The 261760-nt window shown below is 54.8% G+C and overlaps 37 protein-coding genes across 65 annotated transcripts; 15 read left to right on the forward strand and 22 right to left on the reverse strand.

The window, feature by feature from the left end:
- Positions 1-5119: 5119 nt before the first annotated feature.
- On the reverse strand, positions 5120-41792 carry LOC117648435. Its single transcript, XM_034390939.1, has 3 exons — positions 41648-41792; positions 8477-8552; positions 5120-6323 (listed from the first exon to the last, which is right to left on the reverse strand). The coding sequence occupies exons 1-3, from the start codon at positions 41790-41792 to the stop codon at positions 6188-6190; spliced, it is 357 nt and encodes a 118-aa protein (XP_034246830.1). The 3' UTR covers positions 5120-6187.
- A 5234-nt stretch (positions 41793-47026) lies between these two features.
- LOC117647944 lies at positions 47027-48076 on the reverse strand. The gene is made up of 4 exons (XM_034389946.1): positions 47887-48076; positions 47616-47795; positions 47346-47510; positions 47027-47274 (listed from the first exon to the last, which is right to left on the reverse strand). Exons 1-4 carry the CDS (start codon positions 47902-47904, stop codon positions 47110-47112), a joined length of 528 nt encoding a protein of 175 aa, XP_034245837.1. The 5' UTR covers positions 47905-48076; the 3' UTR covers positions 47027-47109.
- A 753-nt stretch (positions 48077-48829) lies between these two features.
- On the reverse strand, positions 48830-51478 carry LOC117647942. The gene is made up of 5 exons (XM_034389944.1): positions 51193-51478; positions 50746-51015; positions 50507-50652; positions 50223-50418; positions 48830-50141 (listed from the first exon to the last, which is right to left on the reverse strand). Exons 1-5 carry the CDS (start codon positions 51371-51373, stop codon positions 48904-48906), a joined length of 2031 nt encoding a protein of 676 aa, XP_034245835.1. The 5' UTR covers positions 51374-51478; the 3' UTR covers positions 48830-48903.
- A 1189-nt stretch (positions 51479-52667) lies between these two features.
- Positions 52668-59958, forward strand: LOC117647943. Its single transcript, XM_034389945.1, has 10 exons — positions 52668-52957; positions 56573-56681; positions 56759-56885; positions 56957-57100; positions 57169-57423; positions 57630-57878; positions 57984-58152; positions 58230-58621; positions 58702-58893; positions 59154-59958. The coding sequence occupies exons 2-10, from the start codon at positions 56592-56594 to the stop codon at positions 59324-59326; spliced, it is 1791 nt and encodes a 596-aa protein (XP_034245836.1). The 5' UTR covers positions 52668-52957; positions 56573-56591; the 3' UTR covers positions 59327-59958.
- Positions 59873-64279, reverse strand: LOC117648436 (potassium channel subfamily K member 15-like). Its single transcript, XM_034390940.1, has 5 exons — positions 64175-64279; positions 61809-62284; positions 61530-61738; positions 61225-61461; positions 59873-60452 (listed from the first exon to the last, which is right to left on the reverse strand). Exons 1-5 carry the CDS (start codon positions 64277-64279, stop codon positions 60211-60213), a joined length of 1269 nt encoding a protein of 422 aa, XP_034246831.1. The 3' UTR covers positions 59873-60210.
- Positions 64280-64681: 402 nt separating this feature from the next.
- Positions 64682-70629, reverse strand: LOC117647798 (lysosomal acid glucosylceramidase-like). Of its 2 annotated transcripts, XM_034389715.1 has the most exons (10): positions 70504-70629; positions 69473-69607; positions 69054-69149; positions 67530-67724; positions 66862-67145; positions 66396-66565; positions 65929-66166; positions 65713-65857; positions 65552-65631; positions 64682-65237 (listed from the first exon to the last, which is right to left on the reverse strand). In XM_034389715.1, exons 2-10 carry the CDS (start codon positions 69543-69545, stop codon positions 64845-64847), a joined length of 1674 nt encoding a protein of 557 aa, XP_034245606.1. In that variant the 5' UTR covers positions 69546-69607; positions 70504-70629; the 3' UTR covers positions 64682-64844. The 2 variants fall into 2 exon arrangements, with proteins under 2 accessions (XP_034245606.1, XP_034245607.1); XM_034389716.1 differs by lacking the exon at positions 69054-69149 and having other exon boundaries at positions 64845-65237; positions 70504-70627.
- Positions 70525-72002, forward strand: LOC117647799 (DNA replication complex GINS protein PSF3). Of its 2 annotated transcripts, none has more exons than XM_034389717.1 (5): positions 70525-70802; positions 70968-71116; positions 71204-71348; positions 71429-71558; positions 71650-72002. In XM_034389717.1, exons 1-5 carry the CDS (start codon positions 70780-70782, stop codon positions 71878-71880), a joined length of 678 nt encoding a protein of 225 aa, XP_034245608.1. In that variant the 5' UTR covers positions 70525-70779; the 3' UTR covers positions 71881-72002. The 2 variants fall into 2 exon arrangements, with proteins under 2 accessions (XP_034245608.1, XP_034245609.1); XM_034389718.1 differs by having other exon boundaries at positions 70559-70802; positions 71028-71116.
- On the reverse strand, positions 71925-77769 carry LOC117647797 (muskelin). Its single transcript, XM_034389714.1, has 15 exons — positions 77581-77769; positions 77238-77307; positions 77009-77151; positions 76725-76923; positions 76448-76640; positions 76093-76370; positions 75905-76018; positions 75660-75826; positions 75390-75561; positions 75112-75309; positions 74951-75030; positions 74766-74865; positions 74549-74688; positions 74366-74468; positions 71925-74289 (listed from the first exon to the last, which is right to left on the reverse strand). The coding sequence occupies exons 1-15, from the start codon at positions 77664-77666 to the stop codon at positions 74107-74109; spliced, it is 2226 nt and encodes a 741-aa protein (XP_034245605.1). The 5' UTR covers positions 77667-77769; the 3' UTR covers positions 71925-74106.
- A 219-nt stretch (positions 77770-77988) lies between these two features.
- Positions 77989-79153, forward strand: LOC117647800. Its single transcript, XM_034389719.1, has 4 exons — positions 77989-78432; positions 78524-78602; positions 78683-78842; positions 78930-79153. Exons 1-4 carry the CDS (start codon positions 78349-78351, stop codon positions 79126-79128), a joined length of 522 nt encoding a protein of 173 aa, XP_034245610.1. The 5' UTR covers positions 77989-78348; the 3' UTR covers positions 79129-79153.
- Positions 79154-80236: 1083 nt separating this feature from the next.
- LOC117647801 (elongation of very long chain fatty acids protein AAEL008004-like) lies at positions 80237-88777 on the reverse strand. Of its 5 annotated transcripts, none has more exons than XM_034389723.1 (8): positions 88700-88777; positions 84500-84577; positions 84164-84354; positions 83363-83443; positions 83192-83248; positions 82711-82816; positions 81957-82099; positions 80237-81752 (listed from the first exon to the last, which is right to left on the reverse strand). In XM_034389723.1, the coding sequence occupies exons 2-8, from the start codon at positions 84567-84569 to the stop codon at positions 81522-81524; spliced, it is 879 nt and encodes a 292-aa protein (XP_034245614.1). In that variant the 5' UTR covers positions 84570-84577; positions 88700-88777; the 3' UTR covers positions 80237-81521. The 5 variants fall into 5 exon arrangements, with proteins under 5 accessions (XP_034245614.1, XP_034245612.1, XP_034245615.1 ...); XM_034389721.1 differs by lacking the exon at positions 88700-88777 and adding an exon at positions 88196-88325; XM_034389724.1 differs by lacking the exon at positions 88700-88777 and adding an exon at positions 88237-88290.
- A 361-nt stretch (positions 88778-89138) lies between these two features.
- LOC117648625 (U2 snRNP-associated SURP motif-containing protein) lies at positions 89139-94853 on the reverse strand. Its single transcript, XM_034391241.1, has 13 exons — positions 94574-94853; positions 94016-94132; positions 93825-93924; positions 93542-93734; positions 93350-93444; positions 93205-93269; positions 92938-93103; positions 91472-92854; positions 91313-91388; positions 91065-91218; positions 90843-90976; positions 90686-90760; positions 89139-90587 (listed from the first exon to the last, which is right to left on the reverse strand). The coding sequence occupies exons 1-13, from the start codon at positions 94580-94582 to the stop codon at positions 90293-90295; spliced, it is 2862 nt and encodes a 953-aa protein (XP_034247132.1). The 5' UTR covers positions 94583-94853; the 3' UTR covers positions 89139-90292.
- A 123-nt stretch (positions 94854-94976) lies between these two features.
- On the reverse strand, positions 94977-97364 carry LOC117648628. 3 transcript variants are annotated; one of them, XR_004587916.1, is made up of 4 exons: positions 97152-97362; positions 96900-96988; positions 95260-96783; positions 94977-95211 (listed from the first exon to the last, which is right to left on the reverse strand). XR_004587916.1 is itself a non-coding variant. In XM_034391249.1 (3 exons), exons 2-3 carry the CDS (start codon positions 96962-96964, stop codon positions 95328-95330), a joined length of 1521 nt encoding a protein of 506 aa, XP_034247140.1. In that variant the 5' UTR covers positions 96965-96985; positions 97152-97364; the 3' UTR covers positions 94977-95327. The 3 variants fall into 3 exon arrangements, 2 of the variants coding, with proteins under 2 accessions (XP_034247140.1, XP_034247138.1); XM_034391249.1 differs by having other exon boundaries at positions 94977-96783; positions 96900-96985; positions 97152-97364; XM_034391247.1 differs by having other exon boundaries at positions 94977-96783.
- Positions 97365-97491: 127 nt separating this feature from the next.
- On the forward strand, positions 97492-122285 carry LOC117648626 (protein kinase C and casein kinase substrate in neurons protein 1). 5 transcript variants are annotated; one of them, XM_034391245.1, is made up of 11 exons: positions 97492-97740; positions 113986-114230; positions 114312-114460; positions 114546-114734; positions 115095-115106; positions 115271-115497; positions 115570-115690; positions 116199-116306; positions 117153-117346; positions 118170-118327; positions 118427-122285. In XM_034391245.1, exons 2-11 carry the CDS (start codon positions 114017-114019, stop codon positions 118537-118539), a joined length of 1485 nt encoding a protein of 494 aa, XP_034247136.1. In that variant the 5' UTR covers positions 97492-97740; positions 113986-114016; the 3' UTR covers positions 118540-122285. The 5 variants fall into 5 exon arrangements, with proteins under 5 accessions (XP_034247136.1, XP_034247137.1, XP_034247134.1 ...); XM_034391246.1 differs by lacking the exon at positions 97492-97740 and adding an exon at positions 97797-97929; XM_034391243.1 differs by lacking the exon at positions 97492-97740 and adding an exon at positions 106214-106403.
- Positions 122286-122634: 349 nt separating this feature from the next.
- Positions 122635-130660, forward strand: LOC117647966. Its single transcript, XM_034389984.1, has 16 exons — positions 122635-123131; positions 123301-124088; positions 124179-124397; positions 124475-124606; positions 124710-124829; positions 124913-125227; positions 125297-125625; positions 125706-125913; positions 126004-126227; positions 126322-127839; positions 127913-128107; positions 128189-128679; positions 128943-129811; positions 129893-129932; positions 130022-130142; positions 130213-130660. The coding sequence occupies exons 1-16, from the start codon at positions 122959-122961 to the stop codon at positions 130258-130260; spliced, it is 5790 nt and encodes a 1929-aa protein (XP_034245875.1). The 5' UTR covers positions 122635-122958; the 3' UTR covers positions 130261-130660.
- Positions 130661-131894: 1234 nt separating this feature from the next.
- On the reverse strand, positions 131895-135309 carry LOC117648437 (major facilitator superfamily domain-containing protein 12-like). Its single transcript, XM_034390941.1, has 8 exons — positions 135117-135309; positions 134673-134756; positions 134039-134565; positions 133588-133773; positions 133238-133346; positions 132978-133128; positions 132148-132284; positions 131895-132063 (listed from the first exon to the last, which is right to left on the reverse strand). The coding sequence occupies exons 1-8, from the start codon at positions 135307-135309 to the stop codon at positions 132035-132037; spliced, it is 1416 nt and encodes a 471-aa protein (XP_034246832.1). The 3' UTR covers positions 131895-132034.
- Positions 135310-136347: 1038 nt separating this feature from the next.
- Positions 136348-140090, reverse strand: LOC117648038 (putative transporter svop-1). Its single transcript, XM_034390186.1, has 12 exons — positions 139965-140090; positions 139707-139766; positions 139417-139587; positions 139025-139187; positions 138518-138715; positions 138293-138446; positions 137933-138099; positions 137691-137847; positions 137238-137376; positions 136999-137158; positions 136633-136760; positions 136348-136479 (listed from the first exon to the last, which is right to left on the reverse strand). Exons 1-12 carry the CDS (start codon positions 139990-139992, stop codon positions 136427-136429), a joined length of 1578 nt encoding a protein of 525 aa, XP_034246077.1. The 5' UTR covers positions 139993-140090; the 3' UTR covers positions 136348-136426.
- A 259-nt stretch (positions 140091-140349) lies between these two features.
- On the reverse strand, positions 140350-148832 carry LOC117648039. 6 transcript variants are annotated; one of them, XM_034390188.1, is made up of 3 exons: positions 148638-148832; positions 141170-146240; positions 140350-140887 (listed from the first exon to the last, which is right to left on the reverse strand). In XM_034390188.1, the coding sequence occupies exon 2, from the start codon at positions 144081-144083 to the stop codon at positions 143109-143111; it is 975 nt and encodes a 324-aa protein (XP_034246079.1). In that variant the 5' UTR covers positions 144084-146240; positions 148638-148832; the 3' UTR covers positions 140350-140887; positions 141170-143108. The 6 variants fall into 6 exon arrangements, with proteins under 6 accessions (XP_034246079.1, XP_034246084.1, XP_034246080.1 ...); XM_034390193.1 differs by lacking the exon at positions 148638-148832 and adding an exon at positions 147551-147586; XM_034390189.1 differs by lacking the exon at positions 148638-148832 and adding an exon at positions 146784-146846.
- On the reverse strand, positions 144294-146921 carry LOC117648438 (zinc finger protein 672-like). Its single transcript, XM_034390943.1, has 7 exons — positions 146891-146921; positions 146035-146240; positions 145690-145705; positions 145019-145157; positions 144767-144865; positions 144642-144694; positions 144294-144586 (listed from the first exon to the last, which is right to left on the reverse strand). Exons 1-7 carry the CDS (start codon positions 146919-146921, stop codon positions 144294-144296), a joined length of 837 nt encoding a protein of 278 aa, XP_034246834.1.
- A 2907-nt stretch (positions 148833-151739) lies between the features above and the next one.
- Positions 151740-153251, forward strand: LOC117648061 (putative protein TPRXL). Its single transcript, XM_034390227.1, has 3 exons — positions 151740-152026; positions 152131-152269; positions 152358-153251. The coding sequence occupies exons 2-3, from the start codon at positions 152131-152133 to the stop codon at positions 152780-152782; spliced, it is 564 nt and encodes a 187-aa protein (XP_034246118.1). The 5' UTR covers positions 151740-152026; the 3' UTR covers positions 152783-153251.
- A 1065-nt stretch (positions 153252-154316) lies between these two features.
- Positions 154317-155438, reverse strand: LOC117648062. Its single transcript, XM_034390228.1, has 2 exons — positions 155068-155438; positions 154317-154981 (listed from the first exon to the last, which is right to left on the reverse strand). Exons 1-2 carry the CDS (start codon positions 155366-155368, stop codon positions 154659-154661), a joined length of 624 nt encoding a protein of 207 aa, XP_034246119.1. The 5' UTR covers positions 155369-155438; the 3' UTR covers positions 154317-154658.
- Positions 155439-156426: 988 nt separating this feature from the next.
- On the forward strand, positions 156427-158797 carry LOC117648209 (regucalcin-like). Of its 2 annotated transcripts, XM_034390583.1 has the most exons (5): positions 156427-156471; positions 157332-157521; positions 157602-157814; positions 157916-158119; positions 158341-158797. In XM_034390583.1, the coding sequence occupies exons 2-5, from the start codon at positions 157356-157358 to the stop codon at positions 158727-158729; spliced, it is 972 nt and encodes a 323-aa protein (XP_034246474.1). In that variant the 5' UTR covers positions 156427-156471; positions 157332-157355; the 3' UTR covers positions 158730-158797. The 2 variants fall into 2 exon arrangements, with proteins under 2 accessions (XP_034246474.1, XP_034246475.1); XM_034390584.1 differs by lacking the exon at positions 156427-156471 and having other exon boundaries at positions 156950-157521.
- A 305-nt stretch (positions 158798-159102) lies between these two features.
- On the reverse strand, positions 159103-161207 carry LOC117648210 (brachyurin-like). The gene is made up of 7 exons (XM_034390585.1): positions 161001-161207; positions 160852-160915; positions 160413-160566; positions 160120-160292; positions 159791-159886; positions 159539-159681; positions 159103-159324 (listed from the first exon to the last, which is right to left on the reverse strand). Exons 1-7 carry the CDS (start codon positions 161043-161045, stop codon positions 159148-159150), a joined length of 852 nt encoding a protein of 283 aa, XP_034246476.1. The 5' UTR covers positions 161046-161207; the 3' UTR covers positions 159103-159147.
- A 143-nt stretch (positions 161208-161350) lies between these two features.
- LOC117648208 (carboxypeptidase B-like) lies at positions 161351-163163 on the reverse strand. Its single transcript, XM_034390582.1, has 7 exons — positions 162997-163163; positions 162586-162885; positions 162421-162511; positions 162183-162349; positions 162044-162106; positions 161843-161924; positions 161351-161597 (listed from the first exon to the last, which is right to left on the reverse strand). The coding sequence occupies exons 1-7, from the start codon at positions 163114-163116 to the stop codon at positions 161401-161403; spliced, it is 1020 nt and encodes a 339-aa protein (XP_034246473.1). The 5' UTR covers positions 163117-163163; the 3' UTR covers positions 161351-161400.
- A 15-nt stretch (positions 163164-163178) lies between these two features.
- On the forward strand, positions 163179-165627 carry LOC117648212. Of its 2 annotated transcripts, none has more exons than XM_034390586.1 (5): positions 163179-163727; positions 163927-163985; positions 164437-164613; positions 164955-165122; positions 165406-165627. In XM_034390586.1, exons 1-5 carry the CDS (start codon positions 163676-163678, stop codon positions 165586-165588), a joined length of 639 nt encoding a protein of 212 aa, XP_034246477.1. In that variant the 5' UTR covers positions 163179-163675; the 3' UTR covers positions 165589-165627. The 2 variants fall into 2 exon arrangements, with proteins under 2 accessions (XP_034246477.1, XP_034246478.1); XM_034390587.1 differs by having other exon boundaries at positions 163661-163727; positions 164069-164613.
- Positions 165628-170895: 5268 nt separating this feature from the next.
- On the reverse strand, positions 170896-174183 carry LOC117648529 (cactin). The gene is made up of 9 exons (XM_034391041.1): positions 174026-174183; positions 173471-173845; positions 172560-173389; positions 172311-172487; positions 172017-172227; positions 171733-171922; positions 171503-171657; positions 171269-171413; positions 170896-171175 (listed from the first exon to the last, which is right to left on the reverse strand). Exons 2-9 carry the CDS (start codon positions 173842-173844, stop codon positions 170987-170989), a joined length of 2271 nt encoding a protein of 756 aa, XP_034246932.1. The 5' UTR covers position 173845; positions 174026-174183; the 3' UTR covers positions 170896-170986.
- Positions 174184-174204: 21 nt separating this feature from the next.
- LOC117648530 (general transcription factor IIH subunit 1) lies at positions 174205-177303 on the forward strand. Its single transcript, XM_034391042.1, has 11 exons — positions 174205-174404; positions 174689-174881; positions 174958-175168; positions 175252-175408; positions 175482-175725; positions 175815-175965; positions 176054-176195; positions 176277-176366; positions 176443-176668; positions 176779-176954; positions 177042-177303. Exons 2-11 carry the CDS (start codon positions 174731-174733, stop codon positions 177162-177164), a joined length of 1671 nt encoding a protein of 556 aa, XP_034246933.1. The 5' UTR covers positions 174205-174404; positions 174689-174730; the 3' UTR covers positions 177165-177303.
- Positions 177304-177417: 114 nt separating this feature from the next.
- LOC117648531 (transmembrane protein adipocyte-associated 1 homolog) lies at positions 177418-182281 on the reverse strand. 2 transcript variants are annotated; one of them, XM_034391043.1, is made up of 9 exons: positions 182094-182281; positions 181653-181767; positions 181440-181572; positions 181190-181352; positions 180906-181102; positions 180763-180823; positions 180493-180676; positions 180284-180413; positions 177418-180180 (listed from the first exon to the last, which is right to left on the reverse strand). In XM_034391043.1, exons 2-9 carry the CDS (start codon positions 181748-181750, stop codon positions 180013-180015), a joined length of 1134 nt encoding a protein of 377 aa, XP_034246934.1. In that variant the 5' UTR covers positions 181751-181767; positions 182094-182281; the 3' UTR covers positions 177418-180012. The 2 variants fall into 2 exon arrangements, with proteins under 2 accessions (XP_034246934.1, XP_034246936.1); XM_034391045.1 differs by lacking the exon at positions 182094-182281 and adding an exon at positions 181849-182000.
- A 171-nt stretch (positions 182282-182452) lies between these two features.
- On the forward strand, positions 182453-193103 carry LOC117648533 (basigin). Its single transcript, XM_034391048.1, has 8 exons — positions 182453-182607; positions 182687-182891; positions 188666-188786; positions 188880-189055; positions 189136-189246; positions 189324-189509; positions 189600-189735; positions 190294-193103. Exons 2-8 carry the CDS (start codon positions 182804-182806, stop codon positions 190337-190339), a joined length of 864 nt encoding a protein of 287 aa, XP_034246939.1. The 5' UTR covers positions 182453-182607; positions 182687-182803; the 3' UTR covers positions 190340-193103.
- Positions 193101-194375, reverse strand: LOC117648534. Its single transcript, XM_034391049.1, has 4 exons — positions 194182-194375; positions 193927-194103; positions 193685-193840; positions 193101-193492 (listed from the first exon to the last, which is right to left on the reverse strand). Exons 1-4 carry the CDS (start codon positions 194268-194270, stop codon positions 193246-193248), a joined length of 669 nt encoding a protein of 222 aa, XP_034246940.1. The 5' UTR covers positions 194271-194375; the 3' UTR covers positions 193101-193245.
- A 28-nt stretch (positions 194376-194403) lies between these two features.
- On the forward strand, positions 194404-197500 carry LOC117648532. 2 transcript variants are annotated; one of them, XM_034391047.1, is made up of 9 exons: positions 194404-194560; positions 194913-195123; positions 195201-195356; positions 195452-195625; positions 195712-195883; positions 195974-196069; positions 196151-196212; positions 196319-196492; positions 196699-197500. In XM_034391047.1, exons 1-8 carry the CDS (start codon positions 194535-194537, stop codon positions 196484-196486), a joined length of 1065 nt encoding a protein of 354 aa, XP_034246938.1. In that variant the 5' UTR covers positions 194404-194534; the 3' UTR covers positions 196487-196492; positions 196699-197500. The 2 variants fall into 2 exon arrangements, with proteins under 2 accessions (XP_034246938.1, XP_034246937.1); XM_034391046.1 differs by having other exon boundaries at positions 196319-197500.
- Positions 197501-197621: 121 nt separating this feature from the next.
- Positions 197622-205784, reverse strand: LOC117648349 (tetraspanin-18). Of its 3 annotated transcripts, none has more exons than XM_034390842.1 (7): positions 205606-205784; positions 200683-200764; positions 200183-200374; positions 199921-200091; positions 199719-199802; positions 198726-198842; positions 197622-198531 (listed from the first exon to the last, which is right to left on the reverse strand). In XM_034390842.1, the coding sequence occupies exons 2-7, from the start codon at positions 200758-200760 to the stop codon at positions 198487-198489; spliced, it is 687 nt and encodes a 228-aa protein (XP_034246733.1). In that variant the 5' UTR covers positions 200761-200764; positions 205606-205784; the 3' UTR covers positions 197622-198486. The 3 variants fall into 3 exon arrangements, with proteins under 3 accessions (XP_034246733.1, XP_034246734.1, XP_034246736.1); XM_034390843.1 differs by lacking the exon at positions 205606-205784 and adding an exon at positions 200849-201095; XM_034390845.1 differs by lacking the exon at positions 205606-205784 and adding an exon at positions 200957-201084.
- Positions 205785-206765: 981 nt separating this feature from the next.
- LOC117648376 lies at positions 206766-208086 on the forward strand. Its single transcript, XM_034390887.1, has 5 exons — positions 206766-206995; positions 207072-207155; positions 207240-207516; positions 207703-207785; positions 207894-208086. The coding sequence occupies exons 1-5, from the start codon at positions 206904-206906 to the stop codon at positions 208084-208086; spliced, it is 729 nt and encodes a 242-aa protein (XP_034246778.1). The 5' UTR covers positions 206766-206903.
- Positions 208087-212905: 4819 nt separating this feature from the next.
- Positions 212906-214552, forward strand: LOC117648319 (non-structural maintenance of chromosomes element 3 homolog). 6 transcript variants are annotated; one of them, XM_034390780.1, is made up of 6 exons: positions 212906-213064; positions 213267-213600; positions 213673-213862; positions 213946-214025; positions 214104-214235; positions 214317-214552. In XM_034390780.1, the coding sequence occupies exons 2-6, from the start codon at positions 213283-213285 to the stop codon at positions 214395-214397; spliced, it is 801 nt and encodes a 266-aa protein (XP_034246671.1). In that variant the 5' UTR covers positions 212906-213064; positions 213267-213282; the 3' UTR covers positions 214398-214552. The 6 variants fall into 6 exon arrangements, with proteins under 6 accessions (XP_034246671.1, XP_034246669.1, XP_034246673.1 ...); XM_034390778.1 differs by having other exon boundaries at positions 212914-213064; positions 213272-213600; XM_034390782.1 differs by having other exon boundaries at positions 212938-213068; positions 213272-213600.
- On the reverse strand, positions 214549-216860 carry LOC117648318 (general transcription factor IIH subunit 4). The gene is made up of 9 exons (XM_034390777.1): positions 216676-216860; positions 216358-216462; positions 216149-216280; positions 215891-216076; positions 215623-215803; positions 215447-215530; positions 215172-215356; positions 214839-215088; positions 214549-214755 (listed from the first exon to the last, which is right to left on the reverse strand). The coding sequence occupies exons 1-9, from the start codon at positions 216816-216818 to the stop codon at positions 214621-214623; spliced, it is 1401 nt and encodes a 466-aa protein (XP_034246668.1). The 5' UTR covers positions 216819-216860; the 3' UTR covers positions 214549-214620.
- Positions 216861-219694: 2834 nt separating this feature from the next.
- On the forward strand, positions 219695-222760 carry LOC117648312 (carboxypeptidase B-like). Its single transcript, XM_034390771.1, has 9 exons — positions 219695-219822; positions 220376-220588; positions 220832-220928; positions 221120-221428; positions 221728-221818; positions 221906-222057; positions 222238-222300; positions 222385-222466; positions 222549-222760. The coding sequence occupies exons 1-9, from the start codon at positions 219737-219739 to the stop codon at positions 222731-222733; spliced, it is 1278 nt and encodes a 425-aa protein (XP_034246662.1). The 5' UTR covers positions 219695-219736; the 3' UTR covers positions 222734-222760.
- Positions 222761-251642: 28882 nt separating this feature from the next.
- On the forward strand, positions 251643-256556 carry LOC117648399. Its single transcript, XM_034390906.1, has 9 exons — positions 251643-251850; positions 252348-252446; positions 252528-252757; positions 252885-253199; positions 253277-253423; positions 253513-253626; positions 253713-253823; positions 253901-253948; positions 254026-256556. The coding sequence occupies exons 2-9, from the start codon at positions 252356-252358 to the stop codon at positions 256546-256548; spliced, it is 3579 nt and encodes a 1192-aa protein (XP_034246797.1). The 5' UTR covers positions 251643-251850; positions 252348-252355; the 3' UTR covers positions 256549-256556.
- An 802-nt stretch (positions 256557-257358) lies between these two features.
- LOC117648400 lies at positions 257359-259134 on the reverse strand. The gene is made up of 2 exons (XM_034390907.1): positions 258468-259134; positions 257359-258387 (listed from the first exon to the last, which is right to left on the reverse strand). The coding sequence occupies exons 1-2, from the start codon at positions 258757-258759 to the stop codon at positions 257414-257416; spliced, it is 1266 nt and encodes a 421-aa protein (XP_034246798.1). The 5' UTR covers positions 258760-259134; the 3' UTR covers positions 257359-257413.
- Between the last annotated feature and the right edge of the window lie 2626 nt (positions 259135-261760).

The following is a 261760-nucleotide window of genomic DNA, read 5'->3' on the forward strand; positions in this document are numbered from 1 at the left end:
GTCACGGTCGTGACGAGCCTTCCAGTCCAGTCCCAGCCTCCCTACGGTGCTCGTCGTGCGCTGTTACCGCCGGCCGGACTGTAGCGCGCGTGTGCGGTTTCTCGGCGTTAATGCAGGGCACTGTTCCGGTAGTGTATCGTGCGCGAATCCCTGTTGTCCTGGCGCCGCGGCCATGGATGTTCGCGAAGCGGATGTGGACCTGGACGCCTTGCGGCCGCTTATTCCCCCACCTCCCTTGTTCGGCGTGGACAATGGAGTCTCCGAGGAAGTGCTCCACCTCATTCCCCCTCCCCCGCCGCATCTGCTGGACGACCCCGTCGACGTCACCCCGGACGGCGGGGCACAGCGGCCAGCCACCGTCCCGCGCCGCTCTCTTCGCGCTCACCGGGGGAAGGAACTTTGCATTGCCTCCTGGAATGTGCTCTCTTTGGTTAGACCGGCCTCAGCGCTCCAGGTGGCCAGGCAACTTGATGAACACGGGGTCCACATCGCTGCCTTGCAGGAAGTGAAGCGGCCGGGCCGCGACACGTGTGAGGTGCCGTCGCCTAAGTACACGCTGTACTTTCGGGGCCACGACACTCAGTACTCCATGGGTACTGGTTTCATGGTGCGCACCGAGCTCTGTTCGGCGGTCTACGGATGGGAGGCCCCTTCTGCGAGGGTGTCCCGCCTGGATCTCGCTGGGAGGCCAAAGAACATCTCCATCATCAATGCTTACGCCCCCACGGAGGACAGCGAGGACGGTGCCAAGGAAGCCTTCTACGCGGACCTGGAGGCCCTGCTGCTCTCTGTCCCTGCGGGCGCCACCGTCATCGTCCTAGGGGACTTCAATGCGAAGGTGGGCCGTGGTGCTGCGGCAGGCCATGTGGCAGGGGTTCACAGCCTGCACGCGGTCTGCAACAACAATGGTAGTCGACTTGTGGACTTCGCTGTGGCTCATGGTCTCGTCGTCAAGTCCACGATGGAGTCCCGGCGCCCAGTGGAGAAGATTACCTGGTTTTCTAATGACGGCGTCACTCGGAACCAGATCGACCATGTTCTGGTCAGGAGTCGCAACAAGGAGGACGTGCGCTGCGTGAAGTCTATCCCCAGGGCGGCGTACCACTCCGACCACGCCATGCTTTCGATGCTGGTATCCTGCCGGCCGCGCCGTCGTCGAGCCCAGCCTGCCGTCCCGCAGGAGCGGCCTTTCCAAACCTGCCGGCTGTCCGACCCCGAGAAGGCCGCGGAATACAGCGCCAAGGTGGAGGAACTTCTCGGCCGCGACCCTCCGCCCCCAGACAGCAGTCCGGACGTGTTGTGGGCGCACATCAAGTCCGCCATCCAGGGGGCTGCGGAGGAGTGCCTCGGTCGGTCTAGGGGCTCTTTCACTTACTTGTCTTGGTTTGGTAATGACTGTGAAGAGGCCTTGCTGAAGCGCCAGGCCGCCCACGAGGTGTTCATGGACGCGCTGGATATGGGTGCACCTGAGGACGTCATCCAGGACCTCTTCCAGGACCTTCTCGGCATGCGGCGGGAATGCTGCAGGATCGTTCGTCGGGCGAAACGACAGTGGACTCACGACATCGTCGACAACATCGAACGGAGCTATGAGGCCAAGGACTCTCGTGCGTACTACAAGGACGTCAATTTGCTGCGTCGCAGAGGTGCTGGCGGTGGCGGTGCCCGGTCCTTGCTCCGCGCCGCCAACGGGTCCCTCCTCACGGACGCTGCTGCTGTGCTTGCCAGATGGAAGGAGTACTTCAGCGAACTCCTGAACGCTCCTGGGCCTGACGGCCTCGTGCCGCTGCAAGAGGAGATGAACGGTGACCCTCTGACCCCACCCACCCTGGAGGAGGTGCAGCAGGTCATTGACTGCATGAAAAAGCGATCTGCGCCGGGGGTGGACGCTCTTAGTGCACCGCTGTTTCACGCCGGAGGGGAGTGCGTCGCCGAGGCGATGCAGCGCCTCATCGTGCGCATCGTGGAGTCCGGGTCCATGCCTGCCGAGTGGCGGCAGTCTGTCATCATACCGTTGCCCAAAAAGGGTGACCTCTCACTTTGCACTAACTACCGTGGCATCGCCCTCCAGTGTGTCGCCTACAAGATCTTCGCCACGTGGCTGCTGCGGTGCCTCGCGCCGCATGCCATGCGCATCGTGGGCCAATACCAATGCGGCTTCATGCCGGGTCGCTCGACCATCGACCAGGTAGTCGCCCTGCGCTGTATTCTGCAGCATCGGATGGAGGCGCGACAGGACACCTATCTGCTCTTCGTGGACTTCCAAAAGGCCTATGACTGCGTGCACCGCCCCGCCCTCTACGCCGCGATGCGGGCCCAGGGTGTCCCGGAGAAGCTCATCGACTTAGTAAAGCTCACTCAGGATGGGTCCACTTGCGCGGTGCGGGTCCGTGGCATCCTGTCGGCGTTCTTCGAGGTGGTGACTGGGGTCAAGCAGGGCGACCCCTTGTCGCCCCTCCTCTTCAACCTGGCTCTGGAGGCGGCCATTGGGGAACTGGCACGCCGTCTGTCTGCGGACCCTACTGACCTGCAGGAGCCGCTTCTTTTGGCGTTCGCGGACGATTTGGTGCTGCTCGCGGACTCCAAGGAGGCCCTCGCCGACCTGGCGGTTCGGGTACGGGATCGGTCGGCGCGCTATGGCCTGCGTCTCTCCCCGAAGACGGAGTACATGGTGGTGTCTGCAGCCCCCGACCGCCCCGAGCACGGCAACTCCATCCGCGTCGGGGACCTCTCCTTCCGCCGCGTCGCCTCTTTCAAGTACCTTGGATGCGTGGTGACGCAGAGTAACGACCTGGACGCTGAGATTCGAGCCAGAGTGACTGCTGGCATGCGCTCCAAGTTTTCCCTGCTGCCGCTTCTCAAGAGTCGTCGCCTCTCCATGCACAGCAAAAATCGCCTCTACACGTCCATCATCAGGCCCTCCATCCTCTACGGCTGCGAAGCCTGGACGATGAAGGCCGACCGTGAGCGCTGCATCGCCGTGGCCGAAAACGGCGTCCTGCGTCGGAACGCGGGGGCCGTCCAGCATCCTACTCTTGGCCGTCCGGTGTGGAGGAGCAACAGGGAGGTGCGGGAACTCACCGGCGTGCCTCCGATTCTCAACGTGGCCCGCCGCACCCGCCTCCAGTACGCCAGCCACGCCGCGCGAGGATCCGCCCCTGCCATAACGCGCGCCGCCCTCGACAAGCCGCCCCCTGCGAAGCTTCCCCGCGGTCGCCCACCCTTCCGCCTGCAGGAGCAAATTCAACGCGACGCGGAGTCACTCGGAGCTGCTGACTGGAGGGAAGCCGCCCGCGACAGGTCCGAGTGGGCCCGGCGCACGCTTCAATTGCTTCACCAACCCGACCCATATGAAGAACGCCGCGCCGCTGCGCAGGCGAGGCGGGCGGAACGGCTGCGACAACAGGAGGAGCACGACGACGCCTAGTTGGTGAGCCACACTACCCTGCTGCTCCAGCTGCCTTCCCACTTTCCAAGGGTCAAAGGGCAACGAACCTCACTTTCATCAATTTGGGATGAGTCCTGCCTCCACGGTCTGTGGAGGTTGTCCTCATACCCCCCAAGTAGAGGGTGGTTGCTGCGGGCGGGACTCTGCCTGCATTTTTGAGGTTTGCAGTCTGAGTCCTTCGCTTCCAGTAGCTGCTTACTCGAACGCTAGAGGTCTGCTGAGGCCTAACAGCGCCGATGACGATGATGATGACCGGTCTTCTGGCCCACTGTGCGCCGCCCCTCTCTCCCCCGGGCCTCCTTGACGTCAAACGGCACCGAACCGAAGCGGAGCCATGGCAAAGCCGACTCGACTCGGCGAGGATTGCAGGACTGATCAGCCTTTAAGGGCCAAAAGCCTCGAGGAAAGGAAAGGAATAGGACTGCGCGGGCGAGGCAGGGCGAGGCAGGGCGAGGCAGGGCGAGGCAGGGCGAGGCCCGCGGAGTCGAAATTCGGTGGCGGCAACGACAATCGGCCTGCCTTTGTCCGCGGGCCGCCCCGCCCCGCCCCGCCCCGCCCCGCCCCGCCCCGCCACGCTGTGGCTTAGGCCTTTTATCACGGGCCGTTCTTTAGTGCGGCGAAACGTGGAACAGTCATACAGTGGCGCCAGCGTGACGGCTGGAGTACAATGATCCGCCCACACAAAAAAGAGAAAGAAAACAGAGAGAAGGAGGAAGAGAAGTCCTGGTTCACCGCGCGTTAACACGCGCTGCATGGCCCGCGAGAGCCTGCAGGCTGAGGGCTGCTGAGGGACGGCGTCGCTCTGTCTCTCTCGCGGGGTGTCTGGAACGGGTGCGAGAGAGACAGGGCGAGGAAAGCAGTGTGGCGCCGCGTCTGATTGACACTCTAGGTGCAGTGGGGCGGAACGCGTGCGGTGCTCGCACCGTCTGGCACCGCCTGGCAGGGGCCGCGCAGGGAGGAGGACTTGGCGCGCAAGTTTGGCGGCGCCGCGAGGAGAGCGGGGAGGCGCAAAAGGGAAAAAAGGAGCCGCCAAATATTAAGTAAAATGGAAAGAGGTCGCGGACGGCGGTCTGAATGAAAGCGCTGGTAAGGCAAGGCGCACAGTGGGCCAGAAGACCGGTGGAGGCGGCCGAAACTCTAGACGAGTTTCGAGCTCCAGAGTCGCTAAACAGGACTCGAACAGAGCGTGTGACCCCACCAATGGATTCCTCGTTCGGAGAGCAATCCATTGGTGGGGTCACACGTTCGGTTCGAGCCCCATTTAGCGACTCTGGAGCTCAAAACGCGTCCGGGATTTTGACCGCCTGCGCCGGTCTTCTGGCCCACTGTGAGGCGCCAAGGCAAGGCGCCGCACCCCTTTGACTTTCAAGCGGCCCACTGGTTCCGGCCGCCGCGCCCGTTCGTTCCGCCCCCAGGCCTCGTTTGTTCTTTGCTCTTTCTGTCTCTCTGGTTTGGAAATCCGAGTGGCGTGTTCGCGGTCCGCGGCTCATCGGGAGTGCTCTCGTCGCTCTGTCTCTCTCGCTCCCCCACGGGACGCCCCACGGGTGCGAGAGAGACAGAGCGACGAAAGCGCAGCCGAGCCTCCTGGCTGAACTGGCTGTCTGCTGGCCCGACTTCCGAAATGTCTGGCGGTGGGGTGGTGGGGGAAGGGAGTTAGAGAATGAAACGCACTTCAGGCCCACCACTCGCTTTTGTATTGTTTTCCATAAAGTATCCCAGTACAGGGCAGGAACAATGTTCCATCCACATCAATTTATAAACAACACCATGTGTGTTTTTCATCCTTAGATACTTAAAAAGAAAGAGAAAACGAAAAACAAATACATTTGACATCATCAAAATATCTTTATTATTATTATATGCACAGCTACAGATACACATATAGGTTAAAATATACGTATAATATAGTAAGTAATTAGTATAGTAGGGATTTTGCGCTGGCTGGCTAGGCCGGTCCGCATACGCGCGACCTTGATAGGGATGTGGCTGGATGGAATCCCTAGGAAGGTCGTGGTCGCGGCCGGAGGCGTGGTAAGCGTGTCAAGCCATCGAAGCAAGAGAGAAAACACTAGATCGCCCTAAGCAGCGCCCCGCGATACAGAAAAAACGAAAAGAAAAAAACTCCTCCATCCGTGGAACCCAGACGAACACCATATCTGTTTGACAAGAACCAGTTTGAAATTTTTTTTTTCCGTGCCGCGTGCAAGCGGCTTTTTTTTTTGTTTCCGAGAAGTCGCGCAAAAATGGTTTGGTTTCGGTTTCTTTCCCTTGTGACGGTATGGTCTCAGTGCACTACTCTGTGTATGGCGGGGGCCGGGCCGGGCCGCAGCGAACTCATCCAAAATCGAGAGAAGAGTCGTGCTATTTCAAAAGAAAGTGAATGGAAATGAACCCGGTATCGTCCTTATACTCTTGACGCGCTGGTGAATGGAAATTAACGTGGAAAATCAGGAAAAGGCTGCTTCGTTTGCGTCATTTCGTTAAAAATTTGAACCGAACGAGTGAAATTTACTGAACGGCGGCGCTGCCCGGCCCCCGTCGCACAGGTACCTGCAGTCACACCCCCCTCGCGTCTCCGCGTCGTCCGCTATGCCTTCCAAGATGCCGTGGTACCGTTTGCCTGCCCGGTCACGTCAGCGCCTTCGTGTCGACCGCCGTGCCGACCGGCGTGCCGACCGCGCCGGGCTGTAGTCGAAGCCGAGGAGTCCGTCGTCGTGGTGGTGGCGGGGCCCCGCCGGTCTATCCCCACTTCTGGAAGAGCCCCATGCGCTGGCAGCGGCAGTTGGCGCCCCACAGGTTGCAGCGGCAGCTCGAGTTGTAGCAGCAGTCGTTGGGCCGGTGGTCGCAGTTGCCGCCGCGCCGCACGCACGCGCGCCTGAAGATATAGATCAAAGAAGACCGTCTGCTGACAGTTATACTGCTGTAGCGATTTCATTCCAAAAGCCGCAGGCTAGCTGAATCAAAAAAACAAAAGTATGAAATCAAAGTGTATGCGAATCGCACGGCATCTCTGTCGGGTACGTTTTCTGTCATCGTCGTCGTGAGCTGGCGGTCGGGGCCGCGTCGGAAATTTGACTGCGAACAACCCGTCAAAATAGTGGGGACTTCATTTTCCGGTCCAAGGTCCAAGGTCCGGGGTCCAAGGTCCAAGGTCAGGGCGTCGGGAAGCCTGAAAGGAGTTGTTACTCGCAGCCTTCGCGTCTTAGCCAGGAATAATGGGCGGCAAAAATTGACAAGGCTACTCTGTATTCCAGGCACGCCTGGGCACGCCCCGCCCCGCCCCGCCCCGCCCCGCCCCGCCCACGCGCTCCGTGTGGCTAAGCCGCCTAACCTCGCTCGAGGTGGAGCATGTTGTGTATAGTTGGCTTTACTCATGCCGGCTAAGACGGATAGACTGCGGGGATGAAGTGGAGGGGGGGGGGCGCTCCAGGTGTTGCCGGGGTGGAGGGCGTGCATGTCGCGCATGTTGGGCCTGGGTGCGAGAGAGAGAGAGAGAGAGAGAGAGAGAGAGAGAGAGAGAGAGAGAGAGAGAGAGAGAGAGAGAGAGAGAGAGAGAGAGAGAGAGAGAGAGGATGCAATAACGCGAGCCGCAGGGCACCAGCTCCCTGCTGGCGTCGACACCGCGTCGAGGACTGTGTTGCCCACTAGGCAAACATTCCCTCGATATACGCCCGCGTGGCGAGGCTTCGCCGACTACCACCCGGCAATGCCACTGGGCCTTGCTGTCGAGAGGTTGCTTCTGCAGTCACAGGTTGGCAATACCCTTTCGACACGGGCGCATCCTTTTGCCCTGTGATGTGACAATCGTGTCGGAGGCCGTGGAGCGCCCTCGTGGGGCTCGAGGCGCCACACGCCGCCGGATTCCGACTTCCCAGAAAACTCGTAACGACCTAATTTAATGCGAAAAGGGAGCGGGACTATACACTTTTAGAAAGCAAACGAAGGATGGTCGTATTTTTTTTTGTTTCGTGATGGCGTAACGGAGGGGCGTGGGCACGAGAGCGGCACGGCTCTGCACTCTTGGAGGAGCCGGGCGGGGGGGGGGGGGGGGGGGCGGCCGTCTGATGGAGTTGTGTTTGACTTGGATTGCGGGGCGCGCGTCCCCCTGCGTGGAGTGGCCCGCTGTCCGGAGGGTCCTGTAGCCTGACTCCGAGAGTCGTTTTCGTCGCTCTGTCCCTCTCGCACTCATGGACGGCCCCACACAGGTGCGAGAGAGACAGAGACAGTGTGCTGGGCCAGGCGGGCCAGGCGGGCGAGGCCCTCGACCTTGTTGCACCTGTATCCATGGCAACGGACCGGAGGCCGCGCGGAGAACGGCAGGGATTCGAACCGAAAGACCGGGAGACGATCACTGCGGGTTGCGCCTCAAAGAGTTGCATTAGTTGATTGGCGGAGGAGGGGGGGGGGTCGAAATGGAATTGAAACCAATGACCAGCTCGGCGCTTGCTGCAATGCCGCCACAAGCGGGAAAAAATTATTCGCACAATGTGCCAGTAAAAGGGTTGCCAACTTCACCCTTGGCAATAATCTTTTTACCCTGGTAGGTGGGCTGAGATGGGCTTTCTTAGAGTAATGTCGGTGAAGTGGGCCACCGGTAGGATGCTGACTTGGTTGACCGCTGGAGGAGGGGCCGTGGTGCAGTCAAGCCAAGTCAAACAGACGGGTGTCTCGTGCAAGGTAGACGTCTCTGTCTCACAGTGTCCTCGTCACGTGCCGCGATGCTCGTAGCTGCATGCCAACCGATACGCATGCTCTGAGCGCTCTGAGATCAGGCCGTCAAGACTTTCGCGTAACCAATACACATTAACCAAATTAACCACATTTCTCTCCTTCAACTCATTGATGGATTTGTTTTCTCGTGGCGTTAGTTTCAACCCTTGCTCGGGGAAGGCTAACCACACTGAAATATTTACGGTTAATTAAAGTTAATATCATGAGTTACGTTGCCGCTTGACGCCCCGCCTGAGACAGCCATGCGCGCTGCGTGAAAAAAGTGGCCGGAAAAGGCGGACCGCCAGAGTGACTCACTTCACGGGGTTCACGTAGCGCGCCAGCTCGTTGTCAGTGTACTCGTCCAGCGCGGCCGAGACCGACCCGGGCTCGTCTGCAACAAAACGTAAACAAACAACAACATCAGCAAGGAAAACAAAAACAAACTGGGCGCGTGTGATCCGGCACACCCTAATCCGGCCCGGGACTGATTTGCTTAACGGAATGTCATGTCACCGCGAGTGCGTGTGTGTATGTGTGTGTGAGCGGGTGAGTTGGTGCGTGTATGCGTGTGTGCGGCGGAGAGGCACCTCACCAGTCAAAGGTAAATCGCTCGAGACAAGACTTGCCAACACAACCCGCTCACGTGTGCAAGGTTGGGCGGAGGGCGCGCCCCCTTCTGGCCCCTCAGCGCGCCGCTCTCGAGACGAGGCGAGGGCGAGGCGAGAGCGAGAGACCACTCGAAGCGTAATTGGCGGCGCGGGGATGATGCCCCTCAAATCAACTCGAGGAACCTCGGTGAATAACACAGTGGATTTGCCAGAGGACCGGTGGAGGCGGCCAAAACTCTAGACGCGTTTTGAGCTCCAGAGTCGCTAAATGGGACTCGAACCGAACGTGTGACCCCACCAATGGATTCCTCGTTCGGAGAGCAGTCCATTGGTGGGGTCACACGTTCGGTTCGAGTCCCATTTAACGACTCTGAAGCTCAAAACGCGTCCGGGATTTTGACTGCCCCCCCCCTCTGAACCGGCCCCCTTCCAAAAACAAAGAATGATTGCGCCCCATTTCTTTTTTTTCAACTGAAGACCGTTTTTTCCCGCCCGACAAACAACATTCATGTAAATGGCGCAAAAAGACGGGGCAAAAGGCGAGCCCCCGTTTGGTGCACCGCGCGAGGTGGTCGGAGGCGGTGCCCCACTGGCCTGGGGCCGCCCGGGGCACTCCGGGCAGCGCGCACAAGCGGAGGGGAGGGGGAGGGGGTGCCGCGCCGTGCCGGGGAACGGATTAATTTGCCGTTTGCTTTATCCGTCGCAGACAAAAGAAAATACAAACCTCTTTTTTTTTTTCAGGCTGTCCTCCGTTTGATAATGTTCAGCGAATAGGTGCGCCGTCGCGTGGCTGCCGCGCTGCCGAGCCTCGAAGCCGAACGAGCCGGCCGAGGCCCGCGCCCTGCCCAGCCCCACCCCGCCCGCCGCACCTCGACCACCTCGACGTCAAACAACGCCGGCCATTTCGGTGAGTTCCTCTCAAATTTACTCTGGATTCCGATGAGTTTACCTCGCCAGCGCCGCGGGCGGATTCACGGACGGACAGACAGACAGACAGACACGCCCGAGGGGTCCAAGGCTGGTCCCACGTGGTGCCACGCCACCGTCGCGCATTTCAAACGCCATTTCAAACATGCCGCTCGAATCCCCCTCCCTGCCCACGGTGAAAAGTCAAAACGGCCTGCGTGACTGTTTTTAATGAGCCGCTCGCCCCCGCATTGTGCCCGCAGTTTAAAGGAAGGACGAAACGACACGGCCACGCCGATGAGAAGAGGACGGCGGCGGTGGGGGTTGAACCCGGGATTTGGACTCCCGGATCGGGCACGCTGACCGCGCGGCCACGGGGACGGCACGTCCGGCGGCCGCAAGGGAGCGCGCCCGCCGGGCCGAAGCCAGGCGGCCAACGGTGAGACGTGACCGAAAGATAAACGAAAGCAAATCCAGGCAGGAGCCGGCCGTCATGCGACCCGCAATCCGGAATCCCGGCGTCCCGAAACACAGAGACAGGGAGAGAGAGGGGGGTGACGCAAGACGAAGTGACGCAAGGAGCGACGCCGGCGGCGCGCTGCCCGCGGGCTCGGGGCTCGGCTCGGCGGGGAGGGGAGGGGAATGGGCCGGGGGGGGGGGGGACATATTCCCCACCGCCTTTTCGGCAGCCAAGGCGGCCAGGCATCCCAGGTGCCGCACCGCCGGGGGCACCGGGCCGGGGGCGAGTCGCGCTCGGGATCGCACCATCCAGCACCATCCAGCACCATCCACCACCATCACACCGTCGGCGTCAACACGGCAGCACGGCGGGGCCGGAGCCGGGCGGAACGGAACCAACGGCACAGCGCCGCGGTCGGTTTTACAACCGGAAATTTGGCATTCCGCTGGTGTCCCTGTGTGTGAGTGTGTGTGTGTCTGCGTGCGTGCGCGTGTGTGCGCCAGCGAGGCCTGAATCTGTTTATGGTTTTGGAGAAATAGGTCCCTTACAGGGCCGAGGCAGTGCGACCTTCCCGCCCCGCCCCGCCCCGCCCCGGGGACGCCACCGCCCATTCCAAAACAAAGGCCAGACGACTATCTGCCGTTTCCGGGCGACTAGCGCGGCTGCCCGCTGTCCCTGCCCTTGGCTCGCGGTTAGTTTTCGCTCCGTCTCTCTCGCACCTACACGGGACGGCCCCGGAGTGCGAGAGAGAAGCGACTCTGGGAATGACGGCGAATAAGAAAACGAAACTCGCGTTTGTACTTTGTGGTCGAACAAAAGACGAGGCAAACTCGGCGGAACAGTGATCCGAGTCGCCGGGACGGACGCCGCGCACCTGGGCTGCCTGCCTGCCTGCCTCGGCTGCTTGGTATGCATGGGTCGGCGCGACAAGACTCCAAGACGCCGCCACGCCAGCCAGGGGCGGCAGCGGGCAAGGGCGAGCGGAGCAAGGGTGAGCGTGGGAAGGGTGGGCGTGGGAAGAGTGAGCGTGGGAAGAGTGAGCGTGGGAAGGGTGAGCGTGGGAAGAGTGAGCGTGGGAAGGGTGAGCGTGGGAAGGGTGAGCGTGGGAAGAGTGAGCGTGGGAAGAGTGAGCGTGGGAAGAGTGAGCGTGGGAAGAGTGAGCGTGGGAAGAGTGAGCGTGGGAAGAGTGAGCGTGGGAGCAGTGAGCGTGGGAAGGGTGAGCGTGGGAGCAGTGAGCGTGGGAAGGGTGAGCGTGGGAGCAGTGAGCGTGGGAAGAGTGAGCGTGGGAGCAGTGAGCGTGGGAAGGGTGAGCGTGGCGGGATTGAGCGAAAAAGACACCGGCGGGCGCGTCTCGTGGAACGAGAGATTGATGTAATGCCTGCAAGGGCTTTTGCGCGTCCGCCCTGAAAGACTGCGCTGAGCCAGCCCAGCCCAGGCAGCCCGGGCCCCACCTGGAGAGCACAAATATGGTTTGAGAGGTGACAGGTGGTGGGCGGGCCGAGGGCGGGCCGAGGGCGGGCTGGCGTTGGCGTAGGGCGGGAGCGCGGAGGGGTGGCACGGAGACACCGGCTCAGGCGCAGTCAGCCACGCAGCCCACCGCAATGTACGCCTTCCTCACGCCTCCCCGAACTCCTGGAGCTGAAGCCTGGGAGCGATTCAGAGGAGTGGCCTGTCTCTCTCGCACCCCTCCGAAGAGAGCCTCCAGCGCGACAGAGACAGAACGACTCTCCGAGTCGCCCGGCCGGAGCCCCCAGGGCCTTGGTGCCGCTCGGCGAGCACTCAAAGGCTTCCAAAGGTTTTAAGCCCTTTAATTTCATTTTTTCTTCTGAAATTATATTCTTTGGAAGAGGAACAGGGTACGCTTTTAGGGCGCGTTACAAGGCGAACGCCTCTGCAAGGAGTGTGAGCCCACATCGTCGCTGCATCGCCCGCCCGTCCTACTTCCACCCCTTGAAAGGCCTCCACCGGTTTGTCAACAAGTCTTTCATGCCACGGGATATTCCACTCACACACACACGCGCGCGCACAAACACACTTTTACACACACAATGCACGGACAGAGGCTCACACACACACAACAGACCGACAAACACACATACACACACCCTCGGCCTTTCGGAGTGCTTCTTCTAAAAGGAGTCCACATACGAAGGAAAAAGTGACCCACGAGAAAGTCTTAGGTAAAGCTTATTATTTTTAATAAAGCATGACCCCTATTAGCCCCGCGGGCATTTCCCGAGAGCACACATGTCCCCTCACGATTTTCCGCCATTTTGGTCGAGAGGACTGGGAAGGGGCTCGTCTGTCTGGCAGTGTGCAGCGCGATTCGCCGACCACATTGCCGATCGAGCCACAGCGGAAACGGGAAGCAGACAGACAGGCCGACCGTACAGACAGACAGACAGACACGCAGACTGTGTGTTCCTGCAAGTGTTATGAACAAATCGGATTAAAGAAAGAGGGAGGGAGGCAGGTTGCAGTGGGCTGAAAGAGACAGGATGGAGTGTGGTGGTGGCAGAGAGGGAAAAGTTCAGAGGGAAAGAAGGGGGGGGGGCTAACGTAATGTGTGTCACCACAAACACAGATTTATGTGCGTGTCTGTGAGAGTGAGAGTGCGCGTGAGTTTGTGTGTGTGTGTGTGTGTGTGTGTGTGTGAACGCGGATGCAGTATGGTGCGAGAAGACAGCCTCTAGTGCGTTCGGTGACGCAGAAGGAAGCCAAATTAGTGTGAGTTGCCCGAAGCGGACGTGTGGACCAAGAAGAGTGACAGACAGACAGACAGACAGACGCGCAACACGTAAGCAAATGGGGGAGGTGAGTGACGAAGACGGATGACTCTTTTAATTGCACTCCACAAGTGTCCAACTGTTGACGCTGGCGGCCCGCTCTGGCCCGCTGGCCCACTGGAAGGGTGGCCGTTCATTTCCAAACCATGTTTACTCTCGCGCGCGAATGGCAAATAGATATTTCGGCGGCGTCCCATTTGACTTGGAGATGAAGTGCGTGTATTCGGAGTGCTGCGCGGGAAATGGCTTTGTGCGGCTAAGCGAGCGATACCACACTGGGAGGAGGCCATTCATCCAAACAAAAAAATAAAATAAATAAAAACAATAAAAAAAACACTGCTATGACCGTGTTTTAGTTCTCAACCCGCGCTAAGCAGTGCAGGCGACGTGTCCCTGCCGGCGGCCGAGCTGGCAGCACTGGCAGTGCGCGTGAGCGGTCCCGATTAGTTTGGAGTGTGATTGATATCGGGATTGGAGCGGTCGTCCCCGTTCGGGTCGCGTTCGGGTGGCGTTCGGGTCGCGTTCGGGTCGCGTTGGCGGTGCTGTTCGGTTCGGCGCTCCGTTCGGCTCCGGACACGCTGCCGCCGGATATGGAACGAGCCAAAGTTTTTCCTCGCTGAACTTGAGCTCGGCTGGCAAGCAGTTTAGGGAAGGCGCGGGGCGTGGCGTGGCGGGGCTTCGAGGGAATAGGCGCCCCGCCACGCCCCGCCACGCCCCGCCGTGGTCCGCGGGGGTTGGGGGATTTGCCAGACGGGCCGGACAGTTAATTAATTATTCGAGAGCGGCAGACTGATTCGGGAGGTGCCGTCGCCTTGTCTCCCTCGCACCCCTTCGGAGAGAGAGAGAGAGAGAGAGAGAGAGAGAGAGAGAGAGAGAGAGAGAGAGAGAGAGAGAGAGAGAGAGAGAGAGAGAGAGAGAGAGACGCTCCCCTCTGCGGGCGGCGCCATTAGCGAAGCAATGCCGATGGCGCTGCGTGGCGCTGCGCGATGATTGGTGCTGCCGAACCGGATCCGGTTTCACAGTGCCCCGCCGCCTTTCGGGTGAAGGACCGCGCTGGAGCGGCCGGCGCGGCCTCCGTCGAGTACCCATTCGCGGGGCCGCCACCCAGATGGGGCCCGGGACTGATTCCGAGAGTCGTCCTCGTCGCGCTGTCTCTCTCGCGCCCACTCGGGGGTGTGAGAGAGACGCCGCGACGAAAACGACTCTCGGAGTCCGTCTTCGGGGCCCAGGGCCAGGCGCCCCGAGTCCTCAGACCCACGCACCAATCTCGGATTTCGGGGTTCCGCCTCCGAGTATCACCGAGTATCAGCTTCGCCATGGCTTCGCGCTCCGCCCCGCCGACCGGGCCAGAAAAGTACCTTTTTTATGAGCATATGGAAAGGTTGGCAGACGTCCGGGCTGTCTCCGTCAGATTGGTTGCCTTGCCCGGCTGGGGCAGAGCCGACGGCGTCTGCCATTCTAATTTCTGAATTGATTCCTTACATTTTCTCGTGAGAATTTGGATTGCCAGGACGATTACCAAAACCCGTCCAAAACTGGTATTGTGCACCGCAGACGACACTGTGACTTGGCGCGTCCCGCGTCCTCAGGGAGTTGACGACCCCTCGGCGGCCAAAGGGCGCGGGGCGCGGGGCCCAGGGCGCCGCACCGCCACTATAGGGCCGGGCCGCTGGCACCGCGGGGGTGCGCGCTTGCGCGGGCACGGCACGGCCAGGCACGCCGGGCACCGCCCTCTGTTTCCACAGAAAACAGCCAGACGGACGTAACTTGATCCCCCTGAAGGTCCTGGCGGTCCTGGCGGTGGACCCGCAGCAGACGAGACCTGACGGCGTGGAGCCTCGGCCGATTGGGGGCGCGAAAAGAAGCGAAAAAAGGCGGGAAATTCTAATCCAAAGCCAACGGCGCGGTACTTAGCGCCCAGAATTGTCTCAGGCAGCGCTTTTCCGCCAGACCACTTGGGCCGGGCCGCGAGATACAAATTACCCCGCATTTAGGGCGCGGCTCGGAGCTCTGCCTCGGCCCTGCCTCGGCTCTGCCTCCCCGGCAATCTTGCTCGCTCGTTAACTCGATATAATCCTCGGTGCCGGCAAACGGACTCCGCGGAAACGACTGCAGTGCAGCCACTACCCCGCGCGGTTTGAGCCGCCCTCGGACGCGGAGTAGCGACGCGTCACGGAGTCAGCCAGGGTTGCCACACGCGCGGGAAAGAAATACTGTCGGTGGGGCACAACCTCTCTAAAGCCAAGGTAGTGCCTGAAAGGCAGGCTGAGGTTGGCAGCCCTTTCGTCCGTGGTGCGCCGAGGCAACTCTCGGCGCATCAATGGCAGCAGCCGACAGCGGAGCGATTTTTCCCCGAAACTCCCTCTTCCCGTCAAGTTCCCTTCGATAAAAATAAATAATTAAATTTTGGGCTGTGCCGGGCTGTGCCGGGCTGTGCCCTCCGTCGGGGCTGCGGCCCACGATTACCGCCGGAGTTTAATTTTCTTGGCGGCGAAGTTTGAGCAGCGCGGACAGGGCAGACAGGGGCTCATGCCGATAGGGCGGGCAGGCCGCACGCGCCGCTCCAGCCATGGCACAGTGGGCCAGAAGGCCGGTGGGGGCGGACAAAATCCCGGACGCGCTTTGAGCTCCAGAGTCGCTAAACAGGACTCGAACCGAACGTGCGACCCCGCCAATGGATTCCTCGTTCGGAGAGCAATCCATTGGTGGGGTCACACGTTCGGTGCGAGTCCTGTTTAGCGACTCTGGAGCTCAAAACGCGTCTAGAGTTTTGACCGCCTCCACCGGCCTTCTGGCCCACTGTGCGGCGCACAGCGCGGCCCGACAACACCGAGCCGGGGCAGCGAAGCGGCGAGGCGGCGCACCAGCGAAGCAGCCGCTCAACTCCCAGCACGGCGCGGCACGGCGCGGCACGTCTCGCAGGGCTACGGTAGCTCGGCCTGATCCCCGCTGGGCGGCCGGGAGCGCGTAACAGGTGCGGCTTGACTCACACACTGCAAAAAAAAAAAACTTCTAAAAAAAATCTCCCCGAAAAAAAGAAAAGAGTTGAAAACAAAATATGTAAGAGAAGAAGGCAAGTTGAGAGAAAAAAAGGATTGCTATGCCAACAAGTCGCGCAATTTTGGCGTATGCCGCCACTTGAGGCCGTGACGCCCGAGTTTAATGGGGTTCGGTGTGATGGACCGGCGTGCCAACTTCCCCATGGGAACACCCATATCGAATTCACGTGGAATCGATGTGGAGGAACGACGTGGATGTTACGTGGATGATCGAGTCGATCATCCACGGGATAGCGGTACTCGAGTATAGGTGGATTCCACGTGGATCCAGACATATCGAAATGTAATTTCCACGTGGATAAGAGATAGATATGTCGATTTGATAGGAACTCTTAAACCTGCTATCCACATAGAATCCATATCAGAAAATTCGCGATCCCCATCACATCGATGTTGATTCTTCAGCGGCCATCTGCTGCCCATGGGGACATCCCTTACCCTAACTCGCCTTATCCACCCACCATCGATGTTACATCGAGGCGCATATCGGTCATTCCTAACACTTTTGTTAGGAAGCCCTCAAGGTTAACTCCCTTGAGGATGTCTAAAAATGAAATGACCGAGACATTTCGTCCAAAGACTGCGAAGTCCTCTGGAGCTGCCCGATGTGCTTTGTTATTTAGCTCTGGGATATGGTGAATTGGCATCCTACTAGCAGGCCGAGAGGGTAAGGAATGACAAGAATATCAGCAGGCCCTCTGTCGGCAGCTTTTAAAACTAATCGAGTTCCAAGGTCCTCACTCATCTTCATTCAATCCACGTGGAAGCGTCCGAATCTACTCAGATGAATCCGGCATAAAGAGACGACTTTGTTTCAATGAATTTGGATACATATGATCGACATCGAGATCGTGTAGAATAGGGCCCAGATGGCCCACATGCGGCCCAGCACCATCTAACCATATTGAAACTTCATGTTCCTAAACACGTCTCTCAACCACCTAAAACGCCCGGTGGATCTAACGCGGTGTGATCTACATTTCAAGACATACTGAGAGTCGACGTGGATGCGTAGTGTGGTGTTCCACATCTCCGAATGCCTGTGAATTACCTCATGGATAGAGAATGTTTTTATCCACGTCGATCGTGCACCCATCAAAACACATCGAATAGAAGGCCTCCAATCCACATAGAATTGCACATCAGTAATCAACGTTGAAACCAGGGGTCAGAGTCCACATTGATTGTTCGCTTTGAATTCAACGTCGATGACATATTAATAACAGGTGGATAAATCCACGTGGTCGTATCCACCTTGTCCACAGAGATTCTACGTGGATGGAATATGGGTGTTCCCATGGGGTTTGTGCGCCACTTAAGCTCCGACCGCGAGGATAGATCACGCGCGGCGCGTTGGCGGTGCTCGTGTGTGTGTGTGTGTGTGTGTGTGTGTGTGTAGGTGTGTGTGTGTAGGTGTGTGTGTGTGTGTGTGTGTGTGTGTGTGTGTGTGTGTGTGTGTGTGTGTGTGTGTGTTTGCGATCTCCTCCGGGAGGTCAGTGGGCCTTGTTTCGACGATGAGGGATTCCGTTCCCGGGTTCCCGGTTCCACGCAGAGTGGCCGGGCCGGGGCGGGGTCGCGCCTGACGGACTCCATGGAGTCCGTGGTGCACCACGCCAGGCCAGGCCAAGCAGGCCGCGCGGCGCACAGCGCTGGTGTAGCGATGGCGTGGCCATGGCGTAGCCCGGCCGTGGCGGAGCCCTCGTGACATAGCGCGCCATAACTCTAGGTATTATCACGCCGAGTGGAGGGCGGGTGGGGGTGGGGAGACAGTTCATCCCTCTTCTGTCACCTCTATGAAGCCGAACACAGATAAGCAGCATATCAGCTTTGTGAAAGCCGCAGCGGGCCGCCAGTTTACATAGGACACGCTGAAGCAGTCCGGTGGAGGCGGCCAAAATTCTGGCCGCGTTTTGAACTCCAGAGTCGCTAAAGGCGTCCGGGATTTTGACCGCCTCCACCGGTCTTCTGGCCCAGGGCGCTCTGCTAACCTACCAATAATGTGATTGCGCCCACTGAAGCGGACATTTTTTCGTATCGAGGAAACATTCAATTTGGCCGCACCGCCGGACGAGAGACGAGCAATTTGTAACGCCGAATGGGGAGCGGGGACTCATCGTCCAATCAAGGCACGCTTTGCGACGCTTGCGCGACTGTTAGCAGTAGATTGCGTTGGCCAAATTGAATCTGCGGTCCGGGACGACCGTGCCCGACTGTCCCTTCAGTGCGTCTGGTAAGAACTTCATAGTGGTGCCCCCTTCCCCCGAGCCCGGGTCCCCTGGCCGGGGCCCGGCCGGGTCCGCTGCCTCTCAAGCAGCCCCGCCGGGGGGAAACCCTAGCCTAATTTGCATGCAGCTTGTCTTATAATGAATGTGAAACAGGATTCGTTTTGTGCAATTAGCATTCGCCAGGCGGCGCAGCGCGCCCCGCTCGTCTGCCAGTGTCTGTCCAATCAGGTGCGAGCTTCCTCCACTGCAAGCTCCACACAAAGCAACAGGAAAAAGAGAGTCCAGTTTATTGCCTCGTCGGAAAATACAATGCGCCATATCAGTCTTTGTGTTTTTTCGCGGACACGTGATTTTCCGGCACGTTTTTTTTTTTTCGCGGTGGTTGGTAGCATTGTTCGACGAGGCCCGACTGAGCCGGTGTTGGCAGTGCCGTGCCGCGGCTGCGAGAACTTGCCCGGAAATGGATTCCCAATGGCGGGCTGATTGCGCGAGGTTCCGCGCGGAAATCTAAAAGTCGGACCTCTCCTAGAGCAAAACGCCGAGCAAAAGGGAAGAGGAGAATGGGGGAGATGGCGCCGCGTGTCACGCTGAGGGGGCCAGGTAATCTCGGGACGTGCAAAAAGCACAGTGGGTCGGAAGACCGCTGGAGGCGGTCGAAACCCCGGACGCGTTTTGAGCTCTAGAGTCGCTGAATGAGACTCGAACCGAACGCGTGACCACATCAATGGATTGCTCTCCGCACGAGGAATCCATTGGTGGGGTCACACGTTCGGTTCGAGTCCTGCTTAGCGACCCAGGAGCTCAAATCGCGTCCTGAGTTTTTTGGCCGCCTGCGCCGGTCTTCTGGCCCACTGTGGTGCGGGTCACATGATCGCAGGGGATCCGCAGAACAAGATTGGAACTTGAAAAGGCGCATTCAAGAGGAGCCTTGGGCGTATCTTTTCCCACCCAAGTGTTTCCCTGCCGTCCCTCCGCACGTGGTTGCTGGCACACTGCAAGCGGCACCAGCGAAGCAGCGACCCATTCAAGGCGGTTCTCCCTTTTTCGCGCCGCCGCCTGCTCGCTGCGGCGTGGCAGAGCCTGGCAGAGCCCCTTTTAGAAGCATGTCATCGTCTCCGAGTGTAAAAAAATAACACCGGGGAGGCAGGGAGGCGGAGGCCGCACGCTTAAAACCCTACAAAGAGCGTTCTCTGCAGGCATCCATCTGTGTGGACTGGCAAGCCGCTGGAAAGCAGTGGCCGTCGAGGCGGAAGGGGAGGGAGGGAGGGAGGAGGCAGGAGGCGCGACATCCTCGCGACATCGTCTCCGCCACTTGTCCGCCTGCTTGCTTCTTGCGTGCGCACTGGACCGCGTGCAGCTCAGAGCGCGCAGAGCGCCCGCGCAACACGCCGTAGGCAACGCGCGGGCCGCCGTGGCGCGCGGGCTGCCTACCCTCGAGTCCGCGGGCGCTACCGCTGGAGGCGGCCAATATCCCAGACGCGTTTGGAGCTCCAGAGTCGCTAAGCGGGACTCGAACCGAACGTGTGACCCCACCAATGGATTGCTCTGCGAACGAGGAGTCCATTGGTGGGGTCACACGTTCGGTTCGAGTCCAGTTCAGCGACTCTGGAGCTCAAAACGCGTCTGGAGTTCTGGCCGTCTCGGTCTTCTGGCAAATCCACTACGCGGCGAGCTCGGCCACTTTGGCGCGCTTTTCCACCACGGCCCCAATTGCATTCCCGAATTTCCATACGCGGCACGACTCCGAGAAGTACTTCCTCGCCGAGGGCGGGCGTCCTTCTGGTCCTTCTCGACCACGCCGAGGCCGGCCAAGGCCGTGCCGCCGCCGACGACGACGAGGACCGTCCCCGGAACGCTTGACGCTTGACCTCTTGGTTGCTTGGGCCTCGCGGCGAGCGGCGAGGCGAGGCGAGGCAGCGCGTCGTCTTCGAAAATGAATTTGCATGGCGTCCCCGCGCGTCCCCGCCGGGCCTGCATATTCAGCGAGCTATTCCGGACCAACTTGCGGCCCGTCAGCAACGTCCTCGCCGTGTCGAGCCCGCCGTCCTCGCCGTCCTCGGCGTGCCGAGCCAACAAACGCGTCCTCGTCAACCGCAGGCCGCGCCTTCCACCGCCTTCCCAGAGGCTGGCTGAAAGGATCTGCGCGCCACAAAGGCGGTGGCTGCGCGGCGGCCGCGACACTGGTGGGCACACTGCAATGCCACGCCGCCCGGGGGCGCTCCCCCTGCCTTCCCGCCTTGAGCCCGTTCGAGCTTTCCGGCTAATTACTGCAGTGCAGGGGCACAGCGCGAAGCGGGCGGAGCAGGGCGACGGGCCAAAGTAGCTTACTGTCTGTCTGGAGGGGCGGGACGAGGGGACGCCCAGAGAGACTGCGTTGGTTGGACAACAGGAGTTGCTGCTCGGACTCACAGGACCCGACTGGAAGCAGGTACACTGGCCATAACTCTAGACGCGTTTTGAGCTCCAGAGTCGCTAAACAGGACTCGAACCGAACGTGTGACCCCACCAATGGATTGCTCGTTCGGAAAGCAATCCATTGGTGAGGTCACACGTTCGGTTCGAGTCCTGTTTAGTGCGTCGAAATGGGCCCGATGACGTACGTAATTTGCGCGCGGTCCCCAGGAAGCCGAACAAGGGTATCATCACCTGCCAAGCCCCAGCCGGGCGTCGGCGACGTCGCTCCCACACCGCAAGCCACTATTCTCATGGCGGTGCTGCGGTGTGCTGCGGTGTGCGGTCCCGGCCGTCATCACGCAAGGGTCGAATCCCGGCCGCATTCATGATCCCCGTGCCCGAGGCTCGCCGAGGGCTTGCCCTGGGCTTGGCGGGGCCTCGAGCCCCGGGTGGGGCGGCCGGGGATTCCAGTGGCGTGCCCGAGGGCCGCCGCGGTCCGCCGGGGTCCGCCGGGGTCCCCAGCCACAACGGCCGGTTGTCGGCCCCGCCCGCATCGCCATGGCACCGCCCTGGCATCGCCCACGCATCCCAGCAGGGAGGCTTGGCCGGCCCAGGCCACCCCACCGTGGGCCCGTACCTGTTCCCCCCCCCTCTCTCTCTCACCAGCCGTCGGCCAACGAGCAGACATCCCCCGAATCCCTGGCTTCCGACTCCGAGTCGAGGTTCGACCACCATTTTCGAACCCGTGGCGCCACTGTCGTCGACAGCCCACCGGGGTTCCGAAATGGAAGCGAGAAACCGGAAATCCGAGCGGGTTTTCCGGGCGACCAGCAAAGCCAGCGAAGCCGGGCCCCGATTTTGGGCGTGCCTCGTTGGCGCTATCTTGGATGACGAGGGTTTGAGCGGCCGGGATGGACTATGACCCATCGTGGGTAGGTCATTCCAGGGCCGGAGGGAGAGAGGGAGGGAGAGAGGGAGGGAGAGAGGGAGGGGACGGAGGGGAGGGAGGGTGCGGGCGTGACTCTCATTCCAAGTCGTTTGTCCAGGCGATGGGCCGCAATCCCGCCCAGGCCCGCCAGGCCCGCCAGGCCCCGGCCGAGCCTGCGCAGCCGGAGAATTGAATCTTCCGTGCTGGAAGGCTGTGAGGCTGTGAGGAGCGAGGGATTGCCGACGTCTCTGTCCAGGATGACGCCGTGGAGGACGAGCCGGCCGGTGGATTAGCACGCCAATTCGCAGCCGGCCAGCTCATTCCGGTGGAGGCGGCCAAAATTCTAGACGCGTTTTGAGCTCCAGAGTCGCTAAATGGGACTTGAACCAAGCGTAAGACCCCACCAATGGATTCCTCGTTCGGAGAGCAATCCATCGGTGGGGTCACACGTTCGATTCGAGTCCCAATTAGCGACTCTGGAGCTGCGTCCGGCGCTTTGACCGCCCCCACCGGTCTTCTGGCCCACTGTGCAGCCTTACTTCCGGTTGCCGCTCGTCCACTTCCGGTTTCCGGCCCGGAAGATAAAGCGGCGTGCCGACAGCAAAGTGCCTCATCGACACGGCTTCACGTAGTTTGCTCGCAAGTTGCGGGAAGTTCAACTTGGAACATCGGCGCGCGGGCTCCCCCCACGATGATTGCGGAACAGAACAGTGCCGCTGGACTGGCTCCCCCGGGGCGGCCGCAAAAATCATACGTCTTCCGGCCGAACCGCCCGGCCGCATCAGAAAAAGAGCTTTTTTTCTCTCTGGGGGAAAAAGGCTGGCTTGTTCTCGACGGAAGTGGGCTGGGGGTGGGAAAAATGGGACAAAAAGTGCCTCGCGCACGCAGCCCTCCCAGCCTGGGGCAGCCTCGGGCAGCCTTGGGGCAACCGCGCATTATCATAGAATACTTGAGATTCCGGAGTGGAGTAGGGAGGCAGGCAGGCAGGCAAGCCGCAGCACTGCGGCCCGATTTTCCGGAAACTCGTCAGTTTGTCTTTTGCGCTCGCCCAGTGCCGCCACGCACACACATACGACGCATCAGCATCGAAAGGATTGCCCGCCTCAGCCCGCGTCTCCCCTCCTCCTGACAGCCGCGACGCATCCAAAACTGGGTCTCTGGAATCTTGCGCCTGGATTCCTCCACTGTAAATCTGGCGCCGAATGCCTGTCCAAGTCGAACGCGGGTCGCGGAACACGTCACCCTCCTGGTGTCGTTTGTCACGCGGGCGGCGCGGGCGGCGCTATGAGAAATGTCTCGACGCGCGGCTGGCGTCTCTCGATAACGGCCGAGGCGGCACACTGACGGGGCTCGGCAACGGTCCGCCGCCCCCGTCAACGATGTTTCGTTCTTGCCGCTTTTCGCTTCTTCGTTTTTACGGATACAATCTTTTTTTTTTTGCGTTGATGTGTTTGGCTTGCCGGCGTTCCTGCACGAAGTAGCCGGCTGTGCGTGTGGTGGCACACTGTGCTGGGTGGTCAGGCCCAGGCCTCGTCCCAGGCCTCGGCCCAGGCAGGCAGTATGTTCCACGTCCCCAACATTGTCTCCAGGCTCTGCCAGGCTCGTCGGCGGCCATCTGGGTCAGGCGAGTCCATAAACCAGTCGGTGACCGCGCCGCACCTCGTCCACAAGCGCCCCGCCGCACAGTGGGCCAGAAGACCGGTGGGGGCGGACAAAACCCTAGACGCGTTTTGAGCTCCTGCGTCGCTAAATGGGACTCGAACCGAACGTGTGACCCCACCAATGGATTCCTCGTTCGGAGAGCAATCCATTGGTGGGGTCACACGTTCGGTTCGAGTCCTGTTTAGCGAGGACGCCGGCGACGTCAACGCCGACCTTCACGTCGCGCGTCCGCGTCCCCCTCAACGCCGTGCTCCCCGTGGGGCGGTGCGGTGCCGCAACGTGCCACGCGGGCTGGGGGCGGCCTGGGGAGCGGCCTTCTTTGCCACGCAGCCCGCGTCGTGGGGGATTAGCCCGCCGTGCTGGCCGGCGCCGTCAAGCACCGCCGAGCACCGCGACGCCCCCGGAGGGCCCGCGAGGGGCCCCGGATGGGAGGGGGAGGCTCATCCATCCAAAAGAACAATCAGCCTTGTCGAGCTGTCACGCGGGGCCCAGCGCACAGTGGGCCAGAAGACCGGTGGAGGCGGACAAAACCCTAGACGCGTTTTGAGCTCCAGAGTCTCTAGATGTGAGTAGAACCGAACATGTGACCCCACCAATGGATTGCTCTCCGAACGAGGAATCCATTGGTGGGGTCACACGTTAGGTTCCAGTCCTGCGTAGCGACTCTGGAGCTCAAAACGCGTCGACAGTTTTGGGCGCCTCCACCGGTCTTCTGGCCCACTGTGCGCCGCGCTGCGAGATGAAGTGGCCCCTGCCGGAGGGGCGGCGTCGTGTTCAGTGAGGCGAGGCATGGAGGGACTTCCGGCCGAACGAGTGGAGCGACGGAGATTAGCACATCGACACGCCCATTTCCCCGAGCCTCGTCGACTCGCATCGGAAAGCACTGAGCCCCACAGTGTAGCCGCATCGCCGCGCCCGAATGGCTTTCCCAACGACAAAAAAAGGTCGACACTCAACAGTATTAGAACCGTGGACCTCACCAAATTCCTGCTAATGGAGTTGGCTCCGTGCCGGGACCTTCCGTCCTTCCGATCTCCGCCCGTTCCCTTCCCTATTATTTCATTATCGGTGTATCTTTTTTCTCCCGGAAGCGGCCGTTCGGGGCGAGTCGACTTGCCCCGCCATGCTCCGGCCGGGACGCCGAGGCGAGGCGAGGCGGGGGCCAGAGCGGAGAGTAAACATGATTACTGGCGCTGCAGGGGCCGAAGCCAAAGGCCGAAGCCAAAGGCCAAAGGGCAGGGGGCGCCTGCCGAGTTTATTTATTGGCTGAGCGATTATCGCCAGGTGGGTCGGCAGTGGCGGCCAGCGGGCCAACACAGTGGGCCAGAAGACCGGTGGAGGCGGACGAAACTCCAGACGCGTTTTGAGCTCCAGAGTCGCTCGACGGGACTCGAACGTGACCCCTCCAGGGACAGTCTCGCTGTCTCCCGAAACTGTCCCCGATTTCTGACTCTGTCTGTTCGACTGCGCAGTACCGACGGCAACCGCACGCAACCGACAGTGCCCCTGCCAATGCCATGTTGGTGCAACGGTGACGGCCTGGCCGGGCCTGGCCTGGAGTTGCACCGCCGAGTCGGGTGTCGGGTCAGGCGCTCCCCAGGGGTGTCTGCGGTACCACCCCGTGTCTGTCTGTCTGTCTATCTGTCTGTCTGTCTGTCTGCCTGCCTGTCTGCCTGTCTGCCTGTCTGTCTGCCTGTCTGTCTGTCTGTCTGTCTGCCTGTCTGCCTGTCTGTCTGTCTGCCTGTCTGCCTGTCTGTCTGTCTGTCTGCCTGCCTGCCTGTCTCCCTGCCCACACGTGCGGCGTGGACGTCCCGGACGGCCTGCCCGTCAGCCCGACGGCAGCGGACGGCAGCCTCCCACTCACACTGAGAAATTGAAGCTAGCAGATCGTGCAGGTTCAGCCCGGACCCCGGCGTAAAACCCCGGTTTTACCGCGCGGTGCAGCTCCGAGCTGAACGGCGCTGCCTCGCAGGTTGACCTGCAGCGCGCGCAAACCGACTCACGGGCCCCTCGCACCGGTGGAGCTGCACCATGGATGTGAGCTGCACCCTGCACCGGTGCAGGTGGGACCGGGAGAGTGGTGGGGGAAACGCTCACCGTGACGCTCGACCAGTACGGGTGTGTGGCAGGAGATTGAGGATCGGTGAATTTTACCCGGAAACGCATAGAAAAATTAGCGAGATACTGAGACCTCTTAGGGAGGGAACCTGTATCTCGCAAAGACAGCGAGTCGAGCCCCCTTCCACAACTCCACGGGAGAAGTGGTCCGTGAAGTCGGGAAGGATCTTGCGTGCACCCAACCAAATGGCCGACCGCAGACGCCAGCGAGTGGCAACATGGAAATGCGTTTTTCTCGACTTCAGTGTGACATTTTGTTTAAAACTGGAAGCCAACGGCTAGAGCTGACACTTACTTGGGCAGCAGATGATATATTTGTCGAAAATTATTTACTTTAGTAACATAAATAGGAAATACTTGTTGGTGAACGCACACGGCGCTCCAAGCACCACCTAGCGGCAGGTCCGTGAAACCCGACGGCAGCCACGTTGGGTCACCGCGGTGCAGCTCGACCTGCGCCAGGCAATTTTCACCCAAACTGGCGCAGGTAGACCTGGACCGCCCGGCGCAGCTTCACCTGGGACAACCGGTGCAGCTTGACCTGCTCTATGGTGCAGGCGACCTGGCAGAATAATCCGTAAAGCCCTGGCGGGTTTGCGCGGGGACCCGTAAAACCTACAATTCTCAGTGCAGCGCCTTGGCAGTCCGGGCGAATTTCATGCCCGACCGCCGAGGCGTCCAAGGCACCTTTTTACGACTGCGAATAAGCGTGGCGGCCCGGCGGCCTGGCGCGGTGTGGATAGCGCCACTTGAGCGACATCAAGCTGCCGGGGAAACGGGCGAAAACGGGCCGCAGGAAGGAGAGGCAGCAAGGCGGGAAAACGGAAAGGACAGCGATCGATGTTCGAACAGCTTCCCTCCGAAAATTCGTCTCGACGATGACCCTCGGGCCGGACTTAGCATCGCGAGGAATGTTGGAGTATTGTTTCGAACAAGTCGACCCTCTTTTCTGTCTCCCGGGTCTGCGTCTCTCTGGCGCCACAACTGCTCTATCCCTGCCACTCTGGGTCCACGCCCCTGCCGCCCCCGCCGCCCCCGCCGCCCCCGCGACACTCGGGAAGGAAAGTTACTAATTTCATTGGCACCCTGTTTGTGGAACAGCGGGACCCCAGCCTGCTAAGAGAGAGAGTCGGCGTGAGGATGTCAGGGAGAGCGAGAGAGAGAGGGGGGGGAGGGGGTTTCGGGACGGCTGAAGGATGGCGGGAGAGAGAGACTAGGTGTACTGGACCAATTTGGTCTACATGTTCTTCCAGGCCGCCGCAATTAACACTGGCTGCCTCGCCCTCTGCTTGGAGTTCCTGCGGGACAATGCTCCTCAGTGTGCTGTGTGTGTGTCTGTCTGTGTGTGAGTGTGTGTGTGTTTGGGGAGGGGGAGGGCAAGAAAAAAGGACAGGTCAAACGAGACAGTGATTCTATCGCTGGAGTAAAAGCAAAAATAAAGGTTTGAAAAAAAAAACAGCGATTAAAAATCGAAAAAGAAATGGAGAAAGGTGTCGGGCCTGTCGTGTTTGAACCCGGGACCGGCCCTCGCCACGCCACGCGCGAAGGCGCCCTTTCTGCGCTGCGCCCCTCCTCGGCCCCGCCCTGCGTGTCAGCCGGCGGGTCGAAGTGTCTCTCAAGACAATCGGGCGACAGACACGCTCAGATACGGGGCCCTTGAAGTGTCCCAGGGGCGCACGGGCCGCCCGGGCCGCATGCAACTCGTGACCTGTCTCTCTGTCTCTGTCGCACTCGCGGGGCGTTCCGCAGGGGTGCGAGAGAGACAGGGCGGCGCGGGTAGGCAACCCCGCCGCGGCAGGGCTTCCCTCCACCGTGGTGTTTGCTTTGCCAGAAACAGAATACTGGAAGCCGTACACGGGGGCTCGCTGTTCCCTGGGAATACGCCCGGCGAATTCATACATTCACGAGCATTGTAGCTGCGAGGCTGTGAGGGGGAGGGGGTGGGGCGTGTTCCTGGGAATGCCTACATCAGAGAGGAAGCGTGCGGGGCATGCGACGGGGCGGCCCCCTCCCCCTCCCCCCTCTACACTCCCTGCCTGGAGCCTCCCGGCCCCCTCGCTGCACACGTCTGCGCGCGTGCGTCCACAATTTCTACACATTTGACGGCAGCGTTAACGCCCACACTGGAAATCCAGCAGCGCAGTTTTTCTGCGCGTTCGGGTCTGTGGTGACAAAATCCACTGAGTAGCGCCTCGCAGTCACTTCCCACACTGGCAGTTGAAAGGGCGAGGCTTTCTGGCGGTGTGATGCGCGTCAGAGTGACTGCCCCTTTTGACACCAGTGCGGTCTAATGGAGCCGTAATCGAGAAAACGACGCCCCGCTCACATCGCCGGCATCACCGCCATCAACAGCGTATCGCCTCAGACGCACTCAGGTCACACACACACACAACGCGAACGCATTCATTCAGATGCCATTAGGACGAGCCCTTCACAGTTCCTACACTGCAAACGACAGTGTAAATATGGAAATAAAATATAAAATAATTCGTAACAGTTTTGTTTTTATTGTGGGTTTTTTTCGTGTTTGTTTTTGTTTTTGCAAATTGCGACAGAGAAGAGTGAGGCAACAACAGGTCGTGCCACGCGCCGAGAAGGAGGACACGAATCGCAATCTGTTTCCAAATGAGTCGTTGCACAACGGGGAGAGTGGGGCTTCAGGCACATCAAGGGGAGGAGAGAGAGAGAGAGAGAAAGAGAGAGAGAGAGAGAGAGAGAGAGAGAGAGAGAGAGGAGAGAGAGAGCGAGAGAGAGAGAGAGGAGAGAGAGAGAGAGAGAGAAGGGGAGGGTGTGAACTCGGCGCGTCAACAGCAATATGCCACACGCGCGGTTGCGCCCCGATCCCCGCACCCGGCAACGACAGCAACAGGCTGACCGCCGAAATATGAATTTCCCCACCCGAGAGACAAAGACAGCGAATCTCGGAGTGGGGTGAGTTTCGAGTGTCAAACGGCCCAGATTTCCGCCTGGCAGCAGAACAAGGGCACCGGAAGGGGGAGGGGGTGGGGGAGAGGACTAACGGTGGTATAATAATGTGTTGATGGTGACATAAGATCCCCCCTGCTGCGGCGCCAGCCTGTCGCCTCCGAGCTGCCGGTGCCCCCCCCCCACCACCACCACCAGCACCGCCAGCGATGACGTTCTTTCCGACTGCGTCGTTTGTCCGACTCGTGGCGACTCGATGGGGCGACCACTGGGGCGGCGGGGGCGGCGGGGGCGGCACAGCCCTCGAGAAGGCCCCCAAGGCAGAACAAATTCATGGCCGCTGGGAGGGCGCAGGGCGCAGCAGCAGTGTCGCTCTGTCTCCCTCGCACTCATGGGACGCCCCGTAGGGGTGCAAAACGCGTCTCGAATTGGCCGCCGGTCTTCTGGCCCACCGTGCCCCGCCGTGACGCGGCATAGTCCGTCCGCGGCACGATAGCGGGCAATATGTGGCAGCCGCTATCGCCCAAAGATAGCGCCGTCGTATTAAGTGGGTTGTGTCAGAACCGCGACGAGTAACTCGCGTCTGCAACGCCCGCCCAGCCGGGTAGACTTCGCGGAAACTCCGCTTTATTTTTTCCGCATTCTTTCTTTACAAAAAGTGCATACCGCTGGCTTGCGCTGCGACGCACAACGCCTACCTCCCCCAGCGCAACTTGCTCCCCTATTTTGTCTCACGAGAGTGGCTCACTTTTTTCCTACTCGGAACATGGTGGGCGTCGGAGGACGTTGCCTCGAAGTTGCCCTCCCGCCGGGATCGTCACTCGCTCCCCCCCCTCTCTGCCTCGCCCTCCACGGGGCCCGAGGGTGCCCCACGTCCGGGGCGCTGCATTGCCTCTCGCCCTGCACCACGTCGCCGAACATGAAATACGTGTGGCGCCTCGGCGAGGCTGCGAGGGAGACTGCGAGACGCATGACTGGTGCATGACACGACCCACAGTGGAGCAGCCAGAAGACCGGTGGAGGCGGCCAAAACTCTAAACGCGTTTAGAGCTCCAGAGTCGCTAAACGGGACTCGAACCGAACGTGTGACCCCACCAATGGATTCCTCGTTCGGAGAGCAATCCATTGGTGGGGTCACACGTTCGGTTCGTGTCCTGGGCGTGACATTCACGCGACCAGTGTAGCAGGGGAGGGACGACTGGTGTGCGTTATGGCAACATGACAAGCAGACGACGCGACGGGAAACATCATTGCTGACATAATCGACCTCGTCGCCCTACGTCGCGGCAGGCCCGGCAGGCCTCGCGAAGGAACAGCGTGACATTAGCGGCACTCCTCGAAGCAGGCGGGGCAGGCGGGGCGACCTTCCATAGAGCGGCGATGAGCGGAACGGCAACGAAACACAATTAGGGCTCGACGAGAATATAAACGGTTTATTCTCAACGTGTTATCATCCCCCAGGGCTGTGTGTGTGAGAGTGAGTGAGTGAGAGCGCGCCCACGCGAAACCAAACACGCGCTCGTCCCGGGCCGACACCTTCCAACTGACGCACGCCCGTGCGCCCACATCGACCTCCTCTGCCTCTCTCGCACCCTGGCGGGCCCGTGCGGCACGCGCCGCGAGTGCGAGAGAGACAGAGACACAGCCGGCTGACGTCGGCGGCGCGATATTTACGGCCGAATAAGAGGCATTGACTGCCGGCAGTACTTAGCGCCAGTCTCTCTGTCTCTCTCGCACCCGTGCGGGCAGTGCGGGCCGCGCCGCGAGTGCGAGAGAGACGGACGGCCGGCGGCCATGACGACCCGACTGCTACTATGTCGTCGCGGCGCCCTGACGTCCCTCACGTCCCTGACGTCCATCCGCGGCGCCACCGAGGCCGTCAAGGCCGTCAAGCTGGTCGCGCTCCGGCCCGTCAAACAGTGGGCCAGAAGACCGGTGGAGGTGGTCAAAATCCCGGACGCGTTTTGAGCGCCAGAGTCGCTAAATGGGACTCGAACCGAACGTGTGACCCCACCAATGGATTCCTCGTTCGAAGAGCAACCCATCGGTGGGGTCACACGCTAGGTTCGAGTTCCACTTAGCGACTCTGGCGCCACCCGACCGCCGCCAAGGACCCCGTCGCCCCGGTGGGGGGCAATCTCATCAATCCGCCATTTGCATGGCGAGGCGAGTAGTGCCCCATGCATGGATTACAATAATAATCACTTTCGAATTTCGCTATTTAGGTTGGAGAAATTATGTCGATCGGATTTTTACTGCGCGATACCCAAGGGCCAAGACTGCGTGTGCGAAGGGAGAGAGAGAGAGTAATTGACACGTGAAGACGGATCCATTCGACGTCTATGGCGCCTGTAAGCTGACCGTGCTTATCCGGCGAGATCAATATGGTGTGTGTGTGTGTGTGTGTGTGTGTGCGTGTGTGTGTGTGTGAGAGAGAGAGAGCGCGAAAGAAGGCGTGTGTGTGTGTGTGAGGGCGTGGGCGTGCGCGCACGTCCGTGCGTATGAGAGAGAGCGAGTCACAGACGTCCTTTGACGTAAATGAAGACCGAGGCGGACGTATACATGAAGGAGGTCGAGAAGTGGGTGGGGATGAACTGGGGGCAGCGGGGAGGCGTGCCCTCGGCGTGTGTGTGTGCGTGTGTGTGTGCGTGCGTGTGTGTGTGTGTGTGTGTGTGTGTGTGTGTGTGTGTGTGTGTGCGCGCGCGTGCGCGAGAGAGAGAGGGGGAACGCCTCAGAGGTGGAGCGAAAGGGAGAGAGAGTGACCACGGCGAAAAGGCCCCAGGCACGAACAATAATGTCCCGTTTCTCTATGATAGTGACAAAGGACGGTGGTGTTGGGGATTCATCCCAGCCAGCCTGGGCAAGCTTGCGTAGCTTGCGTAGCTTGTGAAGCCCACGCCAGCGGGGATCTTGGAACGGCCGTCTTTGTCCTAAAGAGCGTGGGTCGCTAGCCGGCCAGCCGCAGCAGGCCAGCAAGCCAGCCGGCCGGCAAGCCAGGCACCTGCCCACAGTAACAGCGACCACAAACTCCCCCGGACAGCCCGGACAGCCCTGGCAGCCCTGGCACAGCGCGTGTGTCTCGTGTCTCCAGCGTGCCGGCCGGCCAGCCGAGCGCCGCTCAACTCGGAAAAGTTGGGCAGCCTCTGAAAAAGTCATGGCTAGACTTGCTTTTAAAACGGCGCAGTTTTTTTTTAAACTTTAAACTGGAAGAATAGTTGTGGAAAGGGGGAAAATCAACGAAAAAGACAGGGAATGGAGTAACACCGCAAAGCCAAAAGGTCGGCTAAAAACACGTAGGCTTGGCCTTGGCGCACGTTCGGAGAGAGAGAGAGAGAGAGAGAGAGAGAGAGAGAGAGAGAGAGAGAGAGAGAGAGAGAGAGAGAGAGAGAGAGAGAGAGAGAGAGAGAGAGAGCGGGTGTGAACGAGGAGAGACGCCCCGCCTCAACCAAATTCATCGCGCAGGGAAAACTTTCAGGAGAAGGCGCTGGCTCGCTCGGCTCGGCTCGGCAGTGTAGCGCGGACGGCGTCACGGCGAGGCGTCCACCAACTTAACTTGTTCCTGCCATGCCTGGCCATGCCGCCATCCTTTCCCGATAGTCCTCGAGCGAGGCGCGAGCGTGGGCCCGCTGGATAAACCAAGGATGAACGCAGGAAAACAGGTTTCGGTTACGTCCTCTTATTACATAGGTGCGGAGGTGGAGGGGACGGGGCTTAAAAAAATTAGCGCTTGCCGTAGCGTATTAACGACAAAATCAGGTTAGTAAAGCTGCGTTGGCTTAGCAATTTATTTTCTCCATCACAGAAATGGCGTAAATCCTTTGAACTTATTCATGTTTGGGGGCATAAAAGCGGTCCCGAAATATCCGCCCTCTGCTGGGTGACTCCGGAAGGTGGGCCTCGCGCTGCCCGTGGCGAGACGGCGTGCTCTGTCTCTCTCGCACTCGCGGGGTGCGCCGTGGCGGTGCGAGAGAGACAGAGCGAGGAGCGGCGCAATCGCTCGATTTGCGCGGCCGATCCGCTGAGAGGCACTTGTTGAGCGCCTTGGGCTTTGTTCCTGGCTTCGTGCTTTCCTGCCTTCGTGGCGCGGGGCGCGGCCGTACTGTCGATACAATGCAAAATCCTCTCGCCGCGGCATTGGCAACACAGTCGGAAAGGCGGAGAAAACGGCCAGCTTTCCACAGTGGCGGCAACGGCAGGCTGGTGGGACGGGAGCGCCCGCCAAGTCCGGGGTAGGCCACCCGCACGCTGCGCTGCGGAGCCCGTGGCCTACGCCCAGTCCGCAGGCGTCCGGGCGGAAGTCTCGACGCGTTTCGAGCTCCAGAGTCGCTAAATGGGACTCGAACCGAGCGTGTGACCCCACCAATGGATTGCTCTCCGAACGAGGAATCCATTGGTGGGGTCACACGTTCGTTTCGAGTCCTGTTTAGCGACTCTGGAGCTCGAAACGCGTCTCGAGTTTTGTCCGCCTCCACCGGTCTTCTGGCAAATCCACTGGGGAAGGAGGTGACACGCCACCACGCGGCGCGCGGCGCGCTGCGGCCGGCGAGGAGAGCCAGAAGAGTCTCCGTGGCTGAGCCGCCTGGGAGGGGATTTGCGACTTCGGCCCTCGGCCAGGCCCTCGGCCACCTCGTGCTCATCACACCGGCGGTGCCACGTCGGCCTCGCCTCACCGGGGATCACGGCGGATTGGTTTCATTGAATACGAGACCCGAAGGCAAACGAGCGCCGCCTCCACTGGAAGGAGGAAGGGACGCACTTTCCGCAGTGTGGCCAACCTCATTCCGATTGCAGATAAATTCGCGGCGCGGCGCAAACACCTGGAAATCGAATTCGCGCGCGTGGCAACGCGCAGCAGCGCTCCGCAGAGCAGCCGAGCTCGAAATTTGAAAGCGCAGCTTTTCGAACGGCGCAACTTTGTCCCGCTTTCCGAATTAGGCGAGGCGGGCTTCTTTTACGGCCGAAGTTGGTGCAGCGTGCGAGGCTAGCGGGAGCGTGGCGGGAACCTGCACTGCTAGCGAGTCACGCAGCACGCGGTCGCGCGGTCGCGGTGGCGAGGGCCGGGAGTTGAACCCGCGACTCGAGGTCAGGTCAACGCGACCTTCGCTCTTTCGGCGCCACCGCGCGTCTGATCCAGTGACTGCGGCGCTCCGAGCCTCCACGCGCGCAGAGTCCTGTCTGCCCGAACTTGGCGTGTTCTAGCTTCGCTTGCTCCCGCCCGTGCACGCGGAGGCGGAGGCGAACCCAAGTCGCTCTCGAGACGGGCCGAGTCTGCGGCGGAGTTGGAGTTTGACGGCGTGCGTCAAGCGGCGGCGGCACGGCGGCACCGCGGCATGCGCACGCACTGCTGGATCGGGGTGACGCGGTACGCCGTCGGCGCGCTGGAGGGGGTAGCACGGCGACGACGACTCCGGGATTCCCAAAGTTGAACGGCCTGCGGCCTGCCCGGCCTGCCCCCGCCGCCGTCGCGACAAAGCCAGAGGCCGGAGCACAGTGGGCCAGAAGACCGGTGGAGGCGGTCAAAACTCTAGACGCGTTTTGAGCTCCAGAGTCGCTAAACAGGACTCGAGCCGAACGTGTGACCCCACCAATGGACTCCTCGTTCGGAGAGCAATCCATTGGTGGGGTCACACGTTCGGTTCTAGTCCCATTCAGCGACTCTGGAGCTCAAAACGCGTCTAGAGTTACGGCCGCCTCCACCGGTCTTCTGGCCCACTGTGCGGAGGCCCCGTGCAGTTCACGCGCAATTTGGTGAGGGCGGCGAGCGCGTAAGTTTTCCAATTACTTTGGCGGGACTGCGCCGCCGGCGGGGCGACGACTACACTGCACCCACGCACCGCGGCGTTGTGTTTCCTCCACGGGATTTCTGGCTCGCGTGGTTCGCGTCGCCGCCGGCGCGCTGCTGTCACTCACACACTTGAAGCGGCGCCGACGACGACGGCGGCGTGAAATCTTGAGGCCACGCCTCGCTTCGCCTCGCTGCTCCACATATCGGCGGCCCCGCACGCTGGCGTGGAGGGAGGGGAGGGGGAGGGGGAGGGGGAGGGGAGGGGAGGGGAGGGGAGGGGGAGCGCAGACACTGAGGCCCCCGCCGTCACGCCTCGCGCCGGCTCAACACATGACACCACCATATTGTGTGTACATCCCTGACGCCTACCTGCGTGCGGTTAAAACCTCCCCCCCCTTTCCCCCACCCCCATTTTCCGCGAGCTCCACGCGCATGGGGGTAATTTAGCAGCTCTGAGTGCGGCTCGCGTGATGAAGCGCGCCGAAGCGAAAGGATGCCTAGCTGCGACACACACACACACACACACACATCCACCAACAGTTTCCACTGCATTACACCACACTCCTGGCTGTGGCAGTCCTCCGGTGGCTACCTGTTTGATTGCGTGCCAGGCGTGGCGGGGCGTGGCGGGGCGGGGCGGGGCGGGGCGTACACCGCAAGCCTGTTGAGCGGTGAGCCCCCTCTGACAAGCCTAGGCTTGTGCAGGCCGATGTTGAGCAAGGCCTGCCAGCCTGCCTCTCTCGCTTCCATAGCAGGTCGCACCGCAGAGAAGCACTCCCACGCGTGGCGCTTAATTGGAGAGTATGAAAAATGGCGCGGGACGTGTGCCGCGAACGCCGCGAACGCCGCCAACCGAGCGGTTATTAGTGACGGCAGAGAGGAAACGACGCAGTCACGGTGAAAAAGAAAAAAAGAAGCAAACTGTCGGTTCGCTAGCGCGGCTAGCGCGCTCCGGAGGCTGATGGACTTCTGTCTAAACAGTGCCGTGGCGTGGCCGTCGCTGGCTTGTCGGTTTTGGGGGTTTGGGGGAACGCGCGCGGGCCGCTGCCGGGGGGCTCATCCGAGCGTTGTTGTTGTTGTTTTGCTTGCTTTTTTAAGCCTCGTGTGTGAGTGAGAGAGCGGGCGGGCCGGGGCTGCGGGTGTTAACGTGCCAAAGTCATTATCGCCCGAAGCCATTCCCGTTTGGGGAGCTAAAAGGCCTAGACCCGGCATGCTGGCGCTGCTGCTTCTGGGGAAAGAGTGCTCGCCGCGGACCGCGCCGCGGCCCGCACACCGTAAATCCGGACCAGAGGGGGAAGCCGCGGCGCACAGTGGGCCAGAAGACCGGCAGAGACGGCCAAAATTCCAGACGCGTTTTGAGCTCCAGAGTCGCTAAATGGGGTTCGAACCGAACGTGTGACCCCATCAACCGATTCCTCGTTCGGAGGGCAATCCATTGGTGGGGTCACACGTTCGGTTCGAGTCCTGTTAAGCGACTCTGGAGCTCAAAATGCGTCTGGAATTTTGACTGCCTCCTCCGGTCTTCTGGCCCACTGTTCGGCGCTTGGGCGCTTGGGCACCTCGAGGCCCAATCATCCTAACAAAGCTAGACGGCGCCCCCCCCCCTCGGCGGCGGGCCCTTGGGATGACAGGGGAACTCTGCTACCCTCCCCTCCCAGGCGGCCCAGGCGGCCCGGCAAGCCGACTCCGAAGAGTGTCCTTGCCGCTCTGCCTCTGTCGCACCTCTCGGGACGTCCCGCAGGCGTGCGAGAGAGACAGCGTCGTTCGGAACCGCCCCACAGTCGCCTGTTGCTCTGTTGGAGTTTGTGGCCCACATTCACATCGCCCCGTTCCGTTCCTTCGCAGTCCTCGCCTCGGCCAGTTCCGAGCAAATATGTGGCGAACGGCGAACTGTCAGGACTGGTCGGACTGCCAACACACCGATAAATCCAACGGGCAAAGCGGCGAAGCGCTCCGGCCGAGCCACATTATTCCGCCCATTTTTGCCGCGCCGCACAGTGGGCCAGAAGACCGGTGGAGGCGGTCAAACTCCCGGACGCGTTTTGAGCGTCGCTGAATGGGACTCGAACCGAACGTGTGACCCCACCAATGGATTCCTCGTTCGGAGAGCAATCCATTGGTGGGGTCGCAAGCTCGGTTCGAGTCCCATTTAGCGACTCTGGAGCTCAAAACACGTCTAGAGTTTCGGCCACCGGGGCCGGTGCCATTGTGCGCCTTGTTCTCGACGCTAAACAGCCTCAATTCGACTCGCAAACAGCGACCTTCCAATTCCGTCTTGTGACAGTGTCGTGACGGCGTGGAGGTCGGGGGGGGGGGGGGGGGGGGGGCGCCCAGCCCGGCCACGCATAAGACGAGGAGGGGCGAACCGGGAAATTGGCCGATGGCTGTCTGGCCTCGTCTGGCCTCGTCTGGCCCTCCCCCTTGGAGTGGCCTCTCCTTCCGACGACACTGGACGCCGCCGGGGTGGCGGGGCGGGGCGGGGCGGGGCGGGGCGGGGCGGGCCGAGGTGTCGCCCAGACAAACACTCCACAGCGCCACCGCGCGTCCTCCAGGCACTCGGGAAAGAACTCACTCAAAACAACGCACGGAAAGCAATTTTTCCCCGACAATTAATTTGATGTTTTAAAAGTAGGTTATACGATCTGATGGGCAGTCAACAGAGCGGTATAAAATGTTGGACTGAAATTGGTCGAAACTAAACGACACGACGTGTCTGCGGTTTCGGGGCGTTCTGCCGCGTTCTGCCGCTGTTATGTGTGACATTACCATACATATGTCGGCTCTGCACCCTCTGCCTGTCCGTCTGTTTGCCGTCCGTCCGCCCGCGCCAATCTGTCCATCCATCTCCGGCGGTCGATGGCCGTTTGGCCCGTTTGGCCGGCGATGTCACCGTGTCGCCGCCGTGCTCGCCGCCGTGCTCGTCACGCGCGTGACGGCGGCCCCGCGGGCCTCGCCGCCCTGCAAACTCGACTAACTTTAGCCGGACGCTCTGACATTCTGACGCGGAGGCGGAGAGGGTCGCCGTGGATAACCCCGTCCGCGTCGGTGCAGTCACCTTCTCGATCGAAACGGCCGAGCCTTCCCAATCAATAATATAGTCGATGTCGGCCAGCCGCGGCCACCGCCGGCCAGTACGGACACCGAGCCCAGCTTAGCCCGCGCCGACTGTAAGACGAGCCGGGCTGAGCCCTCTGTCTCTCTCGCACTCACGGGGCGTCCCGCTGCTGGAGCGAGAGAGACAGAGAGGGAGCACTGTTTGGAATCAGGCGGCAGGGACAGCCCCACACAGCGCTCTCGTCTCTGTCGCACTCGTATGGGGGGAGGGGGGCGTGACCCACCTGCTCGCCGCCGTGCCGCCGTGCCGCCCGAGACCCCGAACAGCGTCTCGGACCAGTCTCGGAATCGTTTCACCGGGGTTTGATGCAGTTCAACTGGCGCCATATGGCCGGGCCACGCCCTATCCGAGGCCACCCAGAGCCCGACCGCCACCCGAGCCACCCACCGCGGCGCTACGCTAGGCGGCGCCAGCCCCGCGAGACGCGGCTCGCGTCTTAATTTCGCTCCGCCTGCACCAGCTAATTACAGACGAGGAAAGACTGAGACTAGCGACGCGAAAAAGCGACGCTGGTACTTGAACCCGGCGCCGCGGAAAGCGACCAAGAGAAAACTTTGCGCTCTCCAAGTTCGCTGGCTTGGGTGGAGATTGAGATGTTGCCTACGACGAGCCTATTTCTTTCGCTCGTTGCGATGTTGTGTTTTGGTTGGCAGCAGCTTTTTCGCCACCAGTGTGCTTCACACGGCCGGGCCGGCCGCCGACAGGTGCAAGGGAGTGCCTGCTGACGCGATGCTGACGTCATTCCACCGTGAGTGCGAGAGAGACAGACTGCCGATACAACCCCTTTATCTCTGCATAAAGCATCCGCCCCCGCATTTATCCGATGCCCGGGGCAGGCGGGGCGAGCAAGGCGCGCGTCCAAAGCGAGCCAAAGCGAGCCAAAGCGGGCATGTGAGGCAAAAACAACGCGCCTGGAGCCAGTGCGGGCTGGAGCCAGCGGCTGGAGCGGACTCCGTTTGGCAGCGAGCTGGATTATACTCCGCCGCCTGGCACGCCCATTAACTAACTGGCCACTCGTTTCGTCATCGCGCGGGGTGGGGTGAGTCTTAGCACCCTCGACACCCGGGGGGCCTGGGCCAGGCTGGACCAGCCAGCCTGTACTCGGGCTTACGGCGTGTCGACCGGACTTCGGCGGCTTTCCGAAGACTCGGCGTGGCTTTGGCGGCCTCCGGCCAGGCTCGGCCAGGCCAGGCCAGGCCGCCGCAGACCACACCGCCGCGGCCCACAGTGTGCACGCCACCGGAATGCCAAGTCCGCCCCCCGCCCCCAACCCACACAGACTCCGTGTCACACATTTCTCCGCGCCTTATTGCCACATTTTTCCGGTGACCTTTTTTTCCCTCGTGTTGTTGTCTCGGGCAGGAGATTCCCGAAATAGTTGCTCTGAGTCGAACAAACACTTGCAAAACATTTTAATCTTGTTTTTAGCAGATGATACCTTTACTAACTAGTTTAACGTACCTAGAACACTACAAGACACTTAAAGGTGTCAGCTAGCTTTTACTCGAGAGTCCAGAAACCAAGGCTGTATCCTAACAATAATAGGGGCTGGCTGGTGGGGCGGGCTGGTGAGTGAATGAGTGAGGCACAGCCTGCGCGACGCATCGACAACTCCTCCTCCGGGAGCGAGCTGGATTATACTCCGCCGCCTGGCACGGCCATTAACTAACTGGCCACTCGTTTCGTCATCGCCGGTGGGGTGACTTAGCACCCTCGACACCCGGGGCCTGGCCGCTGGACCCGCCAGCCTGTATCGGGCTTACGGCGTGTCGACCGGACTTCGGCGGCTTTCCGAAGACTCGGCGTGGCTTTGGCGGCCTCCGGCCAGGCTCGGCCAGGCCAGGCCGCCGCGCCCAGGGCCCCAGTGTGCACGCCACCGGAATGCCAAGTCCGCCCCGCCCCCACCCACACAGACTCCGTGTCACACATTTCTCCGCGCCTTATTGCCACATTTTTCCGGTGACCTTTTTTTCCCTCGTGTTGTTGTCTCGGCAGGAGATTCCCGAAATAGTTGCTCCGAGTCGAACAAACACTCGAAAACATTTAATCGTGTTTTGTTTTCTTAACGTTGTTGTGGTTTGTGTGTGTGTGTGTGTGTGTGTGTGTGTGTGTTTATCGCGGAATCGCCCGTTTGATGCTAATTTTCCCGGAACTCGATTCGGCACGCGGAGGCAAACGGTCGGGCTCCGCACGGCTCCGCACGGCTCCGCGAGTGTAGGCGCAGTGTAGTCAGTCGGAGCTACTCGGGCCGCAGAGGCGAACTCCTCCCTGCGGTTTCCCGGTTCGAGGTTTCACCGCCAACGCCGCAGCGCCCCGAGCCGTGCCCGAGTGCCGGTGGCATATCCAATCTAAAGGGAATCACACGTTGTGATTTACGTTAAACCTCCACCCCACTCTCCTTGGCCCCATCACATACACACACCGCAAACACACAAGCCACAAACGCACACTCCAAACCGCACGCGCGCACACACACACACACACGTCCACAAAGCCCCCCGTTCCAGCGCTGTTTTGTTAACGCGGTATTGCAAGATATTCATGGAATGGATGGCGAATATTCATGGAAATCATTATTTTGCTGCCACGACCGGGCCATGTAATAAACATACACTGCGAATTGCGCGCGAACCCACACTGCCGACAAAAGGGTCCGGATTCTTGATTCCAGAGAGCGAAATGATGACGCGAGCGGTTCCAGGAGGTCCCTTCAGCGAACTCCGAAATTGGAAAAGGTACGGATTCTTGCGTTGTTGGCGAAGAACGCGTACTGACCGGACATTCCCTTTGCTCTCTCTGTTCTTTCTTTTCCTAAAGTGTTGCCGAGATCAAGAGAATACCGTCGTCATGTTGAAAACGCGCCCGGTCCAAGGGCCATTGCCAAAGGTTACATCAAGGACAAGAATCCACACTTCTTCGCCGAGTGGGTGTGCAGTGTGCATCCGCGTGATGTGAGTACAGTCGCTTTCGATAGCGCCGCGAGATGGCGCGGTGCGCTGCGAATGTGCGGCTCGTATCGTGAAAGGGGTCTGGCTGCGTCCTCCGCGAACCCAAACGACTCCAGGGTTCCAGGGTTGCGGGGTTCCAGGGTTCCAGGGTTCCAGGGTTCCAGGGTTCCAGGGTTCCAGGGTTCCAGGGTTCCAGGGAGGAGGAAGCGCCGCGTCAAGGCCGAACTCTTTCTCGCCCGCTCCTTTCTCGCTTTCGTTTTCTTTCTTTTTTTTTTTTTTTTTTTGCTAATTCTGGTCGGAAGGAAAGTGCAAGGAGATGAGAGGAAATGAAAGTAAGGGGAGTGGAGGGGGCGGGACGAAGGAGGTCAAAAAGGAAAAAGGGTTTACGCTATTCAAATTTGGTGCCGCCCCGCGGTGAGGGAGCTAGCCACCTGTCGAGACTGGAGAGAGAGAAAGAGGGAGGGAGAGAGGGGGGGCCACTAGCAACAGGAGGTGCGAACCGCTTCAGATTCATGTGAAACACGCCTCGCAAATATTGCGACGCCGAGTGCGGATGACGCGAAAAAGGAAAGGAAGGGAAACGAGAGGAAAGGAAAGACAATAAAGACGCCTGGCTCATAGCGCCTGGCGGGTAGGCAGCGCGGAGACGTGGGCGCGTGCGGATGGCCTATCGCCTGCTCGTAAGGCGCTTTGCCGGGCCGCACAGTGGGCCGGTGGACCGGTGGAGGCGGACAAAACTCTGGACGCGTTTTGAGCTCCAGAGTCGCTATACGGGACTCGAACCGAGCGTGTGACCCCACCAATGGATTCCTCGTTCGGAGAGCAATCCATTGGTGGGGTCACACGTTCGATTCGGGTCCCATTTAGTGACTCTGAAGCTCAATACGCGTCTAGAATTTTTGCCGCCTCCACCGGTCTTCTGGCCCACTGTGCGGCGGGTCCGGAATTGCCCCGGCCAGCTCGAGACGCCCCCATAATCTTTGGGGCCTTCTTTTGCACCTCGCGGACCTCAAGGCAAACTCCTCAACTTTCCGCTTTCAACGACTCGCCCCGACCGGCGGAGAGATTGTTCGCCCGGGCGTCGCACAAAAGCCGGACGCTGGCACACTGCAAAGGGGCTGACGGGGCCGCCGGGGCGCGGGCAGTGCAATTCGTTGCGGTTTGCAGGGAAAGTTGGGGCGGACGGAAAAGAAGCGGCCCGTCTGGCTTTCGAACCCGGGACCCGAGCCGCGGCGCCGCGGCCGGGGCTTGCATTGAAAATAAGTTCCGCCGTAATTTCGCCGGCGTAGTAGCCCGCCGGGTCGTTCTTTATGTTTCTACGTGTACAGCACACTGTTCGCCCGACGTGGCAAGGACCATCGGAGATGGTGTCCAATATTCATCGAGAAGCGAGAGCACTGGCACTGCCACAAAAAAAGTGGAAGCATATGTGAGGTACAAAACTACGAAGAATCTGTTGGTGCACGCAAGGAAGTATTTTCTTTGTAAGCTGACGCGTCAGCTCGAAGTAGTTTGCGAAATCGGTCGGCCAGGCGCGACACAGTTTGCGTGTGGCCGCGGGACTCACCGGCATCCTCCATGTAGTTGGCGGGCGGTGCGGCGGCGGCGTGCACCGCCTGGCGCTCGCTGAGGCAGGCGAGGACGCCGAGGGCCAGCACCAGCCCCAGGGCCAGTGGGGCCACCCTTGGCGCCAGCGCTCCGTCCCCCGCCATGGCTCACACTGAGTCCGCCCGTGCGGCACCGCGGCACCGCTACCCAGCCCGGCCCACCCCGCCCAGCCCGCCCACGCGCCGCCCCACCGCGCCCCGCCCGCCCCGCCCCGCCCCGCCCCGCCCGCCCCGCCCCGCCCCGCCACGCCCCCACCACGCTATTGCACAACACGTCGAGCCGTGTGAGCTAATGGCGGCGAATCAGCAGATGCAACAACGGGGCGAAAAGGGCCGAGAGGAGGATTAGGGTCGGAGCCAATAGGGCCAGGGACTCGAGGGCCTCCAGGAGGGGCGGGGCGGACATCCGTGACCGGTGGTAAGCCCGAGTCGAGGAGCCACCGGCCCACTTTGAATCCGGCACCTTTGTCACCATTTCCAGACTTCCAGGCTCGCTTCCAGGTTCCAGATTGAATTGCAGGTCGTCCTTCAAGCCGCCGGGCCTCCGGGCCGCCGGGCTCGCCGCACGTGCCGAGGGCTGCCTACGCTGCCTACACTGGCCAGGACGCAAGGGCGCCGGGGCCGCACCGCGCCGTGGGGATCACCCCCAGTAGGGCCCCATGGACCGCCGTGGCCCGCCATGGCCACATCGGGTTCACGTTCACGTTCCGCGAGACCACCAGTACCCTCCCCCTCCACCGCGGGTGACCCCGCCCCGCCCCGCCTGGCTCGGCGTAGCACGCTGCGGCGGTTCACAGTGGGCCAGAAGACCGGCGGAGGCGGCCAAAACTCCAGACGCGTTTTGAGCTCCAGAGTCGCTTAATGGGACTCGAACCGAACGTGTGACCCCACCAATGGATTCCTCGTTCGGAGAGCAATCCATTGGTGGGGTCACACGTTCGGTTCGAGTCCTGTTGAGCGACTCTGGAGCTCAAAACGCGTCCGGCATTTTGGCCGCCTCGCCCACAGCGAGTCGGTGCATTTGAGTTGCAGATCCGGCCCCATCGGCCACGGCGGCAACGACGCCCGTTCACGGACACAAAGACGCAAACTCGCAGTTTGCGCTCCAAGTTGCCTTGATGGAATCATGATTCGAGAGCCAACTCGCTCCGACCGCGCGACCGCACTCCGCGGTCGGCAGCGAGCTTGCAGCGAGCCGAGCGACAAAAGGCCGGGCCATCTGGCGGGCCCGAGGGCGGGGCGGGGAAGCACCACTTCCCCACGCAGAAGTCTTCAACGCAGCCAGCGGCTCCACATGTGTAAAAAGTCAGAAACTTTAAAAAAACGAAAATGCAAGAAAAAATGAAACATAAAATTACGCGTACTTCCGTTGAACAAGCTGCGAGCGCTGCGAGTTTGCTCGAGTGCTGGTGTCCACGCTGTGCTGCCCAGGCTGGTGCGCGTATGTCTCATGGCCTCGGCTTTTTCTCCCCTTTGGCTCGCTCTTTGGCGTGCAATTTCCTCCCCGAGGAAGTGGCAACCCTACCCCGCCCCGCCCCGCCCCGCCACTGGGACGCTAATACCGCCTCCACGGCCTCCACGGCGTCCCCTTCCGCCGGCGTTTCCGGGGAAGGCCGCGCTGTAGTCGCCCGCAGTCCCACAGTGGGCCAGACGACCGGTGGAGGCGGTCAAAATCCCGGACGCGTTTTGAGCTCCAGAGTCGCTAAATGGGACTCGAACCGAACGTGTGGACCCCACCAACGGATTGCTCTCCGAACGAGCAATCCATTGGTGGGGTCACACGTTCGGTTCGAGTCCCACTTAGCGACTCTGCGGCTCTAAACGCGTCTAGTGTTTTGGCCGCCTCCGCCGGTCTTCTGGCCCACTGTGAGTCCCCGCGCTGCTGCAGGCTGATTCCGAACAGTCGTCCCGTCTCTCTCGCACTCCCTCGCGCCCCCGCGGGACGCCCGGGGAGAGCGAGAGAGACGGAGAGTCGGCCCTGGGGCTCGGCTGGAGTGTCGCGTCGTCGCGCCGTGGCCAGCGCGGTTTGTTTAGGACTCCAAGACGGGCGGCGCGAACACACTGTAGAGACAGTTTAGCCAACAGCGGCGGGCAGGGCTAAAAAAAACCCTCAACTGATTTACCGGCCGCAGCTTCCCTGGCGTCGGCGCCGTCGGCCTGTCGGACGCACTCGTTGGGGATAATTATATCGAGGCCGAAGGGTGGTCGCTCTGTCTCCGCCGCGGCCCGTGGGGGTGCACTGTAGGTGCGAGAGAGACGGGGCATCGCGCGGCAGCAGCGCGCGGCGCTCATTAAAGATGGGTGGGGATGGAGGCGAAGTCCGGGCCGTTTATGGAGGGGCTTGTTGCTCACGTCGCAGTGCAGGCCCGGGGGCAGTGCAGCGGACGCCCAGATAAGAGCAGCGGCCACCCCACAGTGGGCCAGAAGGCCGGTGGAGGCGGTCCAATTCCCGGACGCGTTTTGAGCTCCAGAGTCGCTAAATGGGACTCGAACCGTGCGTGTGACCCCACCAATGGATTCCTCACTCGGAGAGCAATCCATTGGTGTGGTCACACGTTCGGTCCGAATCCCATTCAGCGACTCTGGAGCTCAAAACGCGTGTAGAGTTTTGGCCGCCTCCACGGGTCTTCTGGCCCACTGCTCGACCGCACGCCTCGGACCTCAAACCTCGCGAACCTCGCGCGGTGCGACCGTCGGCACACTCGATGCGGCGCGCAGCGGGGTGGGGGAGGGTTCATTCTTCCACAATTTATGCACGCCACAATTGTGTGCAGCTGAAAGGGGCACTGGTAAAACGAATGAGGCTGGCCATCGCGCCGCCAGAGAGCGCCACCGCCGCCACCGCGCTGCGGGACAAGGTCGCGCAGTATGAGAAATAAAAGGGCAGGCCCGCATCAGCGTCGCCACGCCGCCACGCGAGTACCCGAACACCGGTTGGCCACCCTCTCGACACTGCAGCAGCGCACAGTGGGAAACTTTTTGGCTGGTTGTGTCGGCGACTCCAGCCAGCATTGGCATTCCCTGGCGGCGCTGTATTTTTCATACGTCCACTTTGGCGGTGCTGACGCGGCTGACGCGGCCGACGTGCGCGGCAACTGAACGGGCGGCGCTAATTCTTCACGGTGTGTCTTCCCTTTCCGCGCGGCGCCGCGGCGCATCTCAAAGATCCCAAACTGCGTGACAAGGAAGGGCCGCTGTTGGCTTAGGCCTGGCGGCGGTCGGTTCGCAGCGACGCAGTCCACTCCAAGTGGGTCCCCGGCGTCAACACCGCCGCCCTGCTCCTGGACGAGGCGCTGTAGTGCCGGCTTGTGAGCGACGGCGCGGCCCAGCCCGGCCCGGCCCGGGCCCATTAGCCCCGCCTCCATTTTTCACCGCGACGCCGTCCTCCCCGGAGCGGCCCGGAGCGGCCCGCCTCCGCGACTTGCTCCGGGGAGGCCTCCGGGAAGAGAGAACCAATTCCCAGGCGCTCCCGATGCGCAGCCAAATTAATGGCAGACTGGAGCAGTGTTGCCGCCGGTTGCCACACGATGCGCCGTTAGGGTTGCCAACCTCAGCCTGCTTCCCAGGCAATATCCTGGCTTTGCTCTCGAGAAGTTGCCCGGTAGGCAGACTGAGTTGGCAGCGCGTGGCAGCACTGCTGGGGATGTACACCGTGTGGGTGACGCTGTTCTGCTTGTCCTCCTCGTCGGCTTCCTCCGACCGCTCCGCGCGCCCCGCCGACCCCGCCGGCCCCGCCCACTCGGCCTGCAATGCTTGCAGCAATTGTCCCAAATTGGGTTTCTCGGCGCGCTCGGCGCTGTCCGAGGGCGCGTCGCGGGGTGCGGGCAGGGCGTGGGCCGTGGCGTGGGCTGCCGGCAGACGGGCACATGTACTCCGGCCACTCCGGCATGCAGTCGTTGACGGAAGGGTGCTGCCACGGCGCCACGGCCAGTCTTGCCCGGCTTGCCGGCCAACAGTGGGCCAGAAGACCGGCGCAGGCGGCCAAAACTCTAGACGCGTTTTCAGCTCCAGAGTCGCTAAGCAGGACTCGAACCGAACGTGTTACCCCACCAATGGACTCCTCGTTCGGAGAGCAATCCATTGGTGGGGCCACACGTTCGGCTCGAGTCCCATTTAGCGACCCTGGAGCTCAAAACGCGTCCGGGATTTTGACCGCCTGCGCCGGTCTTCTGGCCCACTGTGCGTCTCCGGGTCTCCGGGGACGGGAGCAGGGAGCGGCACAGCCTGCCACCCCCAATGCAGAGCACGACAAAAAATAGAATAGAAAAGGAGGAAAAAGTGCAGCCGAAAAGAAATATTGAATAAAGCGACGGCGGGGGCTGCCACGTTGTTGCCTCGTGCGCAGTTGCGTCACGGTTTCGCAGTGCAGCAAAGAAAATAAATTAACGGCGGGCGCTGCCTTTTGTTGCTCGTGTGCTATCGGACTTAGGATCGCTCGGAGAGAGGCGGGCGTTGTCAGAGGCAGGACTGACGACCCGGCCTTCTGGGCAACGACACTTCGTCAAGGATCTGCGCAGCGGGGCCAGTTTACAGCGCGGCTTTTCCCTCTGCCGACCGCCAGCCGATGCACAGGAAGCCGTCATGGAGGACGCCGTCGACGTCATCGAGGCCCTCGTCGTCGGGGACGTCACGAGCCGCTGACAGGCCGGCCAGCCCGGCCAGCCCTTGTCAAGCTAGCTCTCAAACTGATTAGCATTTCCAAATTACATCGTCGCAGGGAAAAAATTAGGCCGCCCGGGGACGCAGCCCTCGGCGCCGTGGCGCCCCGCCCCGCCCCGCCCGCCAACGCCCCGATTACATCGTCTCTAAAAGAAAACGCGTCGGCCCGACAAAAACGAAGTCCGACTTGGATGCAACTAAGTTGTACCAATGGATTGCTCTGCGAACGAGGAACCCATTGGCGGGGTCACACGTTCGGTTCGAGTCCTGTTCAGCGACTCTGGAGCTCAAAACGCGTCTAGAGTTTTGGCCGCCCCCGCCGGTCTTCTGGCCCACTGTGCGCCGCCCTCATCGTGTTAGTTTGTTTTGTTGCTCACGTAAATGCAAATGAGGGCGCTCTCCGGGAGCTTCCACTACGTCCCACTAGTCCGGTCCTCGGTGGCTTCGGGACGGGGCCGTGGGGGTGTCTCCGCAGCAAGGCGCAGCAAGGGGTATGCCCGCGGGTTGACCCCTAGTGTCGCCCCTGGCGTGGGGTGTGGCCACCCGGTGGGCACGAGGGGCGGTGCAGGGGGTATTCCCGAGCCAGCCGAGCCATTCAGAAGAGTCGGTTCGTCGCTCTGCCTCTGTCGCACCGATAAGGCTCTCCATAAAGGTGCGAGAGAGACAGAACGATACTGGAAAAGTTTATTTAAATTTAAACCGTGTTTTGCGAGGAGCAGACGCTTCCAGACACCCTCCTCCTTCCCCTGGCGCCCCTGGCGTTTCACGCTCGAACTTTGATGAAAGTCAGCTCGAAGTAGAAGCACGTGACCTTGGGAATTTTGTCCCCGTCCAGCATGATGCTCACTTTGAAGTAGCCCTTATCGGGGAACTGGATCATCTTCAGCCTGTCGATGTCCACCGTCACGTTCTCCATTTGGTACACTCCCTGGAAACAAACCAAGTCACAAAAAAAAAGAAATAAAATTGGCGGCAGCGGGAATCGAACCATGAACCCACCGGTTTTATCGGGCACGAGAGCGACGGGTGGAAGTCGAAGAGCGGGGTCCAGATGGCGTTCTTCATGAGCAGAAGGTTGCAGGTCTCCTCGCCGAAGCGCCAGTTTTGGAACAGCTCGCAGTTGGGGTCGTTCCTGTCGGTACACTTGTGGATCCGAGCCACCGTCTGAAACGAGGTCGGGGAGCAAGTGCGTCAAAAATGCTCGCCACATTTTTTCATATTTTTTTTAGATGAGGAACTGGATGTGGCGCGCTCGGCCTGGTGTCTTACCCTCGTTAACTTCTTGTACGTCTCCGTGATGATGAAGGTCCCTCTGCCCACCTGCGTCCTGCCGTACGGGACCACTTCCGAGAAGTTGAACTTGTTGAGGGGGTCCGGCAACTCCGGGCAGTTGCCGTACCGCTCCATGCGGATCATGGTCTTGTACTTGACCTGGGCCGCGTCACTTCGCTAAAACGGGGCCAAAGAAGGGGACACAAAATGAATGTTCCTGTGTCGTTTTCAGGGAGGTCTGTTACTGTTAGACGGTGCGAACGCTCACGTGATGCGCGAAGAACATAATCCCCAGAGAGCGAGGACGATGGCGGCGACGAGGCGCGGGGAAGGGGTGGGGTGCGGGGGGCGGAGGCGAAGAAGCCCTGCGGGGAGTCGAACCCGTGGAACCCCGGACGGCGGCATGGCCACCCTGGGCATGGCCGACGATGAGCAGAGGCAGACTGGGCCCAATCTCGCCACGCCAGGCCCCACGGCAGCAACGCCAGGCAACAACAGAAACGGCAACTTTTTGTTTCAATGTCCAATAACGAGAGAGAGTCGAAGGTCCCTCCGGTGTCGCGCCAGCGACTGGTTCTGTCTCTCTCGCACTCATAGGGCGACACATGAGGGTGCGAGAGAGACAGAGCGACGAAAACGACTCTCGGAATCAGTGTGCAGCCGGACAGCCGGATGGGCCGGGAGACAGCGGCGTGTCTTTCGGCCTTTCGGCCTGCAGGCTGCCTGTCTCTCTCGCACCCACACGGCGCGCCCCGTGAGAGCGAGGGGGACGGCGCGACGAAGGCAGTGTCCCGAACGAGAACGAGTCGGCAGGGATCGCGTCGCAGTGAGTGACGGCTTGTCACTGATTGGCTATCCCGGCGCCATCCGCGAGCACCGGCACACCGCGAGAGAGAGGGAGAGAGGTCGACTTCCTGCGATGCCAAGATCCAGCAGTGTGGCGTGTCGTCGTATGCAGTCTAGCCTGGTCCCGAACAGTCGTTTCTGCTCCGATATGCAAGCGAGGATGCCTCCCGGCCGCCTGAAAGGTAGGCAAAACGCCGCTCATGGGCACATCGCCCCTGAGGCCCCTAGGTGTGCTTCGCCTTGCTTCGCCACCACCCCTTCCTCTACCTCCCTCTGGCCAAAAGCCAGAAACCATTCTTACTTTCAACCAGTAGATCGATAAGGTAGCAGTAAAATTTAAAAAAAAAAATTAAATGAGACAATGCTGAAAGTACTTAAATATCACAATTTAATCACACTTGATTAAAATTACAAAAACAATTTTTAAAAAAAAGGTTATTTACAGTTCAAAATTTAAAGCACCCTCTATTTCAAAGCTTTCCTCCATTTTGACATTTTTAGGTGGAGGGAACACCTGGCCATCGTCATCCATAATTTCAATGATATCGGGAGAAGGTGCTTTTGAAGGCCTGGCCTGGGACTGAGGAGGTCCGCTCACTCGCACAGGCTGATTATGGGATCTGTTGACCAGTATAGAAGGTGTATGTCTAACTGAAGCAGCAGGCGACTCTTTGCCTTTGTTTGAGGGGGTGCTCAAAGGGGAATTACTTGTCGAGCTGGACCCAACTACAATCCGTGCAGGAGATGGACTAGACATTCGCGGAGTTGGTGTAAATGAAAGAACACCCTTGGGTGTGGAGATTTGCTGACTAGTCAACACACGGTTTGCTGCAGGACGTGGAGCCATGGTGAGTACTGAACGATTCATTGGGGCGTTTGCAGTGTTTACAGTGTTTAAGGTGTTTATGGTGTTAATAGTGTTTACAGGTCTTGGGGAATAAGAAGCAGCGGAATAAGTAGCTGCAGGATAAGCAGCTCCAGATTTTAGGGTTGTCATTGAATTTGTAAGCATGTTTGGTTTAGGTAGACTTTGGGCAGGAACTGATCTGACAGGACCGGCTGATAGAACTGAAGAGTTAACGGGAAGGGACATTGCACCAATAGGACGGTCAGAAGTGACAGCCACTAGATTACTTGAAAAGACAGAAGATTGATTCGAAGGGACAAGAATGGATCTACCAGCAGATTGATTGAGTGACCTATTGGCATAAGTGTTGATTGGAGTGCCAGATGTAAAACTTGACTGATAATTTGACGACACAACAACAGAGCCTTGTTGAATGTTTTCAAAGCTTGATAAAGTTGTAGCTGGTCTGCGCACCACTATGATTTTGTTTGCATTCACAGGCATGTCTTCAGAATTTTCCTTATGAAGAGGAAGCGTAAGTTGATTTGCACTGCCAAACAGGTTTGGATTGGCATCTGATGAAGACATTGCACTAACGCTGGGTCCACTTCTTCTTGCTCGTTTTGCTTCCATATCAGTGAGGAGTTTGGCTCTTTCTTCACGGGTGCCCTCAAATTTGCTAGGTCCATCAAAGTACTTGACGGTCAGATAAGAATCATCGAGGAGTCCCTCATTTCTCCTCTTTGTCATGTAAGCTCGATTAAGATTTATACATCTGTTGAAGCGGTCAAATGACTGAGTAGTCTCAGCATACCTCTCATTGACAAACTCTGAAATATAAACATTTGGAGAAAATAAAAGAGACAAGTAGCAAACAATGTCAATGTTTCACCTTGCAATTGAAAACATACCAATAACAGCTGACATTAGGCGACGATCCATTTTTTCAGCAGGGGTCTCTATGTATTTCTCAACCCCCAGGAGATGTGTTAATAAGTTCTTCACTAATGTTTGCTGAGGGGGCTTCTTAGAAGAATCTACTTGAAGCACAATCCTCTCAAAAACTTTAGTATTGATCCAGACACCAGAGCCCAGAATCACCTCCATCTGATAAATAAAATAAAAGGTTTAAACACACTTGTAAAACAGTCATTTTCAGCTATCAATCAAAATTAGATGAGAGCAGGATATGTACCTTTCCTTCACACTTCACCAGCCAAGGCTCAGGCTCTCCCTTATCAATGTTATGACCGGCAGCTATAATATTTGCAATGGTTGACCGATGGAACTGCTGGAAGTATTGAGCAAGTGACACAACAGTGCTTATAAATCCTTCCGGAACTGGAAGTAGATCAAAGAGAGAAATACAGTTGAATTACAGAGAACCACTTTAAGCAAACATTTCAATCAAGGCACTTTGTGGGATAATCTTACTTGTCGGGAAAGGAGGGAGAGTTCCACTACAACAACTCGGACAACCATGAGAGCATCCTGACGAAGGCTTCAGACTAATAGTGGGCTGTTGTTCTTCTGCGTTCAAGTAGCGGTTTCTGAAAACTTTGCGTTCTTTTTTCTGATCATCTGTCTCTTCATTAAATAGTTTACTTCTTTTCGCAAGAACGCTACAAGTTGAAGGCTTAGTGCCATGCATCAGTACTTCACCATCCTTAGTAACCAAAAGAGACTGTAGAAATTTCTTCGAAGCTGCAAAAAATAAACATAAATTGATACAAAAGCCTGGAATGGACAGGTTAGAAATAACAAGAACAGTCACATCGACGATAACAGAATGCAACTTGATAAAGCACGGTGAGTAAAAAAAGTACAAAACAAAGAGAAATGCGTGGTGCACAACGAAAAGCTGTGGTTAAGACAACTCACCAGATAGTCTTAAGATTTTCGCCTCGTAAGGCTTTTCCGCAATCAAAACAGTGCGGAGTGCGCCTTCGCACGGCGGTGTTTCTTTGCCATTTTCACCGAACGTTTTCACCAACGACTCCTCGGGAATGGTGTTCGTTTGCTTCGTCTTCGTCCATAGGACCAGGGCGTAGTTTCTGCTCATTTTCCAGCAATATTTTGCAGCAGTCGGCTAAAACATGAGGTCCACGATCAAATCTGCCAGGTTCAAATTTCGTCACGGGCGAGAAACAAAACAACAACAAAGCAGCGAGGCTAGCAACAGCCAGGATGAGAACGTCGACGGTCAGAAATAGGGTGGAGGGGGAATGACATCGTGAGGCGCGATTGCGGGGTAAGTTTGAAGCAATTATGAATACTTTTCGCGATGCAAAGGCCCCGGCCGAGGCGCGTGTCATTCTGCCTGACACTGTTTTTTTTTTTTTTTCGAAAACAACTTGGACTTTGCAGTTGGCCGCGCGCCTGGCGGGTAGGCCACCCAACTGACGCAACTCTCTTATTTTCTGTGTGTGATGTCAGGGTTTTTTTTTTTCAGGCTTGGTGACTTCCGAGGGCCGTAGTAAGCGCGGCCTTCGAGCGCTATCGCGACACGTTGTCCGAGTCCTATCACAATCGATCCCCTACGTGATAGCGCTCAGCTTCTTCATTCACAGTGCCTCATCCAACCTAAACTACGTTTTTCCCGACCCATCTTGGCTTACCCTAACCTAACCTTACCTAACCCCCGACTTTTGTTCATCGGGGCACTCCACTCCAGGCATTAGTCATGAGACAGGAAACGGCATGTCTGAAAGGGCAAGGCCGGCAAGGCTGCCTCCTCGATCAAGTGCATCGCAGTGGCGGGGCGATTAGATAAGGCGGGCCGGGTTCTAGCAGCGGGCCTGCTTCGCGAGGATGACGGCCAGCACGGCGTGCAACGGCCACTTTTCGACCGGCCTAGTACGCACATATCGAATTAAAACAGCGAACACCTTCAGAAATAGAAGATGGCTCTCTTCGTGGTCGAGTGGCTGGGAAAGTACAGCACCCGGCAGGCGCTCGGATCCAAGGGGATGCGATGAGGGCGTCGCACAGTGGGCCCCGGACGCGTTTAGAGCTCCAGAGTCGCCAAATGGGACTCGAACCGAACGTGTGACCCCACCAATGGATTGCTCTCCGAACGAGGAATCCATTGGTGGGGTCACACGGCCGGTTCGAGTCCCGTTTACTGACTCTGGAGCTCAAAACGCGTCTAGAGTTTTGGCCGCCTCCACCGGTCTTCTGGCCCACTGCGCGGCGTCCTCCAGTCTTCCAGCGCGTTGACGTTTCCCCGGGCGGGGCGTGGCAGTGGTGCCGGCCGCGCTTGGCTCGGGCCCCACTTGACGCTTCGCGCCATTGCTCCACGGCTCCGCACTCCGCGACTCCGCGGCAATGCTCCGCGCTCCGCGTGGTGGACCGGCCGGACAGTCCTCTGCCAGTCGCCGCCGGGCGCACACACTGTGCCACACAGTGTGCCACACACCACTCAGCCGCGAGCTTCCGCCACCAGCGGCTTTCCGCGCGGCGACTCGACTTTCCGCGCGGCGGCTTCCAGTGTACCGGCGGCTTGCGGTGCGCGGCCGACCGGCATGATCGCGTCGCCAGAGAACGCGGTGAACACCAAGACGGACTCCCGCCGGAGTGGCACCGGACTGACACCAGTGGCGGGCCCCTGTCCGCCCACAGCATAAATTCGGGAAAAGGACGCAAGGTACTTGATTTGGCAGTGCTGTGGTAGTGTGCGTGCGTGCGCGTGTTCGAGGGATGGAGCGAGGGGGTGGGGGACTTGCGTGCACACCCTCTGATTGATTGGTTGCACCACGGTTGCCCAACAAAGAAGTGCCTTCCTCGGAAAGACAGTCGAACGACAACAGTGTACGCGAAAGCGACGGCGCCGCGGTTCCCTGTACGTGCCGCGTGACGACCTGTCAGCAGCGGTTCAGTAGAATCGTGCGTCGCCCTGTCTCTCTCGCACGCCCACGGGTCCCAACGGGTCCCCGTGAGTGCGACAGAGACAGAGCGACGGAATGTGTCGTCGCGACTGGCGGCCCGCCGCCAAAGCCCTTCGGTTCAGGGGATTCACTTATCTGGCCGGCGGTTCGGGCGTTTCGCGTTCGCCGGTCGTCTATCTGCTCCAAAATGAACCTCGCGTCATCGGTAGGAGTGGCAATGGGGAAACAGCGGGAAAGGGCGAAACCGAGACTTAGAGAGATGGTGTGAGGATCGAGATGCCGCTACTTCTCGGAGCGGCTGGCCCGGACAGCGCGACGGCGTCGACGCCCAAACGTTTATGACCGCCGGGCAGAATTTTGTTTTATTTTTGGATTTTTGAGCGGGCCCCACCTTTGTCCACCTGACGAGTACAGTAGTCGTTTTCCCGCGGCGGCCTGCCGGCACGCCCGCCAGCTCTAAGTGCTGCCGGCGTCCTTGACCCCCCCCCCTTCCGCCTGGACCACGTCAGTGACTATCACTAACTACTTACTCTACTCACCAATCGGCATCGTCCCGCCAAAATGTTCCTTCCGCCGCCATGACACACTGTCAGCTGCTCGTCCGCTGCGCGCACGCGTTGTTGTGCAACACGCGGTTCTAGCCGCACAGTGGGCCAGAAGACCGGTCATCATCTAGAGTTTTTCTGACCGCCTCCGCCGGTCTTCTGGCCCACTGTGCCACCGCGTCACGGCGCGGTCACGGCGCGGTCACACGGGCGAGGGTGTTGTGTCTGTCGCAGACTGGTCGCAGAGGACCTGGGCGAGATTGATTCGATAAACCGGGTCATTGGACGTCCGCGATAGAGATGACGCATTGGAGCATCCGGAGCACTTTCTTGTCCCGAACGCCATACAAAGAAAAGTGATTTAAAATTAAGATTCTGTTTGTTTGCTTTGGAGAACTGCGGCCCGATCCTTTCCTCCCAGTGTGTGTGCCGTCATAGATATAATTTGCCGCTCTTCCCATAATGTGGTCGTTGTTCCTGCGTCGCTGGCCGTATCTTTTATCTTGGAACCACGCCGCCGAGGTGCGGACTGCGGACAGTGCGCCATGACTCTAGTGCGCCAGACGCGCTTCGGGGCGATTCAGGCATTCAGTGATTCAGGGGGAAGGGTCAGCGGCGTGCACGTGCGCGCACGTGTGTGCGGTGGAGCGAAGCAAGCGAAGACCGGTGGAGGCGGCCAAAATCCCGGACGCGTTTTGAGCTCCAGAGTCGCTAAATGGGACTCGAACCGAACGTGTGACCCCACCAATGGATTGCTCTCCGAACGAGGAATCCATTGGTGGGGTCACACGTTCGGTTCGAGTCCCATTTAGCGACTCTGGAGCTCAAAACGCGTCTAGAGTTTCGGCCGCCTGCACCGGTCTTCTGGCCCACTGCGCGAGTGCGAGAGAGACGGAGCGAGGAGTGACGCGGCGCCGCGACAAGCAGCCGATCCGCGTTCGGAGCTTTCCGCGGCACTGTACGCTTCGACGAGTGTGCGATCGTCAATTGGCCGAGTTGACGACGCGAGTTCGTGCTGCCGGCAGCATATGGCAGAGCAGGCTGTCTCTCTCGCACTCATGGCGCGTGCCGCAAGGGTGCGAGAGAGACGGCCTGTGGCGGATGGTCCGCGCGGCACGCAAGACCAAAGCACGCTGCGTACACTGCTAGGGGGCGTGGCCGCGGCGGAGGCAGCGCGACCGTGGCCTCGCACAATGACTCCACTCGCGAGCCTCAAAGTGAGGGGACTCAACCGAGGCGCAAAAATAAAAAGTTTCAAAGACATTGCGAAGAGAATGAAATTTATTTTTTTCGACCCAGCGTCCATTCTGCTTGGCTTCGCCGCACGGAGGCCTCCCCTTTCCACTGCCTCGGTCGTTGAGACGTTGCAGTGAAGTGCAGTCCGCGTCACGTAATATTATGCGCGGCGCACTCGGTCGGTGTGTCGTCTTGCTCCAGCCTGTTGCGCCAACGCCGGCCCCACCAATGGACTGCTGTCCGAACGAGGAATCCATTGGTGGGGTCACACGCTCGGTTCGAGTCCTGTTCAGCGACTCTGGAGCTCAAAACGCGTCTGGAGTTTCGGCCGCCTCCACCGGCCCGCTGTGATGCGCGAAAATTGGCGCGCGGTGCGTGGAGTGGATCACGAGTCCAAATCAAGGCGGCGTGCGATGGTTCGGATCAGCCGCGTAATCCCTGCAGATAGCCGGGCCGCCGGTGTGCCGGTGTCATACAGTGTCCCACGGCCACCGCGACACTGTAACGCGACGGACTCGTGCGGCTTGTGCGTGCCACGCGCCGCCTGCGGTACACGCGAGGTCGCGCACTTCACCGTCTCTGTCTCCCTCGCACTCTCGCGCGGTACCGCGGTACCGCGAGAGTGCGAGGGAGACAGAGCACTGTGAGCCGGATTCATGGCGCTCATCCGGTGAATGGTTATGGCCCGGCTCGGCCTGCAGAGTCGTTTTCGTCGCCCCGTCTCCCTCGCACCCACACGGGGCGCCCCACGAGTGCGAGAGAGACGGAGGCTTGGCTCCGAACTGGCTTGGGGCGTTACTGCAGGACCTGCAGCTTCCCACACACTGTCAGCGTCATCCTTATGAAGGGCCCCCTTATGGGAGGCGCTGGGATTTGAGTCGGCTCCGCTAAAAAAAAACAACTTTCGACCGCACTTTTGACAACGCTTCGACAGCGCTTCGAACCTCCCTCCAGCACCGTGGACTCGAGATTCAAGAATGCAAAATTGAATTCTTCTCCTCCCGTAATCGACTTTGCATCCTGTGCCATCTTGGCCGCTGGCACGGTCCGTGAATCTGAAACGAAACTGCGCGCCCATGCCAGCGTTGTCGCGCACAATGGCGGCACTGCTAAAACAGCTGGGATGAAAATGGCGTCATTCGGTGGATTCTAAAATTCCCCGGGGCTGCGGAGGGAGTGGCGCGGAAAGCGTGTCTCATCGCTGATTTACGGGGCGTCCTCTAGGAAGGGCTCAGTGGAGGCGGCTCAGGCTCACAGTGGGCCAGAAGACTGGTGGAGGCGGCCAAAACTCCGGACGCGTTTTGAGCTCCAGAGTCGCTCAATGGGACTCGAACCGAGCGTGTGACCCCACCAATGGATTCCTCGTTCGGAGAGCAATCCATTGGTGGGGTCACACGATCGGATTGAGTCCTGTTCAGCGACTCTGGAGCTCAAAACGCGTCTCGAGTTTTGTCCGCCTCCACCGGTCTTCTGGCCCACTGTGCGGCTGGGCGGCTGGGCTCCTGCACTGGGAGTGGCTGGGAGTGCCCGGAAGTGCCCCTGGACCAGCGCCAACGCAGCAACGCGGCCCCACACTGTTCTGCCCTGTTGCAGGCCTGCAGGCCCCTCCAAGATGCCCCCGCCGCCCGTGTTCCCGGAGGGCATGGGGCCCCCCGACGGCGGCTACGGCTGGGTCGTGGCGGCGGCGTACGCGCTCAACAACGTGAGCCCCCTGGATTCAATTGCCTTGCGAAGCCACCTGTTTTCTTTTCTCATCCATGTCTCCGGCTGCCCGTTCAGATCATCATCATACCGATTATACAAAACTTCGGACTCGTCTTCAGGGACCTGTTCTCGCAGCTGGACATCGGCGGGACGGACACCGCCATCATCATGAATCTAAACAACGCGTTCGGCTTGGCTCTGGGTGAGTGGCGGACCAATGAAAGCGCATCGGCTGGCCTAACCTCACCTAACCTCAGGCCGTCTTCCCGGCAGGCCTCTTTAATGGCCCCATCTTACGCAGGTTCAGCTACCGCAAGGTGGCCCTGTGCGGCTCCCTGCTCGTGTTCGTCGGCGTGGTGCTCACGTCCTTCGCGCGCTCCTTCGCCGAGTTCATCATCGCCTACGGCATCATCATGTGTGAGTGCCGCGCTGCCTACCTTACGGCGCACCCGTTTTTCGGCCAAAGCAGTGAATGAGTGTTACAGCCGCTGGATACAACCTGACCATGGCGTCGTTCGCGTACGCCATCAACATGTACTTCACGACGCGCCGCAGCATGGCCATGGGCTTCGCCATGACGGTGACGGGGCTGGGCCCCGTGTTCATGCCGCTACTCATCAGCCTCGCCATGAAGGAGTACGGCGCGCGCGCCACGGCGCTGCTGCTGGGCGCGCTGTCGCTGCACTCGGCCGTCGGCGCCCTGCTGCTGCACCCCGTGCGCTGGCACCTCGTCAAGACCGGTGAGCCTCGGCGTCGCACAGTGGGCTGGTTGAGGCGGCCTAAACTCTAGACGCGTTTTGAGCTCCAGCGTCGCTAAACGTGACTCAAACCGAACGTGTGACCCCACCAATGGATTCCTCGTTCGGAGAGTGAGTGGGGTCACACGTTCGATTCGAGTCCCACCAGCGTCCCGGGTAGCGCCACTGACTCACTGTTGGGTTTACAGCGGACAAGGACGACGAGAAGAAGACCAAGAGCCAGGAGCTGGTGGACATGGCGCCCACCGTGGCGCTCGAGCCGCTGGAGGAGAACTCGGAGGGCGAGGCGGCGGAGCAGAAGGGGATGAACGGGCAGGCCAACGCCGGCAAGGTCGCGCCCAAGGCCAAGCAGGAGGACGAGGACGGCGACGAGGACGCCGACACCAGGGCGCCCATGCTGGGGCACCGGCGGCACTCGGTCGCGAGCCACAGGTCAGGTGAGCGCCGTGGAGGTAGGCAGCCCACCGGGCGGCGGAGGCAGGGCGCGCGCGGCGCAAGCCAGTGACACCGTTGACACGCACGCGTCGGTCTTGTTGGCGCAGGGGTGGCGGTCCTGTCCCGCACCACCAGCACGGAGCCGGGCAACGGGCCCAACGGGCCGTCCCTCTGGGCGTCCATGGCTTCCATCCACAGCGACGCGCTCAGCGGCAGCGTCATGGCGCTCAACGTGGAGCCTCTGGAGGACCAGCGGGACCAGCACAAGCTCAACAAGTAAGCCACAGGCACAAAAAAAAAAAAGGTTTCTGCCGGTATTCGAACCCACGTCACACGGCAATCCTTATCTCCAGCGGCCACAAGGCGGAGGCGCGCAACGGCAGCACCAAGGCCGTGGACAAGGATGACGTCACCAAGGCCAAGGCCGCGGCGCCGGCGTGGCGGCGGTGGCTGCGGGCCGTGGCCGAGTTCTTCGACCTGGACCTGCTGCGCGACCCCGTGTACGTCAACATCATGCTGGGGCTGTCCTTCGCCGTGTTCGCCGAGATCAACTTCTCCCTGCTGACGCCCTTCATCCTGGGCGACCGCCACTTCGACACGCAGGAGATCGCCACCCTGGTGTCCATGATCGCCGTGGCCGACATCATCTTCCGCTTCCTGGCGCCCTTCATCAAGAAGCTGTTCAAGCAGCCCGTCAGGGTCATGTACATGATCGGGCTCTCGCTGCTCATCGCCACGAGGACGGGTGAGTGAGCAGCACCTTGGTATAACTTTCCCACACCGAGCGGGTCGCCGATATCCCCGGTTTGTCCGGCTTGTCCGCAGTGCTCATCTTCTGCTACTCGTACGAGTCGCTGATCGGCGTGATGGTGGCGCTAGGCGTGGCCAAGGGGCTGCGCACCGTGTACTGGGTGCTCGTCATCCCGGACTACGTGCCCATCGAGCGCCTGCCCTCCGCCAACGGGCTGCAGTCCGTCACCAACGGCCTCATCTTCATGGCCCTGGGGCCCTTCGTCGGTGAGCGCGGCGCCGGGCGCACAGTGGGCCAGAAGACCGGTGGAGGCGGCCAAAACTCTCGACGCGTTTTCAGCTCCAGAGTCGCTAAATGGGAGTCGAACCAAACGTGTGACCCCACCAATGGATTGCTCTCGTCTTGTTTAGCGACTCTGGAGCTCAAAACGCGTCGAGAGTTTTGGCCGCCTCCACCGGTCTTCTGGCTCACTGTGGAACGCCAACCCAGCCTGACCTACCCTAGGCTAACCTGCCCTCCTGCACAGGTGTGATCCGCGACAAGCTCGGCGACTACAACTACGTCATCATGGCCATCAACTCGCTGACGGCGCTCACCATCTGCATGTGGAGCACCGAGATCGGCGTGACGGCCATGCGGCGCCGGCGGCGCGCCCTGCAGGACGACGTGGACGTGGAGAAGAAGGCCGTCAAGTCGTAGCGCCCAGCACCTTCGCCCGATGAAGGGCAGTGTGCTGGACGCACGCGGAGAGAGGCGCCCCGGGCCGCGCCGCCACGCCGCCACGCCGGGCAAGGCTCTCTGTTTGAAAGCAGGACATGACGCACTTGGGAAGAGAATCAGTTTTCGGCCGGAGTTCAGAACGGATCCCCGAGAACCAAAAAATTAGTCACGTCAAGTAAATGACGTGAAAATGACACCCTTTCTGCTGAAATTTGTCATGTTCTTGGGGATGTGAAGTATTTCTTCGCTGTTGACGAGTTCGTTCCAAAAGGTGCTTATTTTTTATTCGCCAAAAGCCAGTAATGCGACTGTGATTACGCTGTGAGGGCTGGCAGTTCGCCAAATTTAGGTGACTTTCCTTGCCTTCATCCAGTGCTCAGTAACCAAAAAAGAGAAATTTACTACTTACTTTTAACTCAAAAACAACAGGTAAAGTCGACGGTTGCGCAGGGTTTCAATTATGCAATGTTGTTGTTGTTTTTTTTAAAGAGAGGTATGGTCAATATTTTTTTGGTCTACCCATCATCATGTGCCACATACTCATCTATTTTTTTGACATCGAAGATGTTTGTACATATGTAAAGTATTTAATAAACGGTCGAAAAAAAATAGTCTCGCAGGTTGGTTTAACTTTCCAAGGCACACACTGTTTTAGAAAAAATAGACTTTAAATAAAAATTTTCAGATTTTATGCGGTCCGACCCACCCTATTAAAGTGACTCAATTCACTCCTTTCGGGCGTTTTTGTGTTTGGAGAGATCAGCACTTTTGTCCGAAGTCGGTGTGTTTGGCTGAACTCTAATGAGTCGCCGCAGAGACGCTGCAGAGACAAGTCCTGGCTGGGCGGCCCGGGGCGGCCTAGCCTAGACGGTGGTCTCGTAGATGACGATCTCGATGAGGCGGGCCTCCCTCGGCGCCGAGGTCCGCGGCCTCCGCGTGCCCTTCTCCCTGCGCCGGTTCAGCAGCTCCAGCTCGGCCTCGCTCTCCTTGTCGGCCTCCTTCTTGGCCTTCTCCTCCATCTCGCGGAGCACGGCGGCCAGGGCGTGCTCCCAGTCCTGCGCGTCCACGCCCGTCGGCGCCATCGGCAGCTCGTCCCTGCCGCCGCCTGCGGGAGGAGAGGAGGTGCTCAGGTTAGGTCGGGTTACATCAGCGGTTCTCAACCTTTTTCGGCTTGCCTCCCCTTAGTTTGAAAAATCGTGTTTTGGGCCGACTTTAAGCAGCCACTGCGTCTGATCCGATGCGGTATTTCCTACTCCCTCAACGGGCAATTGGTCTTTGGACCTTCCTTAAGCATGCCTTTGTTACGGAGTGTGATTATCTGCCTTAGTTTGGGAGCAGTATTGCCGCAAAGTTGATCAAAACGGTCAAAAATGCCTTTGAAAAATCGTGCTTTGGGCTGACTTTAAGCAGCTACTGCGTCTGATCCGAGGCGGTATTTCGTCCTCCCTCAACGGGCAATTGGTCTTTGGACCTTCTTTAAGCATGCCTTTGTTACGGAGTGCGATTATCCGCCTTAGTTTGGGAGCAGTATTGTCTCAAAGTTGATCAAAACGGCCTTAAATACCTTTGAAAAATGCTTTTTGACCGTTTTGATCAACTTTGCGGCAATACTGCTCCCAAACTAAGTCGGATAATCGCACTCCGTAACAAAGGCATGCAAAAGGAAAGTCCAAAGACCAATTGCCCGTTGAGGGAGTAGGAAATACCGCCTCGGATCGGACGCAGTGTCTGCTTAAAGTCGGCCCAAAACACGATTTTGCAAAGGCATTTTTGACCGTTTTGATCAACTTTGCGGCAATACTGCTCCCAAACTAAGGCGGATAATCGCACTCCGTAACAAAGGCATGCAATGGCCCACTGCATGGCTGCATGCTTACCTTGCGGGACGAGGCGCGCCAGGCTGACGGCCGCCAGCAGGCCCTTGAGGTGCACGTCGGGCACGGTGCCGAGGCGGCGCAGCGCGTCGCCCAGGGCGGGCCCGGACTCGGACAGCGCCTCCTGCAGGCGCCGCCAGGACGTGGCGTACTGCCGCCGCACCAGCTCGATGATGGTGGACGTCAAGGCCAGCCCCACCAGGATGTAGAGCGTGCAGAGCAGCGTGTACGCCGGCTGGCCTGCAAGCAACGCATCTCGCCGTCAGACCCGCCAGCACCACCGCACACCACTCCAAGAGCATCCTCACGAGGCACGAGGTCGCCGAAGCCGATGGTGGTCATGGTGATGAAGCAGAAGTAGAAGCTCTCGAAGAAGTCCCAGCCCTCCTCCCACAGGGTGAACATGGCGGCGCCGGCGGCCAGGTACAGGAACAGCAGCAGCACCGCGGCCAGCGCCAGCAGCATGTTGCGGCACATGCCCGTGCCCGTGCCCCTGGAGGCGTCGTCCAGCGCCCACCTGCGCAGGACCAAGCGGTTAGCGGGGGCGGAGAGTCCGGCGGCTTTTACCAGCGCAGCGTGTGGCTCACCAAGACCGGCACGAGCCCCAGCAGGGCAGCGCGGACACCGCGGACGCCAGCAGCACGCCCATGTCGGCGATGACGCTCAGGGTGAGCGGGATGCCGATGAGCGCGAAGGAGAGGCAGAAGACGCGGCCCCACAGCGTCACCGGGGCGATGTTGCCGTAGCCGATGGTGGTGAGCACAGTGGCGGCGAAGAACATGCCCTGCAGCAGCGTCCAGCGCGGCGGCGTGGCGGCGCCCGGGGAGGCGGTGAGGGCGGGCACCTCGACGCCGCCCCTGGACGCGTTGTGCAGCACGGCCTCGTACTCCTGGAGGTGGCGGTGCAGCAGGTCGCGCAGCTCGGCCAGGCCGTGGGGCTCCACGCCGAGGCGCTGGCTCGCGTTGCCCACCGCGGCCACCAGCTCGCGCCGCCCCTCCAGCACCGCCACCTGCAGCGCGTGGAGGCGGCCGGCCTCCGCGGGGCCCTCCAGCGCCCGGAACACCTGCGGCAAGCCGGCCAAGCGCCAAGGGGCTCAACACCATCTTCCACGCCCCAGCCCTGTGACGTCACCACCTCGTTGGAGCCGCCGGCCAGGGTTTACATATCCAAAAAACGCACCTCCCCGTGACGCAGTGACGTCACAGCCCCGAGAATAGACGGCCGGCGTGTCGGCGTGTCGTCACGGCTCGGACGAGGGGCCGCAGCCCGCCGCCCGCCCGGCCATGCACTCCACCAGTCATAACACACAAGAGCATTGGGGCATTTGCAACGCATTTAGCGATTTAGAGCCCCGCCTTTGACCGGGAGCTCGTTAAAGCGTTAAAGCGTCGCGGACTGGCGGTGGGGGAGGGGGAGCGGTCAAGGGAAGTCCCAGCCCTCTCCTCCTGCCAGGCAGTCCCAATGTCCCGGGTCGGTCCCCGGGGTAAAAAAAAACATGACTCCACGTTGATGAGGGGTTGCCTTTGGTCCCCTACAAAGAATAGGGTCAACTCTCTGAGGGTCATTGACTAATGTCCTAGTCCCTATTCATATAGATTTTTTTTTTAAAGAAAAATTTCTAATTTTTTCCCTGTCTGACAATGAGAGATGAACGACCGACACGTTGTTGCTAGTTACTGCCTCGTAAATCCGTCCGCGGCTGCCCGCTTGGCTGCCCGCTTGGTTGCCAGCTCGGCCAGTGCGGCGGCTCCATCAAAGGGATGCAGCCAGCATCAATATGCCATAACCATAACAACGCGCCCATTCCGGCAACCCTTCCTATCGGGACGCTATTTCCGAGCAGGGTCGCTCTGCCTCTCTCGCACCCCAGCGGGACGCCGCGACGCCGCGAGGGTGCGAGAGAGAAAGACGCCCCGAGATAGCCGGCTCTCGCGTCCCGAGAGGTGCCTTCCGTTTGACCCCGTTGGCCCCGCCAGCCCCCACCGCCGACACCGCGTCCCAGTTCGAGCTCGTGATGAGCCCCTGCAAACACGGACCCTCGCGGAGCTCGATCGACACCTGCGGGGACACCCCGCGAGTGCGAGAGAGACAGAGCGACGCAGCCACTGGGCCTGCCGCTAGCGCCGGGGCGCCCTGTTTACGCGGGCTGTTGAATTATTTTAGCAAAACTAGCCTCGGCGCGTGGACGTCAAACAGTCCAACAGTCGGCAGTTTGCCCCCTGACTGACGGGCCGAGAGCCGACGCCGCTGACGGCGGCCTCCTCTCTGGTGTGCTCCACCGCCTCCGCGCCGCTCCCGCCGCCTCGCTCATCGCCCTGGCCGGCCGGGCGCGCCCCGCCGGGCCCCGCCCCCTGCTTTGACTGGCTTTGACCCCACACGTCGACCGTCCACTCGACAGGGCGATGCCGACGAGGCTGACGATGCCTTGTGTACTTTGGCCCGCCTCCCCGAACGCTGCCCAACGCGCCGCAGCTTTGCAATGCTTCGCGCTCCGCGCTTCGCACAGCGAGAGAACAGCCAAAAAGAATGTAAGCAGGTGTTGCGGCGGACCACGCGAGTACGCCCACTGCTCCGAAAACTCTTTGGAGGGACGGAAAGTATTCTGAATTCTGCCCGCCTTGCCCAAAGTTGGATCGGGACCGATAAAAATTGGAGGAAGGATCTTCTCTCGGCAGGCTCGCTATCACCACACGTAGATGGTGAGCTGAAAGGTTCCTTATGGCTTCAGTGTAGTCACGTAAGTTGGTGGAAAATCCCACGATGCTCCAGTGTCCAAAGGGTCGCCAAGCGAAGGCAAGCGGGTATTTGCCTGGGAAAGATGAGGTTGGCAACCCTTTCGGCACCGAACCATCGCCGGAAGTTGTCGCCTTCGCGAGGCAGCCCGTGCATTGACATTCTGAAGAGAAGCTTGGTTCTGCGCTCCGCTTCCAGTGAAGTGACTGGAGTGACTCACCAGGCCGCCGACTGCAGTGTACACCCCCAGGGCCACCAGCAGCCCCGCGTGGCTGAGAACGCCGCGGACGCGCGCCCACCGGCTCCGGGAAGGCGTGGCCGACATGGATCGTCCGTCCGGGCGGTGCGGGCGGTGCGGGCAGTCCGGGACGCGCACGTGCCCGTCAGGCCCGTCGGGCCCGTCATCTCGCCACCATGCCGGGGAGGGACTTGTAGTGCCGCGAGGGCGGCGCCAGCACTGGCGGCCAGCGCGGCCCGCGCGCCGCCGCGACCCGCCGCCACCGCGTCGGCACGCCGAGGGCACGCCGACGGCCGAGGCGCCGAGGCCGAAAACGAGCCGGCGCCGCCGACCCGGCCAGCCCCCGCGCCGCGCCCCGCCAGCGGCCTGGCCACCGAGGTGCACTTTTACCTCATGTCACCGTTAGGGTCAAACCGAGCGTGCCGCTCTATGCTCCCTCCGGATCCTATCCGGGCCTCACTGGGTCAGGGACGAGAAACGAATCGCTACTTTGGCTTTGGGAAAGTCTCTATATTTAAAGGCACAGCACATGATGGACTCGAGGAGCCGCTTGGCCGTGTTTGGACGGACTCTGGTTGGCGGCGCGGTCCAGGACGCCCAGGTCGCGGACGCGGGCACGCCGTCGTTGAGGGTGGTGAGGCCGGCGGCGCCGCTACCAGTAGATGACCGTGACGAAGGACCTGGCGGGGACGTGCACGTCGACCTGGCCGCGGTCGCCTTCCTGGATGCTGACGCTGTGCTCGCTGTTGTGCTTGTTGATGAGCACGACGACCAGCGCGCCGTCCGGCCGCTCGAAGGCGATGCTGTCCACCTTGGCCTCCAGCAGGCCGCCGCCGCTGTGGTGCAGCTCGACGCGCACCGAGTCCCTCCGCACGAACTTGGAGACGTGCGCCAGCGCGTAGAACGTCGGGTTGAGGTAGAACTCGCCCTTGCTGGCGTCCACGATGATCGGCGCGTCCACCCAGTTCTTGGCCCAGGTGGGGCCGCCCTGCAGGTTCAGCGCCAGGTTCCAGTCGATCCAGCCGGCCGTCCAGTGGTTCATCACCTGCGGCAGGGCGAGCGGGGTCAGGACGCACAGTGGAGCAGCCAGAAGACCGGTGGAGGCGGCCAAAACTCCGGACGCGTTTTGAGCTCCAGAGTCGCTAAATGGGACTCGAACCGAACGTGTGACCCCACCAATGGATAGCTCTCCGAACGAGGAATCCATTGGTGGGGTCACGCGCTCGGTTCGAGTCCTGTTCAGCGACTCTGGAGCTCTGCACGCGTCTAGAGTTTTGGCCGCCTCCACCGGTCTTCTGGCCCACTGGGACGGGGCTGCGGTCCGAGCGGTCCGAGGAAGCAGCAGCTCGTCGCACTCACGCCAACGATGTCTCCGAGGTAGTACTCGCCCCTGGTCCAGGACCCCAGCTGCACCCGGGTGAAGTCCCACGGCTTGTCTCCTGCGCACCCCAGTGAAAGCACAGTCGGTGAGCACTTCGGCCTGCATGAGGCACTCGCCTCCGAACCCCCACGGAACTCACCATTGCAGGCCTCGGTGTTGATGAGCGGCTTGTCGGGGTAGTCCTTGTGCACGGCGTCCAGGAGCGCCCCGGGCGTGATGAAGTTGAGGTACCAGTGGTAGGCGATGATGTCGATGTAGTCGGCAGTCTTGTTGTCGGCGAGCACCTGTTCCAAACCGTCACCGTCATCAGCACCATCGTCATCAGCGGCGTCTCCAAATCACGACGGGAACTCACCAGCTCCATCATCCAGGGCAGGAAGATCCTCTGGTCGTCGTGGGCCACGATCTTGACGTCCTTGAACTTGGAGCCCCGGATGGTGGGCCCGAAGTGGTCGCGGATCCACACGTGCATCGTCTCGGGCGTCCAGCCCAGCGAGTTGAAGTGCTTGAACGGGACGACGCCGTTGAGGGGCTCGTTGCCCGTGGACACCGCGTGGATGTCGACGCCCTCCGCGGCGTAGGCCTCCAGGAACCTGCCGCCCAGTCAACCAGTGTTACCACAAAAGGGCGAAAATTCAACTTCAAGGCGACATCTTGAGAGCAAAGGCCAGAGAATCGTTTCGCATTACGAACGAAATCCTTTGCCTTGGCGCTGGCAACACTGGCTCGATCGCAACCCTTCACGCGAATCAGGCAGTGTTGCCTGCAGATTAAGGGACAAGTTGTTTTTGCACTCCGCTTATCGCAGCACGCGGCACCTACTTGACGTAGTAGTCGGCGTACGTCTGGTAGTGCTCCTTCTTGAGGAAGCCGAAGCCGGAGAACTTGTTGCTGGTCTTCATCCAGACGGGCGGCGACCACACCGTGCTGTAGATGTGCAGGTCACCGGACGTCTCGGGCATCAGCTCCTTGGCCCTCTTCGCCATTGGGATCTGCAGCAAACGGCGACCATAAACGCACCGAACCACGGTGGGCCAGAAGACCGGTGGAGGCGGCCAAAATTCTAGACGCGTTTTGAGCTCCAGAGTCGCTGAATGGGACTAGAACCGGACGTGTGACCCCACCAATGGACTCCTCGTTCGGAGAGCAATCCATTGGTGGGGTCACACGTACGGTTCGAGTCCCATTTAGTGACTCTGGAGGTCAAAACGCGTTATGGCTCTGTCTCTCTCGCGCCCAAACGGTGCTCCCCACGGAGACGAAGGCTGATCCAGGTGGAGGGCCTCACCTTGTAGATGCGGTCCTCCTTCTGCAGGCTGAAGTGTTCGAGCGTGGTGTCCTCGCCGTTGTCGTCGTCGTAGGAGTACTGCCGGTTGGAGAAGTCGGAGCCGCCGATGGGCAACCTCCCCATGTTGTACTCCAGCCCGTCCGCGGAGAAGTACGACCTGAGGAGCAGGTCCTGCGCCGCCTCCGGCAACGACAGGATCATCTCGCCGGCGGCGTCGGTGAAGGCCCCGCCGAAGCCATGGATCTTCTGGAAGGTGGTCTTGCGGTCCACCGTCAAAATCTGGCCTGCAAAATCCACAATCACTTGGCGTTAGCGCCTGGGCGAGTGAGAGGCGTGAATAGTAGCAGTGACGTCGAACCGATATGCCACTCGTGCGGGCGAGTGGACGACCACTCCACTTTTAATTGAAAAAAGAATTTGGACTGATTGCAAATGAGATTGCGACAATGATGGGACACTGCCAGTGCAACGATAAGAAACGCCATTGCACAGTGGACTGGCCAGAAGGCCGGTGGAGGCGGCCAAAGGTCTAGACGCGTTTTGAGCTCCAGAGTCACTAAATGGGACTCGAACCGAGCGTGTGACCCCACCAATGGATTCCTCGTTCGGAGAGCAATCCATTGATGGGGTCACACGTGCGGTTCGTGCCTAATCCGCTGTGAGCTTACCGCCGCCGTTGCCGGCCTGCTTGAACTGCAGCTCCTGGCGTTGGAAGCGCAGCCCCGCCTTGCTGCTGGTGTACACGAGGGCGCTGCCGCTGGCCGCGGCCGTGACGGCGGGCAGCGCGTTGCAGAACGTCGAGTTGCACACGCACACGGTCGAGCCGAAGCCGAAGTCCCTGTGCCAGCACGACCCGTCTGCGTCTGTGGGGACAACGTCACAAACAGTCCAATTATTCAGCTGTCTGCGACGCGGGTCGGCGATGCCATGCAGTTTTAAAATTTCCCAAAGTCCGTGCGGCATGCGGCAAGCGTAACTGCTACGACACCTCTTTTTCGAGAGTCGAGCTCCGAGACTGCTATCCTCAGCGCGCAGAGTCCGGTCCACCTCGGCCAAGTTCCGCTCCAGAGCCCCTGCGGTGGACGGGGTAGGCCGACCCGCACCGCACGCCGTAGCAGCGCGCTGCCTGCGCGCCGGGCGCGCTCCGTCCCTCTATCTACCTATCTATCTCCCCGTCGCTCCCTCGCTCCGCTGTGTTGCCACACCGTTCCGCGGGACGCCCTGCCAGTGTGGGGACAGTTGCTAGCCTCGGCCTGCCGACCGGTCGGGGCTTGGGTCGAGAAGTTGCCTAGTAGGCAGGCTGAGGTCGGCAACGACACTGGGAATTTTGGCCTACTTATTGCCTACACTGCGGGGTTTGGAAGGTACTGTCGGTTCTGTACCTGGGTACTGTCCCGGGTAAAATTGAAAAGTTAGTACCTAGGTACTGTATTCGGTACTCGAGCAAGTCCGTACCTAGGTACTTTACCGGTACTCTCAAAAGTACCTAGGTACTTTTTAGGTTTTTTTTCAGTGCTTCAATACGTGGACTTATTCGGGCAAACACGTCAAAAATCAATCACACATCACGAATGGGACATAAATTGTTTTCGTTCCTTTTAACTTTCTTGCATCAATGACCCTATCATTTTTTTTTTTACAATCCCGCGTCAATTCGACACACCAAATTGTCCTGCCAGCAGGGACCATCCCTTCACCGACCTCCCGCAATTCTATTGGCTGCAGCCGAGGGTTCCCGGGTAGAACCAATTTAGGCACGAACCCTCAGCGCTCGGCTGGGATGGATCTTTTGTCTCATCTCAGAGTGCAGGTCTTTTGCCTTGACCTTGTGCAGAAACCAACCTGCCCTGTTTCTTCCCCGGAATATTTTTTTTGTCCAATTCTTTCCCCCCCTACGCAATTGTATTAGCGCATCTCATTAACCGTCCCCTCCGTCAACACTCCCGCGCGTACCGAAAAATACCGAAACATTTCGGTCCCGGGTATTTCCGAAACTGATACCTAGGTACGGTATTCGGTACAATTTTTTTCTTCAGTACCTAGGTACTGTAAGGTACTGAAAAAATTTACCTAGGTACAGTACCCAAACTTTTAAACCTGGGAAAATGCCCTCCCTGCTACACTGGCGAACAGTGAGACTCGTTGAACGTGAGGCACGACCCACGTCGGCCGTGCGCGCTACCGGGGCCTACCTGGGCCGGGCGGGCTCGGCGTCGGGGCCTTGGTGGACGCCCACTCGATGTCGGCCGGCTGGTCGTCCGCCCCGTACAACACCACCAGCAGGTAACCTAGGGGCGGCAGGGGGGCGCGCTGACGGAGGGCGTGGCTCGGTGCGGCTCGGCCTGGCTTGCCGCCGTCTCATGGTCACAGCGAAGCGGTTCGAGAGTCCGGAATTTAGATTCCAAGTGTCGCGCCGGACGCACGGCAGGAGAGGAAAAGGCCCTGGCTGCGACGCGAGGCTGTGACGCGGACGCGCGGAGCCACACCCTCCCGAGCGCACCCGAGGCGTGCAAGGGGCGACATGCGCGGAACAGGGAAGTAACAGTGCAGCATGCAGGCGTGCTTGTTGGAGAGGTGCGCGGCGTGCGCGGAAGTCCCGCCAAGTCCTCACCGATTCCTCCCGCCACCGCCAGGCCGATGACGAACGTGAGGAAGACGAGGGCGGTCTTGCCGAATCGCTGCATGGTGGCGGCCGGGTTGCTGGCTGGGACCTACACGAGTCTTGCGAGCACCGCACGCGACTGGCCTGAAAACATTCGGCAGGTTGGTTTGAAGGCAAGCGGTCTGGTCCGCTTGAGGGTGGCCGCGGCGACGGCCAATGACAGGCCAGCAACGGCGTTAATCAGCAGACACTCGAACGCGGAGCGCGGAGCGGGCGCCACCTGAAAGCACTCGAGGAATGGTGTAAGACCGGGCGTTGAGTGGACGCGGGCCGAGCTGCGCGCGACGCCCTGATAGGGAAGGCCCAGCGGCTACGATCGCCCGCAGGTGCAGCCCACAGGTGGCAGGCACTGTCCGGGGTGACGCGCCGTGATGCGGTGGTGCCCAGGTGGGCGGAAAACCGTGGCGGGCTTGCTTATCGGCCCGTTTGAAACGTAACACCACTCAATTAGAACTGCAGTGTTGAAAATAACTAATGTAGGCAGAGGGCAATCCCTTACTACCACCTCCCACCTAACCTAGCCTCCAGACCCAATCTAGCTTATCCCAACCTGCAGTCAAACCTCTCGAGTCGTGAACGCGCTCCCGGCACGTCGTTTAAACCAGTAGCGCCCACGCCACGTCTTATCTGCCTATTGTGCGACCAGCGGAGCAGCTGAGTCGAAGATGCCAGTCGCCGTGATAGCGGCTCGGCAGCGGCTGCGTCGCACAAGGGCTTCGCCTCGCTTCGCCTGGCAATGCCTGCCGCCCCCAGTCCGTTGCAGCGACGTGCAGGCCTCTGTTTTGGCGCCAAATTGGCAATTTCGATCTCTCGAAAAACACTGGCCGCACTGGCAGGGTGCACGCCCCGGCCCGAGATTCGCGACAAGTAGCAAGCCCCGCCACGTAGTGCACGCGGTGAGGCAGACGAGGCGACGTCGTTGTACACTGTACCCTCTCACTCCCTCCGCGTGGTTCGCGTCCTCTCTCTCTCTCTCTTACCAGACCGTCGAGGCTCGCGCGGCACCGCAAGTGCCAGTGACAGGAGACTCGCCGGACGGGACGGGACGAGTTAGTGGCGCGACCGTCTCCCCGCAACTGCCGGGCCGGACTGGACGCTAGAGACAAAAACAGAGACAAGGACAGAGATAGGAGAAAGAACTTGGGACCGGCCTGGCCATGGCCTGACTGGCCGGACGATTGGACAGCGTCGCGCCATCAGCCCGTGGGAAAAAAAAATCGGTTCAACTTTCCACTCTCAACTTTGTTTCCGCCGAAATGTTCTGCCACGGACTGATATCGTAAGTCCTGACAAAGTTTTTGTGAGAAGAGAGAGATCTGTTCTGGGTTTCGTGTACGTTGGGTTGCCTACCTAAAGCACTGCGCCGCCAGCCCGATTTCTCATACCGCAAAGCAACCCGTTTTCCCGCCTTCCGGGCTATCTTTGACCCTTTGTCGTCTGACAGTTTGGACGGAGGGTGTCAACAGCTGTGTCATCACCGGAAAATCATGTCTCTGTGTCACAGTTACGTCCCCAATTACTTTTCAATCCCAGACATCCTCGCTACTCAAGAGAAAGTGCCATGCACGTTCGAAGTGCAAGTCAAACATTTAGGTGAGGTTATACCTTTGTTTACTTCATTCTTTCAGAATATTGTGCCCTCTGTCAGTCTTGTTTTTTTGTTTTATTTTTGTCCTGTAGGATTTTTGGATCCTGGTTCTGACAAAAGAGACATCGAAGTTGGTACAAATATTGAATTGCCTTTTTGGATGGCAAGTGTCTTGAAGACCCAACGTCCTGCAATAGCTGACGTTGGTTTACCAAAAATATTTAAAGAATCGTATAGGTTTGTTATAAACCTCTGTCCATTGTTTTGTATGTTCTATGTTTTGATGATGTCATTCACATTTTGTTGTGAATTTTCAGAGATATCTTGAAAGCTGACCCAGTTGTAGTTGATTTACACAAACTGGCTCCATACTTCTATGAGTTTGGCATGAGTTTATGTATGTTAAACCACCGAGAGTCACCTGAAATTGTTAACGTTCTTGTAGAGGTAAGTCTGTTTAAAATTCATTCAATTTTATATTTTAAGTATAGACCTTATCTTGTGCTAATTTTGCTTTCACAAATTTCTTTTCATGTAGTCATTTAAGCAGAGATTTCGTAAAATATTAGACTGGGCACAACATTCAAATATTGAAGTTCCCGAATCAAAAAAACTAGATAATGCAGAAAAAATTATCTATCAAGCGGGGAGGGAAGTTGGTTCGAGTTTGCATTTGTGGCTGACCGAAGGCGGCTCCCTCATCATGGCAGCAGGTATGGTGATGCAACATAAAAAGATGAAGCTCACACAGAGAGACCTCCTTCAGTAAATCCTACATCATTCTGGATCAATTTGGGAAAAAAATTATCTTCATATTTTTAAAAAGTGTTTATTGAACAGTCATTGTCTCATACATTGTACACCTATAAGTAAAGGCATGCATAAGGATGACATGATTTTTTATTTAAAATCCACCTTCTCAACGTAATGACTGACAGTGGGCAGAAAGTCCCCAATAACAAAAACACTACAAATGAACATACAAAACAAATAACAATTAATGCCCCAGTACCACCCTGGTACCAATTACTGGTGTGAAACTAGTTTAATTCATAACTAGAACAATTGGTACATTTTGGAAGAGCTAGCATGCTTGCATTTTTTTCCCCTCAAAAGACATAACAGTTTAACATAACCAAATGAGTCTCTAAAATAGATAAGGAATACTGCATTTGTAATGAACTCACACTGCCCCGGTAATGTTGTCAGTGTGTCTGTAATTGTATCTCAGAAGCACATGATGTTTGTTCTTTCTAACTTCAAAGAGTTAGTAAGTAATTTGGTTTGATCACAAATTCTGTCACAGTAGTAAGTAAATACAGAAAGATACTTGATAAAAAAGCACATGTGACTAGTCATATACCTCAACAGTAATAAGTTGAAATAGAGAACAGAAGACAAAAATATACCAGGCATACCACAACTGTATCTTAACTCAATTTTAATTCTATTACATGAGAGGGAAAGAGATCACTTTTGTCATAAAGCCTTTGCATGTCCCAGAGAGGCAAATCTACTATAAAAGTCTACTTGAGTATCTACAAACATAAATACATCAAAACAAAACTGCATCCAACCAACGTTCATGACAGAAGACAAAAGCAAAAGTAAAAAATAATATGAAACTGATTTATCATTGATTCAAACATTTTGAGAATAAACAAATCAAAACATTAAGAAACAAGGTGAAGACAGTATACAGAAGACAGGTGGGCAAGATGATAAGGGCTGCTACCAATAGACCAGGATAAGGCCTGTCAGAGCTATGACAGCAATAGCAACCCATCAAAAGTACCAAACGAGTATATGTTAAGTGCCTAGTTTAAGTCCCTGATGGTTAAAATAACTAAAATAATCCAGTCAAAAATAAAACTTTACTTAATACAAAATAGGACAGGTCCCAATGAACTAATGCTGCCTGTTTTCTCATTATGCTTACATATACTATGTCTGAAACTAAAAATTAAAAACTCATCTCCTTAACCACCTAAAATACTTATGCTGAAAGGTCGGGACTACATGATGAATTTTGTTCAGATGTTTATTCAAGGTCAATAATACCAGATAAAAGAAAACCTGTCCAAAACCATTAGTATTTTGACCAAATTTCATAATAAAATTTACAAGTCTAAAAAGGTATTACCCAAGGTATCCTTAATAATTTTAAAATAATTTTCACTTTAATTTAATTATTGAACCCTAACGTATGAATGGTCTTGTGGTCAAACCAGCACAGAAAGTATTAATAATCAAAGCCAAGCACACACTCATGATAAATTCACCCAAAGGAAATAAGCTAGAGACTAAATCGATTTGCCAAAACTGTCCTGAGATTTATAATAACAGCAGTGGCACATTTTCTTTATTATGAAATACCTAATAGCTTGCAACAATATCTTTTTCACAGCCCTGAGAGATAGACTACAGGCCCACACCACTTCCTTATTTGTAAATACAGGCCAAGGCACCACTTTAGAGTCGGTAAACACAACCCCTGTAAAATAAATCACCAGACAACAAACGTTAAGAGTAAACCTATTACTTAATGTCTGCTTCTAACCTCACAGTCTTCATACGGTGCAGTCAGAGTCCTATCAAATAAACAAAGTCTACAGTCCACAGAAATTGCAGAAAACTCACATCAGTATATCACACTTTGCACTTCATGACACATCACAATTGAATACTCTATACAGGGTCAACACAATTACCTATATACACTCTGGAGAAGAAAAAAGATAAAGCAATTAGAAGCTGACAACATTTAAAAAATATACTCTGGATAAAATAAAGAATTTCATGAGAGTTACATAAAATGAGATTGGAACAAGTGAGTAAGAGCTTTCAACAATATTTTCATACCATTTAAATATATACTACACGATATACAAGTTTTGTGGACTTAAGTCTACCTAAAAAATATAGGTTTAATGACAAAATTAAATCCTGGCAAGTTGAAGGACACTATACTGGTATCCAAAGAGATACCATAGGTTCATAAGGGAATCAAGTCAATAAGACTACTTTGTGGCTGAGTCATGCCAGATGGAAAGAAGACACCTAATTTATGGAAGAGATGTGATCGTTGACGATACTGTTCGCAATCAGGTGTATCAGATGCATCAGATTCACCATTGCTATCAGAGCCTTGAAACAGAACAGCCGCCAGCTGCTGAAACTGGAACATAAAAAAGACGGTAAGTATGCTCGTTGTGTGTGAATTTCATGACCTGCAGTAAACGGAATGGACAAACCTCTTTTGTTTGATCTTTGTTTGAGTGATCTATTATGTCAGAAAGATCAGTCTGTAAATACTCCAGAGCAGCAAAACGATCCTTGGAAGCAAGTTCCACAAACCTGAGTACATTTGTTAAATCATTAATCAGACCCAAAAAAAAAAAAACAATCCTTCACAATAAAGCCACAAAACAACTTACTTGTGTTTACGAATCATTAATTTGATTGTGTGGTCAAGCTGCTGAGGGGTGGGATGGCAAAGTCGTAACCTCCAAAAATCATCTAATCGTAGTTTAGGCAAACCCGTTCGTCCAGGATTTCCCCCAAATAAGTAGTGAACCTTGAAATGAAATGTTGACTCGTGTTACATCCGCAGGTTTAGGCAGTGCTATGATAATTAGTGAGAATAGTACTTACCTTAGAGGCACGGTCATAAACAAGTTGGTGTGCAAACCTTGGACAAGGCTCAATGTGCCAATACTGTTCACCAGTATTTTCATTTCTATAGATACAGGACCTGAAATAAAAATAGGGTTAGCTTTCTCTTTTTAAATAGAGTACACAAGAAAGAAAAAAAAATCTGAGATCTCACTCATACATACCATTGATTTTTCTTAATATAGTAGACCCAAAAGGAATTCTGAACACTTTCTTCTCTTTTCTCCTTGTCTTTGCTCAATCCCTGCAGACAATTAATGATGTGCCAGATGAGGATAAACAGAACAAAAGAAGCGTAAAATTTAAAATAAAATAAGAAACTTACAGAGAGCACATAAATTTCATTTAGGTCAGGATCAATTGTTGCTCTTTGCGTGAAACCAGATGCAGGTCCATCGCCAGCTCCAGACACTCCCCAGTCACACACGGCTTGAACTATTTGGGTATCAACATCTAGTGTATAGAAATCATTAAGATATTCCTTACCCCGCTGACCAGCAAATATAAACAGCTTGCGGCACACCTTCAGTTCGGAAAGGAAAAAGTGAAGTTAGGTCAGCTATTGGTTTTACAGTTAACTTCAGAGCAATGTATGTAACTCACAGGATGGAAAAGCATGGAGTGTCCAACTCGTGATTTGATGCGAGGTCCCCCAGGAGCTGAATCATCCCATAGCATTTTCCAGGTGTTTGTTGGCACATGATAAGAATATAGTCCAGAGAAAACTGGATCTTGACTATTAATGACATTTGCAGGGTTTCGATCTTCTGACACTCTATACAAAGAAAAGAAGTGGTGTACAGTTACAAGTGTGTAGAAAATTGGATAAAAATTATGTTTGTGTGTAAATCAGACTGTGAGGAGATAATGTACCCAATAGTGGCAGTTAAAACACGTCCTCCAAATACATAAATGGTTCTTCTCTCTGAATCCATGCACATTTGATGATCATAAATTAGCTGAGGGCCTCCCATGGAACCTGTGTCATCTGTTATTAAAGTCCATGAGTTGCTTTCAATATCATACAGATAAAAATCACTCTGAAAACGGAGCAAAGGTTTGTTATTTAAAACAGCACAACAGTACAAAAAAATACCATGTAAAACAAAAACACTTACTTTGAGGTTGGGAGGAGATCGAAAATGAACATCAAGATATCGTCCCAGGGTAAATATCTGTCTTCTCTCAGGATCCAGACAAAACTTGTGACATGAACGAGCACTTGGTCCTCCCTAGCAACATGAGGCAAAAATTGAAGAAAGTTGAATTCTATTCTAAGAAAAGGTGCAGCTCAAAGGGGCCTTACCTCTACTGATGTGTTAGGGGAAACTAGTTTCCACTGTTGTGTCGGAATGTGGTATGCCCACATGTCACACAGATCTTGGTTTCCATCCCAACCTCCAAACAAGTATATGGTTTCACTGGTAGGATCGAGGCACATCTGATGACCCCCTCTCATCCCTGGCCGCAATTCTTTGGCTGGAGCATCGACACTGCTTAATGCATCGGGGTGTTGTGGTGCATGCATCAGGATCCACTCTGGAATATACTCCTGCTGCCCAATGTAGTTGTTGAACATTCCACCTGTTAGAAGATTAAAAACTGGTAGTTAGGAGGAAAAGTAAACAATGTTGTCAAGAATGTGAATGTGCAGCACTTACATGAGACTGCCTCAGACATAAAATCCTCTGTCCCCTGGAAATCCCCAAGCTCCACAAGTATTTCATGGAGCTTTGTCAGGTGTGGGTCTTCCAGTTGCACTTGAGTTTCCTTGGCAAGGGCTTCCAAAGCATTTGTATACCTCATCTGCCTAAAATGCTTCAAGCAGTGCCGTATAACCTCACGCTCACGGTACTATAAAAACATATCAATAAATATAAATAAGAGAGATACATACAAAAAAAATCTAATAGGCAACCAGGCAAATAGGCAACTTACCACATTGAACCAATCAATGCACGGCTTGACAAAATTCCAATCACTAATACCGTGGAGCTCTACGAACCAAATACTGAAGTTGAAACTGGGACCCCATGACTGAAGAGGCACGATTTTAATGTACCTGCATGGAAGGGGCTGACCACCGACTTCGTGCCTCAGCTCAAATGTTTCTGGCGTGCTGTTATTTTTCAAGCCACTGCACCAAGAAATGTATCAGGATTAACACTCATTGTACACATAGTAGTAAATTTGACACAATCATTAGATTTTTAAAAATTTACCTTTCTAATAGTTCTATCATGTTTTCATCATGGAGTCCTCCATACACTTTGAACTTCTTCAAATTGCAAACATGTGTTTTTTCATATTTCCCAAAAGTTATGTTTTTCACAATAGATACTTTTTGCAGTTTTAAAATCAAATACTGGAAGAAAAGATAACAGATTAAAACAGATACAAAATAGGAACTTAACGAATCTGCGAACATAAATAAAAGCAAAACTGAATCACCTGCATAGGATTATTTGAATTGGATGACCATCGTGATGACTGATCGTGGGATTTGTCTTCTTGGATGTTTCTGAAAAACAATAACAATAAAAGAACTTCAAAGTTAAGTGGGAATGCAGGAGGGATGTGCTCTTGACTGACATGTATCAAGGGTCTTTCTACGAAGCAAAAAATAATGGTAAAAGTGCTTTTGTTAAAATATTCAAGCTAGTCATGTAGATAACAGAATAGGTAGCCCAACGCAATATAATTTGAAAGCTTGTCACGATTGATACACAAATATTTAGGTTATGTGCGTTCAATGTCAGATCGCATTAAATTCTTCTCCGGTGAAGCAACTTACTCTGGGACATAAGTAGTAGAGTAACTGGAACACTTGTGAATGAAATATCCCAGCTTCTTCTGAGATAGATCTCTCAAAGACCCCATTTCAAGGGGAAAAGACGAGAGACGAGATGGATGTGTATGTATATTTTCCTCAAACACACCCCCTTCAGTGTATTTTCTGTACACACCCCCTATTTTCGAACTGCACCCATATGAAAAATTCACTACTCGAAAACGGAAGTGAGTCAAAATGAGAGGAGATGCAACCTTTCGAAACAGTATGAAAGATATATTATCGAACTCTTCGTAAGTTTCAATATCGTAAAAATCTTTCAGAGCCACTATTTATCAATTTTATTTGAAACTGAAACGATTCATTTAACGGTGCTAGAGCTTCACAGTAGCTAGCTTGAACTAAACAGACCTCGCACTTCCGGAGCAGAAGACAAGACGGACAGCAGACAGTGTAGTGCATAGCAGACGAAATGTCAGAGAAGCAAGGAGGAAAGAAACTCACATTACTCAAAAATCCTGAATAAGACCGGCATTCAAGCATCATGTAGAGCCCTAACCTTGACCGATTCATGGACAAATTGCTTGTTTCGGCCTCCTGGGTCAATCGAATTCTCTGCATTTGGCAAATGTAGCTGTTTGATAGGCGACAGCTGCTCCCCATGGGTGTAATCAAATTATGATTCCGAGATAAAGACAACAAGGAGCTCGTCCTTTCGTTCCTGGAGTTGTTTGATTTTCTGGACTCCGCCCATGTCGTCTACAGACCACTATGGAAGACAGTGGGATCGACAGCGATCCGAAACCGATTCAGGACGAGAGGTTAGGGTGTGGAGTTCCTAGTGCTTCCTTCCAGGTACCTGCTTTCAATGCTCCTCGCCTGACCACTTTATCCGCTTGTCAATGCATTACTGACTCTACTCATATCCTTTCCTTCTGTTTTATAGACAAGTGATAGTTCCTGCAGCAGCACATCAGTCCCCAGTCCGCAGAAAACAAATCTTAAGCAGCTTCATCGAAAATTGGGTGTGTGTCTCGCCGATAGATAGTGGAAGTTGGCTTTTTAAAAGAATGTTTGATAATAATCTTTTTAAAACAAACTTCAGAGCGCCGCATTGAGCAAGCAAAAAAAGTGCAGCGACTACAAGAGTACAAGAAGAGCTCTGGACTAATTCCAATCCAAAGATTACCTATTCCGAGCAAAACTCCTGCTGCAGCGACAAGTAAAGAACACCACCCTCTTGTTGACTGGGACTCAGAAGACAGGTTTGAAATTTTCTGTAACTTTACTTGTTGACAATACATGTAATGAGATAGGAAATTTATTTTGCTTCTGTTGCTTATTCATTGCAGTGAGGAAGATATTAATTTCTTCCCTGTGAAAATGCGAGATGGCCGCCAAGAATTGACTGATACATTCAGCATCGAAAATCTTCCGCTTTCGGGTGGGGAAGAGGACGAGGATGACCTTGATTTACTCCCACCTCAGAAGCCACATCGTAAGTGGGGTTGTTGTGGACTATCATTCAGCACGCGCTGTTCTATAATATGAACAGCATTTCCTTTACTATTGCAAGTGCTGCTTCACTGTGCTGCTTTGTTTCCCTCCCAGGGTTTAAGCTAACTTATTCAAGTTTGTTGCTTGAATTCAATGCTAATCATTCCTGAACTCTAGTCAAGCTTCATTCCATTTTTATAGCTTTATATTCCGTGTTGAAGTACGGGGGAAAGTCTTCTTTCCAGAATATCAGTATTTTGGTGTGTAAATAGCCAGTACTTATCTAAGTATCAAAATGGAAGAACATTTAAATCAAGTGGTTCCATCCACATCATGTGATTGGCTCGATCAAATTGACGATGAAAGCAGCAGCAACCAAGTGGTCCCTGCCACAATGCCTGTGGCCGTGCCTATGCCTGTGCCTATGCCTGTGCCCCCGCCCACCCCTTCACCGGGGCCGGGAGATGTTGGAGAAGGTGACTTAGAGCCTCTGGCACTGCCAGCACTGCCAGCACTAGATGCTGCTCAACACAATTCTAGTCCTAGTTCGGTGGTCGCCATAGAAAACAGTCTGAAATCTTTGTCTTTGGAAGGGGTTCAAGTTGTGCCTTCAACGTCTCGATCCCCCACGGTTGACACTCTCAGCATGGAAGTTGAGATGAGAACACTTAAAAGTAAAATTTTGAGATCCACATCAAAGACTTCTGCATCAAAGGCTTGAGAGGGGATTTCCGAATCCTTATTTGAAAGTATAAAATCTTATGTTGTGTCGGTTGTATACTTTCCTGGTTTCTGGAACCAATGCTTTATCTAGTTTGAAGTGGTGTTATTATGCCAGGTGAAACCTCCCCCTTTCCAGCTAAAACTTTGTTTACAATTTTATTTTTGTCTGTATTTTTCTGTGACTGCTTTTGTTTACTCTGCCGTCTTAACATTGGTTCTCTCTGATGAGAACCTGGCAGTGGGTCTTTTCCAGGAGTGCAGTGTACCAGTCATATTTGTGATCTCATTCTTCACAGGATTCTAGTCAATGTTGCCAAAAAAAGAAAAGATTTTTATGTTGGATTGTTTTGTCATATCTGTGTTTATAAATGTCTCTGTTAGTTAAATAAGAACAATTTATGATTTTTGAATAGTCCAAAAATCATATAATGAGAAACAATTATTATTGAAATTTATTTCATATTCATTTATTGTCATGAAAAGATATACAGATCAGTAAGTCGACATGCCTCTTAATTCTAGAGTATGTACAATTCAGTTGTAAGGAACTGGTGAGGATAAGATAAACAGCACAATGGTACAGTTAGTAGATTGTTATGATCAACTATAGACCTACCTATAGATGGGTTTGTGCTGGTGAATTCAATGGTGTTCCAAAGAACCTTCACCACCTGCTATGTAGTTAATTTAAATAAATATTAAATAATAAAAACAACTGAGATTCAAAACATTTCAAAACACCTACGACTACCTATATAACAGTTTACATTATTTTTTAATGATTTGGAGCAATTGTCACCTCTTATAAAATACATTGTGCATCAGTAACCAACGATTAGATTGTTAAAATGCAGGGGCTAGCGTAGAAGGCTAGCATGGGTAAGCTGCTGGGGGTGGCCTGGCCTGGCGTAGCCTGGCGGACCTACCCGCGCTCTGGAATGCCGAGTCCTCTAGAACCCGAAAATACGAAAAACTAACTAAACACTAACAGATCACAAGATTATTCCCTACGGAATGGGTTGGCCGCGTCCGCAGTTCGCGTCCGTGACGAAAACCATACGGACGGAATGGTCAGCCCGGCCTGCCGAGGTCAACGGATCTCGGACGGCACGGCACGCCGCGGCACGCCAACCCGCGATGAAGGCGACAACCACAGCCAGCAGCAAACAATTAAAGAAAAAAAGAGCAGTATGGACCTGGCGTCCTGGCGTGCACGCGCGCCAAGAGTATCTCAGTCGATCTGCCCGGCCTGGCTCGGCCCGGAAGCCACACAGCCATTGAGTCATGCAACCTGGGCCTCTGTGCCGCCGGATTCGCCATGCAGCGAATACGCCACTTTTTGCGGACCGCGGTTCGAATCCCGGCCGCGGCCAAGTCCATCCCACTTTGCCGACGGCGCGATGCAGCTACACTGTAGCCCTTGTATGCAGCTTGGTAGGGACGGCAAGGCCTACGCTCATCTGCTTCATGAGTCAAGGTTTCGCGACAGTGTAGGCAATGTCACTCTGGGGCGGTGCACTGTAAGTGCACTGTTAGTGCACTGTGGGCGACCCGCGATTTGTACGCACAACCGGGTGCTCTCTCAACCGGATACGGATACACTAGAGCCCCGTTCCTCGGTTCAGTTCGGCCCGCACTGGGGGGCGGCGGGGGGCGGGGGGAGTCCGGGACCAGCCCGTCGACGGCCGCCGGGGCCGCGCCGCCGCGGAGCTCTACGCGGAGCTCTACTCCAGCTTGGTCCTGGTGGTCCCGGCGACCGAGCCGGCCGAGCTGGGCGTCGCCTCGCCGCCCACCTTCTTGGCCGCGGTCTTGTAGTTGACGCGGTAGAAGTTGTAGAACAGGTAGATGACGAGCAGCACGTTGGGGATGTAGCTGTAGACGAGGATCTTGGGGGCGGCGCCGCACGACGGCCGCAGCGCCTGCATCGTGTGCGTCACGATGATGCCCAGCTGCACCTGCAAGCACCGAGGGGTCAGTGGGGGCGGTCCAAATCCCGGACGCGTGCACAGCTCCAGAGTCGCTAAACGGGGCTGAACCGAACGTGTGACCCCACCAATGGATTCCTCGTTCGGAGAGCAGTCCATTGGTGGGGTCACACGCTCGGTTCGAGTGCCATTCAGCGACTCTGGTTGGCACACCCGCGGGAGGGAAGTCCTTACCATCTGTATGGCCGTGATGTACCGCTTGAACGAGGAGAGGCGCTTTCTCAGGGCGTCGTTGTCGATGGTGGACAGCAAGAAGTAAGTGTACATCATGACGTGCACGAGCGAGTTGGGCATCACGGAGAACGAGACCAGACCACCTAATTGCAAAATCGCACCACTCAAGTCAGAATCAACAACAGCCGAAAAAAAAACGTTTCCAAGCTGTCGGAACCAAACTGAATATTCACACATCGTTTGCTATTTCTATGGACGGCGACAAATCGCCCGAGCCAGCCCTCCTTAGTTTTCCCGATCCAACGTGATTGCCTTGGTAGAGAAAAAAGGCGCGTAATCTGCATTTCAAACTGCCTGCAAGGCGCTAGGGCCGCGCGCGCGAATCGCGCCAAATCTGAATGCATGATTGGCCATTGGCCGCGCCATCGGCTGTTGTAGTGGCACTACCAGTGTGTCATTCAAAGCGTCGGCGGGGCCGAAACGCCGCGCCATTAATGTCGACGACTAGAGGGTGTCGTCGCACAGTAGGCCAGAAGACCGGTAGAGGCGGCCAAAAATCTAGACGCGTTTTGAGCTCCAGAGCCGCTAAACGGGACTCGAACGGAACGTGTGACCCCACCAATGGATTCCTCGTTCGGAGAGCAATCCATTGGTGGCGTCACTCGTTCGGTTCGAGTCCCATTTAGCGACTCTGGAGCTCAAAACGCGTCCAGGATTCTGGCGCACTGTGCGTCGTCTGCGGCGGCGGACTCACCGGGCGCGAAGTTTGCCGCGAACCAGGCGATCAAGTACGTGGACACGTGGTGGTAGGTGTGCAAGAAGGACACCTGCCTCTTCTTCTTGCGGAGCACGAACAGCACCTGGGCAGACGGAGACAAACACACGGCTTAAAGGACACGTGGCACGCACCATGTCGATGGCGCCCGAAGCGGCCCGAAGCCCGAAAACAGATTTGTCCGTGGGAGAGACGGGCCGCCTTTTTTTGGCGCAATGCTCTTGACCGCTCCTAGGAGCAATCGGCAGACCGTCGAAAAACATCAAAACGTTTCGTCTGCCAGAGCGACGCGTGCGAGCCTCGCGTGCGAGTCTATAGACACGTGAGAGACCTATAGCCCCCCCCCCCTTTTTCCCCCGAGTACGCACTGAAAAGTAGCAAGAAACTTTCGGTGTGCGTGTAGAAAAGGGTACGGCATGCGTCTAGTTGGCCTATCAGTTAGATCTTGGTGGTGTCTTACCGTCTCGATGAGTTCAGTCTTCTTGAGGATGAACCACCACCACATCGCCGTGGCCATCTGGAAACAAGGGAGTAATGGGTCGCAACAACAACCAATCAGACGACGACTCCACGAAATCGACGGAAATGGCGCAAATCCACTGCGCGGCCCCAGGTACCGCAGCGTACTCACTCTGGTGGCCTCCGGGCTGTCGGAGCGGTCCACGTACTGGCAGCCCAGCGTGTAGGTCGTCGTCCAGCCACTCGTCAGCACCTGCGGGCAAGCCGACAGTCACGTCATTTTTTGGACGGACGTACGGCCTCGTTTTGCGAGAGCGCCTGCGAGACCCAGGGTAGGCAGTGCCGCCGAGCAGCCGTGTCTGGCGGGTCTGCCCACCCTGGGTCTCGCAGGCGCTCCCCTGAGGCGGCCAAAACTCTAGACGCGTTTTGAGCTCCAGAGTCGCTAAATGGGACACGAACCTAACGTGTGACCCCACCAATGGATTCCTCGTTCGGAGAGCAATCCATTGGTGGGGTCACACGTTCTGTTCGAGTCCCGCTTAGCGACTCTGGAGCTCAAAACGCGTCTAGAGTTTTGGCCGCCTCCACCGGTCTTCTGGCCCACTGTGCCTGGCTTCGAGTTGTCGTCGTTCCGGCACGCGCCGGCTGGACAATGAATTGACGCGTCGCCCGGGGCCAGCCGGACCAGCCGGACCGCACTAACAAACCAAGACACAATCTGATCGCATCAACGGTCCGGCACCGGCACTGCAAAGAAAGGCGGAAAGAAAAACCCCGCGGACGATCCAGGCGAATGATTGGCCGGACAGGGAAGGGAAGGGGTATGCTGCGATCCGCACCCCGAAGCGGTGGAGGGATTCCCCGCGAAGGCGGGCCGAGTTTGCTCAATCGGTAATTGATTCGCCTGGACCATCCGAGAACTTTTTTTCCAGTGCGGTGCGCCCCGAGCGTCGCCGGCGGTGGGCGGCCTCACCGTGTAGAACATGGCGGCGTTGGCGATGACTTGGTACACGTTGTAGCAGTAGATGAAGGCCTTGAAGGAGAAGGGCTCGCGCGTCTTCATGAGGCGCGGCCCGTACGACAGCACGAAGTACAGGTAGGCCGCCGCCACGGTGAGCGGCCACGCCGGCGACCCCATCATGGGCCAGTCGTGCGTGCGGTGGTCTACAACCAATCACAGAGCGCCAGTCAGAATCGCGCCTCGTTTTCGGCGGGGCGCCTAATGAGCACTAGCACTGTAAATTACAACTTGCTTTAGCTTTGCACGACATTGAGCGTGCGCTCGGCCGGAACCAAGGCGCGGGCTTACCTGCGGGCCACTTGGCCAGTCGCTCTATCCAGCGGGGGTTGTCCGACAGCATCATGGTGGAACGCGACATGGCGCTCCCTGCGCAACCAGAGCAACCAGTCAGCACACACAGCCTCCGTCTCCGTCAGCGCGCCGCAGCGCACAGTGGGCCAGAAGACCGGCGGAGGCGGCCAAAACGCCAGGCGCCTTTTGAGGAAGTTTAGTTTTCACGAACGACAGATGAGACACCTTATGACAGCAAGACTTGACAATGAGCACTGTGGGCGTTTTCTGGAGAGACGCACGGAGACTTCCAAGAGTGCACCCGGACTTCCCCGAGGCGGGCTGTCTCCGACGGGCCGCCTCAGACGGGTCCCCACCCCGCCCCGCCCCGCCCCGCCCGGCCCGGCACCACATGGCACCCCCGTCACCCCGTCCACAGTACCAGTCCGGCGGGGGCGGCCCAGGGGCGGCCCAGGGGCGGCCCGACCCACGCAATACCGGAATACCGACTGGGCCGTCGCTCCGTCGCTGTCTCGGGTGCGAGAGAGACCACAGCGACGGGACAAGTCGACAGGGAAGTGTCGCAAGGGTTGCCCATCTCAGCCAGGCACCACGGCGACTTCTCGAGAGAGGTATTGCCTGGTGGGCATGCTGGCCCTTTCGCCACCGCTGCATCGCGGTGAGGTTCCCTCTGGCGGCGCGCCGGGCGTGGACAGCGGCCGGCTCCTCCTCCTTACAGTGGCTGACGGCGACGGCAGGTGACTGTCGGATCGTCGGTGTGGCGCCCAGGACGCGCGAACTGCCAGTGGACGCGACGTCGGCGCGGTGCGGCTGGATGCAGTGTGCCCTGGCCGTGGCCGTGGTACTGGCGGTGCTGGCGGTGTGGCGGTTCTGGCGGCAGCCACGCGGTCAGTGGAGCAAGCCAGAGCAAGCGGAGCCAACGGAGCCGGAGCCGGCAGCAAGTGCCCGCCGCGCTGTGCCCGCCCTGCCCGCCCCGCCCCTCGCCCCGGCCGGCGCACCGAGCGCACGCACTCGCTGACGCTCACCTGCCGTGTCGCACGCCGGGCCGCGGGGCCGCGGGGCCGCAGGGCCGCTGGGGCGGTGGCCGGCTCGGCCCCGGGCGCGGGGGGCACGGGCACGCCGGGGCTTGCGCCGGGGCCGCGACGCGCCGACATGCCATGCTGCAGACTGAGAGCCGTTTACGTCGCTGTCTCTCTCGCACCCATCAGTCTGCTGGGCCAGCCTGCCGCCACGCCACGCCCCGCCACCCCGCCCATGGAGGTACAACGCTACCGCCCACTACCACCACCGACCCCGCCCCGCCTCGCCACCACGCCTCACTCCTCGCGGGTCGTCGCGCCACTGTCTGGAGTGATTTCCGCCCGAGCTTGGCCAATTCAATGTCTCCGCGCAATCAGAGTATTCGGCGACGAGGTTTTTCGCTTTCTGGACCACTCCCCCCCCCCACTTTTTTGACAGAGTTCGGGCGTCTCCGACCAAAAAGTTTTAATTATCCAAACTGTTTACATTTCGGACAGTGCAACGGGCAATCCTAATCCAGTAGCAAGTGCGATTATTTTTTTGTAGCTGTCTTTTTTGCTGTTTTATTTCCGCCGATGCTGTACACACAATGGCGCGTCGGACAGCTCTAGAAACGAAGCATAGATTTACGAAGCATCCGTCTGTGTTTCTTTCCCCGCCTCCAAATTTAAAGGTGGAATGAAAAAAAAAGAAACGGCTGGTTTAAAACGAAGACAGACAGGTCCTGGGAATGAAAAACAACGATTCTGAATTTTCGGAGAGCGCATCGTGAATGCAACGCATGCAACGCCACGCACGAGCCAGGCTTCACGGCTCTTGAGTGATGCGGGCCGAAATCGTGGCGGTCGCGGCCGGGCCGCCAAAATTTCCCAAGGCAGTATGCCACAGTGACCGGGCGGCATTTCGCGAGGGACACCAGCAGCGCCGCGTGAAGGTAAGTTATTTCGGGCGCATCCACGCACTTGCAATGCCATTTTCGCATTTGCAATGCATTTTCGCAATGCTCTGCCTCTCACGCGGAGCGCTGTGGGAGGACCGCCTGCACTGTACGTACGCCCCACAATTGTTGACACGTGCCGTTCGCTGGATTTCCAATTCATTTCGTTCAATTCAGTGTAATTGGTCCTTCCCCAGTCCCGGCCGAACACGCTGCTAAGACAGTGCTTATGCAAGCGAGAGGCGCCGAAGAGACGCGCACTAAGGACCTTAAAATCGCGAAAAAAAAAAGAAAACGAAAAGGACGCGGCGACGTTCCAGACGAGCGAAATGGCTAGAGGTGTCCTCGCCCGGCCTTGCCCACGGTGCAACGAGCGATGGGAACAAGGTCCCGATTTGCATGCAGACCCATTGGTTTTAACTTGGGCTTAAGTGCTTTCACGGATTTGGGTTGCAATTGTTTTCAAAGTACCTGGCACACTCTTTCGCACCCCTAAAGGAGCACCCTTTTCGGGCACCCTTTTTGGGCCACCCTTTTTGGGCCACCCTTTTGCGCCACCCTTTTTTGGGCCACCCCTTTTGGGGCACCCTTTTTGGGGCACTCTTTTTGGGCACCCTTTTTGGGGCACCCCACAGAGGGTGAGCCTGTAGTGGGGCAGTCACGCTATGGCTGTCAGGCTGTCCACACACTTATGGTGGAGGGGTCGTCGCCTCGGGGACTTCCCCCGGCTTCCATTAGGAACATGCCCACAGAGTCCTCCCAAACGCCAGCGCGCGCCAGCGCCCCGGACCCCGCCGAGCCCATGGCCGCCTGAAGGGTAAAAGAAAGCCCCCGGCAGGGCATGCCCCGCACCCACGTCAACTTCGTGCGTCTGCCAGTGTGTGTGGCAGTTAGGGTCGGCGTCACTCATTCACTGTAGGCCTGCTTACGCGGCGCGGTGCCGATTCCCAATAGGGATCCAATGGGCGGCCTCGAGACACCGCGCCGTTGACGCCACTCAGAGAGGTCACAATACAAACAGACAAAACTTGCACTCGTCCCTTCCTTCCCTTGCAGCCGCTAAGCCACTCAGTTGCCTGGCCGCGGTGCCGCGGTGACGTCTGGAGGAGGGAAGGCGCGGCGATTTACATGCCAATTGATGAGGGCTCTGACCGGATTTGGCAGCCCTGGGCGCGTGGACTTAATGCAGCGGCGGGGGTGGATCTACTGCAGGTGCGAGAGAGACAGAGAACGACTCTCTGAATGAGCCTAGAGGCGCACAACGCACACGGCCGCGGGGATGGTTCGCATCGCAGCACGTGGTCCGCGATTCCGCGATGCACGTGTACATACACAGCCTGCGGCCCCGCGGCCCCGCCGCCGCCAAAACTTCATTTACCTCAAAACCCTCCGCGGCCCGTGGCAAGGCAAAACATTGCTCATTGATGGGAAATTTTCTCACGAAGTTATCGGCCGCATTGGCATTCAGACGATGGGACGGCAGAAAGCGCGGAGCCATCAAACAGTCCGGCCACCATTTCAGTGATTCAGCGGGCGCGCTGTTCACTCTAATTGTCTCGACATGCACTGGCACTGGTAACTCCACATTCGAAAGAAAGCTTAAGACGTCAGCACTTGCACCTTTTATCGGCTCCCTTTCACTTGCATTATGCGTCCCTTTTTTTTAAAGTTTGGTCGGCGGAGGAGTGGGCGGTCAACTATTTGCAATGAAAGGAATCCCCTGCGAAGACACTCACACTGTCGTAGGCTCCGCGGCGACCCGTGTGTACTCCCGTACCTCTGGCCGTCGGCAAGCACGTGCAAACACTTGCACGTGGCGGGGGCGGGGGCGGCCTGGGGGCGGCGAGGGCGGAGATGGCGGTTGGTGGTTCGTCGCGGCGGTCGCGGGGCGCCGTCTGGTTGGTCTCGAGGTTCGTCTCGTCTCGTCACGCCTCGTCACGCCGCCCGACTGGGGCGCGGAGTCACCGAGTGGCGGCTGGCACCGCTGGCCGCGCGCACGGCCTGCTCCGCCAGGTCCAGCACCGCCAGCACCTCGGACAGCCACGGCCGCCTAGGCCGCCCCTGCCGCGCTGGCCCTGGCCTCGGCATGCCGTCTGCAGACTGAGTCCGAGAGTCGCTTTCGCCGCTCTGTCTCTCTCGCACTCACGGAGCGCCCCGTAGGTGCGAGAGAGACAGAGCGACGGACGACTCTCGGAATGAGCGTGCCGGACGGGACGGGGCGGGACGACTGTCGCTGTCACCTTGCCGGTTTTGATTTCTCTCCCCGACTGCGCCGCCACCGCCACTACACTGCGACGGGACGGAGGGACGGCCGACTGGACGACCCTTTGCTGTCTGCTTGCCTTTGCCCCGCGTCAGCCGTCAACGCATGGCGGTGCGGGCTGGCCCTGCTGGCTGCCAGCATGGCCAGGGCGGCAGCGCGCCAGCCTGCATTATTATCAAGCCCCGTCGCCGCGGTCGCCTCGCCGCCAACATCGCGACTACGACAACAATAAGCACCCCTCACTCCCATTATTCCCATTCCCATCCGACTCCCAGCGGCGGACGCACCCAAGGGTCGTTTCATCGCCGTGCCTCTGTCTGTCTCTGTCGCACTCACGGGGCGTCGGCACTGCCTCCCCATGTGTGGGAGCAGGCAGAGGGAATGACCGCGGGCACGGTGAATATTGAAACACCAAATCAAAAAGATAATGCATTGCTTTATTGCGTGCATTTGAGACGCAGGAAACGCAGTTATTACAATCACACCTGTTTAACATCAGTATTTAAAAGTCCCAACTTCAGAGTAGCACAATGACTGGAGCCGGGTACATATACTGCCGAACACACAGTAATAAACTTTGGGACATTTTGTACCCTGAATTGATCAAGCTGAACTGGACATAACAAATGATATGAAAGCTCATTTCATAAAAATTATAAAACAAAAATGTGAAAATAAGGAAAATGGTGGAAAAAAGAAAGCTTGTTTTCCACAATTATTCTGCCAAACAAAAAGTATTTTCAAATTTGTTGAGTCCTTAATTTGCATTCTAAATTCAGAAACGGTGAACAAAGATCTATTAATAATTTAGAGATGCTCTGTCTAAGAATAATAGGTTACAATAGGAGGAACCTACACATCAGCAGCGCATCAAGATTCTGTATACAAAATAATTAGTCTAGCGAATACAAATCAGTTCATAGCAGCCCACATAAAACAAACACATCAATGTCTACTTAACAAGATTCTGGTGTTTAAAGAGGAACTCAAATTTACAATGAGCCATTTAACAGTCATCCAAACCCTATACTTGGTAGAGTCTTCCAGTGAATTTCTTATAAACAACAACACAACTCAAAATTAATTATTTTCCAAAAAAACTTACATAAAACCTGAAGAGCACTACACATATCCACTTCTGTATTAGTGATACATGACCATGACTCATATGAACATCAAAGTGTCAATGTAATACCAGAAGGGCAAGAAGTAAAAAGAGACAGAACTAACGGCTTTCAGATTTCAAAATTGTGAAAGCTGCAGCACTTCCACATGAATATCACAGATTTCAGAAAGGGCACATTTACAGTGATTTATACTACTTAAAGAACTACTGTAAAAATTCTGAATTTATAATATTGCCATTGATGTCAAAGCTCTTAAATTGTGCAGTCCTGATAAAGCCTTTCAAAATGACATCAGTCTAAATAAAATTATATACAAGCAACTTGACAAGTTTAATTGAAGGTACACAATGCATTTTAAAGTAAAATGCCCTTCTTGAGTAATATGAACAATTTTTTCTTTTCTGCAACAACACAAAATAAACAAAACATTCTTAAAATACATATCAGTACTTATGCTTATGTTTGTGCTTCCGAGGTGGTGGGCTTGGAGATAATGCATGGTGTTTGCTGCGAGGTGGTGGTGAAGGAGAGACAGAATTTCTGCGCCTGGAATTGCGCGGTGACTGTGGTGATAATCCTCTATGTTTTGAGCGCTGTGGTGAAGGGGAACCTCTTCGCTTGAGCCTGGTAGGACTGGGTGAGAGTGGCGAGCCACCTCGACGTTTGCTTCCTGATGTATAGGGAGATCTGCTGGAGCGTCTTTTGCTTCTTGAGCTAAGCGGGCTCCTACTTCTGGACCTGTAAGAACACAAAATGAAATTTAAAAGCCAATCCTGTGAGCATAAAAGGGATGCATAGCAAGTCATGCACTAAAGCAGAAACAAGTCATAACTTACCGGTGTGAGCGCTTGGAGGGACCTGGGCTACCAGACCAACTTCTGGAACGTTTAGATCTTGATCGCGAACCAACCCTTAAAAATAAGAAAGTTGGTTTACATTGGTGATTACAAGAAGGTGAAGGTATACAAAATCTGAATAAAGAGCATAACTCACGAGCTGTCTCGGTAATGGGCATCATCCTCTGGAGATAGACTCCTCCTACTTCTATCTGATCGGTCTTTTTTGTCTCGTTTCTTATCTTTCTTGTCCAGCTTTTCCTCTCGGGCAATTTGAGCTTCCCGCTCAGCCTGATAGGATAATTACCAGTATTGTTTCAATAAAGACAGGAAATGCTTAAGTTTACAAGTGAGTAATTTATAGAGTCTTCAATTGTACCTTGCGCAACAGCTTTCTTCGGTAGTGTTCTACTTGCTGAGAAATATTCCAACCTGACTTAAGAGCTCTCTGCCCCGACTCAAGCTCATCCTGGTATTGCATGGCTTTGACCTCAATATCCCGTAAGCGAGCACGTTTCCCTTCATCTCTAGAACTAAACAAAACAAAAATTATTCATAATTTTTTTGAGCCTTATTGACTAGAAACAATTATATTAGTAATTCTAACAAAACAGGACCCAAACTTACCTTGAGTGCATAGGATTGCTGTCTAATGAATTGTCTTCATTGCTAACACTGTCGTCATCATCAAAATCATATCCATCTGGAAATGAAAATGCAGTTTCAGCATTAAGGGTTTTCTTAAATAGATTAAAAGGACTTTCATCTGGCTTGTCTATCACTTACCTTGATTTTCCAACTGGTCCCACTTGCTTGTCGTCATTGCTTGAGCTTCAACTTGCTCCGGATCAACAGTTTCCCAACGGGATGGAACAAATCCTGCAGGCATCCCTTTCTTGCCACTAGGTCTTCTGTCTTCATCCAGAGGGACACCATCAATATCATCATCCATAGGAATACCATCAATATCATCGCTGTATTCTCCAATGCCTTTCAGAGCACCTTTCAGAAGGGGAACTCCATCAATATCATCCATTCGGTTCAGACGCCCCATAGGGGATAAAGGTGCTCCATCAATGTCTGGATCTGGCTCCACATTATCATCACTTTCTGGATCACTTATCCGAGCAGTGTCACAACTCAGTCCTAAAAATGTGTTTTGCAAAGCAATCAGATAACTGCGAGGATAGACTGCCCACTCTTGCCATGCTTTGAAAACAGTCAGTACTCGCATGCGGAAGCCTTCAGCCTTTAACCTGCTTTCTTGCTTGGTGTATGCAGCATGCATTTCCACCATGATGGGCATTAAACGGCTTTCAAAGGCCTTTCTATAGTATGAAGCGTTATTCACACTGACTCCACAGTTGTGAAGAATATCTGAGATGAGATAAAATCTGGCAATTTTTTTGGCCATAAGTGTTGTTGAATTAGACAAAGATTCTTGAATGCAGTCGCAAATTTCCTCAGCAGAGTCACTGTGCTCTATGCAGAAAACCATGGCTTCAGCAACTTTGATTCTCTCTGGCGAAATATTCCTTAATAGTTCTTCTAGCCTTTCTCGTTGAGAGAGTGACAGTGAACCCTTGCGAGAATCAACTTCATCATATTCAACTAACTCTTCCGGCATTCCTTGAGTATACGGGTTCATTGGAGGTGGTTTCCAAACGGATCCTCCTTTAAACATACGAAACTCTTCTGTTCGCCATTTAGCTTGAAGGTCACCCTGAAGAAGGGAGAATAACTTCCACCGATAATATATGTGCATCGGGTTTTGATTCTCAAATAGGAATCTAAACATGGGATTATTTATCTCCCGATTCATTATCATAGCCTCAAACATAGGGCCTTCTCTAATGACGAATTCAATCATGCGATGAATGAGCATGAGTATGTTCCTTTCGGTAGGTATTACAACTTTCACAACAGCATTATATAGAATTTTATCCAGCACAGCTTTCTGCTCTGGGTCTGTTGGGTAGGGGTCACTGGGTTTAAGTTTTGGAACTTTGTCCCTGTCCCGCCGACTAGGTTGGGCGTTGAAGGGAAGCCCTGAATGGGGAGGCGGTAAAGTAAGCTGCAGCATGGCAGGGGGTATGTAAATAGGATGAGCGGGGATCGGTACACCCTTCCCCCAGCCCAGCTTCATTTCATACTGCATCACATCTTTGCCTACGAAACAAAAACAGGGTTGTCATCAATAATGAAAGGGGACATGTTTCTGATGAAGACGACAACAATGACACAATTCATACCATTTATGTGTTTCAGAGCCCTTTCTCCATCTTTCCTGTTCATGAAGGCTACAAACCCACAATTGCGACCTCTAGCCTTTTCTTCATCTGACCTAGGCCACATTATTTTAATACTTGCTAAGGGACCATATTTTCCAAAAACTTGCATTAGTTGCTGTTCAGTAATCTGATAGAAAGAGAACACAAAACAAGACAAGCAATGAAGGTGACAGGAGCTTTCATTTTTAACATAAACAACAGATCTTGTAGTCCATTACTCATACTCACTTTTGGATTTAAATTTCCCAAGTACAGGTTTGTTGTTGTGGGATCTCCATTATCAAATGATCCAACTAGACAGAAAATATCAAGTTATGGTAAAATTAAAAGGTATTAAAAAACTAAAATAAAGCACATGGTAGATTCTACTTGCTTTTGTTACTTGAGTCCTCGGTTTCATAAATGCTCCCAACAGTTGATTTCACAATGCCCTTATATTTGTGCCTCTCTTCTCGCTCCTCTTGGATTCTAGAATGCATACATTCATGTAAAATGCAGTAAGTTTGCAAATGTAGCAACAATGACATTCATATAGAACGTTAAAAGCCAAGAGGCTAGTACTAACACTTTCAATTCTTCTTTGAAAAGCTCCAGGTTGCTTTTCCTTTTTTCACGTTCTTTCTTTTTCCCAGGCCTTTCAGGTTTGCTCCGGTCTCCCAAGAGACGAGCATATTCTTGTGCCTGATCAGCAGAAGATGACTTCTCCTCTAATCTGGAGGTGGGCTTGTACAGTTTACCTTTCTCCTTGGTATCTTCCTCTGCAGACAACAACAACAACATTAGCAACAGTGCCCATTTATCTACTATATTTGGGTAGCACACAACAAACACACAGAAATGTGACTTACGCCGTTTCCCTGCATCATATGTTCCTGCTTTAACCCAAACTTTGCCACTAGATTTATTGCTTGGGGCATCGTTAAATGTGGCCACAAATTCTTGAAATGCCTAGAACCAATCAAGTGACATTGGGATGATCAAATGTGATAAATATGATAAAGCTACACACATAATTTTAAAAAAAAAAAAAAAACCTTACCTGTGCTGCAGCTTCTTCCTGTTCTTTCTTTCTTTGCTCTTCTTGTTCCTTCTTAGACATAGGCCTTTTCCCCATGGAGCCAATGGAGAAGGCCTTCAGCTTCTGCTCCGCAATGTGCTGTGAAGACAACGATTCAGGTTAAGGAGAACCCACATCAGAAGTGCAGCTACCCAAAGGATTCGTTTTAACATTAAGGGGGAGGGCAAGAACCAATATTGAACATGTACTGGGAAAAAGGGTGAGTAAAATTTGAATGTATAGTCTTGAATATGCAGTAAGATTAATGAAATAGTTACTTAAACAGCAATTAATTGCCTGAGAAAAAGCGTGATTTAAAAAGCTGTTATAAGAAGAATATCTTGAGTTTTAATTCAAAACAATACATATAAAATTCATACAGTCTAAATTTAGAGTTCCAAATGAACCACAAGAGAACCGATTTCGCTGCAATGACAGATAAAATACATTCCATATTTTTCAGAAATTTAACCAAATCGATTTAGAAGTAAGAGAACGGCGTTTCCAAGCTCCAGTAATATCAACAATACACAAACTTACCTTCGCCATTGAGGTTATGTTTCACCGACAGCAATACCGAAAACAAGAGGAGCTTGAAGCCCAAATGGACGTCTGTGAAATTCTTCCGGACACATATAAAACAACCAAGCCAGGTCTTAGCTCCCAATCACAGTGATAAGGGAACTCATTTGCACCTCTTTTCGCTATACAATGAGAGAGATATAAGAACGAACAGAGTCATAACCAAAACATGATTAAAACCGATACCGATAGGCATCAGCCATGTTCACTGCACTCTAACACAGCAGAGGTTTTTTTCAACTTTCTTCTTTTTGTATTCTTTTTGCCCACAGCTGTCGCTTGTTTTCGCGCCAGTCCTTCAAACGAGACGCTCAAGTGTTCCGTTTGAGGGGAGGAACCATAAAAATATCAATTGAAACAAAAGGATTCATGCATTTTTATTTTTAAAGGCAACAAGATAAATATGTACATAGATAAACACCAGGTCTAGGAAAAATTAGTTCTTAGATGATTTATAGACAACTAATGGATGTACACTGATCCTGATCTATTTTAGATTTTAAAATATCAATTTAAACGAAAGGATTCATGCATTTCTTTTTTCAAAGGCAAGAAGATATGTATTTACATAGATAAATGGCTACTATGGGCAAAGCCAAAAGGCCATAAAACAAATTTCTCTCTCTCCCTCTCCCTCTACATACATAGATAAACACGTCTAGGAAAAAAATGAGTTCTTTAATGTGCACTGATCCTGATCTATTTTCGATTCTCAATCTTCATCAGAAGAGGCTAGAGCCCACAAATCCATATCACTAATGTCATCTCCATATCTGTTGCGCAAATAATCATAGTAAGTAAATACAGGGTCACCAAATTCATCATACTCACGATCTTCACCATCTGTATCAGAATCATCATCCAGTATATCAAATGGAGACATTTCGTAACTAAGAGAAAGAACAGCATAGGGTTTTGCAAGTCTCAATGCTTCAAAAGCTGTCTTTAATTCTAAAATAGCCTCTTTACTTTTAACAATGATATCACACATGGTAACCACCCGCACAGAAGGCAGCTCAGATAACTTTTTTATGTGTTGAGCTGTTATGCCTTCGCAAGAGTCAACTAATATTTCCTGCAAATTTGGGAAGTTGGTCATAAGCGAATTCAGAAGATGGTCAGGTAGATTAATGTCAACCAATTTAAAAACAACAACATTTTTGCATTTTTGAGCTAATACATCAACAGTATTAGTAGACACTTCTGACATTAAAGTAGAATTGAACCCACTAGCCGAGCTACCCTTCAAAGTTAGTTTTGAAATGTGGGGCAAAATATTGGAGGACTTAATGCAATCAACTGGAATGTCACGTGGAGTACGAACTTCAATGAAGCTGACTTCAAGTGCATCCAGCTGGCTCATACTCTCAACAAGAGAAATATTTTTTTGAAGTAAGCGACATTTTAAAAGGCCATGGCATTCCTTTAGAGCATCAGCTACATCTTGGCTGATATCTGAATCAAATCCAACTTGTACAAGTTGATCTTTTTTGTTTCTCAGAACATCCAGGATAATATGATCTTGACAAGGCTGATGGTTCATCAATTCAAACTTTCTCAGTGCAGAACAGCCTTGCCCAAGTTGACCTGCATATCCTTGAAAACTCCTTAGATTACGAAAATCAAGGGTAAGGTAATTAAGCTTTGGAGCTTCAGATATTATTTGAAGCAATTCATTTACACCCTCAAAGAAAGTTGCTGCTTTCTTGGAATCTCCACCACCACAAGAAAATTTGATTGAGCGCAATGAAGGAGAAAGCTTTTGAAGCAATTTCATTGTGTAGGGTTGCATCTTTTTAGTGCACTTGGGAAAAGTATAGAAGTTTTTGACAATTGTATTGCCTTCTAGCAGAACCTTGACAACATTTTCTGCACAGGGATAGATTGAATCAACCATACTCAGGTCAACTGTGCGCAGGTATGGAGCCGCTTTGGTCATATTCACAAGATGATTGCCGAGGTTCCATGTAGACTTTGAAATTTCAGACGCTTTTTCCATTAGTCTACTGGGTACAATTGTTAAATCAGCATAGCGCCAGGCATCAGGATGTTTCGATAGTTGATACCATCTCTTGCAAACAAGAGGAACATATGAGACGAGATCAGTTGGGTGCAGAAAGGAGAAAATTGTAGCCACCACATCATCGGGTAGGATCACCGTCAAGTCACTGCAAAAAGGCCAGAGTCAGCAATCGAAGGGTATAAACTAGGACAAAAGCAACAGGCTCAGATTTCATTGCAATGATGGAATAAGACAGTCCTGGGTGTCTTTCCCTGTACTCACCGCTTATCTGGCTTGTCTCTGTCTGATGAGCAAAGGGAAGCACAGCAAGGAGACAGGCGGTCCATGGCCACAGCTTCCGAAGGTAACTTCTGAAAAGGACACGTTTCACATAAATTGACAGGTCACATAGAAAAAAGACGATGAACACACTCAAATGACACTTTCAAATCCAGATTCTGAAGTCGGATTTGCCCGCCAAGGTGGAAACATGCTGGAAGTATGAATGAGTTAGAATGATTGCATGGAACGCACCTGGAGAGGAGTGCAGCTACGTTTGTCAATGAAAGTGACAGCAACGCTGAGGCGACTTCCGCTTCTCGCCTCGCTGGAGTCGCTAATGGAATGACCAGAGATGCCACTGCGTTTGACACTTGACGTTTTCACAGAGTGCGCAGCGCGCAGAAAGTGTTTTTGTTCGCTTTGTTGTCGTTTGCGTTCGATGAAAAATCAAAACTTGGAAAATGTTTTGAGTGCCAAGCTTCTCATACTTCAAGGAACCGGTGCACGAACAGGAATTTGCGCCTCGGCTGGAGTTGGAAGGTCGGCCGCTAGAGGGCGTTCGGATCGAGTCGTGTCAGTGTCAGTGAGCCGAGCCCCCTTGGCACGAATGGCACGGCCACGGGACGTTCCCTTTGATTTTCTCGAGTGCGCGACTGTTTTTGCAATGTTGTGAACGTTTGTGACTCTCTGGTGCCGCCGAGGAGACCGTTTGGGACGCGTTGCGAACCCACCGCGGAGGCTGTTGTGTCTAGCGGCCGCGTTCACCCCGGGACGATCCTCTCGGAGTCCTCTTGGAGTTTTGACAAGTGCAGGAGTCGGATTGCAGGCAATCCTCCCAAAGGTAGGCCGCTTCTTCGCTAGTTGCCCCCGAGGCCTACTTGGCCGTCTAGGCGTTGGAATGCGATAGCAAAGTCTCACTGCGGTGCAAGTTTTATCTGCGAGGCTCGGCGCGCGCCTCTTGTCTTTTTGACGCCAGCCTTTCGCCGCCGTGAGCTCCGGTCGCTTCGAAAATTGGCCTTACATCCAACAGGTAAGGTTAGGAAGCGACCGATGCCGAATTTGAACGGGTTGAATTTTGCAGTGGATTCGTCTTTTGGGTGTCGGACATTGTTGGGGCGTTTGCGCCCCGTGCTCTCCCATCCCATTGACTGTGTCAAAGTGCCGAACCGGCAGGGGTCTTGCCGTACTAAAATTTAGTTCGAAATTGACAGGTTATATTTTTCACAGTTTCTCAAATCCTCATCATATGAGTTCCATTTCATTCAATTTTGGTTAAGATTTCCCATAGTTATTTCGACGTTCAAATAACGGTATCTGGGTGATATGTCTTGCGTATAATCCTGTTGCATATTGAAGACATGGGTGTTGACAGGAGCTTCAAGCACTGAAGTTTACTCTACAACCTCTACAAAAAAAAAAAAAAAAATGCTCCCAAAATTTCTGGAATTTATGTCACTGCTGAGTGGGTATGCCGAAACTAAATTTATTTTCATCTCAATGAAACAAAGATGATATGATCTCGCATTACATGTGTATTATCAATGCTATTTCACACATTTGTACTTTGATTAACATACATCTGCAAAGTCTAGTTGTTGCAGAGCAATGTGGGCATGATGTACTTGTATGTTTTCAGAGGGCAGGAGAGACGTGGTGGTGTGGCAGCCATACAAGTTGCCCCACCTTGCCTTGCCGTTCTGTAGCCACCCCTTGGGCCCATTTTATGCTTGGATTTTATGCAAGAGAGTGTTCCAGAAATCCAGTAGCCCATTAAGCACATTCTTCAGGCTGTGCTCTTGATTGCCAAGTGTCATTACTGGAGAAGTGTGTTTCTCTGCATTTTCAAGAGAGAAATGTGATGCAGTTTTACTGCGAAATTACCAAATGTTTTTTACCATGGCTCCCTTAATTGATCAAAAACTATAATTGAGTGGGAAACTTTTAATTGAGGAATTGGGTTGGACTCCCTGGATTACTTGGCAGGACACTTGTCACAGCTGTCTTTCTGAGTCAACGTGTACTTTCTTTGCTGTAGGCAATGTCATTATTGTTGCTCCATGAAAACTCTACGAAACACACTTGCTTCTATTCCCCCATGTGACTCTTATCCAGTGACAAGGAGTGTGAGTCTGCAATGAAGAGGGAACTGAATCATGAGGTTCGTATCTGGATCCGCTGATGTCTGCGTCGGCCAGGAGGCAGTCATCGCACTGCTGGCGGGGCTGGCGGGGCTGGCGGGGCTGGCAACCGAGCTGCACTCGGCGACTGGACGACACACTGAGTGGGTTGTTGGGCGTATCATTCAATAAACAAATTTAATGGAGCATAAACCGTGCGGCAGCAGCGAGCCTGGCCTCCCTTTGCCTTCCCTTCCGCCCCCGGGCAGTCGGCAGGGCATAAGTCTCGCTCTGTCCCGCTGCACAGTGGGCCAGAAGGCCGGTGGAGGCGGCCACAACCCTAGACGCGTTTTGAGCTCCAGAGTCGCCAAATGGGACTCGAACCGAACGTGTGATCCATTGGTGGGGTCACACGTTCGGTTCGAGTCCCGTTTAGCGACTCTGGAGCTCTGGCCCACTGTGCGACGGGCCTTTGTTGGCGCCCTGGCCGCCCCTGACCTTCGCCTTGGCCGCCCCTTCCCCGTTACGTAATCCACATTAGCGCGACGGCGGCGGCTCATCGCATCGACGAGGATGAGCCTCGAGGAAGACCTCGCCAAAAAGACGAAAACGGGAACCGCTTTTGTCGGTGTTCGAACCCGGGCCCGCGCGTGGCGCGCTCAGCTTTGCCGCTCTTCGCCGGCTGTCCACCGGGGAACTGTTAGCGGGGCGTGAGCGGCCAGAAGACTGACTGTCTCTGTCGCACTCACGGGGCGCGCCGTGTGGGTGCGAGAGAGACAGGGCGACGACAGCGACTCGGGGCGCTAAGTGGACTAAGTGCCCGGCGAGGTGGCACTGCCGCCGGACTGCCGCCCTGCCGCCGGGACATCGTTTTGTCGGAAAACAGTCGCGCTGTTGCAACAGAACAGCGCGACCCGACCGTGACGCGGCCCACATTTGCGGCCGTGTGCGTGCGTGTCACGGTGCGTGTCACGGTGCGTGTGTAGGTCAGGAAGGACCCGGCAGGGCCTCGAAGGGCGTGGTCGCGGAGTCGCGTGGCGGCGCCCCGTGGGCCCCGTGGCAGGCGAGGCAGGGCGGGGCGGCGGGCGGGGCGGCTATTTCTGTGGCGACCGCCACGGCCTCGGCCACCACACTGCAGGCCGGCCACAGCCCCCCCGGGCCCTATCAATCGCCAGAACCGACAAAAAAACAACAACACTGAAAAAGGGGAAACGCCGGGGCTTTGCGCCGAAGAGTCTGTGCATCGGCTTCAGTGACCATGCATGAATGGTCACTCAAGTTGATCAGAATGAAGTTTTGAAGACGATCGGGGAAAAAAATGAAATTACCGAAGGGGTCTTTTGAGAAAGTCTGAGGTGGCGGGCCTGCTACGAATGTGGAGGGGTCCGCGTCGCATCGGCCTGGCTCGCTCCGCTAGCTTTGAGTCATGTTCGGGAATAGGTTGTCTGTTTGGCTCGCTGGCTTCATCAGCTGGTGGAGTGGCGCCGCGCTGCGCCCACGTCGCTCTGCCTTGCCCGCCCGTCACCTGCCGCTGCGTGGCGTGGCGCGGCGTGGCGTGGCATAATGTGGACTGCTAGACACGGGACGGCGTCACGAGTTTGGTACTGCCGTACTATGCCGTTGGTCGCGTCGCAGCCGTGATGAACGCAAGGTCGAGCGCGACGTCCCACTCGCTGTCTCTCTCTGTCGCACCCCTGCGGCCTGCGGGCCGCCCCGTGAGCGCGAGAGGGACCGGACGGAGCGACGAAAGCAAGCACAGTGCGGCACAGTGGGCCAGAAGACCGGTGGAGGCGGCCAAAACTCTCGACGCGTTTTGAGCTCCAGAGTCGCTGAATGGGACTCGAACCGAACGTGTGACCCCACCAATGGATTCCTCTCCGAACGAGGAATCCATTGGTGGGGTCACACGTTCGGTTCGAGTCCAACTGTGAGATGGTTTGGCTCAAGGCGTTGGGCGCTGAACAAAAACTGTCGAAAAAGTCGGGTGACGCGTCGCGCACGTGAGGGATTTGCGAACCTGCTCTACTTTTGTGAGGCCTAGTCTCTCTGACTGCCGTATACATCGGCTGGGCGGTTTTATTGGGTCTACTCCAACGGAGGCTAAATGGACTGCCTCGGAGGCGGTGCGCTTCCGGTGGACGGCCTTCCCTCGCTCTCGTTCGAATGAATGAATGAATGAATGAATGAATGAATGAATGATTGGATGAATGATTGGATGAATGATTGGATGAATGATTGAATGAATGAGCCGACTATGAACTGTTGGATTAATGAACGAGCAAATTTGTGTATAAATGATCGGTTGGATGGGTGAACGATCGTCGTTCAATCAAAGTCGAAGCTTGGCGAGAGAAATCCCGAAAATGTGGGCGTTCTCCTTTTGGTCGTCGGCCTTGCACTCCTCAGCAACCTGCACTGGAAAAAAATATACGAGAGCAGCGTCGCATTGATGGTACGCGATCAAGAGCATTGCTCCATGCGAGGCAGACCTTTTTTTTTTTCAGTGTGTCACGCGCTGCGTGTTGGTTGCTTGGCTCGTTGGTCCTTGCTGCATCCCAAGTGATAAGGCTTTCGTTCGCCAGTTGGTCCCTCGACGCCGCCCAGTGTACTACCCACCTGCCCATGCTGTGCTGCTGTGCCATTATTAGGTGGGTAGCGTTACTCTGTCACGTGTGACGGCGGTTACGTGACGCCAAGTGACGTGACGTGACGCAGTGGGGCGGGTCAGGGATGGCGGTGCGGTGGGAGGGGCTTGGCCCCTTGCCCAGTGTAGGAGTGCGGTATGGAGCTCTCAAAGGATGCATGGAAGGACACTCAACTCGGAGGACTTTCGCTGCAGGCCATCGCTCTGTCTCTCTCGCACCGCTGCGGGAGGCCCCACGGGTGCGACAGAGCTGGCTCTTCCGGGGTGTGGCTGGGTGTGTGGCTCGCTGTGCGTGGTGCACTGAGTAACTAGTACACTAGTGTTGTCGCCTTGACTCGCCGCGACCATTGCAAAGTGGTCGGACTGCCATCGACTGGCGAGCTTGCCAGTGCACTAGCGGGCTGGGCTGAGGGCTGCGCCGAGGGCGTCCACGGGCCCCTGGATGCGCCTTGATCAGGCCTAGATGCCCCCTGGGCCCGTCCGGGCCACTGGGTGGGAAAGGTTGGGGTTGATGAAATGTCAGTCGGACGGGATTCCCACCCCTCACACCGGCGCGGCCAATAGCCCGGCCCTTCGACGCGGCGAAAGCTCAACATGATTGAGAAAAAAAGAAAACTACTGCTAAATTTATCACATTTTACAAAGTTATTTTTTTTGCAATTGTGTGCAAATGTGTGTTTTGCTCCAGGGTTTCTTTTTCCTCGGTTTTCCTAGGCTTTCCTAGGAGCGGCGCGCCGTCCCCTCCCCCCCCCCCCCCCCTCCCCTCCGAGGGCCCCGTGGGCTTCCGCTGCACATTTAGCGGGCCGGGGTGTAGGTCGTAGGGTGCTGTCGGGTCAGCAGCGTGTGCCGGCGAGTGTGTGTGTGTGTGTGTGTGTGTGAAGGGGGCGGGGGCTCGCACGGTCTCGCAGGCGGCGCGGCCCCAGGGAAGCCCCCCAAGGGCTTGTGCCTCCCCTGCCCCACATGGGGCTCTGGCTGGCGCTGCTGGGGGTGGCGCCGCCACGCCGCCAAGCGGAGGTTTGTCTAGTTGCACGCTGCCTGCAGCCTGCCCGCCTGCAGCTCGCCGGCCCGCCGCGCTGCTGTTGACGTCCGGAGGGGTGGTTGACCGGTCGCTCGGCTCGGCCGCTCTGCTGCATCGTCTCTCTCGCACTCGCGGGGCTTGCCGCACTGGTGCGAGAGAGCCAGAGCGACTCTCGGGATCAGTCTGCTGGGTGTGTTGTGTCCAGTTGTCTCTCTCCCAGAGGCCCCACCCCCTCCCCGCGTAGCGCGTCGCATGGCCTGGCCCGCCAGGCCCGCCAGGCGGATGACACGTTTGTTGGGATGCGATTGGGTCTATCTATGGGACTGACTGGAAACCTGTTCCCGTGCGTTGCCCTCTCTCTTCGTCCTCTTGACCCGCTGGCTGGAAGGCTGTCTCTCTCTCGCCGGCCGGCCGCCGCCGCGGTACGACGCAGACGCCAAAACGCGAAACCGTGGTGGGCGCCGTAACGCCGACACTGACGGTGGCCGACACTGTAGGGGTCGCCCGACGCCCGACGGCCTGCCCCGAGGCCCGGCCGGCCCGGCCCGGTATTTGGCTGCCCGTTTGATTTCTCTCTCTGTCTCTCTCGGCTTGTTTTGATCCTCTCTGGATGAGCCCCGTTCCCCGTTGGCCGGCCTAACGGCGCCGTGCCCCCCCCCCCCCCCACCCGGCCCTCCGCGCTCGGCCCCGGCCCTCTCAGTGCGCGAGCGACTACGGGCCGGAGCGGACGCGCCACGCCGGGCTGCCGTCTGCACGCGCGAGTGCCGTGTGTGTCTGTGTGTGCAAGTGTGTGCTAGTGTGTATGTGTGAGTGCAAGCTGCAGTGCTGCAGCGGGGCGGGCTGGGAGTTTGGGATTTTGTTAGTGGGGTTGGTCGTTGTAGGTTCCACTGGCTTTCACACCGCGTGTCTGCGCGCGAAGGGCTTTCCTGGAGGCTTTCGGTGGGGGGGGGGGCATTCCCTGCGCTGCATTGCGCGGCATCTGGCCGGGAGGTCGGGCTCTATTTTTGTGCCACTGCCGCCGCGGCTGTGGCAGTGCCGTGGCAGTGCAGTGCCGTGGCAGTGCAGTGCCGGAGCGACCCTCAATTAGCAGCGTAGTGCCGACTGCGGGCTGATGCCGAGCAGTCGCCCTGTCCCTCTCGCACTACGAAGGATCCGCCGGCACGCCCCGTGTGAGCGCGTGCGCGCGAGAGAGAGAGACATTGACACGGAATGAGAGTGTGCCGGCGGCAGCACGCGTTGCGCCGCGTTGCGCGGGGTTGGGAAGGGGTTCGGAAGGCTCGCGGAGGCTCGCTCGGTGCGGAGGAGAGGTGCGATTTTCCGCTCCGAATGGTCAGCAGGGGAATATGGGGGGGGGGCGCGTTGCTAGCTTGATCGCGATGGTGGTGCCAAGCAGCCGTGTCAAAGTGGACTCGACTCTTCGCCTGCAGGCGCTTCCCCCTCCCCTCCCCCCTGTCACCTGCTCCGCGGCGCTCCGCGGCCGGCCGGTGAAATCGGTCGGAAATGCCCCCCGCGGTTATGGATTCTATTGGGCGGCTCGGCCGGCAGAGAGCCTCGGAAAGGCCTCTGGCGGGACTGTCGTCCAGTTTGGCGGGCTGGCGGCCGGGCGGGCGGGGCTAACGGCATGGGTCTGCTGGAGGGCCTCGAGGGCGCGGTACAGTGGGCCGGAAGACCGGTGGAGGCGGCCAAAACTCTAGACGCGTTTAGAGCTCCAGAGTCGCTAAATGGGACTCGAACCGAGCGTGTGACCCCACCAATGGATTCCTCGTTCGGAGAGCAATCCATCGGTGGGGTTACACGTTCGGTTCGAGGCCTGTCTAGCGACTCTGGAGCTCAAAACGCGTCTAGAGTTTTGACCGCCTCCACCGGTCTTCCGGCCCACTGTGCGGCGGGGCCCTGCTGGGCTGCCGGCCCAGAAGGCCCGCGGGAACGACTCGCTGGAGCCGAGGCTGGAGCGGACATGCAGTTCGGGGGCTCCTTGGCTTTCCCTGCAACAACAATGCACGTGCGAATTTGAGGCGGCCGGGCTAGCCGGGCTGGCTAGCCGACCGGGCCGAGTCAAGTGGTGCATGTAGGTCGCGGCGGAAAGGGCATCGGGCTTTGGGCACGCATCGCGCACGCATGCGGGCCGCGCGTCTGTGTGTGTGTGTGTGTGTGGGGGGGGGGGGGGCACTTGGCGGACCTCGCGTCCACCGCCGCGGCGGCTGCAGGCGGCTGGGAGGTGCGCGCGTACTTTGCATCGCCAGAACGGCAATGCCTCGCGGGAGAGATAAGGGTTCCTACTGCCGTTCTTTTTCGGCGAAGTCGAGCACATGGCCGTCTGACTTGGCAGTGGCCCTGCGGCGAGCCGTCTTCGGGCCTTCGGGTGTCGTCGCCGTGCCTCGCCTTCACGCCGCGTGGCTGCCCAAAACGTTTTGTTGGTTTATCGCCATCGAGTGCTGGCGGCCGGGCCGAGCTGGCGGACGCTCAGTCTGCCGCGGCGGCCAGTCCGGCGGACAGTGGGCCAGAAGACCAGTGGAGGCGGCCACAACTCTAGACGCGTTTTGCGCTCCAGAGTTGCTGAATGGGACTCGAAGCGAACGTGTGACCCCACCAATGGACTGCTCTCCGAACGAGGAATCCATTGGTGGGGTCACAAGGCCCATTCAGCGACTTTGGAGCTCAAAAGGCGTCTAGAGTTTTGGCCGCCTCCATCGGTTTTGTCTGCGGTGGAGCGCCCGCGGACGGCGGGGTAGGCCGCCCCGCAGCACAGGGGCGTGTAGCGGGCAGGCCTACCGGGCAGGCGCTCCGCCTCGTCGGCCATTTCGTCGCTCGCAGTGTGCCTGCAGTCTGATTCCGACTCGATGTCTCTCTCGCTCTCGTGCGGCGTTCCGTTGGCGTGCGAGCGAGACAGACGACAGCCTGTTGGAATCACGTGCAGGTGCGGCGGGGAGGGGGAGGGGGAAGGCTGGGCTAGGGCCTCGCAGGCCTCGCGCGCCGCCCGGCCAGGACCGGGGCCGCCTGGCCTACTTGCGGAACTAACCAAATTCACACACACACACACACTCTCACACACGCTCGCTCTCTGGGAAGGCCCGTGCGAGGGAGACAGGCGTGGGAAGGCAGAGAGAGTGGGGAAGCAAGTGCGGCCAATTTTGAGAATAATTCAATTAGGAGCGGGGGTGGGTCGCGACACGCTCATCGCTTTGCTGGGCGAGAGCGACCACTGTCCACTTCAGCCAAAACAATTAAAAAAAACGGATTAATAAATATATTTTTAAAATCTTTAGCTTAAAAAAAAACACTAGAGCATACATGAACTTTTACTGACGATAGATGAAAAACCTCGTCTGCAGAAGCACGTTTTCTTTGAAAAAGTTTGTCGGTTGCGGGAACTGAATATGTGTCGATGGGATGCCTGCCGCTCCCTCCTCGCGATGTGGAATGTGCGTGGCGGGGCGGGGCGGGGCGGGGCGGGGCGGGGCGGGGCGGGGGGGGCGGCCGGTCCAGCGGGGTAATGACTCGTCCGTGTCTTAGCGTGCCGGCCCCACTGGACCAGACTGCGTCGGACTGCGTGCGGAGAGAGAGAGAAAGAGGAGAGAGCGAGAGAGAGAGAGGCACCGCGAAGAAGAGGAACGAAAAAGGAAAAGAGAAAAAGGAGCATCCGGCGACGCGACGCTACCGGACTAGCGTCCGCCATCCGGTCGTATGAGGATACCATGCAACAACGGCACTGGGGGAGCAGCCAGGTAAACAACTAGTTTTAAGAAGAAAAAACACAAAGAGGAATGTTTCTCGGCGCCGCACAGTGGGCCAGAAGACCGGCGGAGGTGGTCAATACCTCTAGACGCGTTTTGAGCTCCAGAGTCGCTGAATCGGACTCGAACGGAGCGTGTGACCCCACCAATGGATTCCTCGTTCGGAGAGCAGCCCATTGGTGGGGTCACACGCTCGGTTCGAGTCCCAATTAGCGACTCTGGAGCCCAAAACGCGTCAGGAGTTTTGGCCGCCTCCTCCGGTCTTCTGGTCCACTGTGCGACGCCAGGAAGGGCCAAAATGCAGGCATGGCATAAGTGCGTGTCTGGGTAAATGAAACTGTCGGGAGCAAGAGTGAAGCCGGCTTGATTTATGTCCCGATGGCACGTTAATCGCGGCGCGCGAGAGTGTGAGTGCGAGAGAGAGAGAGATGGAGAGGTTCTGCTGAGGCGCCGGGTGGGCCTCGGGTGTAAAAGCGCAGCCAGAGGCGCGCGCGCGCGGTTCAAGGAATGCCTCTCGATTGTGTTGGTGGGGGGCACTGGCACTACACTGGGATGCCTGAGTGCGGATGCCTTGCCCCTCCCCCGCGGCCCCCGCTTCCAGGAGGAGCTTCCTGTTCGATATGCCGTTGTGTCACCTCTAGCTGCATGCTCCGCCATGCTCCGCCCGTTGCGCAATGTCGTCGGATTGTTTGCTCGTCGCCGGGTCTTCTTTCTCCCCGCGTGGCGCTCGTGGCGTCGCTGCGCGCTGATTGGCCAAACGCGGCGACTCGGCTCCCTTGCCGTTTATTTACTAGTGGGTCGTTTTATTGACTGTGTGCGAAGTGAGATCCGGGCGGGCAAGGCGTTGCAAGGCGGCCAACAGGAGGTCCTTGTTGGCCAGCGCTGCCCCGGTGCACGGGCCGTGGCCGGCGGCGTCCTGGTCCTGGCCGCGGTGCCGGCGGTGCCCCAGCACAATGAGGGCCTTGTTGGCGGCCGGGAGGGAGGGGGGGGGGGCGCTGCAAATTTATGTAAACATTCGCGGCGGAGAAACGAAAAACAGCAAGGGGCGCTTTGATACTGGTTGGCCGAAAGGCAGGCACAGTTTTCGCACGACCGCCGCGTCCACGCCGCGTCTCCCGTCCCAGTGCTTCGCGGGGGGAGCGAGGCGAGGCGTGGCGAGGCGTGGCGACGGCCAAATGGGTTCGCAATGGAACGAGTGAAGCACTAGCGTGGCGGCACGGCACTGCACGGCACGGGCCTCTGATGCGCTAATGTGGTGGCTCTTTTTCACTTGGCGCGCCCCGCCCCGCCCCCATCGAGTGCCCCACCGCGGCCAAGGTCACCGGGGCCATAGTGCACCGCCAAGGCCGACGCGACACACGACCGTTTCTTGCATCGCCGCGGTTTTGCCGACTGTGTATCATGCCATCTGTGTACTGTGTCCTAGCCTATGCACGCCGGACGGGCGGGCGGGCGGACGGGCAGACAGACCAGCCGGATACAGAACCGGCTGTAGTGTCTGTCTGAAGGAAGGCTTGGCCATGCCGAGTGGGTGGCTGTGTGTGTGAGGGCCTGACGCGCACGCTCACCCGCCCACGCGTGCTTTCGATCACCTGCTCAACTCGCGCGCACTCCGAGACACTTGTGCAGCAGACTGTCGTGGCCGGTGGAGGCGGACTAAACTCTGGACGCGTTTTGAGCTCCAGAGTCGCTGAATGGGACTCGAACCGAACGTGTGACCCCACCAATGGATTGCTCTCTGAACGAGGAATCCATCGGTGGGGTCTCGTTTCGAGTCCCACTTGGCGACTCTGGAGCTCAAAACGCGTCGTTGCCCGCCTCCACCGGTACTGTGCGCGGCGTTTGATTGGCCCTCTCACTCGCTCTTTCCCTGTCCCTGACACGTGCCCGGACACGTGCCCGGACACGTGTGCACGCCGTGGAGGTGGACGCTCGGCGTGCGACCCGGAGGCCCGGCGGGGCCCAGCGGGGCCCGGAGGCCGGCGCCGCGCCTCGTCGACGGGGACGTCGTGGGAGAGCTGGCGCTAGCTGCGCTGGCGGGGCAGCGCGCCGCACCGCGCCGATGGACTTGTCGGACACGCCGCCGATGTCCCTTCTTCCTTCCCGGTGGGCGGCCGTCTCTGTCGCACCCATGAGGCGTGCCCGGCGTGCCGCGGGGACGCGAGAGAGACGGAGTGACGAAGCGGTGTTCGGCCGGCAGGGCAGGGCAGGGCAGGGCAGGGCCCTTGATCGCGGCGTGCAGGTGGGCGGGCTGCATGCCGCCCCGCCACGCCCCGCCCCGCCCCGCCCAAACCATAAACTGCCTGCTTTTGTTCGGACCACGCGGACCGGAGAATATAAAAAAATAAGAAGCTCTGCCGCCGCGGAGTATTTGCGGAGTGAGTTTCGCTGCCGCACGCTGCCGCCGACTTGCCGTCCTCTCCGCTTTGCTGCTGTCCGCGCTTTGGTGTTTGCCGTCATTGACGGCCAGACGTTCAGCAAGCGCAGATGAACCCGCGACATTTTTAAAAGCGGAGGATTCGAAAAAGGTCCCTTTCACCCGCTGCGCACTTTTGGCGTTTTCCACTTTTCCGCTCCGCTGCGGCCCGGCCTGGAGCCTCCGGCCTGGAGATGGCATCTCGATGTCTCGATATCTCGATCTGACGGCGGCGCCTCGGCCTCCGGGCACCCCGGGTCGGCGCCGCGTACCGCAGGCGTACCGTAGCGCCAGTGCCGGCGCAGAGCACAGTGCAGACTGATTCCGAGAGTCGCCTTCGTCGCGCTGTCTGCCTCGCACCCGTCCGGGGCGCCCCCTGCGAGCGAGCGAGAGAGAGAGGCAGAGCGACGAAGACGGCTCTCGGAGTCTGCCTGCGGCGCCCCTTTCTAGCAGTGCCGCGACGCTCTCGACTGCTGTTTTCGTCTTTGGCGGCGTGGCCTTGCGCCGCGCCCGTGTGATAGCGGCAGTAATGCAGTGTGCGTGCGTTGTTTGTTTCAGGTGCGTATGTCCGACGCTGCGCGGCGATAGCGGGCCTCGGGCCGGCCGGACAGCCCAGCCGAGCCGGGCCGAGTCAGTAACGCAGTGATAGCAGGTTTGCCCTATTTGTGTCGAGTGCATCCAGGTTATTGGTTCACACACAAGTCCTTGATGTTGTTATAATTTATTTTTACACTTAAAAAAAAATTGGTTGGTTTGAAATTGAATTTTAAGCGGCGTGAGACGTCCGCGCGTGCCTGCGGCTCCCTATGCGGCTGCACAGTGGGTCAGAAGACCGATGGAGGCGGCAAAAATTCTAGAGTCGCTCTAGAGTCGCTAAACGGGACTCGAACCGAACGTGTGACCCCACCAATGGATTCCTCGTTCGGAGAGCAGTCCATTGGTGGGGTCACACGTTCGGTTCGAGTCCCATTTAGCGACTCTGGAGCTCAACGCGCGTCTTCTAGCCCACTGTGGGCTGGTGCATCACTGCGGTGCGCGAGGTGCGCGCCTTGCACTGCGCACTGCACTGCGCGCCTCGCACGCCACATGTACCGCTGCGGCGCTGCGGCCACCACGTGATGCGTGTCTGCCCGGCGCAGCCCGGCGAGGCAAGGCCTGGCCTCTCGGACTGTCTGTCTCTCTCGCACCCGCCCGGCACGCCCCGTGAGTGCGAGAGAGACGGAGGCCTGGCCCTCGGCCTGGCCACCAGGAATTCGCCCCTTTCCAGCCCAGTTCCCCGCCCGGGGCGGACGGCGTGCTCGAAGTCAGTCTGAGATGCCCGCTGTGGAGGCTAAGACAATGCGAAACGGGGAGCCGGCCTGCGAGCCGTGTCCGGCGCACAGTCCATTCGCCAGAAGTCGCTAAATGGGACTCGAACCGAGCGTGTGACCCCACCAATGGATTGCTCTCGGAACGAGGGATCCATTGGTGGGGTCACACGCTCGGCTCGAGCCCTGTTTAGCGACTCTGGAGCTCAAAACGCGCCTAGGGTTTTGGCCGGTGCACCGGTCTTCTGACAAACCCACTGTGCGGTGGGGAGCTCTCAGCGGCGACATTGAACCCTGGACGCGCCGCGACGCGCCGGCAAGACAGGCGAGGCTCGCGCCGCTCGCGGAGTGGAGGCTGGCCCGCCTGGCTGGCTGGGCTGCAGGAATGGGCACCAGGCCGAGGCCCATGGCCCCATGGCCGGGCCGCCAAGCCGGGCTGGGCCGGGGCCGCTCCCAGCATCCCCCCTCTTCGGCCAGCACGGTCCGCGAGCTCTCCACGGCTCTCCGCTGCACGCATCGCTAGCTAGACAATGCTAGGGCCAATCCTGGCTGGCGGCCTGCCCTGCCCGCCCTGCCCGCCTGGAATGTAGAACTCCGGAACCGCCCGGACGGCCCTCCGGGACGGCCCGGCTGCATCTCCCTGCTACCGGCGTGCCGGAGGAAGAGGCAGCCGCCGGGTCGCTCCGTCCCTCTCGCACCCTGCCCGCCGCCCCACGAGTGCGAGGGAGACGGAGTCGGTCTGCCCTCGGCGGCGCCGCCAGTGGCAGAGTGAGACGGCGGGACTGTCGTCGCGCGGGTGCCGCGGCCCCACAGTGGGCCAGAAGACCGGTGGAGGCGGCCGAAACTCCAGACGCGTTTTGAGCTCCAGAGTCGCTAAATGGGACTCGAACCGAACGCGTGACCCCACCAATGGATTGCTCTCCGGACGAGGAATCCATTGGTGGGGTCACAGGTTCGGTTCGAGTCCTGTGTAGCGACTCTGGAGCTCAAAACGCGTCCAGAGTTTTGGCCGCCTCCACCGGCCTTCTGGCCCACTGCGGGGTGGCGGCTCTCCGTCTCGCTCTCCCAGATTGTCGCGATGCGCCGCCGCGTGCCGCCGCTAGATGGCGCCCACGCCGGGGCCGCCAATTTCTCTCCCGGCGTCGAGAAAGGGCGGCGCGCCGCCAACAGGAGGCGCAGGTGCGGATCCAGTGCGGGCTGTCGCGTCGAAGGGGCAGTTGAACCCCTCAGCCGCCTGGAAGGCAGGCGGAAAGCGAGACTTTGCCCCTGGAAGTCGGCAGCAAGAGGTACTCGGCCCCTCTGGATCCGCCACTGCCTCGGCGCAGCAAGGGCAGGCCTTCCTCCGCGAGCCTCGGCAAGCCTTGGCCGAAGCCGGTGCAGCGTGGCGACCGGGCTGGCGGTGCGGCGCGGCAGCTCCTCAGTCGGTCAGCCGGTCCTGGAATGCGCGCCCGCCCCGCCCCGCCCCGCCCCGCCCCGCCCCGCCCCGCCCCGCCCCGCCCCGCCCCGTGAAACTGAGCCCAGGCGAGGAAGCGAGCATTTGATTAGGACGACGGGAGCCCTATCGAAGAGGGGGGGGGGTGTTCGTCTGCTTGCGCCCCACTTGGTGGTCGTTTTTGGACGCTGGCCCTCCCGTTTTTCCGAGCACAACGTGTGACCCCACCAATGGATTCCTCGTTCGGAGAGCAATCCATTGGTGGGGTCACACGTTCGGTTCGAGTCCCATTTAGCGACTCTGGAGCTCAAAACGCGTCTGGAGTTTCGGCCGCCTCCGCCGGTCTTCTGGCCCACTGTGCGGCGCTGCAGTGCAGCGTCGCGGCGACGGCGACGCATCCGGCGCCGAAGGGGTGGCCGTGCAGGCAGCGCCGGCCATGTTGGGATAGGTCTGGCATCCCAATGGGCATCGCGTAGCATCGCCTCTGCGTTGCCGAGACGCACGCCCGGCGTACCAAGACACTGCCGGGCCCCGCGACGAGCACCTCGTCGTCTACGTGCGCCGCACGCCAAGGAGCACAGCGCGCTGCACTGGCGGCGGGCACTGCAGATGCATTCCGAACAGTGCTTTCATCGCTCTGTCTCTTTCGCACTGTTGGGGCGGTACGCAGGGGTGCGAGAGAGAGGAACGAGCCTGCTGCCGCCGCACAGCTGGTTGCCGTTGGCGCCGTTGGCTTGTCCATCCATCCGGCGTCGTCCCGGTGGCCGCCAGCCCGCCAGCCGGCCGCCAGCACACTCATCCCGAGGGGCGTCTTCGTCGCTCTGTCTCTGTCGCGCCCGCGGGGTGCTGCGGTGGGCGCGAGAGAGAGGGGCGACCTCGGCCAACGAGGCGGCGGCATGGCGGCATGCGCCTCGTGACCGCGGCGCGCGCCCGCCGCCCTTTTTAGCGGACGACTTAATTGGGGTGCCGGGGGAATGGAGTGCGGCTGTGTCTGTCTCTGTCGCTCTGGCTCGGCCCCGCGCAGGGCCCGCGGGGGCCGCACGGGTGCGAGAGAGACGGACTAGCGGCGGCACGACGGCACGATTTGAATACGCGGCCTGACACTGACCCCGCGTCAAGACCACGCGCCGCGGCGGGGCCCTGAAAACAAAAGCAGACGACGTGGGCTACCTAGTCCGAAGCGGCACCGACCGGACCGGCACGCGTGGGATAATGACGAACCCATTACGATCGGCCTGCAGTCCGTCTCTCTCGCACCCTCGCGGAACGTGCCGCGAGCCGGTCGCTTTTGGGGTTTGGCCCGGCGAGTGGGAGAGCCCAGCCCAGCCCGCGCGCCGAGCGCTCTCGGGGCCGAGGCCGGCGAAACCCGTTGAACCCTGGGCCAGGGTGCGCGTGTGGCAGCACTGCATCGGCCTGGAGTGCCGTGGCAGGGACACTGTTAAGTTGGCACCGGCTCCGCGGCTCCGCGGCTCCATTCCATCAATAAAGGTGATCGCGGCGCATCGCGGCCGCCCTATCTTATCTGCGCGGCGCTCCGCGGCGCCAGGCGTCCCGTGGCGCCCTCCGAGCCCTCCACTGTGGGCCACAGTGCCTGCGCAGTGGCCGCCGCGTCGCGTAGTCGCGTCCCCCGGCCTGCAGTCCCCCAGCCTGCCTGCCTGCCTGCACCATGGCCTCCAAGGCCTCCAAGGGCGGCACGCTGCCGCGCAGCTTCTCCAGCCTGTACCCGGCCGCCGCCGGCAGCGGCAACGGCAACGGCGTCGACGCGCAGCACCGGCAGCGCACGCTGCCGCGCTCCTTCACCACGGGGTGGGTGCAGGCCTGTCTCTGTCGCAGTCGGGTGCCGCGCGTGGGTGCTTCGGCAGGAGGGGCGGGTCATTCATTCCCCCACTGCCGTTGCCAGCCGAGTTTTCTATTTCGTCGGTGGCTGCGATACAGTTGATAGTGTGTCTACGCGTGCGGCGTGCGGCGGCTGCCGCTGCCGGAGTGGGGTGTCTGGGCGGTCGCGGCTACCCCCTCCCTCTCCTTTCAGTGCACTAGAGGCTCCGACTGGTTCCGCCCGAATGCAAGCAGAAATGAGAGATAGCTTCTTCGAATCCCCTTTCCGACATTTTTTGCGTACGTCATCGTCCGTGTGTCGCGATGGCTCCCCGTGCGTAGCGCCGTAGCGGCACCAGCGTTTGGCATTCCCTCGCTATCTAATCTTGGCATTCACTTGGCCACTGATTGTACCTGATTCTTATCTGAATTACGATTCTGAGGTGGGATTGGTTTTGTCGCTAGTCTGTCACATTCTTTGAAAAGTGAAAAGAGTGGACTTAGTTTTGATCGATATCGTCTTCCTGGGACGCGCCTGCGTAGGTGTTGAAATGCTGGCCCGGCCGAGTCGCTAACGGAAGCCTTGTTATTCTTGTGCTGCAGGTGGATTGAGGACGCCCAGCGGAGCCCCACCATGTCGCACCACAGCGATGACAACATGCTCATAGCGAGCTCCGACTCGTTTTGGGAGCCCAACAACTACAAAAGGACGACCAAGCGAATCGAGGATGGGTATAAACTCTGCAATGAACTCATCACTTTAGTGCAAGAACGTTCAGATATCGAGAAAACGTATGCCAAATCTCTGAAAAGCTGGAGCAAAAAGTGGAATGACCTTATTGAAAAAGGTAGGCAGCGGGGAGGTGTAGTGTGTGTTTGGTATAATTTTTGGAGGCTTGTGTTTGTTTACATGCGTGTTCTATTTCCAGGTCCCGAGTATGGAACCACTGAAGCTGCTTGGAAAGGGGTGCTAGTAGAAGCTGACAGGCTGTGTGATCTTCACCTTAAGGTCAAAGATAATCTTTGTAATGATGTAATAACACAAGTAAAAACATGGCAGAAAGATACCTACCACAAGGTAATACTTTTTTCATTTTCGGTGTCAGTATGATATCTGGTGTTGTTTTGCAGCCCTTGTCATTTTTTCTATTTTTTATTTTCAGTCTATGATCCAAATCAAAGAAAGGAAAGAAATGGAGGATCAGTTCAAAAAGGCACAGAAGCCCTGGTCGAAATTACTTCAAAAGGTCAATAAAGCCAAGCAAGATTATCACACTGCATGTAAGACAGAAAAATCGGCCGCTAATCAAGAACGAAATGCCAGTGGAGACAGCTCCTTATCGCCAGATCAGGTCAGTGCCACTCCTTGTTTGCATCTTCTCTATCGATCAAAATTTGGGTAGAATTTACATAAATTACACCAGGAAGGCAAGCATGTGCATGAAATTGCACGCAATCAGTTTTTGTAGGTTTTTTTTTCTCTTAAGTTCACAAATGATTTTTAGATTTTCTCTGTCGGCAAAGACTTCAAGTTGTTTCTACTGCTCAGCTGCAATTTCAAACTCGAATACTCATTGAAACATTCTTTTAATTATCATTGCACAGAATAAATGAAACACTTGCTTCTATTTTCTGTTCAGAATTGTTTTTATATTAGAATCAGCACCGGACTTTATTTTATTTTTTTTTCCTTCTTTTTATCTGTCTGGCAGCGAGCAGTGTTGGTGAGTTGGTGTCACTATTTATTTCTGCGCACAGCTTTCCTAGAGTTGCAATATAGTGCCACTATGCACCACCCAAAGCCCTGAATTATACAAGTATCTTTCAATTTATTTTTATTGATGCCAGAACTCAACCTATCCTAATTTCATTTTCATTTTCTCCCCAGGTGAAAAAAATGCAAGATAGAGTTCAAAAGGTTAAAGAAGATGTTCTGCGGGGAAAGGAAAAGTATGATCTGGCTTTACAAGAAATTAATGCTCACAATCCAAAGTATGTTGAGGAAATGACAGAAGTATTTAATAAATGTCAAGAAATGGAAGCTGATCGCTTACGGTTTTTCAAACAAGTTCTTTTCTCTATGCAAAAATGTCTGAATGTGTCAAATGATCCTGTGTAAGTACTCTTACCTGTTATTGAACCATATTAGGTGATCTTCTGATCCTTAACTTGAGAATTTGTTTGCAGCTTGCCACAAATTTACGACGAGTTTTATCACACAGTCAATAATGCAGATTATGAAAAGGATTTAAAGTGGTGGTCCAATAATCATGGTGTCAACATGGCGATGAATTGGCCCCAGTTCGAGGTAACGTATTCATTGTCTTGTTTCACAGTGCTTTACGTATTGTTTTGCCTGCCTGACTGTGACAGCGGAAGCAAGTTTCAAAATTTTGGGACCATGGTTTTTCTAATGAAGTCACTCCTGGTGACACAACATTGTTCCAATAGCAAGACTTGCAAAAGATCTTGTAGCACAGCTCACTAGTTTAATGAATTTTACCAATATTATCTTACGAAGTTAATGACAGCATGCAGTATAAATATTTTTTTTTAAATTGATCTATTTAATTTGATTTGAGCGCGTTATTTAGAGTTTTCTTTTTTATCTTATCACCTGCTTACATTTTATCCTCATTTTACTTACAATTCGCTTCTTGTATCACATTATGGTTATTAGTGAACTACGCCTGTGTTGTTTTGTAAAGGGTTAACATTTTATGTTTGCATGTGTTTTTTTTGTTTTGTTTTCTTCTACATATTCTGCGTGGCTTGCATGTTTCGTTTGGTGTGGCGTTTTGCTGTGCCATATTCAGGACTACACGGAAGAACTGCGGGAAATTGCCAAGGCAAAGCTGAAGGACACCCTCCCTGCAAGTTCCATAACTCTCATCAATCAACGTCCAGTCAGCGAGGATTTGCATGTAAATTGTTTTTTGTTTTGTTTTTTTCTCAAATACCAACATCTTAACCTATTGATCAAGGGGAGACTTGACTGTCAGCTTATCAAAATTATTGTGTTTTCTGGGCATGGTTGTTAACTCAAAGTACAGAAAACAGTGTACTTCTGCTACCATCATGCCTGTAAGAGCACCCTAATTTCATGGCTCAGTGTTGTCTCCGCTTAGGCAAATGATATAATTTTTAAATGACAGAGTTTTATTTTGGAGTTAAATTTGATTTTGTCAATAAGTGACATTACCTATGAGTCATTACAATTTATTGTAATGCATTATATTTACCATTTTCATATCCTTTCACTCATAAAATTTCTGCAGCGTTGGTTGGGAAGGAAGCCTAAAGACAATATTGTCCTCATCAACCAGAGACAAATCAGCGAGGACGAGCTGCTGCATGTAACTTGGTCCCTCACAGTTTTTCAAAGTAGTTTGGAAATGTAGAATTGGCCCACTATTATTTAATGCTCCAGTTTGGTGTGAAGTAGTTAGATCATAAATATAGTTGCATTGTTTTTAAGACCATTCTAGTTTACCCAAATTTTGCTTTTCTCACTTGAAGAAAGTAAGAACTAAGAGTTCCAAAGTTAAGTTAGTTTGGCAGTGTAACGACATATTTTGTTGCTAAATTTTGCTTACAGCAGTGTATTACAAAAGAAACCCTTTTATTTGCAATCATAAAATTGATTTTTTAATGCTCCTTGCCCCATTTGAAAGTTTACCAATTTCTGTCCCATTGTTTGTTGTGTAGGTCCTCTGTATATCATAGAACCCATTTCTAGTTCTAATGTATCTTTCCCCCTCTTTTCACAGGAATTCCCACCAGTTAACCAAAGGGTTCCTGCTAAGAAACCTGTGAGCCGTGTCATCCCAACTGATGTAAATGCTGATGATAGAAAGACGTCGCCATCTGCTGGGCACAATTCTAACTCGAAAACAGCTACAACTCCTACGTCAGCAGCTAACAATGACAAATCTGATGGCTCCAACAAGACACCTACCATTACGTAAGTTGAAGTTAAACTACACTGTCCCTTATTGTTCTCGCCTGTTTGATTCCAGATGAGGAATGTGGCTTGGTTTTGCACTCTCCAACTCTGTCTTCATGCTCGTACTATTTTACTCTGTAGAAAAGAACTAAATCTCTAGTCAATTTCTTTAACGTTTTAAAGTAGGGGAGTGTTATGAAAACTTATGTACATACAGTCCGCATAGCAGTTATGGCTTTCTCAATATTTTTCTACAATTTATTCTATGGATAGGGCAATATTACATATGAAATGGATGATATTTTTCTTTGTAGGTTTAAGTTGCTGTTGGAACAGTGTCCTGGTAAGCTACCAGAGTCACAGTCACAGTCCCTTCCTTTTCATTTGTAATTTAATTGAAGTTACAGCAAGTGCTCCTTAATGTCTCGCTAAAAGCCATGATTGTCTAATGCCCCTCTGCACTGTAATCCTAACGCATGTATTTTAGTGTTTGATTTTCATTTGGGGCAGTGCACTGTGTCATAAGTAACCAGGAGTCTTCAATTTGTTGTCTTTGTTTCTAAACACTCTTCACACTCTCTTCAGTTGAGCAATGCACAGTTGGCTACCAGCTTGAGTTCAAGCCAATCAACACTCTAGGGTCATGGGTCGTGTCTATTGACTTCTTATGAATTTGATGTTTTTTGTGTCCATTGTTCTCACATATATATGGCTGCCAGATTCCTTCTCTTTAGCTTTTGGAGAATCAATGTGAAACTTGCCCTGCTAAGAAGCGCTTCAGATTGACTCCCGTTGTACCATTTTGACTCCCATTTTGACTGATGTTGTTGTTGTTTGGCAGGAATGGCACGCCGCGGGCGGAAGCCAACCCGTTTGAAGAGGAGGAATGGGATGAGGAGGGCAATGAGGCCCTCGTAGACAACGGTGAGCCTGGAGTCCCTGTACGAGCCTTGTACGACTACGAGGGAGCAGAATCTGATGAACTTAGCTTCAAGCAAGGTACCAGTGGCAGTGGCTCATGCCCATGTCAACATGATACTCGACTTGCCTTGTGTTGGAGTCAATTTGTACTAATTTATACTGTCTGCCATCTTGCAGGGGAACATTTTGAAAAGTTGGAAGATGAAGACGAGCAAGGCTGGTGCAAAGGAAGGAAGGACGGCCGTGTGGGTCTTTATCCTGCAAATTATGTTGAAGTTGTGTCGCAATAACATCCCAGTATTATCAGCAAACTACAAGCACTCGCCTGTTGGGCTGAAGACCTGTGCTCTTTTCTGTATTTTGCTGTTCTGCCACAGTGTACTTACTTGAAGCATCCCCTGTTTGTGTGGCTTCCTGGGACTTTATCAGGGTAGACTTTTTTTTCCTCTGTTTAACTTCAATGTGAAAATTCTGATGTAAGCATGGGGTACTTTACTATCACATTTTGTTTGGAGACTCTAGCCATGGAGGGTGATAGTTGATAATTATGTGCATTTAATAATAATGAACATAATTGATTTCTTTTTCATGAAGTAGTCTAATTTTTTTGTTGTTATTGTGAATGTGTATATACCTGTTCAAGAAGGTTGTGACTTGGACCAATTGTTTGGATTTAAGTCGCTGGGTGGTGCTAAGTTGTACTTTTTTTTTTCCAGTAACGGTAGTCGGCTAAGTGTGACTTGGCCATGCTCAAAGAAGATTGTCTTGTTGCTGGACGAATAGTCACAAAAAAGTGTGCTTTTCCCCACTTTCATTATATTTTTCAATATCTTCAATGGTTTGTGTACTCATGTAAACTCACTTGTTATTCAGTCATTCAGTCTTATTTGTACGTACTAAAAGAAAAGAATAAGGTACATAGGAAAGCTGGTCAGTGATAAGTGGGGAAGAGCTGAAGCTCTTGATGATTTAAACTCTTGCTTTATATATTTGTGGTACAGATTTTCTCTGATCGATATGTTCTGGACATTGTTTACTTTCCTCTCATTTCTCTCACAACAAATAGTTTGAGTTTTTATTGTCAAGGACTTATGGTTGTTGAGCGCAGGTTTGCATTTCTGTTTGTGATGACTGCATTGGTATTTATACTCTAGTGCTAGTATTGTATTATTCTAATTTTTTGTTGTCAGTGAAATTTTTATGAACCGGGGTCCTCCCGCTGCTCCATGTTTATTGCAGTGTCACTTCATTGGGTTTTGGCAAATCCTGACCGGTTTTAGTTTTGGAAGATCTCTGTTTATTATTGTTTTGGTTGATGCTAAGTTGTGGTTCAAAAATTTGAGGTGGAAGCCAGTTGCAAACTGATGGTGTCTAAAACAAATTCAAAAAATCTTATTTTCTTGTCTCAAGAAAATTTTAAGATTCTCATCTAGCTCGTTCCTTGTTAGCTCTTGGTCACTCCTGAGTATTCAACAATTTGTATTACTCACGAGAATGGTTAATAGGAATAGGTAATGCAAGATAGGACATTTTTTATGTGATCATAATCATGAGTAATGTCACTTACAAGATGCTGTATCATATGGCTGAAATCACATTTTAGGTGGTAGGCATCTTTGCCAGTACTGAGTGATTGTAGAATGCCACTCAGTGGTTAGAACTTCCTGAAATATATGACAGGTCACTAGAAAATTGGACTGGAGGCTAAATCCATGGAATGTATCCTCTGACCTGATCAGTTCAAATGAAATTTTTGGTTTAGTATGAGAAAATTAGTATGTAGTTTTAGGACACTTTTTTTTCTCAACTTTCTGACATTTTGGCTCAAATTAATTGCAATTTGTAGTTACACTACAGCTACTTTGTATTCATTCTTGTAAAATCCAATGACTGAACTAGATTTTTTTAAAATTTAAATAGAATGTTTTTTAGCTGACGACATTGAAGTAGCAAATTGACTTCTTGTACCACTGATTAAATTTAAACTTACTACAATTTTGTATGAAGGGTAGTTGAGATTGTGAAAGAAAAATATTGCCTCATGCATTCCTACAGCTATAACATCTTCATTCTGTTCTCTTCTCCTGTAATTTACCAGCTAGGGACCAAGGCATTTAAATTGATTTTTCATGCATTTTCTGACAATTTCCACTTCTGTATCTTCCAAATTTATCACTTGTGTTGCTTGGCACTGTCTTACATCTGAAACAGATTCGTTGAAATAACCTTTCATCCTCATTCTTAATTATTTATTATTGTTGGAGGTAATTATATAATGATTGCGTTTTCACATTAACCATGACCCAGTGAAATGGCAGAGAGTTCTGTATGTATCATACATATTGGCATTTTAGCATCACGGAAGACCCTAGTCGTAGAGTAATATAAATTTTCAAATGGGTCATTCTTACATCCAGTAACGGAATGCACAGATTTCATTTAATCCAGAGTATGCGTAGGTATCTTTTGTCATTTACCTAGTGTAAATCCACTGACTTTTTTAGACATTCCAGTCTGAATGCGAGTTGGCAGACAGTGTGTATGTGTGTATGGATGTGTAATATAAATCAAAATGCAGTTGATTCTGCTGTGTGTATGTGTACAGTTGTAAGTTATTTGTGTCAGATTGAACCTCATCAGTTTTATTGCCTTATCATATATTTATTCATAGTTGTGTTGCAACTATTGTTTATTGTATAGTTAGATATGAATTTCGATAATTTAGCCTGGTCTGATATCTCATTCAAGTGTGCTTCCAAACATTTCCGTACTTTAGTTGGCATGCTGAGTTCTGAGTCTTGTCCATACTCTTTTGTTAATTTATCACAGGGCAAAAGGTTTTTGGTAACTCCTAAATCAGAGTTACGCTAACCAATACTGATGTCATGTGGAAAGTAGTATAGTTACTACAACTGCATGCAGTTTTGAGGTAGAGCGCTACAAAGTTATGACCCTACTGTAAATTGTGGTATTGTGATCACTGTAACTCCAACCCCAACTTAAACAATTATTTGTTAAAGCATTGGTCAAATCATGTTACTTCAGGAAATGAACAGTTGTACCTTATATAGAATGTGTATAGACTGAAGCAATAAGCAAGAGCAATTTATCAGAAAAATGTTGTCCTAGTTTTTCTGATCTTTTTCATAGGTCTTTTCAGCTTTGACAAGTTTTTAGGGACCTGTAACTATGCCAATCGTCAGTTTTCTACAGTTGTTTGAGAAATGTGATGTGTGTTTTTCTTCTCTGCTATGACTGTGCTGTAATTTAACAGCACAAGTCTACTGGTACATAAGGCGTTGTTGTGCCCGTGAGCTACTTTTGTTCCTGGCTGAAAACTGCCTGAATGTAAATGCTGTTGGGTGATACATATTATTGCTTAATCCTCACCAATGTAAAGCTTCCATTGTCAGTGGAAAAGGAGCATGTCCCGGAATTGTAAGTCACTACGGTAGTGAGACTGTCAATCTGCTAGTCTTTTGTATAACCCATGTGACAGGTGTTACTATGAAACTACCTTTTCAAACCTGGAATCTTGCAACATCCAGGTTTGCAGCTGTTGGGGCAGCAAAACTATCTACAGAATTATTTTGTACAGTTATGCATTTTAGAACTTGATTTTTATCATTTCTGTTTCAGTTAGATCATAAACAGGTGTTTAGATTGTTGTTGAATATGTTGTTGATTACTTTATTATAAAAATTTATTTACTTAGAAACTGTACAAAGCTTCTCTATGATGCTATATCTGACAAATTATTTGTTTTATGTGGGTGTACATATACGGTCACTGGTTAGTGTGATTTTTCACCTGAAATTGTTCTGTTGAGATTTGATCAGGTTGCCAAATTAATGATATTATCCTCTAGAGTTAAAAAGAAACATTTCATTCAGAAGATTAAAAAGTGGAACTTTGTTTTGTATAATGTTGACTTGACATTATATGTTGCAAGTGAAAGAAAAATTTAGTGATACGTCATCAGAATAATGTATCTATAAATAACAATATGAAATAATTAAATTACTCGTAAACTGTTCTCAAAGTGTTGTTCTTTCCCATCCTCAGCCCTTTCCCAGCAAGATCAGTAAGAACAGAAAGCGTATCTTTTTTTAGTAGCCTTAGGCGAGCCTGTATGGGCCAAACAGTAAGCACAAGGGATTCTCTGGAACCAAGCCTTGAAACAGCAAGTAAATAAGACGAGTCGCGATCACTCTCGGTTTAGGAGAGTTCGAAACGAACACAGACGTGACACAAATGGATTTCCGTTTCCGGAGGCTGCTTCTTGACTGCCCGCCAATTTGAACTACTATGACAAATTTCTCAGTACATCCAGCGTTGGTTTTGTTTTAGGGTAAAGTTTTGTTCATTAGGGATTCGGTAAATAATTTGATCTTCCATTTTTTGACACTAATTTTGTTCTGAAGACCGGCTACCAATACGTATAATCATCAAAATGGAGTATTCCGAGATTCCACCTAGTCGTTGAGTGTGCGTGAATTTCTCATAGTGCCAGAAAGTGCCGGCTGCTGGTAACCTGCACCGGCGTTGTTTGTTGTTGTTTGGGGCTTTAGGTTGTGGCGCTAGAATGAAATTTGACATGACTGCTCGACCGCTTGTGAAACATGTCCCGAAAGACCGACGCTCTGTCCACTGGTCATGAATGGGGTGCACTTTAGGTGACAACTGTTGCGTCGCGTTCGGTCAACGCAATGGCAGAGGACAGGACGACTGTTGCGGGCCTGACGCTCCCACCAAAAGTCGTTGGGGATGTGAGCGGGCATTTGGTTATGAAAGTGGATGAAGTTTTGTGGGCCCGAAAACCTCCTGGAGAGGTGTCGGCGGTTGTCTTATGGTGGGGTGGAGAAGAGCCTACGACCTTCAGGTGATGAACATTTACTTTTGACGGTATCTGTGCATCTGTTAGGAAAGCAACTTGGTTGTTTGTCATGGATGAGGCTGTTCCGTTGCTAGTTTTTACCATGTTCATGTTAAAAATTGACACGCTTTATTTCTCTGATCTCACTTGTTATGTTTTATTGTTCGCCCCACAGACCGACAGACGTTGCTCAAGAAACTATAAGAAAGAGGAACACTGGTGTCATCTATGAAATCCGAACTTCACCAGCTTTGTTTGAGAAGTACCTTCATAAATGTGGCAGCCTTGAAATCGCAATGGCAGACAAATACGGCATGCCCATTGGATGTGTTAGTGTTCCAAATTTGTGGCAAATGTTTGGCTCTTGTCCGTATCAGGGGTACTATCCCATTGTCAACAATTTTGGGAACCGTATTGGTGATCTTCATGTCAGCTTCAACTTGCGTATGTCTGCAAGTATTGACCCCAAATCAACGTCCTATAAAAATTCTGTGAAAACTAAGGTACTGCAAAAACCAACATCTGTGAAGCAGTCACAATTTTCTAAAGAAGCTAAAACAAAGAGTAATGAGAAAGTAGTCAATGAAACTATTTCAAAACGTGAAGTTTCAAGTGTATCAGCTCAAAAATGTGATTCCAATGATGATTATTTTGTGAATGTAGAAAGCCTAGATTCAGTCCAAAATAGAGTGTCTCCAACAAGCAATATAATTTCTCAAATACTCGAACATGGGACTAGACTAAGAGATGCAATGACTGCCTCAGTGATGGAAGATGGCGTCCCATTAGATTTGAAAAGTATTCCTAACTTCAATCTGCTCTCATCTGACATACTGAAAGATGTGAGAGTTCCGCAAACTCTTGACACATTACCTACCAATCAACTGGGTCCTTCCCATCAAAACTCAGGTGTAAAAAAAATAAGTCCAGTCTCTGAGAAAAAAGTCCTTGATTATTTATCTGGTAAGTCCTTCACTCTATTCATTTTCTGTATTTTTTTCTGTTAAATGTTGAAAATTTCTTTGTCTTTTTAACAAAAATATTTGAGTGCAGGTAAACCAATGTCTTCAATGGAGGAGGAAGAAGCGCTTTCTGCTTTACGAAATATTACTCCTACTAAAGATATATTGGAAAGTGTTGTGCCCGACATCTATGGAGAATCCAAAGTGAGACTGGAGCTGCAGGAGTCACCAAAGTCAAGAGAGAATATGCCTGAAGATTCAGCTGAGACAAATGAAATAAATGCTCCCATCAATGGGAATGAATGTTCTTGTAAGTTATGTTCACAATATTCTCTTGTTCAACATACACCTTTGATTACCCCATTGTAATCTCTTGTTTGATTTCAGTCGAAGTTGACTCTCAACTTCTCTCCCAAGTCAATTGTTTACGTGTAACCGTCCATAGCTTGGTTTTAAATTCTGTTGGGATTAAGAGAATAGGAAATGCCCCCAAGAAGAAGAGTTCTGCCAGTCACTCCAGTCAGTATCTGACTATAAATACATGTGAAAATTAGAAACATTTTTATTATGCTATAAGTTAAGCATGTTTCCAATGAGTAACATGAAAATTTTTTTTTTTCAGATATTTCATTGCAACCACCAGGTGTCACCTATTTTGTAGAATACAAGTTCCCTCTGGTGCCAGAGTCTCGCTCATGGGAATCAGACGTGCGTTATTGTTCAAAACGGTTTAATGGACATGGTAAGAAAAGCTTTTAGTTTCCACAGCCAGAGTTTTTACCATCTGTAATATATAAATGTTTTATTGTCATATTTCCCTTTCAGAGGTTACTTTTGGAGATCGTACTGTTCATAATATTCCTGAGACATGGCGTTGTTCTTTACCTGAAGAAACAAACTTGTGCAGCCTCATTTCAGCTCTATCCTTTAAAGTTTGTGCTCGACATCTGCATCAGCGTGTTCCTGTGTACTTGGGTTCTGCCGCACCAAATTCTGCCAAAGAACTTGTCAATTCATTACACCTTCGTCATGACTTTGATCTCCCTGTTATTGCTACTGATTGTCTTCCTGTTGCTCAGTTGAAAATTTGTTTTGAGTTGGGACGTGATCGAATACACTTCGGAGGCTTGCTTGATCCAGGTAGGTCTGTTGACAGCAATAGAGTTGATCAATACATTATTTTTAATAACACTCTGCTCTCTGCTACAGAAAACAATTCACTTGGCATCAGAAGTCCAAGAAAAACGTCTTCTGCTTCCAAAAAAAGCCAGGTTTCTCTGAAAAATGCTTCAAACAAAAAGGCTGGTAGAAGTGTTACTACAGTTACAAGAAATATTCACTCTAAACATTCCTCTGTCTATAAATGGAAGTCTGGAGTTCCTCGTCAAGTTTCCCAAGCGGATCAAGTAATCAAACGACTTGTGGCGCAGGCCAACAACGCTTCAAAGCCTTCCCATCTATCGGACTCTTCTAGTGCTCAATCATCAGCACGGCCAAAGCTGAAATCACACAGCTCCTCCCTCTCAACAAAAGACCAGGTAAATATTGTTGAGTGATCCATGTATTCTGATTCTACTATGACCTGAAAAGTTACTGTTTTGTTTTGTTCTGTTTTTAGAGTTTAGCATATGTGCCTAGCAGCAAGTCTAGCCTTCCCAAACAACATGCCAATGTCCAGGATACTGGGCAGCTCTTGAAGCATGAATTAGCTGTTGCTATTATTCAAGTTATAGATTCGAATTATTTAAAAAGTTCTGTTGCTGAGGATAGAAGTTTCTACATATCGTACAAGTTCCCAGTATCAAATACCTTGAAGAATGATTTTGGTAAATTACAGACTAAAGAAGCCACTCTTGGCAGTTGCCTTTATTATTCTCCTGAGTCCTCTTTTTTGATGATTGTATTATTTGTTTCAGTTGATTGGAATACTTGTAGCACTGAGCCATCAGAAGGCGCTGATGGAACCTGGCAAAAGTCTCAGAATAAAATTCATACTGCTGTTCTGCCCAAACATAAAGCATTCCATGTTTTCCTTGAGCAAGCCTTTAAACTTCAGGGAATGCAGAAAAGGGCTTGTGTTGTTTTTACACTAAACTTAAGGACCTACGGTGAAGAAGTGAAAGATTTCATGGTTGCGGAGGTGAGCATTTTCTTAATTTCGGCTTCAAATGTGAAAAGACTTATTTGTTAACACCTTCAGCAATGTAAATCTATCTTCTTATTTTTTTCCTCAGGCCTTCTTACCTCTAACCTGCATGTTAACTCTTGAAGATGCATACAATGATGCATCAAAAAATAGTGCGAACTTTTCTCAATCGTCCTGTTCAAGTGTTGTTTTAGACTTGCCTTTTCAAGACTTGTCGAAACAATGCCAGAAACCCACAGAGAATAGTGGTTCTTTAAGATTAAAACTAGACTATCGTCATTCTGTTGTCAACCTCATGCAAAAGGGCCATTTACCTCGAAGTAGAGGAGATTCTATAACGGAGAATCTACCTTCTTATGATTTGGTAGAAACACGCTTTCAAAAACAGAAACCAGAAATTGATGTTGTTTTGAGTGAGTCTTTTGATTTATCCACAACTGTTCCAAATTGGGCCAAAGATAAAAAGTTCCCTTCATCACAGCTGGATGACACCTTTCTGATTGGCAAAAAAGTGCGCCCAGAGTCTTACTGTACTGAAGGTATTAGACAAAATAATACAAATTCTAGCCCAAGAAATATTCATGCATCCTGGGAACCTGTTGATGAGCGCACTGCTAGATCAAGGATACCCAGCAGAATGTCAGACAGTGCATACCAGCTGAGCCCTTCATGCAATTCAGAAAACAACCAAAGTATTGCTGATATGATTGACATGACAAAGGGGATGAGTCAATGTGCTCTGAATAAAAATAGTCACTCTGTCAATGTCAGTTCTCGGCCTTTGAGAGTAGAGGATTCTTTTGACCGTGCCACTCCAAGGAATGCAAGTTTTACTTCCCAAGGGAAAATGAAAAAAGTTGTTGATGCTGTAACCAGCACCAGCCCTTCCTTACAGCACAATCATACTTCCAGCAGAGGTACCAGTCCAATAGCTTCATCGAAGCTGGTTTCAAAAATTTCTGATTGTGTGCATACAGCGACTAGCACAGAAAAGGTTTCTGCTCGAGATAAATCTCAACAAGTGATCATCGAAAGTACTTCTCAAGGAAGTCAAACCACACCCAGAGAAAGGAAGGAAACCTCCCAAAGGGACGTTGGAACTTCTGCTGATCTACCGGGGAATCAAAATGGGGAGCGATCACCATCTAAAAGTGAATTTACTACCATTGTGCTACCACAGCGGAGTATTGATGATGTGGAAACTTTAGAAATCGTATCAGAACAAGGCTCTAGCTCAGGCACATCAGTACATAAAGAGTTTTCTGTAGAAACTTCTACTGCATCAAAAGAGGTGGTTTTTGTAAAGGAGGTGGCTCAAGATATCACCAATGAGACCTCAAACTTTGCACCATCTTCTTTCCAAGCAAAGATTGGAGTAGAATGTGCTTTGCATTTACAAACAAGAAGCCCTCCTTCTGAGTCAAGAGGAGATCAAAATGACAATTCACTAGTGTTTGTCAGTATTAATCCTTGTGGAGTTGATGGTCACATATCGGCTCATATGGGCTTGAATCCTGTTTCAATCAGCCCTTCTGTTGAGTACAATGGTGAACCTGAGTGGCATTGGGAGACTAAGGTTCATCTGCCTGTTGACCTTCTAGTATCGGTAAGACTAATGAAGCAAATAATAATGGTAACCTTTGATTTTCAAAATCTATATGTTTCAATTGCTTTTCCAGACTGTTAAACGCTTAATTTTCAAGCTGTGGCTAGAAGAAAAAGCTGCTCATCTCAAGAAAAATCACCAGAATTCATCAGCAACCCTGTTAGGATTTTCAGCAGTTGATCTCACTGTGTTGTCTGCAGGTTTGCCATTCATATCTGGATGGTATAATGTCATGGACTTTTCTGGAGCTTGCAGGGGTCAAATCAAAGTAAGTTTGATACATTTGCAAATATTACATGAAGTAGTCTGTGTCTGTTGTAAGCTACAACTCTTCCAATATTTTTTTCAGCTTTCTGTTGAGCCACTGGAGAGTGTATCTGCACTTGTTGATTCATCATCACTGATCTTCACAAATGATACTCAAAGTAACTCCCCACTTTCAATGTTTGTGGCTCACTGTGCGTACCCTGACTTCCCATCCCACGTGACCCAGTTTCCTGATATGAGAGTTCAGAAAGTGGTCCCGCAGCCTTCTGATCAGGCCATGTCAGCTGTCTTGAGTGGTTACCAACTTGTTCGTCAGCATTGCTCTAGCAGCGGTTCTGACCATCACACCAAGACTCCGGAACCAGTAGCTGGTAATTCAAGATTGAAATCCTACACAACATTACAAAGGGAAAAAGATGCTCGTGTACTTGAAGCTTGCCCATTAGATGTCAGCCAGCAAGATGTGGCTCCTACAGAGACAGTCTCTGCACCCAGTGCATCACAACCCATTGCAGAAGCTTTAGGATCAGAATCTTCTGTTGAAGTTGAGAAGGACCCGTCTGTCCTGTTGAGGTATGTCTTATTACATTGTTGTTTTAACTCTGAAAATTGCATTCCCTTTCCACCTAAATTGACTTGCAGATGTCAAACATGTACCTGCTCCTGCCCAACTCTTCCCTCCCACCCCTCATGAGATCCATTCCCATCATAATTAAATACTTTAAGCTTTATTTACCTTTGTCAAGCTGCTAGGTAGGGATAGCAGAAAAGTTGAAAGCAAAGACTTGTCATCCACATCCTACCTAATTTTCTACATAAACTACTTTTATTTGCAGGGAAAAGCTGTCCGAACTTGATTCAATCACCAGAAATATCAAAGCAAGAGTATTGAATCGAGTGGAGTCTGCCAAAGCCTCTGGATCTCCAGTACCTCCCTTTGGTGTCTCTTTGCCTGAGTGTACACACACCCACTCGGGGACTGCCCACAACCATGTTGGTGGTGGAGGAGATGAACCTGAGGACTCTAGAAGAGACGAATGTCACGTTTGTGCTTGCCATCAAACTGCAAATGCTTGTAGTGATGACAGAAGTGAGCCTAACAAAGAGAAAAAACTTCAGAAAAATTCAGATGCTTTTGGTGATCATCAGTCAGCGAGACCAGCACCTACTTCTTGGAATGAGAGGAATAGAGCTATGCAAAAACAGCGCAGGATGTGGGAAAGGCACGAAGATCTCATTGACTTTGGAACGTTGAGCATGGAAGACGAAGATGAGCAGCCCCCTCATAACGAAGACGTATCAGAGTGGCTCACAGAGGCAGCCCTGCAGCAAGTATTTAATCCATTCCTTTTCAATGATATCCTCAACAGCATGAACTCCAGCCGTGGTGTTCAAGTGATTGAGCTTGATGACACTGAAGATTCAGATGACAACAATGATGATGAAGCCTCAGCTCCTCACAGAGCCACAGATGATGCAGGGCCAGATGTGCACTCAAATTGTCAGAGATGGGCCAGAAGAGGCGATGAAACATACAGGAAAGAAGCAGCTCACTTTCCCTCTAATCACATTAGAAGCAGCACTGCAGCATGTGATGCTGATTCTGGTGTTGACGTTGATTTGTCAGCAAACTTCCACCCAGGTTCCTGTAGAAATACAGCTACACGACCTGAATATTACTCCTCTCATCTTAGAGACACCATGGGTCAGTCAAACTGCATTGAATTCGCTTGGGTTCTCATTTCAATTGATTTTTATTAAACCATTTGTTTTACCTTGCTTGCAGGAACGCGGACTGCAAGTTCAGAAAGAGAGGAGTCCTCTTGGTGTGTATAATATTTATTGATTTAGAAATATAGTTCTGATTCTTGACTATAGTTTTTCATTAAAATTGTGTTAAATGTTGTGTGTTTAGTTCTCTTTCATCACGACACCAGCAGTCTACTGTACCATCATCAGCCTCAGCCACTCCTTCCGATTCTCCTCAGCACATGCCCCAAAGAGATATTCACCAAAATACTTCTCAAGGGACTCAGGTCAGTAAAGCTTAATTTTCCTTTTGAAAAATTACATTATTGTAAGTTTAATTGTACCTTCTGATTGTAGGGAAGGAAGTGCTCTGCCAATTACTCAAATCACCGTCAAAGGAATTAATTTCAAAAGGGAAAAAGAACAACAAAATTGTTTTTACTTTAAAGATGATTTATTTTTTCCTATAAATAAGGGATCTAAGGTAAGAACTATGTATATTCAGAACTAAAAGTACTTGGTGCTTAATGTTGTAGTCAACCAAGAATTATTAGTTCCATTAGCCTGCCTATAGAATTGTACAAAGTGTTTTTCTCTCTATTTTATTTGTGAGCAATTGAATTAATTGATCATTCTGATTTGTTATAAAATTGTAAATCCAAGATTTTTCATGAATTCAGAGACTTGTATTTTTCTTGATATGATTGAATGGTTATAATTTTGTGGTTTCTACTGTAAGAATAAGATTTTTTTGCCAAAAGGAAGGCAGTCAATACTGTTTCAAATAAAATGAAATTTATACTTATAGATTTGTACTTTTGAACACATCCCTTCTCAATTCTTAATCTCAAAAAGCAAACATGAGGACTAGTGAAGCTATGTACTACTGAAGTAACAAGTAGTCTTGAGAACAAAACTAAACAAATTATTAACAAAAACCAAAGATCTTGCACAAATGGCCACTAAGCAGAATGGTATGCGGTCAAAGTAAGTAAATTGTTAACGTGGTCAACATACCCACCCACAGCATGGATAGCATCACTGGTTATTATTAAATTTGCCTTCTTTGAAACAATTGTGGTATTTACGCCACAAATTACGATCTGTAAACTCATATACAGAGGTCAAATCAAGAGGAAGGGTCAATGGTTTGTCTTCACTTTCCATTGGCTCTTCAGAATATCTCACTAAATTTGTGCTGCTATCATTGTAGAGGATTTCACAACGTTCCTTTGGATTGTCAACATTTAAGCATTCGCTCACTCCAGAAACATCCTCTTCACTCTGACTAAATGAGTGGTCATCATTTGTGTTGAAGAGGGCTGAGTCAGAGAAACTTTCATGTCTCTTCAAAGTACCAGTTTTGGATAGGAGCTTAGATGCAGCACTATCCACTTTAACAAGAAATGTTCGGTCTTTATCACAGGAAGAATCAAAGCCCTCAATCTTTCCTCTTTCATCTAACCACAGTAATCTCTGCCTCTCCCAGGTCTCTACATCACAGATCCATTTATCATATATTTTATTTCTGTCTTCATCTTCGTCAATATCATGAGACCTAGTGTATAGCATTTTACCTGGTTCATATGGGCTCTTATCAGAGTGAGGTAACTTTTTCAATTTGCTTGTTACTTCATCAACTTCATAGCTGTTATCATCATCTTCAAAACGCTGCGAGAATTCGCAAAATTTGCAATTATCTTCGTCAGTCTGCCCATAACAGACAGAGGAACTACCGTACCATTTATCATACATCTCTCCATCAACACTGTGAAAATCTTCCTCTTCTCCTTCATCCTCCTCTTCCTCTTCATCATCTTCTTCTTCTGAGCCATCACTCATTGTGTGATCCCAAATTATCTCATACACAGCAGGAGAAGGATCTTGCCTGTCTGATCCACTTGCACTGCAATTGTCACTTGGGCTTTTCTCTATAGAAACGTCTGGAGTTGGGGAGGATTCCCTACCAAAGTTTGGGGAGCTCTGGAAAGGAGCTGACAAAGATTTGCCACAATGATTAATGTCTGGGGTTTGCGATCTCTCCCCATCTGAAGCTGGAGGCTGATCACATTCTTCGACAGGTGCTTTCTTCAGAGCTGCCAGAAGTTTACTATAGCGGTTGAAAGGGACTGCTGCGTTTTCCACACTGGGACGAGTCTCCTCACTCATTGTGATGTTGTCAGCCAACAATAATCTTAGTTCTCTTACCTAAAGGGAGAAAAACCCCAACAAATTTAAATAAATCAACTGATTTTAAATAGACGTTTGAGAATCAGTGGAGTACTTGCGCACCTCTGAATGGTAGGAGGTGTTTGCTGTATGGCAGTACAGTCAGGAGAACCACCAGACCTAACAAGGCAGAACCACCACAAACGTAGGCCAGGACGTCTTGATAGTAGTGCGGGCACTGCGTCACGTCCTCACACTTCCTGGAATGCACACAAGCACGACAGAGAATTAATTCTTTTCGAGAGAATCTCAAACAATTTCGGCGGGTAGATGGACATGTTATTCACACATGACAGCAACAGGTTAGATTCTCCCCAAAGGTTCACCCCGAACCCCGTAGGCAAAAGGGAGCGCCACACTGGTGAGGTACTTGTTGAAGTTGGAAATACCTTCTGAGAAACAAGAAGGGTGGAGGAATCAGCAAAACACACAGCCTGAGGGAGCGAGCTTCACACAACGAAAGCCGCCTAGTCGCTTTGTCCATGCTTTATCCGGCAAACATAACAATCCTGCCTGCAGTGCTACCAACTTCCGCCCACTCCAGCGCCCTCTTGCTTGACCGTGTGGCGAGCCAACATCTCGCGGCCCGGATAAAAATTGAAGCGGGCCTGCACTGTGGAAAGATAGGTCGCTCGGATCGACAGCAGCAAACATCAGCTCACTAGAAGAGAGAAGAGGCCTGACCCCAATGGGAATTCCCTGCTACTCTGCTACTGTTGGCACCGCCGCAGTGCGGTTCAAATCAAAAATGAAAAAAAAAAAAAACACTGAAGTGCACGCATATTGAAATTGCACAACTGCTCTGCATGCATTTTTGCTTCAAAAATCAAGATCAAACAGGATATCAATAATAAATAATATGACAAAAAAACTCGAAAAGTGATATGACGTACAGCTCCTCGATGATCATGACGGCGATGCCGTTGAAGAGCTTGTCCGCGAAGGTGACGGCCCCGTAGACGAAGGCGCCGCTGTCCGTGTTGGGGCCGATCAGGTCCGCCGTGATGCAGAGGGAGGTCACCATGGTGATGGAGCTGCCGGCGCCTGGGATGGGGTGGGATGGGGCCGAGCGATTAGCGCTGTCTCTCTCGCACTCGCTGGGCGTCCCGCGGAAGTGCGGGAGAGGATGTCCCTCTGACGGGGTGGTACTCACCCAGCAGCACGGCCACGCCGTACATCTGCGCGGTCTCGTTGGCGCCGCTGCCGACCCCCACCAGGATGCAGCCGCCCAGCGAGATGACGGCCCCCAGGAGGTAGCCCACCTGCGCGGCCGCGGCGGCAAAGCGAGAGGGAGTCACAAAGTCTGGAGTCGAGGCGCCTGCGATTCACAGGGTAGGCAACCCGCACACACCCGTGCCTGCTATCTGGGCGGTTGCCTGCCCTGTCTTCGCAAGGCGCCTGCGACCCGCAGGGTAGGCAACCCGCCGCACACCCGTGCCTGCTGTCTGGGTGGTTGCCTAGCCTGTCTTCGCAGGCGCCTTGGAGGCATGCACCGGCACCAACCTTGCTGCTGAGGAAGCTGTTGGAGTACTTGACGGCCAGGGAGGCGACGAAGGACGCCACGAAGGAGGCGAACGGCACGCTGGCCAGGGTCTCGGCGTCCTGGTCCAGGGACTCGTCCAGGTACAGCGGCATGTACACGAGGGACAGCGTGAGGAAGAGCCGGGATGCCATGTACAGCAGCGCCACCTAGCGGGAAGCATCATGCACTGCAAGGCCACTCATCGAGAACAAGCCAAAACTCTAGACGCGTTTTGGGCTCCAGAGTCGCTAAATGGGACTCGAAACGAACGTGTGACCCAACCAATGGATTGCTCTCCGAACGAGGAATCCATTGGTGGGGTCACACGTTCGGTTCGAGTCCTGTTTGGCGACCCTGGAGCTCAAAACGCGTCCAGAGTTTCGGCCGCTTCCGCCTGTCTTCTGGCAAGTCCACTGTGGGGCCGTCGCGTACCTGGTACAGGGCCGACTGGCGCAGGTAGTGCAGGCCGCTGACGCCGCCGCCCTTGCGGCCGCTGACGCCGTTGGCGCCGTTGGCGGCGTGGCGGTGGCGGACGGTGATGTCGGCGTGGCTAGGCACGGACAGCCCGTACCGGAACCAGATGGAGCACACCGAGCCGATGGTGATGCCCACGAACACGATGCTGCGGAACTTGAACACGTCCCCGGGGCCGATCTTGTTGTCGCCCATGGCGCCGCGCGTCACGTGGAAAACGACCCAGGTGATGACGTAGAGCGCCAGCGAGGAGCACACCGAGGCCGTGTAGCGGATGGCCGTGAGCTCGGCGCGCTCCGCCTGGCGCGGCGTCAGGTCCGGGATGAGAGACAGGTGGGCGATCTGCACCGTGGCCCAGCCCGTCTGGAAGGCCGTGATGAGCAGCGCGTAGTACAGCGGCGCCACCCAGGTCAGCGTCGGCGCCATCCAGCACACGCCGCACTCCGAGAACACCAGCGGGAAGCTCACCAGCACCAGCACCGTGCCTGCGGAGCGGAGGGACCGGAGTGTACACCGCGCCAAAATGGGCAAACCCGACTTTAAAACTCAGCCGTCTCACTAGCGTTGGAAACGCTGTGGCTTCACCACCAACCTGCGAGGTGCCATGTCTTCCGGCTGCCCCACTTGTCCGACATGATGCCCACCAGTGGGGTGGCCACGGCGTCCACCACCTGCCCTGTAACAAGAGCCCACTCTTCACGTCCCACTCGCCGCATTCGCGCAGATTCAGTGCTGTCTTGCAAGTAGGCAGGCAAAACTTCCATGGAGGCGGTTGAAATCCCGGACGCGTTTAAAGAGCCCCAGAGTCGCTGAACAGGAATCGTGTGAGTGACCCCCACCAATTGATTCCTCGTTCAGAGAGCAATCTATTGGTGGGGTCACACGTTCGGTTCGAGTCCCATTTAGCGACTCTGGAGCTCAAAACGCGTCTAGAGTTTGGGCCGCCTCCACCGGTCTTCTGGCCCACTGTACGAGGGAGGTTTTTCCTCCCTGGCAGCACTGTGTGGCACCGTGTGGGTTCGGAACGGATGCTGACCGACGAGGAGCAGCGCCCCGGACGTGGTGGCGGGGATCTTGAGCACGAGCTGCATGAAGAGCAGCGTGTAGGAGAACCAGAGCGCGGCGCAGATGTCGTTGAGCACGTGGCCCACGCCGTACGCCGCCTTCTGCGCGACGGTGAGGGCGGGCCGCGGCCCCAGCAGCGGCGTCCTGCGGTCCGCGTCGTCCATGGCGCCTGCAGCCTGCGGCCTGCGGACAGGGACGGCAAGCACGGCGTCACGCTAGGCGAGGGGCGCGTCGACACTCATTGCGAATCCGCATCCCGCGTCTCGCGACGTGACGCGTGTTGGCGGCACTGTAGAGTGCGGAGCCACGGAGTTGCACGGAGTGCGGCACCGGCGAGGCTTCCCCACGGCCCGGCCGCCCGGCGTGGGCGGAGGACAGGACGGTGGAGGCGGTGGTGCGCGCCGCGCGCCGGTAACAGAATACGTACTGATCCGGTGGGTAGGGCCGGCCGGCACGCCGCCGGGCACGCCGAGGCTTACAGTGGTGGCAACGCCAGGCGACGCCAACGCGAGGGCCGCGGAATGGACGCCGGCGACGCCGGGACGCGAACCCCGAACCCGGCAGTACCTTCAGGGCCGGCGGGGCAGTGTGGTGCCGACTGATGAGGCCAGGCAGTCCCAGGTGTCGGCCGCACCTGTCCGCGCAGCTGCGACTACCAGCTGCGCTGGCGGGCCTGGCGGGGCGTCGGCGTCGTCAGCGGCGTCGTCGGCGGCGGCATGGTGCGGGCGGTGGGTCCTCCCGGCCGGCTGCACGCGCTGGGCGTCGCGGCGAAGGCGAAGCAGTGCTGCAGTAAGCACGGCGGCACGGCCCGGACACGACTGGAGCGGAGAGGCCGAGACTCCCTGGCACCCAGCCACACGGTTACGTGATGCGGCCGACGCCGGCATGCAGTGCAGGCGCGTGCCCCCCTCCCCCCTCCCCTTCAAGGCTGGCCGACGCGTGGTCACTGTAGCTGCCGCTAGCTGCCGCCCGCTGCCCACCACGGGAACTAGTAAGGCTTTTGTGGTGCGTCGGTGTCGCCTTTCAACTTCGACCCCCCTCCCCTCCCCTCCCCTCCGGCACCGCTTGGATTTGGACTGCCAAAACGTGGCCATCCTGCCGGCCTACCGGACCGGTTCAAAGTCAAGGCCACGGTCGATGTCAGGGAAAGGGATCCGTCACCAAATTTCGATTTCAAATTAAAACGTCAGAAGTAGCTTTTTTCCTATTTTACAATTTTTTTATTTTTTCTTTATTATTTACAAGGGGGCTTAAAACAGTGTGATGATGGGGCTCGCCGATTCAAGTTGCGTACTTCCCTCTTCGTGGCAGAAGGAAGCTGAGCACGCCACACACTGCAACAACACGTCGGGAATGACATCATTCGTTTGGAACAACGGGACAGGTGTTCTCAACAAAAAAGCCTTGCCGCGTTAGCAGACGAAATCTCCCCACGCAACAGCGTTGGAAGGGTCGCCTGCCCATGCGGCGACACTGGGAATACTTGCCCGCCAGGAGCGCCCCGAACCCCCAGAAGGCCGAGTTGCACTGCGTGTCCAGCAGCGCGCCGAACAGCAAGCTCCCCGACATGGAGCCGCACCGGCCCGCCAGCATGCTGAGGCTCACCGCCGTGGCCCTGCGGGGATGCGGAAGGAACGAGCAAAGGCTTGGCACTCGCTGCAAGTGCAAGCGGCACGCACAGTGGGCCAGAAGACCGGTGGAGGCGGCCAATGGATTGCTCTCCGAACGAGGAATCCAATGGTGGGGTCACACGTTCCGTTCGATCCCTATTTAGCGGCTCTGGAGCTCAAGACGCGTCTGGAGTTTTAGCAGCCTCCACCGGTCTTCTGGCAAATCCACTGTGCGGCACGCACCTCAGAGTGGTGGGGTAGTTCTCGCAGGCCAGGGCCACGATGATGCTGACGCCGGTGCTGGAGAGCGAGATGGTGCCGCAGGCCAGCACCAGCATGGCCAGGGACGAGGGCACCACCGTCAGCAGCAAGGCGCACACCCCCGACAGCACCAGGATCCCCGCTGCGCGAACACAAACACAGACACCGCCTTCAAGGACCACAAAACGGGTGCCGCCGAGAAACTGCGCGACCCAACGCACCCAACATGTTCCTCTTGCCCATCCAGTTGACGAAGAACGAGCTGAGGAAGCCGAGGGCCACGTTGGACACGCCGATGACCCCCGTGTTGAAGAACATGGAGGCCGGCAGCTCACCACCGCACTGCAGCGGCAACGACTCCTGGAGAGAGTTTGTTTCCAACGTGGATAACTTTGGTGGATTCCAATCCAGAATAAGAGAAATTATTCACAGTGGGCTAGAACACCGGTGCTAGAGGCGGTTAAAATCCCGGACTGTTGTGAGCTGCAGAGTCGCTAAATGGGACTCGAACCGAACGTGTGACCCACCAATGGATTGCTCTCCGAACGAGGAATCCATTGGTGGGGTCACACGTTCTGTTCGAGTCCCATTTAGCGACTCTGGAGCTCAAAGCGCGTCCGGGATTTTGGCCGCCTCCACCGGTCTTCTGGCCCAGTGCGTGAAGCGGTGCGAACCTGGCCCGCCTCCGACACGGCCGCGGTGATGTTGCTCCGCAGCTCCTGCATGTAGTCGATGGCCTGGCACGCCGTCACCTCCACGTCGGGCTGCTCGACCAGGAACAGCGCCATCCGGTTGAAGATCTCCGGCATCCACACGAGCAGGCCGTTGGCGCTGCCAAGCACCCAACAGTGTACCAGTGTACAGTGGGCCAGAAGTGCTTGAAGTGCTCCACCTCGGACGGCCGACGCGGACCTACCTGCTGACGAGGGCGAACAGCACGGCGCACACGAGCGCCGTGTTCTTGAGGTGCTCGCGGCCGAAGAGCGGGGCCGTCTGGTTCCACATGGCCATGAGCTTGCCGCCGCTCTGTGGCCCGTCCAGGGACGCCACCAGGGCGCCGACGGGGAACTCTTTCTTGCGGCCCTGCAGGCGGACACCGTCAACAACGCAGTGGGCGGGGCGGCCAAAACTCGGGACGCGTGTTGAGCTCCAGAGTCCCTAAATGGGACTCGAACCGAACGTGTGACCCCACCAATGGATTGCTCTCCGAACGAGGAATCCATTGGTGGGGTCACACGTTCGGTTCGAGTGGAGCGACCCTCGGCATGACGCCCACCTTGTTGAAGGCGTGCACGGTGCGCAGCGCGTCCAGGGCCTTCTGGGGCCGGCCGGTGGCCACCAGGAACCGCGGCGACTCGGGGAACAGCAGGAAGGACAGCCCGGTCAGCAGGGCGGGCATGGAGTTGAGCAGGATGTACAGCCGCCACGGCCTGCGCAGTGTGTCAGAGCGTTTGCGTGTCGTTTGCCGTCAATCGCGGCGGAATGAAGCGCCGGGGCGTACCGGTAGAGGGCGCCTTCCCCGTAGAACGAGGGCAGCTCCCAGGCGATGTCTAGCGGCAGCACCAGGTAGGCGAGCATGGCCACGAACAGCGTCCAGCCGCCCGGGAACAGCCCCAGGATGATCATGGCCTTGGCGCGCGTCTTCTCCGTGTGGAACTCGCCCAGGTACGCCATGGCCGTGGAGGTGGGGCCCGCCACGCTGCGGCCCGGGACAGCGTAAGCAAGGGGTCGCCAACCCGCAGTGGGCCGAGCGGTGGGGGCGGACAAAATTCCAGACGCGTTTTGAGCTAGAGTCGCTAAATGGAGTCGAACCGAACGTGTGACCCCACCAATGGATTCCTCGTTCGGAGGGCAATCCATTGGTGGGGTCACACGCTCACTTCGAGTCCCATTTAGCGACTCTGGAGCTCAAAACGTGTCCAGAGTTTTAGCCGCCTCCACCGGTCTTCTGGCAAATCCACTGTGCAACCTCGGCCTGCCCGCCAGGCCGCGTCTCGGAGGCACTCACAGGAAGCCGTTGAAGAACCTGGCCGCGATGAAGAGGCGCTTGTCGGGCAGCAGGGACGAGATGACCCCGACCACGGCGTCGAGCAGCAGGGTCAACCTGAGCAGCGGCAGCCGCCCCCACGAGTCGGCGGTCACGCCCCACAAGTGGGTGCCCATCAGCATGCCTTCCGGGGCAACAAGCAAGCCAAGCATGCCTCCGTCAGAGGCGGGTCCGGCCACGGAGACTCGCACCATGCACGAGTGTCCATAGCGTTGCCAACCTCAGCCAGCTAGCCAGGCTCTATGTGGACTTTGCCCTGGAGACGTCGCCGAAGGGGCCGGCTGAGGGTGGCAACACTTCAGACACCGGTGTGTCGTGTAGTGGCAACGCTACCCGGGTCGCCCTCCACGTACCTATGAACACGATGGAGCTGAGCAGGACCTTGTCGGAGAGGTTCATGCTGAGGTCGCACGCCATCCACGCGGCCGGCGACAGCACGTACGACATGGAGACGATCTCGCCGACGGCGCTGGCCGAGCACATGCCCGTGGCCACCACCAGCAGCCAGTGGTACAGCCCCACGCCTGCGACCACCACCACACTCAATGCGCTGTCTCTCTCGCACCTTCATAGGGCGCCCCTCGCGTGCGAGAGAGACAGAGCCATGCAGACAGCTCGGCCTTCCCTCGCCAGACGAGCTTACCGGTGGCTTGGATGGCCTCATCTATGGTGACGGTCTTGAGCTTGGTGGCCGCCTGTGGTTCTGGAACGCAGACCGGACGCATCACCCCACTTATCTACTCAGCCATCCCTCAGAACGAACAGCCCCCAATGGAAAGCGTGGCGTGTAGGCAACACCGCCGCCCCACAGGTAGGCAAACGCTCCGGGAGGTCGGCACAGTGTAGCCTGCACGCCCCCGCTGGCCAGGTGGGGTCTTTCTGGGCGCGGCGGTGGCGGTACCTGACACGGGTCCAACGGGTGCGACCATGGCTGCTGCGCGCTGCTGCGTGCTTCGAGGAGGCCGGGACGGAACGTGTCTGACACGGCCTGGGGCCTGGTGCGCGCCCAACTCGCCGAGGTTTGGCTTTTCGCACAGTTTGATAATGAGGTACGAAAAGCGTGTTTACCGTCGCGCTCCTTTTCTTATCTTTTTCTAAAAACGGCGCGTCATGGTTGTCAACATGCGTTGCAATGCCGGCAGTGCTCCCAGGACCACTTCCCGTCAAGGCAACGGTGACGACTCGTCGGCAAATCCGTCACTACGTCACCCAATCCGCCTGTCATGGAGCTTTCCCATCGGACCATGTTTCAGGTGCAGGTCGCATAGAAAAGAAAACCGCCAGAGTATGTTGGTAAATATTTATTAATGCGTTTCTGATACAGGCATAGGCATGTATGTACAAGCGGCAGCACTGACGAATAGGGCGATCGATCGAGGAAACTCAGCGAAGAGCAGCAATTTAAAATTCAGCGAAGAGAGACACATGAAAATGGGTGGGACCGAAGGTGTGCGACACGGGGGCGGGGCGGCTAGGAGCGCCTGAGGGACTCGTGGATGAGCAGGTGGTGCGCGCGGTCCTCCTTCTTGAGGAAGCCGCTGCCGCAGATGTGGCAGGCGTAGGGCCAGGCGTGGCTGGAGGGGGGAAACACGTCCCTGAGCTCCTCCTGGCGTCGCACTCTCTTCGGCCACGTGTGCATCAGCGCCGCGGCCCGCGTCGCCTCCTCCTCCTCGTCGAGGCCGCCGTCGAGGCCGAGGGTGTGGCGGCGTCCTGGCGCGTAGGACGACGTCCCGGACGACGTCCCCTGCACGGGCGCGTCGTCGGGACTCCACGAGAAGCGGCCGTCGCCGTCCACCTCCATCTTCACCTCCACGTTGGACAACACTGGAAAAAGTCGGGGCGGTTGGCGTCGGGGCGGTTGGCAGTGGCGAAAGTCGCTCGCGTACAGTGGGCCAAGACCGGTGGAGGCGGCCCAAATTCTAGGCGCGTTTTGAGCCCATGGGTCGATAAAGTGGACTCGAACTGAACGTGTGACCCCACCAATGGATTACGAGGAATCCATTGGTGGGGTCACACGTTCGATTCGAGTCCCATTTAGCGATTTTGGAGCTCAAAACGCGTCTCGAGTTTTGTCCGCCTCCACCGGCCTTCCTGACTCGCACTCACCGCCAGAGAGGTCGTCCTGCTCGCTCAGCCACAGGGGGTCCTCGGAGTCGGACGCGTCAGGGCAGCCCGTTGGACCTGCGAGACAACGAAGTGTGAGGCGCAGGGACGGCCAGGCGGCACCGCGGTGTGCTTGCCGCCAAAGCGCGCCAGCGCCACGCCAAAGGTAAACATTGTGGCCATTTTAAAAAAAGCAAAAAAAAAAAAACTACCAAAGCATAGTCTATTTCCCAATAATAATACAAAAAAAAAAAATGCACTGAAAAGGCAACTTTAAATTACAGCATTGGTTGAAAGAAGAAAAGAGAAGTCAGATCCAATTTCTGACAGCTCATTACATGATAGAAGTCTAAAAGGTTCCCAGCCACCGACGCTATGATCCAAATAGGTAAGTTCTATTTGCACCAATTGAAAGATAATAAAACAATTTCATAAAACATTATATCCAACACTTAGAAAGAATAGAACCGATTGCAACCATTATACAAAATACAACAATTTAGTAGAAACAAAGACATAAACAATACAATTGTCAATGAACTAATTAACATATTTACAATGAATCCTCATTAGATGATCGAATTTGACACAAAACAACAAGTCGGCAAGAATGTCAGTTTGTTTCAGGTTCAGGGTCAGCAGGACACACGTGCTTCTTGTACTTGGCAATGTTCTGGAGCTGTTCAAAGTCTGGGTAGACGGTGTTGCATCGGGCACAGGGGTACCCGTAGTGCGCCAGGACGTGCACCTCCAGCTGCTCCATGCTCCCAACCACTTCCAAGCAGATGTGGCACTTTTTTTGGCTGTCACAAATCCGTCGCATATAGTGTGTCGTATTAACTGGTCCAATTTTCTTGAATAGCTTCCTTGTTTTCAGCGGCTTGGCTGTTTTGCTGGACTTAATTTTCAGGCGATGCGCTGTGGAGCGCCCGTGGGGTGGTCGGTTGGCTTTCAAGAGGGTCTCCTTGCCCTCCTCTGCCACCGAGGCCTTGCCAGTGGCCTTGCCACCGGCCTTCCCACAGACAGCGCTGTGGCCGACCCAGCAGCGAACCGAGCGGTACTTCTCCCCGCACGTGGGGCACTGTAACTTCTGTGGCTCCGAGCCAGTGCTGGAGCCACTTGCACCCTCTCTGTCGTCCTGGGGCAGCACACAGCTGTAGTCTGGATCTGCTCGGCTATCTGCCCCGCTCCAACTTGAGTCTTCCTCATCTGAGTTGTCGTACTTGAGGACCTTGTACGCTGGGGAGCCGCCAGCAACTTCAACACCTTCTACAGCTTCCCAATCTGGGTCGTTCCAGTCCGTGTCGTCGTGGTCGGCACAACCTATAGGACACAGAACAGAAAGTATGAGAAGCTGAAACAGAATAGCAGAACTGGAATGGTGGCTTTGCTGTCAGGTTATTTGAATCCCCGGTTAATTTGAGGAGGAACATTTGTTTATAGATAAAAAAGCAAACTACAGAAAACGAGTGGTACTTATGAAGACTATTTACTAAAGCCAAACACAAACCAGATTTTCACAGACATTTGTAAGAACACAAATTTGTCACCCAAAATCCTAACAGAAAGTACCTCCCAGCACAAATAAATTAAATTATTGACAACCCAAACAGAAAAAAAAAATAACTAGCCACAAACACATTTGTCAAAAGGTTAGTTCCCTCACACAAATAGTTAAAATGATTGCAAACACAAACAAAAAATAATTAGTGACATACATTTTTGTTCATGAACTAAACCAAAATAAAAAGCAAAATCCTCTGAGGTTTGACATAAAAGCAAGTGTCTCATTTGTGAGCACAACAGTCATGCTAATAAAATATTAAGATCACATTGTAGTAATCACAAAGGCAGTACTGAACAGTTATAACAAGATTCAGTTTGCTCAAAACAGACAAAAAAAAATTGGATTTAATTATGTACATAAAGGAGAAAACTGGTGCTAGGCACTAGCTTTTGTGCGCACACAACGGTGATCGTCCAGCAGCTTCTTTTCAGGGAACACTTTGAAACATACAGCACACGGAAGACCATAATGAGTTAGCAGATGCAGTTTAAGATCGGCCTGCTTGAACAGCTCAAGGCACAAGTGACACGAGACCTTTTTGCACAAATGAGAGGTTTTGTCAGGTTCCTCAGGATACTGTTGTGACAGCACCTGTTCTGAACTAGGTGGCTTCTGCCCATGCTTCAGCAAAAGATGACGCTTCACATTGTAAACTAACTGACCACACTTGGGGCACTTCTTCAACGTTTTAGTTGGTGAGTTTTCCGATCCAGACAAATTTACAGCATTCTTCTGCTTGCGCGGAATGTTTTGATTAGAGGTACTCGAGCGCAAAATCGCAGCAGACGGTGCCCTCACTGTCCTCTTAGCTCTTCTCTTTAGGATAGTTGACTTCCTGGCCTTTGTCTTTTTAACATTTCTCTTTTTGAGGTTTGCTCTTTTGGCCATTGCACTTGAAGCAGGAGGTTGGTACACAGTTGCATCGTGTTCAGTTTCATAGGAGTCACTTGAATCATTAGCAAAGCCAGGATCGTTTTCTTGGCTGACGCTATCTCTGCCACTCGCTTCTTCTATAATCATATCCAGGTCATTTGTTTCTTGACTGGCTGTTTCTCTGTCGTTTTCTTCTTGACTAATGGCATCACTGTCATCCGTTTCTTGGCTGTCAGAATGTCTCTGATTTGCTTCGATCCTAACAGCATCCCAGACATTTGCTTCTTCATGAACTGTGTTTGCTTCTAGATCGTCATCATCCAGATTGAACTTGAAGGAAGAGTCGCTGGAAGATGCGGCAGCCAACATATCCTCTGGAAGTCGAACCACGGAGTCAGTGTCGCTGTTCCCCTCCTCTGTTTTCAAAGAGCCTGTGAACAGAATGGCATACATAAAACATAGGACACAACAGCACATAAACCAGAGTATTTAAGACTCTGGATGACTAAAAAACGACTGGTGCATTTACCCAATTACCATTTACCCCATTTACTCCCTTACAACTTTTCAGATATCATGCAACACAAAGGGTCCCAAGAGACATGCAAAAACATAAAGGTTGAATTCTTGACTAAAATTTAAACATTTTCTAATTCAGATTTCTTTATTTCAAATTCTGGGATGTCATCATTTATGAGTCTTCTGAATGTGCCTGTCCATACTGTCTTTGCGGGAGAACTTGGCGAAGCACGTAGGGCACTCGTAGGGCTTTTCGCCAGTGTGAGTGCGAATGTGCAGCACCAACTTGGACTTCTCCATGAAACTCCACGAGCATTGTGGGCACTGGAAGGGGCGGGGCAAGGTGCGCTGGCACAGGTGGCGGTCCAGGTTCTTCTTGGTGGTGAACATCCTCAGGCACCTGAGGCACTGGTTAGCGAGCACGGCGCCAGGCTCCACCCCAAGCGGATCGACGGCCAAGCCTGTGCAAAGACAAGACAAAAGTGAGCAACAAGCAACAGGCAACGCAAGCAGCACCAGTCCCATTTGATGAACAAGCTGAAAACAAGAGAAGCACAGTTACAGTCATTCTTTTAATTTTAAATAGACATCAAAACTGATTCAGAGAAGGTATAACCTAATACGGAAAGCATTTAAAATACATTGGAACTTGAACATGACCAAACAATCCATTTACAGAGATCAGATGTCTAGGTCTACTAGGAATTAATTTTGAAGTGATATTTTTAAAATGAAAAAGGCTTAACATAAAAAGAATTTAAAGTGACATTCAACAAAAAGACAATTGCAGTCCTGCTTATAATATGTGAAGTTTGGCGTGTAGTTTCAAATAATTCAAGTCTTCAAATCTTTCGTTGCAAACAGGGCACTTCATAGCCTTGTTTTTGCCGCACTTGGAGCACTTAGCACATTGGGTTTTCACTTTTTCTCTGCCCCCAGGAGGAGCTTCAGCGCTGATCGAATCACGAGGTCCACTGTGGAGCTCGCTGGGGGACACGCTACTGGAGTCGGAGGAGTCCAAGTTCAGGGAACCTGGGAATAGAACAGGAGAGATAAAAAGGTGGATTCAGGGTAATGTGGAAGATCGCGTGTGCTCCAAGCGATTTAACTACGAATACACCCCATAACTCTGCGCATACCATTGAAATAAAATAAGGTACTACATTTCAAACTACGACTGCTGCCCAATGATAATGAGTGAATGTACAGCCCAGAAAGCACCATACACATTTTCCTTCAAAAGGTTAGGAACCCTGGTGGTCTGGGGCCATTACATTTATTCATTTCCTGGGTGTACAATTTCAAAAACAACAAACAGTTACAACAAGCGAGATAATTCAAAGACACTAAGAACAACTCAGTTAAACTAATGATAAAACATTTTGAGATAAAAATTTGTATTTCAGACTCAGCTATTAGTTCCAGAGATCTAACTAAAATTTAGGACATAACATAAGTATATTTTGAGGAGATAATACATTTCACTTTACTAACAAATATTAATTTCACTTATTGCATTTGATTGCTAAGATTCGTTAATAAAATAATAATTCAAAATTTGTACTTGCACATCTCTGGTTCTAAAGTTAGACAAAAGGTACACAAATAAGACAGATGGTGAAAGGCACAGGCTCATTGAAACAGCAACAGAAAATTCAAGAAAGAATGATGAACACATAATTTGACACACAAATTCGGCACTTGAACATTCCAATTCTTCGACATGGGCACTAAGCTATGGTGCACTGCCTCATCACTTCCCTCGGATGTGGATTCTTAAGTGGGAACTGACATGCGCTTTCTGGTTAAATCGTTTATGGCACACTGGGCACTCAAAAGGCTTTTCCCCTGTGTGAATCCGAATGTGTGTATTGGCATGGCCACGATGGGAGAAGACCTTGTCACAAACCGTGCACTTGAACACTTTAGTCATCATGTCTCCACGAGTGTCGTTTATTTCCTGTATTCTGTCATCAATGCGTGACGGCAATCGCACCCTTGCAGAAACTCCTGGATTGGTCAAAGGGTCCCGGCGAAGATCACACATTTCAGTCAGCTGGTTCATTGAGTCCCCGTAGTCTTGGAAGGTGTCCAGTTTGTCAGCGAAATAGGAGCCTGGAACAAGAGAAACAAGAGTTAAGTTTCGTACAGTAGAGGCACCCTTCTCAGCCGCCGAAACGGCGTTGCCCGGCACCAACGACGGGGACGTGAGGGTGCTGTGGTGCCACACTGCTAGAACTGGAATGAGGCTTTCAGGCCAAAGGACGAGCGAAAATGCATGCAGTTGGAGAAAGTGGGAAATAGCATCTCAGCATCTCGAACTTTCTCGCGAGGTATTCTTTCACTTTCTTGAGAGTGACACAGGCAGGATTGGTCCAAGAGTTGGTGTCGCGCCCAGCCCAGGCACTGCAATGCCGGCATGTTCCCTAAGTAGAGGGAAAGCAATGCACTACAGCGTAGTGGCAAGACCGAAAGTCCTGGTGTTTGTCGAGGTTATGCTCTCTTGTCTCAACGCATCCCACGTCGTGGACAACTCGCGACGTTCGGCTTTGCTACAAGGGTCGGTCAGGGCCAGACGATCGCACGAATAATAGAGCTCCAATCTTCGCCGGAGCGGCGTTTCATGTCGTTGAAATAATTCCGAGAAATCCTGACAACCGAAATGAGCGGGCATTGTTGTTGTGGTTTGAAGCCGCCAGCCGCCCGCATGCCGCAAGGCACTGTGGGTATAGTCTTATACGCAAACCACTATTCGCAGTTCACACCGGAAGCAGGGAAGTCTCCGGAAGTCTCCATGTCAGCGCCAAAGTCAAATAAAGCCGTCGGTTGAAATAGCTGGGCATTGAAGACAGAACCTCACCGTTCGGGAGAGACACTGAAGTAAGGGGTGTCCAAGAAAAAGGTTTTTTGGAGTATATTAAGTGTTCACGCAGAGGGGCGGCTCTAAATTTTCAAACATGATATTATAACGTTGTCATGTTAAAATATTCCTCCAAAGGTAAAATAAACAACATGTACGTATTTGGAGCTGTGATCCACGTCATTTTCCCAGAAACAGTCACTAAAGTCGCGTTATTTATGCTTATTTTATTGCTCATGTTATCTCTGAGGCAATACTTGAACGATTCGGAGCGAGGGGTGACCCACTGTAAAATTTTGCGTACAATGATTGTGTAAATGTGCAAGAATGTGCTAGATTTCTACCGTTTTTGCCACACATGTTGCCTACTTACAGGCGTTTTTGCCACCTGAATGTGGAATGTGGTCAAATTTTGTACAACGAATGTGGGAAGCTGTTCCCCCCTCGATTCGGAGAGTCATGTGGTCAGTTCCATTTTCCCGAGCCAAGCCATGTCCGAGGTGCGGGAGCCCCACTGTGGGATCACCGTACCACCCTCGGTGTGGGTGTCGTGCTTGTTGCCTACCTCCAGGACGGAATGCTTGGCCGACAGAGGAATATTCTGCACTATTCTGCAGAATTGTGCCGTCTCAGTCGTGCAGCCGCGACGGGTTATGGTGCTCGTGACTGGCCGTCGAGGGCACCGTAATGATTGGACGTCACGAGCGCGGCGTCCCGAACACGTCGTCAGCCCTTTAAAAGGCGACCGCCGGCCGGGGGAGGCATTCCATCGCCAACATGAAGGTCAGCGTGCTCCCCATCCTCGTGGTCCTCGCCCTGTGCGTCCTGGTGAGTGCACTCCAATTAGAGCCCTTCGTCTGTTGGGTCAGGTCTGGTTAGGTGACGTCGCACAGTGGGCCGGAAGACAAGCGCAGGCGGCCAAAGACGCGTTTTGAACGCCAAAGGCGCTAAACAGGACTCGAATCGAACGTGTGACCCCACCAATGGATTGCTCTCGGTAAGAGGAATCCATTGGTGGGATCACACGTTCGGTTCGAGTCCCATTCAGCGACTCTGGAGCTCTGCACGCGTCTTTGGCCGCCTCCACCGGTCTTGTGGCAATGGAGTGGCTCTTGCAGGCCGTGTTCGGCGCCCCCGCGGAGGAGAGCCGCGAGCGTCGCTCCCCCGGCAAGGGCTGCTTCAGCCTGGCCTGCTTCGGCGGCGGCGCCAAGAAGCCCAGCGGCAGCAAGTCCGGCAGGCCCGCCGGCGTCGGCAAGCTCATCGCCCACAACATCGCCCACCCCAAAACCGGTCCCGGTGGCAAGTGAAGACCAGCAGCGGCGATAGAGGACTACTCATTCAAGTCCCGCGAGCGCGACACGAAGGAGTTGAAATAAACATCGTGTCTGTCCCCAGCGCACTCTAACATTACTGCTCCATGGCCACACTGAAAACCTGAGTGCGTGGTGCGTATTCAGTACACAATTAAATTTTCAGTGCAAGAGAATCTACTTGCGCTTTAACGCGAACTATCCATGCAGATTACGTACATGCATTACCCATGGGTGTACTATTTTAGCATCGACTCAAGTGAGCTTCTCGCTAACGAAATCGTGCTCAAAAACACCACCTGCGACCTGCGTCCACCAACTAATAAACTAACAAGAACATACCAACTCGCGAAGGCGAAGAAACTTGTGAAAGTAAGTCAGCGGCGAAAAAAAACTTTATTGCGAGACGGCGTGGGTGAGGCAGGCTACTGCATGTCCTTGCTGATGCCGACCAGGATGTTGAGGGTCTGGTACCAGGCGCGCAGGGCGCTGCCCGCGCTGCTCAGGCTGAGCTGGCCCAGGCCCTTGATGGCGAGGTGGGCGGGCCGGGCCGCCACCAGCATGGCCAGCAGCAGCACGCGGTGGACGGCGGCGCGGTCGTCCTGGGCGTCAGCCTGGGCGTCGGCCGCCGTGTAGAACGCGCCTGCAAAGGAGATTAGCTAGCAGACGACGCGGAGCGCGCGGGCCACGCGGCGGCCGCACTGTGACGTCACGGCCGGCCGCCGCCGTCAAGGAGTTGCCGCGCTTTTCGGGCCACGTGGAGTGGAGGGCCGGCGAGGGGCGCCCTACCCGGCGGGACCCGGCGCGTAGGGTGCCCCGCAACGCGGCAACGCGCGGCAACGCGCTCCCATTGGTCGACAGGGCGATAGGCAATCCCGGCAGCTAAGACCCCACGCGGACCGCCGGACACATGGCCCACGGCTGACTCGGCCAATCTGCTGCAGACTGCGGGCCAGACTGCCGGCCAGACCGTTTGAGTGGTCTTCGTGATAACGGGCACGAGTAGAGAAAGCACACCGCCAGCACGCACTCTCGGACACCGCCGAGCTCGCGTCCATCAGCCCCTGACTCATCGTGGCCAGCGGCAGGAACACGCCGACGATGGTGGGGACCGCCGACAGGGTCATGGGGTCCACGTCGTTGAACAGGACCTGCGGGCACGTGGCGGCCGTGTTCAAGTCGACTGTCAGTCTCGTCGGCGCGGGTCGGGTCCACCCCACTGTACCTGCAGTGTGCCCACGAGGGGCAGGGCGAACACGGCCACCATCACGTGGACCAGCACGTCGGCGAGGATGTCGTTGAGCCTGGTGGCGCACTGCGAGACGCTCTGGTGCACGCGCACGGCCTGCAGCACCTCGTGCAGCCCCCGGGCGGCCGCGATGCGGTGGCCGGCCACGCGGTACAGCGTGGTGAGGCTCATGGTGATGCAGCCCACGACCGCCATGAGCGAGTAGAAGCCCAGGCAGGACAGCGGCAGCGCCACCACCTGCGCAGAGGGACTGGCCACGTGCCACGGGGAACGGCGCGGCCAGCACGCACAGTGGACCAGACCGGTGGAGGCGGCCGAAACCCAAGGCGCGTTTTGAGCTCCAGAGTCGCTAAATGGGGCTCAAACCGAACGTGTGATCCCACCAATGAATTGCTCTCCGAACGAGGAATCCATTGGTGGGGTCACACGTTCGGTTCGAGTCTTGTTAAGCGACTCTGGAGTTCAAAACGCGTCGAGAGTTTTGGCCGTCTCCACCGGTCTTCTGGCCCACTGTGCAACAGCGTTCTGGCCAAAATGCATGCTCTCCGAAACGACTTAGCGACCTGGAGGGCGCAGATGGCGGCCGTGCCCAGCGTCCCCGGCAGCTCGGGCCACATGGGCGTGAAGGGCTGGCCGGTGGTGGCGACGTGGAACCACATGCCGGCCACCACGAAGGAGCCCAGCGACGCCATCAGCACGGTGTGGCGCCGGATCTGGCGACGGGTGCGGGCGAACGCCGACGCCGCCTGCGCGCCGAGAGCACGCCGACAACAACCTTTGTCTTACCTTCGTTGAGCAGTGGAATGACCTTTTTGTTGTTTTTTGGAGCGGCTACCTCCAGCGAGGCACGACTAGCCACACCCTGCACACCTGGAAGTGCCCGCCAGCGACCTCCACGGTGGCTGCCTCCACGGCGGCGGCCTCCACGGCGGCGGCCAGCGAGCCCACGTCGCGCAGCACGGCGAGGAGGCGGTGGCGGCGCGCGGACAGGACGGCGTGGGCCACGCCGCACGAGTAGAAGCCGCACACCATGTGGATGTGGTTGGCCATGTCCGTGATGGTCCGCAACCGCGGCACCGCGGGCAGCAGCATGGCGTTGGCCACCACCAGCACCACCACCGAGCCCTGCCGGCCAGAGCACTCTGTCTTGCAACAGACAGAGCGACGAAAACGCCTCTCGGAATGAGTCGGCAGTCCGTCTCACCTTGCTGCCGAGACAGGCGTCCCAGGCGCGACGCCACAGGCTGGGGTTGGGGTGCCTCTGCAGCAGGAACTCCCACTGCACTAGAAGGTCACTCACAGACATGCCTCACGTGCGCCTAACCGAGCCGGCTAACCAGGACGGCTCAGGGCTTGCTGTCCTAATGGCCGCAGATGCCGCGGAACCCCGAGGCCAGCCCGCCAGCCCGCCAGCCCCCGCGTTGCGTCGCGTTGCGTCGCGTTGCGTGCTCCCCTCCGCCTCCGCCCCTCTCGGTAGAATTATGCACAATCCAGCGGGAAGCGCTCTTTCATTCACGACACATTGCGAATGGATGGGGTGCTTTTCGCGCTGCGCGACGCGGCGGGGGGCGGGGCGGGGTGGGGCGGGGCGGGGCGGGGCGGGGCGGGCGCGGCGGGGCGGGGCGGGGCGCTGCTCACCCACGCACTGCAGCGGCGGCAACGGCGTCGGTGGCGACGTGCAGTGAGTCTCCGGCCGGAACTCCGGTGAGTGAGTGCAGACATGCAGGGTAGCCGAGGCAAACTCGCCCCGCCAGCCACTGGCCGCGTCTTCGACATCGTCGGGGAGAACCAGCGCGCTTTCCACCCACAGTGCACAGGGATCTTTCACCCGTAATCGCAACACTGCAGGGGAAGGTCAACACATAAGTCAAGGGGTTCCAAATTCATTCCATCCCTCTTTCATCAAGGTATGTCTGGTGAATTATTCCCCGACGTCTATTTCCTGCGCGTCCAGCGCCGTCCCGGCCTCGTCATCGACGTCAAGTACGCACGACCGTCTCCGCGCCGTCCCGAGCGCGGCGTCGGCGGCCAGGATGCGTGCCGCCGGCCGCCGGCAGGTCGCCGATTAGGAAGTGAGGCCGCCGCCGACGGCCAGGTGTCGGCGAGGCTGCGGCCGAGGACCGCGAGGACCGCGAGGACCGCGAGGACCGCGAGGACCGCGAGGACCGCGGAGTGCCGCGTAATCCATCGATAACTCCGTCTGGCCGTCTGGCAGGCTGTCTCTCTCGCACTCGCCGGCCGGGCCGCGCGGCGCGAGAGAGACGCGAAGAAAGAAGGAGCACGCGTTGACGGTGTGTCGGTCCGCTGGGTCGCGCACGCGCTGACGAAACGAGACGTCCTGAAGCGGTGCAGGCCCCTCCAATATAAGCGACGCGCCGCAAACGGAGGGCATTACAACCCCGACAGCAGCCAGGCAGCACAGCAGTGCAGCAGCTAACACAGCAGACAGTGAAGAGTGAAGCAGCGAAGCCAAGCCGACACGGTAAGAGAAACGACTGCCCACGGTGTTGAGCTAGGCCAAGACGCATTTGAAGCCCCACCGAGTGCCGCCCCCGCCGCCCCGTTTGATGACGAGTCTCTCCACAGATGTCCCACTTCAGCAAGCAGACCGTGGTGTTCGCGTCCGTGGTGGTGCTCCTCATCATGTTCCTGTTCCCCGTGGTGGTGGTCCGCCTGTTCATCGTCTCACAGGGCTTCGACGGACTGCACCCCAGCCAGGTGGACGGTGAGTAGAGTTCACTGCACTGCGCGAGTTTCGGTTTTTATTTTGGTCAGGAGTGTTAGCTTATTCTTTTTCGTTTCTCTCTGTTTAGTCACTATTAACCTGAAATCCAATGGGACGACCTGGAACAACACTGATAGTGAATCCTCCAGCTGGGCTCCAGTGCCCCAGTCCACTTTGTCCAGTGGCCTTCCAGACTCCAGCACCGCCTCTCCAGTGCCCCAGTCCACTTTGTCCAGTGGCCTTCCAGACTCCAGCACCGCCTCTCCAGTGCCCCAGTCCACTTTGTCCAGTGGCCTTCCAGACTCCAGCACCGCCTCTCCAGTGCCCCAGTCCACTTTGTCCAGTGGCCTTCCAGACTCCAGCACCGCCTCTCCAGTGCCCCAGTCCACTTTGTCCAGTGGCCTTCCAGACTCCAGCACCGCCTCTCCAGTGTCGCGTGGCCTTTCAGACTCCAAAATCCGGGCCCACAACGGACTTCTCATGAAGAGGCTTATCCAGGCTTCTTCACAATGAAGATTTCACAGCAAAAACCCCAACACTGTTAAAAATGTTCGAAACATTTTTTCTTGAACAGTGTGGACTTTAAATGCGCGATGACTGTCCAAAAATGTTGCCAACATGGCACTGCTAAAAATGCGCTCTGCATTTTTATGATCAGTGTCGATCTCAACGGCATGAGGGCTTGACTGATCCTACGAACGGCTTAAGAGCGCTCAGTGGTGCTCAAAATAATTAATTGATAGTTTGCTGGTCTGACAAGACCGCGTTCCGACTGACTAGCGAATATGTATAATGTTAAGTTAATTTTATCCCTAGGACACCCAGGTGCAGCATGCCAAAATGATCTCACAAACTCCATTCCGATGTCAAAATTATGTCCAATTGATTCTATCTGGATTGTAGTGTGATATGGCTGTCAAATTGGTCTGACTTTGACATCACGTCTTGACTTTCGTGTTCTACCTGGGGCGATGTCTTTATGTATTATTCAAGTGTATCGAATGAATGAAAAATAAATTGACGTACACCTACTTACATCTTGTCTTCCAATTTGTCCAATCCGTCCGAGTCCTGGAGGTCCGAGTCCGCGGTGCCCTGTCTCTCTCGCACTTGCGCGGGACGCCCTGTGAGTGCGAGAGAGACAGAGCAGGGTGACGTGGGGACCGCGTGGTCGGCACACGCCTGGCGGCCAGGCTGGCCACCGATAACGAGGGATAGCGCGTCTAGACAGGAAGGTGACGTAGACGCCGAGGTTCACCGCCAGTCGGAGGCAGGGCCACTCCACGAGCCGGAAATAATCCGATGGAGCTGGCCGGCACACAGTGGATTTGCCAGAAGACCGGTGGAGGCGGTCAACATCTCAGACGAGTCCTGAGTCGTTAAATGGGACTCAAACCGAACGTGTGACCCCACCAATGGATTGCTCTCCGAACGAGGAATCCATTGGCGGGGTCACACACCCTGTTCGAGTCCTGTTGAACGACTCTGGAGCTTAAAACGCGTGAGTTTTGACCGCCTCCACCGGTCTTCTGACCCTCTGAGGAGTGGAAGTTGCAATCCACCTTGACTAAATTTCAACGGAAGTGACAGGAAATGTCGGGTTCCGTCACAAGCGTGTTCTTTCTCTTCCTTTATTGAATAAGCCAGGCGAGGCTGTCAAGCGCTGACCACACAGAGACCAGAGGAGCGTATCAGATAAGATAAAGGTACCGGGTAAGCCAATCCGAGCAACCGGGACCTACCCGGAATGGGATTGACAAAGGAAGGAAGTGGACTGACCTTCACGTTGCTGAGAGTCAGTGCGGGGGAGAACAGGACACCTTAGGGGGAATCGGACGTCCCATTTTTAGACTAGATCCCCTTATTTGGCGACTTTGACATCAATATGCGGTCGTGAGGGGTGCCTATAACCAGAAGTGTATACGTACTTCCGAGTTTCAGAATAAGGCAATTCAGTCTGATAAGTTCTTTCTGGTCTTAGGCTGGGTGCACTTGAATGGAACGCGTCCGAAAGGTTCGTTTGAGTTGAGTGATTGACAAGCGAGAATTTCCATAAATCTGTTTATTATCAGTCAGTTCAGCGTTTTAAAACGCTTTTAACACTTTACAATATTGTGGACACATCGCGGTTCGATCCACACACTTAAAGCTATACATGAGTCGGTCTAGCAAAGCAGAGACAGGGGTGGCGGTAGGTCATATCACAATTTTTTCAGTCGTTGCTGCTAGAGTCAGCGGCGTACCCGTATTCGCCCACAAACCACAAACCTCGTTCGGCCGACCATGCCAAGAGATTCTTTTCAGACAGAAATAGTGTTAATTCGCTGAATCACTACGAAATGAAATGTACAATGAGATCAAAGAATGCTCGGATGGAGTCTGTCTCTGTCTAACGCATGGAGGACGCGATTCGACTGACGAGCAGGCTGCCTCTCGCTCCGTCGTCACTCGCGGCTTTGCTGGAGACTCGACTTCCTCTGACGCCTTCGCTGGAACTTCCTCCGGAGACTCCGCTGGAAGTTTTGCTGGAGACTCCACTGGGAGTTTTGCTGGGGCTTCCGACGGGGGCTTCACTCGGGACGGCGATGACTTCCTCACCGAGGACGCCGGCGGGAGCTCTGCTGGAAACCACACTGGGAGTCTCGTCGGCGAAGGGCGGCACCTGGTGGTCAGTGTGGTTCACTACACCATCGGACCGCAAGTCGAAGCTCCCTGCGGCAGACAAGGAAGGTAAGTCTCTGTCGGTGGGCGGCAGTGTACCCACAGGAGTGGGCGGGGGCAAAGTCAGTGGGGCTTACCGTCGGTGATGTGTGGCGACGGGCTGTGGTCCTGGGGCTTGACGTTGGGGGCCAGGCCGTCGAAGATGCGGCCCATGATGGCGAGGCGCAGCACGATGAAGGGGTACAGCGCCATGGCCAGGATGGCCAGCACGGAGAGCAGCACGACGGTCTGCTGCGTGATGGTGGCGCGCTCCCTCGGGGCGGCCATGGCGGCCTTGGGGGTCACGGCCGGCATGGGCACCACCGTGTGGGGGACCGCGACGTCCGGGGCCTTCTCGGCCTCCTGCTTCTTGGCGGCGTGCTGCGCGGTGATCTGCATGGCGTGCTGGCGGGGCGGGCCTCGGTGCCGAGTGCGGTACTGCGGGCTGAGCGAGCTGGGCGCGGTGTGCCGTCCGCCGCCAGACTGGGCCTTAAATGGGCGCGCGGGGCGTTCACATCGCGGACCTGGCCTGCACTGCCGGCGCTGCGCCGTCGCGCTGTCTCTCTCGCTCTCGCGGGGCGTCCCCTGCGGGTGCGAGAGAGAAGCACCGCTCGCCACGATCCACGTGGGAATCACGCTGCCAGCGACGGCGAGCCGGCGGCGTCCGACGGCGTCCCCGAAGCCCTCGAGATAGTGACGTCGACGCGACGCCGCGACGCCGCGCGGTCCCTCTCGCACTCGCGGCGCGGCGCGTGGCGGTGCGACAGGGACAGCGCCACGGAATCGGACTGCAGCGGACCGGGCAGGACAGCGGGGGCGTGCGACGGCGAGACAAGACGACGCGCCGAGACGAAGCGCGTGGCCGCCAGGCTCACATGCAAAGCGCATGGACAAGAAAAAAAATGCAGTAGACTTATTTCATCTACCACCTTAAGGCCTATCCAAATATTAAACGAAAATGTTCTGGATATAAATATTGACCGTCTCTTACTTCCCTAAGTTTCCCCAATTGACAGTGTTACTACCCGCCCAGTGTGAGGGCTGATACTCTCTTGCAACCCCAGCATGCTGATTCGGCCAGTCGTTTTCAACGCTCTGCCTTTCTCTCTCGCACGTGTGGCGCCCCGAATGGGCCTGCAGGGGTCGGCCGAGTCAAGCCGGGGAAGCCCCTGCGGTGGGGCGGGTAGGCAACCCGACGGCAGCGGCGCGCGCATGCTGCCTACCCACGCTCGGCAGGCGCTCGGCCTGAACGGCGCGCAGCCCGGCAGCTCCACCAGGGACTTGCGAACGGCGATACTCCACGCTCGGCGCCCTGTGGGCCTGTGTTTGTGAGTGGCGGTACTCCGCGCTGGGCGATGCGACGATACCCCTCGCGGTCGCACCTGGTCGAGGTTGGCCGAGATGCGGTCGGCACACGCCTCGAGGCCGTCGAGGCCGTCGAGCACCAAGGCCAGTCTCCCGCCAGCCGCGCTCCGCACCAGTGCCGCAGCATCAGGACGCATGTACGTAGCGCCTTCTTCTTTATCCTTCTTCTTCTGAACGGAAGGACGGTTCTACAACGCAAATAGGGCTGACATTCGTTGCACTGCCTCTCTCGGTTCGCGAAATGAAGCGGAATGGTAATTCAATGAGGTGAAACTCGGGTCAGCCCGATCGGCGGATTCGAGATAGGTCGATTGCCCAACGTAGCGCAACAGGCCTGGGCACCTGTGGCGTCAATTTTCTAAAATTAGCGCGGGAAAATTTGTTTTTATCACCCGTTATTTTTTGGTAGGATTTTTTAATTTTGCCATGTTTTGTTTGCTGTGCAATATTTGGTTAATTACCTGGAAACTTTTTTTGAAATCGGCAGTACATTTTTGAAATTTGCATTTTTTTTTTGTATTTGCTGTGCACTTTTTTGAAGCTTAATTTAATCACTTTTTGACTGCTTCTCCTCGTCTATGAAGCCGTCGAATTCCATGGCCATGCCGCAGTGTTATCACTGTAGGCATCGTCCACAAATTACGTCACGTCCCTCTGTCCCTCCGCACTCACTGACAGTCCACGAGGAGCGACAAGGACAGAACTATGAGAAACGTCACGTAATAAATGGACGATCCCTTATCTGTGTCGATTATCGATGACCTGCCGCAGTGCGACGCAGTGCGCAGGCAGGTAGTGTTGACACCGGAACAGCCGGTTCGCTACACTGCAAGAGTTGTCTCGGCGAGCCGCGCATCCGCGTAAGGCGGCCTGGTTCCGAAGGGTGGTCTCGCCGCTGTCTCTCTCGCACTCGTGGGGCGTCCCGTGGGGGTCACGAGAGAGACAGAGCCGACGCGACTCTTTGGACTGGGAAGGCCTGACCAGAGCTTCCCTCCAGTGTGGCTGCGGCTGTGTGGCGGCCATGGCGCCCGTCTTCGAGAAGGTGTGGGAGGCCGCGGGGCCGGTGCGGGGCTGCGAGTCGCCGCACTGGGACGCCGAGGCGCAGTGCCTGTACTTCGTGGACCTGGTGGGCTGCAAGGTGGTCAAGTACCACCCGGCCTCCAAGCGGACCACCAGCGCCTCGTTCGGTGAGTACGGACGCGTTTTGAGCCCCAGAGTCGCTAAACGGGACTCGAACCGAGCGTGTGACCCCACCAATGGATGGCAGGCAAGGCGATGGTGAACTTCGCGATCCCCGTGGCGGGCCGCGGCGACGCGTTCGTGGCGGGTCGCCACAGGAGCGTGGTGCTGTTCGAGTGGGACGGCGTGAGCAGCCAGCCGCGCCTCGTGCAGACGCTGGACGAAGTGCAGGCCGACGCGGAAGGCAAGGACCTGCACCTCAACGACGGCAAGGCGGACTACCGGGGCAGGCTGTGGTCGGGTGGGTACACTGGTGAAACGAAAGCGTTCCGCGAAAAGCGCCTTGTTGCGCCTCAGTTTTGCCAGTGCATTGGAAAGTAAGCACGAACATTCTCCGCGCAGGCACCATGTGCGGGCTGGACCCCGGGCTGAGCGGCGGCGTGCTGTTCAACATGGACGAGGACGGCAAGGCGCGGGTGCGGCGCACCGGCGTCACCATGTCCAACGGCCTGGACTTCACCCCGGACGGCCGCACCGCCTTCCACGTGGACTCCTTCAAGAGGGTCGTCAACGTGTTGGACGTGGACCCCGACACGGGCGACGTCTGTGAGTTTTGAGCTCGAGAATCGCTAAATGGGACTCGAACCGAACGTGTGACCCCACCAATGGATTGCTCTTCGAAAGAGGAGTCGATTGGTGGGGTCACACGCTCAGTTCGAGTCCCATTTAGCGACTCTGGAGCTCGAAACGCGGCCGGGACTTTGACCGGTCTTGGCGACTCCACTGTGCCCGTTCGTGAGTGCGTCCTGCGTTCCGCTGATTCGCAGTGGACTACCGGCCGCTGCTCTCCTTCGACGCGGTGCGCGTGCCGGGGCTGCCGGACCGCATGCCGCCCGGCCTGGAGGGGCCCAAGTGGACGGTGCCCGACGGCGTGGCGCTGGACGCGGAGGGCAAGCTGTGGGTGGCGGTCTTCAACGGCGGCATGCTCGTGCGCGTCGACCCGGACACCGGCGCCGTCATGTCCACCCTGGCCGTGCCCGCCAAGCAGGTGACGTCGCTGGCGTTCGGCGGCGCCGACCTGGACGAGCTCTACGTCACGTCGGGGCGCTTCTTCATGGCCGACGCCGACCTCGCCAAGCACCCCGACAGCGGCGCCGTGTTCAGGGTGACCGGCCTCGGCGTCAAGGGCCGCCCCGGCAGGCCCGTCAGGCTGTGATGCCCGCCGCCTCCATTTTCGAGAACAATAAAGTGTGGGTGTGTGCGGGTGCGGGGACGACAGACTCATTCTGTCGTGTGTTTCGCCTGTCTGCCGACAGGCGGTTTCGTACTAAGCTCCTCGGAGAATGCTGTGCTGCCAGGATCACCACCGCCGAGCCGGGTCCTTGGCATGGGCGGTGTAGGCCAGGACTCGAACCGCACGTGTGACCCCACCAATGGATTCCTCGTTCTGAGAGCAATCCATTGGTGGGGTCACACGTTCGGTTCGAGTCCTATTTAGCGACTCTGGAGCTCAAAACGCGTCCGGGGTTTTGAGCGCATCCTCCGGTCTTCTGGTCCACTGTGCGCTCGGTGCGAATAAAGGTCTAGGACTCGTTGCTGCGTCGCAGCCAGGCGTGAGCGTGGCGCGTGGCGCTTTAATTCCCGCTCAGCTTGTCCATGCCCTCGCGGATCCAGTCCAGGTACGAAGTGACGCGCGTGAACACGTTGGGCCAGGACACCTCGCAGCCGAACTTGATGCCGAAGGAGGTGAGCCCCACCAGGGTGGGCTTGCCGTCGGACTCGGTGACCACCATGGGGCCGCCCGAATCGCCCTGGACAGTCACAAACACTTAGCAAGGCGGAACTTCGGGGCCAGTGTCGAAAGGGTTGCCAACCTCAGCCTGCCCACTAGGCAGTGCCTGAGAAGTTGTCCTCGTTGTCCTTACTATAGGCAGGCTAAGGGGCGCACCGGTTGAATTTTCACTGACGTAGCAGCACTGTTTCGAAAGCACGGCCTACTGGTCAAGCTGAAGCTGGTACCCGTACCTGGCAGGTCCCCTTCTTCCACCAGCCGGACACGCAGATGTTGGAGTCCCTGACGTGCTTCATGAAGTAGCGCGCGCGGCAGTACAGGTTGGACACCACGCGGTTCTGCACGAAGCGCAGCTTGGGCGAGATGTCCTCCGCGTCTGGAACACACAGGCGTTACCACACCGGACGCAGTGGGGAGCTTAGCCTGCTTGTGTGGCAGCACTGGCTGGCTGGACGGCGGAACGGTGGGAGACGGGGAGCCCTCACCGGTCGTGTTGTGGCCCCATCCGCTCATGAGCACCTTGGAGCGCCAGAAGGACTTGTGGGCGGCGCGCGGCAGCCGCACGGGCTGGACGCGGTCGTCTGCAACAGGGTGGCCGTCAGCCTCGCAACCCCCGGACGCGTTTCGAGCCCCAGAGTCGCTAAATGGGACTCGAACCGAACGTGTGACCCCACCAATGGATTCCTCGTTCGGAGAGCAGTCCATTGGTGGGGTCACACGCTCGGTTCGAGTCCCAGCGACTGGGGAGCTCAAAACGCGTCCGGGGTTTTGTCCGCGTCCACCGGTCCTCCGGCAAATTCGGCGGGATCCTCACTGAACACAAGGGGCTTCTCGAGGCGCAGCAGCGCGATGTCGTTGGCCAGCTGCTCCTCCTTGTTGAAGCGCTCGTGCACCAGCTTGGCGTCCGCCTGCACCTCCTGCCGGCTGGGCTCGCTCTCGTCCAGGATGGCGTGCGCGCCGGCCACCACGGTGAAGTTGGTGCCGCGACTGGAAGCATGGAACAGCGAACAGGGTGACGCGACGGCGAGGCCGCCCCCTCTGGCCCCCACGCCTCATGCAGCATGCACGACCTGGCCGCCCCCTCCCCTCCCTCTCTCTCCCACTCACGTGGCGCAGTGGGCCGCGGTGACGACCACCCTGTCCGAGATGATGGAGCCCCCGCAGAAGTTCCTGCTGCGTCCCAGGAGGATCCAGATGCCCACCTGGTGGGGGAACTGGCCCGGGGCGGCCTCGTCGCCGCCCACGATGCGCAGGCCGGACACTGCAACGGGGCGATGCGCAGTGGATTTGCCGGAAGACCGGCGGCGGCGGCCAAAACTTTAGACGTGTTTTGAGCTCCAGAGTCGATGAATGGGACTCGAACCGAACGTGTGACCCCACCAATGGACTGCTCTCCGAACGAGGAATCCATTGGTGGGGTCACACGTTCGGTTCGAGTCTCATTCAGCGACTCTGGAGCTCAAAACGCGTCCAGAGTTTTGGCGACCAATCGGAGCGCTGCTGGTTCGCCTCAGTGCTCAGTCTGGGGACACTGCAGGGTACTCACGGTCCTGTGGGATGGGTCTCGCCTCCGAAGGCTCAAGTCCGGGCTTGTCCCATGTCTCGGAGCCCTGGACAGTGGAGCCAAACCTGGAGTTACCAGTTACTTACGCACGCGCACGCACACACGCACGTTTAACGCCCCAGCAAACAGACCTGCGCCGAGGACAGGGCGGCCAGGAGAAGCACTATCTTCCACATTTCGAGGCGGAGTGTCGGAGTGACGGAGTGCGACTGCGTGACTGCGTGTCGCCTCCTCGTCTTGCCTTGCCGTGCCGCGGCGCGGCGGCACTCCGATTACGATTATCGAAAGGTGGGGCAGCACGTCGCCGGTAGCGCCGTCTCTCTCGCACTCGCGAGGAACGCCGCATGGGTGCGAGAGAGACGGCGCGACGAGGCGCAGAAGCAGTGTGCCGGCCGGGGCGCAAGGCACAAGTGCACAAGTGTCCCTGCCTCGGCAATCAAGGCAATGACGCGTGGGTCGGGTGGTTGGACAGAGACTACACTCGAAAGCCGAACGGTTTATTGGTGCTCCGCGCTTCGGCCACGCTCCGCGCTACTGCGACAGGGGCTTCTTGGCGTACCGGGCGAACACCTTGAGGCCCTCGAAGGCGCGCCGCGACAGCGGCAGGATGTCGGCGTCGTTGACGCCGAAGCCCTCGTGCGTGGCGCCGGGGGGCAGCTCCAGGCAGAAGGACTGCTTCACCCCCGCCACGCCGCGCACCCAGTCCGTCACGGCGCCCGTCGACGCGTCTGCGCCAACAGAACAGACGCACAGTGGATTTGCCAGAAGACCGGTGGGGGCGCGGCCCAAATTCTTGACGCGTTTTGAGCTCCAGAGTCGCTAAATGGGACTCGAACCGAACGTGTGACCCCACCAATGGACTGCTCTCCGAACGAGGAATCCATTGGTGGGGTCACATACTCGGTTCGAGTTCGAGTACTGTTTAGCGACTCTCAAAACGTGCCCCTGCACCGGAAAATGGCGTTCGACTTACAGTCTGCCGCCATGCTGCTGATGGTGTACGACTTGGAGCCCGCCTTCACCATCGCCGCGTTCGCCTCCTTCTCGATTTTCTCCTGCACCAGAAAAAACCGCCAAACGGTCAATTGTTAAAATGTCGCAGAAGTGCGGCGACTCGAAGACTTGAGCTGAGATTTAGCGAGTATTTGCTTTTCGCGCTTTTCGCGACGCTCACCAGCTTGGCCTCGTCGGGGACAGTCGGCGCGAAGGAGGAGTAGCCCCACGGCCCGAAGATGGCCTGGAAATGACACGCGCCGGTTTTACGTGTACCTACACTGTTAGGTTTACAGCGTGGGAAGGTAGGGTTGGCTGACCTTGGAGGGGCTGTGGAGGTTGACGTACGTCTTGAGCCTCTTGTCCTTGTTGAGGGCCTTCACGAAGGCCTGGTAGCTCTTGGTCTCGGGCTCGGAGGCGGCCTCCCCGCCGGCGAAGGCCTCATCGCAAGGGTCGTCGCTGGCGCCGTCCCCCGACATCATGAAGTCTGTCAGCAAGGAGGCAGTTCAGTCGGCTGAGGGGAAGGCCTTGGGCACCCACCACCCGCCAACAACGAACCTTCCCAGTGGAAGTTGAAGTTCCTGTTCAGGTCCACGCCCACGCACTTCTTGTCGTACTTCTTGCTGCGGTTCTTCCGCCAGAGTCTGTCCTGCGAATCGAACACAGTCGGGACAAGGTGAAAATCGGGATTCCCCTGTCAGCGTGCTGACGGAGACTACCCACCTTGGTGCGCGAGTACTCGTAGCCGTCGGGGTTGAGCACGGGCACCACCACCACGTCCAGGCCCTTGTCGACGTGCTCGACGGCCTGCTGCAGGAAGTAGAGGGCGGCGGGGAGGGTCGCCCACTCGCGGGCGTGCATCAGGGCGTCCACCAGCATCACGGGGGTCTTGCTCTGCTTGGCGTCGAGGCTGGCGGACACGCGCACGTAGGGGATGTCGCGGCCCTCCACGGAGCGGCCCACGCTGCCCACCCGCACCACCCTGGGGTGAGCCCTCTGCAGCGCGCGCAAGTACGCCGCCACCTACAACGAGAGCCTGCTGCCAGTGTTGCCGCGCCACTTGGCAAAAAGTCCCACGACGCACCGGCGTCGAACAGGCCTGCCAGCCCCCGACTGCGCCCCCGTGCCAGTCACCTCAGCGTAGGTCATGATCTTGGAGAAGGTCAGCCCTGAGGAACTGCTCGACTTGCCGCCCGTCGCTGCTGCGGCCGCGGCCACCAGCGCGACGACGCCCAGGAACGCCAAGACCCTCATCGTCTCGCCTCGCTCGGTGGACGTGGGGACTATGGCGCGCGGACCCCAAGGAGGCCCTGGCGGCGGCCTCGGTGGCGGCCAACGTCGTGCCCATGGTGACGTCGGCGACGTCGGCCACTATCGGGCCGCGGTCACGTTCACGACGCCACTCACGACGTCGCCGCCAAGTCGTCCCAAGAAACCCACTAAACAGCCGCAGGGCTTGAATCACTAGTCAGCCAAATAAAAATGCCAGTTTCTCACAAAATGCAATTTTTCTAATTCTTAAAAAAAAACCGGGGTCGAGGCAAGATGTAATATCCGCTAACTTCGGCGCGCTTGCGCATTCCTCGCGTTCTGCGACTAGCCTAGCCAGCGTACCGTGCGGCGTCACGCTTTGTCGACTTTATCAGCTTGTTTAAAGGTGGGCGACACATCTAGATGCCTGCTGGGCTGGCGCAGCCTGGCGGGCCCGGAACCGCGGCCACGCGAGAGCGCAACGGCCAGTCCGCCGGCCATCCGTCGGCCAGTCCGTCGGGCCGCGAGGAGAGGAGGCCAGTCTGGTTGGGAAGAGCACGACATGGATGGCGGCGGCCACCGCGTCCCCAGTCCACCGCCACGGCCTGCACTAGGTCCACCAGAAGACCGGTGGAGGCGGTCGAAACTCTAGACGCGTCTTGAGCTCCAGAGTCGCTAAATGGGACTCGAACCGAGCGTGTGACCCCACCAATGGATTGCTCTCCGAACGAGGAATCCATTGGTGGGGTCACACGCTCGGTTCGAGTCCTGTTTAGCGACCCTGGAGCTGACGACGGTGGGGGATTGTTGCAGCTGCAACCGCGGTGCTGCTCTGGTTCACCCTGGCCACGCCTGCAACAGCCATAGCCGCAGTGAGTGTCAAAGGGCTTCGGAGTTGACTGCAGTGCGCAATAATAATTGACAATTATTTTTTTTTAAAAAAATCTGAATTTAGACACGGGTCTTGGCTACCAAACTGGCGGTTTCATTTCGGTCCAAGCGCACCGTTCACAGTGGTGCATCCCTGGTCGAACAAAAGCACTGAGCCACTGCCACTGCGCGGGCGGGCACACTGCACGATGGCGTATCAGCCACTTGGCTTTGTTCCACGCTCCAGATCGTATCGGAGACTGCAGAGCAGTGCAGAGCGAACAGTGCTTCGTCGCACTGTCTCTCTTGCACCCTGGTAACCTCTCTCTGAACGAGGAATCCATCGGTGGGGTCACACGTTCGGTTCGAGTCCCATTTAGCGACTCTGGAGCTCAAAACGCGCCTCGAGTTTTGTCCGCCGGCGCCGATCCACTGTGATGCGTGCGTGCGCAGAGCCGGGCCTCCCACGGCAAGACCCACCTGGTGCCGCGGTTCTACGACTTCCACCACTGCGTGGACCGGCCGCACTCGCTCGTCGTCAAGAACTTCACCATGCAGCTGGACCGGATGGGCTCCGAGCACTGCGACGTGCACTTCGAGCTGACGTCGTCCTCCAACAGGCTGACGGGGGTGAGGACCTACTCACTGCTCTCGTCAGTCTCTCTCTCTCTCTCTCTCTCTCTCTCTCTCTCTCTCTCTCTCTCTCTCTCTCTCTCTCTCTCTCTCTCTCTCTCTCTCTCTCTCTCTCTCTCTCTCTCTCTCTCTCTCTCTCTGTGCCTACACCAGACGTACGAGAGCAGTGATCGAATCAGCATGCCGTTTCCATGCCAGCGCACATCACAGTGTGCTGGCCGTGCTAGCCGTGCTAGCCGGCTCCAGCTGGGCGGCAGCTCTGCTCGTCTCGATTTCTTTTCCTATCTCGATGAATTTTCTGCCGAGTTGTTAAGCTTCCATGGCGCTTCGCGGTGCAGTTTAGGCTGAAGATCCACCGGTGCGTCCTCGGCAAGCCGAGCGACTGCGAGTACTTCAACACCTGGGCGTGGAACATGCCGGTGTGCAAACTCATGTACAGCGACAACATGGTGTGGACGCCCCTGGTGCACAACCTGGATCCCGTCTTCAAGTGCCCCATCCTGAGCGTGAGTACGGTCGCGTTAGTCCCGTCCCGCAGTGGGCCAGAAGACAGTGGAGGCGGCCAAAATAGACGTGTTTTGAGCTACAGAGTCTCTAAATGGGACTCAACAGAACGTGTGACCCTACCAATGGATTGCTCTCCGAACGAGGAATCCATTGGTGGGGTCACACGTTCAGTTCGAGTCCTTTAGCGACTCTGGAGCTCAAAACGCGTCCAGAGTTTCGGCCGCCTCCACCGTCTTCTGGCCCACTGTGCACTGGCCCCGGCACGCTGGCACGGTGTTGCAGGGGGATTACTTCGGGCGGAACACAACGCTGGACTTCGAGGCCCTGGAGCGGATGATCGGCGGCCTGAACCTGGACAAGTACGCGTGGCCCGTCAAGGTGATGCTGGACGGCGACCAGGGACTGTTCATCTGCTTCGACTTCATCGCCGAGGTGCGGCGCGTCAAAGTCCGAGAACACCGATGAGGCCAGCCAACGTTCCAAAATAAAGGCCCCGTCCAAGGAGTTTATTTCTTTTTGTTCATGTTGAGCACCATCTGCAGGTAGGAGAACCAGGACTTGAGCACGGACTCGCACGCGGGCAGGCCGAGCACGCCCAGCCCGCGGCACGAGATGGTGGCCGTCTTGGAGGCGCGCAGCATCACCATGATGCGGATGACGCGGCTGGCGACGTCCTCGGCCGGCCACTCGGCCGCGTACGCGCGCCGCCCCACCTCCAGGCTGGCGTCCGACAGCCCCTGCGGCAGTAGGGACGCGTGCAGAGCTCCAGAGTCGCTAAATGGGACTCGAACCGAACGTGTGACCCCACCAATGGATTGCTCTCCGAACGAGGAATCCATTGGTGGGGTCACTCGTCCGGTTCGAGTCCTGCTTAGCGCTCCGACTCACCTGGCTGGCGAAGCAGAGCGGCACGAACACGGCCAGGATGGTGAAGAAGGAGGACAGCAGGAAGGCGTCCACCTGGCCCTGCAGCGCGTCGTAGGTGCTCTGGATGGGCAGGATGAGGACGGCGAAGAGCAGCAGCAGCATGTAGGCGGAGGTGAGGCGGTCCAGGCTGTAGCTCACGTCGGACAGGCGGCCGTGCACGCTCGCCACCCAGCGCAGCTGCAGCACCCCGGACGCGCGCTCCACCACCTCGCCGGCGCAGCGGTACAGCGCGCTGCAGGACGCCTGCGCCACCATCAGCCACCCCACCAGCGTGTAGATGGCGATGGGGCAGAAGCTGCCCGTGATCACCTGCCACACACAGTCGCTGCAGTGCCCTGGCAGTGCAACTGCACGTCCAGAAGCTGGCGCTCCAAAATCCCCATCGGCATGACAAATTTTGCCCACTTGGCCCAAGCGAAACAGGGTGAGGGCTCGCGTGGTTGCACCGACGTACCTGCGCCACCATTGTCACCCAGAACGCCACCTGGGCGCGGGCGTGTTCTCGGGCCGCGGCCACACGGGCATGCTGAGGTCGCCGAAGACGATGGTGGGGAACAGCACACTGAAGGCGACGCCGATGGAGTACAAGTCCCAGGCGCGCTGCAGGCGGTTGCAGTAGCGCGCCGTGTGGCACAAGGCCCTCTGCAAGGTCACCGGCATCAGCTCTCCGAACGGGGAATCCATTGGTGGGGTCACACGTTCGGTTCGAGTCCTGTTTAGCGACTCTGGAGCTCAAAACGCGTCCCGAGTTTTGGCCGCCTCCACCGGCCTTCTGGCCCACTGTGTGCCGACGGTGCATACCATCTGCGCCGCGTCCGCCGTGCTCTCCAGGGCCCTGGCCGAGGCCGCCATGCCTTCCAGCGTGCTGGCGAAGGCGGGGCGCCGCCACGCGTACAAGAACTGCGCCGTGGTGCACGACACGACCCCCACGGAGATGCGGATGCCCGTGCTGGCCTCCAAGTACGACGCCTTGGTCAGGCAGTCCCCCACGGCCAGCGACGCCGTCAGCGTCGAGACCACCACCGTCACCTGCGGACCTGCGCCACTCACAGTGGCTTCGCCGGAAGTCCGGCGCCGGCGGCCGAAGACGCGTTTTGAGCTCCAGAGTCGCTCAAAAGGACTCGAACCGAACGTGTGACCCCACCAATGGATTCCTCGTTCGGAGAGCAATCCATTGGTGGGGTCACACGTTCGGTTCGAGTCCCGTTTAGCGACTCTGGAGCTCAAAACGCGTCCTTGGCCGCCTCCACCGGTCTTCTGGCCCACTGTGCGTACCTTGGTGCCCTGCATGGTGTTCCAGACGCGGCGGAGGAAGCTGACTTTGTCGTCCTTGCCGGGGCACATCTCCGCGCGCCGCCGCTCCAGATAGACGCTCAGCCTCTCGGAGCTCTTGGCCACGGCACTGCCGCCGCCGTCGCCGGCCCCGCGAGCCGCAGCCATCCTGGCCGTGTACCCGGAGATAAACACAAGACGGAAAAGCACTTTTGAAAAGGATTGGGGTTGGCATGAAGGGCGCGCGGCGAGACCCAGCAATCGGACAGCATTAGCGCCGTCTACCGGACGCACCGCTACGCGTAGCGGGCGAGCGGGTTGCCTATGCTCGACTCCGCGGGCGCGCTGCGCGCTGCTCGGGGCTCGGCTGCAAAGGTGACCGCGCTCGGGCCAGATTTCGCTGGGTGCATCGTTTTACAGTGCCCTGCGGCCCATCCTTGCATGCTTCGCGAGGGTGCGTTGGTACCTCTGGGCTGTGTAGGGCGCCTCGCGGCCCGTCCTCGTCTAGGTGGCTCTTGTCCCAGGCGGGGGCGTCGAGGAGTGGCGGCCGGGTGCCGAGTGAGTGCGCTTGCCGCCCCGCCCCGCCCCGCCCCGCCCCGCCCCGCCCCGCCCCGCCCCGCCCCGCCCGAGCCAACTTCCGCTCAAACGCAACGTGCATCTTTGATGGCACCGCGGAGGTGCTGCACCCACACACGCACTGGCTGACACGCGACCCTCCCCCCTTCTCTGCCGGTTCTCGCCGGCCCAGAGTCCGCGACGGAGTCTGGCAGGCAGTCTGGCAGGCAGTCTGCACCCGGACGCCTCGCACGGAGCCACAGCCTCACCACCACCAAGCCCAGCGCGCCCGGCAAGCCCGCAGGTTGACTGGACTTGTTTCTTGTGTTGCAGTGTTGTCCCCTGTTTTCTGCTGCTGACGATCGTCAGGGTTCCTCGAGGAACCTTCTAATTGTTCTTGTTTCTGTTTTTCGCTGGGGTGGATGAAAAACGACTCGTTTTAGCGATTCCGTGTTTTGTATTTCAGCTGCTTTTGGCCGATGGATTTTCAGTCTTCGAAGGTCGTTTTAAGTGTCCTCTGTGTTGGTTGGGGGTTGCCTGGAAACGCCTGGGAGATCCCAAGAGACTCGAGATGCACTCACACCCACTCCTCACAGCCTCACACCCGAGACCGCGCAGTGATCTTGTTCGGGTCCCAATGCGAGAGATTGGCCAAGGTGATGGGCACTTGGATGGAGAGGTACGTCGCCACGGTGTTGATCATCTGCATCACATACGATTTGGGCCACGGCCTCATTAAAAACAGCAACAACAATAAAACACGCACAAAACAACAAAACGAAACTCAAACAAACGAAAACAACAATAAAACTAGTGGAGCGCCGACCGTGGTGATGAGGCCCGAGTTGATGTCGAACAAGCCGCACACGGACACGGCGAAGCGGTCCCGGCTGGCGGCGAGCTGCAGCGCCAACTCCGCCAGGTCGCTCACCTGGAGGGGCAGACAGACGGGAGCAGTTGCGTGTTACGGGAGCGTGTGACCCCACCAATGGATTTGCTCTCCGAACGAGGAATCCATTGGTGGGGTCACACGTTCAATTCGAGTTCCATTTAGCGATTCTGGAGTTCAAAACCCGTCTGGGAATTTGACCGCCTCCACTAGTTTCTAGCCTGGGAACCCCACACGGCAGGTACACGTCTTTGGACCTAGGTAGATAGACCACCAGAGTGCTTCAACGCGGCTGGTCTACCTCTTGGTCACCGAGAGCGCCCACGGCATCCTCCTTGTTCAGAATGCCGTGCACCGTCACTGCCGTGCGCTCGGCCTGCAAAAGCAAGGCTTTAGGGCACACATTACAGGACGCGAAATAACAATTTTTGAAATTCAGTCAACGGGGAAAAGGGAAGGATTCTCTACCTGGCGTCGCAGCGCGTCGCAGGTCCTGGCCGCGTGCAGCAGCACGGCGAACATGGCGCCGATCCTGCAGGCCCCCAAGGAGGGCCTGATGGCGGCGTGGTGGCCGTACAGCCCCTTGAGCATGCCCGCCACGTTCCAGGAGGCCTCGCCCCACAGCGCCACGAACACCATGGCCAGGGCGGGCAGCAGCACGCCGCCCCACGCCGCGCCCAGCCCCTCGGCCGCCGCCACCAGCCGCACGTGCAGGGCCTGCGCAGCCTGCGCGAGGCCGAGGTTCGAGTCCGGCCGGGTTTTCGCTTTTCCCCGGAGCCACAGTGCACCCCTTTTCCAGGAGTCGCCGTTCTTGCCCCCGGCTTTTCTTACTCACCTGCAGCGGAGTGACGGGGTGCGTGCGGACCGCGCCGCTGCCTGCAACCGGAACTGCGTTACTTATACTGTAGTGTCGAAATGTTCTTTTCGTGTTTATCCGTTCGGCCCTCGGGCTGCTGGGTGTCCTCGGCCGAAGCCGCTCCTTGCTCACGAGCGTTCTCTGTCTGTGTCTGTCTGACCTGAGGGCGGCCGGCGCGCCAGCCACGCCAGCTGGCGGTTCACGTCGGCCAGGGCGTCCACCAGGAGCCGGACCTTGGCGGCGAACAGCACGAGGACGAGCTTGACGAGGGCCTGCGTGAGCTGGATGGTGAGGACCAGGACGGGCGAGTAGAAGCGGAAGCCGGACCACCAGTCCCAGGCCAGCAGGCCGCCGTCCGTCGCCACGAGCACGGCCATCTGGAGGGAGAGCGAGGCCGTCACCTCCCCGCACCTCGCGGACAACTCCAGGACTCTACCGGTCAGTTATCTTGCAGCGCCTGACCGCCAGCGTCGTCCGGGTGGCCCTGGGGGGCTTGGGCCGCGCGCGGGGCAGGCGGCCGCACTCGTCCGCCACGGCCAGCAGCTCGTCCAGGACGTCGGCGACCACGTGCCGGCGCACCACCAGCATCGCCAGTGACCAGGTACACAGGGCGCGCATCACCGTCACCATCGCGAAGGACACGAGCTCCAGGTGGAGCCTCTGCGGCAGGGCAACGCACTCTGTGGTGTCCGCAGGGAAGTCCCTGGAGTAGTGCAGCCGCACCGACGGCGTAAGCTTACCCACTGGCGCACCAGCATGTCGAGGGACACCGCGCTCAGGCCCATGACGACCAGCACGCTCCACGCCAGCCCCGGCATGCCGCTCGCCTGCCTCAGAGGGGCGATGCCGAACAACCTGTGTGCGTGGCAGCCACAGAATGAAAACCGGCACAAGCGGGATTCGAACCCACGACCCCTAGACTGAACAGCACCACACCTGCAGACGAATAGTATCGGCAGCAAGGCGGTCAGGGCCGTGGGCGAGGGCTTGGTGTCGGGGGCCATGTCTCGACAGTCTGTCCCGCGGGAACAGGTGTGGTCGAGTCGTCCTCACCCACAATTGCGACGCACAAAAAAAAAACAAACAAAAACACGAAAAAGGCATTGTGTACACGGGGGCGTGTCCACGCGAAGCGGCTAACGTATTGACCTTTCGGTCAATAGGGGCTACCAAAACACCGAGAGGAAACTGTGGAAAAAAAGTTCTTTACTTTGCCAATGTTTTTAGGGATAGGCTGGAGTTGCCTTAAAGAGGGAGTTAATTACAGCAGTGGTCTCATTATTACACATATTGTGTAGGGCTTTTAATTACAACCTTATTTACAGCTTTATTTGTACAGACATATACATAAAAAAGTATAAAATTTATCTACGATAACGGTAACGTTTGAAATGGAACCACAGTTGAAAAATATTATTGTGAAACTGGCATCGGAAACCACGTTTGTAAGAGTACTCCCACTCTCTGTTAACAATCTTAAAAGCAATATCTTCATAAGGTGGACCAGCATGGAAACGCAGAAGAGCAAAATCTTTGTTTTCAGGACAGGGGGTCTGAAATACAAACAAAACCAAAAGTTAATAAAAAATTAAGTCAGAATTTAGGAACTGGACAGTTTAAAGTGAAGTAAAAACTGGAATACTTACAAGAAAGTACTCAGGTGTAGCACTCTTCTCAATGAGATCAGGATAAAATATGTTGAATTTGTACCCCTGAACAATTTTAGGTGGAGGATTGTCCATGTCATAATGAGTCTGGTTGTATTTATTCCATTCAAATCCAGTATGCACTCTGAAATGAAAGCATAAAAACTCACAGATCAGAAAAAGCTTCTTCACTAGTCAAACATTGAGTCACTATTAGATTTAACAAGAACATACCTGTTGAAGTAACGGGGTTTGCGTGGACGATATTTATCAGACCAGAGATAAACTTGAGTGTCCAGAGTAGTTTCCACAGAAAACTCAGCCTCATCACCAGCCATTCCTTTACGAGCTTCTCGTTGTAATGCTTTCTCCTCTTCAGTGATAACATTCTGAAATTTGTTTAGAAATGATATTAGGACAGACTGCAAACTAATAATTCAAGAAACAGATAGGAAAATAAATACCTCAACACGATGGCCAGCTCCCCTAGTGATTTGGATGCGAGCAAACTCAAGACGATGGTCATCATCTTCCTCCGATATGACAAAGGTTCCTGGCTCAAGATCAGTTGGTTGAAGGTAACGAGGAGAGTATCCCCCAGAGTCATAATCAGCAAAGCTTTCTTTCAGTAAGTCATTGGCTGCATTATCAGACCTGAAAAACAGTAAAGCAGCGATGAATTAAAATTATAAATGATAAAGCTTCAAACATATTTTGCATTTGGGTCGTTATGAAAACTAAAACCTACTCTTCATTGTCTTCTTCTTCTTCGTTTTCTTCAGCACCGCTTTCTGGTTCATCCTCCTCGTCCTCCTGCTTTGCAACTGCTCCTGAGGATGTTGAGGGCTGATTTTCTCCGTCCCTATCTTCAGCCACACCCTGCTCTGCCTTCAATACCTGCAATTTCTTGCGCAGATTTTCTTGGTGTCGATCTCGCAAACGAGCTCTTGCCATATGGGCTGAAAAAGGAAAGGCAAATTTATGAGTTTGATAGAGACAACAATGCTACAAAAGCATATAAATTTTTTTAAAACTGGCATACCTTTTAGCTGACTCAGGAGACTTTCCCAGTACCCAATATCAAGACCTTCAACTTTATTTTTAATTTTGCTTTCAATTTTCGTTTGAAGTTCTTCTAGTTGTCCAGCAGTCTTGCCTTTGAAAACTGTGGCTACATCTTTAGCTACAGCCTGATGAATACCCTCTCGGCGACCAACAGCTGAAATGCCAAAAACGTTAGTGAGTTTGTAACATGATAAATTCATAAATGTTCAATCTAATGAATACTTACCTGAGTCATACTCAGTCTGTTTCTGCAACTTGCGCAACTTGTGAAGCTCATCCTCCACAATCACAGTAATGTCGTGCCAGTAGTCAAGATTCTTCCCACGCTCAAGCTCTTTGTAAACCTTAATATCTTCAATCAAATCTTCCAAATCCTGTGTAGCGAGGCCATTTAGATAGGTATAAGGCTCATGCATTTCCACAGCATCTACATCTTCCTCTGAACTTATGTACTTTGCCAACAAGTCAATAGGCTTAGCTCTGCCATCCTGCATTCGGATACAAGAGCGTAATCTGGCTTGTTCCAGATGGAACTGGTCTTCTTGACGCTCCCACTCCTGAAACTGAGCAGCTTCCTTGTTGCGCTGAAGGAGGGCCATTTCTTCTTCTCGCTGTTGCCTCTCCAGCTCTCTTTCTTGACGACGCTTTTTCACTTTTTCTAATTCACGTTTATTATCTTCCTGTTTTTGTCGGTTCCGTACCTCCAACTCTTCTCTGCTTAATCCAGTAAGACCTTCTCTATCTAATTTCTTACCCCAAACAAAAGTTGATAATAAGTTTCCATCACCAAACGGATTGTCCGTATTTGTATAATGCATGTAGTCAGTATCCCAACCCATTCTTTCCTTGCGTTTGCGTTCCTTGGCTTCTTTCTTAAGAAGTCTTCGTAACCTTTTTTCTTCAGGTGTCTCAGTAGCTTTCATCTTCTCCTTTTCTTTAAGCTTCAGCTCAACTTGCTTTTGTCTCTCTTCATGCAAACGTTTCATTAGTTTTGTTGAATCAGCGGATGATGCTGAGGTTGCTGATGAAGAACTACTGGAAGATTCTGACCGAGACCTTATCATGAAAGAAGAAAAAACAGATCAGTACAAGGGAAATCACAAAGAATTTTTATAAAAAAAATTATATGATACATACCTTTTAGACTTTTTCTTTTTACTCTTAGATCTTTTGGGGGAGTTGTCAGAACTATCAGATCTATACTTAGATTTCTTACTCTGGCGTTTGCTTTCTTTCCTGTCAAAGTCTGGCTTTGTTGACCTTCCCTTGTGATGGTCTCTTTCTACACTTCTCGATCGGCTTCTGCCATGATCCCTTGATTTTGGCCTGAAGCGCTCACTGCTGCGACTGCGGTCTCTGCTTCGTTGTCTATTCCTCTGCCTGACCGGGCTGTCGTGTCTTCTGCCTCTTCCACTTTCCAGGTCACCACTTCGTGACTTTTGCCTGTCATACCTATCATCTCTCCTGTCGTCTCTTCTCCCACTGTGTTTACGATCATACTTGGAAGACATCCTGAAACAATGATAGCAAGCTTCAAAAATTACAAAAAAAATCATAGATGTTTAACCAACATATTAAGTAAATATTAAAATTTTTACAAGGAAAACAAGAAGGGGACGGTTGAAAGTTAAGAGAACCTAACCTGTTTGTTGAGAGACAAGCTAGTCAAAAGGAGTTATGCTTCGAACTTACCTATAACAACAGGCAATAAAATCTGCGCAACTAAATAGTGATTGATGTCTTCGAAGAAATCCCTTCGGCACAGTACACAATGTGAGTAATTCCCGTAGTTTGACTGTTGTTCGTTCAGGAACGAAAACGAAACGCTCCTCCACTATTTGCACGATGGTTATTCGCAGTCCACACTCGGCACGCAAGTCGCACAACCTAACCTGCACGAAGCACTGAAGGCGATTATGTTGTTGTTATGCTGTGTTTCGCCTTGTACTCTTTGACATTTGTGGATCTGTGTTGAATCAAAGTGGATGTGTCGTGCTCAAAGATTCATGCTGTCATTCTTATCGAAACTAAGTTGTTACAAGCTGAAGTCACTTCTGTCGCGAAACTAGATGTTAGTATTGTTTGGGTAAACATTGAATGGTCCCAATTTTCTCCTTCTTTCCTAAAGCGTATTACATGTTAGCTATCCTTTTAAGCGACAGTAATTTTAATAGCAACGTTGCACTTATGTTCATTGTATTCTGACAAAGACTTTTTCTATGGGAGTCCTAACCCCTGTAAACCTCTTTTAAAAAGTGTTGATTTGTTATGTCAGTGATACCATTCTTTAATACTCAAAAGCATATTTATTAGACAGAATAAATATTTCTAAGTACATTAATGCATCTGTTTCAGATTTTTCAGTTCCTGTCAGAAATCTGACTTATTGCCACCACAATGTCTTCATCCGAAGATGTTCTTTTACAAGTGAATGAAGTGAGATACAAAAAAGGCGATGGTACCCTCTATGCTATGAATGAAAGGTTGGCATGGATATTAGAAGGAAAAGACACTGTATCAGTGAGCCACAAATATGCTGATATCAAAAGTAAATGATCAATCACTCATTACATAATTCACACAATCACCGATGGTTTTTCTTAATTTTTCTCTTTTGTTTACAGCTCAAAAGATATCTCCCGCTGGCAAACCCAAAATACAACTTCAAGTAGTTTTGAATGATGGAACAAGTTCTACATTCCACTTTGTGAACAAATTAGGCCCTGAGGCTCAAATTAAAGATAGAGATGTGGTCAAAGAGTTGTTACAGCAACAGTTACCACGATACCAAGCTCCTGCTCGGCCCATCAACAAAGAACTGGAAGAGAAGAATAGGTGAGGGGTTCACATGCAATTTATGTGAAGGGTGTCTCAAATTGAATTTGGTGACTTCAACCCCTCCTCATTTTTTTTTGCAGGTTGCTTTGTCAAAATCCGTCACTGCTTCAATTGTATAAAGATTTAGTGATCACTCAAGTTATAACTGCTGATGAGTTTTGGATAAAACATGCATCAAAGTTTATGCAGAAACAAAAGGCTCAGGCTCAAGAAATTGGTGTCTCTGGTGCTTTTCTGGTAAAAAAAATATGGTAAAACCTAAACCTTTCATAAGCTTCATAGAGCATAATCTAATGGGATCTTTTCACAGGCTGACATCAAACCACAAACAGACGGTTGCAATGGTCTGAAGTATAATTTAACACCTGACATAATTGAATCTATTTTCAAAACTTATCCAGCTGTAAAAACTAAGTATATGGAACATGTTCCCATTAAATTAAGTGAGACTGATTTTTGGACCAAGTTCTTTCAATCTCACTATTTTCATAGAGATCGCATACATGCTGGTATTAAAGACCTTTTTACTGAGTGTGCCAAATTAGATGATCAAGGTACTTTTTGGAGGCAAAGTCTGTCTGATGATGTTTTGAGTTTATAATAATATGTGAGCCTGAGGTAATTTACCCCGTTTCACTTATAGAATTAAAACAAGATATAAACTCTGGAATTAGTGACCCACTAGTGGATATTACAAGTTTTGAAGATACGTCACTAGCAGAAGGGTATGGAATCACTCCTGATAAACCAACATCTTCTGCTGGTAATATTGTCCATCAGAGTATGATCAAAAGGTGAGGCAAGCCACCAGCTATATTACAGGCTGTGTACTGATACTGATAGTCCTCATGTAATTTTTTTCATTGACCAAATTTGTTTTAGATTCAATCAGCACTCCATTATGGTCCTCAAGGCTTGCCAGGAAAAGGATGCAGCTCAGACCAATGGCACTGCACCTGAGAGTAAACAATCAAACGGCGCTGGAAGCTCAGATTCTTCTCTCAAACCACCAGAAGAAAAAAGAGTATGTAGTTAGATGGGCTTATGGGCTTCACTAATTTTGGAATAAATAATCTTAAATTATGTATTTGTCCTGCTTTTGTAGTCACGGCTACAGGAGAAAATAACTTATGAAGATCTGGATATGGTGTCAACTACACAAACTGCTCCTCCCTTAAGATTGAATCTTGGAAAGGTAAACCTAGTTTCATTACCCGTCTTTTATTTAAAGGAAGAAACTGCTCTGAGGCATCTTAATCTTTGCATTTTAGGTAGAGGGTTACTTGCAAGGATCAGCTCCTCAAGCGGGTTATACTTCAGAATCACACGGTGGCTCGTTGGCCAACCCAGAAGAATTTAGAAGAGAACTGACAGCATGGTGCTCCAGCCATGCTGGTCAAAGTTCTTTGGTCAGACCTGCTGCCGCTGTAAGCGCTTTAGGTGAACTCACTCCAGGAGGAGAGCTAATGAAAGGCTTCATTGCAGAATCTCAAGCACGTGAGTAGATCCTCCTTCTTTCGTTCGTAAAAGAAAATTTCTATGCAAATTTCTTACTTAAACCTACAAAGCACACTTCTAATGGGTTTGCTCGGCTCAATATGTTTTAGAGCTTGTGCCACCTGACCTTCAACTAGAACTGCGAAATCTGTATATTAGTATATGTGAGTTACTGAGGCACTTTTATGCCTGCTTCCCTCCAACTACTCCTCAACTTGAAGAGAAGGTGGTGAAGATGTACGAAGCAATTGATCGATTTCATGCTACCAGATTAACTCCTTTTGAGGTTTGTTTTGCATGATAAGCGCTTGGCATTTTCTTTTTAATCGAGTCCTTTCACACTACTTATCTTATGTTGTTTGTTTTTTATTAGGACCGGGTTAGAGCTGAATTTTCACCAATAAGACATCATCTTACTAGTCACCTTCATCAACTAATAGCAGCTGCTTATAGAAAATTCAACACCTGGAAAATGCGTCAAAAGCATTTCAGGTGAAAACAAATGTGTTTCTTGTGTGTTTGTTTTCAATTTTCAAACAACAGGATACAGGAGCAGGTCTCCTGTTATCTTGTTGGCATATCCAAATGTCATCCTCAGACAAGAAGGCAAAAATAAAAGAATCATTTGAAAACCATTTCCTTGCTAAGCAGTCCAATATTTCCTTCAAACTGTGAAGTTTCATTAGACCCAGATCCATTACTGTTTTGGGAGTATATTGTTCTGGTATAAATAAAAGAGCAGTATGAGATACAATGGAAAATTAATATATAAATCTTAAGCTCTAGATTACAAAACCATTTATGAACATCTTGGTTGGTTCCAAATACAAACAAAATTTCCAAACAGAAAAAAAAAACTGTCTTTGGTTGTTACAAAAAATATTAAAAGTCATCTAGGTGCACTTTAAGAACTATGCAAATAGTTACCTATCTTGTTTAATCTTGGGAATAAACTAGGGAGAGACGCAGCTTGAGAAGCAAGAAATGTTGTTGGTGAGTAACTGCACTTGCATTTGAGTTGAGGTAGATATGAAGTTTAAGATATTTCAAGCATGATTTGGAACGGAAACCCTGACATTGCAATGTGATATTCCAAAGTGCACAACAACCCTAAACCTAATGCTACAAGATGTGAGTTACACTGCATTCATTTACAGCTTAGTCGCTCTTAGAACTTGCATAAGAAGATTATACTTTTCAACTGCCTTCTAAAGAGCAATACATGCTTTAAAAAATTTACCTTACTAAAATACTTGCATGCAGTTCATGAAAATATTTGGCAATGTGACACTTTAAACAGCAGAACATTTCCCTAAATTTCATAAGAGTCATTTCTACTAACCTTCTGATAGAAATACAAAACAAGGAGAGAAACAACAAGAAAAAATTAAAACATTTGAGGCAGATGGAGGAAGAGGAAAGCTATCAAGATTTGAAGGAAAAAATACACAGACTTAAAACAAAGGGTCAATTAATGTAAAGTAAAACACATATCACAATATAAAAACACAGACATTTGAATATAACTAAAAAAAAATGTAAGAAAATGTTACTCATGATGAAAGGACAGGAAGATGCCATATGCCTCTATACCAAAGCTACTGTAGAGGAAAGTGGTGTTACCCCCTGACAGTAATGCCATTACAAAGGTCTTCAGGACAAGCCTTGAGATCTTCTGCTTACAGCTTTCTCTATCAAGCACCAGCATAAAAGACCTCAGTGGATGAGTAAGTAGATCCTTCACATTACATGGCATATTTCTGAATTGTCTTTGACAAAAGACAAATAAAGAGAGGGCCTTAAATATTTGTACAAACAGTAATTATCACATTATTTCACAGACAGACAGGACAAGGCCTGTAAGAAAACCTGCGAGAGATTCTACAGAAGCAATAGACAATGTCCTAAAACTATGTATTAGCCTACAATTAATTATTTCAAGTAGCTCAAACACAAGTATGTTTAAAAGTGGTTGGCAGATGTCAGTCAACTGTCAGGCCTTCTAAGTACATACATGATACCAATACCATAGATGTGTAAGAGACTCAAATTTCTTTATGTGCGTTTAAAATGCTCTCAAGGCTCCTGAGGCTTGAGATGCACTGCACACACTCAGAAAAAAATTAACCAAAAAGGAAATTTCTAATAACTGGGATAACAATAGATTATAGAAATATTCACGCTAATATCATCCATCATGTCAGATGCCTCTCATAGTTACTGTAGAACATAGACCTATAAAATAAGAGCCTTTAATATTGGATGTTCAAGAATATAAATTCCACACATTGCATGCACATACGGTATAACTTAATCACTATGTGCACAGACCCTCTTCCAAGAAACAGTCTCTTCGGCAGAAATGTATGACGAGGAAATCCCATAAAAGGAGTTTAGAAACAACCAAAACACAAAACTGTGCCCACAACATAGCTCCCACCTAAGGAAGGTGGGACAAAGTGATGTATTATGTGACTAGGGGAGTCAGAGTGGAACAAAGTGAACAATACAATTCCTGTTGAGCAGAAAAGGACGGATTCACATCAGTTAAATGTTCTTGGTGATCATACAGAATTAAATAATTCTTCAGTTTTTGATAAGGAGCCAGCTTAATAGACAAAGAAAGCAGTAACCAGAATGTTAAACCCATACTTTATCTTTTGCAGAAAAATAAAGCTCAAGCTACGTTTTCAGGCAACCAACGCCTAAGAACTGCTGCTCTTTCCTTTATAGTTAAAAAGTACATAGGGTAACAGCAAAATACAATAAAACACTGAAATTAACTCAATCATTATTATTTCAGTACATTAAATTCTCTTGCACAAAAATAATACAAACCTGAAGTAAATATTCCTTACACTTGAGTAAAATACTTATACTAGACCACACACATTACATCATATCACACATTCCACAATGAAGATCACAGCAAGCTGCTATAGTCATAGTTTAGTAAACAGAGACACTATATAATTTCAGGCTTATTGCTCCTCCCAAACTGTAGCTTTTTTTTTAGTGAATTAAATACTGACTTTCTAACAATCTCATAAATGTCATGGAAGGAATCAAAACATTCTACAAAGAGTACATACAATAGTAAGCCTTCATTTGCGACCTTCAACTTATAGCGACAGCAGTAACGGATTAAGACTAGACTTTAAGTTTACAATTGCTCAGTTTGCACAATTCATAAGGAATGAAATCAACATCATTGACACTTAGGCCAACATTTTACCACACACTTGTTAATTCTATGCCAGTCAGAAATATATTTCTAATAAAATTTTGTGTCATATATAGAATGTACAGAGCATGAAAAATACACAATTACAGTATTGTATAACTTACATATTAGTACGCTGATATCCTGAAGTAATGGGACCAACTTCCAAGCTCTGACAGCTGTCAATGCTGTAGCCAGTTATGGAATCAGGGCTTTGCAGAGACGCAGCATATAGTGGGTTTATTGGTGTGTTTGCATCCAGCTGGGTGCTGTTATAAACGCTGTTATTCTGCAAGGTTGATGCACAAAAAGGATATCTCTTAGCCTTAGCACTGGATTGCATTAAAAGTGAGAACTAAGTTCTGAGTATGTGAGCTTTTACGACAAGTTACCTGGTAAATGTAATCTGAGTCAGTTTTTAAAGACGAGAAACTTTGTTGATGTGGTAAAGAAACTGTATCATCCTCCATATGATCATCAACTTGGGCTTTATATGAAAACATAATGCTCGGTTGAGAAACACTGAAATCAATGTGAGAAAAATTAGTAACATTAGTGTTTTGCTTTGCAGAGGTAAAAAACTCCAACAAGAGAAACTTACCCAAAAAATTCACTCAAGAATGCATAATAGACCAGAGGTGTCAATAAAGTGAAATATGCATAGGTTGTAACATCAACAATGCAAAGGCCGGTGTATAATTCGTATAATAACAATCCAGAACCTAAGGATTGTACAGCATTCAATGTGAACAATAGTAATATATATGTGTAAAAAGAACGTTTAGCTGTAAGAATAAAAAAATAAATCAGGATCATCATTGAACTACTGAGGACTGCAACTGTTGTGGTGTGTGGTACACAGATTACGTACTGGGCAAAGCTAATCGGTCTCGGAGTCTGGTCCAAGGCAAAACAAGGATGCAAAGATAAATCTGTTTTAAACAGAAGAAAGAGAGAGAATTACATGAAACAATAACTCAACACTTAAAAACACAAAACAAAGCTTCAACTTACAACTGCAAACACAATTGAGCTGGCAAACCAAAACAGCATTCCTCCATGGCCAAAAAGATTGTAATCTTTAGAATCAACATGAAAATGTTCATCTGGTGACATCATTTCGAGAACAGCCTGGGATATAGAAAATCCAAGCGAAATGAGAGATGTAACGAGGAGGACATGCCGAATGCTACTCCTGCTGTCAAGATGACCTGCAATGTTAATGATAATAAAGAAAACATAATGGATACTTTTCAAAGGAAGCACCAACAAGGAAAAAGATAGTAAAATATACCAACCAAAGGCTAAGCCAAATACCACAACACTCATTTCAGTGGCAAGGAGAAAAAATCGAACAGAGATCCAGAGAATCTTGTCAGCAAATTCTCCACTAACAGTAGCAGCATTAACAGTCATCGAAACACAGCATCTTACAACACTTATAATTATGTTTGCAATGACCTAGAAAATGGACAAACAAAGCACAACAATACAGGTGATCAGTACACATACCTCAAAGCCCCTTTAATCTTTTAGACAAATACTTACAAGGCCATAGAAAGTTAAAAAAATGGGACTGGACGTGGCTCGTAGTTTCAGAATGGCTCTATTGAAACGAAGACCGAGAAACACAAGGAAGAGGATATTGGGTATCAATATTGCAAGATCCCAAATACGAACTCTGGCATGAAACATAAGACAGTTAGTACATAAGGTTTAGGTAAAGACAAAGAGTGTCAAGTAGTCCTATATGAGCCTTACCTCGAACTGGATATTTCCTCATAAAGAATACGTTTACAGAATGGATCAAGATTGCTCGTTTCCCGAATGGAAACGGATTGCGACTGGCTCTCAGCCATCTTCACTCCAGATCAGCCTGCAACATTGCCATAGGAAAAATATATCAAAGAAATAAAGAAACCAAGAATCAAGGAAAAAGAAAGATGAGAAACAGAACTTATGTTATTGTTTTAGTTGGTTAACATGAATTAGCATATTGGAGTTTCACTCTTTTGACAAGCAGTGTGTTCAGCTTCCATGACTAAGTCAAATGAGAGGCATTATGAGTACAAATGCTAGAGACCATACTAATAAACAGGAGGTCGCACAATACAAAGAGTCATGTTTAGTAAAAGAAAGAAAGTGACTGCACCTAAAACGTCGTCTGCTTCTTAATTCTGTCCGAGGATAACGTTACTGTACCTTTGAAAGAGTGAAATTTCTAAATACGACACTGCAAATATCATAAAGCAGCGACCATTTCATTGTTGTGAACTCTTCAAATTGTAAATCCAGGGTCCATCTGTCAGATACCAGGGAAAAAAAGGCAAAAGACAACGAACGAAAAATATACAATGGCTAGCTTTCGAACGGCCACCCAGATCCTTGGCCTTCCCCCTCCTTCCGCCCCCTCCACCCCTGCCACCCTTTCGGGACTAATTTCTCCCTTCATGAAATGATTCAAGTGTTTACACAGGTCGAAGACGTTCTCTCAACAACTTCTCTTCTTCCACAGTACCCTTTCACTCACGTCAACATTTACTATCGGCAAAGAGAGATATTTTTCTGGTCTCGCTCCAAAGTCCAAACAAAAGAAGAAGAAGGAAAATTACGTGCCTGGCAGCTGTCAGTTTCAAAGGCTTCGCAGTTCTGCTAGTACGCCATTTTGGATGGGCTGTTAATGGACTTGTTCGAGTCTATATTTTTATAGCAGCTTGTACGTTTGCAGCTGATTTAGTGATGTTTTGAGTGTATCAATAGGCCGTAGCCTTTGTTCAACCCGTGGTTTTGCTCAGGTGATTCTCGGCGGTACCGCTCGGCGATTTTGCAGTGTGCTGGGTCGGGTCGAGTTCCTGGCGGCTGGCGAGACCTTGTCCTGGTCCTGGTTCGAAGGGACTTTTTAAACTTGCCAAATGGATACCTTACGTTCAATGAGGCCCTCCGCACACGCCTTGGCCCTTTTAATAGTGCTGGGATGCTTCCTGAAACTAAGTGCTGCAGGTGAGTCAACAAATGACTAATGAATGGTGCTCATGTCAAAGTCCTGTGAGACCCCTTCGGGTACAGTGTAAAAATAGTTTCTAAGGGATCTTCCGATCAAGTGGCAACATTTTTTCCTCTTGCTAATTATTTAAATTGCGATTTTCCGAACTCGTTGTACGAGAAAATGGTGCGCGTCAATCTCTTGGCCTAGTAGCATGACACTCCCAGCAAATCAATAAATTCAATTGGCCATTAGTAAGACAACCTAACCCTGGTGTTCAGAACCTGTCAGTGGGTTGCTTGGAGGACCTTCTTCGTCTGTCCTGTTTGATGAGATGCTGGATCTTTGGCTTTTCGAGAAAGTTCATGTCTCATTACTTAGATGTTTACTGTGATCAGTGTTGCATTTTTATGTGCTGCCTTGCCTTGAGCTTCCAATTTGGTGTTGCCTAGTTATTGAGTGATCTGTGGCTTATGTGTTCCTGTGCCATCTGTACATTTTTCAGCCTTTAATTGTTTTTTTCCCCTTTTCTTGATCACATTTGGACCTGAAGTTTTTGCCGTCACAAAGAATGGTCTCTGTCGTGTTTTGGTTTGGTTAGCATGTCAACAGATTCATTCTTTAGATTCAATTCATTTCTTTTCCTAGACCTCTTGTTAATTTTTATTTCAAGTTTGGTTTGCTTTCTTTTAAGAGACGACACATTCAGTTGGTCCAAGTTCCTTTGGACCTTGAAAGGGTATGTGTTCCATTCATCCCCCTGTGCAGCATCCACCCTGTCTGGCGCAGGTGGATTTTTGCTCAGCTGTCTGGTGACTGTAGGCGTTGTGCTTCCTTGTTGCTTTTTACTTTGGTTTAGCGGCCGTGTACATGTGTTGATAAGGACCTCACTGTTGCTGTTTGTGGTGGTGGTGGAGAGGGGGGGGGGGTGTCTGTGCGCCCGACTGGCTGTCTGAAAGTCCCTCCCAAGTTCGGCATTGCCTTCCTTTGAGCACCCCGTCTGGGCCGTTCCGTCTCTCTCGCTCCGCACGGCACACCCACGAGTGCGACAGGGACGGAGACGGGCCGTGGTAGGCCGTGGGGCTCGGGGCTGCAGCCGCTGCAGCACCCCCCCCCCCCCCCCCGTGGTTCAGCCCGTCTCAGCAGGTACTCCCCACCCCGCCCCGCCTTGGGCTTATCTCGGAAGCCTTTGCCTTATCGCCGCCGAGTGTTTGTCTGTCTGCCTGTCCCGTTTTCGGAGGCGGCCTCCCTGCCTCCCTCCCCCTCCCTCTCTCGCACTCGCGGGGCGTGCCGTGGGGTCGTGAGGGAGTGAGGGAGACAGCGCTGTCTGGAATCGAGCTGCATCGGCCCCCGTGCTGCACCTAGCTGCACCCCACGGGGCCCCTCACTCGCAGCCCGGGGTGTCAGCGCTTCGTCGCTCTGTCTCTCTCGCACCCCACGGGACGCCCCGCGAGTGCGAGAGAGACGGAGCGACGACATGTGGAATCAGCCGGCCGGTTAACACGTGCATCACGGCGCCGTGCCTGGCGGCCTGGCGCTTGGTGTTCGGCCGTCCGAATGTGGGTCAGGCCGTCCCGTCCCGTCCCGTCCGGGGTTCTGCGCTGCGCCGCGCTGCGCCGGGGGAGAGGAGAGTGGAGTGGAGGCCTCCCGGGGCGCTACCCTCTACCCTCTCTCTGCCCGGGCCGCGCCGCACAGTGGGCCAGAAGACCGGTGGAGGCGGCCAAAACCCCGGGCGCGTTTTGAACTCCGGAGTCGCTAAAAAGGACTCGAACCGAACGTGTGACCCCACCAATGGGTTGCTCTCCGAACGAGGAATCTATTGGTGGGGTCACACGTTCGGTTCGAGTCCCATTTAGCGACTCTGGAGCTCAAAACGCATTTAGAGTTTTGGCCGGCGGCGCCGGTCCTCTGGCCCACTGTGTCGTTTCGCCGGCCTACGGCCCCACGACGGCGGTCATCCTCCCTCGGCCGGGCAGGCCGGGCGCTTCACTAGCTTCTGCTTCGCCGGGCTTCGCCGGCTTGGCGGCGGCCCGTCTGAGCGCCCGATCCAGTTCTTGCCAGAATAGCATCGCCGGGGTGGGGTCAGTCTTGGGTCCCCGCCGCCCCCACCCCACCCCGCGGCTCCGCCGGGCTCCGCGTTCATGGCGCTACCTCGTGACGCGACGCGGGGCGACGCTGCGAAGCGCCGCGAAGGCCGGGACAGCCGGGGCGGGCCGGACTGGGAGGGGGTTGCATCCCTGCCATCCCTACTCCGCTCCCTCTCGTCCATGGACTATATATATTGATCGGACTGCATGGGTCGGGAGCGCAGCGCGCGGCGCGCACCGCGGGGCGGAGGGGTAGTGCCATTGGTACCGCCTGGGCTGGGGCGCCGCCCGGGGCACCGCCCGGGGCACCGCCATGGGGCCGTCGTGGCGGTCAGCTCCATCGCCCTGCCTCCCTCGCACTCATGGCGCGGTGCGAAGGGGTGCGAGAGAGACAGCGACGGTCGGGGTGCAGGCGGTGCAGGCGAGGTGTGAGGTGCGTGCCCCGAGTCCCACCCGTTCCACCCTCCCTCCGGCATGGCTCTGGGCATGGCGGGCCGCGCTGGCAGTGTGCTGGCGGTGGCTCGGTTATTGATTGCCCGGGCGTGTCGCGGCCCAGCCTGGCCGGCCCGTCGCTCTGTCTCTCTCGCACCCTTACGCAGAGCCCCATGAGTGCGAGAGAGACAGCGATGAAACGACTCTCGGAGTCAGTCTGCTGGCCCGGGGCCTGGCCGGCGCGGCGCGGCGAGGCTCACCGCCCGCGAACTAATTCCGAGAGTCGTCGCTGTGTCTCCCTCGCACCTACACGGGACCCCCTATGCGTGCGAGAGAGACAGAGCGACAGCCGGTGGGAGGTGCGTAGCGGCGAGCCCCTGCGGTACCCTGCGGGACTGGGTCGCCTGGCGCCCGCCCAGTCCCCAGCTGTGTGACGCGGCGGCCGACTCCTCGCCGCTGTCTCTCTCGCACCCCCGCGGCACGCGGCACGCCCCCTGCGTGCGACAGAGACGGCGAGACGGAACAGTCTTTCGCACTGAATCGGCTGACGCTGACGCACTCGTAGCGTCATCACTGAGACAAGCTGCGTGGCGGTGGGACGCCTGCGAGGTAGGCCACCGGCCGGCCTCCACTCACCCCTGTGGGGACGGTGGCCTACCTCGCCCCTGTCGTCTTCAGGGGGCGAGGCGGGCCACCCGCTTGGCGCCCGTGTGCTGCTGGCCGACCGTCTGAAGGCGGCTGAAGGGCGCACGGCAGGGGCGCGTGCGCGTGCACTGCCAGGACGGCCACGTGTCGCCACGTGTTGCCGCCGGGCAGTCGGGGGAAGTCCGGCCCGTCCGGCCGGGGGGCAGTCAAGTGCCCGATGGCCGGCTTAAAGGCGGAGCGCCAAGCCCAAGGCGCGGCGCGTGGCGCTGGGGGATTACTGCTAATTTGGTTGTTGCGCCGCTATCTGCCCCGCCCTCGGCGCGTGGAGCGGAGGCACAGTGGGCCAGAAGACCGGTGGCGGCGGACAAAACTCTAGACGCGTTTTGAGCTCGAGAGTCGCTACATGGGACTCGATCCTAACGTGTGACCCCACCAATGGATTGCTCTGCGAACGAGGAATCCATTGGTGGGGTCACACGTTCGTTTCGGGTCCTGTTTAGCGACTCTGGAGCTCAAAACGCGTCTAGAGTTTTGTCCGCCTCCACCGGCCTTCTGGCCCACTGTGGGTGGGTGACCCAGAGGCGCTGAGCAGTCGCGGCCAGGCCCGGCCAGGCCTGGAGGGGATGCTCTTTGGATGGTTCTATTCGAGCGCGTCCGAGTAGACTGCGGTGTCTCTGAGACCGCTCTCCGCTGTGTTTGCCGTGGAGAGTGCATCGGCCACACTGCACACACTTACACTGCACGCCCGGCCATCTTCCGAGCAAACACGGCACCCTTTCCAGAGGGTCCCTAGGGACTCCGATGGGCTGGAGGGAAAGGCCCCTGGGTCTGGATCGTCGTCCAATCACACAAAGAGCCGCTTGGAGCGGCTAGGCCGGCGAGGTTGGCGCCTTGCTCGGCGTCGCGGCCAGGGAGCCAGTGGCGTAGGCAAGGGGCATGCTGCACTCCAGCTGGCTGCAGCTACGCCACCGTCCTTGACGATTCCCGATTGGGTGGTGCGAACCGGTAGAAACCAACGACGCGACAAGATTCCTCTAACGAGCGGCGCGCCGCTGCCCCTCTCTCTGTCTCTCTCGCTCGCTCGTGGGGCGTTCCGCAGGAGTGCGAGAAAGAAAGAGACACCGCGTTGTGCGGAATCGGTCTCTGTCTGGCTCAGTGTCACGGTCGTGACGATGTCCCAGCCACCGCCTGCGGCCTGAGGCAGCCAACGGTTGCGAAAGCTGATGCTTGTGTTGACTCGTGTCACCGGCCGTACCGGCTGCGCCATGGCAGCGCCGCCTGCGCGCAAGGCTGCCGGAAGCGCTCTTGCCCCGCGTCTTGCCCCTTCTCTCTCGCCCCCTACGGCCCTACGGGACGCCCCATGAGTGCGAGAGAGACGGAGACGGTCGGCAGGCTCGGCGACTCCGCGCTCCCACGTCACTTGAGCCCCAATTCAGCGCTTTCTATCGGCAACGCTGCCACTTGCGGCCACTGTACCCCATCCCATCCTTTAGCACAGCCTTCCTGCCGGCCCTGCCACTGACAGCCAGCCTTCGGGCCCTTCAGCCTTGTTGGCGGGGTCAATGAGATTGATTTGCCGCCCCAGTCTTCCCCAGTCTCTATTCCATCACATGTCTCAACTACCAGCCTGTGCTGACAACTGTCTGTAGACTGTCTGTGTGGCTCTGAAAGCCTGAAACGCGCGCCATTGACTCGTTCTGTCCCATGCAGGCCAGGAAGGGGACGGCCGGGACGGTCAGCCCGGCCAGCAGGTTGTCTATGAAGGAAACCAAATTGTTGTGGAGGGGGACCCGTTAACGATCACGTGCCACCTGACTGCCTTTGACCCGGTCAAGTGGCAACGGGACGAGCAGACCATCGTCCCCGACTCCCTGAATCAGTACGCGATGCAAGAGGAGAAGGTCAATGGCAAAATCGTTGCCAAGTTGTCGGTCCCACAAGCCCAACACTCCCATAGCGGCAGCTATCGCTGCACCTCGTTTTACAATCTGAGCCATCATGTATACGTGTTGAGCGGTAAGGCGGTTGACTAGTTAATCCCCGAGTGGTGTTGCTTATGACTCCTCCGGATCACCGCTCCGCTCACCGGTTGACACCACTAACTGGCTTGGTTGTGTATAATTCGTTTTAAAGAAACTCCGCACTTAGGCCTAAAAAAAAGATGTGTTTTTCTGGTTTGAAAAAGTAATTCGGAAGAAGTAGAAGTAGCAAATTTAATGGAGCTTCCTGGTATCGTTCAGCAAGCCAGTTTAGCCATGTGGGTTTGTTTGGACCACCTTCCAAAAAATGCTCATTTATCCCAATCAATTTTCTCAATTTTGGGAAGATGGATTAAATTATCCCACCTGATACCAATTGGCCTGTTTTGCAGTACTCATTGCTTCTTTGTACTTAATATTTGAGCCTAATGTTTATGCTTGTTAATTTGTGTTATTGCTTTCTTTTTGTGCAATTTGTATATTTCTGAAGTGGTTTTGTTTGCCCCTCTCCCAGTTGTACAGTCCCAATTTAGATAGGCTATGTCAGAACCCTGAACAACGTAAATTAGGGCTCTGATAACTCCTGTATCCTTTTTGCTCTGTGTATAAAAAATTATTTACCTGGTTTTCTTCTTTCTTTTTTTGCAGCAAACTCAGTAGTGGCTAATACTGACCATGAAAATTATAAGACTATGGAATATAATAAACAACTGGTCCTTCAGTGTAATGTCTCCAATGCGGAGTCTGCCAACCAGTTTGTTATGACATGGTAAGTTTCCTGTTAAAATTTTAAAAAAATGTACTTTTGTCATTTTGCTTTAGCAACCTTAAGGGCTACATGTGTTTATACTTTGCGTTATAGGCTGAAGGAAGGCAAGCCAGTTGTCCCAGATGATAAAATAAAGATCATTGAATCTGAGAACAAACTAGTAATTTCAAAGGCTTCTGAAGAGCACTATGGAAACTACACCTGTCAAGCTGTCAACAAGAAGACCAATGCCACTGAGAATGTCATGAAGAAGTCCATTCATGTGATAAGTACGCATAATTTTTCTAGATGAAAAAAAAAATTCCCACTTTTAGAGGGCCGATTTTGACTGACTTCTGTCTGATTGCAGTGGGGCCCGTGATTACGATGCCTTCGGACACACCTGTCGTTGAGGGCGAGCGCTTGAGGCTCCACTGCAGCGTCAAGGGCTACCCCACACCTCTTGTTGACTGGAGTGTTGGTGAGTATCCCTTTTTATAGGTCTCTTTTGTCTTAGTAAGGTTGTCCCAAATCTAATTTTCTGTTCCTTTTTTGAAGATGGAAAGGTGGTGAACATATCAGATAGCCGTATCAAGTTTGAAGATGACAGGGATGTCCGCAAGGCCTACCTCTTGATTGAGAATGTTCAAATGAGTGACAGGCACAGCTACAAATGCAAAGCATCGAACATCGCTAATCAAGACAACACAGGCGCTGAGGCTGCAACCTTTGTCCGAGTGAAAGGTAATTATTTACTGGTGAATGGTCTGAAATGAATGCTGGTTTCTTTGACAGGATGATAATTATATTTGTTCCTTATTTTCCAATGTACAGATAAGCTCGCTGCCCTTTGGCCTTTCTTGGGAATCTGTGCTGAAGTTGCCATTCTCTGCACCATCATCCTCATCTATGAAAAGAAGCGTAACAAGGCGGAGCTGGATGAGAGCGACACTGACCAGAGCCCCGAGCAGTAAGTATCTTCTTCAGTTTTCACTTTTCTAATCCTTCAAAGGATCAAGCAGAATCAAACCCCTTTCAAATGTCCCTCATCTTTTATTTTGGGCACAAATATGGTGGTCCCGAAAAAGATGAAAGCATTCTGGAAGTTATCATCCCATTGAAGCCAGAAACTAAGAACCTTACCCAGAGGCCCAAATCAAAGAGCGAGTCTCGACTCCCATCCAAACAGGTGCCACCCTCCCTTGTCAGATCTAGGAAAGCATTTGCTCCTAAGACATCCCTTACTGTCAGGTACCTTGTCCACCTGTGAGCCGTGCAAGCACCTTAGTTCACTTTAAAGCCAGTGAAAACCTAACATTTCCCCTGTTTGTGGCAACAGTGTTGGGATCCAGGCAATACCATCAATTTCAAGTCTGGGTCTTCAAACAGACTCTTGGCCCTTGGCTAGTTCTCGACCTTGCTCCTGCTCCCAACCAACTCCCATTTCTTCCATGTTTAACGAGTGAGCCTTTGTTGTGCTGTATTGTATGAAGTGCATGTTGCTGACTCCATGCTTTAATGTTAACAGGAAGAACACACCAGACCACGGCAAGGACGTGAGGCAAAGGAAGTAAATGAAGCCCGTGATTCACAGCAGTTGAAGAGCTGTCCAAGAATTTTAAAATGCCGGAGGAGAAACGAACATATGAAGTTAGACATTTATTTTACCAGGATGATTTTAAATCCCAACAGTAGACAGACAGAGGATGTGGAGCATGACGTTTTTTGTGATGTGTTGCTGTCTATTGTTCATGAAAAGGTTACCTAGTGCATTACATAGTGGTACTTCACAATATTCAAGGATGTTGTAAAATGTGAGGGACTTGGTTAGCCTTTTCAGTGGAGGTATAGCTTTGACTCAGTTGGTTCTAAGAAGTTATATTTTTTCAATGGTCACCATCAAAAGTTATTCATTTGTTGTTAATGCCATTTAACAAATGAACATTTTCATTTGCACAGGGATAATTGTATTATTGATCTTGACTGTAATACTGATACACATAATATCGCAAATTGTGTGGAGTACAATTTGTGAGCACATAGAAGTCTAGTACTTAGTAATTTTGCCTCATGCTACAACAACTAAAGCTGATTTCGTGATTTGTGTTACAATGAAACCATTAGTGGGAACAGGTTGTTTATTCTGTAACCATTCAGGGTCCCATTTTGCATTGGTTTCAACATCTTTTTTTAAACTGTTTTTCCAAACCTAAGTTCATACAGAGTTTTATTTATCGTTGTCATGCAGGCAGTGTCAATAATTAGTGTAGATAAGACCTTGCTTTTGTGATTTATTTTTTAATTAAAAACATGTTTGTATGTGATTTTACATTTGTTTCAGAATAGTGTATGGCTATTAAAGTTAAGCACTTTATTGTTATTCATGTTTCATACTTTTAAAGCATCCTATTTTGTTTGGCAAATTAACATTACTCATTAAAAGAAATTAAGAACATACGTAGCATTGCGTTTGCTAGCTGTTCAATCACTTCTCTTTTTTTCTTCTTTTTTTTCAGAGAGTATATATCTTATTGTAGTGTCACATCTAGTTGGAGTTATGAACATACTGTAAATAGACTATATTACTTGTATATAACTGTGAACCCTAATTCCTTCTCCTCTGTTCCTTCTTTCAACATTTCCACTTGATCTAGTGTGTTAAAGCATAGCACACAGACCTGTATCAGGTTGGTCTTGCTGGTGTGTTTGCGAGTTGTAGTCAAATAGTGATAAATTTTATCTGATTTCATCATCTTATTTATATGAACTAGTGGTATCTTGTTATGGGATTGGACTCTCATTGTTAAAATTTAGCTCTGAAGGTAATTTTCAGGAGCTATTTGTTGCATCTTTTGACTACGTTTTATCGGGTTCTCGTGCTTCCTTTTTCACCTAACATTATTTTCAGTGTCTTTACTGTGGAGTTAAAGTTTGGTCATTCTAAAAAGTAAAATATGTATTCTCCATAATAGCTAATAAAAATCATGTTCACCTTCTTTCACAATTTTGTTCAGTTTAGTCCTGAAGCTCTGTAGTGTACTTAATATGCATTTGCGCAGGTTCTTGAGATGCTTTTTTTAGGCTTAAGGTTTAATGTGAGAGTACTCGACACTGCTGAATGCAGCTACTTTAGCATTGATTACCACATTGATGGAGAGAACAAGCAGTTGAATGTTTGATATGAACAGTTGTCCTTTAATTGTATGAGAATCATTGATGCGCATTTGGTTTTCATAGCAGTAATTTATCAACTGCACTTTCTTAATATCTTTTGACATTCATCTGATATTGTTATATTTTTTACTATTTAAAATTTTACCTAAGTACTCAGCACTTGCCTTCATCAAATTGCTTGCAGGAATACCTAATACATTTTCCCCAACAGTGGTGGTTGGATACTGTGCTATTTTGGACTGTGTGTGGTGTTCTGGCATAGATTTTTTTTTGCTGAATCTTTCTGTGGGAAGCTAGTCTTTAGTTTCTAGTTGACAGTATCAATTTGTACATTCGTTTTTACACTCTCCACAAATTAATACCTTAAATAAAGACGCAATTTTTTTCATGTATGCATAGTTTTGACAGAAACCATTCTTTGTACACAACTCAATTATTTTAATTAGGAAGCGAATTTCTTTTACTCTCTAATATTATTGGCTTGTGATGTCTTACAATTCTGATTAGGTTCAACCCAGTTTTAATGGAATGCAAACATCCTAATTTTTACTTTACTGGTGTGGTAAGGAGCGTGTTGGAACTTGAACGATTTTTACTACAAGTGATGTAATCTTGAGCTTTGTTGACTCCATCAATCCCATACGCTCCTAAATTGTGACGGAATGGTTTGACTTAAAACAACACGGTTCAATTGCAAGTATAAGTCAAAGAATTGGGGATTGATGATGTTCATGTACAATGATTGTACAATGAAGCTTTGAGATCAGGAAATAGATTTTATTCTGATCAATTCAGCTCTTTTAACAGTCAAAATTATAATCTAGAAGCTCTCAAATCGAGTTTTTGTGATCCATACAAGAATTCTTGATACATATGTGTAATTCTTGTGTAACATTTCATGAGGTAGTTCCTGATCTCCTATATTACACTGCCTCTGTGATCATCAAAATTTATGTTGAATCATTGAATTGTGTTGTTAAAGTTCTGGGTGACTGAAATTTTAGCCTAGTTTAAGACAATGGCCAAGAGCTTTCCCTGCTCTTCTCTGTTGAATGTAACATACTTGGGTTCCTTGAATTATGAAAACTAGTAAGGTGTTTGTAATTCAAGGAATGGCAGCAGTTATTCACTCTGTTAATGGTTCAATAAAGTGTTACAAAGTAATTTGAGTCACTATTTTAATCTAATCAACATCTTGCATGATATTTGTCAAGGCCGACACACAAATTATGCACACACACACACCCCCTCCCCCACATAAAAAACAAGTTTTTCTTTTCCTTAAATTGTCTTATTTTGTGGGATATTATTTCTTTGAACAGTTGTAGCAGTTGCCCCCACACTCCTCCTCAATTTCAATAACCTTATTACCTTTAAGAGCTTTACGGTCCACTTTTTCTTTATCATTCGCCTTTGCCAAACTACCCCAAATTCTCAGTGTGTCGTTGATTATCTGTAGGCCCACCTTGGTTTTCACGGGGCAGATAAACTCACATTCACAAAGGTCATTAATTCGCTTTCTTTTTCGGAGTTCAGAACTTGACGGTTGACAACTGGAAAAAAAATCAAAAATAAAGAGTAGGCAAATCCAAAGACAACATGGGACAGGGGAGGAGGAATCTAGAATGAACTCAAGAAGCGCCCAGTGTGCGTTGTGCAGTCAAAATTATGAGCAGTAGTTGTTCACATATTGCCGCTCAAAATAAAAATTCTTTTATGTTCGCAATTATTCTATAGTAACTCACCCAGGAAGCTGTTGTTGTTCAGGTTTATATCCTTCAACGACATTCTTAAGAAAAATAACAGGTGTTGAAATCTTATTTGATTTAATCTTTTCGGGCAAAGGGTAAATATTGGAAGGACTGACATCACCATGTTTTAGAGCCAGCAGTCTAACAAACCTGCAATCAAATGGTAATCAACAATTCATAACACAACTTACAAATACAATTTTTAAAAAAGGAAAGAATAGGTAACTTCTACATACTCAGGAGAAATTGTTGGCACAGCGTCAATTGATAATGTACCGTCTGCATTCAAGAGGTTTGGTTGGAAGTGAGCGGAACATAAAATATTTCGAGATCTGCTCTTCTCCATAGACCCATTATGTTGAATGACAAACTGTTGCCATTTCGACCAAGCTGGATAATCACTCCTTGGAAATCTGGAAATAAAATAACAGGTGATAAGAGAAAATACTTCCCCTCCAGGTTTTGGAGAGAAGCAAGCAAAACTGACTTACGAATGAGGTCTCACTATGTTCCCACCAATTTTTTCCAAACCATAATGGTGATGGGGACAAGCCCGAAGCACACATTTACGGCGAACCATTTGGGACTTTATGAAACCAAACCAAATATAATCACCCAAACCCCAAACAGCAGAAGTCGAAGTCACAACAGCAGAAGCAGCCACCTGCGTTTCGTTTCGCGCGTTTTTCCGGAAACGTGTCGTAAGATTTCTCATCAAACGCTGCCTGTTGTTGTTGATGTTGTGTCTGTTGTGTGTTTGTTTTTGTTGGATTTTGTTGGTTAAGGAGGTTTGTGATTGAGATGCGTTGAATATCTCATTAGAGCTCATTGTTAATTTAGCAACATGGCAAATAATGATGGCAGAGACTCGTAAGTACCGCTGGTGATATTATTTTGAAGTTGAGGCTCAACATACGAAAACTTTACTTGATGTTCTACATCTGCAATTTAACCTTTGATTTATTGTTTATGTGTCTAAATATACACAAATTATTGGTAGATTTTTCTGTTAACGTAACTATAGTGTATTCAATTTATACAAAACTGTTTTTTGTCTTGTTGTGCTTGCTTAAAAAATATTTTCAATTTTTGTAACCGTTAGCTTCCTAATAACCCGATACTTTTCATTTCAGTCGTTGCAGTTTTTTCAAAAATTATGTAAAATTTACCTACCAATACCATTTACAACGCCTCATGTTTAGCCTTGTGTGATGTATTTCAGGTCTGGTGGGAGTAAAATTAGAGCAGCTCGGCTTTCTGCTCAACAGTTTGAAGTTTTGATTGAATTCATGCAAGAGCACCCACATTTTGCTGTTGGACGTGCCTCTGGTGGCTCCTATTCTAAGGAAGAACATGATATTCTATGGAAAACATTGTCCTCATCTCTCAATGAAACAGAAGGTCCTGTTAAGTCTGTCACCAAATGGCAAAAGGTATGATTGAGTACATGTTCAGCCTGCATACCCCTTTCTGAATTGTGTTTAGAGCTCAAGTGTAATTCTTATTTCAGTGCTGGGTGGATCTAAAATCAAATGCCCGAAGTCGTGCTGCCAAGTACCGGGCATTGTCACGTGATGGTCCATGTCCATGGTCCACCGGGTCCATGTTCACCCAGTGGGATGAGAGAGTTTTGCGATTACTCAATGATATTTCTGCCAATGGAAATGTTAGTATACATTAATGTTGTTGTTTCTGAAGACTTTCATTGTTGAACTTAAACAAATGTATGTTGACTTTCCCTTCTTTTTTGCTTTGTTTCAGAAATTTGTTCCAATTGTAGCCGACTCCCCTTTGCAGTTACTTGAAGTTGGTTTTTCTGAAAAACTTACCAATGGCTCAATCAGGACTCGCACTGCCAAATCAAATAAGCAAAAATTTCACCCAATCGCTCCCAAACCAAATGGCTATCATATCACTGAAAATGGAACTGAAACTGTGAGCCTAGTTTTGTATTTGCTCTTCTGATTAAGTTTGTGACCCAATATTTGGCTACTTTCTCTGTTGTTTTGGAAACCCTGCAGATGGAATCCACAAGCTCCCATGCTTACAACCTAATTGAGGATCTACCTGGAGCAGAAGAAGACATGGAGGAATTGATTGCTGAAGTGAAATCGGAAGGAGATGAAGAATGGATGGAACATAATGAAGGATGTGGAGAAGCTTACCACCCGGATTCAATATCTCCAACAAGTGGTAAATTGGACGCTCCAAATTCTTTCTACCAGTTATTAAATGTTTAATCACCTTGAACTTATCTTGCTTTTCCTTATATTACTGTCTCAGGTTCTCCAACAATAAATTATATCACCCCTCACATTTTGACCGAGCCAGACTGCCCTGCTGAGGAGGAGTTTTCCAGTAGAGCTGGATCTAAGAAAAGTGAGTTTAGTCATATTTTAACTATGATATTATATGTTCAAGAGTCTAGAACCACTCCAGCTGTTTCTTCTTTTAAATCAGGAAAACGAGATGATTTGCCAGCATCTTTCAATCTAGAAGATTCTTTGGAAAGAGTTTCCAAAGTAAGTTCCTTCTATCACATTCACATTGACCTCAACATCTATTTTGTTCCTATTCCTTTCTTAACTTTTTTCCATAATTTCACTCTTTTTTTTTTAAATTTTTCAGAAAATTTGTGGCACTCTTGATCGGATGGCAGCAGCAGCCGAGGAGGCGAATTCTATTCAACATGGAATGGTTACTGCTATGAATCGTCTTGCTTCATCATTTGAACAACTTCTACCTATTGTTGCCAAAGTTCTCTCCAATAATTTGAAAGCTGCAGGTTCATCTTGATGACTGGTGGGTTCTGCTTTGAGTAACAATTTCAAGGCTTCTTTTTCTGTGTTTAATTGGCCAAGAAATACTGTATCCTGTACTGCTCAAGATGTATGTGCCAATTGAATAACTGCAAGCTCCGATTTCCGCACTAGTCATCTGTCAAATTTTGAATGAAACTATAAAATCTTAAGCCTCTAAATTTTAGTGCAGAAATCCTTATTTTGTAGACACTTTGCTTCGCATCCTAGTGTACACACATCAAATTAACAAATTGATTAAAGTGGCAGCGCTATGGGGAGACTTCTTCTACAGGAGAGCCACCCTTACTCGTTTTTCCTTAGTTTTGTGTACCTTGGTTTATACCTGTTTATTTGAATTTACCGTAATCAGTACCTTGCTAGGGTATTAGAAAGTTATGCAGCTAAGTATTGTTTTTGTGTCGTATCATTCCCTTCGCATTCTGTTTCTGTATGCGAGTATTCTCTTCCAAAACTAATGATACTTCAGTTTTAGAAACAAGTCTGTGAATCTACTAGTCAATACTTAAATACTAGGTAGTCTTGTAAATCGATTGTGAACTTTTTTCCTCATACTGCTCAATTAAAGTAGCATGCAACATTGAACAGATTGCTAATGTTTGTAGGCAAAATCGTGCTGTGTAAAAGTTTGTCTGATCTCCTTAATTTATGTGATAGCTATTTCAAGCAATATTTATCTGTATTCTAGCTAAATGCTGGCAATTTGTCATTTACTGATTCTGATATGATTTTCATGGCATTTGAATGCCATGAAAATCCTTTTATTAGGTGACACAAGCTGTTATTAGAGAAGGAGGTTCTCTGACCTGCTCTTTTGAGATTTTTTCTTAGCTTGTCAGCCTATTTTGATCTTAAAGAAAAGTTATCAAAAATTAGGAGTCATATTTAGTATAGAAAATGCTGACATTTATTTTTCTTTTCATGGACGAGAAGTGAAAATTTAATGTGATGTTGAAGTTTGCATTGTGTAAATACATATGTTTTCTCTGGATGCTTTATTTTTGTTATTTGGTCCCTTTTACCGAAGTTCAAAGGATTCTCTTTTCCACTTTGATTCTATTCTCTTAGTCTATTTGTGTAGAACAAGAGTGGACAAAAAAAAAGCTTGTTGGTGTATACTAATGAAAGTTTTATTTTAATAATTGACACACTTTGTTCAAAACATTGCAAAAATTCATCATTAATAAATAGTTAAATAAATAAATAAACAAGAAAGAACCATAAATAGTCAAAGCAGACTACATAACAGTCAATATGAGAAAATGGAGAAAGTTTTGACATGACTTGATTTGTCTTTTCTTATATGAAAAGTTGGATTAAAAAGTAGGTATGATGATAATTGACTGATCGTCACTTGGGAGAAGATATCATACATTGAAATGCATGGAAAAAAAACCCATTGGAACATGTTTTCTAAAGAAAAATACTTGTTCTGCAAACTGGCAGAATGATTAAGGGGTGCCTACTTTTCTTTTCAGTTAACAGGACTAGTACACACAATACCTAGCACAAAGTGGCTGATGCTTCAGCTCATAGAAATAAGATTAACTTAAACACATTTTTTAATGCTTAAATTGTTAGACAAAAATTAACATGTACACACAAAATGTCTTTGAGCACCGGGTGACAGAAATATTAGGATCCCGAAAATATTCCTAAAAAACTAGCAAGGCATACTTGATGAAATGAGAAAAAATGTTCTGTCAAAGTAATAATTTTTCTTCAAACTGTGCCACACGGTCATCAACGCATGACGCATCACCACCTAACTCCATGAAGCAAAGTACACATTTACATTTCTTTTGGATTCAGTCAGTTTTAAGGGCCACAGTTCCCTTAGCTCTGGGCTCACTATCTCCCATTACATTTGCTATTGCCCTTGTTCTTGTCCGTTCTGCTTGAAACAAAGGCAATAGAATGACAGTCCACATGAAATAGTGTATGGCTGAGTAGCCAACTCTCTGAACTTGATGATCTTCATATCATTTTAAAGAGGATGCACGAAAATATCATTCCAAGTAACTGCAACAGGAAGGAAAAGAAATCAGTTTGATCGATATATCCATTTGGAAAGCTGTAGTCAATTCAAAAAATTATTGAAACACTACTGCAAAACAACTATTACGTTACATATTTGTGAGGTTCAACAGTGCAGTTTAAAAGTAAGAGCAAGAACACAGTCACCAAAAATGAGCAATTGTCTTTTGGAACATTACCATTATACAAGCAACAATTACACCTGCAGTGCCGATGAAGGCCGCGTGATCCCGTGCAGTCTTCACAGCTTCATGCAAGCAGCCCTCCTTGTACTTATCACACTCGAGTGCTCCCGGCTGGAAAACCAAACGGAAAAGCTGAGCACCAGAGCGGGAAACAGGTTTGTTTGTGCTCTGCTTCTCACTTACACTAGCAAGGTGAATTACCAAACAAACACAACAAGTCGTGCATCTACAAGATTGTTTATTTATTTTTGGTGAATTTGTGAATAAACTTCCATCTTAAATTTTGAAAACAAAATTAATTCAATACCACAAAACCGCTTGCAAGTGATTCAGCTTTCAGCAAAATTTTGGTGCGTCACACAACAAAGTTACCATTAATGACGATACACCAATCCCTGCTCCAGCTAGCACATTAGTATTGTCCGTAATGAGACCTTGCAAGGTGGGTAGGCACCCCATTGTGTAGATATTACCAGGTATAGGTGATGTTTGACAGGGATTCTTCTGGAACCATACAAACTCCCTCAAAGCATTTGATCCACGCCTTTTTAATTTCTTTTTTAAACTATTTGGGACATAAACAAGTTTAATGCCCTTTCTTCTCCCCCCTAATCTTCTTATCAATAAAACGGGCTGAAAATAATAGCAACACAAGGCATCCCTTAAATGGTTCCAAAAAAAGGCTCGTAGCTTAACTTAGATCACTCTACACACAAAAGTTTTAAAAAAGGGTATCAAGGAAATTAATTCTAAGATAATTACAAAACTGAGTTCCACCAGCAAGTTTGCCGTGTCGCAGCTAAAATTAGGTTGACAGATAGGGAGCTCTAGATGTGCATCCTTGCCTCAACCAAGGCAGCTATTTCAATCAATTTTCGCTGCGACAACAGACGAACGTCCCCAGCAGAACTAATTTTGAAGTTACCCGAGAACCAGAATGGCAAGATATTCCTATTCCATTTGGGGAAGGACCAGAAACGTGCTCACCTTCCCTGCCGGCCCCATTTTGCAACAGCTTTCGGGGACTTGGGCCTTCCAGTCAGAGGGCCCGTCCACACCGCAGCAATGGAGCTGGAAACGACAAAGACAAAGAGGCAATGAAGCGGCCGGTGAGGCGGGCGCACAGGCAACACGACTTACGGCGAGGGTTGGGCCAAGTTGAGCGAGAGAAGGCTTTGCTGTTGCTTACCGTCTCCTGCGTCTTGTCCCACGCGGCTCGGATGTAGTCCTTGGTGCGGTAGTCGACCAGGGTGGAGCGCATCTTGTACTCGGTGTTCTTCCGCACGTCTTCCCGGAACACGTAGCCCAGGACGCCGCCGACGAGCATCGTCACGAACACGATGAACACGATGAGGAAGTACTGGAGAAGAGAGCGGCGGATTAAGCGCCTCCCCGAGGCGGAATGAAGAGCAAACGCCGGTATCGGAAGCGGCGACGCGACTGAGACTGACCGTGAGAAGCATGCACTTGACCTCCTTCACGGCGCCCACGCAGCCCATGAAGGCGATGAGGGTGACGAGGCCGCCCGTGCCGATCAGGATGTACACGGCGCCCAGGAACATGGTGGTGCCCGTGAGCTGCGTGACGAAGGCCTTGTCCAGCAGGGTCCAGACGCCGATGCCCAGCGCCACGGCGCCGCCCAGCTGCAGCAATGAGTGCCGTCGGTACCGTACACAGTGGATTTGCCAGAAGACCGGTGGAGGCGGCCAGAACTCCAGACGCGTTTTGAGCTCCAGAGTCGCTAAACAGGGCTCGAACCGAACGTGTGACCCCACCAACGGATTGCTCCCCGAACGAGTAATCCATTGGTGGGGCCACACGTTCGGTTCGAGTCCTGTTCAGCGACTCTGGAGCTCAAAACGCGTCTAGAGTGTTGACCGCCTGCGCCGGTCTTCTGGCCCACTGTGAAGCGCCGCGCAGCATCGACAGGAGAAGCGAAGGCCGTGCTTACGAATATGAAGAAGTTGGCCAGGAACATGCTGTACTTGATGCACTGGCCGCAGCCCCCCATCTCCCTGCCGACCCCCATCGCTCTGCAGCAAGAAAGAGAAAGACACACTGTAAGTCCTTCGGCATTAGAGGCACGCGGCAGGTGACAGGCCCACAAACACACGCACACACGACAACGACAGCGCTTTGTGTTACACTGTGCACGCTATGTGAGCAGCATGGGCTTTCTCTGGAATGAGCCAGGCTCCAGTTCACTCCAGCCGTTGCCAACCCACTCCAGCGCGTTGATGGCTGCAAAGAGTCCTGCGTGGTGCAGCGGTGCAGCAGAGCGCGTCGCTGGAGACACGCTGGAGACGCGCCCAGACAGCGGCACTACAGCTGTCGCACAACGCCTCCGGCAGACGCCGCGGGCAAACGCCTCGGCCTCTTGGTTTCTGCTGAACCGCTCGCCTATTGTATCGCAACCAGATTCCAGATTTGGGCCCAGTCAGCGAGTCGGCGCGTCAGCGCGGCACCGCACAGTGGGCCAGACGACCGGCAAAGGCGGTCGATACTCCAGACGCGTTTTGGGCTGCAGAGTCACCAGACAGGACTCGAACCGAGCGTGTGACCCCACTAATGGATTCCTCGTTCGGAGAGCAATCCATTGGTGGGGTCACACGTCCGGTTCGAGCCCCATTTAGCGACTCTGGAGCTCAAAACGCGTCCAGAGTTTTGGCCGCCTCCACCGGTCCTCTGGCCCACTGTGCAGCGAGGCGGCAGTGGAAAGTGATGTCCCATCCGACGTCCCATCCCATCGGGGGCACGGCACCGGCTACAAGTCTTGGTGCCCAGCGACACGGAGAGCGCCGTGGAGGTAGGCACCTGGGGTACACCGCAGTATGACGGGCTTGCCTACCCCGGCCGTTCGCAGGCGCTTTCCGCCCGAAAAAAATTCAAAAAAAAAAATTGTCCATACGGAAATTAGGCATTTTTTTTTGTATTTTGGTAGAGTGACCGCGAGTGACGGAGTGAGAATAGATTTGTCGACTAAACGGTTTGATGCATCTAGGCACACACCCACACTCGTACACACGTGCACACGCACGTACACAGACACAGATGAGTATTACACACGTACACACGCAATACCCACACGTCTACCGCGGCACTTTCACTACGGTGTGTGGCACACTGTGTGCTCGGCTCGGCACTGTGTGCCATGCGCGCCGTGCCCCCACTCGCTCTCTGGCCTGGCGTGGCGGCGTGGCCCAACCGGTCACTTCGCCCCGACTACTCGGTGAAAAAAAGCGAACCCATCTCATCAGGAGGGAGAAAAAAAGGGCTTCTCTTCTGAGAGCGTTTTCGCTTTCCAGGTTCTGGTTCCCCTTTCTTGCCAGAGCCCAATGCAGTCACAGTGGGCCAGAAGACCGGTGGAGGCGGCCAAAACTATAGACGCGTTTTGAGCTCCAGAGTCGCTAAATGGGACTCGAACCGAACGTGTGACCCCACCAATGGACTGCTCTCCGAACGAGGAATCCATTGGTGGGGCGAGTGCGCTCTGTGCGCGGGGCACTGCTGCGTGCGAGGCGTGGCGGGGCGTGGCGGGGCGGGGCGACGCGGCCTCCCGGAGGTCGAGGTCCGCCGCTAGCACTTCCGGCAAGCAGAGGCCGCGGGGACGAGTGTTCCCGGGGCAACCCAGTGGAGGAACCCCGAGGAACCCCCAGGAACCACGAGGGAACCCCAGGAACCACCCGAGGGGGAACCCCGAGGAACCCGAGGAACGCAGTGTGCTTCCCAACTGCGCCTCGTCGCCCTGTCCCACTCGCACCCCCGCGCGGGGCAAGCGACGCTGCCTGAGTGCGAGGGAGACAGATCGAGCCGATAGTGCAGGCCGGCCTTGCGGTGCAGTGCCTAGCAGTGCAGTGCCTTTGCAGTGGCGCAGCATCCCCGGAAACGCCAAGGCGTTCGACAACGACATCCGCGTGTTGCCGTTCGTTCCCTATGGTTACTCCGGCGATGCCTGCAGCCTCATTCCGAGAGTCGTTATCGTCTGTCTCTCTCGCACTCACGGGGCGTCCCGGACAGGCGCGAGAGAGACAGAGCGACGCGCCTGCAGGACGGATGGCCAGGACGCCGATAACGCCACCGGAGACTTGAGAGACTTGAGCGCACGGCGGCGTGCCCCCCTCCCTGCCCCTCTCCTTACGCAATGCGACTGGCCGCGCTACGCCGCTGCGCGCTCGGCGCTCGGCCGCTCCGGACCCTCCACACAGAGACAGACGCAGGGAGGGGCGGCGCGGGGCGGCGCGGGGCGGCAGGGCCCGTGGCCGGAATGCGGGCCAAGGTCAAGGCATGCCTGCCGTGCCTGCAGACAGAGACCAAATTCTCTCTCCCTCTCTCTCCGTTTTTCCCGCAGCCTCTCACTCCCCCTCCCTCTCCCCCTTCTCCGAGCCGCACCTGTCCGGACCTAGGCCCCGCCAGCCCCGCCAACCGCCGCTCCGACCGGCGACTCTTCTTCGGGGCGCCACACTTCGCGCGCGGACAGAGATGTCGCATCGAGGGGGAACATTATCTTTCAGGACCAGAGGCCGGCGGCGAGTAAAATTATCTTTATTTTTTGAAGGCGCGCCCGGCTGAATGAACGTGCATGAATGGGAGAATGGACCGACAAGACGGGCTGGCTGGACAAGGAGGCAGTACGTGCAAACAAGACTTTATTGAAAGGGAAAGCTTGCGACGCGCCTCCCGTGCATTGCGCTGCATTGATGCACGCACACACACACACACGCGCGCGCACGCTCGCTCGCGGGATGCATTAATGCATCCGACCCGCTGGACGGGTGAGCCACACACCGGCCCCATGGGCCAGGCGGGCCAGGCCCATCTTCGGCTGCACGCCGGTCAGAGAGGCAGAGAGGCCCCGGACCAAATTCCAGGCTGGAGAAAACCGTTCGCGCGGGTCCGGGGGGCACCGCGCAACAACGCGTCGAGAAAAGTAAATAAAATCAAAAACAACGACCCACTAAGTCACACTGAAGCGCCCCATGGACTACAGTTACAATTGGCCATGGGAACTTAAGTGTGAGAACAGTCACAAAATATGGGAGTGTCGAAATTGCCCTGTTCGATTTAGAGTGAACCGAAAACTTAAAACGAAAACGAACTGGTGGAGCACACCCGACGTCCGACTCACTCGCGCACGGTTGGTGCGATTGGTCGTGACGACGTGACATTGACCCCTGACGGAAAGTTCTCCCGCGAGCGAACGGCCGGTGGGTCAGCGCTCCAGCACGCTCCAGCCAGCCGGCCAGCCCAGTGCCCTTGGAGTCTGGAGGGCCCCAAATACCGCGGCAGAGCGCCGCACAGTGGGCCAGAAGACCGGTGGAGGCGGCCAAAACTCTAGACGCGTTTCGAGCTCCAGAGTCGCTGAATGGGACTCGCACCGAACGTGTGGCCCCACCAATGGACTGCTCTCTCGAAGAGCCCCTTGACGGGCTGCTCGGCAGAATTGATCCGCGACCCATCGCTTCCAAGGCCGCCTGGAAATTCCGCCGATTTCTCGCGAGGAATCGAACCGAAATGAGATCAATCCCGCGGCTTTGTGCTCGCCGTGCTCGCCGTGCTCGCCGCCCCGACGCTGTCCGTCTCTCTCGCACCCATGAGGCGCGAGGGGGACGGAGCGACGGGCACTGCACACTTCACTATTTCACCGTCAGCATGCACAGAGAGCCGACCTGGAGGCCGCACGGCGCCGCACGGCGGAGCGAGGTGAGCGGCATCTCTCTCGCACCCCTGGGACGCCCAGGCTGGCCCAGGGAACCCCGAGGGAGCGAGCGAGACAGAGCACTGCCGCCGGGACTAGGGCGCCAGGTCGGCCATCACGGCCGCACCTTCCCGAACCCTGAACCCCAAACTCAATATCCCCGACAATGCGGCGCGGTGCCGCGAGGCAAAGCCGGGCAAGCAAGCCGCCCCGTCATGCCGCCAAGGACAGTGACTTATCGCCGGCCAGCGGCTTGAACCGCGGTCGCGGGTTCGATCCCCGGCGACTCCCCACGGCGAGCAGCCCCCAGAAAGCCTCGAACAGCGTGGCTGTTTGAGCCTCGAACAGCGTGGCTGTTTGAGCCTGGACCAGCGTGGCTGTTTGAGCCTCGACCAGCGTGGCTGTTTGACCCTCGAACAGCGTGGCTGTTTGACCCTCGAACAGCGTGGCTGTTTGACCCTCGAACAGCGTGGCTGTTTGAGCCTGGACCAGCGTGGCTGTTTGAGCCTCGAACAGCGTGGCTGTTTGAGCCTCGAACAGCGTGGCTGTTTGAGCCTGGACCAGCGTGGCTGTTTGAGCCTCGAACAGCGTGGCTGTTTGAGCCTCGAACAGCGTGGCTGTTTGAGCCTCGAACAGCGTGGCTGTTTGAGCCTCGAACAGCGTGGCTGTTTGAGCCTCGAACAGCGTGGCTGTTTGAGCCTCGAACAGCGTGGCTGTTTGAGCCTCGAACAGCTGGGACAGCCACGCTGTTTGAGGCTGGTACTGGCCTCCTCCACCGGTCTTCTGGCCCACTGTGCTCCGGGTGCCCTCTGGCATGCCTCTGGCGGGGCCGATGACTTCGCGCTTCCCGCCAAAACTGGGAGCCTCGGTCGGCCACAGTGTAGGGGTGCCGCCTCCGATTGCCAAATTGGCCGGCGATTGCGGATTGCAGATTGCGCTCCGCGATTGCAAACGGGTTGCGGCTCTCGCTGGCGCCACGTTGCGACGCACAGGTGCAAGGTGCAACCGATTTTGACCCTACCCACTCCTCACTCCCCCTCTCTATCCCTCTCTCACACACACGGTGTGTGTGTGTGTGTGTGTTTATTGTGAGTGTGTGGGTGCGTTCGTGTGCATGTCCGTGCGATGTGAGTGCGTAAATGCCAAGTGCGAGTGTGTGACGCTCCGAACTGAACTCACCTGGAGGCTGCAGGTATCTCAGAGGTAAATATCCGGTTCCGTCACTCCGCTAGTCCATGTGCGGTGACGTCACTGAGGCGGAGCGCGAAGCGCGATGCACTCGCGATGTCTCGCCGCGTCCGCGTCGCCGTGCCGTACCGTAGGTACCGTACCGCGTCGCGCTGTCCCTCCGCGCGCCGTGGTCCCAACTCAACTGGCGGGCGGGGCGGGCGAGAGCGGCGCGGCGCGGCCGGCAGGCGGTGGGGGCGGGGCGGGGCGGGGTGGGGCTCCCTTCAGCCGGGCCGCTGCACCTGCCCCCCCCCCCCCTGTCCCTCTCTCTCTCGCCAACAGGGAAGGCCACGCCGGAGAGGTGTCTGGAGAAGCCAGCTGCAGTTGCATCAACGCGACGGTCCGCCTGCAGACTGCAGACCGATTCCGAGAGTCGTTCTCGTCGCTGTCTCGTGTCTCCCTCGCACTCATGGGGCGTGCTGTTCAGGGGCGAGAGAGACGAAATCGACTCTCGGAGTCAGTGTGCTGTGGCGGCTTCGAGTCCTACTAACTGCAAGGCCTGCAAGGCGGCGGCCTGACGCGCCTGTGGCCTGGCATGCTGACCCGGCCTCCCGGGTCAGAGTCCGTTTGAGGCCCGCAGAGGGCAGCGGGATGGGCTGGCCGTGCGCTAGAGCCTGCCCCACGGCGTGTCCTGACGCCGTCGGCCGCCCTACGGCCTAACGGCCACCTTGAACCTCGCGGGCAGGGCGGGCAGCCCCAAGCGACGCCGCGACGCGACCCGGAAGGCCGGAAGGGCCAACGCCGCCTACGCCGCCAACGCGGTGACACCCGGCCGGCTCAATAACACATTCGGCGGCACGACACCCACTCACGCACCGCAATTACTGACAATTACAAACAATAATCATTGTAACCGCGAGCCTCGCGCGTGTGCCGAGGCTGCCAAGGCCGCGGGGTGGCTCTGGGGATGCCCGCCGTCGCCATGCCCGTCTTGAGGGAGGGCGGCGATGACGCGGTCACCGTGGGGGTGAACCACCGTAAACCGCGTGAAAACGATGAGAAAAAGTCCCCTCTTATTTTCCTCTTATTCGCGCCTGTATTCTTACAATCAAGAAAATGTCGACAATGACTCCGGGGATGTTGTCCCGCCATTGTTGCGGGGGTGGCAACACTGGGGCAGCCATGAGGCCCAGAGAAAAATGATAAAAACCTTTTGAAAAAAAAAATAGCAAAAATCCTAAAAAAAATACTTTGGAAAAAAAATTGACTAATTGGTAAGATAAGGACAAAGTAAACCAAAAGCCTAGAAAATGTCGACGCCAGACGGGGCCTGCCCGCTGGAGCGCAAGGTGCTGATCCAGACCCTCAACACCATCGTGCAAGTGCTCAGCGAAGACGCCAAGTGAGGGTCGCCTTATAACCGCCGCATAACCAAACCTAGGACTCGACCAAACTTTAGCGCGATTGTGGCATCGCAGGAAAAAGAAGGAGTGCCTGGCCAAGTGCGAGGCGGAGTGCGTGGCGGCCAAGCGGTGCGGCGCGGACACCAGCTTGTCCAGGGTGGCGAGCGACGAGCCCTGCCGGCCCTGCCCCCAGGGGCCGAAGCCTTGCGGCGCGGCCACCAGCCTGCCGAGGGTGACGGCGCGGACGGCGCAGTGCGAGGAGACGGCCGTGGTGCCGTACGCGCCCGCCCCGCTCAAGGCCTGCAAGTCCTCGGAGCTGCGCGCGGGCGCCTTCTACTCCGAGTGCCGCTGCCTGAAGCGCGACGGGCTGCAGCGCGCGTGCAGGCGCACGGGCTGCGGCGAGCACTGCGGCTTCGTGCGCCCCGCCATCCGCGACCCCGTGCCGCTGGGGTCCGCCGTGCCCGGCTACAGCCTGCGCCCCGTGTGCTGCCCCGGCGCCAAGGAGGCCGCCAGGCTCAAGGTGCGGCGGGCCAGAAGACCGGTGGAGGCGGCCGAAACTCCAGACGCGTTTTGAGCTCCAGAGTCGCTAAGCAGGACTCGAACCGAACGTGTGACCCCACCAATGGACTGCTCTCCGAACGAGGAATCCATTGGTGGGGTCACACGGTCGGTTCGAGTCGCGACCCCGACTTCCCCTGTTCCGCAGTACCTGCACGACAAGGCCGAGCTGCTCAAGCGACCGCCCCCGCTGCCCCCGCTGGAGCCGCTGCCCCCGCCGCCCACGCCGCCGTGAGTCCAACCAGGCCTGCCCCGACACCAGAAGCGCCTTCCAAACTGCCCGAAAGCGACGCTCCGAACGAGTCTGCTGACGCGCCTTGCGACTGTCCGTTTGTCCAGGTACAACTGGACGGGCACCTTCGAGCACAAGTGCCAGCCGGACCGTCGCTGCCCGCGCAGGCCACCGCCACTCAAGTACCCGTGCGGCGGCGCCAAGTGCAAGCACTGGGAGGTGCCCCAGCCCTGCACGCTGCCCGTCTGCAGGGCGGACTGCTTCGAGCAGCCGCCGGGGTGGCCCACCTTCTGCCGATGAGCCAATAAAGCTCGAGAGAGACAGGCAGCCTATGGCACCACCACGCAACTCGGCGCGCCACGGGTTGGGCAGCACCTCCTTCCCGCGGCACCGCGCAGCAGGGAGGACCTGGAGGACCTGCCAGCACCCTGGCCGGGCTTGGCGGCCATAGGGCCGGGCTTCATTTCAATCCATACCACCGGCCTTGGCCGCTTCATCGCACCGCGGGCCTGATCCCGGAAGCGGCCATGTCTCCCGATCGCACTTCCGGGAGCGCCGTACAGTGTACACGCACTGCTCGGCGTGCGGCACAGTCACCGCGCCCCGACGGCCCCGACTCACGACACCCCGACGCACAGTGGGCCAGAGGACCGGTGGAGGCGGCCAAAAGTCTAGACGCGTTTCGAGCTCCAGAGTCGCGAAACGGGACTCGAACCGAGCGTGTGACCCCACCAATGGATTGCTCTCCGAACGAGGAATCCATTGGTGGGGTCACACGTTTGATTCGAGTCCACTTAGCGACTCTGGAGCTCAAAACGCGTCTAGGGTTTTGGCCGCCTCCACACGGTCAGCCGGCTAGCGCCTGCGAATCGCGCGGTAGGCAGTCCCGCCACGCTTTGCTGCTGCACTGCGGCCGCAGGGTTGCCTACCTCCATTACCATTACCATTAAGGGCTAGACCACACATGATCGTATGCCATTTCGGGCGCTCCGACAGGCGCTACGCGGCGGGTGTTCACCACACTGGTCCGAACGGTCTTTCGCAGCTGTCTCGCTCGCACTCATGGCGCGGCGGCCTGTCGGCCTCGGGTGCGAGAGAGACAGAGCGAAGAGCGAAACCTCCGGTTCGGAATCGTCCAGCCGTGGCGTGCGTGGCGACCAATAAAAGCCACCCCTACGTAATTTCATCATTTCGCGTGTCTTTGGCTGCGATACGAGTGCCGTGCCGTGCCGTGCCGCGTCGCGTGGGCAGTGTACCGGAAGGGAGGGTGGACGACGTCAGTGACAGGAGCCTCGGCGACCCACAGTGGGCCAGAAGGCCGGTGGAGGCGGCCAAAACTCCAGACGCGTTTTGAGCTCCAGAGTCGCTAAATGAGACTCGAACCGAACGTGACCCCACCAATGGATTCCTCGTTCGGAGAGCAGCCCATTGGTGGGGCCACACGCGTTTCTCAGTGTAGGCGTACGCCGCGCTTCCCTTCAGGGCGCGCGAGCCGTCCGCTGTCCGCCGCGGTGGAGGTCGTTGTGTTGTATGAAAATCAATGATTGCAATGAAAGGCTTGTTTTCATTGTGCGAGAACCCGCCGGCCTGTCTCTCTCGCACTCACGGGGCGTCCTAAGAGAGTGCGAGAGAGACGTCGGCTGTTCGGGGCGGGCGCTAATGCTTCGCATAGCCTGGCGTAGCCGCGACCCCTTAGCGGGCCGAGCCAACCCTCGCCTCGGGGTCGTCGCTCGCTGGGGCGCGGCGCGGCGTGGCACGGCGCGGTGGACGCACTCCAATGACAAAACTTTGTTGCGTTCAAGTTCACGTCGGTGTCGTCGCCCTGGCGGCGCAACGCCGTCGCTGTGGGGCTAGGGCAGTAACGCGGTGCGGCCTGAACGACGTCTTCCTCGCCAACTACTAGAACGCACAGTGGATTTGCCAAGACCGGTGGAGGCGGCCGAAACCCTCAATGCGTTTTGAGCTCCAGAGTCGCTGAACAGGAATCGAACCGAACGTGTGACCCCACCAATAGATTCCTCGTTCGGAGAGCAATCCATTGGTGGGGCCACACGTTCGGTTCGAGTCCCATTTAGCGGCCCCGGGGGTACAAGACGCGTCTGGAGTTTTTGCCGCCTCTACCGGTTCCTCTGGCCCACTGTGGGACGGGGGATCCGAAATTGCGGGAAAATCATACAGCACGTACTTGGAAAACCGCTGCCAACGGAAACATCGAGTGTGGCTCAACATCGATATCGCTCTGTCACTATTTTTAGCAGTGCACCCACGCCTGATGGGGTCGGCACTCCCGAATCACAGAGGCGGCATCGTCGATGTGTAGTCAAGGCGTGGCGGGGCGGCCGGGGCGTGCGTTTGATTGACACAGGTACGCGCATCGACCGTGTCCCCTGGGGCCCTGGGCCCTGGGCCCTCGCCCCAAGAGTCCAGGAGGGCTTCCAGGGACGCCGAGCGACTCCAGGGGACTCCAGGAGGCCGCGAAGGGTGGGCCGCGGGGGCTGGAGGGGCCCAGCCCGTAACAAAGGCAGCTTTGCTTTGCCTGGCTTCGCCCCGCCACTGTAAGGCCCTAAGGGTGGAGCAATAATAATGTGCAGCGTTGCTGTTGTTGTAAGGAGGAAGGAGAAAGGTGGGAGGGGGGCTTTTTTGCCGCCCCGTTGCTCGTCCGGTCAACGACCTGCCGCCCCCTGCGGCCCCCTGCGGCCCCCTGGGCCTGCAGACTGAGCCGTGTTCGACGCTCTGTCTCGCTCGCACTCACGGGGCGTCCCGCATAGGTGCGAGAGGGAGGCAGAGCGACGAAAACGGTTCTCGGAATCAGTCTGCTGGGCCCGCTGCGGGGCGCGAGGCGCGGTGCGACACCTTGACGACGACGCCCGGCCTTTACAGTGCGCCCATCACCGAGGGGGAGGGGGAAGTCACTGATACGCGCGGCCGGAAGACGTGGCCATTGCGCGCCTTACAGTGCCACAGCGTTACAGCGTTACAGTGTACGCGCATGGCCGCCAGCCCACCCCGCCGCCAAAACGCGGTTGCGTGAATCAAGTGCCGTGTCACCGCCCCCCACCCCCACCCCGCCACACGAGGGTCGCCGACCCCATCGCATCGAGTGCGAGCTTCGATAAACTACGTCATTTTTTATATAGAATAGTTTTTCATTTTTCCTTCTTGTACTTTTCACTGCCCCCTCCCGGGCCGCGCCGCCCCGCGCGGTGCCTGATTGGCTGATGGCCGCGTCGCGTGTGCCACAGTGTGCCCCGCGTCGCCGGACACGCGGACACGCGGACCTCGCCGTCGTCGACCCCAAGTCCTAATGGCGGCGAGCCTGGAGACGGAGACCGAGTCCGAAGAGGCTGTCCGTCGCGCTGTCTCTGTCGCACGCGGCGGCGCGTTGGCCCGTCGGGGTGCGATAGTGACACGGAGCGACACAGCGGTTCTTGGCGGTCGCGCTGCTGTGGCGGAGACGCCGAACCACGCCGAACGCGTGTAGGACGCCGCCAAACGGCTGCCGCGGCTGCCGCCCCGCCCCTCCCCTTTCACCTCCCCGCCTTGGATGACAACGCTGTCGACGCACCAACACGGCAATCCCCTTCCCGCGCCTCGTTAACGCCAACCACGTCCACCAGTGTCCACCGCGGCCCGTCTCTCTCGCACCCACGCGTGCGTGCGAGAGAGACAGATTGACTCAGCCTGGGAGCGGAACGCGTCTGAATCGATCTACCACGCAGGCTGTCGGCGTCGCCCAGCCTTACGCGCTTTACGCGCTTCACGCCCGCCGAGTCGGCGGTAGGCAACCCTGCGGCGCGGCCTTCGTCGCTCTGTCTCTCTCGCACCAGTGCGGGGCGCCCATGCGATGGAGAGAGACAGGGCGACGAAAACGACCCTCGGCCGGACAGTCGGCCGTCCGTCATAGCGTGGTGACAGGCCATCGCACCCTCGACCCCGTGAAAGCTTTCCAAGGGCAGAGAGTGCCCCGGCTGGCCTGGCCTCCCCCGACGTGCTGGTGCCGCCGATGCAGTCACTGCCGGCACGTTCCGCACGGCCCACAGTGGATTTGCCAAAACTGTTCGGAGAGCAATCCATTGGTGGGGTCACACGTTCGGTTCGAGTCCCATTTGGCGACTCTGGAGCTCAAAACGCGTCAGGAGTTTTGACCGCCTCCACCCGCCTCCTGGTAAATCCACTGTGGGCCCGGATCCGTGTTGCTGCGTTACGCGATTTATGGACGGCTTGCCCGTTTTCCGGCCGCCGCGTCGTTAGGCGGAGGCGCGAAGGGCACAGCGACCCTATTTGTTGCTTCCCGCGCTTAAAACAACTCCGTGCCAGGCAGCGGGCTCATTCCGCACAGTGCTCTGTCTCTCTCGCGCTCATGGGGCGGTCCGTGGTGCGAGCAGGGGGCTCCAGTTTGGCACACTGTCCTGGGCACTCAGCACCGAGGGTCACCAAACGGAGCGAGCCGGCCTTCTTTCTGCTTTTCTGCTGGGGTGAGGGGCGCGCTGCACGGGCGCAGCGCTCTGTCTCTCTCGCACCCTGGCGGGCCTGGGCGGGCCGCCCCGCGACGGCGAGAGAGACAGAGCGACGAAAGCACCGCTGTCCGGCGCGGCGCGGCGCCGGCCGAAGCTGAAGCAGCCCTAAATGCCTGCAAAGGGTCTAAAGGGCGTCTAAGGCGACCTTTTCATCGCACCTCGGCGCGGCCCTCCAAGCCCTTTGCTATTACTGCCAGGGTAATTAGGGCATCCAGGGCCACGGGACGGCACCGGCCCTCGGACAAGGGACAAGGGCGCAGTGGGCCAGAAGGCCGGTGGAGGTGGACAAAATTCTACAAGCGTCATGAGCCCTAGAGTCGCTGAACAGGACTCGGTTCGGAAAGCAATCCATTGGTGGGGTCACACGTTCGGTTCGAGTCCAACTTAGCGACTCTGGAGCTCAAAACGCTCCACCGGTCTTCTGGCCCACTGTGGGGCGGCCCTGCTCGAAAGAGTAAACGTTCGTCTCTCTCGCACCGCTACGGGCCGCCGCCTGAGCGCGACAGGAACAGAGGGAGCGCCTGCCACAGCAACGGCGAGCGGGCACCGCCGCGAGTGTAGGCAACCCAACCAGCGCCCGGCGGCCCGGCGGCGGCAAGGTGGGCGTGCTTCGTTTGTTCTTTGTTTGTCTCTGCCGAGCCGATTGTTGTGTTGTTGGTGTGGCGTGAGGGTGTGTGAGTGGGCTTGTGAAGCGTGTCCCAACTTGTTCGTTTGAGGAAGCAGCGAAGACGCGTCCGTTTGGTTTTGGAAAAGAAACTGATGTAAGTACGTTGTATTCTTTCGCTAGTGGAAGTAATCAGTGTGGTGGTTCGCTGTTGTTTGTCGGTTGTGTTCCGCGGTGCATTGCAAAGGAGTCTTGATCTACAGTGTAGGTGTTTGCACTGGGCTGGGCCGCGAGGTTGGTTTACATGTGACGCCGCGCTGCCCGGCCTGCCCGTTTCTAAGCGTGGTTTCTCTGTCCAGCCTAGATTCGACCGCCATGTCTCCACGTCGCTCTAGAGGCAGGGGTGCAGGAGGGTCCCAGGGCACTCCCCGCTCGTCGCAGTCCCAGTCGTCCAAGTCGTCCCAGTCCAGGGCGTCCCAGGGCTCCCAGGGCTCCAGGCAGGGGACCCCACAGCCCCCCCGGCTGGGGTACGACGAGACCAAGAGCCTGGCCAGGCTCACTGTGAGGTTCATGTTGATGCAGGACTTCGACAAGGTGCCAATCAAGCACAGTGACATCCTCAAGAATATCCTGAAAAACACTTTAAAGTCTGCTGCAGACGTCATGCCGATTGCCATCAAGATGCTCCGTGATGTAAGACACTGTCCGCCTAATCTGTTTTGCTCTGTTGAGTGCTCTGTCTAAAGCTCCTCTTCCTTGATGTAGATTTACGGTATAAGGGTCGTTGATGGAGGCTACCGAACCAAACACTACTTGTTGATCAATAGCTTGAAGCATCAGGAACATGTTAGTAACTCGGCTGCTGTTCAAGCAGATCTTGGACTGCTGGCCATCATTCTGTCGCTCATCTTCATGCAGACTAATGGAAGGTGGAAAGACGCTGGGATCGAGCAAGGTAAATTGATTGCATCTATTCCATTTGATTCTATCCACTTACAGGAAAGATAGTAGCTTTACAAAGACGCTTTTCTTTTGCAGGAAAAGTTATTACATTCCTGAAGTCAATTGGGATTGATGATGATCATGAGTACTTTGGCAATCTTAAGAAAAATTTAAAGGTATAAATGACAGATTTTTTCATAAAATTACCTACTGCTGTTGAATGCCAATATATAATTTTCATGTTTCCCTTGCAGACTTATGAATCTCAGGATTATCTTGATGTTGTGAAGATAGATAATACTGATCCTGTCAAGTATGAATATCGATGGGGTATTCGAGCTTGTGAGGAACTGTCTCCTAGAGATGTGTTGCAATTTGCGAGTGAGGTAGGATCATGGCTGTATTTCTTAGATTTAATTCCCTCTTAACTTATCAATCGTTTGTAAAACCGTGTTTGCTTCTTACAGATGTATGGCCGTGACAGCATTGAATCTTGGTCAGCACATTACAAAGCAGTCTGTGCTCATGAAAGAGGTGGTAGTGAATAGTGTTATATTCAAAATTTAATTATTTTTCTTGTAATTCACCTTTTTTTCACATGAAAAGAGTGCAAAGTGAAATTCGTTCTGTTCAATATGTGACTTAAATATTGAGAATTCCTGACATTTGATAAATGATTATCAATAAATAATTTTCCAATGCAGTTTTGAGGGTTGCTCACTTTATTTGATTAGCACCACATAATTTTAAATATACAAGTAAAAAAAATAATTAATCATTTCCACGATTATACCGTTTCCAGAATCTTTTAACATCATCATGGCCTCCTTTAGTCACTACCATTGTTCTTGTACGTTCATTTTGCCAGATCAGAACTCCTTTTTCTTGAGCATGATCACGCAGCACCTGAAATTGAATTGACACCATACTTGAGAAACTCCCCCATACAAAACAGAAGTAATGCAATCAAAGCTTGAAAATTTACAAACCTGAAAGTCTTGTTGAGACAAAAACTGGCTATATAATACTCCTTCAGAGAAATTAAATCTGTCTCGCTCATTTTCCCAAAGCTTTATCTGGTCAACAACTGTGGGTGGCAACACAGGTGGAGCTTGAGCGATCATTCTTGGATGGGCGTGTAGCCGCAAAAAGTTGATCATTTGTTCTGCTGTGATACCACTTCGCAACGCTTGTCGAACTGAATCTCTTGTCAGAATGCCAACAGACAAGTTTGGAAATCTAAAAGCAAAACAACAAATAATTCACCAATGCAAACTTGGGTAAAATAAATCGACAGAAAACTGAAACATGCATGTTGTTACCTGTACATCATCTCACAGAAAAGTGCAACTAAGGCAACTTGCAAATTAGAGTCTGTGTAAGCATACACTCTGTAATTAGTTTCAACAACTATGTACCCAAGGTGTTCCATATCACCGGGGGCACTTGTTCTGCCCGCAGCTATATTTAAAGCAAGCCGCGTTGGATAGAACCGGCCACCTTTCCTCTGTAACATGATAGTCCAGATAATGACTAAGCCAATTTAATTTGAGTTCAATTAAGCTGTTTGCACTGCTTTTGAAGAAGGTAATCATACCTTTCTTTGATAAACTAATCCGAATTCTCGAAGATGCTGCAGGAATTTTAACATGGCTTCACTCATGCCTTGAGTAGTGTAATCCTGGAAAACAGAAAAAGAGAAGAAAAACACTTCATCTAAATTTAACAGAGGGTAGTAAAATTTTTCAATTGAGAGAAAATGCAGATACATACCTTACCAAGTGTGCTAAAACTTAACTGAAACAAAAATGTGAGGCACTCTACCAAGTCCAAATTATGTTCATGAACCGTATCTAAATATTGAAGAATGAAGTGCCACACTTGCTGGGCTGTGTCCATCAAGAGAAACTGGAAGCCTTCTCTTGTGATTACAGGGCTCCCATCATCCTCATCTCTGGGAGTTTAAAAAACAACAAAGAAAATAATTATAGACCTAACTTTTCAAGTAGTTTTGCAGTGAATAATTTCAGATTCAAATGACCTTTTCATAAGACGAGCGTGGAGTAGTAATCTGACAGCATCAGCTGAGATACCCTCCTGCTGCTGAGACCCCACCATGTAGTGCAGAACGCACTCCCACCGCTCCGTGGCATACTGATCCAGAAATGGAATATCCCTAGGTTTGCTGTCTGCGTCCAGTTGAGAATGGATGCAATTGGCTTTCCCACTGAAATTAATGACATCCATGAGTGAGAAACTCATCAGGTAGAAAATGAAAGAACATGTCAACAATGCTTACCCTCCCAGCAATGCCATGCGGCAATTTTTTTTGAAGATAGGGTTGAGGATCCATCCTGGTAAACCGCCAGGTATTGCAGCCTCTTGCCATACTCGTAGCTCACTAAGAACTTTTATAACTTCGGTATGTTCCCTTAAACAATACATTCAAAATTAGAACCTCAAGACAAACCAAACGGGTCACTACAACATGGATGACCATAGACCTACTTGGAATGTTCTTGGGCAAGCCAAGACGCCACAACAGCCTGAGGAACAGGTTGTTCTACGAAAAGAATTCTAATCACATAATGTCGACCAATTTCTGGCAGCTCCCTGAAACAAAAGAAATAATGAAGTAAGATTCAAAGCATTTAGACCGTGCACGAAAATAAGAAAGATCTCTTTTTAAAAATGAATAAATTTCATTAGTATTAATACAGCTCCAGAACACAGTGAGGGGAAAAAAATCTGACACAAGTTCAAAATAAATAACACAAACATAACCTCGCAACATGCCGGGAAGCCAAAAGCAGACAGCTAATTTACCTGTACACTGCAAGACACGTCGTCGGGTGGTTGTAAAGCTTGTCCAAAGTGGACCCGGGGAGCGTCTTCAAGTAGTCGTGAAGGTTTTTACATTGAAAAGTCCTGGATTGCGGCTGCTTGGCCACTTTTCCGGCCTCCGCCATACTTCACCCTTCACCCGCCTCCTTCCCCTCCCCGCCCCTCCCGCTCCTCGGCCCGGGGCGGGGAGTAGCGACGGCGCGGCGGCATGGATGGCGATACCCCGCGCCGCGACGAGTGCCTCCCGCCAGCGCGGAGTATCTGCGCGCCGTACCGCGGCCGTTGACCTGCGAGGGAAGTTTGTCCGCAGGCCGCCCCGCCCCGCCCCGCCGCGGTGAACTGAACTGGGAACCCATTTCGGGAAACTGCGGCGAAGAAAAGAAGGGAAAGAGGCATTCGGCGAACGAGAAACGAGCGGCGAACAACGAAGAGCTCGGAGAGCGGCGAGAGGCATTTACGAGAGAAGTAGCCAACGAGTGCCTCCAAACTACCCGGTCCGGACACCGGTACACCACTGCAGTGGTGCCCGCGGGGCCAGCAGACGCCCATACAGAGGGCAACGTGGCACGCCCTGCCACGAACTTAATAGTGCACGTGCTGCAGTACCTCCAGACGGCGCTCCAGACGCGGGCAGTCCAGGCACCGCGGCGGCGACGCGGCCAGCCCGGCCAGCCCGAGCACCGTCCGCGTTAACGTGCTGATAAGGGCCGACGAGGCCAGGGACCAGGCCGTGACGCGGACTAGGCCACGACTAGGCCACGACTAGGCCATCGCGGAGTACAACGGGACGCACGAGATTGAGAGTGTAGCAGTGTGGTGGCCAGAGGCGGGGCGGGTACTGGTGTCGAAGCGGTCACCGCCGGGGCCGAACGGCCGATCGGGAACACGGGCCGTGCCGTGCCGCGCCACGCCGAGTCGGCACGCCCGTGTCGGCACGCTAAAACACCAACAGGGCCTGGTCCGATTAGATAAGCCGTGTTGGTCGTCGTGACGCGTTAAAGTGGTCCCGGAATGAATCTGGCAGGTTCAATTCGCTGTAAAAGCATCGCCGTGCCGTGCCGCGCCGTGCCTCCGGGACGCGCAGTGGGCCAGAGGACCGGTGGAGGCGGACACAACTCTGGACGCGTTTTGAGCTCCAGAGTCGCTAAACAGGCCTCGAAACGAACGTGTGACCCCACCAATGGATTCCTCGTTCGGAGAGCAATCCATTGGTGGGGTCACACGTTCGGTTCGAGCCCTATTTACAGACTCTGGAGCTCAAAACGCGTCTAGAGTTTTGTCCGCCTCCACCGGGCTTCTGGCCCACTGTGGGACGCTGCGCGATACACGAGTCCCGTTCGTGAAAACAGAAACAGGGAGACGCGGCCGCACGCACGCACTCGCGCATCCTCCAGGCCGCTCCAGGCTGCCCCGGCTGCAGACTGCAGGCCCCGTCTCCTTCGGGGTCCTCCTTCGGGGTCCTCCAGGCCCCTGTCTCGGGACCGCCGCCGCCGTCCTCGCCGGCTGTCTCTTCCCGGACAGTCGCGCGGGCCGCGAGTGCGAGAGAGAGAGGGCGATGAAAGCACCTTTCGGAACCAGCCTGCTGGCACTCTGCCCGGAGAAAGAGCGCACACAGACGCGGCCGCGAAAGTGTCCAAATAAAGTCGGCATGAGTCATCGCCGAGGCCGAGGCCCGGAGAGTGAAGCGACCGCCCAGGACGCCTCGGTCCCTGGCTCCGTCTGCCGACTGTCTGCGACCTGCCAACCTGCTGAGCGGATCAGATCAGAGTCGCTAAATAGGACTCGAATCGAGCGTGTGACCCTATCAACGGATTGCTCTCCGAACGAGGAATCCATTGGTGGGGTCACTCGTTCGGTTCGAGTCCAGCTTAGCGACTCTGGAGCTCAAAACGCGTCTAGAGTTTCGGCCGGCGGCGCCGGTCTTCTAGCAAATCCACTGTGCGGGGGCGGCGACGGGCGACACACTGCGACGCGGCGACTCTGCCACTCGGCCGGCAAACTCATCACTTTTGAAGAAGCGGCGGCAGGCCAACGGCCAGAGCGGCCAGTAGTGCCTTTCGGACCTCGCGGCCGACGCGCTGACCGGGAAGTCCGGAAGTCCCGCGCGAATATCGGCAAAGGCTGGAAAAGGAAGTGCCGCGTCGGCGCGGTGGGAGTTCGCGCCCAGCAGGGCCCACCTCCGTCACCCTCGCACCCCTCCGGGACGCCCCGTGAGTGCGACAGAGACAGCGCCACGCCCGTCGACACCTACGGCCCTGCGGCACGGTCTGAGTTTCGCCGTAAACTCGAGCAACCCTCCACGCACTCCTCTTTAAACTTGCCGCCGGGCCGCGCCGGGCGGGCTGATTCCGAAGAGTCGTTTCTTGGCGCTGTTTCTTGCCTGCCTCAGCCCTGCTCAGCACGCTGTGGGAATCCCGCACGCGGCAGCACGCGCACGCACGCGCGCCGTGCGCCACTGGCAGTTTTGAGCGGGCGTCGTCGCAGTCGTGGCCGTCGTGGCCGTGCTGGCCGTGCTCGCGGAGATTAGAGCAGAAAGTGCACGGCCTTGTTGGCGGCGAGGCGGCCCGACCCAGGACAGCGCGCTGCACGCCGCACAGTGGGCCTAACTCTAGACGCGTTTTCAGCTCCAGAGTCGCTCAACAGGACTCGAACCGAGCGTGTGACCCCACCAATGGATTCCTCGTTCGGAGAGCAATCCATTGGTGGGGTCGCACGTTCGGTTCGAGTCCTGTTTAGCGACTCTGGAGCTCAAAACGCGTTCGGGATTTTGACAGCCCCCACCGGCCTTCTGGCCCACTGTGCGCCGCACCGGTGGTCCGGCAGAGTGTCCGCCGCCCCATCGGTACCTCGCGGGACGTGGGACCTGGGTGGACCTGGGGGCCACAGGCCGGCAAGGGCCCGCCGCCCTGCGCTGCCCGGCGCTGCCCTGCGAGACCGCGAGGCCCGGCACCCGCCGGCCGCCGCTCCTACAGTGTATAAAAGGAAGTAAGATGCGCGCGCGCCGCCAGATGCCCGATGGTGGCCGGGCTCGCCAGGTGTAGATATGCGCGTCCTGCTTCTAGTGGCGGCCCTCGCGGCCCTGGCGGCGCCGCCGCTCGCGGCCTCCGTGGACGTCGAGCACTACCGAGGGTGAGTCTCGCAGTGTGACCAGTGCACCGGAGGTTCATTCAGAACAGTGTGGGCTCTCCCGCAGCCCAGCGGCCGGGACGCCCCGTGAGCGCGAGGGAGGCAGGTTGTATTTCGAAGTGTGGGTTGAAAGATTGTTGTGTTTTCCGCGTGATTGTAACTTTAGTTACCTGAGCATTTCAGCGGCGTCTCGCGCTTTGCGATTCCGTTAGAAAGTCGAGTGTGGCTCGAGGCGCAGTACCGCAGCAACGTCAGACACCTCAGCGTCACCGCGGGCACCACGTGACCGAGGGAAGCGATTAACCACTCGAGCCTCGCGATTATCGCCATATCTGTGCTTCCGTCTCTCTCGCACTCACGGGGCGCTAGCGGAGCTCCGAGGGGCGCGAGAGAGACAGAGCGATGTTCGGAATCAAGAGCTGACTCGCGGTGGCGCCAACTCCCACCTCATCACTGTTGTCGCGCCTGCGTTGCTTGCGTTCTTCGCGCGGCCTGTGCGACAGAGACAGCGAGGTAGCCTACTTGGCGAATGACGGCGGCCTCGTCCTGCCTCCAGGTACAAGCTGCTGACGGCCACCCCCAAGGATGAGGCCCAGGTGGGCGTGGTGCGCGCGCTGGGCGCGTGGCGCGACGTGGACCTGTTCACGCACCGCGTCGTGCCCGGCGCCGACGCCGTGCTCATGGTGCCGCCCGCCAGCCTCCCCGCCGCGCAGAGGGTGCTGGCCGACAAGGGCGTGCAGTACGACGTCACCAACCACGACGTGCAGGAGTACGTACCCTCGAAGACGCCATTTGAGCTCCAGAGTCGCTAAATGGGACTCGAGCCGACCGTGTGACCCCACCAATGGATTGCTCTCCGAACGAGGAATCCATTGGTGGGGTCACACGTTCGGTTCGAGTCCCATCTAGCGACTCTGGAGCTCAAAACGCGTCTAGACTTTTGGCCGCTTCCACCGGCCTTCTGGCCCACTGCGCGCCGGTGGTAACCGAAGCCGTGTCGTCCGGTCCGCAGGTCCGTGAACGACGAGAGGGACCGCCAGCACAAGGCGCTGACCGCCAGGGCCCACACGGCCATCCCCACGTTCCAGCGGTACATGCGGTACGCCGAGGTGAGGCCAACAGCACCTTCAAACTTGCCGCCAAATGAGTTGTCTCGCGCGCGAGGCTAGCCAGGCGGTAGCGCCCGGCGGGTGGGCAGCCTAACTCACCGCGAGGCGGTGGAGTTGCCTACCTCGGCGGCGCTCGGTGCCCCTCGCACTTTGCGACCGCTGCCACCAACCCGAGTGAAAACTGTCTCCAGATCGCGACCTACCTGCAGCAGACGGCCAAGAGCTACCCCAACCTGGTGACGCTGATGAACGCCGGCAAGACCTACGAGGGCCGCGACATGCTGGGCCTGAGGATCTCCACGTCGGGCGGCAAGTCCCGGCGGGGCATCATCGTGGACGCGGGCATCCACGCGCGGGAGTGGATCTCGCCGCCCGTCGCCATCTACCTCATCCAGCAGCTCACCGAGCACCAGAGCGCCAACAGCGCGCTGCTGGCCGACCTGGACTGGTACATCATGCCCGTGGCCAACCCCGACGGCTACGAGTACACGCACACCAGGGTACGCGCAGTGGGTCAGAGGAACGGTGGAGGCGCCCAAAACTCCAGACGCGTTTTGAGCTCCAGAGTCGCTAAATGGGTCTCGAACCGAACGTGTGACCCCACCAATGGATTCCTCGTTCGGAGAGCTATCCATTGGTGGGGTCACACGGTCGGTTCGAGTCCCATTTAGCGACTCTGGAGCTCAAAACGCGTCCGGGATTTTGGCCGCCTCCACCGGTCTTCTGGCCCACTGTGTCTGTCTCGCTCTGACTGCCGCATTCCGGTCTACTCGAACGCCCACTGCTTCGCCTGCTCCAGGAGCGCTTCTGGCGCAAGAACCGCAGCACCAAGAACAGCCGCTGGTGCCCGGGCACCGACCTCAACCGGAACTTCGGCTACCACTACCGAGGCGAGTACCCGTCAAACTGGGAATGGGTTTGGCACGGACCGCCGCGACCATGGCCATGACCGTCGTGCTCTCCTTCTTGTCGAGCAGAGAGCGGGGCCAGCGACTGGCCGTGCGACGAGACGTACGCCGGGCCCAGCGCCTTCTCCGAGATCGAGTCGGCCAACATCAGGGACTGGATCCTGCAGTGCAACGCCGCCAAGAACGTCAAGGTGTACCTCACCTTCCACAGCTACGGCCCGGTGAGTCTCGCGCCCTGGCACAGCACAGTGGGCCAGAATACCGGTGGAGGCGGCCAAAACTCTAGACGCGTTTTGAGCTCCAGAGTCGCTAAATGGGACTCGAACCAAACGTGTGACCCCACCAATGGATTGCTCGTTCGGAGTGGGCTTCCAACAGCTCGGCTTGACCGCGTGTTGCAGATGATCCTCTACCCGTGGGGCTACGCCAACGACATTCCCCCGGCAGACGACACCGCTGAACTGGTGAGGCTATTGATTGGCAGGGGAAATGATTTCAACTTCCATCGCGAAAGTGGCTTGGCAAAAAGCGCCCCTCCCCTGTTGCAGCTGGCCATCGCCAACGAGGCCAACGACGCCATGATCAAGGCGGGCTCCGAGAAGTTCGAGGTGCAGAACAGCGCAGGACTGTGTACGTAGCGACGACGTCGCGGTGGACCAACGGGCCAATGAAGCGGACGATGGTGCTGATTGTTTTTCTACGACGGTTGCAGACCCCGCGGCCGGCGCGAGCGACGACTGGTCCAAGGGGGTGGCGGACATCCCCAAGGCCTACACCATCGAGCTGCCGCCCGGCGGAAAGAACGGCTTCGACATGCCGGCCAACAGGATCGTCGGCGTGGTGCAGAGCGTGTTCGAGGGCATCAAGGTCTTCGCCGCGCACGCCAAGCTACTCTAGACAAATTACATTTCCTTTCTGCAACGACTCGTGGTTTTCATCGCTCCCCTTTGTTGTCGGCTGTTCGCGCTTTTTGCAAGGGCAGCGTTGCCGCACTGGTAGGCAAAAATTCCCACCACGCAGAGTCGATAGGGTTGCCAACCCTCGAGAGCGAGGCCCAGTTGCCTGCCAAGTAGCCCGAGGGTGGCAACCCTATCGGCACTGGTACATCGTGGCAAGTTTTGCCTCCTACAGTGCAGGAGTCGGTACCAGGGATGGGAAAAGCACAGGGCACGCGAGTGACACGAGGCTTTGTGTCTGCGGGGAGGGGCAGGGGGAAGGGGTAGATCATAGGTCCAGAGATCACCTCACTGTGAAATTGGGTCTACGCAGTCGTAATTAATCCCACGATTGGTGTGCTCTGCTGATCGGCCGGGGCTGTGTCCGAGCGGGCTGGAGCGGGGCCCCCGGCGGCCGGGGCGGGGTGGCTGCGCTGCGCCCCGGGCGGGGTGGGTGTGCGAGGGAGATGACCGGGCGGGGCGGGGTGGGGCGGGGCGGTTGGCATTTGTGTATATTGCGGTCCAGTGGCGCGTGCGGCCTCGCGAGGGCCGCTGCGATCCGAACCCAATGCACGACGACAAAACCGCGCCTCTGGCAGCCTCTGCAGACTGAGAGTCGTCGCTCTGTCTCTCTCGCACCGACACGGAACGCCCCAGGAGTGCGAGAGAGACGGCTCGCAGTGTACTGGCCAATCGGGTCGCGAATCGCCAGCGAGGGCTCTAGCCTCGAGTGGGGGTGGGGGCAGGGCGTGCGACAACTCGCCGTGGAAACGTAACAGCAACGAGTACAAGTCGAGGAATTTCCCGCCAGCATTTGCCCCAGGACTGCTTGTGCAACGCCACTGTAATTTACCCGGCGAGTTGAGCTTCCATAGCTTCCAGCCCCGCGACGCCGCGGAGCCAAGCATTCGGCCGCAACTTTTCTCCCCACGTCATGCCTTCGGGTGCCTTCGGCTGCCCGAACTCCCCCGATGACATTCCCTGCATACCAGATTGGAGACCGCGCACCGCGCCGCACCGCGCAGATCGGGGCGCCCTGGCCGATTCGGAACTAACTTCTGACTTGCCGCAACTCGACGACCAGGCGGCCCAGGCCGAGGTGCTGGCGCGAGGCTCCAAGGAAACACCCTGGACCGCCCCACAGTGGGCCAGAAGACCGCTGGAGGCGGACAAAATTCGAAACGAGGTTTGAGCTTCACAGGACTCGAACCAAACGTGTGACCCCACCAATGCATTAAATCAATTTTTAAAAAAATAGTAGTTACTTTTATTTGATTAAAACAAGAAACAAACGAAAAATACTGAAAGAAGCTTCAACAGCAGACACACAGGTATCAATTAAAAATAATTGTTGTTTTTGTTTAAAACAAGAAACAGACAAAAACAGCAACGATAAATGAGATCAATAGTCCTTTGGTTTTCAAAAACATCAAACAAAAAAAAAACACATCAACGTTAAAATGAGTTCAACTTTCCATTGGTCTTCAAAAGTGAAACGAAAAATTCTGAAAGCAGGTCACCTTTTCTTTGAAAAAAAAAAAGGCGCCGGTCGGCCTTGGGCTTGGAACAGTCACTCCTGGTCGTGCTCTTGGTGCTCGAGGACGTTGAGGGCGATCCTCACGACGTCCAGCAGCATGGCGTTGAGCTGCCGGTACTCCGCCAAGAAGTCCGGGCACCCTTCGGCCCCTTGAGCCAGCCGCGTGAGGTGCTTCTCCAGGAACCGATCCCTGATGTCCATCAGCTCGCCGAGCAGGCTCATGGTGCGCTGCCACAGGCCGGCTGCCAACAACAACAACAACCAATGACAACAAGCACAACAACCAATGACAACAAGCACACAACGATTCGCGAGCGCAGCGGCGCCAACGGATCCCGCGTTCGGAGAGCAATCCGTTCGGTTCGAGTCCCATCTAGCGACTCTGGAGCTCAAAACGCGTCTAGAGTTTCGACCGCCTCGACCGGTCTCCTGGCCCACTGTGGGGCGCGGTGCGCCTGAGAGGCAAGCCACCCATCGTGCGTCGAGCGCGGGGCAGTGTTGTGTTGGGGCCCACTGCCCCACACAGCCAGGCGGCCGGCGTGCAGCGCGTCAAGTAACACGCCAACAACAACAAGCTCCAAGCCAACAACAATCAAAATGAAAACAAGGCGCTGGGCTCACCTCTAAGTTCGGCCAATTTGGTCGGATGGGCGCAACTCGCGGTGTTTGGGCGGGACAAACACGTCATGGTTTTTGACGCTGCGGACGCTTTGGACGAGACGGGCCAGAAGACAGGGCACGCACGCCGACACACTGCCAACACACGCACCGGCCGGGACTGCGGACGCCGGCGCAGACACTGGGAGCTGCCCGCTCAACACTGACTGGCCGGCCGGCGCGGGAGCGCCTTCATGTTGTTGTTGTTGTTGTTGTTGTTGTTGTTGTTGTTGTTGTTGTTGTGTTGTGTTGAGAAAAATGACAGTCGCTGTCGCCGCGCCGGTATTCGAACCCGCCGCCCGGCGCGACCGCGCAGCAGAGTGATTCCGAACAATGCTTTTTTCGGTGTGTCTCTCTCGCACCCGTACCAGACGCCCCATCAGTGCGAGAGAGAAAGAGGGACCTCCCACTCGGAATCGGTTGGCAGCTGCGCTATGATAAATGTCTCAAACCGTCGCGGCCTGCAGCAGGCTCGATCCAGACCGAGTCGCTCTGTCTCTCTCGCGCTCACGGCGTTCCTGCTTTTTGCAGGGCGTGTTGGCGCGCCTGTGCGGTGCGGCGGCGGGGCTTGGCGGTTGGCTAGACTGCGATACGGCACGCCGCGGCTGGCGCGCTAGAGGGCGCGGCCGGACCGACCCGCCCCGAGTGCGGGGACTTCCTGGGACTTCCCCGCGCTGCTGGCGGCTGCTTGCTGGACTCCCCCCCCCCCAATCCTTGAGCCTCCATTCGCCCCCGCCCTGTGTCCATAGCAGCTCCTCTTTGTGCAAACACGAATTAAAGACACGGAAGATATCGGGCGGCCGTGCGGCCCGTGCGGGCCGCGTCCCACAGTGGGCCAGAAGACCGGTGGAGCCGGCCGCGTTTTGAGCTCCAGAGTCGCTGAATGGGCCTCGAACCGAACGTGTGACCCCACCAATGGATTGCTCTCCGAACGAGGAATCCATTGGTGGGGTCACACGATCGGTTCGAGTCCTGCTTAGCGACTCTGCAGCTCAAAACGCGTCCGGAGTTTCGGCCGCCGCCACCGGTCTTCTGGCCCACTGTGCTGTGCCGTGCGCCGCGACGTGCAGGAGCTGCTTCTAATTAGGGTTAATGATTTATGCCGTCTGGAGGCGGAGGGCCGCGGAGGGCCAGGGGGATAACTTTCACCGGGAGTCTCGTTCCGAACGGCGCTTCGACGCTCTGTCTCTCTCGCACCCCCCGGGACGCCGCGAGGGAGCGAGAGAGAGAGAGAGAGAGAGAGAGAGAGAGAGAGAGAGAGAGAGAGAGAGAGAGAGAGAGAGAGAGAGAGAGAGAGAGAGAGAGAGAGAGACGGGGCGGCGAAAGCCAAGGCGAAAGCCCTACGCGGAATCAGCCGAGCCTGCAGTGGCACGCTGATAAATTTCATTGCCGTCCCATGTACACAAGGAGGCAGCTCTCCCTCCCCCTCTGCGGGTCGGCCCGCGTGCCCGCGAGTGCGACAGAGACAGAGCGACGCCTTTGGTCGCCGCAGATAATTCTCCAAGTTTCGTTTCGTTCAACTCGCGGAAGACGCGGCCTAAAAAAGCCTCCTCACCTCTTCGGCCCCTGGCCCCTCCACCCTGGCCATTCTTTCCTCGTTTTCGAGTGGCGTGGCGTGGAGTGGGGGGGGGGGTCCCGCATTAGACCGTGCCTCATTTGAGACGAGCGAGAGGGAAAAGCAGAAGCGCGTTTTGTTTTGCGATCGCTAACAACGTGGTGCATTCACGGGGCATGTCCACTACTCTGGGAAGAAAGCAAGTTTTTAATTTTTTTTGCCTCAAACTGGCATCACAGGACGAGGATTTCTTTTCTCGTGTCCTGCTCGTCGCCCCCTCCCCCCCCCTCTCCTCCGGGCCGGTCGAGAGTCGAGGCTGGTCGAGGCCAGATTGACCGGGCCGGGACTTGTGGACGGATTTGCTCGAGATTTAGAAAGACCGGCCGACGCGGCGAAGTACGCCTCGGTCGGCGCCGCAGCCGCCACCACCCTCTCGCACGCACTGCAAAAAGGCGAAGCGAGGCCCTCGAACCGAGCGTGTGACCCCACCAATGGATTCCTCGTCCGGAGAGCAATCCATTGGTGGGGTCACACGTTCGGTTCGAGTCCCATTTAGCGACTCTGGAGCTCAAAACGCGTCCGGGGTTTTGACCGCCTCCACCGGTCTTCTGGCCCACTGTGCGTCCTGCGACGATCACTGTAGGGCGACCCTCGCGGCGCGTCTCGCATTTGCATGCCTTTGATTAACACCCTGCCTGTTACAGTGCAGTGCCGCGCAGTGCCTGCACGCCGAGTCGCTGCGGGGACCGCGCCCAAACGGCGAGCGCGAGGAAAGACATCGCTCTGTCTCTCTCGCACTCATGGGCCGTTGCGTCTGGGTGCGAGAGAGACAGGGCGAAACGCCGAGCGGAACCAGCGTGCCCGAAGCGCGTAGTTTCGCCTCGACCCCTCGTTTACAAATTACATAAATTACGTGCGCCGCCCCCGACGCCCCCAACCTTGTGCGTGAACGAGGGACCGCCCTTTCGTACGGGGCGAGTCTCAAAACTGAAAACTAAATTACCCAATCAGAGGCAACTCGCGCAACTCGCGGAGCACGAAGGAGCGGGGCCTGCGGAGCGCCCCGAGCCACGCCAAAACCCGCATTCATTTCCACCTGGAACCTACACTGCCGACGTTTTTAGCCGAGGCCACGGACGGACGAGCGCGAGGGCGCACAGTGGGCCAGAAGACCGGTGGAGGCGGCCAAAATTTTGGACGCGTTTTCAGCCCCAGAGTCGCTGAACAGGACTCGAACCGAACGTGTGACCCCACCAACGGATTCCTCGTTCGGAGAGCAATCCATTGGTGGACATCATGTGAAACATCATCTGGCAAAAGTGGGAGGAAAAGAGGCGGAACAGGAAAACGAGAGCCAAGACCCGAGAGGGACGTCCCTCCCGTGGTCCCTGGCTTCCTTTCAGCGGGCCGGTCGCTCTGTCTCCCTCGCACCCTCGGGCCGCGCCGGGTAGGTGCGAGGGAGACAGGTCGTCGCCGAGGGTCCTCTTTAGCCCGACTCGACTGGCGGCGGCGTAATGTTTGCACATTTGTCCAGGAGTGGTTCGACTCGATCAACCACACGCCGCCCCGCCGCGCCGCCTCGGGGCTCATCCCAGCAGGCCTCTCTCTCTTCCTCGCAGTCGCGGAGCGTTGGGCGCGACAGAGACCGTCCCCCGGACCCCCTGCCCAGCCAGCCTGCTGGGCCTGGCGGGCCTGCCGGGCCCCACCCCCTTCTTTGAGGATCACTGACGTCGGGTGACCACCGCTGATAACCGTGTTACCCCCACCCCCTCCCCCTCCCTTCCGCTTTACGTCTGCTTGAAAGCCGCCCTGCTGACTCTCACAAACCGCCCCGCCCGGACAAGGGTGAGGACGACCTGACACGGGCTGGGCTCGGCGCGGCCCGGCACGAAGGAGTCAGGCTCTCGGCCAGGCTGCACTGCACTCCACTCCGAGAGGACTGATGGGCAACGGAAGGGAGTTTGTTGCGGAGAAAGGTTCTCCAGAGTGAATCTGGTCGGCAAGCTGCTTGCCGCCTCCAAGCAGGGCCGCCACACAAGGAGGCCGAACTTCCCCCACGATGCACCAGTACTGCCTCGAACCGAACGTGTGGCCCCACCAATGGATTGCTCTCGGAACGAGGAATCCATTGGTGGGGTCACACGTTCGGTTCGAGTCCTGTTCAACGACTCTGGAGCTCAAAACGCGTCCCGGAGTTTTGTCCGCCTCCACCGGTCTTCTGGCCCACTGTGCGGGACAACTTGGTCGAAGGACACGACGAGACGAGACTTGTTCTTGTGCGGCGCGATTGCCGCTGCGGGACGCGCGGCCAATACGGGCGCTGGCGGGGCTGCCGGGGCTGGCAGGCGACCAATGAGCTTTCGCAGTGGCGCCGCGCCGCCACGCCGATTAGGGCCCTAAAGCCTTCCGCACGACGGTCATCGGCGTGGTCATCGGCGTGGTCATTGCCGTGGTCATTGGCGGTCATTTGCGGCCCGTGTGGGCCCACTGCGGCCGGGGCTGCGCTTGGCTGCGTCCGCGCGGCCGGAACGTGCGGACAGCGGGCACTGCATGGTGGCGCCGGGGATGGCCGCCGCGTTTCGGAGCTAGCCGTACGCGCACCACGCCGCCGAGCCATTCGGACGGCCGTTCGGCCGCCGTCTCCCTCGCACCGCCACGGCGCGACGCAGAGTGCGACAGAGACCGCCAAGCAACGCCTTTTCGGAGTCGTCCTGCTGGGCTGTGGTCCGGAGGGGCAGATTTGGCCAGCGGCACCGCGTTGCGAGGGGTGGGGAGGGGGCGGCGCTAAACTATCGGACCATTAGCACCCCTGCCAGCGGCCAGCCGGCCAGCCCAAGCAGCCAGCGTGCCCGCGCGTGCACCTAGACTTCGTTACCGTCTCCATAAAAATCGAGGGCATCTCCAGCCGTGCCGGAAGTCGTGTGCGAAGATATCTGGGGTGGGGGAACCCTTTGGTTTCATTGGCTCGCTGAACCGGGAGAGCCAGCCGTGCGGGTCGGGTAGGCAACCCACCCGCCGCACCCTTGCGTGCACGCGGCACTGCCTACCCGCACGGCGCGCTGCGTCCAACCGATGCACAGTGGACCAGACGACCGGCAGGCGGCCAAAACTCTGGACGCGTTTTGAGCTAAACTGAACTCGAACCGAGCGTGTGGCCCCACCAACGGATTCCTCGTTCGGAGAGGAATTCATTGGTGAGGTCACACGTTTGGTTCAAGTCCCATTTAGCGACTCTGGAGCTCAAAACGCGTCCAGGATTTGGACCGCCTCCACCGGTCTTCTGGCCCACTGTGCCTGGCCGAGCCGGGCGGACGAGAGAGACAGAAGACTGCACGCAGTGTGCTGGAAGGACTGGGAGATCATAGGACAGGCTGCCGCGCGCGCCCTGGCCGCAACAACAAAACAATGGAGCATTCCACCTCCGCCAGGGGGCTGTCTCCGAACGGAGCCCCATCGCTCTGTCCCTCTCGCGCCCGGACGGGACGCCCCGCGAGTGCGAGAGAGACGGCGACGCCGAGCAGCTGGCCGGACCCACAATGGCGGGGTGGCCGGATCGGCTGGCATGCCTGTGAATAGCGCGCCGCAGCGAATAGCGAACAGAGAGGCCTAGGCGGGGCGGGCGGGGTGTGAATTTACGCCCGTTTAGGGCGTTTAGGGTGTAGGCCCGGCTAATGCTGTGATGGCGGCCGATGGCGGCAGCGGTCACCGCGCACGCCGCACACCGCCTCGAGGGGCGCCACCCTCCCTCGCGCCCACAAGCAGGCTGTCTCTCTCGCACTCACGGCCCGCTGCGAGTAGGTGCGAGAGAGACAGCGCGACGGAAACGACTCTCGGAATCAGTCTGCAGGGCAGGGCAGGGTCGTGCATAAATTGGGATTTAATCGGGCGAATCGGTCAAGCCTCTTGTCCGCCTTTCGGCCGGCTATTTACGGCGGCGCGGCACGCCCCTGCTCGTACCATCCCCACGCCCCACAGTGGGCCAGACGACCGGCGCCGGCGGCCAAAATCGCGGACGCGTTTTGAGCTCCAGAGTCGCTAAAGAGGACTCGAACCGGACGTGTGACCCCACCAATGGATTCCTCGTTCGGAGAGCAATCCATTGGTGGGGTCACACGTCCGGTTCGAGTCCCATTCAGCGACTCTGGAGCTCAAAACGCGTCCGGGATTTTGACCGCCTCCGCCTCCCCACTGCGCTCCGAGTCCGTGCCGAGTCGGTCCACCAGCCCAGCAGGTCGACCCGGTCCCTCCCCTGCAGGGGCATGCCGCCAATCTCATCGCTCCATAAATTATGAAACGGCCGACTTGGTGGCCGAGGCATTGCGCCGTCTCTCTCGCACTCGCGGGGCGTCGTGCAAGTCGTGCAGGGGCGCGAGAGAGACAGAGCGACTCTCTGGGCCGGGCCTGGGCTGGGCCTGGCTGGGCCTGGCTGGGGTGGAGCAAGGTGTCCATCCACAAGTGCGCTGGAACGCAGCAAGGCCTGGCCCGGGCCAGATGGCCGGATGGCGGCCCGGATGGGCGGACGGGTGAAGGGCCAGATGACGTCGTGGTATGCTCGGCAGGGCTGGGCAGGGCTCGGCCGGTCTGGTAAAACGGAATGCTTACCCGGCTAGTTGTCTCTCGCCAGGCATGGGCCCGAACAACGGTGGATTGCCCGCCCGCTCGGGCTGACACAGGCACGCCACGCAGGTGCACGGCAAGACTGGCGGACACTTTGATATGTGGACGCGCTCGGCGTGCACGACGTGCAGCACGAGGTGCAGCGGGATGCATACCTCCGCAGGGTGCCTGCATTGCACCGCTCCCCCTCTTTCGCGTCAAGAGCTCCGTTTGCGGCATTCAAACAAGATTTATGAGGCCGTTATCACCGCCAGCAGGGATTGGCAAGCACGCTGCAAGCACGCCACTCGGACGACCGGAGCAACGCACAGTGGGCCAGAAGACCGGCGGAGGCGGCCAGACGCTCTAAAGTAGCCAAACAGGACTCGAACCGAACGTGTGACCCCTCCAATGGATTCCTCGTTCGGAGAGCAATCCATTGGTGGGGTCACACGCTGGGTTCGAGTCCTGTGTGGCGACTCTGGAGCTCAAAACGCGTCCGTGATTTTGACCGCCTCCACCAGTCTTCTGGCCCACTGCAGGACCCACTAGTGGAAGGTACTGCCGACGCCGGACTCGGGCGGTCGGTCTCCAGTGGTGCGAGAATTAATCCCGTCGTCCAGGAAGGCCAGGAAATAGCGTCCAGCCGGGCGCGGCGCTCAAGGCAGCGCAAGCTGCGCAAGCCGGGCGGAGGAGATGCCCGCCCAGTCCGTGGCCGACAGCGCCATTTCCCCCGCCAGGGTCCAGGACGAGGTCCAGGACGAGGTCCAGGACCGGGACGGATGTCACAGCGACGCCGTGGACCGCCACCTGACTGCCTGGACGAGGCTCACCGCGCGGCCGCCACGCCGCCGTGCCGCCATCGACAGACTATAGACGACTTATGAATAGCGTCTCGCGCCGGTTTTACCGCCCCGCCCCGTTGACGTCCTGGTCCCCTCCTTGACGAACCCTCGCCCGGCCACTGCACCCTCAGCCCCTCTGGCCAGCTCTCTCTTCCTGCAGGAGGAAATAACCTCATCCGGGCCTTCCTTTGCCTGCACTGGACTCGGCCCGACTGGCGCCGCCTGGCGCAGCCTGGCGGGGACTACTCTAATTCAAGGAAAAACGCGAAACCGAAAACAAGCTCGGAATTGCCGGCGGGTAGCGGAAAGAAAGTGATTCCCCGTCGGCGGGATCGAAGCCGCATTTCTGCCAAACCCGAACCGGCAGGACGGAGCGGCGAGGGTGGGGAGCCCTATCGTCGGAGTCGTTTTTTCTCCCCTCTCTGTAGCTCTCATTGAAAACCGCTGGAATGGACAAGGACGCGACACTGCTTGGCTTCCAATAAGCGGAGAGTGACTCAAGCCCGGCCTCTCCAGCAGCCTCCAGCAGCCTCCAGCACCCTCCAGCCACGCTAGGCCGGGCTAGGCCGCGATATTTTCACCCTGTGTCCAATAAGCTTGTCCATCGGCCGGCGCGTCCAGCGGTCCTCTGCTGGCGTTCGGTGATAAGCGCGAGCCGAGCCGAGCCCAGCCGAGCCCAGCCGAGCCCAGCCGGCCAAACTATGAAGCTTTCCAGCTCCGGCTCGGGAGTTTCCAGCACGGTCTACGCGACACACCGACGCGCAGGCCCGGACTGGCCCGGGCCGCGGAGGCGCGAAACTCTCGAAGGCACTCGCGAGGCCCGGCGAAACTCTCGCGGGCATTTGCGAGGCCCGGCGAAACTCTCGCGGGCACTCGCGGGGCCCGGCGACACTCTCGCGGGCAATCGCGGGGCCCGGCGACACTCTCGCGGGCATTTGCGGGGCCCGGCGAAACTCTCGCGGGCACTCGCGGGACCCGGCGACACTCTCGCGGCACTCTCGCGACACTGTCGCGCTTCGGCTGCCGCGACACTGTCGCGCTTCCCCTGCCGCGACACTGTCGCGCTTCCCCTGCCGCGACACTGTCGCGCTTCGGCTGCCGCGACACTGTCGCGCTTCCCCTGCCGCGACACTGTCGCGCTTCCCCTGCCGCGACACAGTCGCGCTTCCCCTGCCGCGACACTGTCGCGCTTCCCCTGCCGCGACACTGTCGCGCTTCCCCTGCCGCGACACAGTCGCGCTTCCCCTGCCGCGACACTGTCGCGCTTCCTCGCGCTGCCCGGCGACACTGTCGCGCTTCGGCTGCCGCAACACTCCCGGCTACTCTCTCGCGGGCACTCTCGGGGCTCGGTGAAACTCTCGCGGGCATTTGCAAGCCCAGCGAAACTCTCGCGGGCACTCGCGGGGCCCGGCGACACTCTCGCGGGCATTTGCGGGGCCCGGCGAAACTCTCGCAGGCACTCGCGGGACCCGGCGACACTCTCGCGGCACTCTCGCGACACTGTCGCGCTTCCCCTGCCGCGACACTGTCGCGCTTCCCCTGCCGCGACACTGTCGCGCTTCCCCTGCCGCGACGCCGTCGCGCTTCCCCTGCCGCGACACTGTCGCGCTTCCCCTGCCGCGACACTGTCGCGCTTCGGCTGCCGCAACACTCCCGGCTACTCTCTCGCGGGCACTCTCGGGGCTCGGTGAAACTCTCGCGGGCATTTGCAAGCCCGGCGAAACTCTCGCGGGCACTCGCGGGGCCCGGCGACACTCTCGCGGGCAATCGCGGGGCCCGGAGTATTGTTTTGGCAACATAGGCGCGGCCGAGGCCCGCGCCCTGCGGTCAAGGCACGCCCGGTCCGGCCAGGCCTTGGGCCTGGCTGGGGGGCCGAAGTACCGCTTCCGGCCTCCCGGGGCTGCGGCCGCCGTGGCAGTGCAGTGCGTCTTGGTGATCTTGTGCCCGGGGCTCTGTGGGACAGGACACTGTGGGACTGGCTGGGGCGGCGGGCCGTCCCCGTGCCGCCGTCAACCTGCATTATTCACACTACGGGCCTCGCCCTGCTGGCCCTGCTGGCCCTGCTCTCCCTCATGAGCCACCTCCTCCTCCTCCTCCTCCTCGACGTCGTCTTTTTCTTCTTCTTCTTCTTCTTCTTCTTCTTCTTCTTCTTCTTCTTCTTCTTCTTCTTCTTCTTCTTCTTCTTCTTCTTCTTCCTCCCGCTTTCCCCTCCTCCTCCAGCTCTTCTCCTTCGTCGTTGTCCTCAACCTCCGTTCCCTCGTTGTCCTCCATCCCGATCCCCGCGGTCCTTTCCAGTGTAGCAACCAGAAAATCCCATCATTTAAAAGCAACCGCGGCCTGCCGGAATAACCAGGGCTCGGCGGCTGTCCGCCGGAGAGGCAGTGAGACAGTGCGAAAGCAGGCCAAAGCCGCACCGAATTCAGCTGTCATGCCGAGATGCCGGATGCCGGGCGCTGCGGCTCGCCACGGCCACCCCGCCACCACGACCACCGCGACCACCATGGCAGCCGCGGCCACCGGACCCACCACGACTACCACGGCCACCGAGGCCACCAGCTACCACGGCCACCACGACCACCATGGCCACCACGGCCACCACGACCACCACGGCAGCCGCGGCCACCGGACCCACCACGACTACCACGGCCACCGAGGCCACCAGCCACCACGGCCACCACGGCCACCACGACCATCGCGCGCGCTCTGCCAGGCTCCGCCAGGCTTTGCACGCCGTGCGGGGCGATAGGGCGGATAGGGCACCCTCCCTATGTTCGCCTGCCATGCCGTTTGCCGTTTATACAATTTTACGGCTTCATTCATATTTGAAAACGACGAGCCGGGCGCCCGGCTTCACGCGTCGTTCCTATCCTCGTCTCGCGCGCTCCAGTTTTAATGAGGGAGAGAGAGACAGGGATAGCGGGGGGCGGGGCCGGGCGGGGCGGACATTCGCGTCCGGGAACGGTATCCGAAAGGCGATCAAAAAGTATGAAACACCAGCGGGTTGACTCCGCACAGTGCTTCGTCGCTCCGTCCCACTCGCACCCTTCGCAACGCCGCTCGAGTGCGAGAGAGAGGGCGACGGAACGACAGTTCGGAAAGGACGCCATGACGCCGCCGAGGTACCCCGAGCATTACCGGCCCAGCGGTTCAGAAAAGCCCTTTGGTCGCTCTGTCTCTGTCGCACTGGGGGCCGCTCCGCCTGAGTGCGAGAGAGACAGAGCTCAGGATAGGCAGTCCCGGGGGGCGCAGCCCAGCGCAGCCGCCCGGGAGCCTCCGAGCCGCTCTGCCGCCGGATCGCTGGATTTCGCTCTCGCTCGGGTCAACATTCTGGAGGCCACATTTCCTCAACCGCCTCCGCAGCCGTCCATCCAGCGCCATCCAAAACGCACCCACAGCCCTCGCATCCAACGGGAACTACAAAGGGCGCGAGGCGTTCGGCCCGGCGCAGCCTAGCGCAGCCCAGCGCAGCCACGGCTTAGGTCAGTGGTTCTCAACCTTAGGGTCGCGACCCCAAGCGGGGTCGCGAAATTTTTTTAAGGGGTCGCGGCGATGCTGGGGTCGTGTTTTAGGCTGATTTTAAGCAGCCACTGCGTCTGATCCGAGGCGGGCATTTTGCTCCCTCAACGGGCAGTTGGTCTTTGGACCTTCCTTTAGCATGCCTTTGTTACGGAGTGCAATTATCAGTCTTAGTTTGGGAGCAGTATTGTCTCAAAGTTGGCCGAAACGCTCAGAAATGTCTATGAAAAATCGTGTTTTGGGCCGATTTTAAGCAGCCACTGCGTCTGATCCGAGGCGGGCATTTTGCTCCCTCAACGGGCAGTTGGTCTTTGGACCTTCCTTTAGCATGCCTTTGTTACGGAGTGCATTATCAGTCTTAGTTTGGGAGCAGTATGTCTCAAAGTTGCCGAAGCTCAAAATGTCGAAAACGGTTTGCCGATTTAAGCAGCCATGCGTTGCGAGGCGGCTTTTGTCCACGCATGGCTTTGAGACATCTTAGCTGCCTACTAAGATGATTATCGCTATTGACGTATTTCCAAAGTGACCAATGCTACAAGGTTTCCAAAGACCAAATTTCCCGTTTTTAGTTGAGCAATACTGCCCCCTAAGGATAACGCCCCCGTGGCTGCTAAAAATCGGCCCAAAAAACCCCCCTTGATCAATGGGCTGCTTTCGGAAAAGTTTTTGTTTTTTCGGCCAACTTTGAGACAATACTGCTCCCAAACTAAGACTGATAATTGCACTCCGTAACAAAGGCATGCTGAAGGAAGGTCCAAAGACCAACTGCCCGTTGAGGGAGCAAAATGCCCGCCTCGGATCAGACGCAGTGGCTGCTTAAAATCGGCCCAAAACACGATTTTTCAAAGACACTGCTGACCGTTTCGGCCAACTTTGAGACAATACTGCTCCCTAACTAAGACTGATAATTGCACTCCGTAACAAAGGCATGCTATAGGAAGGTCCAAAGACCAGTTGCCCGTTGAGGGAGCAAAATGCCCGCCTCGGATCAGACGCCGTGGCATGTTAAAGGAGGGGTCCCGTGGGGTCGCGAAATTTTTCCTGGGGCTCGCGGAAATTTTTGGCTTTAAATTTGGGGTCGCGAGCCGAGAAAGGTTGAGAACCGCTGGCTTAGGTATTAGCCCTTCCAGTCGCGCTCGCTTTTTCTCCAGCTTTTCCCAGTGGCCTCTCCGCCCCGCCCCTTCCCGTCCCCCGGACGCCCCTGGATGCAGCCACTCTCTGCATCGCGGGCTCATTAAGGAGCCGTGGATGAGCCTGGACCGCTGCGGCCCTGGGCCCTGGCGAGGCCCTGGCCTCGGGCACGGCCTCGCCCGCCTCGGCCAATTAGCAGTGGCGAGGCCGCGCGTCGAACTCAAAGACAGCCCTGCAGTGGCGTGGTCGAGCGTGGCCCTGGCGGCCGCACGGTGGACCAGAAGACCGGAGGAGGCGGCCAAAACTCTTGACGCGTTTTGAGCTCCACAGTCGCTAAACAGGACTCGAACCGAACGTGTGACCCCACCAATGGATTCCTCGTTCGGAGAGCAATCCATTGGTGGGGTCACACGCTCGGTTCGAGTCCCATTTAGCGACTCTGCTCAAAACGCGTCCGGGACTTTGACCGCCTCCACCGGTCTTCTCGCAAATCCACTGTGCACCGGCTGCTCATCTCCACAACATAGGGCGCCCCGAAAGTTGTGAAAGCGGCAAAAAAGGAAGTTGGGTGGGCTGCCTGGCCGGGCCGACCGTCGGCCATGCGTCATATATGGCTATAAATGTTAATCAGATAGGGCTTGCTGCAGAATGTGCCCCCACACTGTGGGTCCCCGCACTGTGGGTCCCCGCGGAGGGTCCGCGGCGTTGTCTGTCCTTCTCTATCCCGGGCCCTGCAAGGCCCTATCTCTGTCTTTTCTGGTGGACGTACCAGCTGCCGGCCTGGTGCCGGCGAGCCATGTGATAGGGGAGCATTGCCAATACGAGCGCTTACAACTCTACCCCCACCCCCACCCCCGCGCCACGCCACAGGAAGGGTGCGAAATGCCCATCGCGACAAACCCCAAAGAATAAATGTGGCCAGATCACTCGCTGCTGGCTGGGGCCATGCCGGGGCCATGGCGGGGGCGGCAGGGGGCGGGGAGGGAGTGGTGGGGGTGGGGGCAGCGTGTGATGGCGCAGCCCTTCCACGCTGGCGGCTGTGTTCGTTCCAGTTTAATATCGAATTAAATTTTAGTTTAATTATTTTTCCACCCATCCATTTCATTAATTCATTCATTCGTTTCGAAATCCCCATTTAGTCCCGTTCCCAGCTTGATAGTGCCGTGCCCGAACGGCGATTCTGCTTTTCCGCCGTCTCTCTCGCACTCGCATGGGGCGGGCCGTCCCGTGTGCACACAGTGTGGGTGCGAGAGGGACAGCGACACTGCACACGAACGGACTGTTCTCCGATTCTTCCACCACGCTGCAGACTGCAGAGTCCCCGCGGGTCAAGTTCGGACGACGTCCTGTACGTCCTGTACGTCCTCGACGTCCTCGAATGCATCCAATATGATGGCCAGCATGCCCTGCACTGTAAGCGGGCTGGGCGCATTGCAGATCCCGTCGCCTGGAAACAAGTCCCATCGGGGTGGGACACTGCGGGGAGAGAGCGAGAGAGAGAGGGAGAGAGAGAGGAGAGAGAGAGAGAGAGAGAGAGAGAGAGAGAGAGAGAGAGAGAGAGAGAGAGAGAGAGAGGGAGAGAGAGAAAGAGAGAAATCCCAGCGTGGCTGGACGACTGGAGTGGGGGGAGATACTTGAGGCTTGAGAGTAACTGGAGAGGCTAGACAACGAGTGCTACTCGCCTTTGATTGGTGCAAGAATAAGAAACTGCTAAAAACCACACATCTTTTGCAGGTGTCAGGGAGCCGTTGCTGGGAGGGGCCGCTAGTTCCCGGTCCTTGTTCCTCACCCTGACACGCTTTCCACAGCGCTCCAATTCGTTTTTTGACCATTTTTCCGGCTCCCTTTTAAGCATTTTTGGGAACATGGCGGCGCCGGGCCTGCGGGGCACAGCAGCTCTACTGCGCTATCCGATTCAGCACGAAATCAAATATTTGCAGACGGCCCTTCCCGGCGGGCGGCGTGGCGTGGCGGGGCGTGGCGGGGCGCGGCGGCCGAAGTGGAACGGGACGGACTTTGCCGGCTTGATGATGATGAGCACGTCGACGGGGAGCCGCAGACACCGCGGCCACCGCGGCCACCGCGGGCCAGCCGTTATATTGCGTAACCAACCGCGGCTCATCGGGGAGGGGACGGAGGCCTGGGCGCTGAGCGCTAGCGCTGTAGGCGCTGTAGGCGCTGTAGGCGCTGTAGGCGCTGCCTCCCTCCCAGCATTGTCCCCGAGGCCGCCGTCCCGCGCAGCCTCGGCGTAGCCTCGGCACAGCCCGCGTACTTGGATACGTCAGCCATCGAGATTTACGTAAGACGTTACGAAACGGCGGGCCTACGGCAAGCCTGCGGCAAGCGCTGCCCGGGCCACTTCGTTCGCAGGGCGGCCCCGTGCTGGGCGACCCCCACAGTGGGCCAGAGGACCGATGCGGCGGCCAAAACTCCAGACGCGTTTTGAGCTCCAGAGTCGCTGGATGGGACTCGAACCGAACGTGTGACCCCACCAATGGACTGCTCTCCGGGCGAGGAATCCATTGGTGGGGTCACACGTTCGGTTTGAGTCCCGTTAGGTGACTCTGGAGCTAAAAACGAATTTAGAGTTTTGGCCGCCTCGACCGGTCTTCTGGCCCACTGTGCCCCGCCCACCCAGCTGCCGCGACCCGTAATTGAACCAAAGCCTGAGACATTTGCTTCGACGTCACTCGTCGCGGTGGCGCAGTGGTTACCGCGTACGATTTCGGCGTGGCGGTACCCGGGTTCGAACCCTCCGCATGTTTTCTTTTTTGTGCGCGTTATTGCTCGCCGGCCAGCTGCGGGGTGAAAAGCGATTTTCCGGGCGATTTCCGCGTCGGGCTACTCGCGTGATGCATTGCGTGTCACTCCGCTCATCGGGCGGCGGGGCTGACCTCCCCTGAGAAAGCCGCGGCAGCCGGAGCAGAGATACAAAATAATGATGCAGTGTTGTGCGCCGCGAGGGGGGGGGGGGGGGCTGCGAGCCCCGACCAGGGCCCGACCCAATCCGATCCTATGGTCCAACACACTTTCAGCGCGCCGTCGCTCGGCACGGCGGCAGGCAGGGCCCGTCCTCATATTTCGGAATTAGCGATTATGTAAGTCCCTTCAGGGAAGGCGTAATGGCGCATAAATTTTGGGCAAGTCCTCCACGCCGCGGCCGTGCTGGCCGTGCTGGCCGAGGCCGTGGTGGCACTCACGCCCCGCGCGGCTTGGCGGCCTCGTCTGCTCCATGCCCTGGTTTATGTCGAGACCGCGCACGTGCCGCACCGCCGCACCGCACCACGCAGGCCATACGCCAGGTGACTCAACGAGATGCACTGCACCCCCCGCTCTCTCTGGGGGGGGGGGGGGCACTGCGAGGCGACGCGCGGCAAAAACTACGACGACGCCAGTGTCTGAGGATAATAAATCCCAGCTGAAAAAAAGTATGAGTGTTTGCCTTTATCTGGAGCGGCCTTGACTTCTGTCAGCGACCGGCATGGAATGGCCACTGTGGGAGGGGGGAGAGGGGGAGGGGGGCATTTATCGACACGCCTTTATTGTCGATCGTATAGCGCACCACAGTGCACTCACCGTAACCCCTCACACACACACACACGCACACACACACACACGCATGCACACACACTTCGTTGCCTCGTTTGCAGGAGAGTTATGGCTGCTCTTCTCAACAAGGGGACGTTCAGCGGACAGTCCTCACCCTTCACCCCTCGGGCCGGACCGCAGTGGGGCCTGCCCGTCCGTCCGTCCGTCCGTCTGTCTGTCTGTCTGTCTGTCTGTCTGTCTGTCTGTCTGTCTGTCTGTCTGTCTGTCTGTCTGTCTGTCTGTCTGTCTGTCTGTCTGTCTGTCTGTCTGTCTGTCCGTCCGTCCGTCCGTCTGTCCGTCTAGCGTGGCACTGCGTTAATCTCTAGCGGCGGACGGGTCGCGTCACCGCACTGTAAATAAAACCCCGGCCGGATCCAAAGGGCCGAGAGGACCCCGGCGGACCGAGGCTCCGTCTCTCTCGCACTCACGGCGGCGTCCCGCGGCCCGTCCGGGTGCGAGAGAGACGGAGAGCGGCGCTCGGCCTGCAGAGCGAAACTTGTGCAACTGTGTGCTTCTGAAATGAGAGGCCAGGGGGCCGGCCGAGGCGGGCAGGCAGGCCAGGACAGCAGACATTGCTTGCCGTTGCTTGCACAATACGTCTGTGTCGGGTTTGTTTAGACCGCTCCAGGCCGGAGGCTCAAAAAAAAAAAAAAGGAAATTGTGACGGGATGCGAACCCGGGACACGTGGCGGGCCTCGTTTCGAAGGCAGCGCCGCCTTTGACTCACTAGCAGGGCGCGAGAGAGAGAGAAAGAAGAGAGCAAGCACGCCAACGCAACAGAATTGAAAAGCCTGTTCCCCCGATTCGACTCCGTGATGGAAAACTGGTCGAGACTCGCGGCTGTGACTGACACCACGGCTCTCGCTAGGCGACGCAAGGCCGGCAAGGCCACAAGAGAAGTTATGAAAGAACCATTTTCTTTCTCTCTCTGTGAGAGTGACGTAGTGACGGAACAGCTGCCGCGGTTTTGTTTTGCGTGTCGCGACACGGCCACCCTCCGGGCCAGAAGACCGGTGGAGGCGACCGAGACTCTAGACGCGTTTTGAGCTCTAGAGTCGCTAAACAGGACTCGAACCGAACGTGTGACCCCACCAATGGACCAAACTTTGCTGCAATACCGCTCCCAAACTAAGGCGGCCAATCGCACTTCGTAACAAAGGTGTTCTAAAGGAAGGCCCAAAGAGTACCCACCCGTTGAGGGAGAGCGATTAGCCTGGCCTGGCTCCCTGCGCAGCGTGCCAGTGCACCAGCGCGCCCGCGGATCGCAGTGTAGGCAATCCGATGCACGCCTGTCGGCCGGCTGGCCCACTCGCAGTTTGCAGGCGCCGTGCCGCCGCGGATCTTCGCCCCTCCCCCCCCCTCTCTCTCTCTCTCTTTCTCTCTCTCTCTCTCCCTCTGTCTCTCTCTCTCTCTCTCTCTCTCTCTCCCTCTCTCTCTCTCTCTCTCTCTCTCTCTCTCTCTCTCTCTCTCTCTCTCTCTCTCTCTCTCTCTCTCTCTCTCTCACACCTGCAGGGTGCCTAGCCACGCACAGCCTCGCGGCAGGGGCGAGCCCTGGGCGTGCCTGCCTACCGTGCAGCGTGCAAGCCACAAAGGAAGCGATTTCCTTATCTCTGCACTTTCTTCTCCCTCTTTCTCCCTCGGCCGGGCCGGGCCGCCGAGGGTGTTCTCTGTCTCCCTCTCCTCCCTTTGAGGGCACCGCGCACCACTATCGGGCCGGGCTTTGGGCGCCACGCCGCGCCACGCCGCGCTCGGCGAGACAGCTGCTCGGGGCTTAAAACTACAAGGCCTGGCGACGTGCGGCCAGCGCGGCCAGCGACCCGTCTCACTGGGTCAGCGCAGCACAGTGGGCCAGAAGACCGGTGGAGGCGGCCGAAACTCTCGACGCGTTTTGAGCTCCAGAGTCGCTAAACGGGACTCGAACCGAACGTGTGACCCCACCAATGGATTCCTCGTTCGGAGAGCAGTTCATAGGTGGGGTCAAACGGTCGGTTCGAGTCCCATTTAGCGACTCTGGAGCTCAAAACGCGACCGGAGTTTCGGTCTTCTGGCCCACTGTGCGGGCTGTCTCTCTCGCGCTCCCGGACTGGTGCGAGAGAGACAGGGCGCCAAAGGGTGGATGACACGAAAAAGGCGCCGGAGTGTGTTACACTGTTAAAGGGGAGATATTGCTGGTGGTAATTGCGTGAGTGGGGCGGCCGGGCGGCTTGTTTGGAGGCTGGCTGCTGCGTCTGTCCGGCCTGGCCGCGGCCTGGCTCGGCTGGTGATTGGTCGTCGGGGCCGTCGTGTCCATCCCCCAGGCAAGGCCACGCCGCGCACCGCGTCCCCCGAGGAAAAAAGTTGGCGCGTGAATTAAATACAACGCGTCGTACATCCCCCCTTAATCATACAGCGAGCCCTGCGGACCCTGCGGACCGGCCTGGCACGGCACGGCACGGCACGGCACGGCACGGCCGGACAGGACAGGGCCCTACACCGCAGGCAGGGGCTTGTTGGACGGGAGGCGGCAAGGCGGTGGGCCAGCGGTTCTCAACCTTTCTCGGCTCGCGACAAATTTGGAGCCAATTTCCACGACCCCCAGGAAAAGTTTCGCGACCCCACGGGACCCCTCCTTTAGCATGCCACTGCGTCTGATCCGAGGCGGGCATTTTGCTCCCTCACCGGGCAATTGGTCTTTGGACCTTCCTTTAGCATGCCTCTGTTACGGAGTGCGATTATCAGTCTTAGTTTGGGAGCAGTATTGTCTCAAAGTTGGCCAAATCGCTCAGAAATGTCTTTAAAAAATCATGTTTTGGGTCGATTTTAAGCAGCCACTGCGTCTGATCCAAGGCGGGCATTTTGCTCCCTCACAGGCAATTGGTCTTTGGACCTTCTTTTAGCATGCCTTGTTACGGAGTGTGATTATCAGTCTTAGTTTGGGAGCAGTATTGTCTCAAAGTTGGCCGAAACGCTCAGAAATGTCTTTGAAAAATCGTTGTGGGGATTTGAGACAACTGCTCGACCCTAAGCTGGATAATCGACTCCTCAAAGGCATGCTAGGACCACCAAGCCAATGCCTCGTTGAGGGGCAAAATCACGTCTTAGGTTCAGACGCAGTGGTGCTTAAAATGACCAAAACATGAATTTTTTAAAGAATTCTGAGCCGTTTTGGCCAACTTTGAGACAATACTGCTCCCAAACTAAGACTGATAATCGCATCCGTAACAGAGGCATGCTAAAGGAAGGTCCAAAGACCAATTGCCCGTTGAGGGAGCAAAATGCCCGCCTCGGATCAGACGCAGTGGCATGCTAAAGGAGCCCTGGGTTCGAAACTTTTCCTGGCGGTGCGGAAATTTGGCTACTTGGTCCCAAAAGGTCTGATAACCGCTCGGCCCACAGCAGGCAGGGTTGTTGAGGGAAGGCGATGGACCACGCGTTTTAACTCAGCCACACCGTTTTAGGATCTTTTTGCCATTTTTCCATCCGTCCTGTTTAGCGACTCTGGAGCGGTTTGGCCGCCGGCGCCGGTCTTCTGGCCCACTGTGGGGCAGCCCCGGGGCAGCCCTGGGGCAGCCAGGTGGCTGGCGGATGCGACGCGGAGATGCGCCAATACTTGGTCCGCGTTCGAAGTGCCAGGGGCGCCTCTCGCACGCGTCCGGCCCGCACGCCCCGCGGCGCCCGATTTGAATTCAAGGCGGGGCCGGGGGGGCGGGGCGGGGCGGGGCGGGGCGGGGCGGGCTGATTCCGTGAAAAAGTTTGGCCTGCATCCGCTTGGCGGCGCGACACGGCGACGCGGCCACGGCGAGGCGCTTCCGCTCGAAATATTTCGCGTGTCGTACCAACGAAAAAAAAATGAAAACGAACAGAAAAAGTTGTCCGGGACTGGGACGGCGAATTTGTTGGCGCCTTCTTAATTTTGTCCCCCTTTCGGATGGATTGTCAGACATTGTTCCGCGCGGCGTCGACCAGCCGTCGGCCTAGCTGGGCGTGCCCGGCGAGCCTTGCTAGCGCAGCGATGCGCAGGCAAGCGGGGAGTAGTTGAGCCCGGCTTTGTTTCAGTGCTGATTGGAAGCAGAGGGGGTGCATTTGTTGCGACGGAGCGGACGGCAGGCCGACGGGGACAGGAAGCAGGGTGGGGGAGTAGCGAAGTGATTTCAAGTGAACGGAGGTGAGAGGGATCGACACTGTGGGATCAGGGCGAGGCGGGGCGAGGCGGGGCGAGGGAGGCGGGGATACAGAGAGCAGCGGACCAGCGCGCTGTTTGCCATCCTCTCCAGACTTCTACTTTGGTGGCCGAATTGGGAGGCTTCTTCTCGCGGACTCCATCCTCTTCCCCCTCCACCGCGATAATCCCATCCCCCGTTCATCCTGATCCCTACAGTGGATTTGCTACCGGTGGAGGCGGTCGAAATCCCGGACGCGTTTTGAGCTCCAGAGTCGCTAAATGGGACTCGAACCGAACGTGTGACCCCACCAATGGATTGCTCTCCGAACGAGGAATCCATTAGTGGGGTCACACGTTCGGTTCGAGTCCTGCTTAGCGACTCTGGAGCTGCGTCTGGAGTTTCGGCCGCCTCCACCGGTCTTCTGGCCCACTGTACGCCGCGTCCCAGACGGCTAGAATCCCCGAAGCACGCGCGGTCCGCGGCCGCGTTCGACGCCTCGTCGTAACGAGCTAAGTGCATTTTCCCTGCGGTACTTCGGCAACTCGAAAACGAGGGAAAAGGGGGGGGGGGGGGCAGCGCCGCAGATGCGTGCCAGCAGTCCGGCCACATGTGCGTCGCCACGCGTCGAAACGGATTATCGGCAGACAGTTAGCCGCCCGTTATTCGCAGGGAACTCCAACTCCGCCGACTCTTCCGCCCGAAACGGGAACGGACTATGGGCAGCGCGACTATCGGCAAGCCGGACACTATTCGCAAGGAACCAGGTCCGGGGAGGGTGACTGCAGTGCCCTCGCGCGAAGTGCGGGGGAAGTTTTGGAAGCCGCCGCGCTACCGCCTCGCCCCGCCTCGCCTCGCACCGCACTCCCTTCGGAACGACCCCGACTCGAATCGGCCCGGCGCGGTCCTTGGAGCATTCCCTTGCTTCGGAAGGCCGGGCCGAGTGGGGGGGGGGGGGCAACTCCAGTGGGACTGGCTCGTCCACACAACTTAATGAAGCTGGTGCAGCCACAAATGAGGACCTAGCCGGCCGTGGCGTTGCCGTGGCGTGGCCAGGGCGTAGCGTGCCTCCAGCCTCCTTCAAGCACCTCGTGGGGCTCGTGAGGGGCGTCGGCGGGCGGGGCAGCGCCGCGGGGCAGCCGTTGTTAGCAGGTATCGGGTACACTGTCGGGACTGTCACCAGTGCACCCCCGCGCCAGAGGCACTCCACGGAAACCGCACGGAGGGACTCGACGGGCCGGTTCCCTTCCCACTCATTTCCATCCCCTCCCTCCCTTTTTTCGCAGTGTGGCGGTCTCGGGCGGTCTTCCCTCCGTGTCTGCATCGGCTCCGATCGGCACTCGATCACGGCGTCGCCACTTTGAAACCACAATGCGGGGCACGCGGCGCCACGCCGAGCCGCGCCGAGCCGTGCGTGCAGCGAGCCATTCCAATCAACACCTGATTGAGCCGCGCGCCCCTACCCCCTCCCTCTTTTTAGCAGATGATACCTTCACCACACTTGAAACATACTTAAAAATACTGTACACATGAAGGTGTCAACGTGCTTTTACTCTCGAGACCAGAAACCAAGCGCGTATCCTAACAATATAATAGGGGCTGGCCGCCGGGGCGGGCTGGTGTGTCTGGCTGGCTGGCTGGCTGGCGGTGAGGCGCAGCCTGCGCGGACAATGGCACCCCCCCCCCCCCCCCCCCTCGCGCGCGACGACCCGCGCGCAACATTGACAATCCCTCTCCGCCTGCCACGTCTCAAAGGGTGGGTGACTAGGGCAGACCTCGGCTCTGCTCAGCTCGTGCCGGCTTCGGCGCCAGCTCGGCCTCGTTCGTTGAATGAGATTTTAAGAACTATCTTTGGAATGAGCCCATACTAATGAGCCCAGAAGAAAACCAAACGAGTATCAGCTGCTTTCATTAAGGTTCGTTGAATGAGATTTTTTGTTTGCCGTATACGGCTTTCGGTCTGCCTCATACGGTTTTTGATTTGCCGCATACGGTTTTTTTGTTTGCCGTATACGGCTTTTGGTCTGCCTCATACGGTTTTTGATTTGCCGCATACGGTTTTTTGTTTGCCGTATACGGCTTTTGGTCTGCCTCATACGGTTTTTGATTTGCCGCATACGGTTTTTTTGTTTGCCGTATACGGCTTTTGGTCTGCCTCATACGGTTTTGATTTGCCGCATACGGTTTTTGTTTGCCGTATACGGCTTTTGGTCTGCCTCATACGGTTTTTGATTTGCCGCATACGGTTTTTTGTTTGCCGTATACGGCTTTTGGTCTGCCTCATACGGTTTTTGATTTGCCGCATACGGTTTTTTGTTTGCCGTATACGGCTTTTGGTCTGCCTCATACGGTTTTTGATTTGCCGCATACGGTTTTTTGTTTGCCGTATACGGCTTTTGGTCTGCCTCATACGGTTTTTGATTTGCCGCATACGGTTTTTTGTTTGCCGTATACGGCTTTTGGTCTGCCTCATACGGTTTTTGATTTGCCGCATACGGTTTTTTGTTTGCCGTATACGGCTTTTGGTCTGCCTCATACGGTTTTGATTTGCCGCATACGGTTTTTTGTTTGCCGTATACGGCTTTTGGTCTGCCTCATACGGTTTTTGATTTGCCGCATACGGTTTTTTGTTTGCCGTTTACGGCTTTTGGTCTGCCTCATACGGTTTTTGATTTGCCGCATACGGTTTTTTGTTTGCCGTATACGGCTTTTGGTCTGCCTCATACGGTTTTTGATTTGCCGCATACGGTTTTTTTGTTTGCCGTATACGGCTTTTGGTCTGCCTCATACGGTTTTTGATTTGCCGCATACGGTTTTTTTGTTTGCGTATACGGCTTTTGGTCTGCCTCATACGGTTTTTGATTTGCCGCATACGGTTTTTTGTTTGCCGTATACGGCTTTTGGTCTGCCTCATACGGTTTTTGATTTGCCGCATACGGTTTTTTGTTTGCCGTATACGGCTTTTGGTCTGCCTCATACGGTTTTTGATTTGCCGCATACGGTTTTTTGTTTGCCGTATACGGCTTTTGGTCTGCCTCATACGGTTTTTGATTTGCCGCATACGGTTTTTTGTTTGCCGTATACGGCTTTTGGTCTGCCTCATACGGTTTTTGATTTGCCGCATACGGTTTTTTTTTGCTCCGCATCAGTGATTTAGGCTGCGGGACTCACTCCCAGTGTGTGCGCAGCGGCGCAGCGCGGGCACGCAAGTCACGCAGAGTGTACGCAGAGTACGCTCAAGTCCGCGTGGTTTCGGTTGCACGCCGGTGTATCTTGCGCGCAGTGGGCCAGAAGACCGCTGGAGGCGGTCAAAACTGTAGACGCGTGTAGAGCTCCAGAGTCGCTAAATGCGACTCGAACCGAACGTGTGACCCCACCAATGGATTCCTCGTTCGGAGAGCAATCCATTGGTGGGGTCACTCGTTCGGTTCGAGTCCCATTTAGCGACTCTGGAGCTCAAAACGCGTCCGGGATTTTGGCCGCCTCCACCGCGTCATTAGTGGCAGGTACTTGGCGCCGCGCTCCGCCCGCTCCGCCGCGCGCTTTGCGGTGCAAGTGCGCATTATTTCCCTCAGAGTCCCTCCATGACGCGGTCGCTGCAGTGGCGCAGCGGAGCACAGCGGAGCGCTGCAGCCAGCCTCGATTGGAACCGCTTTTCGGCGGGCCTTTCCCTTTGGCGGCCCAGACTGAGAGAGAGGGAGAGAGAGAGAGAGTAAGAGAGAGAGAGAGAGGGAGAGAGGGAGAGAGAGAGAGAGAGAGAGAGAGAGAGAGAGAGAGAGAGAGAGAGAGAGAGAGAGAGAGGAGGGAGAGAGAGGCCCTGCCCGGCCGGTCTGGCCGCTCATTTCCACCTTTCCTGCAATAATGCAGGCGAAGACTGCACGGCCCGGTGCTGCCTCGCAGTGCCTGCTGCCTTCCAGTGCTGCCGCTGCAGAGTTTCGAGAACCCTCGAGCAAACTGTGTTCGGCGGGCCGCGCCGCTCAAAACTCTCACCGCCAAATTATTATTTAATTAATCACCGAGTGCGCGATTGGAGAGCAGGCACTGCCGGGCAACGTAGGAACGGCGACGGCGGAGACGCTCGAAGGGCGTTCGGGTTTTTCCGGAGACGGGCCGACTAACGAGGAAAATACGTCTCCAGCGATGAATGAGAGTGCTCCAGGAAGTACGCCACCTCGACAAATGTCCAGAACATGACCATTTTCCGCCATCACTCCGTTTCACAGTGGACCGGAAGAGCGATTGCGGCGGTCAAAGTGCCGGACGGGTCTTGAGCTCCAGAGTCGCTAAGCAGCACTCGAACCGAGCGTGTGACCCCACCAATGGAATGCTCTCCGAACGAGGAATCCATTGGTGGGGTCACACGTTCGGTTCGAGTAGATTCGAGTGCTGTTTAGCGACTCTGGAGCTCAAAACACGTCTAGAATTTCTGCCGCCTCCACCGGTCTTCTGGCACATCCACTGTGCGGCAGCCTGCTTATCAGGCGACCGGCTGGCGTCTCATCCCAATGCATGTGCTGCCAACCTGATAATGGTTCCCGTCATGGAATCCGCGAGGCCGCTGCCAGTGTGCCACCACGCCGCCGCGTCGCCGTCACAGTCGTCTGTCGGACTTCCCCGGGAAGGGGCGCGCAGCGCAGCGAGCAGCGGGCACGAAAATTGAAATTTTCTCTCCGACAGGGCGCTCCACCTGTTTCTAGCCTACCTGATGGCTGTTAGCACGTGAGAGGGCGGGGCGGGCGGGGCGGGGCGGGGCCCCAGGGGGAGGGGCTGATAATTGTCTGTCTCTGGCTGTGTCGGTCTGCCGGCCTGCCCCTGCGTGCACGCGAGTGTCTCTGTACCAGGCACGGAGCCGCCGCGCCGTGGCCGCGCCGTGGCGGGGCACTGCAGGGGCTCCTGGAGCCATGCGACCTGCCGCCCCCTCTCCGCCCGGCCTGGCGGGGCCTGGCGGGGCGGGCTGCGCGGCGTGCCCGGCATCGGGGATCATTACCTTCATTGAATCATTCGTCATGAGAGCCTCTTCGACCGGGCCAAGCCTCGAAACAAGGAGTGCTCTCTGAATAATGTGCCCGCCGAGCGACCAATCCCAAGTCGTTTCGTCGCTCTCTCTCGCACCGCGTCGACTTCCCTCGGGGTGCGAGAGAGAGGGAGGTTCTTCGTGGAGACGACGCATGGGGTCATCATCGGCATGCACTCGTCTGTCTGCCAGCGAGCGCGCTCTGTCTCCCTCGCTCCTGTGGGGGCTGCCGCTGCTGCCGCTGCCGCCGCGTGAGTGCGAGAGAGACAGGGCGCTGCTCGGCAGGAACTACCAGGAACCGGGTTCCCATTTCGGTCGCGGCGCTGGCTGCGCGCTGCGCTGTGCGGATGGCGTGTTAGGTACCCTTTACAAGCGCTTCCCGAGTAGCGCCCCGTGCGTCGCGGGGCGGTGGGGCGGCGGGCGGTGCGGGCGTGGTGGGGGTGGGCCCCGGCGTCGAGCCCCACGCCGCCCTCGCCCCACGCCCCTCAGTTCATCGCCGGCGCGCGTCCCGAACGGACCACCGCGCAGTCGAGCCGCCGCCGCCGACGACGACGACGACTCTGCGATCGCACCCTCGTGCCGCCGCGACGCCGCGACGCCCCGCGACCGCGGACGAGGACGCGGACGCGCGGGCCGGGGTTCGAGCCCCGCCGACCCCCGCCGGGTCCCAGCGTTGCAGCGTTCTAGCGGTGTGCTGCTCTCTGGAGTGACTCGGGGGACCTCCGAGTAGCCGGCGACTTTGCCGCATCCCCGCGCCGCGCGCAGCGCACCAGCACCCCCTGGGTGTCCGAGGCCAGCAGCCCGCTCGCCACAGCCCGAGGTAGGCAGCCCGCTGCGCTCCGCACACTCGCACCCACACACGCGCACACACATGGCGAAACAGGCGCGGTGTGCCTCGCCGTACAGTGGGCCAGAAGACCGGTGGTGGCGGTCAAAGTCCCGGACGCGTTTTGAGCTCCAGAGTCGCTCAATGGGACTCGAACCGAACGTGTGACCCCACCAATCGCTCGTCGAACGAGGAATCCATTGGTACGGTTCGAGTCCTGTGACGACGGATTTGAACTTGAGAGCCAGTCGAAGTATTTTCGCTTATAAGCCTGGCAGAGGTGTCTGCACCCGGCTGAGATATGGCCGAAATTCCATTTTTCTTTGAGTTAACCTGTCGTATTTTGGTATCGGCGATTGAGTCTGGCGCGAGTTGCCCGCGCCGCCACCAGGTTTAGCCACCTTCGCCGCGCGGCCGCCCCTCCCACACTGGAACTAAAGCGGGAATGCCCGATATTACCGCTACAAAGGCGGATTGATTTGTTGTCTCTGCGCTGCCAAAATATTAAAAGGCCGCCGGTTTTGTTTGTTGTTGTTCCGTGTTATTGCTCGCTCCGGGGCGCGCGCGCTTAGTGTCAGCCACGTGACTGCAGAGGGAGAGAGACAGAGGGCCAGCGGCTGCAACGGCCGGAGTGGCAGCGAATGACAGGCCGCGCGATGAGTCAGACAGACAGACAGACAGACAGACAGGCAGACAGAGCGGCCACCGCCTTCTTTTTGCCCTGGCCATGGCGGCGCCCTCCAGAAGTGTAACGGAAAGACGTTTTTTGCCGCCGTATCGTCAAAAGAGAGATATTGTCATCGCAAAGGCGGATCCTTGCCGCCGCGTCGCCCGGCGTCGCCCTGTCACCGCCACCAACAGGGATCACGAAAGAAACACAACAAGTCGTTAAAAAGAAAACGGCGCCCGTTTTTCTTCTGGTGTTGGTTTGCTTTTTAAGAGAAAGAGAAGGCGGTGCGGGGGAAATTAAAAAGTTGTCGGTGCGTGTGTCCGCGGCCGTCCGCGGCCGTCCGCGGCAAGCTGGTGCATCACTCACTGCTGGAGGAAGAGGGAGGAAAAGGAGGGGGGGGGGACTTGGCTGGAGCCGCCAGTCGTTATGAAGATGGTAACGACCAATCGACAACAAAGGAGTGAAATTGAAGAGAAAAACTGGCCAAAGTCGTCGAAAACTCTCAATGGATATCGAAAGTTTGGGCCGTGGCATTCTCCGCGGAGACCCTGGCGTGCGATCCCGTGCGCTAATTCCCGCCTCCTCTCTAGTCCTTCGGGTTTCCTCGGGGCTCTTCGTGGTTCTGCGGGGTTCTTCGTGGTTCTGCGGGGTTCTTCGGGGTTCTTGGGGCCCTTTTGGGGTCAGGCCAATGCCGGCGAGCGCCCACGTGCCCCAGCGCCCCTGCTTCGAGGGGCCCCCTACCCCGCCCCCCACCCCGCCCCCCACCCCGCCCCTCGGCGGGACCGTGCCAGCATGAGAGTAGGACCTTTTCTGGCTGGAGTGGCAACTGGGCCTGCCTGGCTGAAGCTCACTGCGTCGGTACTAGAGTCCTACAGGTATAGGACTCTGGTCGGGATTTGACATGGCGGCCACTACGCGTCTCTGCTAACGGTGAAGCGGCCTATTCCTTCAAATTAATAAACTCTAAGTGAATTTGGCGTGCATCCCGCTCGAATTCCTGGTAATGTAAGTATTGGAGAAATCGTTTCTGGTAAAACCGACCTTGAATATATTGAGTGTGGGTATATTCATCGACAGAAATGCGGCATCGTACAGGCCAATGATAGCTCATAAAGAGCCATTTTTTCTTAATGTTTAAACAAAACGTGAATTTGTCTTTCATCCCGCACAAAATCCTGGTAGTTAAAGTTCTGGAGGATCAGTCTCAGTATAAATTAACCTCAAATATAATGTGTGTGATCGAATTTATCCACAAAAGTTCTGCAACTTTGAGGCCGTGAGCCTAGGCACTGTATATTAAATGGAATTAATTGTTTTCCTGGCTGTGATTTCTGGAACTGTGCAGCTTTCCTGTTGTAATGAACCTTTATGCCCCACTTCAGTAACCTCTCAAACCTCAGTTGTCATTAGTTGTGACAATGTACACACAAGAAGTGAGCCTGCACAGGGGTCCCTTAACCCCTGTTTGTTTGTTTATTTTCTCTAAACTGAAATGTTTGCAGGTTGAAATATGAAAAGTACTGTTGCTAAGGTACCCATCTCTTCCGATTCTGGTTCAAAGAATACTGCTGTCAAACCACAGGCTGCGTTGTCACAACCTGGTGAGTGAAAGAATGTTGAATTTTAGTAGCTCAGGACTGCGATATGTGTGCTAACCATTGGTTCATTTTGTGTTTTTCCAGTAAAACGTAAGAAAAGGAGAAGAGGCAGACGCACTTTGTTTTATAGGACAAAGCAGAAGACAAAGAAACCCACAGTCAGTGGTATTGAAATTGAAATATGTCCCACCACATTTGATTCGGACTCAGAAGTTGACAGAAATGTCTCCAGTTCCCTCAAGGCAAAGGATCATGAAGCAGACCAATCTCTTGATGCAGGAGTACTCTCTGACCAGAATGTTACTCGTACAGAGGTGACAAAAAATTAATACTTGATTATATTTCTGTTATGAAATTAACTATTGACTGTTTTTAATTTGGAGTTATCGTGACAAGCACCAGTGCAGAGAAACCTCTCACTTATGTCTTATCTCTCTCCAGAATGGTGTTGGTGCACTTCACGCAGTTTCCCCAGCAAAAGCTGCTGTGGGCAGTAAATCAGACTTGAGCCCAAACATTAAAGAAGCAGATCGATCTACTGTTTTGGAAATGAAATGTAAGACAAGGAGAAGAGGCAGACGTTCTTTGTTTTACACAGCAAAACAGACGACAAAGAAATCCACAGTCCATGCTATTGAAGTGGAAACACGTCCCCCCACATTTGATTTGGACACAGAAGAAGACAGAAATGTCAAGGCAAAGGATCATGAAGCAGATAAATCTCTTGATGAAGAAGTACTTTCTGACCATAATGAGGTGCAAAAAAATTAATACTTGATTATTTTTAATTAATTGTGAAGAAAGACTTCTCACCTGTTTTTTTGTTTCTGTAGGATGTTGGCAGTGCAATTCACACAAGTACCCCTGTCAAAGTCACTGTCAGCAATAAAGCTGATGAGATTAATGAAGCAGAGCAATCCACCATTGTGGAAATAAAATTGGAATTACATGATCATGATTCAGAAAGAGAGGTTCAAGAGGTGTTTTTCCTCCTTTTTCCATCATTATTTTGGTTGAAATGTTAGCAATGACTCACCATGTAACCTTCTTTTCTTTTTTTGTGTCTCAGATTGGTCCGAGTGCAATCCACAGCAGCACCCCTGTCACAGCTACCATGGGTGGACAATCAGAGCTTAGCCTTGCATCTGCAACATGTCTCTCAATTGATCCCTTCCTGTCTGATGTGAGTGTAGTAATAATTTTATTATTATCTTTTTTAATCTACTCAAAATGGAGAGCTGATTAAATCATTACTATTTGATTTCTTAGGATGGCATAACTCGCCACCAAGTGACAATTAAGAACTGTGATTCCACTCTGTCGGTTACTATAGGAAATGATAGTACACAGCCATCAACAGCTCCTCTTAAAATTCCTACGGTCAGTAATTTGAATGATGTTACATACTGATGCCATCATATGTACACCCACTTCACTATCTTCTCTCTTTTTAACAGGAGAACAACATTTACAGCCGTATTGATGAAGTGAGAGTGCCATTAATTGTAAGGCTCATGGACTATGATATATTGTTCTTTGTTTGTGTTGACCAACATTAATAAATGACTGTTATTGTTATTAGGTGAACTGGAGCAATGGCAGCTTATCGAATTCTGGACCCCCTTCCTCCATGACGGATGGTGCAAGCCCCACTTATGGACCACACATTATGCCACAATTTGATGGTGTCAGTGTCGACCTTATCGACTCATTACTGAAGCATCTGAAGTGCTTCCTCCCAGCACCATGGCAGCCAATTAGTCGTCAAAATGGAGTCAGTGCCCTGGTTTTTTCTTCAGGTGAACTCACTCCTGTAGAGAAAGTCGTGTTTGTGGACTATGAGCAGGGTTCTGTAAAAATTGGCATTCTTTCAAAATCGGTGCCTGAAAACCACAGTATATGGAAAGAAACAGGAAACAAATTGCCTCTCCGCCATGATAATGTTCAGGCTTTCTCAAATCGTGTAGTAAAAATTGTGAATGCTGTTTGTCAAATGAAAGTGTGCCCTGGTATTGAAAGTAATGAAGTGAACTCAAAGATATTAAGTTCCAGAAAGGATGTGACTCTTGATGACAATGTATTTGATGATTCCTGCTACAGATCCAAGCACTGTTCTCTTCTAGTACCACTGCGGCGAAAGAAGTGTGCCACTTGTTGTAGACTCGCGGACATAATTTATGCTCGTGAAAGGAGGATTGCTGCATCTAAGAAGTTAATTAATAATCGTACAACAACCAGTGGTGAATCACAAAACCGGACCAAAACTCCTAAAAGGAACACACGGCATGATTATTTGACAAGCAGTGCATCAAAAAGACTCCTCAAGATAAAGCAACAGAAAATAAAATTAAGTGACCAGACTATTCGTAGACTTACAGCTCGGATAGTAAAGATGTTGGATACTGAAGGAATCGATATTGATTGTCAATTGAGTAAAAATTTGAACATCGTTTTAAAAAATAATAAGCTCACTGACATTCAAAAAATATTTTTAGAGCAGCAAATGCGAGCTTCTGCTGTGAAGAGCAAGACAGGCATGAGGTGGCACCCCATGATGATACGTTTTGCACTGCACCTGAAAAGCATATCCCCTGCTGCATATGATGCTGCAAGACAAAGTGGAATGATAGCTTTACCCTGTGTTCGAACACTCTTTGATTACTCATCAGTTTACAAGCCTGAAACTGGTACCAATGCAAAGATTTTAGAGGATATTTCAAAGAAAGTAAGTGAGCTGAAGGAATCCTACCAAAAGTTTCATGTTCTAATGTTTGATGAGATGACAACCTCTCAGAATCTGGTATATTCAAAGGAAACTGGGGAACTATTTGGCTATGCCCATTTGAGCGAAGTCTCAAAGGAAATGAATGAACTGCAAAGGCAGCTGGAAGGTGAAAAAGAAGTAGAATGCACTCCTCCAATTGCAGATCACATGTTGACCTACATGATCAAAGGGACTGCATCTGGGGTGAAGGAAGCTGTGGCTTCATATCCTACCAAAAAGTTGACCAAGGAGCAATTGTATGAGAGAACTTGGGATGTCATTGGCAACTTAGAATTAGCTGGTGTTGCCGTTGTTGCTCTTATTTCAGATGGTAATACAGTTAATAGGGCATTTTATCAGATGCATGTACCAGTGACTACAAATGAAAATGGAATTGTATTTGACACAGTCAACTTTTGCTCTGCTGAAGGAAGGACTTTGTACTTCTTCAATGATGTTCCTCATTTGTTGAAATGTATTCGGAACAACTTCATGAGCTCCGGCATACATCCAGCAAAGACTCGCCTTCTGATGAAGAATGGGCAGATCATTACATGGGATACTATTGTGCGCATGTTCATGGAAGAAAAGGATGAAACCTGGACCTTTGGCTACAAGTTAAACCAACAAAATGTATATCCAGACTCCTATTCGAGAATGAGGGTCCCTTTAGCAGCCCAAGTTATGAGTGACACCGTTTCAAAAATGATTGGCATTCTTGGATACAAAGATTGTGAAGAGACTGCAATTTTCATCAAGAAGGTGAACGATTTCTTTGATATGCTTAATGGAGCACATTCTGATCAAGAAATGAAGACACGCAACAAAAATCTGGCGAGGTATGACAATCACTTTGACCCCAGGTTCACGGAGCTTCTGGATTTCTTGAAATATCTGAAGGAATGGAAAGAGGACGCTCGTGCAGCAACTATCCATCTCCAGAAGAAAGATGAAGAGTGCAGTGCAAGACAGTTGAGTTGGCAAACCCAAGAGGGTATTGAGCGCACTATTCATGCATTTATTGGCTGCACTCGATTTCTTTTAGCTAGTGGCCAAAAATATGTTATGGCTCGAGTATTTTGTCAAGATCCATTGGAGCAATATTTTAGCCATCAGCGTGCCATGGGAGGTGGAAATAGAAACCCCAATGCAGACACTTTCCTAAGAAATATGAACTCCATTCATATAGTTGGTGAAACAGGTTTCAAGAGGAAACGTGGAAACACTCTGGCTACTTCTTCTGAAGGAATGTCTGTGCTTTCCACTCCAATGGAAAAGAAGCCAAGACACAACACTAAACGCTGCCTTGCTGAAAAGTATCCGTTTATGTTTTCAGATTGAATGTTTTGTGGAGCACTCTGTTAAACTCAATAAAAGCACGATAGATATGTATAAAAATCATTTATTTTCTTCTTTCATAAGACCCGTTTGATAAAGACTAGCAAAGTATATCTACTTGCAGCACTTAACTTACTAATAAAAATTCAGAATCTTAACTGATAAGTGATGTTATTTGACATCAGAATGGATATTCACTTAACTTGAAAACAAGTTTATTTGTGTGTGGTATCACATTAAACAAAGGACGCAAATATGAATAATATGAATAATACAGACTGAAAACATCTTCCTACGAATTACTACAGTATACTCAACACACATCAGCATCACAAGATTTATCACAAACATTACAGCGTCACAGCACTTATCACATGAACATAACACAAATCTAATCGAGGGGTCCTCACAATTTCTGCAGGCTGATCCAGATTATCATGTGCATGTGCATGTGATAAATCCTGGAGCCTCAGTATTGCTTGGGACATCCCTCTAACACAAACGCGCTTTTTCAGTATCTTTGGTAGCATTTACGGGAATGCATCACTGAACAACATGTGACCATAATTTTCAGGTTCAGTCAAATTCTTAAAAGTAGTAACATCCATAGAATCGTTAAAAACAATTGTTATCACTAACAATACTAAAATACTAATAGTAACATGATCACTACTGAACTATGTACGTAACACCTACACTAGAGAATCACAACAGTTCAGTCAAATCCTTAACAACTCATTGGCACTAAAGTTTGGTTAAATACTAAATTATAAAAAAAAAAAATATTGAGGAACTTACAGATACCGTGACAAATACGAATTTAAATAATAATGTTGAGGAACTCACAATACATGGTGGAAAAAAAAAGTTACCTGGCCATTCTGGGGCGCAGGGGGACGGATGTGAACTTCTTGGTCTTGTTGAGCCGCTTCCTGATGACGCCTCTGGAGAAAGTGTTGCAGAAGCCTCTACTCACAAGAACCATGAGATGTAATGAGTCCTTGTGAGGGAGACTTCCTTGGCACAGCTCGTCCCATTTCTTCATAGCATCTTGGCTCTTGTACACTGCCTGAATGAGCTGAACATGGGAGGCAATTCTGTCCTGCTTCTCCATGTCGCCAAGAATTTCTGCCAGAGACTTGAAGAATGCAAGGGCGTTCTTACTTATCAGAGTAAGACCGCCCCTGTTGAGTACATCCGTCCACTCACTGGCCCCACCCTCCAAGGGACTTTCGGAAGCACCAGGGATAAAGTTACCTCTCACAACCTCGGTAACTTGGTTCCACCATGGATCATGACGGTACCTGAAGCACTTGCGCAGCAACCCTTTTACCACAGACCCACCACAGTGGTGGATCACCTTGATGACTCGCCCGGTGATCCTGCTGATGGCTCTGCGGGTGCTGGCACTGTCTTTCATCCTCTTCACATGTTGCGCTACAGTGAGCTCCACTACACGAAACACAACTTTCTGGCAAACGACAGACACCACCACTGCAGGGGTTTCCTCCGAGTGGCAACGGCTCAGGAGGAAATGCGCCTGAGCCCTGGTGTCTGCATTTGCCAGAAAGCGGAGCACACTGGACTGGGACTTCTCCAGAAGGTGGGATGGAAGCAGTGAGATGTATTTGTGGATGGGGCGCACTAGGTTTTCACTCACAAAGTCTATAAATTGTGCCCATTCTTGACTGTGGCAGTCAATTCCTTCAATGAATGATGTTGTGGCTGGGCCAAAGCCCGTTGATGTCCTTGGTTGGGCCCCCAAGTCCTTCAGAGCCTTGGGTCCCAATTCTCTGGCCCAGCCACAGAAGGTCTCTTCACTTGCCAACCGACTCTTGATATCTGAAATACAGATTCAGAACATGAAATGAAGACATAAGGAATGTGTGTTGAAGGGTTCCTGACATCGCTCTGATACATACCATCCCAGGCATGGCTCTTCAGATGCTCAGCATACCCTGAGACCGTCGCAAATTTGTGACGAGACGCAGGGCAGCGACCGCACTTAATATTTAAAGATGGCCTTGGTTTCCTTGGTTTTCTTTGTCGTTGGGGCGTAGAGTCAGTAGCGTCCGTCGCCACTTCTACAGTCACCGTATCAAGGTCATCCAAGTCGTCGAAAAAGCTAATGTCCTCCCAAACATTTGTGTTACCAGAGTCGTTGAGTTCGTCAAAGTCCTCCATAGAGATATTAATTGTCTTTCCGTCATTCATTCAAAGTCAGTCATTCAGTAAACCCTATCGCGTCCCCCCAAACTAGCTACAAGAACACGAAACAGCCACAAACCGACGAACTGACGTCGAAATGACCGACAAATTATCACAAATATCACAGAAATCACAGTTACATCAACATCACATTCATGATTATGTGATTATTTCGCGTTCTTGCAGGCCGTCTAGGGCCGTCCATAGCGTCCGTCTCTGTGTAAACACGTCCTGGCGCGCAGGACGCGCGCACCCCCGCCCTTCCCCACCCAGCCCCCATACCCCCGGGCCGTTCGGCCGTCGCGCAGAAGGCAGTGGCCCAGTACCTACGCAGTGAGCTTCAGGCCGGAGCGAACGGTCGCCATTCCAGTAGGGCCCTATTCCATGGTGCCAGCGAGGCTGCACGAGGGGCCCACCATTTTTTACCTCATTTTATGTCCGCTCTCCGGCCGCCAAGTCAATATTCACGGCGCAGAGAGACTATTCTCACTTACTCCGAGCCCCCTCCCCCCTCGTTCACACCGCACAGTGGGCCAGAAGACTGGTGGAGGCGGCTGAAATCCCAGACGTGTTAAACTCCAGAGTCGCTAAGCAGGACTCGAACCGAACGTGTGACCCCACCAATGGATTCCTCGTCCGTGGAGCAATCCATTGGTGGGCTCACACGTTCGGTTCGAGTCCCATTTAGCGACTCTGGAGCTCAAAACGGACCTGGACGTTTGTCCGCCTCCACCGGTCTTCTGGCCCACTGTGCACGGGACGCGGTTCCCCCTTTACAACCCCCAAACACCCCGTCTGATCCTTATGCCCCTCACCTTGCCGACGCTACCCCACCGCCACCCCACTAGAAATTTCCCCGCTCCCCGCCAAATTGGTGCGAATTCAAATAGTGGCGCAGCAAGGCGTGTTTGCAGCTCCGAATGGCGTTCGCTGTTTCAAATTAGAGTGGGTCCTGTTGCGGGGCTCGAAGGGACGGCAGACGGACGGACGGACGAGCAGGCAGACAGACAGACAGGCAGACAGGCAGACAGACAGACAGACAGGCGGGGGCGCTGCCTCTGTGCACTTTGTTGTTTTAACCGGGGTGTGATTGTTGAGCGCCACCAGACGGGCCCGCCCGGCCCGCCGTACATACCGTGCTTCGTGTCTCTGTCTCTCTCGCACCCCCTGCGGGCCGCCCCGGGCCCCGCGGGCCGCCCCGCGAGCGCGAGAGAGACAGAGCGACAGCGCGACGGAGGCACTGGCTAGGACTCGCGACAATATTGCGTTTCCTCGATATGGAAATGCGTATCGAATCCGCGGCGCGCGGTGCGGCGCGGTGCGGCGCGGTGTGTACCCCATTTGAATGCGCGCACGGTTCTTCCGCGGCGGAGAGAGAGACAGAGGCAGCGCCGTCTCTTTTTGCATAACTCAACCCCTTCCGCCGCCCCGCCTTGGATCCCCCACCCCTTTCTTGTCCCAGTGTGCCGACGGCGTCAAAGCAGCGCACCTTGCCGAAAGAAAGGACCTCGACTGGCGGGGAGGAGCCACGCAGTTGGGGCGATCATGCTCGCCGGACGGGCCGAACCGAACGTGTGACCCCACCAATGGACTGCTCTCCGAACGAGCAACCCATTGGCGGGGTCACACGTTCGGTTCGAGTCCCATTTAGCGACTCTGGAGCTCAAAACGCGTCTGGAGTTTCGGCCGCCTCCACCAGTCTTCTGGCCTAGATTTGCTTACGGTGTGGCTGCCGGGCCCCGGCAGGGTGGCCGTGCCCTGACGGTGCCGTGCCCCCGCGGTGGTTCTCGTTCGCCATTGACGTTAACGGCCGTGTATCAATCGTGTACAGCAAGGCCAGCAAGGCGGAGGGAAGGGGGCATTGTTTGGTGGAATGGGGTATAGAATTGGCAGTGGGGTGTCGCCATAATGGGGAGGGGGTGGGGGAGGGCGTGTGGGTAATGCAAGTCTTGGGGTGGGTTAGAGTGCTCGGGGCTGGCGCGCGCTCGTCTGTGTCTGTGTGTGTGTGTGTGCGCGCGTGTGTGTGCGTGCGAGTCGCTGTGCGTGTGTGTGCTCGCGGTGGCCGAGCCCGCAGCCACGGGAAGGCTTCGTCTGATGCGATGTGACATTCGCTCGACCCAACAGCTCCACCCAGGCCGCCCCCTCGGGGTCTCTCCCCTCCCATCCGCCGGCGCCTACACTTGGAAGTGAGCACTGAGTGCATGCTGCCTATGCCTGCTGCGCCTGCAGCGCCTGCACCGGCCAAGCTCACCTGCCCGTCGACCTTAATCCTGGCTAATTGGCAGCTCGTCAGCCCGTCTCTCTCTCTCTCTCTCTCTCTCTCTCTCTCTCTCTCTCTCTCTCTCTCTCTCTCTCTCCGTGGGGCGTCGTCGACGCGAGAGAGACAGAGCCCTTGCCGCCCACCGGGCTGCCGTCAGGGTAAAGGTCTTGATCGCGTTGTGCAGGAGTTTCAACGGGAGAGAGAAAGAGAGAAACGAGCTTCCCCCCTATGTGCGGAAAAAAATTGAAAAAAATAAAATTACGTCCAATGTAGCTGTGGTCAAAAAGTCGAAAAATTCAAAATGGCTGCCTTTGGGAGGCCCGGCCAATGCGTCCAATCTAGCTGTGGTCTTGGGCCTCCCCAAACCACGGCGGTCCAGCCGGCACCGTTTTGTGGGAGCCAACTACTTGTGCGGCCACAGAGAGAGGAGAGAGAGAGAGAGAGGGGGGGGGTAGAGGGGGTGCCAATGCGGAACGATGCGACTCGGTCAAGTTGGCGCCGAAACTAATCAAGGAGCCCCCATTACCCGCATTACGCCCGCCTCGGCCAGCAGCTCGTTGGCTGTCTCTCTCGCACTCGCGGGGCTCCCCGCAGTGGCGTGGGGGTGCGAGCGAGACGAGAGGCTCTGTCTGGAGTCGCCGCCTCTCCGCGAGGAATCTGCGTCTCTGGGTCGTGCCAAATCCGCGGCGAGAGAGGAGAGAGAGAGAGAGGAGAGAGAGAGAGAGAGAGAGAGGAGAGAGAGAGAGG

The sequence above is a fragment of the Thrips palmi genome, unplaced genomic scaffold (assembly GCF_012932325.1).
Source record: "Thrips palmi isolate BJ-2018 unplaced genomic scaffold, TpBJ-2018v1 HiC_scaffold_3, whole genome shotgun sequence".
NCBI classification, from domain to species: domain Eukaryota; kingdom Metazoa; phylum Arthropoda; class Insecta; order Thysanoptera; family Thripidae; genus Thrips; species Thrips palmi.

Excerpts from the sequence above, each read along its gene's own strand:
- LOC117648435 (XM_034390939.1), bottom strand. The coding sequence starts at position 41,792 with ATGGCGGGGGACGGAGCGCTGGCGCCAAGGGTGGCCCCACTGGCCCTG. Across the intron at positions 8,553-41,647 it reads CAACTACATGGAGGATGCCG|ACGAGCCCGGGTCGGTCTCG; the intron begins GTGAGTCCCGCG and ends GTTTTGTTGCAG. Across the intron at positions 6,324-8,476 it reads CGCTACGTGAACCCCGTGAA|GCGCGCGTGCGTGCGGCGCG; the intron begins GTGAGTCACTCT and ends CTATATCTTCAG.
- LOC117647944 (XM_034389946.1), bottom strand. Across the intron at positions 47,511-47,615 it reads CGTACAAGAAGTTAACGAGG|ACGGTGGCTCGGATCCACAA; the intron begins GTAAGACACCAG and ends ACCTCGTTTCAG. Across the intron at positions 47,275-47,345 it reads TCTCGTGCCCGATAAAACCG|GGAGTGTACCAAATGGAGAA; the intron begins GTGGGTTCATGG and ends GTTTGTTTCCAG.
- LOC117647942 (XM_034389944.1), bottom strand. The coding sequence starts at position 51,373 with ATGAGCAGAAACTACGCCCTGGTCCTATGGACGAAGACGAAGCAAACG. Across the intron at positions 51,016-51,192 it reads GAAAATCTTAAGACTATCTG|CTTCGAAGAAATTTCTACAG; the intron begins GTGAGTTGTCTT and ends TATTTTTTGCAG. Across the intron at positions 50,142-50,222 it reads CCTAATGTCAGCTGTTATTG|AGTTTGTCAATGAGAGGTAT; the intron begins GTATGTTTTCAA and ends TTTATATTTCAG.
- LOC117647943 (XM_034389945.1), top strand. The coding sequence starts at position 56,592 with ATGCCCCCGCCGCCCGTGTTCCCGGAGGGCATGGGGCCCCCCGACGGC. Across the intron at positions 57,424-57,629 it reads CTGGCACCTCGTCAAGACCG|CGGACAAGGACGACGAGAAG; the intron begins GTGAGCCTCGGC and ends TTGGGTTTACAG. Across the intron at positions 57,879-57,983 it reads GGTCGCGAGCCACAGGTCAG|GGGTGGCGGTCCTGTCCCGC; the intron begins GTGAGCGCCGTG and ends TTGTTGGCGCAG.
- LOC117648436 (XM_034390940.1), bottom strand. The coding sequence starts at position 64,279 with ATGTCGGCCACGCCTTCCCGGAGCCGGTGGGCGCGCGTCCGCGGCGTT. Across the intron at positions 61,462-61,529 it reads CTTCGGCGACCTCGTGCCTC|GCCAGCCGGCGTACACGCTG; the intron begins GTGAGGATGCTC and ends CGTTGCTTGCAG. Across the intron at positions 60,453-61,224 it reads GGCGCGCCTCGTCCCGCAAG|GCGGCGGCAGGGACGAGCTG; the intron begins GTAAGCATGCAG and ends CTCCTCCCGCAG.
- LOC117647798 (XM_034389715.1), bottom strand. The coding sequence starts at position 69,545 with ATGCAGCGATTCGGCAAGACCGCCCTCGTCTTCCTCACGTTCGTCATC. Across the intron at positions 67,725-69,053 it reads GCCGAGCCCGCCCGGCCCAG|ACGCAGACGGGTCGTGCTGG; the intron begins GTAGGCCCCGGT and ends TTGTCCCCACAG. Across the intron at positions 65,858-65,928 it reads TGCCCTGGATGATGGAGCTG|GTGCTCGCCGACAACAAGAC; the intron begins GTGAGTTCCCGT and ends GGTTTGGAACAG.
- LOC117647799 (XM_034389717.1), top strand. The coding sequence starts at position 70,780 with ATGTTCTGCCACGGACTGATATC. Across the intron at positions 71,117-71,203 it reads AGTGCAAGTCAAACATTTAG|GATTTTTGGATCCTGGTTCT; the intron begins GTGAGGTTATAC and ends TTTGTCCTGTAG. Across the intron at positions 71,559-71,649 it reads TTGTTAACGTTCTTGTAGAG|TCATTTAAGCAGAGATTTCG; the intron begins GTAAGTCTGTTT and ends CTTTTCATGTAG.
- LOC117647797 (XM_034389714.1), bottom strand. The coding sequence starts at position 77,666 with ATGGGGTCTTTGAGAGATCTATCTCAGAAGAAGCTGGGATATTTCATT. Across the intron at positions 76,371-76,447 it reads TATGTCTGAGGCAGTCTCAT|GTGGAATGTTCAACAACTAC; the intron begins GTAAGTGCTGCA and ends ATCTTCTAACAG. Across the intron at positions 74,689-74,765 it reads TTTATGACCGTGCCTCTAAG|GTTCACTACTTATTTGGGGG; the intron begins GTAAGTACTATT and ends TTTCATTTCAAG.
- LOC117647800 (XM_034389719.1), top strand. The coding sequence starts at position 78,349 with ATGGAAGACAGTGGGATCGACAGCGATCCGAAACCGATTCAGGACGAG. Across the intron at positions 78,433-78,523 it reads TTCCTAGTGCTTCCTTCCAG|ACAAGTGATAGTTCCTGCAG; the intron begins GTACCTGCTTTC and ends TCTGTTTTATAG. Across the intron at positions 78,603-78,682 it reads GCAGCTTCATCGAAAATTGG|AGCGCCGCATTGAGCAAGCA; the intron begins GTGTGTGTCTCG and ends AACAAACTTCAG.
- LOC117647801 (XM_034389723.1), bottom strand. The coding sequence starts at position 84,569 with ATGTCGCGTTCCACCATGATGCTGTCGGACAACCCCCGCTGGATAGAG. Across the intron at positions 83,249-83,362 it reads ACAGCCCGGAGGCCACCAGA|ATGGCCACGGCGATGTGGTG; the intron begins GTGAGTACGCTG and ends CCTTGTTTCCAG. Across the intron at positions 82,817-83,191 it reads AGACTGAACTCATCGAGACG|GTGCTGTTCGTGCTCCGCAA; the intron begins GTAAGACACCAC and ends CCGTCTGCCCAG.
- LOC117648625 (XM_034391241.1), bottom strand. Across the intron at positions 91,219-91,312 it reads AGCAATCCTATGCACTCAAG|TTCTAGAGATGAAGGGAAAC; the intron begins GTAAGTTTGGGT and ends TGTTTTGTTTAG. Across the intron at positions 90,977-91,064 it reads GAAGAAAGCTGTTGCGCAAG|GCTGAGCGGGAAGCTCAAAT; the intron begins GTACAATTGAAG and ends TTATCCTATCAG.
- LOC117648628 (XM_034391249.1), bottom strand. The coding sequence starts at position 96,964 with ATGGACCGCCTGTCTCCTTGCTGTGCTTCCCTTTGCTCATCAGACAGA. Across the intron at positions 96,784-96,899 it reads AGAGACAAGCCAGATAAGCG|TGACTTGACGGTGATCCTAC; the intron begins GTGAGTACAGGG and ends GCCTTTTTGCAG.
- LOC117648626 (XM_034391243.1), top strand. The coding sequence starts at position 106,363 with ATGAGGATACCATGCAACAACGGCACTGGGGGAGCAGCCAG. Across the intron at positions 114,461-114,545 it reads AGAAAGATACCTACCACAAG|TCTATGATCCAAATCAAAGA; the intron begins GTAATACTTTTT and ends TTTTATTTTCAG. Across the intron at positions 118,328-118,426 it reads TGAACTTAGCTTCAAGCAAG|GGGAACATTTTGAAAAGTTG; the intron begins GTACCAGTGGCA and ends GCCATCTTGCAG.
- LOC117647966 (XM_034389984.1), top strand. The coding sequence starts at position 122,959 with ATGGCAGAGGACAGGACGACTGTTGCGGGCCTGACGCTCCCACCAAAA. Across the intron at positions 124,089-124,178 it reads AGTCCTTGATTATTTATCTG|GTAAACCAATGTCTTCAATG; the intron begins GTAAGTCCTTCA and ends ATTTGAGTGCAG. Across the intron at positions 125,626-125,705 it reads CCCTCTCAACAAAAGACCAG|AGTTTAGCATATGTGCCTAG; the intron begins GTAAATATTGTT and ends TTCTGTTTTTAG.
- LOC117648437 (XM_034390941.1), bottom strand. The coding sequence starts at position 135,309 with ATGGACGACGCGGACCGCAGGACGCCGCTGCTGGGGCCGCGGCCCGCC. Across the intron at positions 134,566-134,672 it reads GAAGACATGGCACCTCGCAG|GCACGGTGCTGGTGCTGGTG; the intron begins GTTGGTGGTGAA and ends TCCGCTCCGCAG. Across the intron at positions 133,129-133,237 it reads CGGCGTGGCCGTGCTGCTGG|GCGCCGGCAGCTCCATCACC; the intron begins GTGAGTACCACC and ends ACCCCATCCCAG.
- LOC117648038 (XM_034390186.1), bottom strand. The coding sequence starts at position 139,992 with ATGGTCGCACCCGTTGGACCCGTGTCAG. Across the intron at positions 138,716-139,024 it reads AGGTTCTTCAACGGCTTCCT|CGTGGCGGGCCCCACCTCCA; the intron begins GTGAGTGCCTCC and ends CCCGGGCCGCAG. Across the intron at positions 136,480-136,632 it reads GTTCGGGGCGCTCCTGGCGG|TGTGTGGCGTGCTCAGCTTC; the intron begins GCAAGTATTCCC and ends GTGTTGTTGCAG.
- LOC117648039 (XM_034390188.1), bottom strand. The coding sequence starts at position 144,083 with ATGTGCTGTTGTGTCCTATGTTTTATGTATGCCATTCTGTTCACAGGC.
- LOC117648438 (XM_034390943.1), bottom strand. The coding sequence starts at position 146,921 with ATGGAGACTTCCGGAGACTTCCCTGCTTCCG. Across the intron at positions 146,241-146,890 it reads CGGAGACTTCCCTGCTTCCG|GCTCCTATTTCGCTGACAAA; the intron begins GTGTGAACTGCG and ends CTCTTGTTCCAG. Across the intron at positions 144,866-145,018 it reads CAATGTGCTAAGTGCTCCAA|CCTTTTTCATTTTAAAAATA; the intron begins GTGCGGCAAAAA and ends TTTTATGTTAAG.
- LOC117648061 (XM_034390227.1), top strand. The coding sequence starts at position 152,131 with ATGTCCCACTTCAGCAAGCAGACCGTGGTGTTCGCGTCCGTGGTGGTG. Across the intron at positions 152,270-152,357 it reads GCACCCCAGCCAGGTGGACG|TCACTATTAACCTGAAATCC; the intron begins GTGAGTAGAGTT and ends CTCTCTGTTTAG.
- LOC117648062 (XM_034390228.1), bottom strand. The coding sequence starts at position 155,368 with ATGCAGATCACCGCGCAGCACGCCGCCAAGAAGCAGGAGGCCGAGAAG. Across the intron at positions 154,982-155,067 it reads GTCGCCACACATCACCGACG|GGAGCTTCGACTTGCGGTCC; the intron begins GTAAGCCCCACT and ends TGTCTGCCGCAG.
- LOC117648209 (XM_034390583.1), top strand. The coding sequence starts at position 157,356 with ATGGCGCCCGTCTTCGAGAAGGTGTGGGAGGCCGCGGGGCCGGTGCGG. Across the intron at positions 157,815-157,915 it reads CCGGGGCAGGCTGTGGTCGG|GCACCATGTGCGGGCTGGAC; the intron begins GTGGGTACACTG and ends TTCTCCGCGCAG. Across the intron at positions 158,120-158,340 it reads CCCCGACACGGGCGACGTCT|TGGACTACCGGCCGCTGCTC; the intron begins GTGAGTTTTGAG and ends GCTGATTCGCAG.
- LOC117648210 (XM_034390585.1), bottom strand. The coding sequence starts at position 161,045 with ATGTGGAAGATAGTGCTTCTCCTGGCCGCCCTGTCCTCGGCGCAG. Across the intron at positions 160,293-160,412 it reads ACCGCGGCCCACTGCGCCAC|TCGCGGCACCAACTTCACCG; the intron begins GTGAGTGGGAGA and ends CCATGCTTCCAG. Across the intron at positions 159,682-159,790 it reads ATGGGGCCACAACACGACCG|ACGCGGAGGACATCTCGCCC; the intron begins GTGAGGGCTCCC and ends TGTGTGTTCCAG.
- LOC117648208 (XM_034390582.1), bottom strand. The coding sequence starts at position 163,116 with ATGAGGGTCTTGGCGTTCCTGGGCGTCGTCGCGCTGGTGGCCGCGGCC. Across the intron at positions 162,886-162,996 it reads AGATCATGACCTACGCTGAG|GTGGCGGCGTACTTGCGCGC; the intron begins GTGACTGGCACG and ends CTCTCGTTGTAG. Across the intron at positions 162,512-162,585 it reads ACGAGTACTCGCGCACCAAG|GACAGACTCTGGCGGAAGAA; the intron begins GTGGGTAGTCTC and ends TTCGATTCGCAG.
- LOC117648212 (XM_034390586.1), top strand. The coding sequence starts at position 163,676 with ATGGATGGCGGCGGCCACCGCGTCCCCAGTCCACCGCCACGGCCTGCA. Across the intron at positions 164,614-164,954 it reads CCTCCAACAGGCTGACGGGG|TTTAGGCTGAAGATCCACCG; the intron begins GTGAGGACCTAC and ends TTCGCGGTGCAG. Across the intron at positions 165,123-165,405 it reads TCAAGTGCCCCATCCTGAGC|GGGGATTACTTCGGGCGGAA; the intron begins GTGAGTACGGTC and ends ACGGTGTTGCAG.
- LOC117648529 (XM_034391041.1), bottom strand. The coding sequence starts at position 173,844 with ATGTCTTCCAAGTATGATCGTAAACACAGTGGGAGAAGAGACGACAGG. Across the intron at positions 172,488-172,559 it reads ACAGACTGAGTATGACTCAG|CTGTTGGTCGCCGAGAGGGT; the intron begins GTAAGTATTCAT and ends TTGGCATTTCAG. Across the intron at positions 171,414-171,502 it reads AAACCCCGTTACTTCAACAG|AGTGCATACTGGATTTGAAT; the intron begins GTATGTTCTTGT and ends CTTTCATTTCAG.
- LOC117648530 (XM_034391042.1), top strand. The coding sequence starts at position 174,731 with ATGTCTTCATCCGAAGATGTTCTTTTACAAGTGAATGAAGTGAGATAC. Across the intron at positions 175,726-175,814 it reads TGCCAAATTAGATGATCAAG|AATTAAAACAAGATATAAAC; the intron begins GTACTTTTTGGA and ends TTTCACTTATAG. Across the intron at positions 176,196-176,276 it reads AACCACCAGAAGAAAAAAGA|TCACGGCTACAGGAGAAAAT; the intron begins GTATGTAGTTAG and ends CTGCTTTTGTAG.
- LOC117648531 (XM_034391043.1), bottom strand. The coding sequence starts at position 181,750 with ATGGCTGAGAGCCAGTCGCAATCCGTTTCCATTCGGGAAACGAGCAAT. Across the intron at positions 180,677-180,762 it reads AGACCGATTAGCTTTGCCCA|CTAAACGTTCTTTTTACACA; the intron begins GTACGTAATCTG and ends TTATTCTTACAG. Across the intron at positions 180,414-180,492 it reads TTCTTGAGTGAATTTTTTGG|TGTTTCTCAACCGAGCATTA; the intron begins GTAAGTTTCTCT and ends CATTGATTTCAG.
- LOC117648533 (XM_034391048.1), top strand. The coding sequence starts at position 182,804 with ATGGATACCTTACGTTCAATGAGGCCCTCCGCACACGCCTTGGCCCTT. Across the intron at positions 189,056-189,135 it reads GAAGTCCATTCATGTGATAA|TGGGGCCCGTGATTACGATG; the intron begins GTACGCATAATT and ends GTCTGATTGCAG. Across the intron at positions 189,247-189,323 it reads TCTTGTTGACTGGAGTGTTG|ATGGAAAGGTGGTGAACATA; the intron begins GTGAGTATCCCT and ends CCTTTTTTGAAG.
- LOC117648534 (XM_034391049.1), bottom strand. The coding sequence starts at position 194,270 with ATGGTTCGCCGTAAATGTGTGCTTCGGGCTTGTCCCCATCACCATTAT. Across the intron at positions 194,104-194,181 it reads AACATAGTGAGACCTCATTC|ATTTCCAAGGAGTGATTATC; the intron begins GTAAGTCAGTTT and ends TTTTATTTCCAG. Across the intron at positions 193,493-193,684 it reads GAACAACAACAGCTTCCTGG|TTGTCAACCGTCAAGTTCTG; the intron begins GTGAGTTACTAT and ends TTTTTTTTCCAG.
- LOC117648532 (XM_034391046.1), top strand. The coding sequence starts at position 194,535 with ATGGCAAATAATGATGGCAGAGACTC. Across the intron at positions 195,626-195,711 it reads CTGAAAATGGAACTGAAACT|ATGGAATCCACAAGCTCCCA; the intron begins GTGAGCCTAGTT and ends GAAACCCTGCAG. Across the intron at positions 195,884-195,973 it reads TTCAATATCTCCAACAAGTG|GTTCTCCAACAATAAATTAT; the intron begins GTAAATTGGACG and ends TTACTGTCTCAG.
- LOC117648349 (XM_034390842.1), bottom strand. The coding sequence starts at position 200,760 with ATGGGGGTCGGCAGGGAGATGGGGGGCTGCGGCCAGTGCATCAAGTAC. Across the intron at positions 199,803-199,920 it reads GGGACAAGACGCAGGAGACG|CTCCATTGCTGCGGTGTGGA; the intron begins GTAAGCAACAGC and ends TGTCGTTTCCAG. Across the intron at positions 198,843-199,718 it reads AAATGGGGCCGGCAGGGAAG|CCGGGAGCACTCGAGTGTGA; the intron begins GTGAGCACGTTT and ends TTGGTTTTCCAG.
- LOC117648376 (XM_034390887.1), top strand. The coding sequence starts at position 206,904 with ATGTCGACGCCAGACGGGGCCTGCCCGCTGGAGCGCAAGGTGCTGATC. Across the intron at positions 206,996-207,071 it reads GTGCTCAGCGAAGACGCCAA|GAAAAAGAAGGAGTGCCTGG; the intron begins GTGAGGGTCGCC and ends GTGGCATCGCAG. Across the intron at positions 207,156-207,239 it reads GACACCAGCTTGTCCAGGGT|GACGGCGCAGTGCGAGGAGA; the intron begins GGCGAGCGACGA and ends GGTGACGGCGCG.
- LOC117648319 (XM_034390780.1), top strand. The coding sequence starts at position 213,283 with ATGTCTCCACGTCGCTCTAGAGGCAGGGGTGCAGGAGGGTCCCAGGGC. Across the intron at positions 213,863-213,945 it reads AGACGCTGGGATCGAGCAAG|GAAAAGTTATTACATTCCTG; the intron begins GTAAATTGATTG and ends TTTCTTTTGCAG. Across the intron at positions 214,236-214,316 it reads TGTTGCAATTTGCGAGTGAG|ATGTATGGCCGTGACAGCAT; the intron begins GTAGGATCATGG and ends TGCTTCTTACAG.
- LOC117648318 (XM_034390777.1), bottom strand. The coding sequence starts at position 216,818 with ATGGCGGAGGCCGGAAAAGTGGCCAAGCAGCCGCAATCCAGGACTTTT. Across the intron at positions 216,077-216,148 it reads CGCATGGCATTGCTGGGAGG|TGGGAAAGCCAATTGCATCC; the intron begins GTAAGCATTGTT and ends CATTAATTTCAG. Across the intron at positions 215,089-215,171 it reads TTCTGTGAGATGATGTACAG|ATTTCCAAACTTGTCTGTTG; the intron begins GTAACAACATGC and ends TTTTGCTTTTAG.
- LOC117648312 (XM_034390771.1), top strand. The coding sequence starts at position 219,737 with ATGCGCGTCCTGCTTCTAGTGGCGGCCCTCGCGGCCCTGGCGGCGCCG. Across the intron at positions 220,589-220,831 it reads ACCAACCACGACGTGCAGGA|GTCCGTGAACGACGAGAGGG; the intron begins GTACGTACCCTC and ends TCCGGTCCGCAG. Across the intron at positions 220,929-221,119 it reads GGTACATGCGGTACGCCGAG|ATCGCGACCTACCTGCAGCA; the intron begins GTGAGGCCAACA and ends AACTGTCTCCAG.
- LOC117648399 (XM_034390906.1), top strand. The coding sequence starts at position 252,356 with ATGAAAAGTACTGTTGCTAAGGTACCCATCTCTTCCGATTCTGGTTCA. Across the intron at positions 253,200-253,276 it reads TACTTTCTGACCATAATGAG|GATGTTGGCAGTGCAATTCA; the intron begins GTGCAAAAAAAT and ends TTGTTTCTGTAG. Across the intron at positions 253,824-253,900 it reads CTCCTCTTAAAATTCCTACG|GAGAACAACATTTACAGCCG; the intron begins GTCAGTAATTTG and ends TCTTTTTAACAG.
- LOC117648400 (XM_034390907.1), bottom strand. The coding sequence starts at position 258,759 with ATGAATGACGGAAAGACAATTAATATCTCTATGGAGGACTTTGACGAA. Across the intron at positions 258,388-258,467 it reads GAAGAGCCATGCCTGGGATG|ATATCAAGAGTCGGTTGGCA; the intron begins GTATGTATCAGA and ends TCTGTATTTCAG.